The sequence below is a fragment of the Theropithecus gelada genome, chromosome 12 (assembly GCF_003255815.1).
Source record: "Theropithecus gelada isolate Dixy chromosome 12, Tgel_1.0, whole genome shotgun sequence".
Taxonomy (NCBI): Eukaryota; Metazoa; Chordata; class Mammalia; order Primates; family Cercopithecidae; genus Theropithecus; species Theropithecus gelada.
In genome coordinates, this window is record NC_037680.1 from 50,607,039 (window position 1) to 50,893,999 (window position 286,961).

General features: G+C 41.1%; 5 protein-coding genes, 1 long non-coding RNA gene and 4 pseudogenes across 13 annotated transcripts in view; 5 read left to right on the forward strand and 5 right to left on the reverse strand.

The window, feature by feature from the left end:
• Nucleotides 1-13,976, reverse strand: part of OLA1 (Obg like ATPase 1) — a 171,481-nt gene extending 157,505 nt beyond the window's left edge. For 2 of the 3 annotated variants that reach the window (XM_025404193.1, XM_025404192.1), the window contains exons 1-2: nt 13,736-13,976; nt 12,028-12,128 (exon numbers count right to left, since the gene is read on the reverse strand). In XM_025404193.1, coding sequence (XP_025259978.1) covers nt 12,028-12,128 — 101 coding nt within the window. In that variant the 5' untranslated portion in view covers nt 13,736-13,976. The remainder of the gene's footprint in view (nt 1-12,027; nt 12,129-13,735) is intronic. The other variant, XM_025404191.1, reaches the window with a different exon arrangement.
• Nucleotides 13,977-60,354: 46,378 nt separating this feature from the next.
• Nucleotides 60,355-61,999, reverse strand: LOC112635846 (annotated as a pseudogene).
• A 5,994-nt stretch (nt 62,000-67,993) lies between these two features.
• LOC112636278 lies at nt 67,994-69,010 on the forward strand (annotated as a pseudogene). The gene has a single exon (XR_003122158.1). The product of XR_003122158.1 is annotated as a 40S ribosomal protein SA-like (transcript).
• Nucleotides 69,011-72,370: 3,360 nt separating this feature from the next.
• On the reverse strand, nt 72,371-90,197 carry LOC112635847 (annotated as a pseudogene).
• A 1,317-nt stretch (nt 90,198-91,514) lies between these two features.
• Nucleotides 91,515-93,270, forward strand: LOC112636279. The gene is made up of 2 exons (XR_003122159.1): nt 91,515-91,579; nt 91,716-93,270. It is a non-coding gene; the product is annotated as an uncharacterized LOC112636279 (long non-coding RNA).
• Nucleotides 93,271-97,817: 4,547 nt separating this feature from the next.
• Nucleotides 97,818-100,299, forward strand: SP9 (Sp9 transcription factor). The gene is made up of 2 exons (XM_025405425.1): nt 97,818-97,838; nt 98,842-100,299. Exons 1-2 carry the CDS (start codon nt 97,818-97,820, stop codon nt 100,279-100,281), a joined length of 1,461 nt encoding a protein of 486 aa, XP_025261210.1. The 3' UTR covers nt 100,282-100,299.
• Nucleotides 100,300-110,779: 10,480 nt separating this feature from the next.
• On the reverse strand, nt 110,780-159,586 carry CIR1 (corepressor interacting with RBPJ, 1). Its single transcript, XM_025404263.1, has 10 exons — nt 159,430-159,586; nt 151,510-151,604; nt 145,085-145,158; nt 144,185-144,195; nt 144,032-144,096; nt 143,584-143,632; nt 142,305-142,422; nt 114,668-114,774; nt 113,712-113,797; nt 110,780-111,918 (listed from the first exon to the last, which is right to left on the reverse strand). The coding sequence occupies exons 1-10, from the start codon at nt 159,499-159,501 to the stop codon at nt 111,270-111,272; spliced, it is 1,326 nt and encodes a 441-aa protein (XP_025260048.1). The 5' UTR covers nt 159,502-159,586; the 3' UTR covers nt 110,780-111,269.
• Nucleotides 159,587-159,608: 22 nt separating this feature from the next.
• Nucleotides 159,609-186,073, forward strand: SCRN3 (secernin 3). Of its 2 annotated transcripts, none has more exons than XM_025404265.1 (8): nt 159,609-159,695; nt 162,139-162,305; nt 163,809-163,990; nt 164,876-165,075; nt 167,009-167,221; nt 179,271-179,433; nt 181,009-181,183; nt 184,238-186,073. In XM_025404265.1, exons 2-8 carry the CDS (start codon nt 162,147-162,149, stop codon nt 184,406-184,408), a joined length of 1,263 nt encoding a protein of 420 aa, XP_025260050.1. In that variant the 5' UTR covers nt 159,609-159,695; nt 162,139-162,146; the 3' UTR covers nt 184,409-186,073. The 2 variants fall into 2 exon arrangements, with proteins under 2 accessions (XP_025260050.1, XP_025260051.1); XM_025404266.1 differs by having other exon boundaries at nt 159,615-159,695; nt 162,229-162,305.
• Nucleotides 186,074-189,531: 3,458 nt separating this feature from the next.
• On the reverse strand, nt 189,532-240,993 carry GPR155 (G protein-coupled receptor 155). Of its 4 annotated transcripts, none has more exons than XM_025404261.1 (17): nt 240,765-240,993; nt 236,782-236,827; nt 235,431-235,927; nt 227,228-227,627; nt 224,635-224,800; nt 222,866-223,021; nt 220,533-220,616; nt 219,441-219,558; nt 215,229-215,313; nt 215,043-215,133; nt 213,514-213,724; nt 208,845-208,949; nt 202,411-202,547; nt 200,911-201,006; nt 198,655-198,719; nt 196,971-197,108; nt 190,898-193,141 (listed from the first exon to the last, which is right to left on the reverse strand). In XM_025404261.1, exons 3-17 carry the CDS (start codon nt 235,894-235,896, stop codon nt 192,841-192,843), a joined length of 2,619 nt encoding a protein of 872 aa, XP_025260046.1. In that variant the 5' UTR covers nt 235,897-235,927; nt 236,782-236,827; nt 240,765-240,993; the 3' UTR covers nt 190,898-192,840. The 4 variants fall into 4 exon arrangements, with proteins under 4 accessions (XP_025260047.1, XP_025260046.1, XP_025260044.1 ...); XM_025404260.1 differs by lacking the exon at nt 236,782-236,827 and adding an exon at nt 236,934-237,082 and having other exon boundaries at nt 191,882-193,141; nt 240,765-240,972; XM_025404259.1 differs by lacking the exon at nt 236,782-236,827 and having other exon boundaries at nt 191,367-193,141; nt 240,765-240,980.
• A 15,663-nt stretch (nt 240,994-256,656) lies between these two features.
• On the forward strand, nt 256,657-257,023 carry LOC112635796 (annotated as a pseudogene).
• Nucleotides 257,024-286,961: the final 29,938 nt, after the last annotated feature.

The following is a 286,961-nucleotide window of genomic DNA, read 5'->3' on the forward strand; positions in this document are numbered from 1 at the left end:
ATGTGTTCACAGATTATTTTCAATAAAATGTACACTGAGTGTGCCTGCCCCTCCTTCCTCTCCTTCCACTTCCTCTCTATCTTCTGCCTCTGCCACCTGAGACAGAAAGACCAAACCCTCCACCTCCTTCTCCTCCTCAACCCACTCAACATGAAGACAACAAAGACCTTTATGATGATTCACTTCCACTGAGTGAATAGTAGCTACATTTTCTCTTCCTTATGATTTTCTTAATAACATTATTTTCTCTAGCTTAGTTTATTTAAGAATACAGTATAGAATAATATGCAAAATATAGCTTAATCAACTGTTTATGTTATTGGTAAGGCTTCCCAGTCAATAGCAGGTTATTAGTTAAGTTTTGGGGGAATCAAAAATTACACACAAATCTTTGACTGGGCCAGGGGTCAATGCTCCTAATTCAAGGGTCAACTGTAATTTCTTTTTTAACTTTCTTATTTTTTGGAGATAGGGTCTCACTTTATTGCCCAGGCTGGAGTGCAGTGGCATGAATATGGCTCACTGCAGCCTCGACCTCCCAGGATCAAGAGATCCTCCCACTTCAGCCTCTTAAGTAGCTGGGACTACACGTGCGTACCACCACCCCTGGCTAATATCTGTATTTTTTGCAGAGACAGGGTTTCACCCTGTTGCACAGGTTGATCTTGATCTCCTAAACTGAAGCAATCCGCCAACTTCAGCCTCTTAAAGTGCTGGGATTATGGGTGTGAGCCACCATGCCCAGCCCTCAACTGTACCTTAAGGAGCAAAAAAAAAAAAAAAAGTATTTGAAATTATGTGGTGATACAGCAAGACAGACTAGAATTCTGAAAAAGAAACTCATTTAAAATTTTAAAATTAGGCGGGGCGTGGTAGCTCAAGCCTGTAATCCCAGCACTTTGGGAGGCAGAGGTGGGCAGATCACTTGAGGTCAGGAGTTTGAGACCAACCTGGTCAGTATGATGAAAGCCCATCTCTACTAAAAATACAAAAATTAGCCAGGCATGGTGGCGCATACCTGTAATCGCAGCTACCTAGGAGGCTGAGGCAGGAGAATTGCTTGAACCCAGGAGGCGGAGGTTGCAGGGAGTGGAGATTGCACCACTGCACTCCAGCCTGGGCAACAGAGCGAGACTTCGTCTTGGGAAAAAAAAAAATTAAAACTTAAAACCCATTAATCTACGAAGTACCTCTAAGGCACACAATCACTGCTGAATACTAGGAAAGAATGAGTAGAAAAACAGATCTGTTATTCAAAAAGATCATTCAGAACATATTAAAAAGAGAAAGTAAATAATTCCCAAATCATAAATTTCTATGAAAGAACAGGCATTCTGGAATGTTGACAAGTAGACAATAAGATTTAAATTCATTTAAAATGGTATTGGGGAATTTTGCTTCCCCTCTGCTACAAGAACTGCCCTCCTGCTATAAAGAGCTAGAAAACCAGATGAAATCTATGAAATAACAGTTTTCACACAAAGGACAATATGCATCACAGGACTGTGTTCCCTGAGAGAAAAATAACAAATAAACTAAGCTCTGCAACTGGTCCAGCTTACTGCCTACTGATGCTTTCAAAGTCACCATTCCAAGAGGGGAAACCAACAGAACCCAGCAGTCACACCAAGTTGAAGAGACTAAGATGAGAGTTAGGAGGCCAAGGCAGCTAGAATTTGTGGGAGAGTATACTAGAAAGGCGGGAGCTGCACAGAGAAAGCACTCTGAAGAGCTGCAGAGGGTCCCCTCAAGAACACAGCTAAGTAATGATTTGCGCATGAGTAAATTCAATCGCTACAAGTCCAGGGAAAGGATCACCCAAACAGACTAGGATGAACAATTCTCAGGGCTCACACAGAGATTGGAACAGTTCACATTCCTATGAGCCAGACTGGAGAGATCCTGTAATACAAGGGAATTTGGATAGAGTCCTCAAAAGGGTCACGTCTTAGTACTAGGGACTAAGTAGCACCAGAGCACAAAATCGTATTAATCCATCATAAGAAGCCTCAAAACAATTAATCTGATACATAATTAACTAAATGCCATACCGAGGTCCAATACTCTTTAAAGGAAAACAACAATATTTAGCATTTAAAATAAAATCCACACTGTATGGAAACCATTAAAAATTATAAGACATGCAAAAAAGCAGAAAAATATATACCAAAATCAGGATAAAAGTCAGTAAATATAAACACAGTCAGTATTGAGAGATGAAGTAGAATAAAAGGACCTTAAAATAAATGTTACAAATCTTTTAAAATTTTTCTTAAGGAAAAATTTTCCAGATTGGACACTGCAAAGAAAAGACCTTGAAGACAGCAATAAAAGTATCCAAATGAAGCACAAGAGAGAAAAAGACTGGAGAAGGAAATAACCAGAGCTTCTGCAGGATACTATCTAGGGAAGAACATGCATTTACAGTCAGGCATCGCTTAATGGTGGAGATACATTCTGAGAAATGGGTCCTTAGGCAATTTCATCATTGTGTGAACATTATAGAGTATATTTACACAAACCTAGATGGTACAGCCTACTACACACCTGGGCTATATGGTATAGCCTATTGCTTCTAGGCTAAACCTGTACAGCATGTTACTGTACTGAACACTGGAGACAAATGTAACACAATGGCAGGTATTGTATATCTAAACGTAGAAAAGGTACAGTGAAAATACAGTATAAAAGTGATACAGGATGCTTACCGTGAGCGGAGCTTGCAGGCCTGGAAGGTGCTCTGGGTGAGTCAATGAGTGATGGTGAGTGAATGTGAGGGCCTAGAACATTACTGTACACTACTGTAGACTTTATGAACACTGTACATTCAGGATACACTAAAATTATTTTTTGGTATTTTTCTTCAATAACTTAGCCTTAGCTTACCATTACTTTCTACTTTATAAACTTTTATTTTAACTTATTGACTCTTTTGTAATAACAGCTTAAAATACAAATTACTGTATAGCTGTACAAAAATATTTTTCTTTATACGTTATTCCATATGCTTTTTTATATCTTTCAAATGTGTGCTTTTCTTAAACTTTTTTGTTAAAAACCAAGACATAAACATATACATTAACCCAGGCCTACACAGAGTCAGATCATCAATATCGCTGTCTTCCACCTACACATTTTGTCCCACAGGAAGGTTTTTAGGGGCAATAACGCACGTGGAGCTGTCATCTCCTTTGATAATAATGCCTCCTTTTGGAATACCTCCTGAAGGAACGCCTAAGGCTGTTTTACAGTTACTTCGTTTTTTGTAAGTAGAAAGAGTACACTCTAAAGTAACAATAAAAACTACAGTATAGGCTGGGCATGGAGGCTCATGCCTGTAATCCCAGCACAAAGAGGCTGAGGCAAAAAGATCGCTTGAAGCCAGGAGTTCAAGACCAGCCTAGGCAACACAAGAAGTCCCCATTTAACATAAAATCCACAGTGTATGTATTTTTTTAATTACCCAGGTGGGACGGGGTGTGCGTGTAGTCCCAGCTATACTCAGGTGGCTGAGGCAGGAGGATTGCTTGAGCCCAGGAGCTCTAGGCTACAGTAAGCTATGATCAGGCCACTGCACTCCAGCCTGGGCAACAGAGCAAGACTCTGTCTCAAAAAACAGACAAACAAAAATTAACTATAGTAAGTACATAAGCCAGTAACACAGTTGTTTATTATCAAGTATTATACACTGTACATAATTGTATATGCTATACTTTTATATGACTGGCAGCCCAGGCTTGTTTACACTAGCATCACCGCAAATGTGAGTAATGCCTTGCACTACAATATCACCAGGTAGTAGAAAATTTTCACCTCCATTATAATCTTATGGGACCTCCATCATATATGCAGTCAGTCATTGACCAACATCATTATGCAGCACTTGTCTGTAATAGGCATCCCAGAAAGGGAATAAAGCAGAAGATTATCTTCAAAGTGCTAGAAGAATAACTGTTAACCTAGAATTCTACCCAGTGAAAATATCTTTCAAAATGAAGAAGTCATAAGCACATGAAAAGATGTCAATATTCTCAGCCATCAAGAAAACACCAATTAGCCAGGCCCAGTGGCTCATGCCTATAATCCCAGCACTTTGGGAGGCTGAGGCAGGTGGATCACCTGAGGTCAGGAGTTTGAGACCAGTCTGGTCAACATGGTGAAACCCTGGCTCTACTAAAAATACAAAAATTACCCAGTGGTGGTGCACACCTATAATCCCAGTTACTCAGGAGGCTGAGACAGGAGAATCACTTGAACCCGGGAGGTGGAGGCTGCAGTGAGCCAAGACTGTGCCACAGAACTCCAGCCTGGGCAACAGAGTGAGACTCTGTGTCAAAAAAAAAAAAAAAAAAAAAAAAACAGAAAAAACAATCAAAAACTTTACAACCTGGCTATAATAAAAAAGATAACAACAAGTGTTGACAAGGATGTGGAATATTGGAACCCATATACAATGCTTGTGCGCATATAAAATGGTGCAGCCACTTTGGAAAACAGTTTGGCAGTCCTCAATAGTTAAATATACAGTCACATATGACCCAGAAATTCTACTCCTAAATATATACCTAAGAGAAATAAAATCATATGTCTAAATAAAAATTTATGTATCCTAAGGCTGAAGCAGACAGAGTACAAATAACATATTGTACTGAAATATAAAATATGTTGTATATAACTGAAATGTACTGTGGTATCAGAAAGTAGAAAGCACTCAAAAAATAAAGAGGACATGTCAAAAGGAATAGAAGTGAACATAAAGGCTCCTAATCACCAAAATAACAACAGTAATGGATTATAACCCAAAGAATAAGAATCTATACTGATATACATAAATTATAATCAAATACATGAATAAATGGGAAACTCTTTTGTACAATAGGGTTTTACACAATAGAATTTCCATTGTTCCTTCTATAAATTGTTCCTTCTAAATGTAGAAGACATAAGGGATATTTTTTAATCACCATTTGGCAAACACCACCATAATAACTGTTTCAGTAAGAATCAATAATAGATGCCAAAATTAGGGGGCAAAAGCATTAGAAACAATATATGTACATAATTTCAAAGGACCTCCTACAAGATGCTTATTAATTGCAATGGGAAAAATAATAACCCTTTCAGTGAAGAAATCTGTCAGACAGCAACGAGCAATCAAAGTTAACATCACCAAAAATGGATAAATCAACATCATGTGCTTTCTAATACACTGTATTAAAAAGCATATGTCACTCCTATGTTCAAAAGTACATAATTTGAAATTAATCATGAGGAAACATCAGACAAACCCCAAATGAGGGCTCTACACAATAACTGGCCAGTACTCTTCAAAAGTGTCAAGGACATCAAATACAAAAAGAGACTGAGAATGTGTTCCAGGTTAAAGGAAACTAAGGAAACATCGTACTATAGTTATCAAGATTTTAACACTTAGGGGATGCGAGCAGAAGATAAATTGGAATTTTTAAAACTATTTTTGCAACTGTGAGATTTTTTAAGCATGAAATTATTTCAAAAGAAATTTTTTTTCCATATATTGTCCAGGCTAGAGTGTAGTGGCTATTCAGAGATCTCACTACCCATCAGGACAGGAGTTTTCATCTGCTCTGTTTCTGACCTGGACCAGTTCAGGTATATGCAGCCTAGAGAATAATTTTCCTCCTGTGAGTTCCTTTGAGCAATCAAGAATGGAGCTTCTAAAAAACAAGTGAGCTAAGAATCAACTAGGAAGACTTGTAGGAACACATAGGCATCACGTATTTTGTATTAGGAAAAATAGTGGACTGCAGTGGATTGAAGATGGCCACACAGTTTTTGTCACTACTCCCATCAAGAGGTGGAGTCTATTTCCCCTCTCCCCAAGTCTCTGGGCTGGTGTGATGACTTGCCTTGACCAAAAGATTTCTGTGTAAGTGTGCTATGCCACTGCCACACTTCCATTCTCTCAAGAGCCAGACACCAGGATATAAGGAAGCTTGATCTAGAGACCATTTAGAAAGAGAACAAGGCCAAATATAAGAGAAGTGCCCCAGACTTCCAGCCAACCCTGCTAAGGTCCCAGATCTGTTAAAATGGCCATCTTGGATCTTCCAGTCTCAACTAGCCACAGGCTGAATGCAGTCACATGAGGGATCCCAATGAGACTGGCAGAAGACCTATGTAACTCACTACATTCCGGACCAATAAAAATTGTTACTATTTTAAGCCATCAACTTTTGGAATGGTTTGCTACACAATAATAGGTAACTAAACAATGGTGATAATTCTGTTGTGATTTTTTTGCTTTTTTTTTTAGCATTTTCTACAACCTTTTCCTTCAGCAATAGTAAATGGCTTTTACAGATGCTGTGACTGGTTTGTAGAAAAATGGGAGAAGGCAGTTTGCAGGGACACCAAAATGCATTCCCAGAAGATCAGCTAAGCAAGACAGTTACTCTCCTGGGGCAGTTTGTGAGTGTTTGAACAGAGTATACTAGTTGTCCATAATATCCATTTCCCCTTCTTTCAGCATAATCTTTTTTTTTTTTTTTTTTTTTTTTTTAAGACAGAGTCGTGCTCTGTGGCCCAGGTTGGAGTGCAGTGGTGCAATCTTGGCTTACTGCAACCTCTGCCTCCCAGGTTCAAGCCATTCTCCTGCCTCAACCTCCCGAGTAGCTGGGATTACAGGCGTGTGCCACCACACCCAGCTAATGTTTGTATTTTTAGTAGACATGGGGTTTCACCATGTTGGCCAGCCTGGTCTCAAACTCCTGACCTCAAGTGATCTGCTTGCCTCGGCCTCCCAAAGTGCTGGTATTACAGGCGTGAGCCACTGCGCCCAGCCAGGAATAACAGAATTTTTAACTGAACATGTGGCTGTCAAAATAAAGACTACATTTCCTTGCCTTCCTCACAACTAAATTCTTGTGACTAAATTCTGGACAAAGGGATGTTGGCAGAAGTATGGTATGGCAGTTTACAGGAAAAAGGCTGCTAGTCAAGTTTGGCCCCTTGACCCTTCGGATAACCAGCTGCCTGGAATTCACCCCTTAGACCAGCAGCTGCCCACCTTTTTGGCACCAGGGACTGGACCATGAATTGGCTGATGGAAGCCAATTTTTCCATGGACCAAGGGTGTGGGAGATGGTTTCAGGATGAAACTGCCCCATTTCAGATCACCAGGCTTTAGTTTGTTCTCATAAGGAGCGTGCAACCTAGATCCCTTGCATGTGCAGTTCACAACACGGTCCACACTCCTCTGAGAATCTAATGCTGCTGCTGACCTGACCGGAGGTGGAGCTAAGGTGGGAATGCTCACTCACCTGCCGCCCACCTCCTGCCATGCGGCCTGATTCCTCACATGCCACAGATCAGTACCAGTCCCCAGCATGAGGTTCAGGGACCCTAGCCCTAGACCATGAGAATGACACCACACCCTAGGGATTGCCAAGTTGTGAAGTGAAAGGACCATGGGTTGCTGAGGACTTCATAAAGCAGGTCCACTATACCAATCTATGACTGTAAAAGGTACATTTTTTACATGAAAAAAAACCAACTGGTTACCTGGGGTTTTCTGATGCTCTTAATTGAATCTAATCCCATCTGATGCAGTGCATAGCAACAAGAAGAGCTATCCCTCACAGAAATAAAGTAGTTTGGAATACTGTATCAAAATGTACCTTCCCCCCAGTATTCTCTACTCCTCACAACGACAATAATACATTGGTCCAACAGGAGCTCATTTATAAAGGGTCACTCGGGTAAGAAAAAGCAGTACAGAACTACAAACCAAATCTCCACATTCTTTCAACATCATTAAAAGAGGCCATTAAAACATGTCTCCTTGCCGGGCACCGTGGCTCACACCTGTAATTCCAGCAGGCGTGAGCCAACACGCCGGGCAAGGAGACATGTTTTTTTGTTTTCTTTTCAGACCGAGTCTTGCTCTGTTGCCCAGGCTAGAGTGCAGTAGTGCAATCTCAGCTCACTGCAACCTCCGCCTCCCGGGTTCAAGCAATTCTCCTGCCTCAGCCTCCTGAGTAGCTGGGATTACAGGCACTTGCCACCACACCCGGCTAATTTTTGTATTTTTAGTAGAGATGGGGTTTCACCATGTTGGTCAGGCTGGTCTCGAACTCCTGACCTCATGATCCACCTGCCTCAGCCTCCCAAAGTGCTGGAATTACAGGTGTGAGCCACCGCGCCCAGCTGGAGACATGTTTTAATGTGAGACGTGTTTTTGGAGGCTGAGGCGGGCAGATCGCTTGAGCTCAGGAGTTTGAAACCAGCCTGAAGGCAGCATGGTGAAACCCCATCTACAAAAAATACGAAAATTAACCAGGCATGGTGTTTTTTTGTGCCTGCAGTTCCAGCTATTCAGGAGGCTAAGATGAGAGGACTGCTTGAGCCGGGGAGGTTGAGGCTGCAGTGAGCCATGATCATGCCACTGCACTCCAGCCTGGACAAGAGAATGAAATCTTGTTCAAAAAACAAAAACTAAAACATGTCTCTTTATCACTAAATCTACACCCAGCCGTCAAAGAGGAAATATGTATCCCATTAACAAATAATTACTAAATATCTACTACGTTCCTAACACCATGTCCCATTAACAAACAATTACTAAATATCTACTATGTTCCTAATACCAGTCTAGGCACTAGAAATATACCAATAAGCAAGAACAAGACAATCCGTACCTTCACAGAACTTAAATTGTAATGGAGGGGAATGTCAAACCACTTAATTAGATAATATATATAAAGCATTCAGAATAGTGACTGGCATATAGTAAATGTTCAATAAATATCTGATTCGCTATAAATATTACCTCTAAGTTTCTGGGTCATCAGCCTTATGCAGACTAAAAAGTAAGCCTTCCTATTCACCCAGCTAAAAACCAAGAGATTCTCTAGATGGTTTTGTACTGAATGTCCTTACTTTTGATCAGCAGGCCATCCTTTAGAGAACTGTCTCCCTCCCACAATCTTTATCTTGTAGACCTACACAGAAGCACACAGGTCCAGCTGGATTTCCTTACTCAGGAATTGGAATTACAGGAGAGACAGGAAATGAGAAACACCCAGAAGTCCAGGGATTCACATGGCTGAGCTCCACATGGACCCATTTCTGCCAGCACCACTTGGCTCCTATCCCTCTTGAGGCCTGGCTGTTCAGATCCTAATTCACTTATTCCAATAAACCTCTTTCTCTTGCTGAAAATAGCCAGAATTGTGTTGCTTACAAAGAATCCTACCTGATACAGTTGTGTGAAATAAGATCATTCTACAAAAAGTAGTGTTTACAACCAAATACAACTGCCAAAACTCATTAAACTGTACCTTTAAAATGAGTGAATTTTACTATTTGCGAAGTATACCTCAATGACACTGGGTGGGGAAAGCATTTTATTTAAAAGTGTAAACAGCACACTTATTCTGAATAATAAAATATTTTTAGGTTATTTCCACGTACATTAATTTCATTATGCTTTATGACTAAAAAGCTTATATGGTTATCCCTCCATAGCTGCAGGGGATTGGTTCTAAGATTCCAGCAGATCAAGTCCCTTATATACAATGGTGTAGTACAATACCTAATGCAATGTAATTGATAGGTAAATAGTTGTTTACTGTATTTTTTATAGGAGTCTCGCTCCGTTGCCCAGGCTGGAGTGCAGTGGCCGGATCTCAGCTCACCGCAAGCTTCGCCTCCCAGGTTCACACCATTCTCCTGCCTCAGCTTCCCGAGTAGCTGGGACTACAGGCGCCCGCCACCTTGCTAGGCTAGTTTTTTGTATTTTTTAGTAGAGATGGGGTTTCACCGTGTTAGCCAGGATGGTCTCGATCTCCTGACCTTGTGATCCACCGTCTCGGCCTCCCAAAGTGCTGGGATTACAGGCTTGAGCCACCGCGCCCAGCCTGTATTGTCATTTTTTATTTAATTAAAAAAAATTTTTTTTTGGGACAGAGTCTCGCTCTGTTGCCCAGACTGGGGTGCACTGGCAGGATCTTGGCTCACTGCAACCTCTGCCCTGCCGGGCTCAAGCTATTCTCCTGCCCCAGCTTCCCGAGTATCTGGAATTACAGGCTCCTGCCACCATGCCTGGCTAATTTTTTTTTTTTTTTTTTTTTTTAAGTAGAGACGGGGTTTCACCATGTTGGTCAGGCTGGTTTCAAGCTCCTGACTTCAAGTGATCCAGCCACCTCGGCCTCCCAAAGTGCTGAGATTATAGGCGTGAACCACCATGCCCAGCCAATTTTTTAAAAAATATTTTTGATTTGAGATTGGTTGAGTCCAAGGATGTGAAACCACAGATACAGAAGGTTGCCTATATGAAGAGAAAACACTTAATATGGCCCATTTTAATATAGTCCCAGTTAAAATCAAGTTGTAGTAACTGCAACAATTCTAGAATGAGAAGTATGTCAATATCTAAAAACTATATCTTCCTTACTAGTGCAATAAAGCTCACAACATACATAATGATCATACCTTGCTTTCTCGTTTATTGATAGCACCCTACAGTACTTTGATTAATTATTTGTTTTGCTTACATTTCGACTCTCTACTTAGTCTTACTCTGCAAGCAGACTATCTCACAGCAGGAAACCCCTTCAAAATGAAAACCTCTTCAAGCTCCACGAAAGACTGAAATCAGGACAGTCACACTTGCTCATGTTTTACATGACATGAATTTAAGACATGCCTCACTTGGTCACACCATGCTCTATTCATTGAGGAATCCTTATGACAGGGGCTCCTCGGAATACCTAAGAACATGATTGTCCTACTTGCCACGAATCTAAAAGGCCACCCTTGATCTCACAAATCCACACTGAATCTGTTACCTATTAGTACACCCTAATCACTTTTGAGATGTTTTATATTTTAAGGTTAGTGAAAGATTAAATAATGAAAAAGGAAGACTTGGGCCGGGCACGGTGGCTCACGCCTTTAATCCCAGCACTTTGGGAAGCCAACGCAGGCAGATCACTTGAGGCCAGGAGTTCAAGATCAGCCTGGCCAACATGGTGAAACCCCGTCTCTACTAAAATTACAAAAATTAGCCGGGCGTGGTGGCACGTGCCTGTAATCCCAGCTACCCAGGAGGCCGAGGCAGGATAATTGCTGGAACCAGGGAGGCAGAGGCTGCAGTGAGCCAAGACCATGCCACTGCACTCCAGCCTGGGCAACAGAGCAAGACTCCGTCTCAAAAAAAAAAAAAAAAAAAAAGACTTTAAACACTTAAGTTGCATGTGTATAGATTTATGATAAACCCCACATGTATTTACTATCACTTTCTTATTTGCAAATACTCAATTCACTGTAATTTTGAAAACATTACAGCCAGGCTCAGTGGCTCATGCCTGTAATCGCAGCACTCTGGGAGGCTGAGGCAGGCGGATCATCTGAGGTCGGGAGTTCGAGACCAGACTGGCCAACATGATGAAACCCTGTTTCTACTAAAAATTCAAAAATTAGCTGGGCGTGGTGGTGCGTGCCTGTAATCCCAGCTACTCAGGAAACTGAGACAGGAGAATCACTTGAACCCAGGAGGCAGAGGTTGCAGTGAGTCAAGATCATGCCACTGCATTCCAGCCTGGGTGACAGATTGAGACTCTGTCTCAAAAAAAAAAAAAGAAAAAGAAAAGAAAACATTACAAAAACTCAAATTTCTGCTCTCAGAACTTTCAGATTTAGACACTTTATAACAGCAACGCTTTTACCTACCAAGTTCCACTACGAAATCTAAAACTGTCACCCCCTTCTCCATCAAGCTTTTAGTGGAGCTTTCAAATCGATTTCCTAAAGCATCCTACTGCACGGCCTCCGGTAGCCAGCCTAGGTAGGTACCACACATAGCCAACCAGCCCTGAAATCAATAAAATACATCTAAACTAAAGCCTAATTTTGCAACATTAATAGTCCAGCTTCCTGGCCTCTTTTCTTCAACTTAAATTTTAATTACCTCACGGTTCCCATTTCTACAATAGGACCCAAAATATTTACAGAATGAAAATCAGAAAAGCCCCAGCGTTCACCTACCCAACATTTGGCAATCCAACAATACCAATTTTCAGTGAGGTTCCAAATCTTCCAATGATTGGGGGTGGTTTAATTCCGTCACCTCCCTTTTTAGGGGGCATCTGAAATACCAAAGCAAACATATGAACAAAACTTTTTACTATCCACATGGACCCAAAACACATGTCATCATATAAAATACATTATTGAATTAAGATTAAGAACAAAACATACTTTATATAGCGATCCAAAACTAACACAGAGCTAAATCCTTTTTTTAGCAAAAATTTTTTAAAAGTTCTGTAAACCTATCTGTTGTCAAAAAAGTCGCTATTGAGAAGTCCCAGAAAGACTGATCTAAAATCAATATTTGTTGGGCCAGGCACAGTGGCTCAGGCGCTGTAATCCCAGCACTTTGGGAGACCGAGGTGGACAGATTGCTTGAGACTGGGAGTCGAGACCAGCCTGGCCAACAGGGAGAAACCTCGTCTCTACTAAAAAAAAATACAAAAAATTAGCTGGCCGTGGGGGCGCGTGCCTGTAATTCCAGCTACTCGGGAGGCTGAAGCTAGAGAACTGCTTGAACCCGAGAGGCGGAGGTTGCACTGCGCGGAGATCACGCCCCTGGGCTCTGCCTGAGCGACAAAGCGAGGCCCTGTTTCAAATAAATAAATAAAATCTTTGTGGCACCAGGAATCAAAGATAAACTAAGAGTTTAGCTACCAATCTTCCATCCAGACTGCTCACAAAACACTTTATTTCTTAACCTGATACATGGTTATATGAATGAAAGCATTTGGAAGCACGTACATAGATGAGAGTCAAAGAAAATTCCATCTGGAACCACCAGCAACCAAGTCACCCTTCACACAAAACCATTCCTCTATAATCTGGAATCTTATCCTTCCCATTCGCCCACAATCCCCATTTTCACATAGATGAACACCCACCAGATACTGCGGTCCTTCCACCAAGTCCCTGCCACCTTTGGCACTGAAGGTACGGCTCATCAGTCCTCATAAGCAACCTCCATAATCTACACTATGGTTACTATTTCTAATCGTAAATTAATCGATGGAACTTTTTATTTACAAGTAGAAACTTTCTCTGTCCCTTACTAGTTCTGTCTCCAAATCATGCGTGCAGAATTAGTCCCACTCTTGTACTGCAAAGTGAAATCACAAGGACCGCTAAGCTCACGTCTCAGAAGCTGGGAACTAAAACTGTCCCTGTATTCTGGCTGAGAGTTGTATCTCCTAGGACCACGCTGGGGCCAAGCCCTCGTAGTAGTATTCCAGCCTCTGATCCCTGACCCCGAGCGCCAGGAATTTCCCTTCTCAGCGTCCTGACACCTGTTCCTGGCCAACCCCCAGGCCTCCAAAGAACAGACACATGAACAGCGCCTGTCGGGTCCTCTGGCCTACCGAGGGGTGGCCGGCAGCCCACCCAAAGTGGGCCCCACCCCCATCCTCCTCTCCGGACGGGGTCACCGGGCGTCCCGGCCTCGGGAGAAGGCTTTCCCCAGGGTTTTCCCGCGTGAGGTTAGGCCGATCTCCCGACTCGCGGCCTAGTCCGACAGCGCCTCATTCATCCACACACCCCCACGCCACCCGCTGCCCTGGCCCCATCTTGGCCACTGAGCCCGGGCCTCGCGCCAGCCTCAGGGCAATGAGCCCGGGCACCGAAGACCTGGCAGAGATCGCGCCCCCGGGCTCCCTGAGGGCCTCACCGTGCTCGGCCTAGGCGATGACACGGGGTCCCAGCGGCAGCTAGAGAAAGGTCCTGCCGGCAGCCGGAGGCGGGGAGGAAGGAGGAGAGAACGCAGGCCCGGCCCATCCGCCGAGCAGCACGCACGACGGCGGCGGCAGCGGCGGAACGGGCGGGCCGGGCGCCGAGCGGCACCTGCGCGCAGGCCATGGGCCCCGCCCCTCCCCGCTTTGCCCGCGCGCCCCGCCCATTGGCCCGACAGGCCGGGGAGGCGGGAGCAGGGCCGGAGGAGCCCAGGGTGGGAGGAGCCTCGCGACTGACGCGAGGGCTGGAGAGGGGCAAGGTGCTGACGAGGCCATTCCCGGGAGCTCTAGTCTTCTGCTTTAGCGCATGGGCTTCTCGGTTCTAGGTCTCCGCTTCCGCCCGGCTGCGCGGCCTGGGTTACCTGCTCATGTTCACTCGCGGGCCTGCAGCCCCGCGCTTCCCCAGCCGGACTGCGAAGCGCCTTGGGCCCTGACTTCCCTCCGGGAGATCCGGGGCGCCTGAAGTCAGGCAAACAGCCACACCAGCCCCGGGGACCGCGTGGCCGCTAGCCCATCTCCCTTTTCCTATAACTTTATTCGCTCAGTCCGTGCGGAGATAAGCTGTTAACTAAACGTTCTTGAAGGAAAAGGGGCTAAGGGAAACTTTAGTCTAAGGATTTCTTCCTCGCCTTATAGTTAAAGCGTCGCACACAGGTACTGGATCACAGAATGCGTTTAATTGAGCCAATTTCCTCCCTTTTCCTCTTGGTGGTTGAGAGCAGGTGCCTTTGAAATTGGGGGATTTCCAGTCTGGATTCCGCCACTCATTGACTGTGTGACCCTAGACAAATTAACTTCGCTGTACTTCTGTTTCGTTCTGGATAAAATGAGGCTATTGAGACCACCTTATGAGGTTATTCGTGTGAGGATAAAATGAGACAATGCGTGTTGAGCTCGTAACAACAGTACCCAGCACATACAGAAAAGGCTTGTGAATAGTCTCTGTTGTTAATATTAGGATTTCATCCCATCTCACCCACACCATGTCAACACCATGAGAGCCACTGGAGAAGGAATTCTTTCATTTAGGTCATGGCCTTCAGATGCCATTCAGGTATTTGTTGTAATGAATATAATACCTGTCCAAAAATTGTGACACTAGAAGCTCCTTTTAAAGGGATTAGTTGCTATTAATATTAAAGGATATAAACTGGTTGCTATCCTCATGTTACAAGTGAGGGAACAATATCAGAAAGGTTGATTAATATGGATGAAGTCACACAGCTAGCACATGGCAGCAGCATATTTCAAACCCCAATCTAACTGAAAATCTGGCCGTAATCCCAGCACTTTGGGAGGCCAAGATAGGAGGACCAGTTGAGCCTAGGAGTTGGAGAACAACCTGGACAACGTGGTGAGACACCATCTCTACCAATAAAAACAAAAAAAAATTAGCTGGGATTGGTGGCACATACCTGTAGTCCCAGCTTCTCAGGAGGCTGAGGTGAGAGGACGGCTTGAGCCTGAGAGCTCAAGGCTGCAGTGAGCTATGATCACCTGTATCAGATGTTTTTCTCTCTCTACACTAAGGTGAGAGGTGAGAGCATAATGAGCCTGAGAGCTCTCCAGCCTAAGCAACAGAGCAAGACTCCATCTCAAAAAAAAAAAGCTCAAGAATCCCAGAGAGCCGTCTCTGCCCAGCAACCAGCCACTCCAATACTGATTGAAGATGTTCCCCAGTCATGGAGTACTAGAATCATCTTCAACGTATCACTGTCTTTTGGCCAAATCTAGCTACTTCTTCAATATCAGTATCTCTCAGATCTATCCATTTCCTTAAATTTACACTATCAAGTTCTTAATCACTTGTTTCTCTATAACTACATCTTTCTTACCTGCACTTTTAACCACCTTTAAAGTGCCTTGCCAAAACAGGTTACACAAATCTCAGGCAGAATTCAGGAGTGGCCAGCTGCTGCTGCCAACGCTTGCCTGGTAATACAACTCCATTTCCAACTCAGTGTCACTGGGGGTAAATTTGTATTCACGAGAAAGAAGATCTGATTGGCCCAGTTCCCATAAAGTCCCAGGTCCCATCAGCCATGGCTAGGTGGATAAGGGTCACAGAGTCAAAACAGCTGTATGAGTGACCTTGCCCTACCTACCAACGAAACACATAGTTCTCAGAAAAGACCCTAGTGGGTATCTACTATTCTACAATGCTAAAGGAAGACTCAGTGAAACAAACAGGATATTATAGTTAACACTGGCCAGGCACGGTGGCTCCCGCCTGTAATCCCAGCACTTTGAGAGGCTAAGGTGGGCGGATCACCTGAGGTCAGGAGTTCGAGACCAGCCTGACCAACATGGAGAAACCCCGTCTCTACTAAAAATACAAAATTAGCCAGGCGTGGTGGCGTATACCACCTTCCCAGCTACTCAGGAAAGCTGAGACAGGAGAATCGCTTGAACCCAGGAGGCAGACGTTGCGGTGAACTGAGATTGCGCCATTGCACTCCAGCCTGGGCAACAAGAACAAAACTCTGTCTCAAAAAAAACAAAAAACAAACAAACAAAAATAGTTAACACTAATGCCAAGCCTAAAAAAAGGGCCTTTAAACAGAGGAAAGTATGTTTTTGAGCCTTTGCACGAAGGGAAGTCTATTTAGTACCCGTTGGGCTAAATGATTAAGTTAAACCTAGAGGAAAGAATCAGATGTATTCTAGAATGAAAATTGAGCAAAAGATTTCAGTCAGAGGGGAAATGAGAATAGACCATCAGGTCATGTCAATAGAAGGTTGCTACTATGGAAAGATCAATGGAATGAAAAAAAGTAGACAGAGCCCATGTTTTCACTCTTTGCTATCATTAGCCTCTCTGGATTTTTCTTTCCTTCCCAGGCTCAGCCAATGACCAGGGATCAAGTGAGTTGACCTAAGGTCACAAAGGAACTAGAGAATGGTTTGGGGTCAGTAATTTATCCCCAAATACAGAGTAGCTCCGCTGGAAATTCAAAGGTTTATTGATCCTGTACAGAAAGCTAAGCAACAGGAGACAGAAAGAGTACACAAAGAGAGGATGAGAAGGAAAAGAGGAAAATAGCAGCAACATGTTCACCATGTGCTAGCAAGGCCTGACTACACCTGTTGGCCAGCCCTGTCCACATCTGTGAGGGGCATAACAGAAAACAGAATAAGAGTAATAACTACACTAAAAGGGAAGTTGAGTCCTGATAATAACTTTAGGGGGGGAAGGGGACATGTTGCACAAAAATAATTATCCTATATAGGTAGTTAACTTAAATCACATCTTTATCTATTACCTGTATCAGATGTTTTTCTTGGTCTACACTAATCTTACTATCATATCCAGAATTCAGACAAAGGACTGGGATAGTCCCATATGCTTAGAATATCCTATTCTGAACATTTTTGTTATTGTCATTTATATAAAATTATGTTCTTGAACACCTACTCCATCCCAGGCATTGCTGTAGGCCTTAGAGTAGTGAAGAATAAGATAAATACGATCAGCCGGGCGCGGTGGCTCAGGCCTGTAATCCCAGCACTTTGAAAGGCTGAGGTGGGTGGATCACAAGGTCAGGAGATCGAGACCATCCTGGCTAACACGGTGAAACCCCATCTCTACTAAAAATACAAAAAATTAGCTGGGCGTGGTGGCGGGCACCTGTAGTCCCAGCTACCCAGGAGGCTGAGGCAGGAGAATGGCATGAACCAGGGAGGTGGAGCTTGCAGTGAGCCAAGATCTCACCACTGCACTCCAGCCTGGGTGACAGAGTGAGACTCCGTTTCAAAAAAAAAAAAATATATATATATATATATATGTGTGTGTGTGTGTGTGTATATATATACACATATCCTTGCCCTGAAGAAACTAGCAACCTAGTGGAGCAAACAAATAGGTGACTACATAAATAATTATATAACAAGCTGGTAAAATACATAGAAGGATACCTAAATACATTAACTACAGTTTGAAAGTTTAAAATAAACCATCTTGGTTTTCACTTACCTTCACAACTTCTGATATTATGTACAAGGCAGTGCCTAATCATTATCCCTTTCCTTTTCCGTCACCAGCAATAGTCAAACCTTATTAGGCATCAGCAAAGAAACAGATTTTCAGGCCGGGCGTGGTGGCTCAAGCCTGTAATCCCAGCACTTTGGGAGGCCGAGACGGGCGGATCACGAGGTCAGGAGATCGAGACCATCCTGGCAAACACAGTGAAACCCCGTCTCTATTAAATACAAAAAAACTAGCCGGGCGAGGTGGCGGGCACCTGTAGTCCCAGCTACTTGGGAGGCTGAGGCCGGAGAATGGCGTGAACCCAGGAGGCGGAGCTTGCAGTGAGCTGAGATCCGGCCACTGCACTCCAGCCTGGGTGACAGAGCGAGACTCCGTCTCAAAAAAAAAAACAAAAAAAAAGAAACAGATTTTCCATTTTCTTTCTTTCTTTTTTTTCTTTTCTTTTTTCTTTCTTTCTTTTTTTTTTGAGACAGGGTCTTGCTCTGTTGCCCAGGCTGGAGTGCAGTGGCCAGATCACAGCTCACTGCAGTCTCGACCTCCTGGACTCAAGCAATCCTCCTACCTCAGCCTCCCAAGTAGCTGGGACTACAGGTGTGCACCACCATGCCAGGCTACTTTTTTTGTATTTTTTGTAGAGGCAAGGTTTCGCCATGGCGCCCAGGCTAGTCTCGAACTCCTAGAGTCAAACAAGCCACCCTCCTAAGCCTCCCAAAGTGCTGGGATTACAGACATGAGCCACCGTGCCCAGCCCAGATTTTCCATTGTCATTCTTACGCTTGACAGAGTCTATTTTCTGAGTTATTGAACTATAAGTTACCATTGAAGCAAAACACAAGTAATCAATTGCTTCTATTCTAGAATTGCTCATAGTATTTGAAAGAATGCTGATTAAAAGAGTCTTGTATCCTAGAAACTGCTGGAGTTTTGTTTTGTAATATCTATTGTAATTCATGAATAAAAATTTAGGAATTGTTTTGTTCTCGTTGTTAAGATTCAATGTCTCCCTATGTTGCCCAGGCTGGAATGGAGTGGTTGTTCACAGAAGTGCAGTGGCTATTCACCAAGGGCTGTTCATAGCACACTGCAGCCTTGACCTCCTGGGCTTAAGAGACCCTTCCACCTCAGCCTCCCAAGTAGCTGGGACTACAGGTGCATACCACCACACCCAGCTAATTTATTTTTCTTTGGTAGAGACAGGGTCTCAGTATGTTGCTCAGTCTAGATTCGAAGTCCCAGGTTCAAGCAATCCTCCCTCCTCAGCCTCCAGAAGTGCTGGAATTACAGGCATGAGCCACCATGACCAGCCTCAATTTAGGAATTCTTAAAAGAAAACTATACATATTATTTTCTCAGAGGCAACATAAAAAGACATATCCTAATCCAGAAAAGTAAATATCTTATCATTGTAATAGCTAGCTAATACTTTGAGATACAAATAACAGAAGTTTTGATTCAATGAAAATGTATCATATATAACAGAAAGTACAGAGTGGGAGAACAAGGCTCATAGAGTCAACAGCTCAACACTATTTTCAAGGAGACTAATTCTTTCCATGTAATGTCTCTGTCTTCCTTGGGCTTCCCTGGTTTTATTCTTAAGTTAACAGCAAGCTGACTATGATAGCAGTTCTAGGCAACATAACCAGAATGACAATATTGGGGTAGAGTGGGACCATCTCTTTCAGTAGCTCTCTTTCAGTATGGGAAACATGTTTCAGATCTCTCCAGATAATTTCTTCTGTTTCACTGGGCAAAACTGGGTCTCATGCCTGTACCTGAACCAGACACTGGCAGGGAAAATGGACTTACCCTTAGACCATTTAGTCCATCCTTGGGGCTAGAGGAGAAGTCAACTTCCTCTGAGGCACATGACTGTGTGAAGTACGGATAGATATCTGAGCAAAAGCAGGATTTTATAAGAAAAGGACACCAGCAATATTCACTTCCTGAACCATTTTTTTAAGATAACACATTGAGCAGAGTATGGTAATTCTGGAAAATATCAGTGGCATTGGTGGTCATCTGATATGATATGTACAAATTGTAATATAATAAACATTGGCACACCTAGATCACTGAGAAAACACTGAAGAAAACTGATCATCTTCTAACAACACTTAATGGTGTTATAAAATAACAGCATGTGAAAACAATATGTTTACTAACCTTTACAAGATACTAAAAATTCCCATCATAGAAGTGGAAGGTTACTTACCAAAATGTGTCCCAATGGTCACATCAATTGAGCTGGAAATTGAGGAATCTTGTGCATGGGCCTAGGTCACCAAATTCATGGCCTCTCAACATCAGTTCAGCTTAATGTATCATTTTCATTACGGTTTTGAACCTGTGTTGTTCAGTTCAAAGAATATTTGTACTACTCAGAATAGGCTAGATAGTAATATAATAGCAGACAACTCCAGAATTTGAGGGGCTTACCATAATAAAATTATTTTCTTCCATTAAGTCCACTGGAGATCTGCCAGCTGTCCATGAGTTGGCCCAGCACTTTTCAGGATGCTTCCATCTCAAAACCCTTCCATATCGAAGTGCTGTTACCCCAATGTAACATGTCATCGGCCAAGTTAAGTCACATGGCCACATCTAATCTCAAGGGACTGGGAATCCTCCTTGTACCCAGAAGTAGAGGAAAATTAGATATTGATAAATATTAATAATGCCTAACCCAATATTCATTCAGAAATAGATTTGTGAAGGACATTCTTTCTAAATGAATGTGGTATTGTAATGCATATTGGGTATCCCTTATCCAAAATGCTTGGGACCAGAAGTGTTTCAGATTTTAAATGTCTTTAAATTTTGCAATATTTGCATATATGTAATGAGATGTCTTGGGAAGGGAACCCAACTCTAAACACAAAATTTATGTTTCAGGCTGGGGGCGGTGGCTCACACTTGTAATCCCAGCAACTCAGAAGGCTGAGTCAGGAGCATCACATGAGGCCAGGAGTTTGAGATCAGCCTGAGCTACATAGCAAGAACCCATGTCTACAAAAAAAAAAATTTAAAAATTAGCCAGGCATGGTGGTGCATGCCTGTAGTACCAGCTACTCTGGAGGCTAAGGCAGGAGGCTCACTTGAGCCCAGGAGTTCAAGACTGCAGTGAATTGTGATTGTATCACTGCACTCCAGCCTGGGCAACAGAGCGAGATCCTATCTCAAAAAACAAAAAAAAAGTCCACAACACAAAGAAATGATAAATATTTGTGGTAATGGACATCCCAATTACCCTGATTTGATCCTCAGACAATGTATACATGTATCAACATGTGTACCCCATAAATATGCAGAATTATTATTATTATTATTATTTTTTGAGATGGAGTCTCGCTCTGTCACCCAGGCTAGAGCACAATGGTACGATCTTGGCTCACTGCAACCTCCACCTCCGAGGTTCAAGCAATTCTCCTGCCTCAGCCTCCCAAGTAAGCTGGGATCACAGGTACGTGCCACCACGCCCAGCTAATTTTTGCATTTTTAGTAGAAACGGGGTTTCACTAAACCAGGCCAGGTTGGTCTCAAACTCCTGACCTCAGGTGATCCGTCCACCTCAGCCTCCCAAAGTGCTGGGATTACAGGCCTGAGCCGCCGCACCTGGCCAAATACGCAGAATTATTATATGTCAGTTTTTTAAAGTTTCAGATTTGGAAACATTTTAGGTTTTCAGATTAGGATGCTCCACCTATATATGAAATACTATAATCAGGCTGGACTTCTAAGATGATTCTTTTTTTTTTTTTTTTTTGAGACGGAGTTTTGCTCTTGTTGCCCAGGCTGGAGCCAACAGCACAGTCTTGACTCACTGCCACCTTTGCCTCCCAGGTTCAAGCCATTCTCCTGCCTGAACCTCCCAAGTATCTGGGATTACAGGCATGTGCCACCACACCTAGCTAATTTTGTATTTTTAGTAGAGACGGGGTTTCACCATGTTGGCCAGACTAGTCTCAAGCTCTTGACCTCAGGTGATCCACCCATCTCGGCCTCCCAAACTGCTGGGTTTACAGGCGTGAGCCACTGCACCAGGTCCTAAGTTGATTCTTAGAAGTCATGACTTTGGTGGTACCTATCATCCCATAACCCCTTCACTCTAAGAAGCGTTCATTTTCCTCATCAAACTGAGACTAAGCCTTCTTGCTTATAGCACATGAACCCTCCAGTTACAGTAGATTGAACTAGGGATGGATGAAAACCTGACCCAAGCTGTGCAAATTGAGATTCTCTTTCTCTCTAGAAGCTGAACTTGGAACATAGCAACAAATAATATCTGCTGCTTAAAGGGGAACATATAATCAGGTCTATGTCAGACAATTTGTTGACCGGTAGATACACTAAAGAAAGAGAAAACTGGTCGGGCGCTGTGGCTCACGCCTGTAATCCCAGCACTTTGGGATGCCGAGGCAGGCGGATCACGAGGTCAGGAGATCGAGACCATCCTGGCTAACACGGTGAAACCCCATCTCTACTAAAAATACAAAAAATTAGCCAAGTGTGGTGGCGGGCGCCTGTAGTCACAGCTATTTGGGAGGCTGAGGCAGGAGAATGGTGTGAACCTGGGAGGCAGAGTTTGCAGTGAGCCGAGATCATGCCACTGCACTGCAGCCTGGGAGATGGAGCGAGACTCCGTCTCAAAAAAAAAAAAAAAAAAAGAAAGAAAGAGACAACTAAAATATGCAGGGAGGGAGGAAGAAGTGCAGTTAATCAACCATCTGTAGGGTCCTGGGGAAACTGAGAGAGGAGAAAGTCATCACAAGTTCTGAGTTTCCAGTTCCAGAGTCTAGTTCTCCTAAAGCCCTGTGTATTTTCTGACCCTGGACTCTGTGAGATAGCACTGTGTTCTACAAGAACTTCCATTTTCTATTTAAATACATTTGCAGTGGTTTCTGTTTCTTATAGCCAGACAATGGTTGCAATGGCCAAAGCAAACGAAAATGTATACTCTCCTGAAAACTGTTAATATGTTTTGGGGCACATTGGTCCAATGTTCCTCTTAGCTGTAGTTTTTTCTTTTGGTTTGTCTTTTGTAGAAAGAGTCTTGCCATGTTGCCCAGGCTGGATTTGAACTCCTGGCCTCAAGCCTCCCACCTCAAGCCTCCCACATCAGCCTCCCAAAGTATTGGGATTACAGGTGTGAGCCACCACCCCCGGCCCCTCTTATCTGTAGTTTTAAGTTATAAGACATTATTTCCCACAGTGTATTCTGTGGAACAATGACAGTCCATGTTGCTCTGTGAAATAAGAGATCCAGGATCAGATAACTTTAGGAAGTGCTGTAAAACCCCTTTGGGAGACTGATAACATATATTAGTATATTTAAAGTTTTGAGAAGTTCTGCAAGAAAAAAAGATCTGTTAACACCCCTTAACCCAGCATTACCAAATGCGTATAGCCTTCTTGATATAACGAGCACTAAAATCTCTTGGAACACATACTCTGTGTAGAGCAACTCTTTGAAAGTTGCTACTATAGTGATTTAGGATAACTTTTGTTGCAGAAAAAAATATTGAGGAGTACTCTCTTCCCTTGCCTTTTAACAACTAACAAACAAAATGATTACTTAACAAGGAAAAAGAAAAGTGAGTTTCAATCCTAAGGAAAACAGTGCTCCCACAAGATGTCTATCAAGAACAAATTTTAAATTAGAATTAAGAGTCTGGCCGGATGTAGTGGCTCACACCTGTAATCCCAGCACTTTGGGAGGCCGAGGTGGGCGGATCACGAGGTCGAGAGATCGAGACCATCCTGGTCAACATGGCGAAACCACGTCTCTACTAAAAATACAAAAATTAGCCGGGCGTGGTGGCACACACCTGTAGTCCCAGCTACTTGGGAGCCTGAGGCAGGAGAATTGTGTGAATCTGGGAGGCGGAGGTTGCAGTGAGCCGAGATCGCGCCACTGCACTCCAGCCTGCCAATAGAGCGAGACGCCATCTCAAAAAACAAACAAACAAATTAATTAATTAATTAAATTAAGAATCTTGAACTATATTTCATTCTGGATGAGAAAATATGTTTTCAAGTGGAGTAAAAGATCTCCAAACAGTAGGATGAAATTTGTAGCTTTTCTTAAATGACCTTGGCAAATTAGGGATCTCTCTCTAGAAACTATCTTTAGGATGCCCTGTCTGACAGCCAGTACAAGAACCCCTGATTAGAATAGCCACTTTTTAATACTATTTCTGTGCCCTGTATGAATCAGCAAGACTAAAAAGATTGCTTAATACATTGGCTTCCTGCCCAACTGAAGTAATAAATAAGGACTCGGTTTGGTACTTCTTTTAAATTACACCTGGATTACACAAATGACCTAAAAATCAAGAGAGGACGGTACTAACAATCATCCTCAGGATCAATCCATTTTTTCTGTTTATGTTTGTCTTAAGAGGTTTTTAGGTTGAGAGAAAGATAATGGTTAAACCCCTGTTGTATGAAGTACTGTGCTAGCACTTTACATTTGGGACCTAATTTACTGCTCAAGATAACTTTCCATGAGTATGTATTATTACAACACAGCTAAGGATGCCAAGTCTGTAAAAAGGTAGGAAACTGTATTAGTTTTATTTATTTATTTATTTATTGGTCGGAGTCTCGCTCTGTCGCGCCTCTCTCGCCCCGCCCCCGGAGTGTAGTGGCGCAATCTCGGATCACTGCAACCTCCGCCTCCTGGGTTCAAGCACTTCTCCTGCCTCAGCCTCCAGAGTAGCTAGGATTACAGGCATGCCTTGCCACACCCAGCTAATTTTTGTATTTTTTATAGAGACGGGGTTTCGCCTTGTAGGCCAGGCTGGTCTCAAACTTGTGACCTCTGATTATCTGCCTGCCTAGGCCTCCCAAAATGCTGGAATTACAGGCATGAGCCACTGCACCCGGCCACTGTTTTATTAACTTTAAACAACTGTTAGGTTGCATAAAACCAGCTCCACCTGACTTCAGAGTTCTTGTACTTTCTATTTAAACATGTTTTTCCAACAGTAATCAAATGATGTTACATAGTATAGTAAATAATGCAATCTAACAGTATAGATGAAAAAAAAGTGACTACATATCCATTAGAATGGCCAAACTCCAGAACACTGAAAACACCAAATGAAGGAAAGAATATGGAGCAACAGGAACTCTCACTTATTGCTGATGCAAGTGCTAAATGGCGCAGCCACTGTGGAAGACCGTTTGACAGTTTCTTACAAAATTAAACACACTTTTGCCATACAATCTAGCAAACTGCACTTCTTGGTATTTACCCAAAGGAGTTGAAAACTTATATTAACACAAAAACCTGCACGTGGATAGCAGCTTTATTCATAGTTGCCAAAATCTGGAAGCAACCAATATGCCCTTCAGTAAGAATTATGGATAAATAGTGTTACATCTAGACTATGGAATATTATTCAGTGCTGAAAAGAAATGAGCCATCAAGCCATAAAAAGACATGGAGCAAACTTAAAATGCATATTACTAAGTGAAAGAAACAAATCTGAAAAGGCTACATATTGTATGATTCCAACAATATGACATTCTGGAGAAGGCAAAAACAATGGAGTCAGTGAAAGGATCAGTGGTTGCTAGGGTTAGGGGGAAGGGAGGAATGAATAAGCAGAGCACAAAGGATTTTTAGGGCAATGAAATTACTCTATATGATACTATAATGAAATTACTCTATATGATACTATAATGGTGAATATTTGTCATTATGCATCTGTCCCAATCCACAGAATGTACAACACCAAGAGTGAATCCTAATGTAAACTATGGACTTTGGGTGTCAGTGTGTAGGTTCTTCAGTTGTAACAAATGCACCACTCTGGTGAGGATGTTGATAATAGGGAGGTTATGCATGAGTGGGGCAGGAGTATATGGGAAATCTCTATACTTTCCTCTCAATTCTGCTGTGAACCTAAAACCACTATTAAAAAAATAAAGTCTTGTTTTTTGTTTGTTTGTTTGTTTGTTTTTGAGACGCAGTCTTGCTCTGTCACCCAGGCTGGAGTGCAATGGTGTGATCTCAGCTCACTGCAACCTCCGCCTCCCAGGTTCAAGCAATTCTCTGCCTCAGGCTCCTGAGTAGCTGGGATTACAGTTGTCCACCACCACAACCAGCTAATTTTTGTATTTTTAGTAGAGATGAGGTTTCACCATCTTGGCCAGGCTGGTCTTGAGCTGCTGACCTCGTGATCCACCCGCCTTGGCCTCCCAAAGTGCTGGGATTACAGGTGTGAGCCACTGCGCCTGGCCAGTCTGCTTTTTAAAAGAGAAGACAGCTGGGCACGGTGGCTCACACCTGTTATCCCAACACTTTGGGAGGCCAAGGAATGCAGATTGCTTGAACCCAGGAGTTTGAGACCAGCCTGGGCAACATGGTGAAACCCTGTCTCTATAAAAAATACAAAAATTTAGTTGAGCATGGTGATATGTGCCTGTAGTCTCAGCTACCTGAGGGCTGAGGTGGGAGAATCACCTGAGCCCAGGGAGGTCGACACTGCAATGACCTGTGATCGTGCCACTGCATTTTAGCCTAGGTGACCGAGTGAGACCCTGTCTCAAAAAAAAAAAAAGAAGAAGGGACGTGTGTGGGTGTGGGTGTGGGTGTGTGTTCTTTTTACTGAAGCAAAATATGAATTCAAATATTTTATGTAAAAAAAAGAATTGACCTCAAAGGGAATTTCTGGCTAGGATTTCTGTTTTTAATCATGACTATTTCAGTTCTGTAAATATGACTATTAACAGTGTTGGAAGACATATTCAATGTATCAGTAGGCTTCGGTATTCAAAGGGAAACAAGAGCCTGGGAACATTAAGGCTTCAATGTTCCTGATGTGACCAGGATTATCTAAATTGAAGCAATGATTAAAATGTTTTGTCAGGGAGCAGTTTATTCAGGGAATCCTGGATGAATTGCTGTGAAATCAATGGTGAACTATTAAATGATGCATATAAGTAGGAAGATGAGGTCCCAGACAGTCTTGTCCCATTTCTTCTGTCTTTTAACCTCAGTTCTCATTGCAGCTTGAAGACAACTATTTTCTAATGATGCTTATAAAATAAAACAAAAAACATTGTCTGAGAAAGTACCAAAAAAAGTGTTCTAAAATAAATAAACTTAACTGTATATCAAGTTGACATAACCAAAAAAACTGTTCTAAAACAAATGAATTTAACTGTGTATCAAGTTGACATAACCACAAAGGAAAGAACTATTTTCAATTATTTTAGAACATAAGACTTCGACTATGTAGTCTTACAAATATGTATTCTAAGGTCAGAAAGGCAATTTTTTTTTTTTTTTTTTTTTTTTTTTGAGACAAAGTCTCACTCTGTCACCCAGGCTGGAGTGCAGTGGCATGATCTTGGCTCACTGCAACCTCCACCTCCTGAGTTCAAGTGATTCTCCTGCCTCAGCCTCCTGAGTAGCTGGGATTACAGGCGTGCACCACCACACCTGGCTCATTTTTGTATTTTTAGTAGAGATGGGATTTCACCATGTTAGCCAGGCTGGTCTCGAACTCAAAAAGGCGAATTTTAAACTTCATTTAGGCCGGGTGTGGTGGCTTGTGCCTGTAATCCCAGCATTTAGGAAGGCCAAGGTGGGCGGATCACTTGAGGTCGGGAATTCAAGACCAGCCTGGCCAACATGGTGAAACCCTGTTTCTACTAAAAATATAAAAACTACCCGGGCAAGGTGCCATACACCTGTACATCCCAGCTACTTGGAAGGCTCAGGCAGGAGAATGGCTTGAACCCAGGAGATCACACCACTGCACTCCAGCCTGGGTGACAGAGCAAGACTCCATCTTAAATAAATAAATAAAAATTTTAAAACTTCGTTTAATAGTCTAATGGTTGGCAACTATATATGTGTGTATGTATCATTTTGAAACTTTTGTAGATATTATAGTAAAAATGATTATAGTAATGTGTTAGGTCTAAAATTTCCACGAGAGATGAAAGATACAAATAGAAAAACAAAGAAGTGAAAGCCCTATAATCTTTTATTTCCTGAAAAAGCTTAGATGCAGTGGCAACCTAGTAGCAATGAACAATCATACGCCCAGATTTTACAATGATCCCCCTTAACCATGGTTTCAATTTTCAAGGTTTCAGTTACCCACAGTCCAAAAAATATTAAATAGAAATTTCCAGAAATAAACAATTCATAAGCTTTAAATTGTGCAGTGTTCTGAGTAGCATGATGAAATCGTGAGCCATACCTCTCTGTCTTACCCATAATGTCAATCATCCCTTTGTCCAGTGTATCCATGCCCTGTGTGCTACCTGCCCATTAGTCATCAACATCATCTGTTCCTGACAGCCAACCATTGCCATTGTCATGGCTGCATGATCCAGGATCACCCAAAGCAAATCCTCCTCCTTTTGATGTATTGTCAGAAAGTCAATTGTAGTCTAACACTAAGTTACAATGCCTGTCATTCACCTCACTTCATCTAATCACTTAGGGATTTTATCATCTCACATCACCACAAGAAGTATTGTACAGTACAGTAATATTTTGAGAGAGATCATATTCACATAACTGGTTTTTGTTTGTTTGTTTGTTTGTTTGTTTTGAGACGGAGTCTCGCTCTGTCGCCCAGGCTGGAGTGCAGTGGCGTGATCTCAGCTCACTGCAACCTCCGCTTCCCAGGTTCACGCCATTCTCCTGCCTCAGCCTCCCAAGTAGCTGGGACTACAGGCACCTGCCACCACGCCCGGCTAATTTTTTTTTTTTTTTAGTAGAGACGGGGTTCCACCGTGTTGGCCGGGATGGTCTCGATCTCCTGACCTTGTGATTTACCCGCCTCAGCCTCCCAAAGTGCTGGGATTACAGGCGTGAGCCACCACGCCCAGCCTCACGTAACTTTTATTACACTGTATTTTTGTATTTGTTCTATTATTAATTTTGCTAATATTTGCCTGTTTTAATTTATGAATTAATCTTTTTTTTAGGCTAGTCAAGTAAAGAAGTGGGAGTGAAGAAGGAACAAAGGAACATATAACTGGTTGTGATCAAATTAGTTGTAAACACCACTGCACTTGGACAAGCCTATAAATTAAACTTCATCACAGGTACATGTAGGAAAAACTTAGTATACATAGGATTTGGTACTATCTCTGGTTTCCGGCATCCACTGCAAGTCTTGGAATGTATCCCCCATGGATAAGGAGGGACTACTGTACCATTTTTAAGATAGCTGCTTCCAGGTCTAGAACATAAAATGTACCTGAAAGCAACAGAGTTATCAAAGACTGCCGGGGTTATATCAAAATGACCCAAAAGTTAACTTCCTCTGGGGCTTCTTCTGGCCAAATATGGAAATATTTAAACATTCAAAACAAAAATAACTGCAACCGATTGAAACACACTGATTGTATAAAATCCACGAATTCACAGTGATATGAAAAAGAAAAAGAAAGCTAATTAATTAAACAAAAAGTCACTGGTCATCATTAGAAGTAGCTGGCTACTATAACAAAGGGTTACTGACTGGGTGGCTTAAAGCAACAGAAATTAGCCAGGCGAGGTGGTGGGCACCTGTAGTCCCAGCTACTTGGGAGGCTGAGGCAGGAGAATGTCGTCAACCTGGGAGGCGGAGCTTGCAGTGAGCCGAGATGTGCCACTGCATCCAGCCTGGGCGACACAGCGAGACTCCATCTCAAAAAGAAACACAAAAAACAAAAACAAAATAGAAATTTATTTTCTCACAATTCTGGAGGCTAGAAGTTTTAGATCAAGGCATTGACAGGGTTGGTTCTTCTGAGGCCTCTGTCTTTGACTTGTAGATTGCCGTCTTTTCTTGTGTCTTCATATGGTCTTCCCTCTGTACCGTCTGTATCCAAATTTCCTCTTCTTATACGGATAGCATTTATATTGGATTACAGCCCACCCTGATGACATCATTTTAACTTAGTTACCTCTTTAAAGACCTGTCTACAAAAACAGGAATGGAAGATTAGGACTTCGACATATAAATTTTAGGGACACAATGTAGTAAGGACAGGCACCAAGTGTATACTTTGAAAATTTAAAATTAAAGGAGAAGAAGAAAGAATTTATCCTGCCTCTCCTGTAGAAACTGTATTTTAAAATCACTAAATAGCCCTAATTGAAAAGAGAAGGGCCAGGTGTGGTGGCTCATGCCTGTAATCCCAGCACTTTGGCAGGCCAAGGTGGGCAGATCACCTGAGGCACGGAGTTGGAGATCAGCCTGGCCCACATGGTCTCTACTAAAAATAGAAAAATAAGCCGGGCGTGTGGCACGTGCCTGTAATCCCAGCTACTCGGGAGGGTGAGGGGCGAGAATGGCTTGAACCCAGGAGGCGAAGGTTGCAGTGAGCCGAGATTGCGCCATTGTACACCAGCCTGGGTGACAGAGTGAGACTCCATCTCGGAAAGGAAAAAAAAAAAAGAGAAAAGAAAAATGAAAAGAGAAATCCAGTTAATACATGTAAAAGGAATGATAGACTTAGAAAACCACTATTATGTGGGTTAGGCAGTGCTTATCAATGGATGATAAAACTGTTAAGAGAAAGGTTGATAGTTCACTGTTCAATGTAAAAATTAAGCTGTTACCCCTTGAATACACCAATTTTGCAGCACTAAAAGTGGGACAGCCAGACATTATATGCCTCCTGATGTGATGCTGTATGAAGTACATTGCATCGCCAACAAGATATTCCTGCTAAAGAAGTTAAAACAGAATCCGATTGAGCCTTTAGTTCTAATTTTCAGTTTATGGGTGATACAGTGGATAGAAGGACAAGTTTAAATGACACTACACGGAAGCAACTATACAAACTACACGGAAGCAACTATACAACTATACAAAGAGTGTAGGACAGGACTGTATTCTGCATGGTAACTGACCTGATGTTTGTCAACAGGTCAATGGCATGAGAAAATAAAAAAGGAGTCAGGCGTGGTGGCTCACACCTGTAATCCCAGCACTTTGGGAGGCTGAAGTGGGCAGATCGCCTGAGGTCAGGAGTTTGAGACCAGCCTGATCAACATGGAGAAACCCCATCTCTACTAAAAATACAAAATTAGCCAGGAGAGGTGGTGCATGCAAATAATCCCAGCTACTCAGGTGGGCGGGGTGGGGGGGCACGGTGGCTGAGGCAGGAGAATTGCTTGAATCTCAGAGGCGGAGGTTGCAGTGAGCCAAGACTGCACCACTGCACTCCAGCCTCGGCGACAAAGTGAGACTCTGTCTCAAAAAAAAAAAAAAAAAAGAAAAAAAGGGAGGGGCCACTGTTGTTCTAGATTCAAAGAGACTTAAGAATCATGACAACAAAATGGAATGTGTTGGCCTTGTTTGAATTCTGATTTGAACAAAACAACCATAAAAAGCGTTTTTCAGATAATCAGGAAATCATGATGATTATCAGCTAGATGATATAAGGAGGTATTGTTAGCTTTTAGGTGCGAACATATGTAAAAAAGAAAGTCCTTATTTTTTAGACAAATATCAAAGTATTTCAGGGTAAAACGATAGAGAAATGTCAGAAATTTGCTTTTAGAGGCCAGGTGTCGTGGCTGATAGCTGTAATTCCAGCACTTTTGGAGGCCAAGGCAGGGAGATTGCTTGAGCTCAGGAGTTCAAGACCAGCCTGGGCAACATGGTGAAACCTTGTCTCTACAAAAGAAAAAAAAAATTAGCGGGGTGTGGTAGCACACCCCTCTAGTCCCAGCTGCTAGGGAGGCTGAGGTGGAAGGATTGCTTGATCCCAGGAGTTCCAGACCACCTTGGGCAGTATAGTGAGACCCAATCTCAACAAAAAATTAAAAATCAGCCAAACATGGTGGCTCACAACTGTAGTTTCAGCTACCGGGGATACCGAGAAAGGAGGTTCACTTGAGCCTGGCAGCTTGAGGCTGCGGTGAGCTATTATCTGGTCACTATGCTACACTCGAGCCTGAGTGACAGACCAAGACCCTGTCTCAAAAAAGAAAGAAGGAAGGACAGGAAGGAAGAGAAATTTGCTGAAAGCAAATTCAAAAAGAAACTATAGAAGATAAGGAAAGGAAGGAAAGGATAAATGGAAAAAATGTTTTGTTTGTTTGTTTTGAGACGGAGTCTCACTTCATGGCTGTGGCACAGTCTGGCTCACTGCAACCTCTGCCTCCCAGGTTCAAGCGATTTTCCTGCCTCAGCCTCCCGAGTAGCTGTTATTACAGGCGCCCACCATCACGCCCAGCTAATTTTTTCATTTTTAGTAGAAATTGGGTTTCATCATTTTGGCCAGACTGGTCTTGAACTCCTAACCTCAAGTGATCCGCCTGCCTTGGCCTCCCAAAGTTCTGGAATTACAAGTATGAGCCACTGTGCCCCATGATAACTGTTGACACTTCTAGACTAGAAGTTCCCAAATGAGATCTCCTAACCAGCAGCATCGACCTTCTTTGGAAACTTGCTGGAAATGGTAATTTTTGGACCTACCCCAGGACCTACTGGATCAGAAACTCTGAGGGTAGGGCCCAGCAATCTACCTGTTAAACCCTCTAGGTGATTCTGATACACCTAAAATTTGAGAACCCCTGTGTGCTAGACAAAGGGCTTTCAAGTTTTTTAAGGGTGTGGAATATTTTTAGTGTGTTTGAAAACCCAATATTTAAAAAGCTTTTTTGAAAAAACAACTATTCGTGGTACACGTGATGGCTGGAAGGAATATAAATTTTAACTACCTCCGGCAGTTCCTCATAGCAGCATAAAGAACCCTCAGAAGTGAATTATATGTCATGTGAATGATCTCTCAATAAAACTGTCCAAAACAGAATGTAAAATGGTGGGATTTTTTATGGTTCTCCATGAAGATGCCTTTCTAAGGTTTGATTTCTTTTTTTTTTTCCCCTGTAAGACAGAGAGCTTCTCTTTCATTTTCTCCTTTAACAAGCATGTTAGCCAGGCATGGTGGCTCATGCCTGTAATCTCAGCACTTTGGGAGGATCACCTGAGGCAAGGAGTTGAAGACCAGTCGACCAGTCTGAGCAACAGAGCAAGACCCTGTCTCTACAAAAAAAAAATTAAAAATTAGCTGGGCACAGTGGCATATTCCTGTAGTCCTAGCTACTCAGGAAGACTGACACGGGAGGATTGCTTGAGCCCAGGAGTTGGAGGCTGCAGTGAGCTGCACTCCAGCCTGGATGACAGAATGAAACTCTGTCTCAAAACAACAACAACAAAAACAACAACAACAAACAAACATTTGTTGAACCTAATGGCCTGCCAGGTACTCTGCTCAGGGCCAGGTTAAAATGTAATTCCTTCTCTCAATGGTTCCATAGTCTAATGGGGAAAAGAAACGAAGGAATCAATGTAATAAGTCAGGCCCATAGTGGAGGTGAGTAAAATGCAATATGGCACTAAGACTGAAAATAACTGGTAGACATCCTGGAGTGGGAGATGTTTGTGCTGAGTTGTATAGACTGAGTAGAGGTTAAATGAGATGGGAAGCAAGTCTTGGAGTAATGCAAGAACACGACTTATTCACAGAGTCCTCAATAAATAGCTGCATGTGACTAGGGCAGAGCACAGGGTGCATGGTAGCAGTGGACAAAGACAAGATCCTAAATGCACTTACCTGCCAGCCTCTTCTCACCACTGCTGTCTCTACCAATGTTTCTGTTAATGCACACAATTAAAGTGGACTAAAGTTCCTGCCAACTAGTAAAACAGCCCTAAGAAGAGCCAGATTATGAAACTGTGAAAGTCTAGAGCTTCCTTTAGGCCAAAGGAACAAATTTGGCCTAAAACCATTGCTCATGTTTATATGAAAATATCCTGCTAAAGAGAATGCTTAGAGATTCCTTCATATAGAATTGTTAGCTAAATATAACCACTCAATCATTTGTGAATAAGTTGAAATGAGCTATCTTGGGAGAGTATAGAAATATCAGTATTCTTTAGCCACAGATTCCACCTTAGATGTGGGGCTTTGAAGCAGGTGTTTGGTGCTGTTTGAAGATTTTTTTAACGTTAGTCTTCTAATCCACATTATTTTTTCAAAGTCAAAATCTCAGGAATGTTGTGCCTATCAAAAGCACCTGTCTTCTGTTGTATTTTATATCTGTGCCATAAATATTAACTTTAAAGAAAGTATAATGTATTGAACAGGTTTTTGTCACATTGTTTAGCAGCATTAAACCAACCAAAGAATCTCATAAGTAACTAAAACAAAATACTTTTTCATAGAAATGTAATATAAATTTATTATCAAAATGAGCAACAAACATCTTTCTGTTATTTGAATAATACGTGCTAAAAGAAGAAAATAAATTCAATAAAAGTCTATCAAGACTAGGAGAAAGCCAGAATTTGGCTGTATATAGAATTAGCATAGTATATAAAATAAAGATTTGCTTGTACCTAATAATATAAACAAGTTTCTTGATTAGTGCTCTTTAAAAACTGTAAGTCATTTTGAAAAAAGTAAAAGTGCAAGTCATGTTTTTCTCCAGCTAAACTTGAAGTTTTCCTGTTAATTATAAAGTATTGGTGAGTGTCATAGTACACTAGAAAGAATACAGGCATTGGAGTCAATCCAGATTTGAATTCTGGTATTACTGCTGACTAGCTATGTCATTTTGATGAATTTACTTATCTCAGCCTTATTTTCCTGCTTCTACCACCATTTTCTTCACAAAGGCTTTATGAAAGTTAACAAAAGTGGTGTGTACACTGATAAGCAGGCTACCTGACACAGGATGAGAGCACCCTGCAGGTATTACTTTCCTTACCCTGTAGTCTTCTATCATCCAAATCTTAGTAGCGTGACACAATAATTTAGGCTATCTCACATTTCTGTGGGTTGTTTGAGTAGTTCTTCTGTTTCACGTGGTATCAGGTTGGTCTCTGGGATCGCTCAAAGATCCAAAATGGCCTCACTCATTTAGACTGGCATTTCGTGCTGGGCAGCAAGGGTTATTGGTGAGGACGCCTCAGTTCTCTTCTGCGTGTCCTCTTCATGTAGCTCAGTTATCTCACAGCATGCTGGCTGAGTTCAAAGAGCGAGCATTTGAGGAGAAATAGGAAGTAGAAGCTGCCAATTTTCTTGAAGTCTGGGTCCAGGAGACCTAGAACATCACTTTGACTATATTCTTTTGGTCAAAGTCAGCGAGATTTGAGGAAAGAGAAATGAGCACCATCTCTTGATGTGAAGAGTGGGAAATACATACAAGTAGAAGTATTTGTTGGGGGATGAGAGGCAATCTTTGGAGACTAGCTACAGAGCCCACTCCCAAGCCACAACAATTCACATGTGCAAAATACACTCACCTCTCATACCGTGAAGGCATCAGCTCAAAGTCCGGGATCTTGTCATCTAAATAAGGTCCAGGAGCAGATCAGTGTCTTCAGGTATGTTATCTCAGGTGCAGCACCTTGGCTGCAAAGGCCTGTGATTTAAAAAACATTAATACTATCTGCTGCCAGGCACAGTGACTCATGCCTGTAAGACTAGCACTTTGGGAGGCCAAGGCAGGTGGATTGCTTGAACTCAGGAGTTTGAGACCTGCGTGAGCAACATGGCAAAACCCTATCTCTAGCAAAACAAAAATACAAAAATTCGCCAGGCATAGTGGTGTGCACCTGTAGTCCCAGCTACTTAGGGGACTGAGGTGGGAGGATTGCTTGAGCCCGGGAGGTCAAGGCTGTGAGCCATGTTCATGCCACTACACTGCAGCCTGGGTGACAAAGTGAGACCCTATGTTAAAAGGAAAAAATTGAAAAACAAGTCCTTGGATTTGATATTTACTGTTTAATGTATGTAGAAATCTTTTCAAACAAAAATGAAATATGATCAGATTAAAAGATGAGTTTGGCCCCATTTAAAAAACCTCAAGTCAGATAATTTAATAGCTTAGGAGTGATGAATGAGTATAAAAAGGCAAAATAAACTAGACATTTCAGCAAATGCTTTATTTTTAATAGTGAAACCTATGTGTAAAATAGACCTTACTTTAATCTCTAGTAGCTTTATGCACTTTATTTTTGATGAGATATAATTTGCATAACATAAAATTTGCCTTTTAAAGGTGTATGACTCAGCTTTTTTTTAGTATTTTCATAAAGTTGTATAATCATTACCACTATCTAATTCCAGAACATTTTCAACACTCCCTGAAAGAAATCCTGTACCCATTAGCAGTTGTTTCCCATTTCCCTGACCCTTGCCCCTGGAAACTACTCATCTACTTTCTGTCTCTATGGATTTGCCTATACTGAATATTTTAAATAAGTAGAACCATACAGGCCGGGCGCCATGGCTCATACCTGTAATCCCAACACTTTGGGAGGCCAAAGTGGGCGGATCACTTGAGGTCAGGAGTTCAAGACCAGCCTGGACAACATGGTGAAACCCCATCCCTATTAAAAATACAAAAATTAGCTGGTTTAGTGATGCGTGCCTGTAATCCCAGCTACTCTGAAGGCTGAGGCAGGAGAATGGCTTGAACCTGGGAGGCGGAGCTCGCAGTAAGCCGAGATCGCACCACTGCACTCTAGCCTGGGCAACAAAGTGAGACTTTGTCTCAAAACGAAAACAAAAACAAAAAACAAAACCAAAAGAACCCTACACTGTGTGGCTTCTTGTATTTAGTTTCCATCGCCTAGTGTATTAGTCAGGGTTCTTCAGAAAACAGAACCAATAGGATGGATGGATATAGATAAATAGATTTGATGGATGAATACATAGATAGATAATTGATTGATTGATAGGCAGACAATCCATACCATAGGCGTCAAATGAAAAAAAAAAAGATCAATACATGGAAGATATTTATTGTAAGGCATTGGCTTATGCAGTTATGGAGACTGAGACATCCCACGATCTGCCCTCTGCAATCTGGAGCCCCAGAGATGTATCAATCCAGTTGAGGGCAGGAGAAAACATGTCCCAGCTCAAGCATTCAGGCAGCGAGAAGGAATTCCCCCTTCCTCCACCTTTCTATTCTATTTAGGGTCCCACTGGATTGGCTGATGCTCACCCACACTGGGGAGGGCAGTCTTTTTTACTCAGTCTCCCATTTTAAATGCTAATCTCATCCAGCAACAGCTTCACGGACACATACAGAAATAATGCTTAATCTGCATACCCTATGTCCTGGTCAAGTTGACCTATAAAATTAACCATCACACTGAGCATGTTTTCAAGATGCACTCATGTTTTAGCATGTATCGGTACTTTACTTCTTTTTATTGCCAAGTGATTTTCAGTTACATGGATATACCACATTTTGTTCATTCATCCATCAGTTGATAGACAATTGGGTTGTTTTTGCTTTTTGCCTATAAGAATAATGCTATAAACATTAATTTATGGTTTTATTTACTTTAAGGATTCCTACAGAATATTTTAAATAAGATTAATATTTGTTTCTGTTTTTAGTTTAGTTTCTTTTTTCTTTCTTTTTTGGTTTTACTTAAAGATTGTAGACAGTATTTTAGAAAAGGAAGCTGTCTAAAGAAAAACTCATTTCTGGAGGGAGAAATTGGGGCTATAATGAATACTTAGATGAAGTGTAGAGTGTGAAGTTAGAAATTACAGGCCCACTCTACTAATCGAACTCATAACCCCAGGAGGATGACAAGAACATAAAAGAGAATTCAAGCTGTTTTTCAGAGGTGGGGGGCGGGGATTTATATAACAAAACTTAAATAAAAGTTCTCTTGTTTCAAGATTTATGGGAAGTATAAACCAAATAAAATTGCCTTGTTATGAAGATTTGGGCAAAGAATTCTTTTCCAGCTAGTTATTTAACATAGCAACAGGCAGAGTGCTTGCCTCCCCGTCCTGTTTCTTGTTCTGAGAGTGTTTTGTCTTTACATATAATTGACGGTCCCCAGATGTACTTGCTTTTCAGAACTTCATCTTCTCACTTTCATCTTCCTTAGGAAACAGAGGTTTCCAATATTTCCTTAAGCCTAAAGTTAAAAAGGACCAAACAACAGAGCCATGTTGATAGAACTTTTATGAAATGTTTCCTTTAGGTCTAATACAAATTTCTCTTATGTAGTCTCTGCACACAGCTCCTCTCATTTAATACCGACTTTAAGACCTTGTCACTGCCTGAAACTGCTCTTCCTCTGAAATCTTTCAGCAGACACCTCACTTTTTCACCACCACTGCCTAGGCATCTTCATTCCCTGTCTATCCTGTCATGAAACCTGCTCTTCAGCCTCATCTCTACCCCTAGCATCTTAGATGTTCAGACTTCTAGCCCCCTCCTGCTTCCTTTCCTTCCCCTCATGCCTGGATCCCAAATCATCAGCCACCCTCTCCCCAGCCCCCTCAATTCCCTCAGTCCAGGATTTTGGCCCCCTTGATCCTGTCAGCTGTGCAAACAGAAATCAACCCAGTTCAATTTCTTGGGTCTAGGACTGCTGTCCTCTGGCCTCTTCGCACCCTTAAGAGAATCTTACCTCTGCTAGGGTTTCAGTGTGGCTCAGAAACGGTTATTCTCCCTTTCTATTCACAGTGACTACTTCAACATTTGCTATTCTCTTCAATCCCAGATTACTATACTCGCAGTAGAAGAAAAAGCAACAAAATAGAGGCCATCAGCCTGGGATTTTAAGATTCTCAACCATTTACAAACGTATTTGACTCTTTCCTCATCCTCACTTTTTTTTCTCCTTTCTTCATTGTTCTCTTTCTCTGTGCCTTTTGTGCCGCTTTGCTTTCCTTCAGGACGTTATTCTGTCAACTTCCTCATTTATAGTCTCAGGTACTTCCATACCATTTCCTCCCCTACAGTGTCTGCATGGCATCCTAAAAACCCTCTCCTTCTAGCTTACCCTGCCTCTCCAGATTCAGCTTTAACGTCTTAGTTTCTCTGCCTTTAAACACTTTTCCTTTCTACAATCCAGTCCCTACAATGCAGACAGAGCATTCAAAATTTGGTTGCGTTATTTCCATAATTTCAATTTTTCTATGGCTCCTCATAGTCTTCAGGATAAAGTCCAAACTCCTTAGCTTGGCAGGTAAGACCCTTAATCCTATGAGCCCCATCCACCCGTCCAGCCCCATCTCTCTTCCCTCTTCCAGGAGCGCGTTGTGTTTCCACCATAGCAAACACTCAGTCATCATCATGTGCTTTCACGTCTTCATGCCCCTGCCTACAATGCTCTGTTATGGGCTGAATTAGGTTGAATTGTGTTCAAAATTCATATGTTGAAATCCTAGCCTCCCAACCCCCATACCTTGTAATATGGCTGTATTTGGAGACAGGGTAAAGACATAATTAAGGTAAAATGAGGTCATACAGGTTGTTCAAGCCAATATGACTGGCGTCCTTATAAGAAGAGGAGATTAGGACACAGACAAAAAAGGATGACCATGTGAAGACAGAAGGAGAAGCTGGCCATCTACAAGCCAGGACACAGGCCTCAGAAGAAACCAACTCTGCTGTCACCTTGATCTTAGACTCCTAACTTCCAGAACTACAAGGAAATAAATTTCTGCTGTTTAAGCCACCCAGTCTGTGGCACTTTGTTATTGCACCTCTAGCAAACAAATATATTCCCTGTGCACTCCTCCAGAATCTTCTTTTAAATACCTATTATATAGGCCACCTACTCCTTCCTTCAAACGTTGTGAAGGGCCAGCTAACACATGGCCCTCCGATCTGGAGCTGCATTTTTCCGGGGGTCCTGCACGACCAATAGGTACCATTACATTATCACCATCATCTGTCATCAGTGTTCTGTATGCCTCAGTTGCTTTTTAACCCAGAAGCAGTTAAAGGCAGTATGTGTGTTACTGCTATGATCAGACTTTTTCTCTGGACACTGACTATCTAGGAGCATATATTTCTTTTTCTGATAGAGACACCAGTAGCCTTAGAAACTATCAAAATGTCATTCACATCCATATTAAATTTTCTCTGTATCTTTCATTAGACCCACAACTTGATGTGATCTGAAAATACATCATACAAATGCTCATTAAAGAAGTTTCAGTTGACCGTAACTGAAGGTTAAGGTATAATTAATAACATGTATGTTATTTACCATGTATTATTTACCATGTATAATTAATAACATGTTTATAATTCATAAACTGAGCTTTTCAGATCTTACTTGTAGCCTTTACACCTCCTGAGTGCATTGTTGAGCCTAGTGATTAAGGACTTGGGGGGAATTTTACATAAGAAAACAGATAGTTATAGAGTGTTGCTTTTATAAAGACACCCCAAAATAAAGAGTTACAACCTTTGTTGGACCAGCTGGAGTTCTTAAAAGATTGCAAAAGGCATCTTCCTTTAAAGATAGCACTTTCTGCAGTAACGATGGAGACAGAATCTGGCTGCATGCTATCTGAGGTCAGAGGAGTAAAGAGAAAGGAGCGGTGACATGTGTCTGTAGCCTCACTCATTAGAGCCGGAAAGAGCATCCTAGGCAGACATACAACAAAAGAGACTACAGGAAGATCATCTCTATCATGATGAAGGCATTGGGAGAACCGTGTGCTTGCTATACAGTTTGAGGTTGAAATCATCTCACTAAAGCTTTGCTTCAAGCACTTTTCAGGATGATTGTATGGCTATCCAGCTTTCTTGCGACTCGATTCTTACATTTTAAAGGAAATGAAGAATTTGGTACACACTTCAACTGTAGAATTTAAAGGCAGAAATTCCATTTTGCAGATAGAACATAACACCTCCAAAAAATCTAGTCTTTAAAAACAAACAAACAAAAGACAGCTCAGGGAATTATGGAGGAAGAGTTGCCACGGAAAATAATACATGGGAGACTATAGAGCGTCATTTTCATTGCCACAAAATACTCGGGAGCAGTAAAGGAAGACAGTCCCATTTCTTGGCCTGTGCCTTCCTCACTTATTGCTTGAGTCACTGTCCTCTTCAGTGTCCAGCAAAAACTTCCTCACTTATTGCATAAGTCAATGTCCTACTCAGTTTCTAGCAAAAAAATCAGTCTAAATCCAATCTGGATTTTGTACTAACTCTGCTACCTTGTCTGTTTCTGACTTTGCATTATCTATCTTCCATCCTATATAAATTGCAGTGTCTTATTCATGTGGAGGAGGAGAGTGACTTAAGCAATGGGAAAAGTCATGGTCGATGTAATGGGACAGCTGCCCTTTGTTCTCCAGGGCTTTTTTACAGCAGTGGAAATGAGATTAGGGGCCATGCTTCTTCTTCCTTTGTGGTAATCAATGTCAGATTCCTCTCTTTCTTGTCGTCTTTTCCTCTCACTTATGAGCCGAGATCGTGCCACTGCACTCCAGCGTGGGTGGCAGAGTGAAACTCCGTCTCAACAAAATAAATAAATAAAAATCAAGTTTAAATTTTTAGGTGTGAAGAAAGAAGGAGATCTGGGGCAAAGTAACCAAACTGCAGTACTCCCTACCAACCCTTTATGTGATCATATGTTCTGTACATTTTTCCATCCTGTTGGTAACTTTATGTTATATCTGTGGGAAACACTCTGGACTCAGAATCTGGATATAAAGTTTAAATTTAGGCAGGGCGCGGTGGCTCACTCTTGTAATCCCAGCACTTTGGGAAGCGAGGCGGGCAGATCACCTGAGGTCAGGAGTTCGAGACCAGCCTAGCCAATAAGGTGAAACCCCGTTGGTGTGCCAGGTGTGTTGGCACTTGCCTGTAATCCCAGCTACTCGGGAGGCTGAGGCAAGAGAATGGTTTGAACCCGGGAGGCAGAGGTTGCAGTGAGCCAAGATTGCGCCACTGCACTCCTGCCTGGGCGACAGAGTGAGACTCCGTCTCAAAAAAAAAAGTTTAAACGTATTGGCCTCCACTCTTCCATCCTCCTAACTGCCCCAATTGCTGCCCTGCTGTGTGTTGCACGGTCTCATAGGCAATAACTCATTTTGTTATTGTGACCTTCAAACAAAGTGATGTATTGAAAGCGCTCTATAAACTCACTTGTTATACAAATATTAGGCCAGGTGTGGTGGCTCACACCTGTAATCCCAGTGCTTTGGAAGGCAGAGGAGAATAGATCGCTTGAGCCCAGGAGCTTGAGCCCAGCCCTGGTAACATAGTGAGACCTTGTCTCTACAAAAAATACAAGAATTAGCCAGACACCGGAAGCTGAGGCAGGAGTTCAAGGTCACAGTGAGCTGTGATTTCTCCACTGCACTCCAGCCTGGATGACAGAGCAAGACCCTATCTAAAAAAAATCAACATTAGTAGTCATTTTTATTGTTATTGTTCTAACATGTCAGACACACTGGAAACAGTGCCCTATAATTCATTTGTTTCTTCACATATTCATTTATTCATCAACAAATTGTTGACCTTAGAGATACAGAGGTAAATAAATATGTTTTATAATAATAGCTACCATTTCTTCACTTTTACTTTGTGCAAAAAGCAGTATAAATACTTTATGTAATTTATTTTATTTAATTCTCACAAAAACTCCATAGGTAGGTATTATTCCTACTTGCAAATGAGGAACCTGTGGCTCCCATATAACCCAAGATCTCATAACTTGTAAATGGCAGAAATGGTTCTCAACTAGTCCTTTTTCAAAAATTGTGGTAACATATGCATAACATAAAATTTACCATTTTAGCCATTTGTAAGTGTACAAATTAGTGGCATTACACATGTTCATATTGTGCAACCATCACCACTGTCCATCTCCACAACTTTTCCACGATCCCAAATTGAAACTCTATACATATTAAGCAATAACTCCTCATTTTCCCTTTTCCCTACCCCCTGGTAACAACTATCCCGCTTTCTGTCTGCTTTCTGTCTCTGTGAATTTGACTATTCTGTGTATCTCATGTAAGTACAATCACATAATACATGTCCTTTTGTGTCTGGTTTATTTCACTTGGCATAATGTTTTCAAGGTTCATCTGTGTTGTAGCATCAGAATTACATTCTTTTTTAAGGCTGAATAATATGTCATTGAATGTATATGCCATATTTTGTTTATCTATTTATCCCTTGATGGACATTTAACCCAGGTCTTTTGAATGACACACCTCTTAGCCACTAAACCAAGCCTAATTGTTATTCTAATTGCTATTATGCTGATGGATTAAAGCTAAATTGGTGCCCTCAGAATTTTACTCTGGGTGATTCTGGGAATCATTTAATTTCCTTCGCATGGTTGGACATTAAATTTAATAGGGGCCAAGCATGGTGGCGTGCACCCATCCATAGTCCTAGCTACTCAAGAGGCTGAGGCAGGAGGATCACTTCAGCCAGGAGTTTGAGGCTGCAGTGAGCTATGATTGCAACACTCCACTGCAACCTGGGGGACAGAGCAAGACCTTATCTCTAATAAATGAATGAAAGAATAAAATAGGATTTCTAGTCTAATATTATAATGCAAACTCAGATTATCAAGGACAGTAGGAAAAGAATACCTGGCAGAATTGTATCATTCTAAAATCAGAGTTTATTTTGGAGAATTACTTTTCTTATTTCGAAGTTAAAATCTATTAGCATATTGGCAATTGGTTCTGATAACCAATTCTTTTTTTTTTTTTTTTTTTTTGAGACAGAGTCTCACTCTGTCACCCAGGCTGGAGTGCAGTGGTGTGATCTCGGCTCATTGCAAGCTCCGCCTCCTGGGTTCACACCATTCTCCTGCCTCAGCCTCCCAAGTAACTGGGACTACAGGCGCCCGCCACCATGCCTGGCTAATTTTTTGTAGTTTTAGTAGAGACGAGGTTTCACCGTGTTAGCTGGGATGGTCTCGATCTCCTGACCTCCTCAGATCACCAATTCTAATTGTATACAATAAGAAAATGTTTCATGTTCAAAAAAAGATAATCTAATGATAATATCTGAATTTAACCTAATGGGAATTTACCAAGGGGGAGGGTGATCTTGACCAAATTCTCACCTCTCGTGTTTATCCATCCACAGGAAATCCTAACCCTGATGACATTCCAATTATGATTTGAAAGACTTCTGACAATGTCATCTGGCAATTACATGTTCGATCTTCAGAAATTGGATATTTATTTATTTATTTATTTATTTTGAGATCAAGCCTCACTCTGTCACCCTGGCTGGAGTGCAGTGGTGCCATCTTGGCTCACTGTAACCTCCACCTCCCAGGTTCAAGCAATTCTCCTGCTTCATCCTCCAGAGTAGCTGGGACTACAGGCGTGCACAACCACGCCCAGCTAATTTTTTGTAATTTCAGTAGAGACAGGGTTTCGCCATGTTGGCCAGGCTGGTCTCAAACTAATGACTTCAGGTGATCCACCCGCCTTGTCCTCCCAAAGTGCTGGGATTACAGGCATGAGCCACCACACCCAGCAGATCTTTTTGTTGAGGTATAAATGACATACGATGAACTATATTTAAAATGTGCAACTCAATAAGTATACACACATTCATTGTTTTGCATATGGATATATAAGAGTTCCAGCACCACTTGTTGGAAAGATTATCTTGAATTACCTTTATACTTTTGTCAAAAAATCTGTTGTCCATATAGTGTGGGCCTACATATCTTAACTCTTTTCTATTTCATTTGTCTATATTTGTGCCAATATACCTGAACGTATATCTCAAGATACACTCAAATAATTGTCTTGGTTACTGAAGCTTTATAAAGCCTTGAAATCAGATAGCATAAATCTTTCAACTTTGTTGTTTTTTGGTTGTTTTGGCTATTCTAGATCTTTTGCATTTTCATGCAAATTTTAGTATCAGTTTGTCAATTTCTACAAAACAGCCTGCAGAGTTTTTTTTATTGCATTGAATCTATAGATCAATTGGGGAGAACTGACATCTTAGCAATGTTGCATTTCCAACTCCATGAACAAAGTATAACTTTTCTTTATTTAGATCTTCTTTAATTCCTTTCAACAGTGTTATGTCATTTTTAGTGTACTTGTTTTGTGGGTCTTTAGACAAAAACATAGTTTTGATGCTATTATAAATGCTTCTTTTTCTTAAAAAGTCAGATCTTTAAATTGTATTAAGTCATCTTTAACTATAGAATATTTGAGTATATAAGAGTATGGCTGTGGCCGGGCACAGTGGCTCACACCTGTAATCTCGGTACTTTGGGAGGCCAAGGCAGGTGGATCACTTGAGGTTGAGAGTTCGAGACCAGCCTGGCCAACATGGTGAAAACCCATCTCTACTAAAAATACAAAAATTAGCCGGGCATCGTGGTGCGTGCTTGTAATCCCAGCTACTCAGGAGGCTGAGGCGGGAGAATCACTTGAACCTGGGAGGCAGGGGTTGCAATGAGCTGAGATTGTGCCACTGTACTCCAGCCTAGATGACAGAGCAGGACTCCATCACACACACACACACAAGAAAAACAGAAAAAAAAAAAAGAATATGGCTGTATGTTGTGGGTGTGGATGTGTTATGTGTTTTAATGTCAGGAATCTGTAAAAGTTTCCATACTTCTGGTTCTTTTATATATTTTTTTCAAGACGGGGTCTGGCTCTGCCGCCCAGGCTGGAGTGCAGTGGTGCAATCGTGGCTCTCTGCAACCTCTGCCTCCTTCCTTCTGAGCCTTCTGAGTAGCTGGGGCTACAGGCACATACCACCATGCCCGGCTAATTGTTGTGTGTATGTGTGTGTGTGTATTTTGTGTGTGTGTGTGTATGTGAAGATAGGGTTTCATCATGTTGCCCAGACTGGTTTTAAACTCCTGAGCTCAAGTAATCCGCCCGCCTCAGCCTCCCAAAGTGCTGGGATTACAGACGTGAGCCACCATACCCAGCCTGGTTTTGTTTGTTAGGGCTAAGAAGTAGAATAAATAGTTTTGGTGGAATGGCTTCATCCAAATGGCTAAGCATTCAGACCTTATTTATAGTTATATCTTCCCAACTATAAAGAAAACTTAGTTCTCTTTGCTGTCTCTGTCTTTCTCTCTCTTTTTTTTTTTTTTTTTTTTTTTTGAGACAGAGTCTTGCTCTGTCACCCAGGCTGGAGTACAGTGGCATGATCATAGCTCACAGCAGCTGACAACTCGTGCGCTCAAGTTACCCTCTTGACTTATCCTTCCAAGTAGCTGGGACTACAGGCACACCACCATGCCCGTCTAAGAAGAAAAAGGTCTCCTTATGTTGCTTAGGCTGGTCTCGACATCCTGGACTCAAACGATCCTTGCATGTTGGCCTCCCAAAGTACTAGGATTATAGGTGTGTGCCACCGCTGCACCCAGCCTTCTTTCTTTTTCTAACTAAGAAACTCATGAACAATATATGCATATTTCAGTGGGAATTTTGGAGCCAACTTCTATTTTTATTTTTCTGTTGAATAAAAACATTTCCAGCTTTCCATCCCAATCCTGGAAGGTGCTTAACAAATATTTGTTTTGAAGGAATGTATCATTAGCACATGAAGTGCAAAGGCTCTCTGGGAAGATGCTTTCTGCAGTTGGAGGAGTCAAGTTCTTTTATCAAAGCTCTGCCTGGGTTTTATAATTTCACACAGTTTAGTTGTACTCACTACTTGGTATTTCAAAGAACCTTTAAAACGAGAGACACTTGAAGATGCTTAAATTTTGACGGAAAGGAGCCAGTAGAGAGGGATTAAAGTTAAGTAAAGGAAAAAGCAGTAACAGTTCAAGTTCTCTGAGAAAACAGAGGAGAATGGAATCCAGGGTACCGATGGAGGGGTTGGTATTACATGGGAGGGGAATGAAGTTGAAGGAACGTGGGTTATAGATGCAGTGTAAGCTGTAAGTGTGTTGCCAAAACATTGATAGACCCAGACTAATGGCGCCTCCTTTCTCTGAGAATGAGGAATGGGGTGGTAACGCAGGAGAACAGGAAAGTTCTGTAGGGAGAGTCCAGTAGAGAAAAATACCATCATATTCTACACTATTAATGAGAGGTTTATGTTTAGACGACAAAATCATTCTGTTTTCTTCTCCCCACCACTATCCAAAACCTTTGTCAAGATGTTGGCCAGAGCTAAAGTCATCTGAAGCTTGCCTGGAGCTAGAGGATGGCTCATTCATACGGTTCTTGACAGAAGGCCTCACTCACTCCTGTGGGAGGCTTCAGTTCCTCACCCAGGAGGGCCTCTCCAAAGGACTGCTTGAGTGTCCTCATGACATGGCAACTGCTTTCCCCAGAGTCAGTGTTTCAAGGGAGAGCAAGGATGAAGACACAGTGACTTTTATGACCCAGTCTCTAACAGCAGGACCCATCATTTTCATCATATGCTATTTGTCATTAAGTCCAGCAAGCTATCAAGGAGAGGGGAATTAAATGCCACCTCCTAAAGGGAAGAATTCCAAAGAATCTGTGAAAATATTTTAATATCACCACAGAGCTAATATTATTTCCTTATGGTAGCGCAGAGAGCAAAGCTTTGTAAAAGGACTTCTAGTGGCCAGGCGTGGTGGCTCATGCCTGTAATCCCAGCACTTTGGGAGGCCAAGGTGGGCGGATGACCTGAGGTCAGGAGTTCGAGACCAGCCTGGCCAACAAGGTGAAGCCCTGTATCCACTAAAAATACAAAAATTAGCCAGGCGTGGTGGTGGGCACCTGTAATCCCAGCTACTCAGGAGGCTGAGACAGGAGAATCGCTTGAACCCTGGAGGTGAAGGTTGCAGTGAGCTGAGATCTCGCCACTGCACTCCAGCCTGGGCAACAAAGAGCAAAACTGTCTCAAAAAAAAAAAAAAAAAAAAAAAGGACTTCCTCGTTTAAGTTCCTCACAAATGCCCATAACTTCCCACCTATCTTTTCTGGGGAAGATAGTGAAGAAACTGGCCTTACAGGGGCTGTTTTGTGCCAGACATGACTTGCTTTTCTACTTGTGAATGGGGAGTAATCCTCACTATGCTCCTCCTTCCCCTCCAAGCAGGCTGTGGTTCAGCTAGTGGTTAAAATAGCTCAACAACCTGCAATCGTAAATGTTGTAGAGCTATAGGAAGAGAGAAAAAGCTTGAAGTGGGTGTTATTTGCTCCCTCTGTGGTATACATAGCAATGAAAATGCCAAGTGGAATTACCAGAAGACATTGCTGCATGGCTCCAGGACCTGTCCCACCAAAGACCAGCACTCCATAGCCCCACAGCCAATGGGCATATGAGCATTCATGTTTTAATGAAAACACCTTCACTTTATAAAACTTTGGACTGTAGCATCCCTTAAGTAGCCAGAACTATTCGTATACTTAAACTATTTATTTGAAAATTTGACTTATAGGGATACATGAGAGAGATATCGGCAGAACTGTAGGAGCCCATCAAAGTTATACAGCTTCCTAAAGCATCTGGTTTATAAGCAGCAAGTAGTTAAGTAGTGAAAGCGTTGGGCTGATTCCAGGGCTGCCTTAGCTGACAATCTGAAGGGAAATTGAGTGCAGTACAAGATGGAGTCAAATTCTGATCTTTCTTCGAATGCCTATTGTCTGTTTCATCAAAGACATTCGATATTGACAGTGCAGGCTCTTGAGTCTCAATAAAATCTATTATTCACTTTCTTCTACCTCATCTGCAGACTGTTGACATTTTCTTTTATTTCAACACTGATGTTTTTCTTTTACATGGGAGATTTTAGCACTGATGTTATAATTGCTTATCACACAGCTGGCCCCGTTATGATGTTCTCGTGAATGTCCCTTCATTTTCCTGATGGTCCTGTGATCCAATCTACAATCCATTTAAAAACAAAACATTTCATGTGCCATTTTATGCGGTGACTCTTTTGGAGTTCCATTTCAGCTTCATTAATATTGATGCGGTCTGTCTCCTTGCTTATTTCAGAAGATTCTTTTAAATTAATCTTCAGAATTTGCTGTGATTTGTTGCTGTTTTGTGCGTCAGCCCCAGTACAGCTTGTCTCTCGTTAATTTTGTTTTTCTTTATTTTTATGCGTCTGCTATGACTGTTCTCCTACTTGTACTACTGATGTGTGTCAGGTCCTTTATGGAATCCCGGTTTCGTCTCTGCCTTTCACGGTGATTTTCCATCATTAGGGACCTCTTGAATAAAAATGTAGCCCTTGTTTCTGACAGAGTCCATGTTCCTTTTCTTTTCTTTCTGTGTGATTTTCCATCATTATGGTTCTTAAATTTCTTGAATAGTGATATATACATGAACAAATGGACAGAGCAGTAATGGCTTCATCAGTGTTTTCTAAAACGTATCTGCAGCTTTGAGAGCACACAGTGCCACATTAGAATCTACTGTGTATGTAAAAGAATTTTAAAGATAGATTTTGTGGTCTGTTGGTGACAGTGCTATGGTGCATTAATAATTCACATTCTTGCTTACAGCATCTGCTTGTTAGAATGCCAGTTCCATGGCAGCCAGATTGGAGATTAGCCTTAGGTCTGAAAGTCTTTGAGGAAAATAGGTACAACACTATCTCTGCTTTTCTTTCTATAACATTTTCAAAGGTAGCCAATATTTCCTTGACCAAGAGTGCTAAACTGGCAATTGCACTAATTTCAAAAAATGAGGTAGATGAAGTCAGACTTTCCTAATTTGAGATATTTTGTCTGTTGGGTCAATTAATTTCATTGACCACTTCTGAATAAAATAACTTCCTACCTTCAGTTACAAAGAGGCAAGGGAATATTATAAGTGATAGAAGAACAGGATTTAGATCTAACAACTACTATTGACTAAATCCAAGTCAATAAATGCAATGAAATAAGAGGGTAAAGCTCAAGTACTGGCTGTCCAATCATTGCTATAAAAATGAGAAGAGAAAGTAATACTAAAATAAGACATGTAAAATACGCTTTTCACCATTGGTTAAATACGCTTGTTTCATGTTCAGAAAACCAATTACCAAGTGAAGAATTCAGACTCAGCTCAAGCAGTTTGCTCTTTGAAAATGCCCCGTTTAAACTATAAAAACCTATAGCCAGCAGGTCATTCAGAGAGTTATACAAATCTATGATGCTCAAGTGATTACAAATTAAGTGAAAAAGATTTAGTGGTTTCCCTTAGATGAAAACCAGCGTAACTTGGACTTGAACCTAGAAACCAGAAAATTCTGAATCTTCAGTTTTATTGTTAATACTATATTTCATTACAATTATATTAGTTCTTTTATCGATACTTTCCATATTTTAAATAGAAGCAAAAATACAAAAAATTAGCCAGGGGTGGTGGCACACACCTGTAGTCCCAGCCACTCAGGAGGCTAAGGCAGGAGAATCGCGTGAACCCGGGAGGCGGAGCTTGCAGTGAACCGAGATCACACCACTGCACTCCAGCCTCGGTGACAGTGCGAGACTCTGTCTCAAAAAAAAAAAAAAAAAGCAGCAGGAAAAATGCCTAGAAAACAAATAGATGTTCAAATGCAAAATAACAAGTTGGATCCTTGTCTTACAAGACATAAAAAAAATTAATTCAAAATGAATCAAAGACCTAACTGTAAGAGCTGACACGATAAAAGTCTTAGAAGAAAACATAAAGTAAATCTTCATGATCTTGGGTTAGACAATGACTTCTTAGCTATGACACATAAAGTACCAGCAACAAGAAAAAGTAGATAAATTAGACCTCAACAAAATTAAAAACAATTATGTTTCAAAGGACATCATCAAGAAAGTGAAAAGACAAACCAAAAAAATAGAAGAAAGTGTTTACAAACCATATACATGATAAAGGTCTAGTATCTAGAATATATAAAGAACTCTCACAACTCAATAATCAAAAGACAGCCCAATTTTTTTTTCTTTTTTATTTTCTTGAGACGGAATTTCACTCTTAATGCCCAGGCTGGAGTGCAATGGCGTGATCTCGGCTCACTGCAACCTCCGCCTCCCAAGTTCAAGCAATTCTCCTGCCTCAGTGTCCCGAGTAGCTAGAATTACAGGCATGTGCCACCAAGCCCAGCTAATTTTGTATTTTTAGTAGAGACGGGCTATCTCCATGTTGGTCAGGCTGGTCTCGAACTCCCGACCTCAGGTGATCTGCCCACCTTGGCCTCCCAAAGTGCTGGGATTACAGGCGTGAGCCACCACACCCGACTGACAGCCCAATTTTTAAATGGACAGAAGAATCAATAAACTTTTCTCCAAAAAAATATACAAAAGGGCAAAAAGCACATAAATGATGTTTAACTTTAATCGTTAGGGAACTTCAAATCAAAACCACAATTAGACACCACTTCACAACTACAAGGATGGCTATAATAAAAAGGATGGACAATAACAAGTGCTGACAAGGATGTGAAGAAATTGGATCTTTCATACATTGATGGTGGCAATGTAAAATAATACATCTACTTTGAAAAACACTGGCAATTTCAAACAGTTAAACATAGAACTATCATATAAGCCAGCAATTTCACTTTTAGGTAGATACCTAAACTAATTAAAACACATCTTCACATAAAAACTTGTACCTTGAATGCTTGCTTGAAGTAAGCATATTAATAACTTTTTTTGAGAATTCTTAAATTATGTGATAAATCAGACATAAGGAATCAGAAAGTGGTGAATACTCTCAGTTCATAGTCCTCCTTTGAAGTTCCCAGGAATGCTCTCAATTCAGTGCTACAATTCCTTTCTTCCTGCTCCCAACAGACAAGGCCATCAAATTAGCAGAACAATTTCTGGTGAGCAGCTGAATTCTAGGGCTACCATCTGGGCTTCTGGCTCTTGGCACAAGGTGACAGATTCCTGATGGAGATGCCTCCAATGATCCTAACAGCTCCTCATTGTGGTAGCCTCCATTACTGTAGTCCACCTCTAAGTCTAAAGGCCTGAAAATGGGTCTCATACAGCACTCTTCAGGTTACCACCCTTTTTTTCACCATTATGACTTAAGGATCACCTTCCCACTGATGCAGATTTGCTCCTTATATGGGGAGGGTCTGAACAGTAAAGTGATTTACATGATGCTGATCCTTTCATCTTCTACAAAATAGGCTGCAGAAGGCCAGCAGGAGACAAATTGCAGTCCTGTGTGGCACTTCAAAGGAGACAGGATAGTTGGGTGCAACTTCCAGAAATTCATCCAAATTAATTTGTAGTATTCACCAATCTTCAAATGGATCTTCTAGAATCAAATGCCTCCTGGATATTATATTTGTGACAGCAGAAATAGAGAACGTGCAGGGAGCAATATATATTCATTATCCTTTTAAAAGAAAAAGTCTGCTGGGATAGGAAGGACTGTGGAACAGCTGTTTTCTCCCCAGTTTTACACATAAAAGAATTCTATATGTAAAACACCTGTAGAGCATGGATTATCTAATATGTTTATTATAGATCCACTACCCCACTACCCAACGTGTTGTTTATCCTATCATGAGCCTGAGCAAACACTTACAACATATGAAACCTACCATCTGTAGACCTGGAATCTGGCCACCACTGGAAACATTTGGTAGCTCTGAAAATATTGCCTTTTATTCTCTGATGTTGCCTATGCAAGAGTGAATTAATTCTCCCCAACCAATAGAATGAAGTCAGATTAGGAACAGGTTCAGGTTGGTGTATCTAGTTCATTGAAATTTCCAGGCCACAATAATTTATTTTTAATGGGGTCTCATTCTGTCGCCCAGGCTGGAGTGCAGTGACATGATCTCGGCTCACTGCAACCTCCATCTCCCAGACTCAAGCAATCCTCCCACCTCAGCTTCTCGAGTATTTGGGACCACAGGTGCACATCACCACACCTGGCTAATTTTTTGTATTTTTGGTTGAGATGGGGTTTTGCCATGTTTCCCAGGCTGGTCTCGAATTCCTGAGCTCAGGTAGTCCACCTGCTTCGGCTTCCCAAAGTGCTAGGAATACAGGCATGAGCCGCTGCGTCCACCTAAGAAAGACTTTTTAAACTTCTTAAACATGCAAGTAATTTTACCTGGACCAAGCAAGAATACTTAACCCAGAAACTAAAGTATCTAATGAAAAAGGACAGAGAGAAAGATGACCCAGCCTTCCCCAAGGAGGCAGACTTGAGCTCATTTATCCCGAGTGAAGAGAAAGTACCCCAAAAAAGCAAAATGTCTATTTGGAGCAGAAGGTCCTATCATGGTACAAAAGCAAGGAAAATAAAAACTTTCATGTCTTTAATCACAGTGACACCTGCCTACAAAATATTGTGATCTAGTAAGTTTCTCAGAGTCTGGCTAAAGTATCAACTCCTTCTCCCTGGAGAAAGGGGCAGGAGATTTCCCTTGCCTTTTTAAGAGTTTGGAGGCCAGGAACGGTGGCTCATACCTGTAATCCCAGAACTTTGGGAAGCTGAGGTAGCCCGACCACTTGAGGCCAGGAGTTCGAGGCCAGCCTGGCCAACGTGGAGAAACCCCGTCTCTACTAAACACACACACACACACACACACACAAAGCTGGGCGTGGTGGTGCGTGCCTGTAATACCAGCTACTTGGGAGGCTGAGACACAAGAATCATTTGAGCCTAGGAGACGGAGGTTGCAGTGAGCCGAGATCCCACCACTGCACTTCAACCTGGGCCACAAAGTGAGATTCTGTCTCAAAAAAAAAAAAAAAAAAAAGTTTATAAAACACAAATTCCTTATCGAAAAGACTAGCTTTCAACCCAGGTTGGCTTTGACTAACATAGCTCTTCTTCCATGCTTTGCTCCTGCCCAGTCTCAGTTAGATACTTGGTGAAACTGCTCAGACAGCTAGCCAGTGCAAGATCTGGCCAGGTACCAATACGAGAACTGACAGAAATTTCTGTCTCTTCCAGAAATTACCTGCTGGTTCTTATCACAAGGTGTAGGTCCAAGGCCCTAGCCAGTTTCACCAGCCACCTTGTCCCTTGAATGCTGCCTTTTGCCAACCCCTAGAAAAGGAAGGGAGAAAATTCCTTCTCTGGTTTCAAAATTTCTCGTTTGAGTTGATTTTTGCGTATGGCATTTGATAAGGATCCAATTTCATAATTTTGCACATGGACATCCAGTTTTCTCAATACCACGTATTGAAGAGACTATCCTTTCCTCATCATGTATCCTTGGCACTGTTGTCAAAAATTGTACATATAAAGTTGAACAGAAGAAATTTACATGTGTGTAATACATGTAAATTTACAAAGTTTATATGTATGAAATAAGTTCATACATACAAAGTTGATTTTATATGTATGAATTTTATTTCTTGACTTTTTTTGAGATGGAGTCTCTCTTTGTCACCCAGGCTGGAGTGCAGTGGTGTGATCTAGGCTCACTGCAAGCTCTGCCTCCTGGGTTCATGCCATTCTCCTGCTTCAGCCTCCTGAGTAGCTGGGAAAACAAATGCCCACCACCACGTTCAGCTAATTTTTTTGTATTTTTAGTGGAGATGGGGTTTCACTGTGTTAGCCAGGATGGTCTCAATCTCCTAACCTTGTGATCCACCCACCTCAGCCTCCCAAAGTGCTGGGATTACAGGCTTGAGCCACCACGCCCAGCCTCTTGACTCTATTCTTTCCATTAGTCTATGTCTGGCTTTAGGCCAGTACCATACTGTTTTGATTACTGTAGCTTTGTAATATATCTTGAAATCAGAAAATGTGAGGCCTCTGGCTTTGCTTTTCTCACCCAAGATTGCTTGGTTATTCAGAATCTTTTGTGGTTCCATATGAATTTTAGGATTTCTTTTTCCTATTTCTGTAAAAATAAAAGCCACTGGAATTTTTTTTTTCTTCTTCTGAGATGGAGTTTCACTCTGTTGCCCAGTTGGGGTGAAGTGGGATGATCTTGACTCACTGCAACCTTCACCTCCCAGGTTCAAGTGATTCTCATGCCTCAGCCTCCGGAGTAGCTGGGATTACAGGCATGTGCCAGCACGCCTGTCTAATTTTTGTATTTTTAGTAGAGATGGGGTTTCACCCTGTTGGCCAGGCTGGTCTCAAACTCCTGACCTCAGGTGATCCACCTGCCTTGGCCTGCCAAAGTGCTGGAATTACAGTCGTGAGCCACCATGCCTGGCTGCCATTGGGATTTTGACAGGGATTTCAATTAATTTATAGATTGTTTTGACTAGCATTGACATTTTAATAACATTAATTCTTCCAGTCTCTAAACACAAGATATCTTTTCATTTATTTGTGTCTTCTTTAATTTCTTTCATCAATGTTTTATAGTTTTTGGTGTACAAAGTTTTCATCTCCTTAGCTAAGTTTATTTCCAAGTATTTTATTCTTTTGTTGCTATTGTAAATGGAATTGTTCTCTTAATTTCCTTTGTGAATAGTTCATTGTTAGTGTATAGAAATGCAACTGATTTTTGCATGTTGATTTTGTATCTTGTAAATTTCCCAAATTCATTTATTAGTTTTAACAGATTTTTTGTTGTCTTTAGGTCTTTAGTGCCTACTATATATAAGATCATGTCATCTGCAAACAGAAATTGTTTTACTTCTTCATTTCCACTTTGGATGCCTTTTATTTCTTTTTCTTTTTCTTGCATAACTGCTGTGACTAGGACTTCTAGTACTGGTAACCTTAACTGTAACTCTTCTATTAATAGTACTATTCCAGTACTCTCCCACTATGGTGAGAGTGGGCATCTGAAACAATAACACTTCTAGAAGAAAGCATAGGGGAAAAGCTTTTGGACATTGTTCTTGGCAATGTTTTCTTGGATATGACACCGAAAGCACAGGCAATAAAAGCCAAAACATACAAGTGGAATTACATCAAACTAAAAAGCTTTTTCACAACAAAGGAAACAATCAACAAAATGACAAGGCAACCTACAGAAAGAAAAAAAGTGTTTGCAAACCATGTATCTGATAAGGGGTTAATATTTAAAATATATAAGGAACACCTACAACTTAACAGCAAAAACAAAAACTAAAAACAATTCATCTTTAAAATGGGCAAAAGATCTGAATAGGTATTTCTCCAAAGAAGACATACAAATGGCCAACAGGTATATGAAAAGGTGCTTAACTTAACTAACCATCAGGGAAATGCAAATCAAAACCACAATAAGATATTACTCACACACATTAGAATGATCATTATAAAACAAAACAAAACAAAAAAACAAAAGTGTTGGTGAAATAGAAAAGAAGACCCCCATACATTGTTAGTGGGAATGTAAATTGGTATAACCACTATGGAAGACAGTATGGAAATTCCTAAAAAAATTAAAAAGAGAACTACCATATGATCCAACAATCCCACTTCTGAGTATATATTTCTAAAGGAACTGAAATCAGTATGCCAAAAAAGTCTGCAAATATGTATATATTGCCATATATCAAAAAAATATATATGGAAGTAACCTAAATATCCATCAGTGGATAAATGGATAAAGAAAGTATGGTATACGCATAAAATAGGACATTATTCAGCCTTAAAAAATAAAGAAACCCTGCCATTTGCAATAGTATGGATGAACCTGGGGCATATTATGCTAAGTGAAATAAGCCAGACATGGAAAAACAAATAACTGCCTGATCCCACTTACATGAGGAATCTTGGATAGGAACACTCATTGGAGCAGAGAGCAGCATGGTGGTTCACAGAAACTGGTAGAAGGGGAAATGTGAAGTTGTTGGTCAAAGGGTACAAATTTTCAGTTACACAACATGAATAAATTCTGGAGATCTACTATACAGCACAGCGCCTATAGTTAACAGTACTGTAATGTATACTTAGATATTTGCTAGGAGAGTAGGTCTTATGTTAACTGTTCTTAGCACAAAAAATAATAATAAATAAACAAAGGGAGAGGAAGAAAACTTTTGGAGGCGATAGATATGTTTATGGCCTGGATTGTGATGATGGTTTCATGAGCGTATACATATTTCCAAATTAATTATTATATACATTTAGTATGTACAGCTTTTGTGTCTCAATCATACCTCCATAAAGTGATTTTTAAAAATTCCTTAGAGGAATCCTGTATTGACTGGCTAGTCAGTCCTTTCACGCTGATGAAGATGAGCTGTACCTTTGTCATTTGACCCTCTTTCTCCTTCCCTTTTGGGGTTTCTGAAGCCCTTTGCTGGTGTATTGTGAAGTCTTTTAAGGAACATTTGCTTCCTCAGCAATGTCATTCATCCAAGTTTCCATAGTGAGTGTTCCATCTTATGTCAGCATCCCACCAGGGCAAGCAGAAGAATTTATGACCCTTCAAGTTCAAAGTTTATGCCTCTCTGTTGGTTCATCCACTCAGTTCCTCATTTTTATCTCTCGGAAACCTCAAACTCTTCACTCATGTGCCTGGGAGAGATCAGAGGCAAGTTCTTAAGCTCAAAGAACAATATCACTTTTACCTACTGTATCAGGTCTACCTATTACCCAGAATCTCTTTGATGACTCATCTCACCCAATAATAATGACTGACACTTTTCTCTCTAAAGATAACATGAGAGTTTGGGAAGTGATTCTCCCATATGCACTAAAAAACAAAATTAAGCAACAGTATCAAAAAGTTCATCATATCATAATGGAAACTGAAAAACAGGGTGCCATCAAGCAACAGATGAAAATTAAGGTATTTAAAACTATGGTGGAGCTCAATCTCTTTCAAAAACATATAAAATCTGATATCATACCAAAATTCTTGAAGCACAAATGAAAACTTAAACAATCTGTGTGGTGGCCAGGTGCAATGGCTCACGCCTGTAATGCCAGCACTTTGGGAGGCTGAGGTGGGCGGATCACTTGAGGTCAGGAGTTCGAGACCAGCCTGGCTAACATGGTGAAACTCCGTTTCTACTAAAAATACAAAAATTAGCCAGGAGTGGTGGTGGCCGCCTGCAATCCCAGTTACTTGGGAGGCTCAGGCGGGAGAATCGCTTGAACCTGGGAGGCAGAGGATGCAGTGAGCCAAGGTAGTGCCACTGCACACCACGCTGGGCAACAGAGTGAGACTCGGTCTCAAAAAACAAACAAACAAAAAATCTGTGTGGTAGCTGAGCTCATCAAAAACAGTTCCAGCTGGGCACAGTGGCTCATACCTGTAATCTTTGGGAGGCTGTGGTGGGAGGATTGCTTGGGCCTAGGAGTTTGGGAAGAGCCTGGGAAACACAGGAAGACTCCGTCTCTCCAAAAAATTTGAAAATTAGCCAGGTGTGGTGGTGTGCACCTGTAGTCCCAGCCACTCAGAAGATTGAGGTGGGAGGATTGCCTGAGCCTGGGAGGTTGCAGCTGTAGTAAGTCATGATGGCTCCACTGCCCTCCAGCCTGAGCAACAGAGCAAGACCCTGTCTCAAAAGAAAACCAAACAGGCCGAGTGTGGTGGCTCATGCCTGTAATCCCAGCAGTTTGGGAGGCCAAGGCAGGTAGATCACTTGAGGTCAGGAGTTCGAGACCAGCCTGGCCAACATGGTGAAACCCCATCTCTAACTAAAAACACAAAAATTAGCTGGGCGTCATGGTGTGCACCTGTAATCCCAGCTCCTCAGGAGGGTGAGGCAGGAGAATCACTTGAAGATGGGAGGCAGAGGTTGCAGTGAGCTGAGATTGCACCATTGCACTCCAGCCTGGGCAACAGAGCAAGACTCTATCTGAAAAAAAAAAAAGACAACCAAACAGCTAGCCACAGTGGCTCAAGCCTGTAATCCCAGCACTTTGGGAGGCCAAGGTGGGTGGACCACTTGAGGTCAGGAGTTCAAGACCAGCTTGGCCTAACATGGTGAAACCCCGTTTCCACTAAAAATACAAAAAAAAAAATTACCCAGGTGTGAGGGTGCACACCTGTAGTCACAGCTACTGGGGAGGGTGAGGCAAGAGAAGCATTCAAACCTGGGATGCAGAGGCTGCAGTGAGTTGAGAACACACCACAACTCTGCAACGTGGGCAAGAGAGCAAAACTCTGTCTCAAAAAAAAAAAAAAAAGACAACCAACCAAACAAAAAACAGTTCTCTGCCCAAGACATGAGATGTGTGTGGCATCAGGGTAACAGCTAGCTCCTGTCTGATAAGCTAAAGTGGTGGCGCAGGATGATTACACCCAGAAGAATTGCTATAAGGATACACACTGGCATTCTGCTTCAAGGTGGCATCTCAGTAGAACACTGGAAAAACATCAGTGGCAGTGCTTCCTGAGAAAAGATTTTGAGTGGAGGATAAATATTAAGGGACAAAGTTACAAATAGTAACAAGGACTGTGAAGGGTGGTGGCTGCTATACATTTTAAAAAGAACATGTGAGCCATATGTGGGAAGAAATGCTTTGAGCTTTGCTGTTATAGAGAATGGTCATTTCTTTGGCAGAACTAGTGATTGGTCCTGTTAAGGAGGCTTTTCTCCCCTATCTTTCCACCTAAAAAACCTTGAGTAGCAAGGGTTTGTATTTCACTATAAGATGCATGATTCTGAAATTGAAAGCGCGGTGATAAAACCTGAAAGGATATTACATAGACCACCAGGTTGGTCTTATTTGAATGCTGGGATCAGAACAGTCTATTGAATTATTTCTTCATTCAATGTATCTCTTTTAATAACTGTGGAAGATTGCATTTTTGTTCTCGATTATTCCCCACACTTGCCGTAAGAGAATTTTATATCCTACATATTCCCATGTGACTTGCAGTACCTTCCTACAGGTGCAGACTTCCCCACTCTCTTAACGTTAGATTTGCCCATGCGATTTCCTTCAGCCAATGAAATGTGAAGCATAAGCCATGTGTACCATCGAAACAGGAGTTAAAGAGACATTGCGTGGCTTAGCCGTTGTACTCTTTTTCCTCTGTCACGGTAACAAATGTCTTTAATCGGTGTTGCTCTGTCAACCTAGATTCTGAAATGAATACCCATTGAGCCAAGCTGCAGCTGACATGCACCAAGAGGGAGAAATAAACCTTTGTTGTCATAAACCACTGAGATTTGGGGGTGTTTCTTATTGCCACATAAACTAGCAAGAGCTCATTAATACAATAATCTTACAAATTAGCACAGGAGCCATCCACTCACAGTAGTTATCAAGTATACAATATACATATTCCAGATGAAGTGCCAGAGTCCAAATTGCTCAGATAAAAACATGCCTCACAAAGAAATGTAATTGATATTAATCTTAATTTTCCACCTAGGACTTTTTTTCACCTATTTGGTAGGTTGATAACAGGTTGTAGAGTATAATATTTCCAGCTTCTCCATGTTCATTAAAAAAGATCTCCATTGTACTCCACCAAATTAAGACTGTAATTAACCTAACACGTCTCCAAATAAAAACCAACTTTTTCTGCTAACTTTTAAGGAAATTCTCACTTACATTCAAAGATTCCTAATTCCAGAGATGAGAAAACAATTTGCATTTATGACTTTGAATAAACAATTCAGTTGACCTCCAACCTTCCCAACAGTTTCAAAAGCAAAATCATACATTAGAATACCACACAAAAGCACTAGGAGCCAGACAACATTCCATAGGTTTTAACAGCCAATGAAACTCCAGACCATAATTAGTTCCTCTCTCAGTATTTTATCCTAAGAGCCTAAGAAATTTTTACAATTTCTAGGCTTGACATCTTTTAAGGCCAAATAATGTAGCCTCATTTATTTTTACTTTTTTTAAAATTTTTTTTGGAGGGAGGTATTCATATATTTGACATTTGAAAATCACTTGTCTTAACCACTATGATAGTTTCTAGACTTTGTCCTTAAGCACAAGCCATTCTTCCTACATGACATGACCCATAACACAAAAACTGAAAGCTCCACAGAATAGTGAGACTTTGCTGTCTTCTGATGGATAATATCAAAGTTGAAGGCTAAAAGACCCTTTGGTGGTACAGCTTGGGAAGATTCTCTTTCCTTAAGATCTTCAGTATAGGCTTTCATACATTCTTGTTTCTTTTGAGACAGAGCCTCACTCTGTCACCTGGACTGGAGTGTGGAGGCACAATCTCGGCTCCCTACAACCTTTGCCTTCTCGGTTCAAGTGATTGTCCTACCTCAGCCTCCGGAGTAGCTGGGATTACAGGCGCGTGCCATCACGCCCCACTAATTTTTGTATTTTTAGTAGAGACGAGGGTCTCACTATGTTGGCCAAGCTGGTCTCAAACTCCTGACCTCACACGATCCACCCACCTTGGCTTCCCAAAGTACTGGGATTACAGGCATTAACCACCGCACCCAGCCTCATAAATTCTTTATCAAGGCTCACACTTGTATTTCTAACACTTTGAGAGGCCGAGGTGGGCGGATCCCTTGAGCCCAGGAGTTCGAGACTGGCCTGGCCAACATGGCAAAACCCTGTCTCTACTAAAAATACAAAAATTAGCTGGGTGTGGTGGTGCACACCTCTGGTCCCAACTACTCAGGAGGCTGAGGTGGAAGAATCACTGGAACTCAGGAGGTGGAGGTTGCAGTGAGCTGAGATCGTGCCACTGCACTCAAGCCTTGGTGACAGAGAAAGACTCTGTCAAAAAAAAAAAAAAAAAGGTGGAGGGGATTGTTTGTAATGCTCACAAATTTTAAAGGTGTGGAGGAGTCACAAAGGGCAGTTGAAAGCTCCACTAAGTGGTCCCCATTGACGACTAACAAAGTGCACTTCTTCAGGTTAAGCAAGGGGTAAGGAAGGTAGGTCAACTTGCTTTATACAAGAGAAAGCCCTGCAGCTCTCCCAGCCTGTCTCTATCTTGTGGCAGGTCAGTGAGGTTATTGTTGCTGATATCCAACCACTGCAAATAGACATCCTCAGGACACAGATTGGGACACTGGAAAAGTTGTTTGCTGAGATACCTACAAATGCAACTAGCTTCCAATTACTTAATTCAAAAGGCAGCTCTGTGAATTCTAGATTTCCAGAACAATCCAGTCCCTCTGGATTTCAGTCTCCCAGCTCTGGAGAAATGCTCTTCAGATAGTTGAAACTCACATTGAGTTATTTCAAGTTCTTCAAACAACTGATTTTAGCTGGAAAATGTGAGATTTGTTTCTTTGGCAGATCCTGAATTCTCATCATTTGAAACAGCTCGATATATGTAGGAGTGATTTGAATCGGGGTGTCGCATACCTGCCATTCTCTCAGGTGCGTCTGCTCCTTCAACAAATCTGGCAGCTCCATCCAGTGCTCCCCAGAAAGTCCAAACACAAATGCACTGCTCCATTTGCCTCTGTCCTTGGGAAGTGAACTCTGCCTTGTGAGAGCCTTCCTTTCTATCTTTTCCAGAAGCTGCATGCTGTGAATGTCTATGAAGCCATTCTCCCAGCCAGTACTCAGCCTGGGAGATGCCTTTCCTCCTGCACTTGGCCTTGAGGGTTCACCCCTCATTTGTCTTTTCCGATGCATTCTTCTCAAGACTTTCTGCCTCCTTCTTCTGCCAAACTTGTGCTTCTTGACACAATTTTCCCACAAGGCTCTGAAACAGAATGTCAAATATGATCATGTTATGTCCCATTTTGGGAGCATGAAATTACCTGTGGGGAATGCAGATCTTTTCGATGGGTTCTGGTCCTTGGGTGAAATGGAATTTTTTTGTGGCTAAAAGGCTAGCACCCTGGAGTTCTGGGCTGTCCTCAGCCCAGCCAATACCAACACCACCAAACTGAGGGCTCGGTTCCCTTCTGTCTTCTTTCTTTTTTAGAGACACGATCTTGCTCTGTCACCTAGGCTGGAGTACAGTGGTGCGATCATAGCTCACTGTAGTCTCAAACTCCTGGCCTCAAGTGATCCTCCTGCCTTGGCCTCGCAAAACACTGGGATTACGGGTGGGAGCCGCTGCACCTGGCCACTCAATTTTTAAAGAAAGAATTTATTTTAAATCCTGTATCTATGCAATATCCAAACAATTCATCAAATCAATGAAAATGTTAGGCAATTCAGTTGTTCGATGCAACGTTGGCACAAAGTGAGTCTCCAACTCCTGCCTTCAAGCGATCCTCCCACCTTGGCCCCCCAAAGCACTGGGATTATAGGTGTGAACCACTGTTCCTAGCTCTTTTTGTTTTCTTTAGGAAAAAACAAACAAAACAAACAAACAAAAATGGCTTGGTTTTATAACTACCAAATTGGAAAATTGACTTGGCCTCTAGGCCAGACAGGTGTTATAATACTCCTACTGAGTTTAGTGTACTATTCAGTCACAGGTAGAGATCCTGGGGAAGGCCGAACCCCCTTAGCCTCCCCTCCAAACAAACCAATGCTTTGTCCTATTGGTGTCTCACATTTTACTTCCATATATGCTGTAAACCTCATACTCCATTATTACTTTTGTTTAAACAATCATCTTTTTTATTTTGGGTTTTCTTTGCTTTTATTATTATTTTAAATGGACACATAGTAATTGTACATATTTATGAGGTTCAGTGTGATATTTAGATACATGTATACAATGTATAATTACCAGGTAGTTAGCGTATCCATCACTTCAAATATCTATCATTTCTTTGTTTTGGGAACATTCAAAATCTGCTCTTGTAACTATTTGAAAATATACAATAAATCATTGTTAATTACAGTCTCCCTGTAGTGTTACAGAACACCAGGAATTATTCCTCCTACCTAGTTGTAATTTTACTTCTGTTAACCAACTTTTGCTTATCTTCCCCTCCCCACCTACCCATCTCTGCCTCTAGTAACCACTATTCTACTTTCTACCTCTAAGAGATCAACTTTGTAGCTTCCACATATGAGGAAAAACATACAGTATTTATCTTTCTGTGTCTGGATTATTTCACTTAACCTAACGTCCTCCAAGTTCATTCAGGTTGCTGTGAATGACAGAATTCTTTAACTTGTTATGGCAGTATTCCATTGTGCATATATACCATGCTTTCTTTCTTCTTCTTTTTTTTTTTTTTTTTTTTTTTTTGAGACAGAGTTTTGCTGTTGTTGCCCAGGCTGGAGTGCAGTGGTCCGATCTTGGCTCACTGAAGCCTTCGCCTCCCAGATTCAAGTGATTCTCCTGCCTCAGGCTCCGAGCAGCTGGGATTACAGGCATCCACCACCACGCGCGGCTAAGTTTTTGTATTTTTAGTAGAGATGGGGTTTCACCATGTTGGCCAGGCTGCTCTCAAACTGCTGACCTCAGGTGATCCACCTGCCTCAGCCTCCCAAAGTACTAGGATTACAGGCATAAGCCACCGCCCCTGGCCCTATACCATGCTTTATTTATTTTTATTTTTATATGAGACGGAGTCTCACCTTGTCACCAGGCTGGAGTGCCGTGGCCCAATCTCGGCCCACTGCAACCTCCACCTCCCAGGTTCAAGCGATTCTCCTGCTTCAGCCTCCTGAGTAGCTGGGATTACAGGCACCTGCCACCATGGCTGGCTAATTTTGCATTTTTAGTAGAGATGGGGTTTCTCCATGTTGGTCAGGCTGGTCTCGAACTCCTGACCTCAGGTGATCTGCCCGCCTCAGCCTCCCAAAGTGCTGGGATTACAGGCGTGAGCCACTGCGCCCCGCCTGTACCATGCTTTCTTTATCCATTCATCTGTTGATGGGTATCTAGGTGGATTCCATGTCTTAACTATTGTGAATACTGTTGCAGTAAAACATGGGAGTGCAGATATCTCTCTGACATATCAATGTCCTTTCCTTTGGATATATACCTAGATGTGGGATTGCTGGATCATATGGATCATATATGGTAGTTCTATTTTTAGGGGGTTTTGTTTTGTTTTGTTTTTGTTTTTGAGACGGCATCTCGCTCTGTTGCCCAGGCTGGAGTGCAGTGGCGCCATCTTGGCGCACTGCAACCTCTGCCTCCTGGGTTCAAGCGATTCTCCTGCCTCAGCCTCTTGGGTAGCTGGAATCACAGGCATCCGCCACCACGCCTGGCTAATTTTTTGTATTTTTAGTAGAGATGGGGTTTCACCATTTTGACCAGGCTGGTCTTGAACTCCTGACCTCAAGTGATCCACCTGCCTCGGCCTCTCAAACTTCTGGGATTACAGGCATGAACCACTGTGCCTGGCCTATTGTTAGTTTTTTGAGGAACCTCCATAATGTTTTCCATAATGACTGCTAATTTATATGGCTACCAACAGGGCATAAGAGTTCTCCTTTCTCGCCGGGCGTGGTGGCTCACGCCTGTAATCCCAGAACTTTGGGAGGCCAAGGCAGGTGGATCATGAGGTCAGGAGATCGAGATCATCCTGGCTAACACGGTGAAACCCCGTCTCTACTAAAAATACAAAAAAAGTTAGCCGGGCGTTGTGGTGGGCGCCTGTAGTCCCAACTACTTGGGAGGCTGAGGCAGGAGAATGGCGTGAACCCAGGAAGCGGAGCTTGCAGTGAGCTGAGAGCATGCCACTGCACTGCAGCCTGGGCGACAGAGCGAGACTCCATCTCAAAAAAAAAAAAAAAAGGTGAGGTGTCCTTTCTCCACCTCCTTACAAGCATTTGTCGGGTATTTTTTTGTTTTTGTTTTTTTGTTTTTAATAATAGCCTTTCCAACTGGGGTGAGAGAACTTACTTTGGTTTTGATTTGCATTTCTCTGATGATTAGTAATGTTGAACATTTTTTCATATACCTGTGGGCCATTTGTATATCTTCTTGTATGAGATATATCAATTCAGCTCATTTGCCTATTTTTAAATTTTTGTTGTTGTTGTTGTTGTTGTTGCTGTTAAGTTGTTTGAGTTCTTTGTATATTCTGGCTATTAATCCCTGGTTGGATAAATAGCTTGCAAATATTTTCTGCCATTCTGTAAGTTGTCTCTTCACTCTGTTCATTGTTTTCTTTGCTGTGCAGAAGCTTTTTCATTTGACAGAATTCCATTTGTCTGTTTTGGCCTTTATTGCCTATACTTATGAGGATTTTTCCATAAAAATCTTTGAGCAGGCCAATATCCTGAAACATTTCTCCTATCTTTATAGTTTTTGGTCTTACATTTAAATCTTTTTTTTTTTTTTTTTGAAACGGAGTTTCACTCTTGTTGCCCAGGCTGGATTGCAGTTGCAATGGCGTGATCTCGGCTCGCTGCAACCTCTGCCTCCTGAGTTTGAGCAATTCTCCTGACTCAGCCTCCTGAGTAGCTGGCATTACAGGCGCCCACCATCATGCCCGGCTAATTTTTTTTGTATTTTTAGTACAGACAGGGTTTCACCATGTTGATCAGGCTGGTCTTGAACTCCTGTCCTCAAGTGATCCACCTGCCTCGGCCTCCCAAAGTTCTGGGATTACAAGCATAAGCCACTGCACCCAGCCTACATTTAAATCTTTAATCCATTTTGGGGTTTGTTTGTTTGGGTTTTTTTGAGACAGAGTTTCATTATTTTTGCCCAGGCTGGAGTGCAATGGCATGGTCTTGGCTCACTGCAACATCTGCCTCCCGGATTCAAGTGATTCTCCTGCCTCAGCCTCCTGAGTAGCTGGGATTCCAGGCAGGTGCCACATGCCTGGCTGATTTTGTATTTTTAGTAGAGATGGGGTTTCTCCATGTTGGTGAGACTGGTCTTGAACTCCCGATTTCAGGTGATCCACCCACCTCGGCCTCCCAAAGTGCTGGGATTATAGGCGTGAGCCACCGTGCCTGGCATTTTTTTTTTTTAATATGGTGAGAGAGAGGGGTCTAGTTTTATTTTTTCACATACAAATACTCAGTTTTCCAGCACCATTTATTGAAAAGACTGCCCCTTCCCCAATAAATGTTCTTGGCATCTTTGTTGAAACTAAGCTAACTACAAGTATGTGGATTTATTTTTGGGCTCTCTATTCTGTCCCATTCATCTATGTGCCTGTTTTTGTGCCAGTGCCATGCTGTTTTGTTACTATAGCTCTGTAATATAGTTTGAAGTCCAGTAGTGTGATGCCTCCAATTTTGTTCTTTTTGCTCATGATTGCTTTGGCCATTCAGGGCTTTTTGTGGTTCCATAGAAATTTTAAGATTGTTGTTTTTCTATTTCTGTGAATAGTGTCATTAATATTTTGATAGGGATGGTATTAAATCTGTAGATCACTTTTAGTAGTATGGTCATTTTCACAATATTCTTCCAAGAATATTGGAAACATGAATATGGGATATCTTTCCATTTTTGAGTGTGTCCTTTTCAATTTCTTTCATCAGTGTTTTATAGTTTTCCTGTAGTTTATAGAGAAAGGTCTTTAGCTTTCACCTTCTTTGTTAAATTTATTCCTATGAATTTTTTTTGGTAGCTATTATAAGTTAGATTGCTTTCTTGATTCCTTCTTCTGCTTGCTCACTGTTGATGTATAAAAGTGCTACTGATTTTTGTATGTTGATTTTGTATCCTGTAACGTTACTAAATTTTTTTTTATCAATTCTAAGAGTTTTTGGTGGAACTTTTAGGGTTTTCTATATATAAGACCATGTCATTTGCAACAGGGACAATTTGACTTTGACATTCTCCCTCGCAACTTGGATGCCCTTTATTTCTTTCTCTTGCCTGATTTCTCTGGCTAGGCAATTATCTTCTTTTTTTTTTTTTTTTTTTTTTTTTGAGATGGAGTCTCTGTTGCTCAAGCTGGAGTGCAATGGCGCAATCTCGGCTCACTGCAAGCTCCGCCTCCCGGGTTCAAGTGATTCTCCTGCCTCAGCCTCCTGAGTAGCTGGGACTACAGGTGAGTGCCACCAGCCCAGCTAATTTTTTGTATTTTTAGTAGAGACATGGTTTCACCGTGTTAGCCAGGATGGTCTCAAACTCCTGACCTCGTGATCCACCTGCCTCAGCCTCCCAAAGTGCTGGGATTACAGGTCTGAGCCACTGTGCCCAGCTTATCTTTTCAAAATATTGAAATAATAAGATAAAAGTTGTATATATTTACCTACATAGTTACCATTTTCAATGCTCTTTGTTCCTTTAGGAAGATTTATATTTCCAACGTTCTTTCTGCCTAAAAGATTTCCTTTAGTATTTTCTGTAATGTGGATATGCTGGTGAGTCCTTTCAGCTTTTTAATATCTAAAAAGGTCTCTATTTTGTCTTTTTTTTTTTTTTTTTTTTTGACGGAGTCTCACTCTGTCACCCAAGCTGGAGTGCAGTGGCTGGATCTCAGCTCACTGTAAGCTCCGCCTCCCGGGTTTATGCCATTCTCCTACCTCAGCCTCCCGAGTAGCTGGGACTACAGGCACCTGCTCCCTCGCCCGGCTAGTTTTTTGTATATTTTAGTAGAGATGGGGTTTCACCGTGTTAGCCAGGATGGTCTCGATCGCCTGACCTCGTGACCCGCCCGTCTCGGCCTCCCAAAGTGTTGGGATTACAGGCTTGAGCCACCGCACCCGGTCTTTTGGCTTCATTTTTAAGATATATTTATTTATTTAGAGATGGGGTCTAACTATGTTGCCCAGGCTGAACTCAAATTCCTGGGCTCAAGTGATCCTCCTACGTCAGCCTCCTGGATAGCTGGGACTACAGGCATGCACAACCATGCCTGGCTTAAAAGATATCTTAATACACAATTTTAGGCTTTTCTGTGCTACCTACAGAGGGGTCCATACGGCGTTATTGTGGATTCCCGTCGTAACTTAAAGTGAAACTTCCACAATGTCCGGAGCCCTTGATGTCCTGCAAATGAAGGAGGAGGATGTCCTTAAGTTCCTTGCAGCAGGAACCCACTTAGGTGGCACCAATCTTGACTTCCAGATGGAACAATACATCTATAAAATGAAAAGTGATGGCATCTACATCATAAATCTGAAGAGGACCTGGGAGAAGCTTCTGCTGGCAGCTCGTGCCATTGTTGTCATTGAAAACCCTGCTGATGTCAGTGTTATATCTTCCAGGAATACTGGCCAGAGGACCGTGCTGAAGTTTGCTGCCGCCACTGGAGCCACTCCAGTTGCTGGCCGCTTCACTCCTGGAACCTTCACTAACCAGATCCAGGCAGCCTTCCAGGAGCCACGGCTTCTTGTGGTTACTGACCCCAGGGCTGACCACCAGCCTCTCATGGAGGCATCTTATGTTAACCTACCTACCATTGCTCTGTGTAACACAGATTCTCCTCTGCACTATGTGGACATTGCCATTCCACGCAACAACAAGGGAGCTCACTCAGTGGGTTTGATGTGGCAGATGCTGGCTCAGGAAGTTCTGCACATGCATGGCACCATTTCCCGTGAACACCCGTGGGAGGTCATGCCTGAGCTCTACTTCTACAGAGATGCTGAAGAGATTGAAAAAGAAGAGCAGGCTGCTGCTGAAAAGGCAGTGACCAAGGAGGAATTTCAGGGTGAACAGACTGTGCCAGCTCCTGAGTTCTCCGCTACTCAGCCTGAGGGTGCAGACTGGTCTGAGGTGGCAGGTGACCTCTGTGCCTATTCAGCAGCTCCCTACTGAAGACTGGAGTGCTCAGCCTGCCACGGGAGACTGGTGAGCACCTCCCACTGCTCAGGCCACTGAATGGGTAGGAGCAACCACTGAATGGTCTTAAGCTGTTCTTGCATGGGCTCTTAAGTAACATGGAAAAATGGTTGATGGAAAATAAACATCAGTTTCTAAAAAAAAAAAAAAAAAATTTAGGTGGACAGCTTTTTCTCTTTAAGTACTTTAAAGATGTTGTTCCACTATTTTCTTTTGTTTGCCTTGTCTGACAGAAATGTTCTGTCATCATTATCTCCGTTCTTCTGTACACATCATATCTTCTTTCTCCTCTGGCTGCTTTTTCCTTTTTTTTTTTTTTTTTTTTTTTTTTTGAGATGGAGTCTCACTCCCAGGCTGGAGTGCAGTGGTGTGGTCTCGGCTCACTGCAACCTCCGCCTCCCGGGTTCAAGCAATTCTTGTGCCTCAACCTCCCGAGTAACTGGGATTACAGGCGCCCACCATCACACCCAGCTAATTTTTGCATTTTTGGTAAAGACAGCGTTTCACCCTGTTGGTCAGGTTGGTCTTGAACTCCTTACCTCGGGTCATCTGCCCACCTCAGCCTCCCAAAGTGCTGGGATTACAGGTGTGAGCCACCACACCCAGCCCTCTGGCTGCTTTTAATATTTTTTATTTATAATTTATTTTAAGTGACTTGATTATGATTTTGCCTTGGTGTAGTTTTCTTCACATTTCTTGTGCTTGTGGTTTGTTGAGCTTCTTGGATCTGTTGGTTTATAGCTTTTATCAAATTTGTAAATGTCATGGCTTTTATTTCTTTCGAGATTTTTTTTCCGTCACCCCTTTTCTTCAGCACTCCAACAACATATATGTTAGGCCACTTGACGTTGTCCCACAGTTTACTGATGATCTGTTTCTTTTTTCTTATACCCCAGACTTATATTTTGAGTTTCATTTTGCATGGCTTATATTGCATGTTTTAAAGTTCACTCATGTTTTTCTGCAATGTCTAACCTGTTATTGATCCTATCCAGTGTATTTTTAATCTCAGTCATTGTCATTTTTATCTGCAAAAGTTCAATTTGTATCTTTTTCATATTTCCTATGTCTTTACTTAACATATTCAATCATTCCTCTAGATCAGAGTTTCTCAACCTCAGCACTTCTGACAATTTGGGCTAGATAATTTTTTGTCGTGGGGGGCTGTTCCTGTGCATGAAGAATGTTTAGCAACATCCCTGGATTCTACCCACATTATGCCAGTGGCACCTCTACCCCCAAATTGTGACAACCAAACTGTCTCCAGACATTGCCAAATGTCACCAGGGATGGAGAATCACATTTCTACTGAAAACTATTACTCTAGATTTTGAGATATAAGGAATACATTTATAATTGCTGTTTTAATGTCCTTGTCTACTTTTTTTTTTTTGACACAGGGTCTTACCCGTGATAGAGTGTAGTAATGCGATCTTAGCTCACTGCAGCCTCAACCTCCTCAGGCTCAGGTGATTCTCTCACCTCAGGGACTACAGGCATGTGCCATCACACTTGGCTAATTTTTGCATTTTTTTGTAGAGACGGGGTTTCACCGTGTTGCCCAGGCTGGTCTCAAACTCCTGGGCTCAAGGGATCTGCCTGTATTATCCTCCCAAAGTACTAGAGTTACAGGTGTGAGCCACCACGTCCGGCCCTTGTCTACTAATGCTATCATCTATGTCTATTTTATGCAGTTTTGATTGATTGATTTTTTTTCTCCTTACAATTTTCCTGCTTCTTTGCATGCCTTAGAGTTGTCTTTTCTTAAATTAAATGTCACACATTATAAATTTTACTTTGTTGGGTGCTGGATATTTTTATATACCTGTAAACATCCTTGAGCTTTGTTCTGAGATGCAACTAAGTTAACCTGGAAAAAGTTTGATCCTTTCGGTTCTTGCTTTTAAGCCTCATTAGGTGAGATCAGAGTAACATTTAATCTAGGGCTAACTTTCCCCCACTATGGAGGCAAGAGCCTTCTGAGTACTCTACCCTAATACCTCATGAATTACGAGGTTTTCAAGTCTGGTTGGGGGAATTGGCACTATTCCTGGCCCCACACGAGCTTCTTATGAGTAGTTCTTTCCATGTGTCTTTTTCTCCCGTGCATGTGCTTATAAGCAGTCAGCTGAGTACGTGAGGGAGAACCTCTGGACATTTTGGTGATTCTGTCTTTCTCTGAGACCCTTTCTCCTCTCCGGTATTTTATTCTGCAAGCTCCAACAGCTTTGGTCTTTTTGGTCTTCCCCAGCTTCATCTCTTCAACTCTCAGTTCTTCTCCTTAAGTCTGGGAGGTTGCTGCATCTTGCCTGGGTTCCCCTTAACTCCCAGTGCACTGCAGCCTGGAAACTCTCCTCAGGCACTAAACCTGGACCATCACTGGGCTCACTTGACTAGCTGCTCATCTCTCAGGGATCACTCGTCTTCACTGTGTCATGTCCAGTGCCTTAAAAACCATTGTTTCATAGATTTTTGTCTTATTTTTTCAGTGATTTCAGGCAGAAAAGTAAATCTGGTCTCTGTGACTCCATCTGGGCTGGAAACAAATCTGTACCACACTTTAGTTTTTAATTTACCTGGAATTTATGGGTGTTAAATCTTCTGAGTTATTAAATTTCTGAGAATAACTGCTTTACTCTCACTCTGGATTGAAAAGTTTGAACGGAAATAAAATTTTACTCTTAAAATAACTTTCACTCTAAACTTTGAAGGTATATTTTCTGTTTTTGAGCATCCAATGTTGATAGGAAATCTGATGTTTGTTTGATTCTTGCTCCTTTTTTCCAAGAGAATTAAATTGTTTATTGATTACACATGATAATGGATGATACACAAGCTTCATTCCCATCTATAATTTTATCTGGTACCATTAATCAATTTAGATATATTGCATAGGATGTGCCAACAATTATTTTTATGACCAATAATTCCATGATTTTGCTTGGGTAATCTCTTTTAATGGCGAACTTCAGGTGACAACAGTAACTATCAGTTCAACTACACCAAGGTTTCTGAAGACAATGGCTTCTCCACTCAAGCAGGTTGTATATAAATTCCAAATAGAACCTGGCATCACCTTGAAGGAATTCTAACTTCACACTGTTGGGGGAAATTTACCAAGATGGCTTCAGAGTAGACTAACTTTAAACAGCACATTAAAAAAAAAAAAGTCATTTATTCAGCATCATGATCAGACTATTACATTTAACAATCAACAGCATGGGTGCAAAAAATATATATTATATATATCTCAAAGCCCTTTGCTGGAATGGTTTACACTTTCCACAGAACAGAAACTAAAATAAACTGTTATACCATTAATCACAAATACAGTCCTCGAGTTTTTTGCCCATACACATGAGTATTTGTCTAAAACATGTCTTCTTTGTAGCAGCTAGGCCCTTCCACCACTGTGCTTGACTGAGTTCACAAATCTGTTGTAACCTGTGGCTTCCCCGTCACTTCTCTGGCTCTCCTCTCCTGCTAAGCTTTGTGCCCTAATTAAAATATTCTGCCACTGCCATAGTTACTGCTGCTAGTGGAACCGCCATAGCCACCTTGGTTTCGTGGTTTGGCAAAGTATTGGCCTCCACCGCCATAGGGGCCAGAGCTTCTGTCTCCAAAGTTTCCTCCCTTCATGGGACCAAAATTTGAAGACTGATTGTTGTAACTGCCAAAATCACTGTAGCTTCCACCACCTCCAAAATTGCTTCCGTCATCACCAAATGCATTATAGCCATCCCCACTGCCACCATATCCGCCACCACCACGGCTGCCACCAAAGCCAACATGATGACTAAAGTTTCCTCCACGACCGAAGTTATTCCCACCGAAACCACCTCCACGACCACCACCAAAGTTTCCAGAACCACTTCGACCTCTGTGGCTGGATGAAGCACTAGCCATCTCTTGCTTTGATAGGGCTTTCCTAGCTTTGCAGTTGTGGCCATTCACAGGACGGTATTTCTGAATGACAGTCTTATCCACGGAGTCATGGTTGTCAAAGGTTACAAAGGCAAAGCCCCTTTTCTTGCCACTGCCTCAGTCAGTCATGATTTCAGTCACTTCACTTTTTCCGCACTGTTCAGAATAATCTCTTGGGTGATGTTCTTCAGTGTCTTCTTTAACGCCACCAACGAATATCTTCTTCATAGTTAAGTGGGCACCTGGTCTTTGAGAATGTCCTCTTGAGACAGTTCTCTTGGTCTCCACAACTCTTCCATCCACCTTATGTGGTCTTGCATTCGTGGCTGCATCCACCTCCTCCACAGTGGCATATGTGACAAACCCACAGCCCCTGGAGCGCTTGGTGTTTGGATCTCTCGTTACCACACAGTCCATGAGCGGTCCCTGTTGCTCAAAATGGCTCCTCAGGCTCTCATTGGTTGTTTCAAAGCTCAACCCTCCAATGAAGAGCTTCCTTAGGTGTTCGGGCTCTTTAGGAGACTCTGACTTAGACGTGACGCCAGGGAGAAGAGAAACTTTAACGATACTTTCAGAGCTGTCTGTGATTCTTGCTCCTTTGTAAGTAACTTTTTTTCTTTCTACAGGATTTTAGAATCATCTCTTATTTATAATGTTCTGAAATTTCAGTGATCTATCTAGGTAGAGGTTTTTAAAAAATAGCATCTGTGATATTATGAGTTTGACAGTCTAATTTTATAACCTATTATAAAATAAACATGTTTATTAAGATAAAAGTATTTGTCCATGCCACCTAAAATCCAGTATCACCAGTGTTATATTTATCACCTTTTGGGAAACTTTGGATGAAAGAATAGCATTAAGAAAAATTATAATAAATTATCAGGGAAAATTCTGAATGGGTGATGACTGGGTATCATTTCAGCGGGGGTTGTCTAAGAGATCCTTTGGAATTATCTGACTATATGGAGAATTGTAGTTTTCATCACAGACTGATGGTTATATGCAACTCTGTAAGTTGTTGAAAATTTGTAGTAATGCAAGACCAGGGGCAGTGGCTTACATCTGTAATCCCAGCCCTTTGGGAGGCCGAGGCGAGTGGATCACTTGAGGCCAGGAGTTCAAGATCAGCCTGGCTAACATGGTAAAACCCTGTCTCTACTAAAAATACAAAAATTAGCCCGGCATGGTGGTACATGCTTTTAATCCCAGCTACTCAAGAGGCTGAGGCATGAGAATTGCTTGAACCCAGGAGGCGGAGGTCGCAGTGAGCCGATATGGCACCACTGCATTCCTGCCTGGACAACAGAGCAAGACTCTGTCTTTAAAAAAAAAACAAAACCTTATAGTAATGCAAATGAGTCTTGTCCATAGACATGGCAATAAGTTGTGTCCGGTGAAGATGAAAGTGATGACCACTCTGTGGAAAAGATGATTCCAAGCATTATTCTATTTCTTGTAAATATTGATCAGTTTTTTCTATTGACAAATTCATTTCGGCATTCCTGATTGCCTCTATGTGTGTTTGTTCTTTTAATCCCCTTTGAACTGGTTTTAATATATTGGTGTTTTCCTCACTAATTAGTGTGTTAAATAAAATTTTTGACTTTTTAAATTTTATTTTATTTTTGAGACAAAGTCTCACTCTGTCATCCAAGCTGGAGTGCAGTGGCAAGACTTTGGCTCACTGCAACCTCCGTCTCCCAGGTTCAAGTGATTCTCCTGCCTCAGCCTCCCAAGTAGCTGGGACTACAGTTGCAACACCACGCCTGGTTAATTTTTGTATTTTTAGTAGAGACAAGGTTTCACCAGGTTGGCCAGGCTGGTCTCGAACTCCTGACCTTAAGTGATCCACCCCCTCAGCCTCCCAAAGTGTTGGGATTATAGGCGTGAGCCACCGCATCTGGTCAAATCTTTAACTTTTTAAAATATTTGTATGAAAGTCACACTTTTGCCTTATTTTAAAAAAAACATTTTGTTAGTAGCATATATTAATTATAATGTATATCATTATTATAATGTTTGAGAGGAGTTGGAGAACAGACTGGCCTTTGGAACAGAGTACATTTGAGGTAAGTCCTGGCTTCTTATCAAATCCTCTACGACAAATCTAGCTGGTCACCTATTTCTATAACTAAAGTTTTGTCGGCACACAGCCAAACTCATTCATTTACATATTTTCTGTGGCTGCTTTTGTTCTACAAAAACAAGGCTGAGAGTTGCAATAAAGACCATATGACCCACAGGCCAGGGAGCAGAAGCTCCCTCTACCCCTGTAGAACATTGGAACCAAAACGTGACAAAAGGATTTTTGAGTCCCTACTGCCTCCTGTTTGATAACAGTTGTTAATGGAACAAAGTCTGAGTGCTGCTAGAGAACGGACTGTTCCTTGGGACTGCAACAAGCAGTGATGTAATGATATTATGGCATGATTTTCCTGAAGTAGCTAAAAAGGGAGCAACATTCTCCTGGAGTCTCTGGTGTTTCCCTTGTGATTTTGCGGATGACTGTGCCTTTATCTCCTCCACCATACTAAAACTCTGCCACCTGTGTCGTGTTTAAGTGAGTCCTTTAATTGCTCTGGGCTCAGTTTCCTCATACATAACATGAGGTTATTGGATGACTTCCCAGGTCTCTTCTATCCTTACGAGTTCATGTCAGTTTCATATACTTTTTGTTTCTTAATTTTGTTCTCACTTATCAAACATTTATTTTATATCTATTATGTTCCAGGCATTTTACCAGTCACTAGAGATATAGCAGTGAATAATGGGACATGGACTCTGGCCTTACATTAATAAAAATGACAGCAAGCACATTATCAGCAATATCTGATATCACACTATATTATAGGTTCTGAAACACTTTCACAGGCATTTTTATATTTGGCCTTCAGTACAGCACTGTTAGCTGGTTAGACCAGGTATTATTATTTGCATTTTACATATGAAGAAACTCAAACACAGAAACATTAAATTGGCCAAGGTTACATGGTAGTGATATTACCAACTAAGATTTAGAAATTTTGATCCTGATTATTTACAAAAAAGTTTGTTTACTGAAACATTTCAGGCCAGGAGTGGTAGCCCACATCTGTAATCTCAGCACTTTGGGAGGCCGAGGTGGGCGGATCACGAGGTCAGGAGATCGAGACCATCCTGGCTAACATGGTGAAAACCCGTCTCTACTAAAAATACAAAAAATTAGCCGGGCGTAGTGGCAGGTGCCTGTCCTCCCAGCTACTCGGGAGGCTGAGGCAGGAGAATGCTGTGAACCTGGGAGGCAAAGCTTGCAGTGAGCCTAGATCACGCCGCTGCACTCCAGCCTGGGCAACAGAGCGAGACTCCATCTCAAAAAAAAAAAAAACCAAAAAACAAAAAAGAAACATTTCAAACATACTAAAAAATAATAGTACAATCAATCCCATGTACTCATACCCCCAATTTAAAAATATATATATATTTTTGAGACCAGGTCTCATTCTGTCCCCCAGGCTGGGGTACAGTGGAATGATCCCACAGCTCACTGCAGCCTTGACCTCCTGGGCTTAGCTGATCCTCCCACCCCAGCCTCCCAAGTAGCCAGGAACACAGGCATGCACCACCATGCCCAACTAATTTTTGTATTTTTTGTAGAGATGGGATTTTTGCCATTTTGCCCAGGTTGGTCTCAAACTCTTGGACTCAAGGGATCTGCCCATCTCGGCCTCTGAAAGTGATAGGATTACAGGTGTGAGCCTCTGCCCCAATCCCAAATTAGCAATGATCAAGATTTTGACTATATTTTTTTCATCTTCCCCCTTTTTTCTTTGTAGGAGTTTTTTGTTTTTGTTTTGTTTGGGGTTGTTTGTTTGTTTGAGAGAAGGTCTTGCTCTGTCACTCAGGCTGGAATATAGTGGCTTGAGCACAACTCATTGCAGTCTCAACCTCCAGGGCTCAAGCAATCCTCCCACCTCAGCCTCCCCAGTAGCTTGGACTGACTAACGTGTACCACTACGCCTGGTTAATTTTTAAATTTTTTGTGGAGACAGTGTCCCACTATGTTGCTCAGGCTGGTCTTGAACTTTAGGACTCAAGCGATCCTCCTGCCTCAGCCTTCCTAAGTGCTGGGATTACAGGTAAGAGCCATTGCCCGTGGCCTGTAGATGTATTTTAAGTAAATGCCAAAGACCATGTCATTTCACCCCTTTATCCTCAATGTAAATCTTTAAAAAGTAAGGGCATTTTCCTAACACCACCACAATGCCACTTTCACCCTTAATAACATCAAAAATAATTGTTTTGTCTCATTTAAATCTAATTCTTGAATTCTTGATGTTCATTTGGGTAGAATAAAGTTTAAAATCATTTTACTATTTGGTCACACACTGACTAGCCAAGCATCATGTAAATTTGTTTCACAACAGTTTATTGGTTCCTAGATCATCCCTCCTTTCCTAAAAGACTTATTTTGTGTCAGGGAATATTATATGTTACCTCCCCTTTTTCCTTAGTGCCTTAGTCTATTTGTGCTGCTATAACAGAACACCTGAGACTGGGGAACTTATAATAAACAGGTATATATTGTTCACAGTTCTGGAGGCTGAGAAGTCTGAGATCAAGGTGCCAGCAGTTTTGGCATCGGGTTAGGGTCTGGTCTCTGCCTCCATGATGGTGCCTTGAACTCTGCATCCTCCAGAGGAGGGGGAACCCTGTTCCTCATGTAGCAGAAGAGCAGAAGAGAGAGAGCCCACTCCTGCAAGCTCTTTTTTATAGCAGCATTAATCCACACACAAGGGTAGAGCCTTCATGACTGAAATGCCTCCCATTCAGCCCCCACCTCTCAACACTGTTGCAATGAGGATTAAGCTTCCAGCACATAAATTTGAGGGGAACAAAAACATTCAAACTGTAGTATTTGGTTATAGATTTTTTTAGATAGAAACACGGCCACAGGAAATAAAAACTGTAGGTCCCAACCTTCCTTGCAGCTAGATATGGCTTCTGAGTAAATTCTAGTTCATGAGATGTTAACTGAATTGTTGAGTTGAGTTTCTGGGAAGTGTTTGTAAGGGTAGATGGCATATTTTCTTTGCCCTTTCTCCTTCCTGCTCATTAGAATAGAGAAACAGTAGCTGGACCTGAAGCATCTTGACCTATGAGGCTGTGTACTAAAAAAAGAGAGAAGCACTCAGTGAGGATGCTAAGGCATAAAAATAATACAATGCACTTTGGAGACTCGGGAAACGGTGGAAGGGGGGTGAGGAATAAAAGACTACACGTTGGGTACAGTGTACACCGCTTGGGTGACGGGTGCACCAAAATCTCAGAAATCACCACTAAAGAACTTATCTACGTAGCCAAATGCCACCCATTCCCCCAAAACCTACTGAAATAAAAAATAATTTTTAAAAAATCATAGATGACACAAGCAAATGGGGAAAAAAGAGGGAGAGAAAAACACTCAGATCCCTGATGATCCATGGAGTCACTTTATCAGTTTAGAAGTAAACTTTTTTCTGCACTTCAAGCCAATGTTCTCTACTTTGGTTTCTGATTGCTTTCAAACCTGTAGCCAAACAAACCCTAACTTATACACATTGCTGTATACTTCTTTCCCCATCACTCAATTATGGTAGAACTAGACACAGAGAAAGCTGGATTTGCTCTAAGCTTAGGCCTCCTCATCTAACATAACTGTTAACTGAGATGTATTCCATTAAACTTAATTTTTTTGTTTGTTTGTTTCTGGGTTTTGTTTTAGAGACAGGGTCTTGCTCTGTCACTCAGGCTGGAGTGCAGTGGGGCTATCACAGCTCACTGCACTCTGAAACTCCCGGGCTCGAGTGATCCTCCCACCTCAGCTTCCTGAGTAGCTGGGACTACAGGTGCACACCACCATATCACCCTAATTTTAAAAAACTTTTTTTTTTTTGTTGGAGATGGGATCTCACTACATAGCCCAAGCTGGTCGCGAACTCCTGGCCTCAAGTGATTCTCTTGTGATTTGCTGGGATTACAGACATGAGCCACAGCACCAAGCCAAACTTATTGTTTTAAAATGAAAAATGTTCAACTTTCAAAATTCCTTTCCCTTGGGTCTGTCCTTGCTATATAATCGACATCTCTTCCGCCTTCTTAATTGATTGGCTACTCAAATATAGCAGTTTCTTGGTTCTTAAAAGTAGTGTTCTGGCCAGGTGCTGTAGTTCATGCCTGTAATCCTAGCACTTTAGAAGGCTGAGGCTGATCACTTGAGCCCAGGAGTTTGAGACCAGCCTGGGCAACATGGCAAAACCCCGACTCTAAAAAAAAAAAATTACAAAAATTAGCTGGGCATGGTGGTACGTGCCTGTAGTCCCAGCTACTTGGGAGGCTGAGGTGGGATGATCACTTGAGCCTGGGGAGGTTGAGGCTGCAGTGAGCTGTGATCACGCCACTGCACTCCAACCTGAGTGACAGGATAAGAACTTGTGTCAAAAAAAAAAGTAACGTTTATATGGTTTGCAAAATAGGATTTGGAGAAGGCTAGAAAAGACCTGAAATGTTGAATGAGTAACAATCACTGAATACTGGAAAAAGCCCAGCCTTGTTACCTTCTCTGATCTCTGAAAATACATCAGCAATTGCAGAGCTAGTGCTGGTGAGCTACAGTGAGCTGTCACAATTGATGTAGTCATTATTAGAAGATCACAGTATATGCACAGCAGTTCAAATATTGTTAACAGGTCTACATTTAAAAGGTTTCTTATGTAATTTTACAGCTGATAAACCAACCCCTGATGACACAGTGAAACAGGACCAGGATATTAAAGCATTTAAACATAGGTTTTTAATTTATTAACCAAATATCAGGATAATTCCTCAGTCTCTTTTCATATTTAAAAAAAGGAAAAGAAAAAAATACTTGCAGTAACAAAGAAAAGTATTAAGGTTTCTTTCAAAGATGCAGGCTGATTTCCCATATTCCAAACCTTTGAATTACATAATGAAATGGGTGCTAATAAAAAAGAATGTACACCTGACAGATTGAATATTTTTTCTATGATTAATAATTCTCTATTAAAGCAATCTATTAAATTTTATTTTAAAGAGATGTGAGTGATCTAGTTATTAGATCAGCATCCTCAATTTTAGGCCAAATGAGAAACTCCTATAGATTTTGTAATTCTGAACATCTCGTGAGCTGCTGTTCATCTGCTCATGAGATGTTTAAAGAATTGCAATGCACTAAGTTGTACATGTAAAAGCAAGATGTTAATTAAAACACCGGCCAGACATGGTAGCTCATGCCTGTAATCACAGCACTTTGGGAGGCCAAGGCGGGTGGATCACTTGAGGTCAGGAGTTCGAGACCAGCCTGGCCAACATGATGAAACCCCGCCTCTACTAAAAATACAAAAATTAGCCTGATGTGGTGGTGTGCACCTGTAATCCCAGCTACTCAGGAGGCTAAGGCATGAGAACTGCTTGAACCTGGGAGGTGAGGTTGCAGTGAGCCAAGATCAAGCCACTGCACTCCAACCTGGGTGATGGAGTGAGACTCTGTCTCAAAAATAATAATAATAATAAAATAAAAATAATTTAAAAAAATCTGTAAATCTTACACTTTCAGGACATTTATGGAAAATAATTCCTAATAAAGAAACCATAGGGGATATGTAAAATTCTTCTTCTTTTTTTTTTTTTTTTTTTTTTGAGACGGAGTCTCGCTCTGTCGCCCAGGCTGGAGAGCAGTGGCCGGATCTCAGCTCACTGCAAGCTCCACCTCCCGGGTTTACGCCGTTCTCCTGCCTCAGCCTCCCAAGTAGCTGGGACTACAGGCGCCCGCCACCTCGCCCAGCTAGTTTTTTGTATTTTTAGTAGAGACGGGGTTTCACCATGTTAGCCAGGATGGTCTCGATCTCCTGACCTCGTGATCCACCCGTCTCGGCCTCCCAAAGTGCTGGGATTACAGGCTTGAGCCACCACGCCCGGCCAAATTCTTCTTTATATCTCAGTCTTTGAGGAAATACTTTAAATTTCAACCACCATAGAGATGAAAAATAACTCTCAGATGCCTATTCTTTGCACTCTGTTAGATGCTCCCTTTATGTATTCATATATGTTTTATTGCAGATTGTGTTTTCCCAAAGTGGCTGAAATAGTATCTCCTATTCCAAGTGCTCTTTTTATAATGTGACCTTAACATTTGTCTTATGGAGAAGTGGAGTTTATGTCTTTTCCCCTTAAACTTGGGCAAACACTTGCGACTGTCTCAATAAAAGAGTACTGGAGAGTGATGCTATGTAAATTTTGAGGCTAGATCACAAAAATACCATGTTTCATTTTCCTGTCTTGGGACACTCAATACAGGAATTCAACGGTATGCTGTAAGGAAGCCTGCACCCACTCATGCAGAAACCATACGGTAGGTGTCCTGGTTAAAAACCAGCATCCTTCTTGATGTGGTGACTCACACCTGTAATCCCAGCACTTTGGGAGGCCAAGGAGGGCAGATGACCTGAGGGCAGGAGTTTGAGACCAGCCTGGCTAACATGGTGAAATCTCATTTCTACTAAAAATGCAAAATTAGCTGGGCATGGTGACGCATGCCTGTAACCCCAACTATTCAGGAGGCTGAGGCAGGAGAATCGCTTGAACCTGGGAGGCAGAGGTTGCAGTGAGCTGAGATTGTGCCATTGTACTCCAGCTTGGGCAACAAGAGCGAAATTCCACCTAAAAAAAAAAAAAGAAAAGCCGGCATCCTCTGCCAGATAAGTGAGTGAAATCATATCCAGGTGATTCCAGCCCCCAGTCGTTGAGTTAGCCACAGCCTTTGACTCTTCCTGACTAAGGCTTCAGATTATCATCCATACCCACTGTACCCAATCTGAATTCCTGATCCAGAGAATCTGTGAGCATAATAAAGTCGTCATTTTATGCCACTAAGTTTTAGGGTAATTTGTTACAAAACAATGGTAACTGGAACATATATGTTACCTACAAGCCATATTAATGACAATACTTTCAATTTCTTTCTTTTTTTTTCTTTTTTTTTTTTTTTTTTTTTTTGAGACGGAGTCTCGCTCTGTCGCCCAGGCTGGTGTGCAGTGGCGCGATCTCGGCTCACTGCAAGCTCCGCCTCCCGGGTTCACGCCATTCTCCTGCCTCAGCCTCCCGAGTAGCTGGGACTACAGGCGCCCGCCACCTCGCCCGGCTAGTTTTTTGTATTTTTTAGTAGAGACGGGGTTTCACCGTGTTAGCCAGGATGGTCTCGATCTCCTGACCTCGTGATCCACCCGTCTCGGCCTCCCAAAAGTGCTGGGATTACAGGCTTGAGCCACCGCGCCCGGCCTCAATTTCTTATAAATTTCCCCTGGATAAAACCATACAATAAGCCTCATGTATTTTCGAAGTCGTCTCCAAATGTGAAAGAAGAATAATAGCAAATGACCCTAAAGGGAAGTTACAATTCATATATTAATAGAATCACATGCCTTTTCACTGGCTGGAATTAAGACCTTTTGCCTTTCAGAATTAGGCTTTTCCTCAAAATCCATGTCCTCAAACAAATTAGTCCCACTTAATTTTTTCTTCAAATTGTTATCTTTCTGAGTAGTCTATTTCTTGAGTTTTAGATCCTTGACTGTCAGTCTGCTGAGCTCTTTTTTTTGTTTTTGTTTTTGTTTTCGTTTTTGTTTTTGAGATGGAGTGTTGCTCTGTTACCCAGGCTGGAGTGCAGTGGCATGACCTTGGCTCACTGAAGCCTCTGCCTCCCAGGTTCAAGCAATTTTCCCACCTCAGCCTCCTGAGGAGCTGGGATTATAGGGGCGCACCACCACACCCGGCTAATTTTTGTATTTTTAGTAGAGACAGGGTTTCACCATGTTGGCCAGGCTGGTCTTGAACTCCTGACCTCAGGTGATCCGCCCGCCTAGGCCTCCCAAAGTGCTGGGATTACAGGCATGAGCCACCGCACCCGGCCAAGCTTTTCTGCTCAGACATTCCACTTTTCTCTCAAACTTAGCTGATCTAAAACCAAACCCATGTCTTCTTTGAAAATCTGAATCTTCTGAGAGAGTAACAAAGCAAATGATGCAAAATGTTAAAACCTGGCGAATCTGCTAAAAGATAAACAGGAATGTTTCTTTGTAAGATTCTAGCAACTTTTTTGTAAGCTTCTAATTATATTTCAAAATAAGGAGCATGTTAAAATAGAAAAGAAAAGGGATAAGGACTGGAAACAAGAACTGAATTTACTACACAGTTCTCTAATTCTGGTAGCAATGTCTGTTGTTACTGGTGCTTAAATACTTCAGAGTAATCCTTCATTCCAGATTTCCTCAGCTCTTCTAATTAATCAATATTAATTTGTTTTTCTTTTTTGCTATCTGTAGTTAATATTTCTGTTTCTCTCTTCCCAATATCCAGTACCCCTTCTTATGCTAAAAGTGTCAAGATTTTCCTTTGGACAGCCATTCTTCTCCAGTTTTAGATCTTACATAAGGGTGGGATTCAAGACTGAAAATGTAACCCAGGTATAGCATCTTGCAGATGGTCAACAAAGAAGCAGCAAGTTCCTTTAATAAAGTTTAAGTAGTTAAGAAAAAATCCTAACTGATCTTGCTGGTTTTGCTGTCTTTTACATTTTGCTTTAAAAAAAAATGTGCTTATTAGGACTATATATATGTATGTGTGTGTGTATATACACACACACACACACACACACATACACAGAGAGAGACCGGGAGAGGGAGAGAGTTAGTGCAGGGTGAGTTTACTATAGAAAAATTACATTTTCTGCAAAAAGAGTTGATTCTCTTTCTGTTTTTTTAGTTCTCACCTTGGCTCAATATATAATTCCTCAAGTCAAAATATTATACTTAGGTAGGTAGGGCAATCTAAAATAAAATCCCAAGGATGAGAACCTTCATTCTTTCAAACTTTGTTGGACTGTTATATTGCAAAGGATAACCTCCTGTTTTGGATTTTGGCTTATTTTGGTCCTCTACAGAATGACTCCATAAATGAGCCCCAGGAGGCCCATGAAAGGCGGTATCTTACTAACAGGGGCAGAACCACCCGGGACTTCTTTTGCCATCTATTGATTTCCCCACACTATAGCTCCAGGTCTTAAAACCTTCTATTCAAGAGAAAGGATATGGATATTTTTATAAAATCAGTTTGTGTGTGTGTTTTAAGAAAAGAAACCTAGAGCTGTCTGCATTACAAGCATGACTGTGAAAGGGATTTTGTTCAGAGGAAGTGAACATTTTCGCCAACATTCAGAGTCTAGTTGCTCCAAGAAGTCCTAATGTACATCTTTTTTGCCTTGCTGAGTCTTATCTGCTTCACCTCCTTAAAATGCCAACCCATGGGCTGGGTGCGTTGGCTCATGCCTGTAATCCCAGCACTTTGGTAGGCCAAGGCGAGCAGATCACGAGGTCAGAAGTTCGAGACCAGCCTTACCAACATGGTGAAACTCCATCTCTACTAAAAATACAAAAGTTAGCTGGGCGTGGTGGTGCGTGCCTGTAATCCCAGTACTCAGGAGGCTGAGGCAGGAGAATTGTTTGAACCCAGGAGGCAGAGGTTGCAATGAGCCAATGAGCCAAGGTCGCACCATTGCACTCCAGTGCTCCAATCTGGGCAACAGAGGAAGACTTAGTCAAAAAAAAAAAAAAAAAAAAAAAGCCAACCCATGGTTTATCAAATCTACAAAACTCAATGCAATGTGCATCACTCCCTTTCTTCTTCCTTTTTCTCATTAACTAGCATCATTGCCCTCTTTGGCAACTGCATAGTTAGCAGGTATTGCCAGAAAGATTCTATTATAGACTGTTGGCTCTTCTGCTCCCTTTTTCCTCTTGCCAAGTTTTTTTTTTTTTTTTTTTGAGATGGAGTCTCACTCTGTTGCCCAGGCTGCAGTGCAGTGGCATGATCTCAGCTCACTGCAGCCTCCGTCTCCCAGGTTCAAGCAATTCTCCCACCTCAGCCTCCCGAGTAGCTGGAATTACAGGCGTGCACCACCACGCCTGGCTAATTTCTGTATTTTTAGTAGAGATGGGGTTTCACCATGTTGGCCAGGTTGGTCTTTAACTCCTGACCTCAGGTGATCCGCCAACCTTGGCTTCCCAAAGTGCTCGGATTGTAGGCGTGAGCCACTGCACCTGGCCTCTTGCTAAGTTTTTAGGGACTGTTCTAATACCCTTTAACCATCCCTCCTCTTTTTTTTTCTCCCCCCCACCTTTTTTTTTTTTTTTTTTTTTAAATAAATGAAGCCTTTAGATTTGTTTTAGTTTTTCTTCTCACCTACAAGCTCCACTGGCAGGTTGATGCCCTTGTATGGTATCCAGTGATAGACGTTGAATCCATCCTTACTAGTATTTGCTCCTTGGAGGTGAAAAAAATAAATGTTTTATAAAACTCAAATTGGCCTTATCAAACAAAACATCTGCTAGATCAGTGAATGACTGGTGACAGCAGGAGACAGCAGTGCTGGCCTCTCCAATAGAAGTCACTGCAGTTAATGGAAGCTATTATGGGAAAATTCTGGCACGAAGTTTTCTTTTTCTTTCTTTTTTTTTCTCCTTCAGACAGCTAAAATTTTTTTAAAGAAAAAATGTATTCAGTTGCTAGGGTAACTGTGGTTTCAAAACTACCATAACAAAAGCCAGATATCACATATCAGACTACCAAATTGTTAATTTGACTGGTATTTTAAAATAATTGCTTGAAAGAGATGTTTTCGCCTTATCTTAGCTATAGAGAACAGAGAGAAAGGGAGATCAGGAAAAACAGAAGAAAAAAGGAGAAAAAAACCTGATAGATTTAAGAAATGTTTTTGCCTTGCTAAATATTTGTTGGAAGTAAAAATTATTTTACGTTATGGATACATTTGCATGCAGGATTTATTTAGTCAGATTCAAAACATAAGGAGGATACTGGGTTATTCTGTTTTCAATTTCTCTTCCCACATTTCAAGCCTTGCCTGGGTTTTAAGTGAACAGTTTTCCATGGGTACTTGGTAAAGGAACTGGTTGCTTAGGGGAGTCATGCATGTTCTGAAATCTTTTATGAGTGATTATGTTTCTTCTGTGTCATGCTTTTCATCACTTGATTTAAAGTGAATATAATAAAGCCATTAAGTGCTTGGATTCTGGAATTGGTCATATCTTGGACTAAATTCCTTTTCTATCCCTTACTAAATTCCTTCAACCTCTCTGAGTTTCTTCATTTATAAAAAGAATAAGGCCAGGCAAAGTGGCTTACACTCAACACTTTGGGGAGGCCGAGGCGGGTGGATCACTTGAGCCCAGGAGTTTGAGACCAGCCTGAGCAACATGGTGAAACCCTGTCTCTACTAAAAGTAAACAAATAAATAAATTGCTGGGCAAGGTGACATGTTCCTGTAGTACCAGCCACCTGGGAGGCTGAGATGGGAGGAGGATCCATTGAGCCCGGAAGGTCAAGGGTACAGTGAGCTGTGATTGCACCACTGTTCTCCAGCCTGGGCAACAGAGTGAGACTTTGTCTCTAAATTAATTAATTAAACCTTTACATATAAAAGAATATCAGCTGAGGGCTGTGGTGTGCATCTGTAGTTGCAGCTACTGGGGAGGCTGAGGTAGGAGGATCCCTTGGGACCAGGAGTTTGAGCCTGTAGTGCATTATGATCCCACCTGTGAATAGCAACTGGAGTCTGTCCTGGAAAACGCAGTGGGACCCTGTCTCTTAGAAAAACAGGGTGGGGGTGGGGAGGGGGATATCAGAACAAATAATTTGCAAGGAAAGGAAGAGAGAATAACATATAGATTAAAAGACACTTGGGAGGTATATTAACTAAATGCAATGTGTGCATGTTTAGATCTGATTTGAAAAAAAATAACTAAAAAAATCATTTATGACACAACTGGGGAGACTTTAATGTGTTTAGATATAATTATAGAATAACATGGTATTGGAGAATTTTTGGTGTTTTTTCTTTGACATTTGGATGCATACCATAATATTTACAAATAAAATAATATAATATCTGAAATTTGCCTCAAAATAAGGAAGAGGGAAATGGATGGGATACAGATGAAACAAGTTTGGCCATGAGCTGACAACTGTTGATACTGGGTGATGGATATAGAAGGGCTCATTAAAATATTCTATTTCTAAATAAGTATTTGATTTTTTTTTTTTTTTTTTTCCAAATTTCAGACAGGATCCTGCTCTGTCACCCAGTCTGGAGTGCAATCATGGCTCACCTCAGCTTCGACCTCCCAGGCTCAATCTATCCTCGCATGTCAGCCTCCCCAGTAGCTAGGACCACAGGTACACACAACCATGCTCAGCTAATTTTTGTATTTTTTATAGAGACAGGGTTTTACCATGTTGCCTAGGCTGGTCTCAAACTCCTGGGCTCAAGGGATCTGCCCTGCCTTGGCCTCCCAAAGTGCTGGGATTATAGGCTTGAGCCACTGTGCTCAGCAGGTCTTTTCTACAATAAAAGTTTTAAAAAAAGATATCAGTAAGACTCACCTGGTAAGGTTATTGTGGGGATTAAATGAGATGCTGTGTGTAAAGCACTTGGCAGAATGCCTGGTATATAATAATTGCTCAATAAATATTAGCTATTATTTTTAGAGACAAGGCCTCCTCTTCCCCTCCTGCAGAACTATGAAAGCCAGACCATGAAATGTGTGGCTGACTGGAGCAGCTAACCTTACTCCTTCCAAATCAGGCAGCTGCAGGCTGTCATTGCATTCATCCTCATCCAACCTTGCTTCTGTACTAGGCCCTGTGCTTCCCACACACACACTAAAATTCTGTTTTATAGCGGCTGTTGGCTTTGCCTTTAGTTTCACAGTAAGTTTTAGCTGGGAATGCTATTTCAGTGGAAAATGGAAGGCAGGAACTTTTTTAGCTCAACTATTAATAAGTATTGAGCACATTGTTAGGAATTTTCCTATATAGTTTTATTTAACCTTCACAACAATCCTTCAAAGTCGAAATTATTAGCTTCGTTTTAGAGAGGAGGAAAGACAAGTTTCAAGGCCTGCCCAAGGTCACAGGGCCTTAAAGTGGTGGGCCTTAATTCACACCCAGCTCCTGAGACCTCCAAAGGGCTTGTGCTTACCCAGGAGCCCTGGCTATCAGCTCTCTTGCCTTTCTTTTCCTTATCCTGGCTTAAAAACAACAGCCATCCAGAAAAGGTTAAGTTGACATTCCTAATCAAAAGAGTCTGGACCAGGTGCAGTGGCTCATGCCTATAATCCCAGCACTTTGGGAGGCTGAGATGGGTGGATCACGAGGTCAGGAGTTCGAGACCAGTCTGGCCAAGATGGTGAAACCCCGACTCTACTAAAAATACAAAAAATTAGCTGGGCGTGGTGGCGGGCGCCTGTAATCCCAGCTCCTCGGGAGGCTGAGACAGGAGAATCACTTGAACCCGGGAGGTGGAGGTTGCAGTCAGCCGAGATCGCGTGGCTGCACTCCAGCTTGGGCGACAGGGTGAGAGTCTGTCTCAAAAAAAAAAAAAAAAAAAAGTCTGACATCACGTTTATCTGTACTGTAGAGGCAGAGGCAGCACTGGTTTGCAGCCCAGTGGTAAGAGGTCTGCCCAACTGATGGGGAGAGTTACAGGCTTAGGAATAGCTTAGGCCGGTCAGAGGGGAGGCTCTGAATGTAGAAATAGAAAGAAAAAGGTTTTCGGGATTGCACTGACATTTGTGTTTCATTTCCCTCTTGTTCCAAATGCTATTCAACTTAAGGGAAGAAGAAAGCAGGGAGGGATACCTTATACGAAAACTGTTCCATTCCGAAAATTAAAAACAGCCAGCTGCCATCAAATACCATGGGCCCTTATATTCAAACTTCAGCTGTAATTTCGTTGGGAGGTTGCAATGGCACCCTAAACTGTCAAATGATGAGTTGACCTCAGAATCCTGCTTACATAAAGCCGGACAATTCCATGCAAGGCGGGTATCTGGTTACAACTGAAGTTACTGGTTGTTTATGTCCGACTTGTCCGGGAATGGAACAGAGAAAGAGGAACCAGAAGAAAGAGAAACTCGCGACAACAGAGTTGCCGAAAGAGAAGTGTTGGCGCCTCAAACTTGAGGATCAGCTTCTCGGGCCCCACTCCAAGGTGTCGTGGCGGTCGGGTTCTTTCCGCCGCCCCCCGGAAGATTCTCAGCTAACCCTTTCTCCGCCGAGACCCAGAGGCCCTCACTCTGACACCACTCCGGGAGCCAAGCTACTGTAAGGAGCTGATACCACCCCTCGCCGGCGCGAACCGCCCATCTCCCCAGACCCGCCCACCCCCTGCTGCGCATCCCTGACGTTCTAGCCCGGCGAAGGTCCTCTTAAATTAGGAAACAATAGCTATTTAGGAAGAAGGGCAAATAACCCGCGCTCTGCGCGCCCAATCGTGGAATTCTTGGGAGTTCCCCGCGGGCAAGGAACTCTGCTGCTCCCGGCAGCTGCGGAAGAGAAGAGGGAGCCTGCGTGCTGGGGCAGGGGCGTCGCGAACTTGGGGCAACCCACTTCCAGGGCCCCGCCCCCGCTTTCCCGCCTGCCGGGGACCCGCCGAATGGGGAACCACCCTCCTCCCTGAGGCAAATTTGGAAGGGGAGGGGTCCAGGAGCGGTAGAGCCGGGGCGCCAAGCGCCAGATTCTGCCGCTCAGAAGTCGGGGGCAGTCCCCAGTCCCGCCTCAGGCCCCCGCGCTCACAGTGCGCACCGCCGAGGGCGCGGGCCAGGCGCGCGGTGTCACCGCCGCGAAGTCTTTTACTTGCCCTTCAGGAGCCGGCCCTCGACCCCTTGGAGGGTGGAGATTCCTCCCATTCCCTCCTCCCCCTCCCCCGGGTCAGCGAAGAGACGTGGAATTGAGCTGGAGCGATGATTCCGCGAGCACTGTAATTACGCACACACTGAAATCTTCACCGTTGACTTAAGTTACTTGGCGCTGCGAGAGCTGGGGCCCTGCATATTGATTAAATGCAGCCTCTATTTACCTAAACAATAAATGTAGAGATTAGCAACGTTCACTTGATCACAATAATGGGATTGACAATTAAGGGGCAATGCATCCCAGATGTAGCAGAGCCTATGGGCTGCATGCAGCGGGCAGAGGGCTTCTCGGAGAGGGGCGCTCGGGCAGTTGCGGCGGCGGAGGTGGTGCAGAGCAGGAAGCGGCGCGGAAGCACAGCGGGAGCGGAGGGGGACGCCCATACTCGTCAAGGTCGCCCACCCCGCCCTGGAGGCTCGAAACTGGCTTTGGGGTACCTGAATGTCCCGACTCCCAGGGAGACATCTGGAGCTCGGAGCCACCCTCCCTGCGGCGATGGCACCTGCCTCAAGGCGGTCTCGCTTGCTGATGCCTGGCTGGGAAGGAGGATGGACGCCGCTGGCATGTGCCCTGGTAAGTGTGTCTGTTTGTCATCAGTGTACATTCTGCATGTGGCAACGGGGCAAGGGGGAGGAGCACGTGTCTAAAGTGCACGGAGACTTCCTCTACCCCTGTGTATATACCCTTCAGTCAATGTTCCAAAAAGCGGGTCAGGGCGGAGGGTATCCTTCTGGATCTGGAAGGGCGTGGTTTGACATCGGTGGGTGTGACAGGAAAGTCCAGCCTGTCAGGGTTGGGCTCTACAGTGGCCGAAATCAAGAAAGCATGGACGTGTCGGCCAGGGCTGGCCTGTTTCCGGATATGTCACGGGGGTGCTTCGGTCCTCGAGGGGAGTCTTACGATCTATCTTTTTTTCTCACCCTCTCACTGAACGGTAGCGTTCTGAGAAGAGGGTCTAGGAAGGAGAGGGCTGAAAGGAACTAACTTAGAAAAGAACCCAGGAGAGTGGAACATGGGTAATGAAAGACAGATGAGCACAGTTGGGTGTGTGTGCGAAATCATGATCCACCTGGAAGGGGTTCCAAACCCTGGACTGCCATCGCATACTGGCTGCAAAAGACACACGCATGTTGCTTCTCTGATATTTTCCTCTTCTCTCTGAGCCCCATTATCAACCTGGAAGGCTTCTCATTCCATGTTTAGACACAAACAAAAGGATTTGTCCCAGACACTCAAGAACAAGCCAGGACGAAGGCCTTTCCCGCCAAACCACGAAGGCCGGGAAATAAACAGCGCCTGCCCAGGCTCTGGGCGCGCGAGCCCGAGAGAGGACTTGGGTGGGAAGAGGCTCTAGAAGATCGGAAGGAGGGAGAGAGAGGTGGGGGAGAAGCTTGGAAAGAGAAGAGGGAGGAGGAAGAGGAGGGACCAGCAAGGCAGAGTGGGACCTGGGGTTCTGTTATAACCGCCCTTCCCCGCCCACGGTCTTTCCATCCCCTGTTCCCCTCCCCCATTTCAGAGCTGAAGGCCGACTGTGGGAGGAGGAGGTTAAACAAAGGGAATCCTCCTCCTCTGGGACGGGTGAAGTGCGTTTGTCCTCTCCTTGCAGGCTCTGGGAAAACTGGCAGGAATTTCCTTGTCGTGAGAAGATGGACGAGTGTGTCTGCAGTCGAGGAGACAACTACAAACAGACTTTGGGCCGGGAAGGCGGGCGGGCGGGGGTGGGGGTGGGGGCGGGGGCCAGCTTTGATCGCTCCAGCTCTGTTGTAATTTTGTCTTCGCCAGATAGATTAGCTGGAACCGCCAGCCCTAGCTTGGAGTTCCGTTCCACGGAGTACCCTCCCTCCCCACCCCCCGCGTCATCTCGCGCCTGGAGCCGGGTCGCCGCTCCTTCCGAAGTCTCGCTGGAAACTTCAAGGGCTGATGGTTCTGTGTTCCTGACGTAATTAGGAGGCCACGCAGCTCTCCAGCACTCCGTTAAACAAATATGTAAGTCGTCCTCCCTCTCTCTGGGGACAGACTCTAGGGAAGGAGGCAGCTGGGCCCGCTCCGGGTGGTGTCCTTGGCTAGCGGAGTGGCGTCGCTGTGACCTTCCGCCGCCCCTCGGGGCCTTGGTCTTTCTAAGCTCTTCCTTAGGAAGCCGAGAGAGAGGCAGAGAACGTGCACCTCACCACCCACCGGACAAGCTGAGAGGACCTTGTCTTTGCTTGAAAAGTTTTCTAGATAAATCGCTCGGGTGGTTCTAAGCTATGATGAACCAGAGGCTGGGCCCGGTTCTTCTCCAGAACAGCGTGTGGATGTAAAGGAGATGAAATCGTCCTCCCCCACTGCTTTCTTTTTCTTCCCCATATAAATCAGTCATATAATTCATTCGCATTGTTTAAGGTACATTGATCAATCTAATGGCTTGTAATAGGCTCCTAATTGCCACTTGCAGAATCCTGCAGGCTCACATTTGAACAGGGAAGGTTCCAGGCAAGTCCACCTTAAGCTTGAGTTTGGGCGATTACAGAACCCAGGAAGAAAGTCTAGATGGCACAGTCACTCCGGTCTCAGTTCTACAGGGGTACAGGGGAGGGAAGAAAGGGGGTGTTAGTGGGGATATTTGCTGTTCATTTTTCCCCCAATCTCCCTTCCAAATCTGTCACGATTAATGAGCAAAGCCCATGCCACAATTTATAGATTATTGTGGACTGAGGATCATTTTGTTGATATCAGACAAGAAACTTTCCTTACTTGCATCCTTGTGTCTGTATTTACAGTAAAAACTTCCTTAGTCACAAACGGATATGCATTTAGCCATACCTTTTCTTTTTACTTACTTATTTTTAATAAAGCAACATCAGGAGTTGTGATAGGAAATAACATGGGAGGGGGTGTGTTAAAGGGAAGGAAGGAAAAGCCAATCTTTATCCCAGGGTGTCCTGGAGGTATGCCTACACTCCTGTTTAACATCTTGTGGTTGTAGTGCCTTCTCCAAGCCTTGGATAGAGGAGGAAAGAGTTGGAAGCCTCCTCAAATCTGCCTATGAAAGGGTAACACTGAGGAAACTGGTACCCTGGCTAGGAGAAACTGAGTAATGATCAAAATCCTGGCCTCTGGCTTTTCTTGATATTAGTTCAGGTCTATGTGAAAAGATTGCTTTAATGTCTCCAAAGGTGGTTCCATTAGAGTTGGCTGAGACAATACATGTGCATCATTTTGGAAGAGATGCTCTTAAAAAGAAGAAAGTGACTACAGAATGCCACATTTGCTTAGGTCTAAGACCCTTCTTTGGTAGTTGGTGAGGGAGGGAGGAAAGTAAAACCCCAAGCTGAATAGGCCCCCCATAGTTTCTGAGTGATGCAGTAAACAAATCTATGATGCTTGTTGAATAATCTTCCAATAATTGCAGTCATTAAAATCATCACACAGTCTACAGTCACCTTCCTTCCTTTGACACACCAGTCTTTCCCTTAATTGTTCATGCATTTTGGGCTCAGATAAACAGATCGAGGCAAGCTTAAAATATATGGCCCAGATACATCTAACAGCAGAAAATTAGTTGTGTAACAAACGTTTGGACTATACTTAATAGACTAGGGGTTTTCAATTTCTTCAGTAGACCCTACAGAGGCAAGAAAGATTTGCATCTTCTACCACTGCTAAATAGCAGTGACGCCTCTGAGATACAAAAAAAAGAAAAGATGAAAGTCCCATTGGCCTATTGAATCTTCCTTGCTCTTTCATTTGCAAGGGTTGGGCTGGAATTAGGACATTATAGAACAAATATTAAAGGAAAGCTCAACAGAAACTGTGGGAGAGTTCCTCAATTTTTAATTAATTTTCTCCATCCATTTGATCTCAACAACTGGTGCTTTAAAAAATATAAATACGTGTTAACTATAAAAGATTCCCTGCTAATCAAAGGCTGTATTTCATTTTCACCAACCGCTGACAAGACTCCAACTGTGGAAAGGATTCACCCGACTCAACAGGCACTATGGACCTTCCTGGGCTTCCTTCTCCCTTGCTCATGGCAGGCAACATTGGTACACAAGGGCAGCTTTTTCTTTTTTTAACTCAAGTTATTAATGTATCTCTGCAACTCCCACACCGTGCTGACCTGATAATCACTGCTCTAGTGAAGATCATGCAAATGAAAAGCATAATTAATTGCACAAATCATTTAAAAAGGAGCGCTGTGGCTTAGCAAATAAATAAAGGCAGTAGGGAGGACAGGTCAGATAAATGCTTTTTATAGGCTGGGCTCCCTTCACCCCCAACCCCTCCTCCTAGTCCCGGTGGTCCAGACTTTGACTGCAGCCAGCCTGGCCAAGGCCAGCACCTTCCGTTCCTCCTCCCGCAATGCCTCCCCTTCAACCATATTCCGGAGTCCCCCCAACTCCACCTCACCCCACCCCAACTTCACCCCACCCCAGTGGTGTATATCCGCTGCTAAACTCTGTGCTAGGTCAAAGCTCCGGGGAGACTGGGCAGTCACTTAATATTTAACCAGTTACTATATCTAGTTATTCAGAAAATAACTGGTCCTCCCAGTCGCCACTATGTTTTCTGCGCATCAGGGAGAAGCATTTTATCTGTGGCTTAGGAGGTCCAATCCTTCCTATCAGTGCTAATGACCGAATTGTTTCCCTGGCTTTGCCTTCTAAACACAGCAACTTGAGCAGTTGCTCAGATCAAAGCTCCCGGGAGAGCCTAGATGGGAGAAACAATATTTGTTCAAAGGAAGTGAACTCTTCCCTTTAATTACCCTATTCTTCTTTATTAGGATTCGTATTGAATTTTTTTGCAAAAAAATTATGTTGATTTAACCATAGTGTATTTATGATGTAAATATATTCCAAGATGAAAACGTCACGGATCAATTGTAAAGGACCCGGATACATAATTTTAAAAAATCAGTTTCAGTGTATATGAGGTTCTCACCCCACTTTCGCTGCTCAGTCAGATTTGTTTATGCAGAATCGACATTTAATAGTGCTAATTGCACTCCAGTTAAATTGCCCTGATTGCAGAAAGGGAAGCAATTTTCGTGCTCTCTGTCTGGGTTTGGAAGAAATTGTTTTATATTCACCTCTTTATAAAGAAGTGGAGATAAGGCACCGGGGCCTTTGCACAAATTGCACTTAGGGGCTGACTGGCAGCATTCAGGCGCTATAATAGAGCATTATTTGGCCGTTTTGAATAATGTAAAGCGTTTGCTGAAAGCTATTCTCCTGAAAATTGCTTTAACTTTTAAAAGGGTGATGATTCACTCCAAACCAGGCCTTTGTTACATTGTCATTATTTCCCCAAATGTTTTAACAGTCAGCTCAACACTTTAGCATAACACATTGATCTTTGTTTAAAAACTAGATTTTTTTAGAGGATGAAAAAAATCTGTCAGACGAAAAAAATCTGGACTTCCTCCGAAAGATTTCCTTGGGGCCCCACCTTAGAGTTGAAGTGGCCCGGGTGTTTGCCTGCGTTCGTTTGGAAGATTTCCCTAACTTTTATTGTGATGCAGACGCGTGTATCTAAAGGAATATGCGAGTGCCCACGTCTAGAGTCGGACAGCTGGAACTACGGGAAAACGGCGGGAGGGGGAGGGGAGGGGACCCGAGGGGAGGAGGAGAAGAGGAAGGCGAGCAGGGCGCCAGAGCCCGAGGTGTCTGCGAGAACTGTTTTAAATGGTTGGCTTGAAAATGTCACTAGTGCTAAGTGGCTTTTCGGATTGTCTTATTTATTACTTTGTCAGGTTTCCTTAAGGAGAGGGTGTGTTGGGGGTGGGGGAGGAGGTGGACGGGGGAAATCTTGGCGTTTCTCCTCCCCGGGCTGCACAGGGTGAGTCGGAAACGCCTCGCTGCCACTTAACAATCCCTCTATTAGTAAATCCACGCGGAGACTCTATGGGAAGCCGAGAACCACTGTCTTCTTCCAGGGCAGAAGTCACCTGTTGGGAACGGCCCCCGGGTCCCCCTGCTGGGCTTTCCGGCTCGTCTAGGCGGTCTGATTTCTCCTCAACCCTCCACCCCGCGTCCCCCAGGGACTTTTCACACCTCCCCACCCCCATTTCCACTACAGTCTCCCAGGGCACAGCACTTCATTGACAGCCACACGAGCCTTCTCGTTCTCTTCTCCTCTGTCCCTTCTCTTTCTCTGTCATAATTTCCTTGGTGCTTTCGCCACCTTAAACAAAAAAGAGAAAAAAATAAAAGAAGAAGAAAAAAAACCATTCTGAGCCAAAGTATTTTAACAGGAATCCAAGAAAGCGACCCTCATAGCCCTCCCCACCCACGGAGTGCGCCAAGACGCACCCAGGCTCCATCACAGGGCCGAGAGCAGTGCCACTCTGGTCGTACTTTTAGGTCAAGAGATCTTGCAAAAGAGGAGAGAAAACACGGGTGGCACAGTTCCACATCCTTGTCATTTGCACCCGCTCCGCGACAACTCATCGTTTGCACTCGAGGGTTTGGGGTTGGTAGTTTAATTTTTTTTTTCTCCTAAGAAGCAGGGTGTGGGTTTGGTGGGGAGTGTGCTATGTTAAAACCAGCGCCCAGGTCTGCCCGAGGGCGCTGGTATTTCTGATTCAAAAACAGCTTCTGGTTACCCTGGAGAAGAAAGAGAAAGCGGGGCCCAGAAAGAGAAAAACAAGCAGTTCAGCGGTTGCTGGGGGACTCGAAGACGCACCCTGGTCTGTTTGAGGACACCTCTTTTCACACTGACAAGGTCCAGGGAGGACTTCAGGATGCTTCCAGCCTGCAAAATGTGGGGGCGCCCACGTGTGGCCTGGTCCTCCGCCTTCCCGGGTGAAAATCCTGGAGAGATTTCTCGGGCACGTCCGTGAAAGCAGGGCACTAAGGGGGACCCCGCCTCTTAACACGGCGCACTTGCCTTACAGACGAGACTCTAGGCCTTGGCAGTCTGGAGTGGGAGTGGGCTGGAGCTGGGACAAGAAAATTCCACTCCAGGATGAAACGCGACATGCAAATCTTCACCGGGTTAAACAAACAGCCGAGCAAGCTGCAGCTTCAGCGGAGGTGGAGGTGGGGGCGGACGCCGCTCGCGCCGGTCTCTGTTTCCAAAGTTGTTACAATGTGAAAATAAGCGGCTTCGTGCAGCGTGTTGTATGGGCTGATGCCTCCCACCCCCACGCCAGCCCCCAGCAAAACCCGGCAGATAATCAGCACATCCCACTGTTTAGTCATATTTGACAACTGGGTTAACCTGGTATCTTAGCGCTGGCGAAACCGTACAAAGGGTGCCCTCAATTACCACCAGAAGCCTCTAGCGTGAGTGGCACTTGTATTACCCCCCGGGTCAGAGGCCAGAGCGACAATTAGGAAGTCACTTACACCGCTGGGGGGAAATGGCGGGATGCAGCAGGCTCCAGGCCCTCCCAACAAATCTGTGGATGTAGATCTGTACAGAGAGGCCTGTTTCGCTCCTCTCAGAGGAACTGTCCCTTCGTGCCCCCTCCCCAGTATAACTGTGAGAGTAACATTGAATCTAGTGGAATAAGGAATTGGGTAGAAGACACACGAAAATGATTAAAAAAAAAAAATCCCAAGCAAGAATGATAGATATAAGCTGAAGTTGTGTTCTGTAGGCAAGAGCCTGGACACACAAAGTGAGGGCTGACATTTCCGTCTCCACTTGGGCCCTGCTGGTGCGGGCTGTGCCTGGGTGTCTCCTCTCCTGCCTCCTTTCCTACAAGTGGGGAGTCGAGTAGGACTGTCAGCCCTAACTTGCAACATCTCGGGGTGGTTTGTGTGTGTGTGGGGGGGGGGGGGGGTGCATGTGGCCCGGTTTCATTGGTACTTAAACCTGGCTTGGTGCGTGAGTGTGTGCAAATTTTTAATTGCACTGTAATTTCTTCAGTCCCCAGCCCGCCCTCGCCCCCCCCCAAGTATCCCCCCCCCATTCCCCCTCACCCCCGCCGCCCTAGCTAGCCGACTTGACTGGCACGCGCCGGGAGCCCGGGCCCGGGCCCCTCGGCGCGTCTGATTGGCTGCGGGGCAGCTCCCGTCTGCTCTGCCTGCGCCCTCATTGGGTGAGAGGCGCAGCCAGCGGCACTTCAAAGCGGGTGCTCCTCGCACTTAGGCTGAGTTTAGCCGGCGGGAGCCCGGAGTCCGCTCGGCGCGAGCGCGGGGACGCGGGAGCCGCGCGGGACCCAAGCAGTTTTTCCGAGCAGCCGCCAGGCTCAGCCCCGCTCCCAGCCTCGCTGCGCAGCCAGAGACCTGCTATGGCCACGTCTATACTCGGGGTAAGTCGCAAGCGCGGCAATGCATTTGCTTATTTTAACCGGAGTAATTTTTCGTTATGGCTTCTGGGGTCTGCGGCTCCCGAGAAACTGTTGCTGCTGGACTGCAGCTTCAGCTTCTATTAGCACTTGCCACATTTCTGGGACTGATTTTTTCCCGAAGTTTTTGGAACCCAGCAGATGCCTTTGCAAGAAAAGGCCTTCTTAATGAAGTCCTTTTTTACTTGGTTTCAAAGAAAAGCTAGAGGTTTCTTTTCTTCCCCTCGTGATTTATACCCCACCCCCCGCCTTGCTTTGGGGATTTTGTTGCAATTATGCGACAGTGGTGTTTCCAGAAAACAGTCTTAATCGTTTTGCAGTCCATCTAGTCACGCTAATAAATATTTACATTTCCGCGGCTCCCCAGTTCGCCCGTGACTTTGAAAATACGTCTCTGGCCGCTTATCCTCGGATTGTTGTTTTCATAATCGCTGTGTTTGTGTGTGTGTCAACTTTAAAACCAAACGTTTTCTATTAAAAAAGAAAAGTCAAGTCGTAGCCACCCTGGGAGTGCTGCAAGTTTCGCCCGTCCCTGGCTGCTGTTTCGGCCGCCTCCGCCCTCGCCCGGTGTTTGTTGTCTCTGGTCTCTGTGTTTACCTTCGCGCGTCACCCCGAAGGGCGACTTGGGGTCTTCTGGGAGAGGAGCCGGTTTACCGCGACAACCCAAGTCCGGTTGTAGTCAGGGTTGCAGCGACTGAGGCGGGGAACACGGAGGCATCTTTGATTTACAGCCTCAGCGAAGAGCAACTTTCTGGCCCCCGGACCTTCGCCGCGGTGATGGCCACTGTCCCGCGCCCGGTGCGGTGACTCTTCCGCGGGCGCGTGGGGAGGAGGCGCGAGGCGGGGAGCTAGAGCCCCCCCGGGAGCAGCTGCAGGGGACGAGGCTGCTCACGGGTGCACTTTCTTTCTTCCCCACTTCCTCCTGCCCTCCTCCTCCTTGCTCCCTCCCCCATCCTACCCACTTTAGGAAGAGCCGCGCTTCGGAACGACCCCGTTGGCCATGCTAGCGGCGACCTGCAACAAGATCGGCAACACGAGCCCGCTGACGACGCTGCCGGAGTCAAGCGCCTTCGCCAAAGGCGGCTTTCACCCCTGGAAGCGCTCCTCTTCCAGCTGCAACCTCGGCTCCAGCCTCTCGGGCTTCGCGGTGGCCACCGGGGGCCGTGGCTCGGGCGGCCTGGCGGGCGGCTCGGGCGCCGCCAACAGCGCCTTCTGCCTGGCCTCCACGTCGCCCACGTCGTCCGCCTTCAGCAGCGACTACGGCGGCCTCTTCTCCAACTCGGCGGCTGCCGCGGCGGCAGCGGCCGGAGTGTCCCCGCAGGAGGCGGGTGGCCAGTCGGCCTTCATTTCCAAGGTGCACACGACGGCGGCCGACGGCCTGTACCCGCGCGTGGGCATGGCGCACCCGTACGAGTCGTGGTACAAGTCGGGCTTCCATTCGACGCTGGCGGCCGGCGAGGTGACCAACGGCGCGGCGTCGTCGTGGTGGGACGTGCACAGCAGCCCGGGGTCGTGGCTGGAAGTGCAGAACCCCGCTGGGGGGCTCCAGAGCTCGCTGCACTCGGGCGCCCCCCAGGCCTCGCTGCACTCGCAGCTGGGCACCTACAACCCCGACTTCAGTTCCCTCACGCACTCGGCCTTCAGCTCCACGGGTCTCGGCTCCTCCGCCGCCGCCGCCTCGCACCTGCTCTCCACCAGCCAGCACCTGCTGGCCCAGGACGGCTTCAAGCCGGTGTTGCCCTCCTATTCGGACTCCAGCGCCGCCGTGGCAGCCGCCGCCGCCAGCGCCATGATCTCGGGCGCCGCGGCCGCCGCCGCCGGGGGGAGCTCAGCACGCTCTGCCCGCCGCTACTCGGGCCGCGCCACCTGCGACTGCCCCAACTGCCAGGAGGCAGAGCGGCTGGGCCCGGCCGGGGCGAGCCTGCGGCGCAAGGGCCTGCACAGCTGCCACATCCCGGGCTGCGGCAAGGTGTACGGGAAGACGTCGCACCTGAAGGCGCACCTGCGCTGGCACACGGGCGAGCGGCCCTTCGTGTGCAACTGGCTCTTCTGTGGCAAGCGCTTCACGCGCTCGGACGAGCTGCAGCGGCACCTGCGGACTCACACGGGCGAGAAGCGCTTCGCCTGTCCAGTGTGCAACAAGCGCTTCATGCGCAGCGACCACCTGAGCAAACACATTAAGACGCACAACGGGGGCGGCGGGGGCAAAAAGGGCAGCGACAGTGACACGGACGCCAGCAACCTGGAGACGCCCCGTTCCGAATCCCCCGACCTCATCCTGCATGACTCCGGCGTCAGTGCCGCCCGGGCGGCGGCAGCGGCAGCGGCTGCGGCGGCGGCGGCGGCGGCGGCGGCGGCGGCCTCCTCGGGAGGCAAGGAAGCAGCGTCTGGCCCCAACGACTCTTAGAGGCCGGGCGAGAGGCGCGAGCACGCGAGCGAGTAGAGACACCGAGAACGAACGAGAAGTTCGGAGGGCGAGAGAGCGGGGGATGGGAGGGCAGGGGCTTCAGTGACGCCCCCGGGGCCCCGGCTGGGCGCGAGGTGGAGCCGCTCAGGGTTCCCGGGCTGCGGTTCGCCCGCCGTGCGAGGAGCTCCCCTCCGCCTTCCGCGCCCGGATGAGAATCGAATGCGTGGTCCGGAAACAAAAGCGAACCATCCTCTGACACAAACACTTTAAAAACCGTACTCCCAGACGTACACATACACCGGAGACCTGCAACCACAAGCACGCACACTCGCGCGCGCACACACATACCACTCGCCCAAACTTCTCGAGCGAAGAGCAATACATAGAAAGGCTCCCTCTTTGCCCACTATCCACCTCCCTCCAACACCCGTCTCTTTCCTTTTCTCAAAAACAAGCCACCACCCAGCAAAGGACTGTCAGAACATTTGAAAACAAACGGGACCGATAAAAACATCCTTTGTGTGGATTATATTATATATAAAATGCTCCAAGTCCTGCCTGATGTCTACTTACAATGAGACTTTTCCTAAAAAAGGAAGCATCGAAAGGCTTAAGGTGAGAAATTAAACTGGAAGTCTAGCGACAGTTTCTCTGTATTTCATAACATCTGTATAAATAGGGTTCAAAATATTGTGTTCTCTTTTATTTTCTTGTAAATGTTCATTCGAATAGAGTTTTTTTGGGTGAATCCCTGAAATTCAGGGAGTTTTTTTAATTTTCTGATGCACTTTGTGAAAGTCAGTATATATGTAAAAGATATTTAAAATGTTGAGTTATCATTTCACTCACAAACACGTAAGTTAAGGTCATCTAAAGAAATTAAATGCGTTTATCTGTATGAAGAAAATCTTGACATCATATTTTCATTTTGGTATTATTAAAGGACTCTGAACAATACATTTCCTTTTTTAAAAATCCTGTTTCCCCCTCAGTAACCTTTTCGTGGGTCGATATTTTTTTTTTTCGGTTGGGAAAAAATTCCCTTAATGTTAGTTGTAGGTAATGTAAAGTTTATGTGGGTTATAAAAGCCATACTACATATACGTTTTTGAGAAGTCAAAATTATTTATTTGTATATCAACAGCATAAATTAAATTGGGTTATAAGGACGTGTAGTTGCATTGCTTAATGTGAAGGCTCTCAAAAGGTGACATTTTAAAACTCTGGAGCGCCTAAAGAATGCAAAGGTCCTTGGCAGCTTTAACTGAGGAGGTGCCTAAACCTCTGGGAGGCGTCAGAGAAAATTCTGGTGGGTTTGTTTGTTTTTAAAAAGTGATTTAAAAACAATCTGTGAAAGGAAAACCCTTTTAAAAAAGAAGTCTTCAGCTCCCAAGGCCCTGTATGTTGGAAGGCAACTCAAGGGAATAAATCGCTAGAGTCAATACCCCGGAAAAGACATTTCATGCCTAAATGAAAATCTTGTTAAATGTTATTAATTTTGACTTAGAGCACACAGCAGCCCCCTGTGCCTTGTATTCCCTTATTAGGGATTCATGTCTTATCAAATATCTAATTAATCTCCTAGACATCATTTGTTCTGGCCAACTTTATCTCAGCTGGTCCGCGGGGAAAACTCCAAATATTCTCTGTGACAAAGCTCCCTTGAAGATCTTTTTAATTGTCTAAATTAACTGCACCAAATTTGCATGTCAAACGGTAAAGGGCAACCTGAGATAAAATGTAAACGTTTTAAAAGCCCCCAAACTAAGCACTTGATTTGATAACTAGGCTTTTTAATGTTATGGAAGACAACTGCTCCTTTCCTTTTCAAAGACGGCTGATCTATGCAAATAGTGAATTGGAAATGCCTAGGTCCCCGCGCCGTCAAATGGCCCTCGCAGGTTATTTGAATATCAGTGGCGCTGCTTCTGAAAAGGTTCAAGGATGCTCTCTGACTTCTTTGTGATTACTCAGTGCGGCGTCTTATTCTGAAGAAAAAAACTCGGGAATAATTAAAGGCTGGGATCAGGCCTGGGAACACATTTGGGACAGGAATCTCATTTAGACAGTCTCTTTCAAAATAAGGCACAGTTAAATTGACCAGAAGGCAATTATTGAAATGAAAATTATTTTCACTCTCTTTGTCTTCTGACCACCAACTTAACAGCCCCAGTTTAAAAGAGGGAGAAAAGAGGGAGAGACAAAAAGAAAATTGGTAAATGAGATAATTTCGCAATTCGAAAAAATTTTAATTTAGAAAATAAAGTACATATTTACAGAATAAAAACATTTCTAAAAGACTTCCCACACAAGAGGAAATAAAAGCGAAGTGAGCACCAACATAATTTTTTTTCCATTTTTGATTACTGTCCACCTTGGGAATTTGAGCGAAGGTTTTGATTTTTAGGAAAGAAAAAATAAATTCTTGTTATTAACAATCATCAAAATGTTTTCTCGGAAACTGTTCTGAAACACCAAGTCGCAAAGTAGCGATGAAACAGAACGAAGTTCCCCAGCAGGGATTTTGCAGCGTGACATTCAATGGCTTCTTCCTTCTCCTTCTTAAGCTCCCCGCAGCCAGGCTGCCCCGCTCTTCTTCCTGGAGTTTTTCTTCACTTTGGCCTTTTTCTCTCCCCAATCAAGCTGTTCATAACCGGGAGCCCCCCACTCCCTAAGCGCCTCTGGTCCGGGGATGGTCTTCTGGAGAGCCGGCTGGTAGGGGCACGTTTCCTGGAGGGGCTTCGGGCCGCAGCACTGGAGGCCCAGAGTGTGCCTGGCGCGTTTGGGGGCCGCGGGCTGGCGGCGCGGGGTAAAGGGTGTGGTGGGTCTCCCCAGGAACGCGGGCGCCCGGGCGTCGGGCCCAGGCAGCTTTGTTTGTCGTTGATAATAAAGGCAGATCAAAGGGCCCGGCTGTGCAGGTCCCGCTGGCCGCGCGGCTCCCTCCGCAGGCCAGTGATCAAGGCCTGTGAGCGCTGCCTCTGCCCCGCGGGTCAGCGGACGTCCATCACCCAGGCTCCTGGGAGCGGCGGGCGGCTGCCCCGGCCCGAGCGTCCAGCCGGTAGACAGCAGCCCACGGAACCTGAGCCCAGAGGGAGCGGGGCCCCGGCCGAAGCCAACAGGCGAAAAGAGGGCCTAGGCCCCCTTCCTGGCCTCCCCCCAGCCCTAGGCGCCCTTGGGGGCACGGGGAACCTTGACTTGAGCGGGTGGCGACCGGCCGGCCGGGGTTGACCAAACTGGAGACAGCGCGCGTGGGAGGCGAGAGCCCCCCAGTTAGAACACGAGTTCGGTCCCCAATTGCGGTGGGTCCGCGCCTCCCCAGGGCCACCTCGGGGCCCTAGAGGCCTGTGCCTCTCCGGCTCAGGGGCCAGAAGGAGCTGGAGGCGGTGGCCAAGGGCCCAAACTCAGAGGTGGGTAGCGGCCTGGAGGTCCGCGCGGGTGGGGGCCGCGGCCTGGGGGCGCAGAGTCGGGCCCGGGCCCGGGTGAGGGCAGTGCGATTTCGAGTCCCCCAGTTTCCCTGGCGTTTCCTGTCCCATAGCTTCCAGCGCAACAGAGGAACGAAAAGCAAATTTTCCTCCGCCCTGCGCCCACCCAGCCACGATCCGCACCATCCTCCGGCGTTTCCTTTTCTGACACCAGTTTTCTCCCTTTGGAATGAATTGGATTCTACCTGACAAGGAAAAAGAAAAAGAAAAGAAAGAGATTTTCTTTCCTCGAGGAGGGAAACAACATTATTTTGACGAGATTAGATTGTGCACCTGAATGGCGTGTCTGGACCTTCCGTCAAATGGTTACAAGTCGTGTAAAATTGAATTTCTTTTTATTCGGATGGAAACTTTATTTATTTTAACTCTAATCTTATTTGCATCTATTATCTGTATTCACCAAGGCTCTCTTCCACTACAAAAATGCAGATGAAGTAAATCTCACATAAATCCCGCCCATTTGTGTAATTGGTATACTAAGTGTTTATTTTAAGTGAGAATAATTTAGCTACAAATTTTCTTAAGGAATAACATTCTTAACACATTAAAAAAACTGAAAACTCTGATTTGCTTTTATGTTTGACAGTAGCTCTTGATTCCCATAAGAGGAGCTTGGCGAGTGCGGCTCGCTGGCGCCACCTAGAGCTCCGAGGCGGGAAGGCCGCCGCCTGCCTGGCTTGCGGCTGTCAGCGTGTGGAGACCGGCTTTTGCCGCGAGCAGCAGCAACCAAGAGGATCCTGCGAAGAAACGCGAGGGTTTGCGTTCCAGCGGGGAGCGAACCCTGCTATTGCGGGTGGGGAGCACTACTTGGCAGTGGCTTCTGGGCAAAAGGGTCGTTTCTGGAACGTGCTAACTGAAAATCCAAACAAAACAAAGTAAGGACCGGTTGGCCCTGGTCTTAGAATTGTCGCATTTAACATCCTTTTCAAGGCAACTTCAGGGTCTTCCAACTTAAAGTTGAGAGCCCTGAAGCGTTGTCGGCAGCGACGTGGACCCCAGGATGTGGGGATCCAGCTGTGGACGCAGACCCCTACGACTCTGCATCCGCGGCTCCCGGCCCGCAAGGCCCGCGTGGACTATCCGGGGCCGGCTAGAACCAGGCCGATTCAAACAGGTCACCAAACCATCCCACCCTACCACCCTCCCGTGGACAATCAGGGAGGCCAGGGACCCGCTGCTTTCGCAGCCCCAACCCGAAGCGGGCCAGAGCAGCCTTCTGCCTCGCCTTCGTCCTCCGGCGGACACCCCAGCCCGAGGGGGGCACGGGGGGGCGGCTGGGCAGGCAGGAGCCGGGTCGGGCGCGCAGGGCCCCCGAGGCCTGCGAGAAGCCCCCAGATGCCCAGCTCCAGGCCTCCCCGAAGGGTGCGCACATCCTCCCGGAGCTAAACGACCCCTTTTGTCCTCTCCTTTTCCCTTTGAAACCCAAATCTGAAATCGGGTAACAGTTGGGCGCGTTGGCCAATTTTCTCTCCTCTCAGTGCATCGTCCTACCCCCGCCGCCCCTTCCGTCCTCTTCCAGTCCACTGTCTCCCTGACCCCAACCCGTCTTCGGACTAGGTGGAGTGACTTCCTCCTCCTCCATTTTTGTGCCCCCCACCTCCCCAGCGCATATTTATTGTATTTTAATTTAAAAAGCGACACCTTCAAACCCTGCGCCCGAGGCGGCGGAGGCGCCGTCACCCGCAGCCGCGAAAGCCCGGCCAAGGCGCCTGGGTGCCGGGCTCCCTGAACTCGCGCCGGGGAGCAGCAGCGCGTTTCCGGGGACTCGCAGCCACCTTTGCGGCGGGTAACTCGGCTGGGTTTGTATTTGCTGTTTTAATACAAACCCCGCCGCACTGCCTATTTCAAAGATGTGCTAATTACTACTTGGATAGCAGGGCGCAAAGTCCTTGTCCATTTCCCAGTACAAAGTAGGTTGCTAGAAAATTTGAAATTGCCTTTCAGCCTAAAGCTGCCTTACCTGAATGTCATAATTACAGTAATTATGTACATCCAAATTACATGCTAATTAAATTAGAATCAAATCGTTCTAAATCGAAATCAAATGAGGTAGTGAAGAATTAATCAATGACAACATAAATAGAGAGCTTCCTTCAGAGATATTTATTGTAACGATACAAGGAGGAATTTGATCTGAAAAAGTCACCTGTTTGTTTACTTTCAAATTAGTAATCAGTTATTATTCCTTCTCCATAATTTTAACCGTTCAGTGTTATTTACCCCCCATCCTTCCCAGACGCTGGAGTGTATAGAAATATGTATGAGGTAAATATATACAGACATGCCTCCCCCATATATTGTTGACATAAATATAGACTGTGTGTTTGCAACTCCAGTTAAGGAAAGGGTTTCAGAATGTCCGTGGGGACACGTCCCTCCAGGGCCGGCTGTCGAGGACCCGGAAAACCACAGCCCCTAAGAGTTCCAGTTTTTCCAAGACCCTTATACTCTCTTCCTTTAGAATTTCACACTGGGGATTTTGCATTGTTTTGCCTGCGTGTAACGATTTCAGGTTGATTCATTTATTTATAAAGGAAATGCAAAGTGACAGGGTGTCTCCCCCAGTCCACATTCTGCTTGCAGATTGCTGACGAAAGTTGATATCTTCATGTTTGCCCCAAGAGCTTCATAAAGCGCCCTCTTCACCTGTGGAGCGCGAGCGACCAGAACAATTCGCTCGCTTTCCTAACTGCTGAAGGCGAGTCCGACCCGCGCGGGGGACTGCGCCCGAGGCCCGGCAAGCTTCGGTGGGGACTGGCAGGGCCCTTGGCGGGCGGGCCCCCAGCGGAAAGGCCTGAGAATTGCTTCTAGGGGGTGGCTTGGGCCAACGGGGGGCCAGGGAGCCGCGCAGAGGGCCGGCCCCGACCATTCCCCGCCGCACCTTGTGGGTCGGGTGTCGGGCGGCCTCCTGGCGCCGGAGGCGCATTTGCTAGGAAAGGTGTGCGCCCCCTCATTCTCGGCCTCCCCATTTCGGTTTGGGGTGTTTTCGCAAGGTTGCCAGACGCGCATCCAGAGAAGGAAACCACCAGAGCACGCAGAGGGGCGTCGCCTAGAGATGGGAAGGGGCGACCCCAGCCAGGATTCATCCCGTCACCCTACCCCACCCCCCATTCTGACTTCCTTTAGGTTTAGGGCGACGTCCTCCTGGGAAGCCCTGCTCTATCAGTCCAGGAACCCTCGGACCTCCACTTCTGTCCACCCCCTCGCAAAGCCCTTCAAGCCGGAGGGACTGGAGAAAGGCGACTCCGGGGCAGCTTGGGCCGGAGGGTGCGTTTCTTTTCATTCCAGGCAGCTCTCCGCGTTCATCTCGCATATCTTCGTCATTATTGTTACATTCTGGGCATTCTGGGGGTGATGTTAAGTGTGGCGTGAAGGGAGAAGAAAGGGGGAAGGTGCTGTGGAGTTACCTCTTCCTTTCCCGTCATCAGGAACCGGATTTTAGGAGCCTCGATCAGGTAGGAGAGCTCTCAGCAGCCCCCGCTTTCCCAAACCTTAGTTTCCCCCGTCTGACTTGTTCCTCACAACTTTTTAAAGGCCTTTTGCCTTTTTGATCAGAGAATGCTCTCAAGGCCTGCAGGTATTGCATGCTTTTATCTCTTTTCAAGAAATGACAACTATAGTAGAGGTTTTCTTTTTCAGAAAACCTAAATACGATTTTTAAATATCATTCAGCTGCTGAAGCTAAAAGTGCTACTTTCTTCCTGGTCTTAGGACCCGAGTGTGGAGCTGCGGCCCTCCGCAGCCGCCTCCACCAGCGTCTTGGCCCAGTGATCATTAGGTAAGGAGAAGAGTGAAATGGCTCAGGTGGATTTTGAACTGTTTGAGCTTCAATGCCAAAGCATACCAAATGTTCAGTGATTAAAACTGGGAAACGCCTGCTCCCAGCAGTGTGGAATGATTTGATTCACTATGAGCAAGCAGTCTCATGGAAGAACAGCAAGAAAGGTCTCTCCAAGCCTTTCGGATGAAAAGCTTTCTTAAGATTACAGCCCTATGGTTCAAAACAAGATCTCCTCTTCATAATGCAAGGTAAGCAGACCTGCCACTATGCTGCAGAAACCTCTGCCCATTTTGGCCTTTATTAAAATAAATTATGACTAATTTACCACGGAGACGTTCAGATAAACAAGTTCTAACCTAGCAACTTGATATTTCTTGGTTATTTATAAATCGACAGCACCTCCTACAGGAATTAATTTGCTAGTGTTATGTTAAATGTTAGGTTAGGAGAAAAGTCCCTGCGGAGGCAGAGGGAGAAATGCCTCCAAAATGTGTCCTATGCGCGTGCAGTTCCAGGCTCATGGATAAATAAGAAACGTGTAAGTCTGCCAAGATTTCTTTAAGGGAACTTCTCTATTAAGGTAAGAATGACAAATTTCACCAGGCTGGTCTTCTAAAAAATATCCCCGTTGAGGACTTTTGTTTGGGTTCTTAAGTCATAGATTCATTAAACGTGGAGGATTCTTCTTGGGTTTTAGGTACTGAGAGGAATCTCTACACATACTAGACATTCCTTTTATTATGAGGTTTATCTTATGAGGTTCATCTCCTTGGTTTCTACCTTATATTTCAAAAAGCAAAAGTAGAATTACATGTCCAATATTTTTATTTTAAAAGTAACTTCCAATTATTTTCCCCATCATTAGGGTATGTGGAACACATTAGCTAAGCCTCTTGAAAGCTGTTTGTTATCATGGTATGATTTTGTGTGAAAATGCCTCTCTTTCGTTTTTAAGTTTACAAAGTTAGAATGGTAGTTCATTAGGGCTGTGGAGCACCCTTGGGTGACCAAGGCTGAAAGCCAGACAGAAAATCAACATCTTCCATAACTACATGGAAATTTTTTCTCAGAATTAGATGGGTAAAAATATTGGAGCTTTTGGCAGTACTTTCTAGTTTCTCAATCCTAACAATAAGGATAATTAAATCAGAGACTAAAAAAATCTCAGTCACTTTATAAAGTTAAAAGTGGACCACATTGGCCAGGCATGGTGGTTCACGCCTATAATCCCAGCACTTTGGGAGGCTGAGGCAGGCAGATTGCTTGAGCTCTGGAGTTCAAGACCAGCCTGAGCAACCTCATCTGCATTAAAAAAGTGGACCACGGTGTGTGAGTCAAATGAGAAAAGTGTTAAGAAATAACATATTTAATTCATTTTTAATTACAGGAGGCATTTCAGCATTTCTCTTCATGAACACTATATTGCTTCAGAAACCCTTTAAGGTAGTATTGCATAGGTTTTGACATTATAAAAATTATAAAGTCTAAAAAGGCAGAAGATAGAAAATAATCACTGCAACACTGATGAACTCAAGGTGTAAATTAGCAGTCTTTATCAACTTCAAATGCATGGGGTTTTTTTTGTTTTGTTTTTTGTTTTTTTTTTAGTGAAGAAGGGATCTTTGAGGTGCACTATAAGTTATTAAACAATACTGTGGAAGGAATTCAAGTTCCTCCCCCCTTCGTCTTAAAAATCTAAATAATCAAGGGTTGTTTACCTCTTCACTTAGTTTTTCTTAGAGGACATTTGTTTCTGTGTGTGCACAGACAAGGCAAAGACATATATATCAGACGATGTGGTTTTACTTCTTTAAAATGTTACTCTCTTGCAGAATTTATGAAATTGTGACTGCCAACTATCGAAACCATCTAATCAATATTTGTTTTGTATTAATTAGCAGATGGTTAAAAAATATAGAACACTGATAACAAAAAATACTTGTGTCCAAGATGTGAAGTTTTTTGGAACTGTGTTACTTGTGATTTGTACCAGTTCTTTCTATAGTTTTCCCTTACCATATCCTTTGAAACACAAGGGAAAATTTGCAGCTAAATTTAAATATGCCTTATATACCTATACTGGTGAAATATCAAAGTAGTTTGTTTCATTTGAAAATCTACCCCTTGCCCCCCGCCGCCGACCACTGGCAGGATCAACCAGGTATGAAGTAAAATCTTTAATAGTTGTAAGACAGTAATAGAAGGGCCATTTGTGGAAGGCAGAATAATAGTCCCTCATAGATGTACATATCCTAACCCCTGGAACCTGTGAATGTGTTACATTATGAAGAAAAGGGGAATTAAAGTTGCAGATAGAATTAACATCGATCTTACAATTGGGAGATTATTGCATGATTCTTCAGCTGGGCCCGATGTAATCACAAGGTACTTAAAATTGGAAGAGGGATGCAGAATGTCAAAGTGTCAGAATGATTAGATTTGAGAAGGACTTGACTCCTCTTTGTTAGCTTTGAAAATGGAGGAAGGGGGCCAGGAGCCAAGAAATGCAGGCAGCATCTAGAAGCTGGAACAGGCAAGCAAACATATTCTCCCCTTGAGCCTCTAGAAGAAACACAATTCTACTGACACCTTGACTTTAGCCCAGTGAGACCCATGTCAAACTTACGACCTCTAGAACTGTTAAGCTAATACACTTGGATTGTTTTTTGTTTTGTTTTGTTTTGTTTTTGAGATGGGAGTCTTGCTCCATCACCCAGGCTGGAGTGCAGTGACGCGATCTTGGCTCACTGCAACCTCCTCCTCCTGGGTTCAAGCGGTTCTCCCACCTCAGCCTCTTGAGTAGCTGGGATTACAGGTGCATGCCACCATGCCTAATTTTTTTTTTTCTTGAGATGGAGTCTCACTCTGTCGCCCATGCTGGAGTGCAGTGGCATAATCTCGGCTCACTGCAACCTCCACCTCCCGGGTACAAGTGAATATCCTGCCTCAAACTCCCGAATAGCTGGGACTACAGCAAGTGCCACCATGCCCGGCTAATTTTTGGTATTTTTAGTAGACACGCAGTTTCACCATGTTGGCCAGGCTGGTCTCAAACTCCTGACCTCAGGTGATCTGCCCGCCTGGGCCTCCCAAAGTGCTGGGATTACAGGCATGAGCCACCGTGCCTGGCCCAGCTGGACTGTTTTAAGTTTGAGGTAACTTGTATACCTGCACAAAAAACTAATATTATCCAAATATAAACAGCTTATTCTATAGAACAAAATGTTAAGGGGGCTTAAAAGTCTTAAAGATTTATTAATCCATTGTTTAATTTATACTAGTGAATTTGGATAATGATTACAATTCACTTCAAGCAAATTCAAATCCTTGAATAACAAATTTGAATTGAAAAAATTAAATTATACCCATTCAATGTACTGTCATTCTCTTAACAATGTTTCAGAACAAAGAAAATGTCACAGAGTTCTATATATGGTTTTTATCTGGTATGGGGCACAAGAAACAGTTACCAACAGAAAATATTTCTACAGCCCCAAAATAGCTTACAAATATTTGCAAAATTCATTCTTATAGTACTCATGTAGTTTTGTACTTGACAGTTTACAGAGATGAAAAATTAAAATTGAGCTTTTTTATTAGAAAGACAATAGTACATAATTTAGCCCTTGCTATAAGTATTCAATAAAAAAGTGGAGATATTTTTATTCCCAGGTAATTGTCACATACAGTCTTTCTTCTCTACTTCTGCCTCATTCTGTGTCACTTTAGTATGCATATTTCCTGTACATTTTTTCTCCTCTGTACACATCTGTGCCATGGCTTCTGGTGTCATTTCTTCTGCTTTGCTCTGCACTGGGACTTTGCTGTGGCCGTTTTCTTATCTCCCTTTGCTTGTAACTACCAGGACTTCTGCTCCGGCTTCTCCTGCTCCTTTCCTCCCTGCCATGGCTCCTGCTGCTCCCCTCCTTTCTTTCAGAGCCTCTCTTCTCTGGGCTATGATGACGGCTTCTGGACTTTTTGTCAGAATCGGAATGGCTCCATTTGCTGTTCTCCCTAGAACTCTCGCGTTTTAAGAATCTGGGCTTTTCCTTGGCTTTTTCCCGGTTATGGTGACTGCTAGAAAGTTCTTCATGAAGTTTTCTCTTCTTAGACTTGTCCTTCTCTTCAGAATCACTGTTGTTATGCCCTGAACACTTGCTTTTCTTTCTTTTCTTCCTTTCTATTTTTTTTTCTTTATTGTCACTCTCACTCTCTCTACTGCTTTCTGAAGTCTCAGTAGAGGAAGAGGAGGAGGAGGAGGAGGAAGAGGAGGAAGAAGAGGACTTATGTTTTTTGTGCTTACTTCTGCTCTTCTGAAACTTTTTCTTTTTTCTATCTTTTTTCTTTTTTCTCTTCTCCAGTCGATCTAATTTCCTGTAATTGGGAAACAAACAGTAACAGACTGTGTGAAAAATAGCTATTTCATCAACTGCAAGTTACGAACAAACAATATATTTTCTTAGAAGTTATTAAAAATTGTATCCATGGCAGGGTGCAGTGGCTCACGCTTGTAATTCCAGCACTTTGGGGGGCCAAGGCGAGCGGATCACAAGGTCAGGAGTTCGAGACCAGACTAACATGGTGAAACCCCATCTCTAGTAAAAATACAAAAATTATCTGGGCATGGTGGCACATGCCTGTAATCCCAGCTACTCAGGAGGCTGAGGCACGAGAATCGCTTAAACCTGGGAGGCAGAGGTTGCAGTGAGTCAAAATCATGCCACTGCACTCTAGCATGGGCAACAGAGTGAGACTCTGTCTTAAAAACAAAACAAAACAAAAAACTCGTATCCATATATGAATGCATTGTTTACTAAATGACAACTCATTTTCTTCCTTTAAAATTATTCAAAGCATGTATACATTAAAAAAAATGCATCAAGCCAATTTTCTGACTATACTTCAATAGTAATGACTACTTTTGTGTTAAATTCTTAATGATATGAAATTATATAGCACTCTAAATGGTCATCCTAAAGAAAGTCTGTGAAAGGTGTGTAACATCAGTTGGAACTACTATAAAAGCAAATACACAGCTATAATCAGATGAAAAATTAATTTTATGTACTATTTTATAGTATGTAAATATTAATCAACATTACATTATCAAAATTCGAGAATATTCTCCAGAAATTCTAAAAGTACACATTAAACTTCTGAAATATTACTTTTATAAAATAATATAGTTAATACTTGTTTTCAACAATTGTTTATTTTTATTTATTTATTTTTTTGAGACGGAGTCTCGCTCTGTCGCCCAGGCTGGGATGCAGTGGCCGGATCTCAGCTCACTGCAAGCTCCGCCTCTCGGGTTTACGCCATTCTCCTGCCTCAGCCTCCCGAGTAGCTGGGACTACAGGCGCCCACCACCTCGCTCGGCTAGTTTTTTGTATTTTTTAGTAGAGACGGGGTTTCACCGTGTTAGCCAGGATGGTCTCGATCTCCTGACCTCGTGATCTGCTCGTCTCGGCTTCCCAAAGTGCTGGGATTACAGGCTTGAGCCACCGCGCCCGGCAATTGTTTAGTTTTATAAATAATTAGGACAATCCTATTAAAACGCTCTGAATTTCTAAAGAGTACTTCACATTCTCGGAGGCGTAACTTATTTATATGGTATGTTTGAGATACTCTGAAAATAAGTCTCTAGGTTCTGTCTAGCCATTCTCAAAACTCTACATACTGAAAGCATCATGAGCTCCCTCTATTGGACTCAGCAGACATTTCTTGGATTCTTTAATTCGGAGGTAGTCTGTTTAACAAAATTCACGTTTGCCTTAAATTTAAGCATTCTTTCTGCATTCTCATAAGATTTTACAAAACATTAAAAAAAAAAGGCCAAAAATGTTTCCTAAGAACAAATTGCGTGCGAAGATACATACAAATCTATTTTGAAAAGTAAAAGTTATAAATAAGTATAATTCTAAAACGTTCTGAAAAGTGCAATAGTTTTGTGGTATAATCTGAGTATATAATCTTACATCTGAGTATACAATTTCCATGTTACTGAAAAGACAGACAAAATTGTATTAGCTATGGGTGAAGAATAATCAATAAATGTGATACACAGTTTAAGTACCTTCATGAGCTCTTAGGATCAGAGTTGTATACGATACTGAGATGAATACTAAGGAAAAAATAAATATATTAAATATACACTTTTAAATTACCTGAGAAGTTTCTGTTTTTGTTTGGTTGTTAGTGACTTTAAAAATTCAACTTCTGGATCTTCTTCACCCTCACTTGCAACATACTCCTGAGTCAACAAAGACATCATTAAATTGCTAGATTTCAAGACAATTAGTTATAAGATAAAAAAGAAAACATTTATAAATAAGTTTTGTATCAGGGACACACTGTAGATGAGTATGGTATTTTGGATTGGGAAATGGGAGGGAATTAAACATTTTTTTTTGTAGTCTCCCTGCCGAAGTGGATCATACAGCACTAAGAGGTTAACATGACTGCTTTGCCAGCATCAGGAAACTCTTCCAGGAAAAGGATGATAGACACACACAGAGAAAATGTTTAGAGCATGACTTCCATTCTCTATCTCTTGAATGTTAACACTTGCCAGTTTAAATACTTTATTTTTAATTTAATGAAATATAAAAAATAAGATTATGAGTTTTAAAGGCAGGTCAAAATAGCCACAATTTTAGCCTTTATAATTTCAACAGCACATTATCAAATATATAATAATATAGCCCTTCAAACTCAATCATTTTCTGGACCTATGTATAGTTTAATAAAATAAATAAGTTTAAAATATTTTCTAAGATTTTTAGGGGTTTTTACCTACTTCTAACCACTGGTTCTATTTAATGTCATATCAGGGATAATTTAGCAGGAAGGAAAAACCAACAGCCTCATCACCAGTTCAGTTAGATATTTTATCCACATAAACTCAGAGGAGCAGTTTCATTTATTAAAATACAGGTTTGTAAACAATTTCTCATTTAGGTTAAAATAATAAAGCCAAATCAAAATACATTTTGGGTATTTGCTTTGCTCTATCTTACTTTCCTATGGATATATGCATATTGGAAAACATTAAGTAGCAATTCACAAGCAATCACATTTAGATTTATAGACATTTTCAGCTTACTGATAAAAAGATCATTACCTGTGATGGATCATTTGCGGTCAAGTTTCTCCCCAGTACATTTCGTTTCAGTGCAAACCCACTGTTTCTCATCTCCGCTATTAGCTCCGAGGGGTGCATCGATGGCCCTGTTCACAAAAATCACAGTTTGAATGTATCATTTATATCTCTCTACCTTTTTCGGACTCCACAGTAGGAATGCAGTTGAAGCTTTGTTAAGTAAAATCACAGCTAAATCAACTCAATAATCTTCTGCTGAGCAAATAATCAGATATGATTTTCTAAAACAGCAGTCTGGAGATTCAGAATAGAAAATAATTGCATTTTTCTTTACGTGCAAGGGGAGTCTTCTTATGTAACTTTGTCATATTGAAAAAGATACATTTAGATGTTATATGGTTGGCAGTTTTTAATATAAAATCAAAGCAAAATATTATAATAAAAAACTACAATTTAATTTTTAGTAGTTATTCTCTCAGTAAGAGTTCATTTAAAAGATATATTTTTAAAGGTACATGAGAAATTTATTATCCTCATTTCCAAATCAAAATTCCTCATCCTTATTTGTCAAATAACAATACTGAATACATTGCCATGTGGTTGCTAATCACACATGCGCGCGCGCGCACACACACACACACACACACACACACACACACACACACCCCCTATGGGTAACCACCAAGTACTTTAATTAATCTTGCTTTTATTCCCAGATTTTGAGATTTTTAATTACTAGATTAGGCTGGTAACAGGCAGTTTTAGGCTGGCTATTAGTATGTATGTTTTGTATTTTTTTATAAGACACTACACTTCCATTTTTGCAAAATCTCAGACTGAAAAGTGAGATTTTTGGTCCCCAAATATGAACTAACAACAAATTTTAAAAATTTTCAGCTGGGAGTGGTGGCTTATGCATGTTATCCCAGCATTTTGGGAGGCCGAGGTGGAAGGATCACTTGAGCCCGGGAGTTCAAGACCAACTTGGCCAACATGGCAAAACCTTGTCTCTAAATAAATAAATTAATATACTTTTTTAAAGGTTTGCCTCCTACCCTCAAACATAAGGTTTATGTAAGGTAAGAGAGACTCTTTACCTCCTTTTGTATATTCCTGTTTCATTTTGTTTTCCCTGCCGCTAGCAAACTAATGACAACATTTCATGGCAGCTATTTAAAGTTGCCACCCTAAATCACCTACACTGGCTTAAATGAACTACCGCAGCTGATGTGTCTGTCATTTACGGAAGAATAAGACAGTTACTGCCCACAAGGAGTTCATAAGGGAGGGTAGGGGGATAGAAAAATATTCAGAAATGAGTTCTTTAGTTTGTTGGTTACTTTGTCTATTTCTTTGAACTGCTTCATTGGTCTTTTACCACTTATTTGCCCGCTCACCTGCATGTTATCATGGAAAGCAAAAGGCAATCAGTTAAAATTTGTTTACCTGTCAATAGCAGATGTGGTTAAAAATTTGATGAGAAAAACTCAGTTATAATATATTTTACTGGGCTTTCCAGGCTTTACCATTCCACTCATATTGTCAAAAACAACTGAAAGTTTGCTCTAGGTACAAGGGAGATGATGGGAAAAAACTATTATTGGAGTATGGGGGAAGTTATTAATGATGTCATAGTTTTAGGAAAAAAAGGCTTATTTAGTTAAGAACAAACAAAAACGCCTGTCTTACATTAATATTTCATTTCAAACCAAGAGGGTTTTTAATTTAATTTTTCTTCTATACAAAATTTTTAATTCCTATGTATTACTTTAATGGCCCTTTAATTATTCAGTCTGATTGCTAATGTTAAATAAAATTGAATTTTAAATATTAATACTGGTTGCCTCTAAATGGCATAAAAGTGCTCAAACAATTAAGAGGTTTTTTTCTTGAGATGGAGTCTCGCTCTGTCGCCCAGACTGGAGTGCAGTGGTGTGATCTCGGCTCACTGCAACCTCTGCCACCTGGGTTCAAGCAATTCTCCTGCCTCAGCCTCCAGAGTAGCTGGGATTACAGGTGCCTGCCACCACACCCGGCTAAGTTTTGTATTTGTAGTAGAGACGGGGTTTCACCATGTTGGTCAGGTTGGTCTCACACTCCTGACCTCGTGATCTGCCCGCCTCAGCCTCCTAAAGTGCTGGGATTACAGGTGTGAGCCACCGTGCCCAGCTCAATTAAGAGCTTTAAATGAATAACAAAATATTTACTTTGGTGGCTTCTCAAATTTCTCATGTAGGAACTTAATATTATAAAGTAGAAAATGTCTCTTCTGAAGTGTCAAAACTACATTTCCGTGTCAATAATTTTATTAGATATCAAATGAATTCAGACACCAAACTTGTTAAGAATTAGAATAAGAACCACTCCAGTAAAGGGTAACAAAGCTTGGCCATCAGGAGAGGTTATACTAATTTCACCAGTTTTCATCACAAGATGGGTAATTTTAATAAGATGTTATAGAAAGTGTGCCCTCTTTAAAAGTACTTCCAACTACTTCAAGAAAATGATGTATTTCCCCAGTGTTACAGAGATTATACAGATTATTAAACATTACTCTTCTAGCATTTACATTTTTCAAAAACCCCAACTAAAAACTCTGTGTAGTATATAAATTTAGCACACTTTCACAATGTATGACTGCAAATACAGTGCTTAGTAAAGCGCTTGACAAATAGTACTTAATAAAGACTATTATTTTTACCAGTAGCTATTCAACTTTGTTATATAAAGAAATTATGTCTTTTAATATATAACATATATATATATATATATTTTTTTTTTTTTTTGGTAGAGATGGGGTTTTGCCATGTTGCCTAGGCTGGTCTTGAACTCCTCAGCTCAAACAATCCACCTGCCTCGGTCTCCTAAAATGCTGGGTTTACAGGTGTGGGTCACTGTGCCTGGCCACTATGCAACTTCCATGACTATCTCATGGTACTTTTCATAATTCAAAAAAATGCTCTCAGTAGTAATACTTTTCATAATCCAGTCTTATTTACTTTTTTTTGTACTTAAACCTTCTCCTATCAACCAAAGTTCTGGGCTTAAAGTTCTAGGTTTAGGAGATGAAACAAGTCAGGTTTAATTAAGATATATTTAGCAAGTATCTTTACACTTTCAATTATGACAGAGGCTATGTAGAGTTACATTGACAGAAATGACTCCAGATCATTTGAGAACTCAAAATTTAGTTGATACAATAGATTACAGATATGTTGATAAAACAGATTACACAAATATGTTCAAATGCAAAATACTTTTATGTATGGTGCCTTAATAATTTCAATTATAGCTGGAGTTGGATCTTAGAAATTGTTTGGCTTATTCTTAAATTTGCTATGGTAGAATAATACTAGAGAATTCAGAAAGAGGGCATTTGTTCTAAAATGCAGATTTGTGAGGGCCCCTTTCTAGATCATCTCAGCCAAGCCTTTGCAGCATGCAAACCAACGTCCCAACTTAGAAAAGCAGGTCCGCTGAAGAAACTGCTTCCAACATTCATTTATTTTACGAACTTCTCTTTGCTGTGATATGGATAAGTGTCAAAATACCAATTGTGTACAGTTCCATGTTCTGATTAGACCACAGGCTCTACTAGAAAAATACCATGAAATCAGAGACTCAGGAAAGAAAAAATTCCTAGAAAGTAAATTATGCCATACAAAATTATGTGTGTAAAGCGCTTAATCTATTCACTAAGAGTATTCTTTTTTTTTTTTTTTTGAGACAGAGTCTCGCTGTGTCTCCCAGACTGCAGTGCAGTGGCGCGATCTCCAGTGGCGCGATCTCGGCTCACTGCAAGCTCCACCTCCCGGGTTCCCGCCATTCTCCTGCCTCAGCCACCCGAGTAGCTGGGACTACAGGCGCCCGCCACCACGCCCGGCTAATTTTTTGTATTTTTAGTACAGACAGGGTTTCACCGTGTTAGCTAGGATGGTCTCCATCTCCTGACCTCGTGATCCACCCGCCTCGGCCTCCCAAAGTGCTGGGATTACGGGCGTGAGCCAGCATGCCCGGCCAAGAGTATTCATTTTTACAGAACAAAAACAATGAAAGGTAAAAAAAGAATGTCCTGTTGCAAAATAGGTATTTTATCAAAGAATAATATATAAACTCAAAAGTTCTGGCTATGAGGAAATGTCATACAACTGACTCCACAGTTATAGTATGGCAGTCCCAGGGGAACGCCACAAATGGCATACGAGGGAGACTAAAGCTGAAGGCAAAGACACTTGTGTTTCACTGCAAACACTAGGTCCATCTGCTCCATTCGAAGTTCATCATTTTTTTTTTTTGAGACTTTGTCTCTCTCTGTCGCTCAGGCTGGAGCGCAGTGGTATGATCTCAGCTCACTGGCAAGCTCTGCCTCCTGGGTTCAGGCCATTCTCCTACCTCAGCCTCCCGAGTAGCTGGAACTACAGGCGCCCGCACCACGCCTGGCTAATTTTTTGTATTTTTAGTAGAGACGAGGTTTCTGTGTTAGCCAGGATGGTCTCCATCTCCTGACCTCGTGATCTGCCTGCCTCAGCCTCCCAAAGTGCTGGGATTACAGGCGTGAGCCACCTGGCCTGGCCCATCATTCTTTTCAAACAATGCATTATCACCTACAATTAAATAGGAGAAAAGGGGGCAGTGAGTTGTAGGTTAGGGTAAGGCTGATTAGAAATGCCTTTCCTGGCCAGGCGCAGTGGCTCACGCCTGTAGTCCCAGCACTTTTGGAGGCAGAGGCGGGTGGATCGCCTGAGTCCAGGAATTCAAGAGCAGTTTGGGCAACATGGTGAGACTCTGTCTCTACAAAAATTAGCTGGCCGTGGTGGCGCACATGCCTAGACTCCCAGCTACTAGACAAGCTGAGGTAGGAGGATCACTTGAACACAGGAGCTGTGATCTCACCACTGCACTGCAGCCTAAGCAACAGAGTGAGATCCTGTTAAAAGAAAGACAGAAAAAAAGACAGACAGACGGTAAGAAAGAAAGAGAAAGAAAGGGAAGGAAAGGGAAGGCGAAGGAAAGAAAGAAAGGACAGACCAACCGACCAGCCGCTCTCTCCTTCTCCCAAATTTAACACATTATGTACTTAATTTATAGAATGCCACTGTTGGCTGAAACTAAATGGCTACCCTAAAGTCAATATAGTTTTGCTTTCTATTATAGTGATGGTCTATTTTTTTCCCTTCTCATTGTGTGTGTTTCAGCTTTATATTATGGGAAACTGCAAACCTACATCACATAGCTTCAACAATTAACAATATTTTGCCATTCTTGTCTTATCTATTACTTTCAAATTTATTTCTTTTTTCATAGAATATTGTAAATAAAATCTCAACCTCAATACCTTTATTATGCTTCTCAACATTGATAATTTTAAAATGTCATCAAATAGTCAACATTCAGATTTCTCAAACTGTCTCAAAAGTATCGTTTTACAGTTGGTTTGTTCAGATTAGGATACAAACAAGGTCCCCCATATTGCATTTGATTTATAGATCTCTTAATCTAAAACACGTATCTAACTTCCCCTCCCTACTGTTATTCATTTGTTAAAGAAATTGGGTAATCTGTCCTGTAGATTTCCCACATTCTGGACAGTGATGCCATTTAATATGTTTCTCTAGCTCTTATATTTCCTATAAATTGGTAGTTAAGTCTAGAGGCTTACTATTAAATTATTTTGATATTTTATACCACATACTTTGGGGGAGTATATGGCAAGTTTTGTAAAGTTTGGATTTAGGAAAATGATACCTGAAAATACACTTCTGGCTAATGAAAACATGTTTCTGGCTAAAGAAAAAGGAGGCCCAGACTGCTTATATGTTCTTGTAATCACTTTCCCATGTATTTATTGCAGCCAAACTAACAGTAGTATAACTGTAAAAGGTTTTAAAATAAACCTCAAACATTATCACAAATTAAATATGATTATTTCCATGAAAGTACAATCTTCTGTCCCTTTCCTTTCTTAAAATTGGCTATATCTAGTGAATAAGCCAGTCCCTGTCACTAAATGTAAAAAGGACAGTTAGACACTAGAGTATTGATCAACAGGGAGATCTGTGTCTAATAGGACTTATCAAGAATTATCTTACACTTATATTTGATTCCTAATATTACCATAACCTTTCTTTTAAGAAAGCTTAGAGAAAGTTACCTTTTAAAAAGACTAAAAAAAGGGGCTCAGTAGGAACATGCAGCATAACACCCGGGAAAAAGTGAACAAAGCTATTAATAAAGTGTGTGGGTGATTTTTATTTATATAGATGAGAATGTTTTATGTATGATTTTCTAAAGGTTATGCAAGAACCAATTGTACTGAATTGTAATAAAACTGCTCCATACTGGGAATTTTCCTGACACAGTGCCAGTTCATCTTAGTGGAGGGTGGAGACAATAGGGTTTCTTATTGCCCTTATCCCAAGTTCATACTGAAGACAGCTAACTGATGTCTATTGAAACACATAATGTAAAGGAAAAATTAAACATTTCATTTTAGTCTATGTGTCTGCAAAGTACACAAAGGCAAAGAAATATGAAACTGTCTTTATTGTATGCTAGTAAAAAAAATCAGTTTATTAGAAACTTTGCCTTACAGAATGAATATATTTTATTTTTATTTTTATTATTTTTATTTTGAGATGGAGTGTTGCTCTGTCACCCAGGCTGGAGTGTAATGATGCCATCTCAGCTCACTGCAACTTCCACCTCCTGGGTTCAAGCAATTCTCCTGCCTCTGCCTCCTGAGTAGCTGTGATTACAGGTGCCAGCCCCCAAACCCGGCTAAGTTTTGTATTTTAGTAGAGATGGGGGTTTCATCATGTTGGTCAGGCTGGTCTCGAACTCCTGACCTCAAATGATCCACCTGCCTTGGCCTCCCAAAGTGCTAGGATTACAGGCATGAGCCACCGTGCCTGGCCTAGAATGAAAATAAAGATGTATGACTTATACGTAATTACTTATATTTTCTTTTTTTTTTTTTTCCCGAGACGGAGTCTCACTCTGTCGCCCAGGCTGGAGTGCAGTGGCGCAATCTCGGCTCACTGCAAGCTCTGCCTCCCGGGTTCACGCCATTCTCCTGCCTCAGCCTCCTGAGTAGCTGGGACTATAGGCGCCCACCACCACGCCCGGCTAATTTTTTTGTATTTTTAGTAGAGACCGGGTTTCACGGTGTTAGCCAGGATGGTCTCAATCTCCTGACCTCGTGATCCGTCCGCCTCGGCCTCCCAAAGTGCTGGGATTACAGGCGTGAGCCACCGCGCCCGGCCTACTTATATTTTCAACTTAATTTATATGCAAATATTTTAATGATGATACACCTGGCAATAATAGTTAATTCACAGCCCTAGACTACAAAAAATCATTTGTGCTGTGATGAACCTGAAGTATTTAGAAGTCAGCATTATTGTTACTATTATTTTTTGAGACAGAGTCTCCAGTCTCTTCCCTTGGCTGGAGTGCAGCAGCACAATCTCGGCTCACTGCAACCCCTCCCTCTCAGGTTCAAGCGATCCTCTCGCCTCAGTCTCCCAAGGAGCTGGGATAACAGGCACACACCACCATGCCCAGCTAATTTTTGTATTTTTAGTACAGACAAGGTTCACCATATTGGCCAGGCTGGTCTCGAACTCCTGACCTCAGCCTCTCAAAGTGCTGGGATTATAGGCATGGGCCACCGTGCCCAGCCCAGAAGTTAGCATTATGTTTTAAATGAGTTATGGGAATATTAATGCTCTTGAAAAGTTAAGCATCCATGAGCCTCAAAAACTTGTTGAATCAAATAAATGAGATACAAAAGAGTACCTACTGTATGATTTCACTTATATGAAGCTCAAGAACAGATAAAATTAATACACTGGATTAGGAATTTAAAAATTGGTTGTGGGAGGAGAAGGCAGCCTGGAAAAGGACAGAAGGGCATTTTCTAGGGTGATGGCAATGCTCTGTATCTTGTCAGGGATGTTGGTTACCTGAGAGCATACATTTATCAAATTCCAACTCTACATTTAAGACCAGTGCATTTTGCTTAAAAAAAAAAAAGAGATTTTAAATCCATAAACAGTGATTACTGAGTAACTATGGTACTGTATCCACTCATTATATCTATACATTATGAGAAGACCTCTGCAAAGGGAATTCAAACTTACATATCTCAAGTATATAACACAGAAAATGGTTTAAAAAATTAGTGTGTAATACCAGTCAGAATGGCGATGATTAAAAAGTCAGGAAACAACAGGTGCTGGACAGGATGTGGAGAAACAGGAATGCTTTTACATTGTTGGTGAGAGTGTAAGCTAGTTCAACCATTGTGGAAGACAGTGTGGCAATTCCTCAAGGATCCAGAACTAGAAATACCCTTTGACCCAGCAATTCCATTACTGGGTATATACCCAAAGGATTATAAATCATGCTACTATAAAGACACATGCACACATACGTTTATTGCAGCACTGTTCACAATAGCAAAGACTTGGAACCAACCCAAACGTCCATCAATGATAGACTGGATTAAGAAAACATGGCATATCTACACCATGGAATACTATACAGTAATAAAAAAGGATGAGTTCATGTCCTTTGTAGCGACATGGATGAAGCTGGAAACCATCATTCTGAGAAACTATTGCAAGGACAGAAAACCAAACACCGCATGTTCTCAGTCATAGGTGGGAATTGAACAATGAGAACACTTGGACACAGGGTGGGGAACATCACACACTGGGGCCTGTCGTGGGGTGGTAGAATAGGGGAGGGATAGCATTAGGAGAAATACCTAATGTAAATGACGAGTTGATGGGTGCAGCAAAGCAACATGGCACATATATACATATGTAACAAACCTGCATGTTGTGCACATGTACCCTAGAACTTAAATAAAATTAATTAATTAAAAAAATTAGTGTGTAATATTGAGATTTTATTATTTTATCTCCTTAGTGCTTGAGAGAGCTTGTTTTTTGCTTCAAGTTTATAATATTTTGGGGAAAATTTTTCATAGGAAAGAACTTAAATTGCAAATTTTTATTATACATTCAGAAAAGATTATAAATGGTAATGTTTAGAATAGTTAGCAAAGCCTTTCCATTTGCTTACTCACTAAACCAGTTAGTGGAACATGGAGGTTTGTGTTAAATTCATTAAGAATGATTTGGGTAGAAGAATTAATATTTAATATGTGGACTAAATTTCATTCATTCTCCTTTTCTCAGGTAATCACAAACTAATTTCTTTACTTGAAGCTGATAGACCTTGAGTAGATGAAATGATGGTAATAGGAAGAGTCATGTAAAAGAGAGTTATGACTCATTGGAGAATCATAATACCCCTTTGAGATTATGGGAAGTGTAGCCTCCACTAGTACATGCCTTTAACACCAAGCAGGTTCATTTACTGACAGAACAAGATTGTAATTAATTTGTTCAAGTCAACGAAATTTCACGGAACAGCCATTCTAACAACAAATTTAATTACAAAATTATCATAATGTGTATAAATAATTTGAAATGACTTAACCATTGGTAATACCTAAAATAAAATAGCCAAAATGTGAGGTACTAATTAGGAGCATCATTTTGACCTTTGAAGCACTATGACTGGACAAGTTTTACTGAAATACCTTGTTAATAGGCCAGCATTTCTTTTCAACTAACTAGCTTCCTCTCACATAAAAAAATTTTAAACATCAAATCACCTACATATTATAAAGGAGAGACTTATAATCAACTATAATCAAGTACAATCAAGTACGATCAACTGTGTATTATAAAAGAGGGAAATGGTGCCCAACTTCACTTCTTTATTTTGAAGTTGGTTCTTTATTTACTAGTTTCAATATTTGCCTGTTTCAGGAGTTTAGCTTTAATAAAATTCCGGTAACACAAATGTTTTTCTGCAGTAGAATTATGTTGGAGGATTAAAAAGAAGTCTGCCATTAGATGCAGGGCTATGAGTAGCTATCCTGGGACGACTTCACCTCTCCAAGGAGTTGCATAAGGGAACTGCTCCATAACAGATTCAGGTGGCGTTGCCAGAAGGGCCACTGAATTTATCATCTTTCTTTCTATAGGAAGTTCCTCTGGCGTGCTCCTAGCTGTCTTCCTAGCAAAGATTATGATCAGACAATTATTTTGGGAAATTTCTCGAATGTGTTCCCAAGCAACAAAAATGTCTTCAACACGAAAGGCTTATGAAAAGATGGAGGAGGAGCATGTGCAGCACTTGTTGCAGAAAACTTCTATCAGTACCATGGCTTAGTGCAGCATTCTTCAAGAAAAATTAAATCAAGAATTAGGAAAAATTAGGCAAGGAGAAGAACACTTGATACACAAACAAATCTTTGCAGCAAGTGTAAAATAAAACTTCCTTAAACTGTTCATTTTCATATGGTTAGAACACAATAAAAACTACAGTGTAAACAAGATTGGAGAGAAACATTTGGGATATTGAGTCCCTATCATATTTTACCTATTTGTGGTGTGTCTGGAACTCAGATTGAAGCAATTCTTACTTTTTTTTAAAAGCAATTTTGTATATTTATAGTGTATCCAGTGACATTATTTTGAATTTGAAATTTACTTTTATTCAAATCATGAAATTCACCATATTATCCTATCTACTCAGTCCCAAATATGTGAAAAAATTATCTAAATTTAAAAAAATTACGGCAGGGCTGGGCATTGTGGCTTATGCCTCTAACCCCAGCACTTTGGGAGGCCGAGGCCAGAGGAACACTTAAACCTGGGAGTTTGAGACTAGTCTGGGTAACATAGTGAGATCCTGTAAATTTTTTTACAAAAACATTTGGAAATGATCCAGGCATTGTGGTATGTGCCTGTGGTCCCAGCTACACTGAAGGCTGAGGTGGGAGGACTACTTGAGCCCAGGAGGTCAAGGCTGCAGTGAGCTGCGACTGTGCCACTGTACTCTGGCCTGGGGGACAAAGCAAGACCTTTTCTCAAAAAAAAAAAAAAAAAAATTATGGCAAAGTATAGACAGATAATAACTGAAAAATCCAAAACTCAATTAGTGAAATACAAAATAAATGTTAACAAATTTGGAGTCAATGTTTATTCACTTTTTGTTGCTTTTATAACTTCTGGAGTTCAGTCCAATACAGAGAGCTTGAAAGTCCTCTTATTCTTATAACAAGAAAAAAGTTGAAAAACAGAAAATTTAAAAATCTTAAATTTATCAGAGAATTGAGGTCTCAGGGCAAACCGCTGCCCTGAAAACTGGAGAGATAGGTAATACAGACTATTAAAGTTTGCTGGAATCAGAAACTACTGCTGGAGCCAGCCATTGGTAGGAATACTTAGAGTAATTTGACTAATTGTTGGAGACTGAGCTGGACTAGCTTGACAGATAAAATCTCCTAGAGGCCCAAGCACAGTAGAGCCCCCTTTCATGAGTTTTACTTCCAGAGTCTCCAGCAGGTTCTCATTGCAAACACCAAAGCACAATCTCCGTGTGCTTCCCTTTCGCCAGCTCAAAGGGAAAAGTAACCATTTCCAAATATGCCCAGAGCATTTTGTTTTCCTTAACAAATGCTTACTCTCAAGGGAAACTATGTCACCATAGCCGAGCCTACATGGGAAAATAAAGCTGAGAAACACATGTGAAGGTTGCAGCCCACAGGCACAGGCTCACTAAAAGACTAAGACTTAATCATAGAATAAGAGAATGCTTCCTTCTCCCCCACATCTTACTACCACATGAGGAGCATTCCTGTATAATATCAGGGGATTAAAAAGGAAAGAACTGCAAAGCTCAGACTCTTAATACTGAAAGAGGAGTCTTTTGGGAAAGCTAAAGATAAGGGCAGACAAAAACAAGGACACTAGAGGAAATTTTAGTCTCTGACATCTACAGTGACAGCAAACAGTAGATACAGTCTAAGGCCTAGCCAGATAAACATAAAACCTCACCTTACAGGCCTGTTTACCTCAGTTCCTTTTAATGATACACCATGTCCAGCTTTCAACAAAAAATTACAAGGTATGCTGTATTAGTCTGTTTTCATGCTGCTGATAAAGACATACCCTAGACAGGGAAATTTACAAAAGAAAGAGGTTTAATTGGACTTATAGTTCCACGTGTTTGGGGAAGCCTCACAATCACGGCAGAAGGCAAGGAGGAGCAAGTCACATCTTACCTGGATGTCAGCAGGCAAAGAGAGAGAGCCTGTGCAGGGGAATTCCTCTTTTTAACACCATCAGATCTTGTGAGACTTACTCACTATCACAAGAACAGCATGGGAAACACTTGCCCCCATGATTCAATTACCTCCCACCGGGTCCCTCCCACAACACATGGGAATTCAAGATGAGATCTGGGTGGCGACACAGACAAACCATATCATTCCACCCCTGGCCCCTCCCCAATCTCACATCCTCACATTTCAAAACCAATAATGCCTTCCCAACAGTCCCCCAAAGTCCTAACTCATTTCAGCATCAACTCAAAAGTCCACAGTCCAAAGTTTCATCCAAGACAAAGCCAGTCTCTTCTGCCTATGAGCCTCTAAAATCAAAAGCAGATTAGTTACTTCCTAGATTCAGTGGGAGTACAGGTATTGGGTAAATTCAGCCATGCCAAATGAGAGAAATTGCCCCTTTGTTTCCAAAGGGGCTACAGACTCCATGAAAGTCCTAAATCCAGCAGGACAGTCAAATCTTAAAGTTCCAGAGTGATCTCCTTTGACTCCATGTCTCACATCTAGGTCATGCCAATGCAAGAGGTGAGTTCCCATGGCCTTGGGCAGCTCCACCCCTGTGGCTTTGCAGGGTATAGCCTCCCTCCTGGCTGCTTTCATGGGCTGGCATTGAGCATCTGCAGCTTTTCCAGGCACACTGTGCAAGCTGTCAGTGGATCTACCATTCTGGGGTCTGCAGGACAGTGACCCTCTTCTCACAGCTCTACTAAGCAGTGTCCCAGTAGGGACTCTGTGTGGGGGCTCCAACCCCACATTTCCCTTCTGCACTGCCCTAGCAGAGGTTCTCCATGAGGGTCCTGCCCCTGCAGCAAACTTCTGCCTGGACATCTGGGCGTTTCCACACATCTGAAATCTAGGTGGGTTCCAAAATCTCAATTCTTGACTTCTGTGCACTTATAGGCTCAACACCACATGGAAGCTGCCAAGGCTTGGGGCTTCCGCTCTCTGAAGTCATGCCCAAGCTCTACGTTGGCCTCTTTCAGCCACAGCTGGAGCAGCTGGGACACAGGGCACTGAGTCCCTAGGGTGCACATAGCATGGAACCCTGGGCCTGGCACACAAAACCACTTTTTCCTCCTAGGCCTCTGGGCCTGTAATGGGAGGGGCTGCCATGAAGACCTCTGACATGCCCTGTGGAAATTTTCCCCATTGTCTTGGGGATTAACATTTGGTTCCTTATTACTCATGCAAATTTCTGTAGCCGGTTTGAATTTCTCCTCAGAAAATGGGATTTTCTTTTTTATTGTATTGCCAGGCTGCAAATTTTCTGAACTTTTATGCTCTGCTTCCCTTAAAAACCTGAATGCTTTTAATAGCACCCAAGTCACCTCTTGAATGCTTTGCTGCTTAGAAATTTCTTCAGCTAGATACCCTAAATCATCTCTCTCAAGTTCAAACTTCCACAAATCTCTAGGGCCGGAGCAAAATGCTGCCAGTCTCTTTGCTAAAACACAAGAGTCACCTTTGCTCCAGTTCCCAAGTTCCTCATCTCCATCTAAGACCACCTCAGCCTGGACCTTACTGTTCATATCACTATCAGTATTTCTGTCAAAGCTATTCAACAAGTCTCTAGGAAGTTCCAAAGTTTCCCACATTTTCCTGTCTTCTTCTGAGCCCTCCAAACTGTTCCAACCTCTGCTGTTACCCAGTTCCAAAGCTGCTTCCACATTTTCGGGTATCTTTTCAGCAATGCCTCACTCTATTGGTACCAATTTACTGTATTAGTCTGTTTTCACATGCTGATAAAGATATACCCCAAAATTACAATTTACAAAAGAAAGAGATTTAATTGGACTTACAGTTCCATGTGGCTGGGGAAGCCTCACAATCATGGTGGAAGGCAAGGAGGAGCAAGTCATGTCTTACATGGATAGCAGCAGGCAAAGAAAGCAAGCTTGTGAAGGGGAATGCCTCTTTTTTTTTTTTTTTTTTTTTTTTTTTTTGAGACAGAGTCTCGCTCTGTGGCACAGGCTGGAGTGCAGTGGCCAGATCTCAGCTCACTGCAAGCTCCGCCTCCCAGGTTCACGCCATTCTCCTGCCTCAGCCTCCCGAGTAGCTGGGACTACAGGTGCCTGCCACCTCGCCCGGCTAGTTTTTTGTATTTTTTAGTAGAGACGGGGTTTCACCGTGTCAGCCAGGATGGTCTCAATCTCCTGACCTCGTGATCCGCCCGTCTCGGCCTCCCAAAGTGCTGGGATTACAGGCTTGAGCCACCGCGCCTGGCCGGGAATTCCTCTTTTTAAAACCATCAGATCTCATGAGACGTATTCACTGTCACGAGAACAGCATGGGAAAGACTTGCCCTCATGATTCAATTACCTCCCACTGGGTCCTTCCCACAACACGTGGGCATTTAAGATGAGATCTGGGTGGGGACACAGCCAACCCATATCATATGCCAAAAGGCAAAAGCCACAGTCTAAAGAGAAAAGCAAGCATCAAACCAGACTTAGATATGGCAGAGATTCTGGAAGTATCAGACTGGGAATTTAAAATAACTAAGATTAATATGTTAAGGACTCTAATGGAAAAACTGGACAACATGCAAGAACAGATGGATAATGTAAGCAAAGAGATGGAAGCTCTTAGAATCAAAGGAAATGCTAGAAATCAAAAAACACTTATCAGACTTAGATTAGTCGTAAATTCATATTTACAATGTCTTTGATGGGCTCATTAGGAAGAAAGAACCAGTGAGCTTTAAGATATGTCAGTGGAAACTTCCCAAACTGAAAAGAGAGAAAAGAAAAAGAATATTCAAGAACTGTGGGACAATTATGAAAAATGTTACATGTGTATAATGGAAATAATGGAGAATGAAAAGAGAAAGGAACAGAAGAAATATTTGAAATAACAATGGCTGAGGATTTCCCAAAACTAATGATATATGCCAAACCACATATCCATAGCTCAGAAAACACCAAGCAAGATCAATACCAAGAAATCCATACCTAAGCATATCACATTCATACTGTAAAAAAATCAAAGATGAAGAAATTTAGTATCTAGTGCAAGTGTCCTTCAAAAGTGAAGAAGAAATAAAGACCTTTTCAGACAACAAAAATGGAGGAAATTTTGCCAGTAGACTTGTCTTTAAGGAAATATTGAAAGAAGTCACTTAGTGAGAAAGAAAATCATATAGGCCAGAAACTCAGATCTACATAAAGGCAGAATGTTTGAGAAAGAGATGAAGTATGTCAAATACAATCTTTTATTTTTAATATTCTTAACTGATCTAAAAAGACAAGTTTGTTCAAAATAATGAAAACAACAATATACAGGGTATTATAGCTTAGATATGAATGAAATGTGTGGCAGCAATGTTATAAGGGATGCGAGGGAGCTATTCAGTTGTAGAACAGGGACTGGGTTACTCTGTTATGAGTTACCTGTACTAACCATGAAGTTGTATAGTATTATTCAAGAGTGAACTTACATTAGTTGTAAATTTATATTTACAACGGTGGCATACACATACAAAAGTGGTTCTAGGGCAATCACTAAAAAAAGTTTTAGAGTATAATTAATATACTAAAAGAGGAGATAAGATGGATTCCTATAAAATGCTCAATTAAAATCAGAGAAAACAGAAACTAAGAGACAAAAAATGAAACAAAAAATTACAGCAATGAATAGAAAACAATTACAAATATAGTAGATATTAATCCAACTATTTCAATCATTGCTTTTGATAAGAATGGTCTTAACACACCAATTAAAAGACAGAGGCTGGGTGTGGTGGCTCACATCTGTAATCCCAGTACTTTGGGAGGCCAAGACAGGAGGCCAGGAGTTGAAGACCAGCCTGCGCAACATAGTGAGAGTCTGTCTCTACAAAAAATATTTTAAAAAATTAGCTGGGCATTGGGCGCAGTGGCTCATGCCTGTATTCCCAGCACTTTGGGAGGCCAAGGTGGGTGGATCATGAGGTCAAGAGATCGAGACCATCTTGGCCAACATGGTGAAACTCGGTCGCTACTAAAAATACAAAAATTAGCTGGGTATGGTGTTGCACGCCTGTAGTCCCAGCTACTTGGGATGCTGAGGCAGGAGAATCATTTGAACTTTGGAGGTGGAGGTTGCGGTAAGCCGAGATCATGCCACTGCACTCCAGCTGGGCAAGAGAGCAAGATTCTGTCCCCACCCCCCAAAAACAAAAAATTTGGTGGGCATGATTGTGCATGCTTGATATCCTAGTTACTTGGGAGGCTAAGGTGGGAGGATAGCTTAAGCCCAGGAGTTTGAGACCACAGTGGGCTATGACCTTGCCACTACACTCCAGCCTGGGCAAGTGAAAGGGATGCTGTCTCTTAAAAAAAAAAAAAGACTATTTGAGTAGATAAAAAAACAAGACCCAACTATAGGTTATTGTTGTCCACAAGAAACCCACTTTAGAAATAAAGACACAGATAAATTAAAAGGACAGAAAAATATATACCATGCTAACACTAATTGATAAGGCTGGAGTACCTATATTAATGTCAGACAGGTAGATTTCAGAGCAAGGAAAATCATCAAGGATAAAGACAGACATTACATAAATTATAAAGGGGTCAATTATCTAGGAAGATACAACAATCCCATGTGTACATGCCTAACAATGAGCATCAAAATATATGAGGCAAAAACAGATATAAATGTTTTTAGAAACAGACAAATCCGCTGTAATAGTTGGAGATGTCAACACCCCTCTATCAGTAACTGACAGATCCAGCAAGCAGAAAATCAGCAGGATATAGAACTGAATAGTACCATCCATCAACTGGATGTACTAACATTAATAGAATACTTCCTCTAACAACAGCAGAATATACATTCTTCTCCCATTTGTATAGAACATTCACCAAATAGACCACATTCTGGGCCATATGAGACACCTCAACAAAGGTAAAAGAATAGAAATCATACAAAGTATGCTCACAGACCATAATGGAATTCAACCAGAAATCAGTAACAGAAAGATAGCTGGAAAATCCCCAAATACTTAGAGATCTAAAAATACACTTATAAATAAACACAGGAGTCAAAAAGTAGTTAAAAAGAAAGTTAAAAAAAAATTTTTGAACTAAAGAAAATGGCTGGGCGCGGTGGCTCACACCAGTAATCCCAGCACTTTGGGAGGCCAAGGCAGGAGGGCTGCTTGAGCTCAGGAGTTTGAAGCTGCAGTGAGCTATGACTGTGCCATTGCATTTCAGCTTGGGCAACAGAGACCCTGACTCTAAAAAAGAAAATGAAAATACAATTGCTGTGTAATAAGGAATTTGGCTAGCCTTTGTCCCTAGAGTCTTGGGTCACTAGGTACATAGTAAATAAGCAGTAAGATTTTAAAAGGCATCTTTTTTCCTGAGCAGCAATTCTCAACAATGGGCTTAAAATCTTCAGTAAATCATGCTGTAAACAGATGTGCTGTCACCTAGGCTTTGTTCTTCCATTTACAGAGCACATGCAAAGTAGATTTAGCATAATTTTTAAGGGCCCTAGAATTTTCAGAATGATAAATGAACATTGGCTTCATAAATTATCAGCTACATTAGCCTCTAACAAGAGAGTCAGCTTGTCCTTTCAAGCTTTGAAGCCAGGTACTGACTTCTCTTTGCTAGCTATGAAAGTCGTAGATGGCATCTTTTGCCAACAGAAGGCTGTTTTATCTACATTGAAAACCTGTTGTTTAGTGTCACTACCGTCATCAATTATCTTAGCTATATTTTCTGGAGAACCTGCTGCAGCGTCTACATCAGCATTTGCTGCTTCACCTTGCAGTTTTGTTAGGGTTGTGGCTTCTTCCCTTAAACCTTATGAACCAATCTCTGCTAGCTTCCAACTTTTCTTCTGCAGCTTCCTCACCTCTATTAGCCTTCACAGAGTTGAAGAGAGTTTGGGGCCTTGCTTTGGCTTAAGGGAATGTTGTGGATGGTTCGATCTTCTATCCAGATTACTAAACTTTTCTCCGTATCAGCAGTAAGGCTGTTTCACTTTTTTTCTCATTTGTGTGTTCATTGGAGTAGCACTTTTGATTTCCTTCAAGAACTTTCCCTTTGCATTCACAAGTTAGCTAATTGGTGTAGGAGGCTTACCTTTCTACCTATTTCAGCTTTCAACATGCTTTCCTTATTAAGCTTAATCATTTCTAGCTTTTGATTAAAGTGAGAGATGTGTGATTCTTCCTTTCATTTGAACACTTAGAGGCCATTGTAGGGTTAATTGCCTAAATTCAGTATCATTGTGTCTCAGAGAACAGGGAGGCCTGAAGAAAGGGAGAGAGATGAGGGAAGAGGCAGTGGGTGGAGCATTCAGAACACACAAAACGTTTATCCATTAAGTTCGCCATCTTCTATAGGTGCAGTTTGCAGCGTCTCAAAACAATTACAATAGTAATGTCAAAGATCACTGAGCACAGACCACCATAATGATATAAAAATAAAAGTTTAAAATACTGCAATAATTACCAAACATGTGACCCAGAGAGAAAGCAAGCACATACAGTTGGAAAACTGGTGCTGATAGATTTGCTCAGCACAGGCTTACCACAAACCTTCAATTTGTAACACAGCATCTGCAAAGGGCAAGAAAGTGAAGCAGGATCAAACAAGGCAAGCCTGCATTAGAGTTTCAGGGCTGGTTGATCCACTATCACTGCTGGTGTAGAGCTGAGTTCAATGGTGGGCATAATGGGTGGTTGAGAAGCAGGCTAAAGGAGAGCTAGCACTCCCAGCAACCCCAGGTCTAGTTTTCCTACACAGTAACTGTTGATTTATTTATAAAAAGTTTCTGTAGCAATAGGGTCTTGCTGTGTTGCCAAGGTTGGTCTCAAAAAATGTTGGTCTTGAAGTATCCTCCCCTCTCAGCCTCCCAAAGTGAGGCGATTATGGGCATGGGCCATCACACGTGGCCCAGAGTGACTGTTTAGTGTTACCTGTTTGCTTCCTGAAGAAATAAATCTGCAATTCAAACATGGAAAGACGTGCAAAATCTTTGTTTGCTTGGGGAAAAGAATTATTTAATTGATAGAATTTTGCTTTATATTGTGACAATCTTACTAATATTCATTTGCTTTATAGGTACCTATACACAAATTCTTATCCCCTTGTGGGTTAGAAGGTTTAATTATTATAAGACTATGCATTCTTTTGTGTGTATGTTTAAGCATCATAGAAAAATACGTTCCACGGGCTGGGCGCAGTGGCTCAGGCCTGTAATCCCAGCACTTTAGGAGGCCGAGACGGGTGAATTACGAGGTCAGGAGATGGAGACCATCCTGGCTAACACGGTGAAACCCAGTCTCTACTAAAAAAAAAATATTAGCCAGGCGTGGTGGCGGGCGCCTGTATTCCCAGTTACTAAGGAGGCTGAGGCGGGAGAATGGCGTGAACCCAGGAGGTGGAGCTTGCAGTGAGCCGAGATCCCGCCACTGCACTCCAGCCTGGGCGACAGAGCGAGACTCTGTCTCAAAAAAAAGAAGAAAAAAGAAAAATATATTCCATGGACGAACGTGGGGCAGGTATCGGTGGTTTTAGTTGTGTTACATTGTGAAATTCAAAGGCAAAGAAAATGGTATTAAAACCACATTCTTTACCCCATATTATATGATTCTATTTGTATAAAATGTCCAGAGTAGGCAAATCTATAGAGACAGAAAAAAATTAGGTGGTTGCCTGATGCTGGGACCTAGAGGGTGAGGGCTAAGGGATATCTTTCTTGGGTAACAAAAATATTCTAAAATTGACTGTGGTGATGGATGTATAACTCTGTGAATATACTAAAGGCCACTGAATTGTATGCTTCAAATAGGTAAATTGTATGGTATGCAAATTACAGCTCAAAAAAGTTGTTAAAACAAACTTGCTGTTGATATAGCTCACTGTGGATTTAAAAATATTTAATTTAAACATACATTAAAAACACAAGTAGCTGACAGATGTTAAGAGTCAATGATAAGAACAAGGGCTATAGAATATAGATAAAATCCAGGTGGGCTGGCCATTTAATGGTATTCTAGTATAAAAATATTTTACAAAAATTCAGTCAGCACTGAAGCTTACAAGTTTTACATATAATTTTGAGTATCTGGAGTAGATAAAAACTTATAAAGTTAAGATGATCTTATCAGTAGAAAAGATATTCTAAACAATTTTAGCCCAAAGAAGCATTTTGATTGCCTAATTTATCTTTGTAAAGGAGAAGTAAATCTTATAGCTGGTCTCCGTAAACCTCACAGCTGGAACATTCTAACAGCACCTTGCAGTTTCCAGTGATCAAAGTAAGTTACTTTATATACTAAACTAAGAATTTCATAATAGAAATAATGCAACACCAGGAGGTACCGTTATCATGAAATAATTACACTCCTGAGAGATTACAGGCACAAGGCTGTACCCCAGGGGTGTGATTATCCCATGATAACCACATCCACTGAAATTGCCTTATTGCAAAAATAATCTCTATTCACTGGTGAGACATTATTCAATAGGTGATTTTTTTTTTTTTTTTTTAATGAAAAGGCTTTTTTTTTTTTTTAGCTTGAATCAGCAAGTGGATTAGAAAATTGGTCAGTTTATTTTTCATTGCATTCAAATTCAGAACACAACATCATTATTATTTGCTTTCCTATTTGATACAGTAGAATTTTGATTTTGTTTTTGAGAAATCTTTCAGAGTTTCTATTTGCTTTAGCTGACTACTACTGCTAAATTTATGTCAAACTTTAAAGGCATTAATTGAGCAATTCAATTTTAAATAACTTACTTCTATGTACAGTTTTTAATTCTTCTAAAACAATGTTCATTTAAAAAACTTATAAATGCAATGTACCTTCACTATTGGAATTACAGGTAAGCCAAAAAGATGAAACCAAAAATCTCAAGTAATCCTACCACCCAGACACAACCACTGTTAATAATTGTCTATCTCCTTCCAATCCTTTTTCTAAAAGTATCTGTCTACATGTCTACCTAAAGATACAAAGAGAAACACAAATGTAACTACTCTGTTTTACAACCTGCTTTTCTTATTTGACCAAAGATTGTAAACGTTCATATCATTAAGAAATCTTCATATCACTTAAAATAGCTACATGGGATAGTATTCCATTGTAACAATATTCTATAATTACTCACTTAATATCATTTTATTAGACATTTAGGTGTTCTTTATTTTTTTTCTCTGTAGCCCAGGCTGGAGTGCAGTGGCACAACTTCGGCTTACTGCAACCTCTGCCTCCCAGGTTTGAGCGATTCTCGTGCCTCAGCCTCCTGAGTAGCTGGGATTACAGGTGCACACCAGCACGCCCAGCTAACTTTTATATTTTTAGTAGAGACAGGGTTACTCAATGTTGTCCAGGCTGGTCTCAAACTCCTGACCTCAGGTGATTTGGCCTCCTGCCTTGGCCTCCCTCACCTGTTGGGATTACAGGTGTGAGCCACCAAGCCCAGCCTCTCTTTTACTGTATACATAATCCTTTGTGACTAAACGTTTGAACATATCCATGATTATTTCCTTAGGGTAGATTCATGACTTTGTAATAAATAAAACATAATTTAAAGAAACAGAAAAAGGTACTTTGCTCCCAAATCGTCAGTTGTTCTTACATATAGTTTAAGCTGATGGTTCTCAACCTTGATGATGCCTAAGAAATAGATCAGTAATTTTCATCATTTTATGTGGCATCACAGATGGTGAAAGTTACTGATTTTTTAAATCATAATTTTATCATAGAGTTCAGATATTCTAAGACACAAGATTTAAGAAATTAAAATACCCAATGTATTTACAAGTATTTGTTCTCATACCATGTCAGTTTGAATGGAAAAACTGGAAATGGAAATTTCCCTAACATCTTATTCAATAAAGACTGAGGCAAAGAATTAATTCAGTCTGCTAGTTATTTCTCATCATGAACATAGCCTTTACAACACACCAGTAACTCTTTTTTTAGCTGTTCCAATTATTCTGAAAATAAGTTTAATATGGGAGTACAAAGGAAAACATTAGCCTTCTGAAGAAAATCATGTGACATTCAATGTTTGAAAAGCCTAAATTTTAAGTTTCTTTTTAATCACACATTTTAATATAAAAATAAAATTACCTGTAATTTCACCTATTTAACATACTATTTTCATGTTTGTTTCCTTCCAGTCCTAATTTACATGCCCACAGATTTATATTAGAATCATAGCATAGATTCAATTGTATTACTTAGTTTACTTAAGATATCAACAGTTTACTTTGCCATTCCCCCTAGTGCTGGATATTTAGACTGTTTACAATGGTGAAAAATTAGAAATGATGTTGAAAATGTCTTCACTCACCTTAAAAAAAAAAAAACAAAAACCTCTTTCAACGCATTATCATCTTTCCTTTTCCTTAATACTATCCCCCTGTGTGTGTGTGTGTGTGTGTTTCTTCTTACACACACACACACAGTCTTCCATGGCATTAATTTTGCTTACATTGGTTTCACCAAACTTTCAGATCATGAACGCCATCTTGGAGAGTAAGATGCTCAGACTTCTCCCTCCTCTCAGGACTCTTCTTCAACAGCCCTTCTGCAACAGGGGCTTGGGAACCAACATTTACACAAAATACTTAAGTGAACCTTTCCATTATGTAAGTTTGAGTAAACACTGGCTACAGCATCAGTGGCAAAACCCTTTCGGCCAGCTTTTTGAGAGCCATTTAAGTCTGCTGCTATCATTTAAAGTCATCCAAGTTAAAATCTTCTGTGCTTATGTTTTTCTTCTAATCTTTCTTCTTTGGTCAACCTTTCTTTCTACCTAAGTTTTAATTCTTCAAAGCTCATTTTAGTCCCACCTCCTCTATTAGCTACGTAATTTAACATTCAGTTACTCTCTATTAAATAGAGCCTTACATAATACCATACTTTGTTTTCCTGACTAGGTTGTAAACTGGGATTACTCTATGTTAATTTGATGTGTCTGATTAGACTGTAAATCAGGGGTTGAGCCTGTATCTTCTATGAGAGCTTGAGTTCAAAAAATAAAACTTACTGGCTGATGTGTAAGATGTCAAATACAGAGTTGGCAAATATAATTATTTCACAAAGTAAGCAAAAAACTTCAGTTCTAAGAATTAAGCAAATGCAGGCAGAGAGATGTTAAGCAGCTTGCCTAAAGTTACACAGATACTAAGTAGCAAACACTTAGCTATGTACGGAGCTACATAGATGCCTGGCTGTAAACCTGGCTGCAAATGAGGCATCTGTGTAGCTCCACAGCTCCTCAGTCTGTGTGCTTAACCACTAAGTACATGGCTTCTCAGAACTGATGGTTTTCTCTATATGAAAGGTTATTCCTTTTGCCTAAGATACTCAATGCTCTTTTCCCATGTCTTGCATGCCATGCCAGCATCCTTCCTGTCATTTAGGTCTCAGCTTAACGTTGCTTCCTTAGAGGAGCCCTTCCTGACCACTTAATCTAAAGTAATTCCCCATTTAGTTCTTATCACAGTATCCAATTAAACATTCATCACAGAACTTATAAATACCTGATATTTTCTTATTTATTAGTTTACTGTGTGTCATTCCCAATATAATGAAAGGTTTTGGTATTGTGTTCCTAGAGCCTAGAACAAGGTCTGGCACAGAAAAAGTGCTCCATAAATGATGATTGAATAAACATGTTTATTTTACCAACCACTGATGAACATTTAGGGTTGCTGCCAATCTTTCACTACTATAAATCTCTGAAAATCTACCTTATCACATTTTTATTATAAATTACTGGAAAGCAAATTTCTAGGTAAAAAGCTATGCATGTTTTTCAGGCTTTCGATATATATCAGCAAATATATAACCTTTCCAGAAAGGTTGCTCTAATTTATCAAGAGAGGGTTAAAATGTTCATTTTGGTTGGGTGCGATGTCTCACACCTGTAATCCCAGCACTTTGGGAGGCTGAGGTGGGATGATCATTTGAGCTCAGGAGTTCAAGACCAGCCTGGGCAACATGATGAAACCCCATCTCTACAAAAAAAAAACAAAAATTAGCTGGGCATGGTGGCTTACGTCTGTAGTCCCAGCTACTTAGGAGGCTGAGGTGAGGGGATTGTTTGAGCCTGGGAAGCAGAGGTTGCAGTGAGTTGAGACCCGTATCACTGCCCTCCAGTCTGGGCAACAGGATGACACCCTGTCCCAAAGAAAAACAAAACACAAAATAAAATGTTCATTTTACCACACTTGTGAAAATACTGGATGCATACCTTTTAAAATCTTTACCAAGGTTTGACAGGCAAAAAGGTAACAAATTGTTTTTGTTTTCATTTCCTTGGTTATTAATGTTGTTGAAAATATTTTCATATGTTTAATGGTCATCTGAATTCCTCCTTTTGTAAACTATCTTTATGTCCTTTGCTCCTTCATGTTTGTGTGTTCATCTTTTTCATATTGACTTGAAAGAACATTTTTGTTTTTGAGACAGAGTCTTGCTTTGTCACCTGGGCTGGAGCACCGTGGTGCAAACCTGGCTCACTGTAGCCTCAACCTTCTGGGCTCAAATGATCCTCCTGCCTTGGCCTCTCGAGTAGCTGGGACTACAGGTGCAGACCACCAAGCCCAGCTAAATTTTTTTGAATTTTTTGTAGAGATGGGTTTCATCATGTTGCCCAGGCTGGTCTCAAACTCCTGAGCTCAAGCGATCCTCCTGCCTTGGCCTTTCAACATGCTGGGATTACAGGCATGAGCCACCATGCCCAGCCCTGAAAGAACATTTTCTATATTAGGGGTATCAGCTTCATGCAGAGAAACCATACTGTTTCCACAAAGGTAATGCTTCTCATCTTCTCCCACCCAGGTGCTCAATTCATTTAGATAGAGAAAGACTTCTTAAGCCTGGTTACATAAATGTTAAAAACTTGATAGGAACCAAATACTTGAGCACTTTTTCTACTTCATTAATTTGATCCTGAAAAAGTTCATTTTACTAAGGAATAGTACCACAGTAAAACCCCACCATAAGAGGGTTCCAAAAATGTTAATTGTATAGATTGAGTGACTGAGTTATTATAAGGTTAATGAATAGAAATGGAGGGCTGGAGGGCCGGGCGCGGTGACTCGCACCTGTAATCCTAGCACTTTGGGAGGCCGAAGCAGGCAGATCATGAGCAGGAGTTCGAGACCGTCCTGGCTAACACAGTGAAACCCTGTCTCTACTAAAAATACAAAAAATTAGCCAGGCGTGGTGGTGGACACCTGTAGTCCCAGCTACTCGGGAGGCTGAGGCAGGAGAATGGCATGAACCCGGGAGGAGGAGCTTGCAGTGAGCCGAGATCGCACCACTGTACTCCAGCCTGGGTGGCAAAGCAAGACTCTGTCTCAGAAAAAAAAAAAAAAAAGAAAGAAATGGAGGGCTGGAGAAGAGCCAATAACCAGCTTTGTTATATCTGAATTCACATAATTGTGGGCATGTTTTTTTGAGGTTTTCGTGTTTTCAACACTCTTAAAAACAGGTTAACTATTCAGTTAGCACAAGTTCTGATTGTTAGCAGACTTTCTAATATAGACTCAAGAGAAATCAAGTCTATTGATTATTAAAAGAAAGCACTAAGTCTGGAGTCTATGCCACTCAGGATCAGAGTTAGACAAGGCTGAGGCATAAAGACAACTACTACTTCTGCCTGTCTCAAGTCAACCATGAGTCATGCAGTTGCAGGGGCACTATAAGGTTCGAGTGAAAGAAAAGATAAGATGCAACCCCTTCCAGAAAACAGGCTGTACTTCGATGTAACAACAAATCCCTGTGACTAAAAAAGAAGTGGTCAGAAATATTTGAGCCAACGGGTATATAACATACACTTCATTTCCTTTGGGGCTTTATTTCCTTTGAGGCCTTTCTCCCTTCTTCTACTAGTTAGCTGGGGGCAAGGGAGGAGGACGCATTAGGTAGGTAAGTTTTTAAGGGTACCTGTACTGTGGTATCAGTGGGATGTTCTTTTGTCAGAGATTGCCAGACCTAAGTCCCTATCAGTATTGTCTCACCTAATTAATACTGAGTGAATAATTTCCTTTTACTTAAACTGCGCAGTTTCCTTCTACTTAAAAGGTGGTTACTGGCCAGGCATAGTGGCTCATGTCTGTAATCCCAGTACTTTGGGAGGCTGAGGCAGGAGCTGGAGACCAGCGTAGGCAACATGGCAAAACCCTATCTCTATTAAAAAATACAAAAACTAGCCAGGCATGGTGGTGTGTGTTGGCAGTCTCAGCTAGCTACTCGGGGGGCTGAGGTGGGAAGAGAGCTTGAGCCCGGGAGCTGAAGGTTGCAGTGAGCCGAGATTGTGCCACTGCACTCCAGTCTGGGCAACAGAGCCAGACTTGGTCTCAAAAAACAAACAAACAAAAAAACCAAGCTTATCATTCATCAAATTCCTAAACTCCTAATAGGAAAACTGGCACTTTGAATCCTATAGCCTGAATCAGCTTGCTGAAGAATCTCTAGCTATCGAATAGAGGCTGAAGATCGTGTGTTGATTGAGGGTAAACCCTGGGGTCAGACTGAGGCAGCAGTGAAAGCCAAAGGGAGTCTAAGGAGGTGCATCACAGGCCTTGGTGGCCTGAGAGGACAGGGCTTCAGGGCTTCAGGGCTTCATGCCCAGAGCATCTGCTTCAATAGAGCAGCCCCGCTTTTATATGTTCTGTATACTGAGGTCTCATGTCAGATTTCTTAAAAGAAAAAAAAAGAGTTCTCTAGCTGCTTTAAAAATGCAGAAAATCTCCAAGTTATACTATCATCCTTATTTTAAAATAAGGAGCTGAAGTTCATAAAAGTGAAAGGCCTTGCTTAAGGTTACAGGATTAAACAGATTATCTCTATTATGATCTATTACAAGCTGGAGTTGGATTATTGTGCCTGTTTCAGTAATATACTAACAAAGCACTGATAAATTTAAGTTAAAACTTCTCAGTTTAGTATCTCTTTAGAAAAAGAACCAAAATGATCTAAACCAAATTAGACCCATTTTTCTGCAATAGACGGTAATATGCAGGACAGTAAGTAACTTTAAGTAAAAAACAATTTTAACATACTCAGCTTTGTTTTTACCTCTGTACTAAAAAGAGATGGCTTCTGAGGCTTTCAGTACAGTCTATTTTTATAATTCAGGAGAATATGAATATGAGAAATAACCATTTTTTCCTTCCATTTTTAGGCTACTAGTCTGATAAACTATGTTTAATGTATTTTACTTTAAGACTTAGTTCATAGGGCCTTGGGCTGGAAAATTTTAACTTAATCCTATTACACAGCATTTCAATTCAACATATATGATCAGATTTTCCCATTAATCATATTTTGGGAATGGTCTTAGTCAAAAACAAACAAACAAACAAAAATAAAAACCACACACACAAACCCAAATAAAACAATACCCAGAAAGAGCAAAGAAAAATGTTGTTTTATCTTTCCTTGTTTGTCCTCTCCCGAAACAAATCATGTCTAGTGCCTACCTGAGCCATCAGTAGGAACCGAACTTGCATTGATTCCAGAAAGACCAAACAAAGGACATTCTCGATCTGTGTTGACATGACCCCATTTGTGACATTTAATGCACCTCACATTTCGAACCTGAGAAATAATGAACGTGATTTTGGTTACTGAAAAAGTAAGAATCTAACCAATGTTCAAATTCCTATTCCCTGATAGAATTTAAGCTAAATTACATTTTTAAAAGATCTCCAGGGAAAAAGACTCCAAACTATGTTTGGTAATTGAATACAAAGACTAAAATATTTCACTATAAATTTTGCCTAGAAACTAAGCTGAATCTCATTTCTTTTTACCTTTCACTTGGTGGCAATATAATGTCATCCAAAAAGAAATGGTAAAATACCAAAAAGAATTATGTCATTATGTGAAGAAATTAAGCTTAAATTCTCTCATTTTAGTAAGTTAACCTTTAAAGTTTCAAATTTCGAAACCCGGAGCTAGTAAACATTTTCTGTAAAGGTCCAAATGTAGTAAATATTATTATAGGCTTTTTGGGACAGATGTTGTCTATTCTAACTACTCAACTCTGCTTCTGTAGTGGGAAAGCAGCCATAGCCAATAAGTAAATGAATAGGCAAAGCAGTGTTTCAATAAAACTTTCTTTACAACAAGGATTTGCCCTCTGATGATAGTCTGTCCTGATTCTAAACCAATAATAGATTTAAATCTTTTCTTGACATTGAGCTGATTCTCCAAATTTTTTGAAAACTACAGAGACCAATATCATTATAGCTCTCACTATAAAAGTTTGATTCCTGTCTTTTTTTTTTTTTTTTTTTTGAGATGGAGTCTCACTCTATTGCCCAGGCTGGAGTGCAGTGGCGCAGTCACGGCTCACTGCAACCTCCACCTCCCGGGTTCCAGTGATTCTCCTGCCTCAGACTCCCGAGTAGCTGGGATTACAGGCACCCGCCACCACGCCAGGCTAATTTTTTGTACTTTTAGTAGAGACAGGGTTTCACTATGTCAGCCTGGCTGGTCTCGAACTCCTGATCTCATGATCCGCCACCTCGGCCCCCCAAAGCGCTGAAATTACAGGCATAAACCACCGCACCCAGCCTGATTCCTGTCTTTTATCAGCCTATTACATTTTATGTTTTCTCCTCTATTCCTTATATTATCTCATACAAATCAAAACTGTAGTGCCCCTTTTCAGCTTAAACACCTTTCAGACAACAATATAAAAATATATTTATTAAATAAAAATTATTCTTACAGAGTAAAATATGTGTTACTTGCCTGAATACCAAAGGGCTGATCTCTGATGTTCATGTCATCTTTCGCATATCTATTAAATAGAGGAAATGTACAAACACAAAATTAAGAATAATTTAAAAATTAAACAGCAGTTAATCAGAAAAATAGTTTTACACTTCTAAGAACATTATGAAATATATTACTTCAGTAAGAATATAGAACTATAAAATCTATCTAGTATTTCCAAACACCATTTAGTTATTATGTGTCCAGTCTGATAATCTGTGATTTTAAAAAAATGAAAAAGTATACAAAACAAAAGACTATGATCAAGCAGATTAGTTGAATAAGACAGCTAATTAAAATCATTAAAAATAACTTTTCACATCAGTTGCCTCCTCTAATGACTGAAAAAGCAACATAAAATGGGATATCAGTAAATGTAAACTTAATGATACATATCTTGTCTTAAAAGTAAACCAGTCCTTACTTTTCTCGTGGGGCTCCTTTCTGCCATTCAAATTTGTATTCGGTCTCTCCTTCTGTTTCTTCTTTCTAAAAACATTCATCGAAAATTCTTTTAATTTTTCCATATAACACAATCAATTGCAAGTAAATTCAGACACAGAAAATAGTCCTTTACCTCTTTGTTTTCTTGATTGCATATCAAAAATATGGAAGAAAAAAGGTAAGACAAGTTAAAAACATCAATATAAAAATCTACTGTATTCACTATATCATGTTATTTAATTGTCACTTATAAGAATTCATTGGTTTGACTTTTTTTCTTCTTTCACAAGATAAAAATTCAGACCACTGCAGGATAAAATACAAAATTAAAATTAATAAGCATGTTAATTCACAGTTATTAAACTTTTTACTGTTCATTGACAGTGAATATTATGTTTTTTATTTACAAATGCATTAAATATTTAGTAAGAAGGACTAAAGATACATATACAAATTATGAAAGAATAAGTGTACTTTGGACATAAAGGATTTTTTCCTCCTCAAGGGCACATTATGAAATATTACCAGATTAGAAAGATATTTTTTAGTATTTATTCTGTTGTATGATTATAGTTTTTATTATCTTCACAGGATAATAGCAATTTTAAAAGATGGACAGCAACTTTAAAAAAATATCTGTCATAGTACTTTTCAATCTTTAGCTGCAAACACATCCAAGACTTAAAAGAAAAGGAAGGAGGCCAGGTGAGGTGGTTCACACTTATAATCCCAGCACTTTGGGAGGCTGAGGCGGGTGGATCAGGAGGTCAGGAGTTCAACACCAGCCTGGCCAACATGGTGAAACTCTGTCTCCACTAAAGACACAAAAATTAGCTGGGCGTGGTGGCATGCTCTTGTAATCCCAGCTACCCGGGAGACTGAGGCAGGAGAACTGCTTGAACCCAGAAGGTGGAGGTTGTAGTGTGCCGAGATGGCGCCCCTGCACTCCAGCCTAGATGACAGGGCAAGACTCCATCTCAAAAAAAAAAAAAAAAAGAAAGAAAAAGAAAAAGAAAAGGAAGGAGATAAGTACCTTTTTTAGCTCCTGGTGGGGCTTCATACATGAAATTAAGGCCATTCTTTACACGTTCATCTCCCATAAGCAATCTAAGTGAAACAAGACAAAGTTAACGATTTTATGTAGGACAAAAAAAAAAAAAAAAATTATAGAATAATCCACTCCCCACCAAAAAACCTAAGGGAATTAGGATGAAATATTTTTGTTAGAAACAGAATTCAAAAACTTTACTCCACTAACTAGATTACATCCAAATGGAAATTAAACAGTGCTGCCTCTTTAGTAACTGGTTATAAGCTCTGAGACTTTCTTACTACCTGAGAGACCCTAGCCATCTTAACAAAAAAGAGGAAAAATAATATGGTTATTTTGATTACAGGATTTTCTCAAACCCTGAAATGCTGTGGGAATTATGACAACTTTGAAATCCCATATGCCATCACAAATTTACAATTAAGTTAAAGAATGCCAACACCTTTTCTTAATTGTAAGGGATCAAATTGTTTTGTTTTTTCCCAACAAAAAAAGAAAAGGCAAAGGGATCAGTTTTGGAAAAAATGAGTCTCTCAGGGATTTCTTTAGGAAGTCAAATCCAACTAGGGCTTGTAAGAGTCACAGTAAATGAGAAAATAAAATTCTTTCATGAGGCCAGTGAAAAAAGAATAATTTAAAGAAAGTCTATGGCTGGGCACAGTGCTCACACTTGTAATCCCAGCACATTGGGAGGCCGAAGCAAGTGGATCACCTGAGGTCAGGACTTTGAGACCAGCCTGGTCAACATGGAGAAACCCCATCTCTACCAAAAATACAAAAAATAGCCAGGCGTAGTGGTGTGTACCTGTAATCCCAGCTACTCGGGAGGCTGAGGCAGGAGAATCACTTGAACCTGGGAGGCAGAAGTTGCAGTGAGCCGAGATCGTGCCACTGCATTCCAGCCTGGGTGACAGAGCCAGGCTCTGTCTCAAAAACAACAGCAGCAGCAAAAAAGTCTACACATGCCAATTAATATGATGGACTCAGTGTCTGGTGCATGACAAAAATCACATTATTTATAGTTCTGTTTTAACACTGAAAGTTCCCTGTTTGAGCTCTGTTTAAAAAAAGATACGCTAGGTTTTTTAGAACAAAAAGCTCTGTAATGAATGGAATGACTGGTTGAGTCAAAGTTTTAATTCATAAGATCCAAGTAAAAATAATAAAGAAGGAGGCTAAAGAGTGAACATAATTTTTCCTTATATTTGGAAAAGACAATCACAAAGGATATATGACATGATTATAATTCCTCTCCTTATATCCACTGGATTCTATAAAGACCTGTAAAAAAGAAGCAAAAGGCCACAGGGATCTACATCCAATAGATGTAGATACAGACAGAGCGATATTCAGCAATAAAAGGGATTGAAATACTGATATATGCAATACCACGGGTCAACTTCAAAAGCATTACGCTAGGCCGGGCGCGGTGGCTCAAGCCTGTAATCCCAGCACTTTGGGAGGCCGAGACGGGCGGATCACGAGGTCAGGAGATCGAGACCATCCTGGCTAACACAGTGAAACCCCGTCTCTACTAAAAATACAAAAAAAAACTTAGCCGGGCGAGGTGACGGGCGCCTGTAGTCCCAGCTACTCGGGAGGCTGAGGCAGGAGAATGGCGTGAACCCGGGAGGCGGAGCTTGCAGTGAGCTGAGATCTGGCCACTGCACTCCAGCCTGGGTGACAGAGCGAGACTCCGTCTCAAAAAAAAAAAAACCAAAAAAAACCCAAAAAAAAAACCAAAAGCATTACGCTATGTGAAAGAAGCCAGTCACAAAAGACCACATGACATATGATCTAATTTATAGGACATGTCCAGAATAGGCAAATCTATAGAGACAGCAAGGAAATTAGTGGCTGCTCAGCACTGAGAGGTAAAAGGGGGACAAGGCAGGGGAATGAGAAGTGACTGCTAATAGATAGAAGATTTCTTTTTTGGATAATGTAAATGTTCTGAAATTAGATTACAGTGATGGCTCCAAAAGTCTAAATATACTTAAAAACAACAAATACTTTGAACAGGTGTATAAGTTATATCTTAAATTCACATAATTAAAAATATCAAAATTAGCCCGGCGCAGTGGCTCACGTCTGTTATGCCAGCACTTTGGGAGGCTGAGGCAGGTGGATCTTGAGGTCAGGAGTTCGAGACCAGCTTGGCCAACATAGTGAAACTATGTCTCTACTAAAAATACAAAAATTAGCTGGGCGTGGTGGCAGGTGCCTGTAGTCCCAGCTACTCGGGAGGCTGAAGCAGGAGAATCGCTTGAACCTCGGGGGCAGAGGTTGGAGTGAGCCAAGATCACGCCACTGCACTCCAGGCTGGGCGATAGAGTGAGACTCCATCTCAAAATAAATAAATAAATAAATCAATAAAATCAAAATCAAATACACTGAAAGCCAAGCTCAGTATCACTCGTTATTAGGGAAATGCAAATCAAAATCACAATGAGATATCACCTTGCACCTACTGGATGGCTATCTTCTGGAAAAAAAAGGGAAAATAACAAATGCTAGAGAGGATATAGAGAAACTGAAATCCAAGTCCATTACTAATAGGAAATGTAAAATGGTGCAGTCACTGTGACAACCAGTTTCGTGGTTCCTCAAAACGCTAAATATAAACCTACCATGCGATCCAGCAATTACACTCCTAGGTATATATCCAAAGGAACTAAAAACAAGGACTTGACCAGCTATTTCTATGCCAAATTTATAGCAGCATTATTCACAATAGCCAAAAGATGGAAGTAACCCAAGACTCAAACAGATGGATAAACAAAATGTGGTATGTACATACAAAGGAGAATTATTCAGCCATAAAAAGGAATACATTGCTGATACATATTACAATATATATGAACCCTGGACACATTATGCTAAGTGAAACAAGCCAGACACAAAGGAACAAAAATATATGATTCCATTCATATGAGGTATTTAGAATAGGCAAATTCATAGACAAAGAAAGTAGAATGGTGGTTGCCCGGGGCTGTGGGGCCAAGGGGAATAGGGAATTATTCTTTAATGGTTTAATGGTTACAAAGTTTCTGTTGGAGATAGTGAAGAAGTTTTGGAAATGATGATAGTTCACCACACTGAATTTAAGGGTACACTGAATTGCACACTTAAAATGGTAAATTTTATAAAATACGTATTTTACAAAAAAACCCACAGACAAACCATTTCATTTATATGTGTATTTTTAAATTTATTTCTCTCTCTTTCTTTCCTTGTTTCTTTTTGTTTTTTAGAGACAAAGTCTCACTATGTTGCCCAGGCTGGTCTCAAACTCCTGGACTCAAGCAATCCTGCCCCAAAGTGTTGGGATTATAGGCATGAGCCATCGTGCCCAGCCCAATTCATTTATATTGAAACAAAAATAATAATAAAACCCAAACTAAAAGATTGTTTCCCACATTATGCAAAATTCAACAAGTATATAAAGTAAAAGGTATGGGTATAATATTGGTATTTTTGTTTTAACCTCAACTAAAAACTTACATAGTTTTTTGGACATCCCATAAATCTTCGTATTTACCTAGACAGAATAATAAATGTGATTTTCAGCTGGGCGTGGTGGCTCATGCCTGTAATCCCAGCACTTTGGGAGGCCAAGACAGGAGGATTGCTTGAGTACAGAAGTTCAAGATCAGACTGAGTAACACAGTGAGTGAGACCCTGTCTCTACAAAAAATAAAAAATTAGCCAGGTGTGGTGGTGTATGCCTGTAGTTCCAGCTACTCAGGAGGCTGAAGCAAGAGGATCGCTTGAGCCCAGAAGTTTGAGGCTGCAGTGAGATATAATTGCACCACCGCACTCCAGCCTGGGCAACAGAGCGAGACCTTCCTCTCAAAAAAATTTTTTTTCATTTAAGAAAAAAGTATAAAGTGACTAAAGCGATTGATATAATAAACATTAAGAAATCTCTAGGACAGTAAAAACTTAAAAGAGAAACCACAGATTACTGAAGAATGAAATTGGCTATCAAAAACAGCACTTTTGAAAGACGAAGAAATATTGAGTACCTACTCCACGCATGGTAATAAGTGATATTATAGGGACCTACTGGCAAATGACCAATTACTCATACATTTGCACTCAAATGACCAAACCTAGAAGTAATAACATCTTAGTGGCAATGAACACACTTAGTGCTCAGATCCTGGTTTCTAAATATCATTCACCAATGAAAGGAACCTGGGTGCCTTGGAAAACTGGTTGATTCCAGTGTTGCATCAGGGAAAATAAAAGACAAGTCTGACCATCTCATGGGACCAGAAGCAGCATTAAAAAAAAACAAAACAAAACAGGGTTGGTGCATGTTAAATGGATATAAGAGCCAACCTAACGAAGCTCTCAATGGCCCAAACTGAAACAACTGGAGCAAGAAAATAAGTAACAATAGTATTATATTATAATCCAAAGAATTAAATAAACAGCCATGAGTCCATATTGATAGAAAATAAACAACTAGATAAGGGAAATTCTTCCTTACAGAGGAATTCAAATTAATAAATGTAGAAGGAATGACAGAAATAGAAAGTAACCATTAGAACATCACAGAAATAAATAATTGATGCAGGCAAGATCTACTGATGAATACCAAAATTAGGCAAAAGTCCAAGGAGAAACAGGGTATTTGCAGGGCTTCAAATATTAATTAAAAGGGAAAATAGTAACTTTTTTTAAAGATAAAGAATAAACATGAATACTGTGATCTGTTTCAAATCTAGTTTTCTACCTCCAGTCTGTTTTTATCCCTCTAACTCAACAATTGTTTCCTGAACACCCTCTCCATTTTCCAATATGTTTCTACTATTAATAATATAAAAATTAGGTTTTTATATTATTTATTTGTTTGTTATATATTTGTTTATTTATTTGAGACGGAGTTTCGCTCTTGTTGCCCAGGCTGGAGTGCAATGGCGTGATCTTGGCTCACCGCAACTTCTGCCTCCCAGGTTCAAGCGATTCTCCTGCCTCAGCCTCCCGAGTAGCTGGGATTACAGGCATGCGCTACCACGCTTGGCTAATTTTGTATTTCTTAGTAGAAATGGCGTTTCTCCATGTTGGTCAGGTTCGTATCGAACTCCCGAACTCAGGTCATCTGCCCGCCTTGACCTCCCAAAGTGCTGGGATTATAGGCATGAGCCACTGCGCCCAACTAAATTAGGGTTTTTAAACAGTGATGCTATTGACATTTTGGACTAGATAGTTCTTTGTTGTGTGGAGCTGTCCTATGCTTTGTAAGCTGTTTTGCGGCATCCATAGTCTTCACCCACTAGATGTTGATAGCAGCCCAGTCCACAGTTGTGACAATCAAAACATTATCAAAACAATGTCTCCAAACATTGCCACATGTTCCCTGGGCAGGGTTGGGGGGGTGAGGGGTGTGTGCAAAAAATGATGCTCAGTTGAGAACCACCTATCTAAATCCTTATCATTCTTCAGATTTCAGCTTAAATGTCACCTCGTCCATAAAGTCTTCCGTTATCCTAAATGGAATTATTCTTTCCTATACTAACATGCTGTATTTTCAAAAGCAGTGTATGCTTTTAATATATCAGTTATTACATTTGGCCTTGAACTATATGTATGTATCTCTTACTAGGGTTTCTTAAGGGTAGAGAGAAACTACACTTCACACACTTTTATAGGTACCTATAATACCACTTATTGCCATGCATGGAGTAGGTACTCAATAAAAGTTAATAAGATTAAATAAAATTAGCGAGAAAGCTATTTAACTTTTATTTCTTTAACTTTCCTCTCAATATATTATATTTTAAAAAGTATTAATAGTTTAGTATTACTTTGCTAAATTCCATATTTTGATTGAAAACTGAACTTCATGGACAATTTACCAAAACACCACTATTCAGTTGCTTGATTAACCAAGAGAAACCAGTTTCAGTGTTAAATCTGCATATACAACACAATAGCTAAAGGCAGGTATCATGTTGGAAGACACCAATTAAGAACCCTAGCCACGATACAGCTTTTAACAGAACAATGACAGGCATGTCAAATAAAGTCACTTTACTTTTCCTCTTGAAAGTGTCCTGCGTATCTTTTCATTTGAGCGTGTTAAAGAAATAAGTTTGTAAGAGGTCTCAGCAGTTCAAGTGTAGACATGATTGTTCTTCTAAGCTTTGCCTAATTTGAGACTTGCTCAAAGACTGTATATGAGTCACATGAATCTATATTTTACATGAATTATGGGTAAAGCCAGAAAAAGTGGCCATCTACAGGTATGAGAGTAAAAGAGATAGCTCTCAGGGAAAGAAAAGAATCCTATAGTTGGGTATTCGATCCCAAAAAGCTGACTTAATATATCATTCAGTAGGAAATTATTCCCATGAAATTGATAATTCTAGATATATTGGCATAACTGAATTTCTTACCTATTATCATATGATTCTTGTTCTTTAAGATATTGCTGCATCAATTCTTCTTGTTTCTTCTTATCATATGATATTTTCTGTTCTGCCATCCATACCTAGATTAGTGAGGTAAAAATGCAAATTAAATTGTTGGATTTAAATTGTTAAACAAAGTTTGCTTTTCTTGTATAATAAAATATAAAATGCAATTGCTTAAAGCAGGAGTGCCCAATCTTTTGGCTTCCCTGGGCCACAGAAAACACACCAATACACAGTGGAAGAAGAACTGTCTTGGGCCACACAAAATACACTAATGATAGCCAATGAGCTAAAAAAAAAAAAAAAAAAAAAAAAGAGGGCAAAAAAATCTCATAATGTTTTAAGAAAGTTTACAAATTTGTGTTGGGCGGCATTCAAAGCTGTCCTGGGCCACATGCCACCCACAGGCCTAAGAGCTGGATAAGCTTGGCTGAAAGTTTATAACATAATCCAATTGGGCCGTAATCACATCATTACAAATTAACACCTGAAAAACTGGAAGTGCCTTGATACGAGTTCTTTTTATTTTTGAGATGGAGTCTGGCTATCACCCAGGCTGGAGTGCAATGGCACAATCTCGGCTAACTGCAACCTCCGCTTCCCAGGTTCAAGTGATTTTCCTGCCTCAGCCTCAGAGGTAGCTGGGATTACAGGAGCCCACCACCACACAAAACTAATTTTTTTGTATTTTTAATAGAGAAGGGGTTTCGCTATGTTGGCCAGGCTGGTCTTGAACTCCTGACGTCAGGCAATCTGCCTGCCTCAGCCTCCCCAAGTGCTGGAATTACAGGCGAAAGTCACAGTGGACTGGGCAAATTTTGGTTTTTAACAGCTGTATTTATAGTTTAAATTACGTTAACTATATTCATAGGTAGTTAATGTTATACATTTCTTACATATCCTTCCGAGATGTTCTAATATATGTATATGCAAAAGAACATATACAACATTCTTCTTATATAAATGGTAACATACTTTACGCAAACACACACACGCACACAAAATATGTATGAAATAAAATTATATACCATGGAGATCTGATATTGTTTGGCTGTGTCACCACCCAAATCTCATCTTGAATCATAGTTCCCATAATCCCCATGCGTCATGGGAGGGACCCAGTGGGATGTAATTGAATAATGGGGGTGGTTACACTCCATGCTGCTCTCATGATAGTGAGTGAGTTCTCACGAGATCTGATGGTTTTATAAGGGGTTTTTCCTCTTGCTTAGCACTTCTCCTCACTGCTACCATGTGAAGACGGACATGTTTGCTTCCCCTTCTGCCATGAATGTAAGTTTCCTGAGGCCTCCCCAGCCCTGCAGAACCATGAGTCAATTAAACCTCTTTCCTTTATAAATTACTCAGTCTTGGTTATTTCTTCATAGCAGCGGTGAGAATAGACTAATATAGTAAATTGGTATAGTAGAGTGGAGTGCTGCTAAAAGGATACCTGAAAATATGGAAGCGACTTTAGAATTGGGTAACAGGTAGAGGTTGGAACAGGAAAATGTGGGAAACTTTGGAATTTCCTAGAGAATTGGAGGGCTCAGAAAACAGGAAGATGTGGGAAAGTATGGAACTTCCTAGGGACTTGTTGAATGGCTTTAACCAAAATGCTGATAGTGATACAGACAATGAAGTCCAGGATGAGGTGGTCTCAGATGGAGATGGGAAACCTTTACAGAAGTGGAGTAAAAGTCACTCTTGCTATGCAAAGAAACTGGTGGCATTTTGCCCCTGCCCCACAGATCTGTGGAACTTTGAACTTGAGAGAGATGATTTATGGCATCCAGTAGAAGAAACTTCTAAGCAGTAAAACATTCAAGAGAAAGCACAGCATAAAATTCTGGAAATTCTGCAGCCTGACAATGCAACAGAAAAGAAAACCCTATTTTCTGGGGAGAAATTCAAGCCGGCTGCAGAAATTTGCATAAATAATGAGAAGCTGAATGTTAATCACCAAGACAAGGGAAAATGTCTCCAGGGTATGTCAGAGACCTTCACAGCAGCCCCTCCCATCACAGGCCTGGAGGCCTAGGGGAAAGAAAAAAGTGGTTTCCTGGGCCGAGTCCAGCCTCCCACCTGCTGTGTACAGCCTTTGGACTTGTGCCCTGCATTCCAGCCACTCCAGCTATGGCCATTGCTTCAGAGAATGCAAGCCCCAAACCTTGGCAGTTTCCATGTGATGCTGGACCTGCAGGTGCGCAGAAGGCAAGAATTGAGGTTTGGTAACCTCTGCCTAGATTTCAGAAGATGAATGGAAACACCTGGGTGTATAGGCAGATGTCTGCTGCAGGGGTGGAACCCTCATGGAGAACCTCTACTAGGGCAGTGGGGAAGGGAAATGTGGGGTTGAAGCCCTCACACAGAGTCCCTACTGAGGTACTATCTAGTGGAGCTGTGAGAAGAGGGCCACTGTCCTCCAGACCCCAGTATAGTAGATCCACCAACTTGCACCATGTACCTGGAAAAGCCACAGACACTCAACACCAGCCCATGAAAGCATCCAGGAGCGGGGCTATACCCTGCAAAGCCACAGGGGCAGAGCTGCCCAAGGCTGTGGGAGCCTAGCTATTGCATCAGCGCACCCTGGATATGAGACATGAAGTCAAAGGAGATACTTTTGGAACTTTAAGGTTTAATGACTGCCCTATTGGATTTTGGACTGGCATGGGGCCTGTAGCACCTTTGTTTTGTCCAAATTGTCCCATTGGGAATGAGTGTATTTACCCAATGCCTGTATTCCTGTTGTATCCAGGAAGTCACTAACTTGCTTTTGATTTTACAGGCTCATAGGTGGAAGAGACTTGCCTTGTCTTACATGAGACTTTGGACTTAGACTTTTGAGTTAATGCTGGAATGAGTTAAGACTTTGGTGGACTGTTGGAAGGGCATGATTGTGTTTTGAAATGTGAGGATATGAGATCTGGAAGGGGCTGGGGTGGAATGATACGGTTTGGCTGTGTCCCCACCCAAATCTCATCTTGAATTGTAGTTCCCATAATCCCCGCGTATCGTGGCAGGGACCCAATGAGAGGTACCTGAATCATAGGGGCAGTTACCTCCATGGTGTTTTCGTGATAGTGAGTGAGTTCTCACGAAATCTGATGGATAAAACCATCAGAAAAGGAGCTTTTCCTCTTTTGCTCAGCATTTTTCCTTGCTGACACCATGTGAAGAAAGACGTGTTTGCTTCCCCCTTCTGCCATGATTTTAAGTTTCCTGAGGCATCCCCAGCCCTGCAGAACTATGAGTCAATTAAATTTCTTTCCTTATAAATTACCCAGTCTCAGGTATTTCTTTATAGCAGCATGAGAACAGACTAATACTAATACAAGACTAACACAGATCAGTGAACAAATGCTTTCTTCTTTTGGGTGGTAAAGTTGCATATTTTTCCATTGTGGGACTAAACCATAATTTATAATTTATTTAAGTAGCCTCCTACTGTATAAATGGGCACTTAAGAAATTTCCAATATTTTGCTATTAAAACTTTGCCGCAAGAACTCAATACACAGGTAATTTCACACACATTTGGCAGGGTTTTGAAAAGGATCAAGGCATTGCCAAGGAAAAAAACAGGGCAAGATATTACTGGCAGAGGGAACGACTCAGGCAAAGGCCCAAAGATGTAAAATAGAATGTAAGTAGTTCAATATTACTAATGTATAAAATCTGAGGTTGGGCCGAGGTGGGCAGATCACCTTGAGTCAGGAGTTCGAGACCAGCCTGGCCAACATGGTGAAACCCCATCTCTACTAAAAATACAAAAAGTAGCCAGGCATGGTGGTGTGTATTTGCAATCCCAGCTACTTGGGAAGCTGAGGCAGGAGAATCACCTGAGCCCGGGAGGTGGAGGCTTCAGTGAGCTGAGACTGCGTCACTGCACTCCAGCCTGGACAACAGAGTGAGCCTCCATCTCAAAATCAATCAACCAATCAAATAATCAATCAATCTAAAATGGGAGAATAGTAGGGGAGAGAAGGAGAAAAAAATGGAGTGAGATTACTTGGACTCAATCCTGTAACATTTTATTAAGGGGCTGAAAGAGATCAGATTTGTGCTTTAAAAAAAGACAATTCTATCAAAATAACTTACATCCATACAATGGAATATTATTTAGCAATAAAAAGGAATAAAGTGCTGATACATGCCATCCCATGCATAAACTTCAAAAACATTATGGTGAGATTAGCCAGTCACAGAAGACCACAGATTGCATGATTCCATTTAAATGAATTTCCAGAATAGGCAAATCCACTAACAGAAAGTAGATTAGTGCTTGCCTAGGGCTGCAGAGAGGGAGGAGAGTTAAGGAGAAATGGGAGTGACTAACAGGTATGGGGGTTTCTTTATATTTTTTGAGACAGTGTCTCACTCTGTCACCCAGGCTGGAGTATAGTAGCGCAATCTTGGCTCACTGCAACCTCTGTCTCCCGGGTTCATGTGATTCTCCTACCTCAGCCTCCCGAGTAGCTGGGATTACAAGTGCCTGCCACCACGCCCAGCTAATTTTTGTATTTTCAGTAGAGACAGGGTTTCACCATGATGGCCAGGCTGTCTCGAATTCCTGACCTCGGGTGATCCAACCACCTCAGCCACCCAAAGTGCAGAGATTACAGGCATGAGCCACCGTGCCCTGCAGGGGTTTCTTTTTGGGGTGATGACAAAGTTCTAAAATTGTTTGTGGTAATGATTACTTAACTCCATGAATATATTTTAAAAACCACTAAATTGTACATTTTACATGTGTGTTTATATGATATGTAAATTTATCTCAGCAGAGCTGTTAAAATGAAAAATGACTATTCTGATGGCTGTGTAGTGAATGGATTTGAGAGGATTCAAGATTGGAGGCTGTAGAACCACTTAGGAAATGCAACAATATAGGTGAAAGATGATGAAGGTCTAAATTAAGACACAGGCAGTAGTGACAGAAAGACGGATTCAAGAGATATTTGGAAGGTAAGACCAATAGCATTCAGTGATTGACTAGATAAAGGAGTGATGGGAAAAGGGATGAATCCTGAGCTTCTGGTTTGGGTAGTAGGATGAAGGATTGTTTTACTATCTATATTTCTACCCATATGAGATAGCAAGCATAAAAAGGGCAGATTTGGGGTAAAAAAAACTTTTATTTCAGATATGTTGAGCTTGAGGTGCCTATAGGACATCAAGACGCAAATGTCTAGATAGCTGTCTTGAGCCACATCAAAGTTAAGAAGAGAAAACTGGGACTGCAGATTTGAGTCATGAGTAAACAGGCTAGTTAAAACGGGCTAGTTGGATGTGATTGCTTGGGGCAAGCATACTAAGTAAGCAAGAAGTGGGCCAAGGATGAAACTCTGGGGAACACTTATATTTTAGGAGCAGGCTAAAAATAAAGATCCAGTGAAGTTGATGGAAAAAGAAGTCTACTAACAGAGCGGGAAAACTAGAAGAGAGTAGTTATTACAGCTAAGAGAAGAGAGACTTTCACAAAAAAAGGAGTTTACAGTGGTGCTATTGTCAATAGCCAGTTTGTAAAGTGTTTGCCAGTTCACAAGAAGACAAATAAGGAGCTTGGACCACAATGTAAATTAACTGCTTCCTTCATTAACAGTATCAAGAAAAAAAAAGAACAGCTGAACTAAAACAGTGTATCCTGTGACATAAATGACTGAGGCAGCGCATAACAATACATAACAGAGTGACCAGCAGATGTATAGCATTCACTCTTATTTCTGGTGAACAAATGAGACCTTAAAACCTACCAGACTCTTTGTAAGCTTGGGAAACTGAAAACGAACAAGGAAAAAAAGAACCTACTGGACTTTAATAAACTCAACATGCTTAATTTTACAATTAGAATTTTCTTTCTTTCTTTTTAAATATAGATGGGGTCTCACTTTGTTGCCCATGCTGGTCTTGAACTCCTGGCCTCTCAAAGTGTTGGGATTATAGGTATGAGCCACCATACCTGGCCCTTAAAATTTTCATGGTGGAACTCTTTTGCACTCTTTGATCAAACTCCTTTGTTTCTTCCACTTCTATTTCTTAAAAACAAACAAACAAACAAACAAACTTTACTGAAGTATGACATATAAAAAGTTGTACATATTTAATGTATACAACCTGAGTTTGGTGACAAGTATATCCCTGAGAAACCATCACCACAATCCAGACTATAAACATATCCATCATCTCCAAAAGTTTCCTCCTACCCGAATACATTTTTCTATTTATCTTCATTTAATATAGTTCCTCTATCCTTAGTTAATTAAGAATGTTAGAGGTTACCCCCTCTCCCCATAAAGTGTTAACTATCTAGAAAGGTCTGCTAATCAAAAACATTTCATTCTTCTCCTCTATCTTGGGAAAAGTATAAAACAGATCACAAAGGCCAACAGTATTTGGTACATTTTACATAACACTTTACACGGATGAGAAGAATGTAGGTTCTAAGCCTATAACTGCTTTACTGAATTTCTCATAGGGGATTTGCAAAAGTTATTCTCCGTGGATTTCTTTTTTCTTGTAAGAAAGCTGATTCAATGACTTTTATAAAGCTAAATGTCAAAAGTTCCAGTAAAAAATTATGATTTCTCAGGTATATTTGTCTCTAAATATAAACAGCAACTAAGCAAGCAACTGAATTCCATCTAATCTCTTCATTCTTGTAAAACTAGTAATAGCTGACCCCCTGAGTATGCACAGAAAGGAAACGTCTGTGTTTGGTGTCAACAGTTATTGAGCCAACCAAATACAAGAAATCTCTCCCTCCCACAGTTGCAACCACGCAAACACAAACTGGTGCGGTGGAAAAAATCACTAGGTTAATCGGGTGTTCCAGATTCCAGTTCTGGTACAACATTTAACTAGCTGTGTAACTCTTGGCAAATTTGTTTCCTCATTTACAAAATAAGGAGATGGGGCTGGATGATTACCAAAGAGCTTTCAAGGTGTATCTGTGTTATTAAAATTTCATGGGGGAGTTACTAAGAAAAAATGTTTAATAAGGCTCCTTAGGAAGGTAACAGTGAAAAAAAGTTGAGAATCACCGGTCTAGAAGTGAGAGTATATAGCAATATCTCATCACTTCAACTCGTTCTAAAAACAAATAAAAGCTTAGTTATTTTCACAACTTTCTATATAGCGACAATCAACATTTTATTGAGCACCTCCTCTCTGTAGCGAACAGTTATAGATGCCTACGTTGTTTCAAATCCTTTATCTCCACTATTTCACTTAATCCTCACAATTAAGCCAATCACCCTTAATTTACAGATTAGGAGACTGAGGGTCAAATATTACAAATATTTTGTGCAAGGTCTTAAGGCTAAAAGTGACTGCTCGAATAACTAGAATCCAGATTTGACTCCAAAGCCGATTCTTTCTAATTCACTCTTCTGCTTTTCATTACTATGATATTCACCAAGGTATTACACCTGGTAGACCTGTAATTACGTAAAACACTAAACTGCAACGAGGTCATTAAAAAGACACTAGATTATTGGGTAAATTTTTTAAAGATCTATCTTAAATAAACGCGGAGACTTCTTTGTACAGAAAAGCAGAGTTCAGAAGCCGTGATCCCTGGGATCCGAAAAGACAAAAAACCAGAATCAGCTGAGGGAAGTAGTGAGGAATTTTGACATTAGTCTAAACATATTATGGATTTACATTCCGGCCGACAAAGATTCTCTAGGCCGCCGGTTTCCTCGCTGTTGCAGAATAAACGCTGAGGATCCCCTGCGTCAGCGAGCTGCTCAGCAGAGAAAGGCGAGACTACGGGGCTTTAGGCCTAGAGAAGCGGGGGCTGTCCTACGGACCTCAGAGACATCACCACTTTCACTTCCAGCACCTCAGGGAAGGCAGTCTCCGTGGGCCTGATCCCTCCCCAGGTCTCTTTACTCACTTTTTTGATGTTGGATTTGGAGGCAGGATGAAAGTCTTTCTTACACATGAAGTTGGCGAAGGATTTCCCCATCTTGGAACTGGAGCTAGGGAAAGCAGCACCTAGATCTGTAAGTAACGTAAACAAACTCAGTCTCCTAACCGGAACTGCTTTTCCAGCGGCAGGGGGAACTTCCGAGGTCAAAGGTAACAGCTTCCGGCAACTGATGCCTACACTGGCCAATCCTCCCTCCGTCCACCTGTCACTTCGGGTAGTTTGGAGGCCAGGTGAGGGGCGTGCACGGGGGAGGGGCGTGCGTAGTTGAGACAGAAACCGGGAAGACCCAACTGTGGGGCGGTACTGCTTGACCGAGGGGCTCCAGAGCCCAGCTGCGCTGGCTGCGATTTGAGTGCCCAGGGCCAGGGTGCGGGGTGGACCGCGGCGGCCCTTCGACCAAAGGTGCTTGAAGCTCGAGCCCATTACTTTCTGTGAACTCTGACTCGAGTTGCAAAAACTTTTCTGCACTGTTTTTCTCATCTCTGTTATGGAGATAATAATTCCTGCCCTAACTGTAGTATGTTTGCGAGAATCCAACGATATGTTTCTGAAAGCGCCCGCTGAACTAAGAGCGCGTGAAATAGAATGAGACAGCTTTGCAAGAACGGAGGCCCTTGCCCCAGCTGTACGGTGCTGGCGCCGAAAGACGTTCAATAAAGACTTACTGAATGACGAATACACGTTAGGAGTTAGTAAAATCTCTCAAGGCTTCACCTCCTCAGTGGGCTAGGTGCCATTCTAACCAGGCGGCAAGTTTCCTTAGCTTTCCCTACCACCCCAGTTAGGCAGCTCAGATTACCTATTGCAGCTTGATGGACCTTGGGACTCCAGGTTTTTGAGTGGACGTGGCTGCTACTGCAGCAGGTGACCCACCAACCAAGCTCTCTATCAGGGTAATGTTAAGAATAAACTTATACCGGGCGCGGTAGCTCACGCCTGTAATCCCAGCACTTTGGGAGGCCGAGGTGGGTGGATCACCTGACGCCAGGAGTTCGAGACCAGCCTGGCCAACGTGGTGAAAACCCGTCTCTACTTAAAATAAAAAAATTAGCCGGGTGTGGTGGCACGCGCCTGTAATCTGAGCTACTCGGGAGGCTGAAGCAGGAGAATCACTTGAACCCGGGAGGCGGAGGTTGCAGTGAGCCGAGATTGCACCATTGCACTCAGCCTGGGCAACAAGAGTTAAACTGTCAGGAAAAAAAAAAAAAAAGAATAAGACTTTATGAGAAATTTTCTCTCTTACCAAATAACAACAATAACAGCTTTCACGTGAATATCTAGTATGTTCTATGCACTGTGCAAAACACTTTACATGTTGCCTTATTAAGTTCTAACAGCCCATCAAACAGTGTCTTTTTTATTTTACTGGTGAGGCAGAAGGCATAGGGAAGAGAGAGATTAAATAGTCTGCCAAAATTATATAGTGATGGAACTAACTATAAAACACAAATAGAAGGAGATCCAGGACATAAGGATTGAAACACAGAAAGAAAATAACAGAAGCCGTCAAGACATCAGACTTCTCACTAGGAGAACAGGAAAACCCTTAGGAGTTTCAGGCTGAAGTTTTTCTTTACTCATTTTGTTTTCTTTTTAAGGAAACATTTATTATATTTAAATTTTGTTTTTAAATTGCTAGCATCTGCCTGTGTAAAGCCATTCTAAGGTTTTGTCATTATTAAAGGAAAGAAGGAAACTCTGTAAAACAATGTGTCCATTCTGGCAGCGAAATAAGGATCTTTAGGTGTTCTATTATAAGTGAAGATCTAAGATTTTCCAAATTACAACTGAAGAGGTAACCTAGATATTAAAGTATATAATTGCGATTTATAAATTAAATACGTGAACTTTCTTCTAGAAATGCCAACAATTTGAAATTATATTGACATATTTTTGTCTGAATCAATGAGTCTGTTTCAAAATTTCAGTCTCATCAGAATTATAATCTGTGTGTATTATTTCCCAGCTCAAATAAGACCCCTTCTTCCTTCCCTTGAGGAAGCATGGGCACATAAGATTTTTTTCCATAAGACAAGTTCCAGCAATGAGAATACAAAGATTAGTAAGACATACTCCCAGCCCTCAAGGATCTCATTGTCCAGTAAAGGGACTTACATATACACAAATGTAGTAGAATCTAGCCTTTACAACAGTAGAGCTAGGTACAGGGATTTCCAAATGTGGAAATGGTGAAAGGAAATTCAGGGAAGACTTTAGGAGAGAAAGATCTTAGAGAATAAATGTGAACTATAAACTATAAGAAGGTAGTTTTCATTGCCATTTTCTTATTGAGTTGTAGTACAAGATTGAGTCCCAAGTCATAGTCTTATTGATTTTTAGGCTATAGTATACAAAATGTAAAACTTTAATGAACAACCAAGAATGGTCACTCATGCCTGTAATCCCAGGGCTTTGGGAGGCAGAAGAGGGAGGATCTCCTGAGCCCAGGAGTTTCAGGCTGCAGTGAGCCCTGATTGTATAACTGCACTCCAGCCTGGGTGAAAAAGCTAGACCCTGTCTCCAAAAAATAAAAATAAAAAAATCAAAGCTTTAATGAACATCCTTAATTAAATATGGCAATAATATCCTTTGGTCATTGAGTAAAACTGTTTGTTTTTATATACTTAAAGGTGTTTTTTTTTTTTAATTTTAAAACATCTGTATAATTTTTAGTTTAAAAAATGGAACCTTTTTCCTGTGACACGTTCGTGGCATTACCTCCAGCAACAGTCGATAACAGGATTATTTTTGGAAAAAATTCAGATAGACTCTGTGATGAAGTACAAGAGGTAGTTTATTTTCCTGCTGCAGTTCATAATAACCTGGGAGAACATCTTAAGGTAGGTGAAATAAATGTTTTGTTAGCAATATCATAAAGTTATTTTTAAAATATCATAAAGTTATTTCTATAAATAGGAACTTGGAAGAAACTATAAAAGTTAAAATTGAGGAATTTACATTTGAAAAATAAATGAGTCAGAAATAAACCATAATCTTTTATTTCAGTGATTTGGAGGAAGTTGAAATAATAATAAAATTATCCATTCTTTGAATAAATATTTGAATGCTCTCCATATGCAAGCATGTTAGATAGGGCAAGAGATTTAAAGTCAGCTGTCAAGACTCTGACTATTCCAGGAGCTTAGAGTCTAGTATAGGAATAAGATGTGTATGCATTATACCCCATTATAAAACTGGGTGGTTTAAGTGCTAAATTTAAGTAAGAGTAACATGCTGTGGCAGCAGAAGAGAAGGAACATTTAATGCGGCTTGGAGTTAGCTGGAAAGGATTATGGGATTCTGGAAAGAAAGGATTCTGATTCTGAATTGGTATAGGTTCTTCTTGATGTAGAATAGGAAAGTCATCCCAGACTCTGGAAATGACAGTTTTATGACACATCAAAAAAGGTTTTTTTAGGCCCTATGTTAACACTATCAATATACATCTTATGCAGTCACTTGGTAGTATACACATTAATTAAAGGATCCTTTAAAAACTTATTTTAAAAACCCATTTAATGTGGAACTTAAAATGAGAGCTTCAAATTATGCTATTGTTGCTAATTCATACTTTTTAGATTTTATTTTATTGATATTCTAATATTAAAACATATTAAATATTAGACTGTTTTCTGTATCCTATGTCATATTTTTTTCTTTTGCTAAGACCACTTATTCATCTGTGATACCATTTCCACTTTATTTCTTCAGATATAAATCTAGCCTGTCCTGTAAACCAGTGGTTCTCATTCTTTTCATTGCTGTGGACATACCTAATAGATGACTTCAAAATGTGATGTGAGATTCCTATGACAAAACTCTTGTATTTGAAGGCTACCAGATGGGTACTTATATCACTAATTAAGAAACACTGGATATTGAGGTTGAGAACTACTTCCTTAAGCTTCAACTCACACATCTACAAAAATGTTTCAAGATATTACGGCTAGAGACCATCTTTCTCCTGAGCTTCAGTAGCACCTTGTCTTCACTTCATGACCCTAATACTTTATACTTTATTTTATCTTAATTAATGTACCAGTTTTAGTTTCTCAAAAGTGAGATCTTTATCTGATTCATCTTTGTAACTACCATATCTCTTGGCAGAATGTTTTATAATAGGAAATGCTCAGCAAATATTTGAATGAATAAATACTTTAGGGTTATTCTGGATATGTTTTAAGGGTAATGCTTTTATTATTGAAAATTTCAATTTACTTATATTTCCTTTACCTCTTTCATAACAGTCTTGTCTTCTGACTGATTTTTTTAAATTCTGGATTTTGATAACTTTTCTGGTTTTGTGGTTCTTGCTATGACTTTTTTTTTTTTTTTTTTTACAGTGTACGTATATAGAAATTGATCAAGTTCCTGAAACGTATGCTGTTGTCCTGAGTCGCCCAGCATGGTTGTGGGGGGCAGAAATGGGAGCCAATGAGCATGGAGTTTGCATTGGGAATGAAGCTGTATGGGGAAGAGAAGAAGTTTGTGATGAAGAAGCACTATTAGGAATGGATCTTGTCAGGTTATTTTTTGTTACGTTTCATGCTATAGACCTTTTCTAATTCGTAATTTTTGTGCAACTCTTACTTGTTTTCTTTTCCTATTTTTGAGGGGGCTTTGATACTTTGCAGTTTGTGTCAAAATGTTTTAAAGTACCGGCATGCAATTTCATGACTCTCAGTTTTGTTTGGTTTTTTAAATTAATTAATTTTTGGTTTTTTGAGATGAGATCTCACTGTGTCATGCAGGCTGGAGTATAATGGTGTGATCATGGCTCACTATGGCCTTGAATTCCTGAGCTCAAGCAATCATCCCACCTGAGTCACCCAAGTAGCTTGGATCAAAGGCACGTGCCACCACACCTGGCTAATTTTTAATTAAAAAAAATTTTTTTTCAGAGACTAGGGTCTTGCTATGTTGCTTACACTTGTCTTGAATTCCTGGCCTCTAGTCATTCTCCTGCCTCAGCTCCTGAGTAGCTGGGATTACAGGCACAGGCACCATGCCCAGCTTTCAGATATTATTATTTGGGAGAAGGGAAGAAGTAGGAAATTATGATTCATTGGAAGTGCCTAACATATTTTAATCACACCTTAACTAATTCTCACAATAACCTCATGGGCTATCGTGCTCATTTTACAAATGAGATATCTGAGGTTCAGAGATAAAGTAACTTGACAGTGAATTACCAACTTCAAATTTGATAGGTTTGTTTGACTCTAGAAACTTTGTTTCCATGATTCCAAACTGACTTCAGAAGGAAAAATTTTAAAGTTAGATGTCATTTCATCTGTTAACTTGGAAGAAATTTTACTTGAGGAAATCTAAAAATCTCATGAGCATGAAATTATTTAAGAAAAATAATGGAAATTTATTTTAATCTGAGAACTTTATATTTTTGTTTTAGACTTGGCCTTGAAAGAGCTGATACAGCTGAAAAAGCCCTCAATGTCATTGTTGACTTATTAGAAAAATATGGCCAGGGTGGAAATTGCACAGAGGGTAGGATGGTATTTAGCTATCACAACAGTTTCCTAATAGCTGATAGGAATGAAGCCTGGATTCTGGAGACTGCAGGGAAGTACTGGGCAGCAGAAAAAGTACAAGGTATGGACAACTTTTTGTGATTTAACTTGTTTTTGCAATTAATAAAATATACCCTTACCTGTAGATACTGCATTTAAATGCTTCCAAGATTAATAATCTAGTATAATGAAGGGTTGAACTATAAGGGAAATTTAAAAATTTGAAAGAACAATGGAAAAAGTGCCATAAAGAGCTTTCTTGAAAAATATAAAAAGGTAGCATTACCTCTGGGAATATGAATTTCATATAACCTGTATATACTTTCTTTGCTGCAGCTCTTGGCCGTTTCATCGTACTTTTTCACTTTAATAATCCCGTACAATTTCTTCCTCATTAAACTTTGGGCTGCATTCCAAAATCTTATTTTAGTGTGGAGGTGAGGAAATGAGAGTGGGGTTAAAGACAGGTGTTTGTGAGTTGGTGGTTGGAAAAGCTATGTTGATACAATAGTAAAACACAGAAGTTTGATATCTTTGAATAAAACATTATTTAATTGTTTTAGAATGCTTTGATTTTTCATTCTCATTTCCTTTGTGATCATATATTCCTCTAATTTTTCAAGTGAGGAAAGCCAGAGATGGAAAGTGATTTAAGGTGGTAAATGAAAGACCTAGAATTTAAATCTTTTCATCTTGAATCTCGTCACTAGAACATAGCCTTATGTTTAAGCATAATCATGTCCATCTTGGGTATTTAACTCCTGGACTCCTAGTTTACTAGAGAGATAAGATACACGTGTGAAAATGTTAAATGGTGCATGAATGATACAGACACATAGATGCTCTGAACATTTAGAGAACAGAAAGGTTATTATTGTGAGCTAGAGGAGTTCAGAAAGGCTTCATGAAGGTAGCCTTGAACTTTGGAGGATTTGGGTGTTATTTTTCAAAACAGATCATTACCAGTTGTTTTGATGGACATTTTGTCTTATGTTTTGCATATATGTTTATTAATATATAACATTGTAGTTAGAAGTTTTCTTTTTGTGATAATTGGCTTGATAATACCATTGAGCACTTTTATTTTATTAAATGTACTACATGCAAGAGAGAAATTAATAAATACATTTTGTTGAAAAAGCCCCACCTGGCCACCTAAAATGAACACCTTCATTGGGTCTCATTGTCTAGCTGTAGATTAACTTAGCCAACTGGTTTCTCTTTCTATTACTAACTAAGCCCAATAACTAAATTGTTAAATGATAGGGAATTATTTATTAGATGGAAAATTATTGGCTGGGCATGGTGGCTCATGCCTATAATCCCAGCACTTTGGGCGGCTGAGGCAGGAGGATCACTTCAGCCCAGGAGTGTGAGACCAGCTTGGGCAACATAGTGAGACCTCAATTCCACAAAAAATACAAAAATTAACTGAGTGTGGTGACGTGTACCTGTAGTTCCAGCTACTCAAGAGGCTGAGGTGGGGAGGATAGCTTGAACCCAGGAGGTCGAGGCTGCAGTAAGTAGTGGCACAATGTAGACATTATGGACATGTCACAGTGCTGCAGAGATTTTGTTTATGGCCAGTTTTGGAGCCTGTTTATGGCCAGATTTTGGGGGGCTTGCTCCCAACAGGTGTGGCTATAAAAGGGCAACATGAGGGATCCTTGTGGTGATGGAAGTATTCTTGATCTTGACTATAGCAATACCAATATTCTGGTTGTGATATTATACTACAGTTTGGCAAGATGTTACCATTGGGGGAAACTGGGTGAAGGGTACACAGTATCTCTCAGTATTATTTTTTTATAACTGCATGTGAATCTATAATTATCTCAAAATAAGTTTAATTTTAAAAATAATTCATTTATCTTTTTAAATATGTAATAGATGCCCATGGCACAAAATTTAGAAGTCTATATTTACGTTTACATAGTGAGTAGGCATCATAATGTACAGATACGTACTTTATGTTAAATATGACTTTTCTTCTTTCTCCTCTTCTTTGAAAATAGAGGGAGTTCGTAATATTTCTAATCAGCTTTCCATAACAACCAAGATTGACCGGGAACACCCAGACATGAGAAACTATGCTAAGCGGAAAGGTTGGTGGGATGGTAAAAAGGAGTTTGATTTTGCTGCAGCATATTCCTATCTTGACACAGCCAAGATGATGACTTCATCAGGCAGATACTGTGAAGGCTACAAGCTTCTAAAGAAGCACAAAGGTAATTTTATCATATAAATAATATTAGGATGACAAACTATATTTTGTGTAGATGTAATATGGGAATGACAAAATCTATTTTGGAGAATTATAATTAGTAAAAAGATTGTTCTATTAAAATGAAAACTATTTATCATAAAGCTATTTTTTGAGATAAGTATTATACGATTGTGAAAGGGTCATGATTCTTTTGAAGGTAAAGTTCAGATTTTCCATGCTCAGATGCATTTTTTCAGTTCTTATTAATATTCTTAAAACAAAATTGAGATTACTTTTCTTCTGAGAATTCACTGCAACGTGGAGACAGGCTTCTTTGACTATTGCTGCTGCTGCTGTTATTTATTTTTGGGTAGTACTCTTATCGATTATTTTCTTACATATAGAATTTCTGGCCAGAAGACAAACTGAGCAGATATACAAATTCCCTCTTTCCACTCTAAAACTTGAGAAATGTTGGATAAAACATTTAAACATTAAAGACATATATAGCTAAGTTCAAATACAAGAAGAGAAAATCACCAGGTACCAAAAATGAAGAGAGGGCCCACACAATCCTCCTCATCTCCGTGTCAGTTGGGGGATTCTGGACCAGATATACACCTTAGACGCTAGAGTGTTAACATCCATGAGAATGTATGTGTATAATTGAAAAAGATCAACATTTGGGGAACAGGAACTGGACTCCTTATTAAGGCTACGAGTCTGAAAAATGCTAGTCCACTCCCTACCCAGAGTTTAGGATGGAATTGAGCTGCCTGCTGCTCCAGGATGTGGATCAATACAGTTTCTTGTAAGAGATTGAACTCTGAGCCATATTTATTTTGGGAGCTCACCTGGAGCTAGCTGGTGAGAAACAAACACTGGTTTATAACCAGTAAACCAGACAAGATCCCAGCATACCTGTATTTCTATACCCATTATATGAATATTTGATATGACAAATATTTATATTTTACTCAAATTTCCTATCCAAATGGGAAATCTGCTATAATGAATCTACATGTATTTGCCATTGAAAATATTTGTTACGTGGGGGTTCAGGTGAAGATGTAACTTCTACGACTATTAGGATAGTTTCTACTGTTATGTCCTCAAGTTCACTCATCTTTTCTTCTGCATTTAATCTGCTATTAATCTCATCTAGTAATATTTTAATTTGTTATTATAATTTTAATCTCTACAAGTTCCATTGGTTCTTTCTGTAGAACTCCCATTTCTCTATTCTTTACTTTCAAGTTTTAAAAAAATCCTTAAGCATGTTTAGCATCTTTATAATAATAATTATAAAGAGTGGCTGGACGCCGTGGCTCATGCATGTAATCCCAGCACTTTGGAAGGCCGAGGAGGGCAGTTGATTTGAGGTCAGGAGTTCGGGACCAGCCTGGCCAATATGGTGAAACCCCGTCTCTACTAAAAATACAAAAATTAGCCAGGTGTGGTGCAGGCATCTGTAATCCCAGCTACTTGGGAGGTGGAGCAGGAGAATCGCTTGAACCCAGGAGGTGGAGGTTGCAGTGAGCCGAGATTGCACCACTGCACTCCAGCCTGGGCAGCAGAGCCAGACTCTGTCTCAAAAAATTTTTAAAAATTAAAAATTAAATAATTAGAGTATAGTTCATTAACATTTAATGGAGGCTGGTTCTGGTTGCAGGTAAGATGGAATAAGTAAACTCTACTCTGTCTCTCTCTCTCTGAATATAACTGAAAATCTGGAAAGAATGTATGGAGCAGCTTTCTGAGGAGTCTTAAAAGTAAAAAGGAGCAGTCAGCAGGGCAAAAAAAGCAGAGTCAAAGCAGGAATTATCCAGGAGTGAGTTTCATGGTTGTGGTGGTGGTTGTTGTTTTTCTCATTTCATCCAGCCTAGTGTTAAACGCATGAATCCTAGAACTATGTACTGGGTGTCAACAGAAAGAGCTCCAAGAGATACCTTCTTTTTCTTGTCTGAGGAGAGGGAAGGTGGACACCAACAAGACACAGCATGGGAGAAATCTCCTGGGAATTTTTATTTAATTAAATTAATTAATTAATTTTTTTGCTACTTTCTTTCTGTCTTATCCCAGCTCCCAGGCAAACTCCAGTTCTGAATCTGCAATCTTGTGATGGTTATGTGATGATGGTAGCAGCTGCTGGGAGGCATCTAAACTCTAAGGGAAGGGAATTCTCTCCCACTAGAGGAATTGTGGTCCAAAGACCATAGGAGAAATTCTGTTGCTTTTTGCCCTCTCTCTGTTTTCCTGCCTCTTGGTCTCAGAGGCAGACCCAGATGTGCGATGCAGTTGGGCAAAGAAGGGAGACCACCAAGGCTCTGTTCTAGCTAGAGGACCTGGAAGGAGGATCCCTGGAAGCCAGAATGTCAGGGAGAATTGAGAAGCAGAGGTAGCTCAAGAAAGAAATCCCATGAAGTTGTATAAGAATACCTGGGCCTGCCCTAAGCTGTACATAGGTATATCTGACCCTAAATAGCACACCAAAGCCTTTGAGAGCTAACCTGTAGACAACTGCTCAGTTTCCATACTGGCCACTGGATAGTGCTCTTTTAGGACAGTAAAAGAGCACTGCAGAAAGGTTTTGTAAACAACTGACATGGGAATCTAGCCCACAGAAGATGGCTCAAAACTATGATTAGACATACAGTAACATGGAGGAAATGAACCAGTTCCTTGAAAGCTACAAACCACCAAAACTCACCTAAGAACAAATAGATAATTCTTGTTTTAGCAGATACTTTAGTTGGTTGTACTCAGCCTGCAAATTCTGTCTCCTGGTTGGCAACTCAAATTTCAGTTTAGCTCTTTTATCCTTAGCTGAGCTGTTTGCCGTCTGCCCCACACATGCTTAATCAGCAACCAGATGGAGATTTGGGCAGTTCTTTTACACAGAATTTGGGGGTTCTCTCTCTCTGACTCTCTTTTATGGGATTGCCCCCTCACTTTCTTTTCTTTTCTTTTCTTTTTATTTTTTTGAGACCGAGTTTTGCTCTGTCACCCAGGCTGGAGTGCAGTGGTACCATCTCAGCTCACTCTGGGACTACAGGCGCAGGCCACCATGCCCGGCTAATATTTGTATTTTTAGTAGGGACGGGGTTTCACAATATTGGTCAGGCTGGTTTCGAACTCCTGACCTCAGGTGATCCATCCTCCTAGGCCTCCCAAAGTGCTGGGATTACAGGCGTGAGTCACCGCACCTAGCCTGCCCCCTCACTTTCTACTGCTTGTGGTTGAGGTCTGGTTCTTCAGGCCAGAAACACCAAGGTTTTCTATTGCAGCCTGCATAGAATGACACAGCATTGACAATGGGCTTCCCTCAAGCTAAAGCCATAACAAAAATAAACTTACCCTATGCTTCATTCTGTCTCCCAACTTTCACCTTTCCTCCAGAATGTTACTTCGGTTGTTAATTGTAAAGAGCCTTCAGGTAGTTGTTTTTCTGTATTTTGTCCCAAGTTGATAGTTATCTGCAGGACGGTCGACCTGATAGGAGCTCACTTAGCCACACTGAAAGTAGAACTCCTTCCCATGTCATTTAATATTCTATGATATTATTTTACTTATAAAAATTAATATATTCATATGATTCAAAATTCAAAAGTACACAAGATTATACAATGAAGTCTCTCTTTCCTACCCTGTCCTGATATATTCAGGTTTTTTTTCCATATGTAGTTCCTTATGTGTTCTTCCAGATATGATATATGCTTAATGAAACAAATATGTAATTTTTCTTTTTTTACAGAAATGATAGTATGCTATTCATGCTATTTACACTTTTCTCCACATAACTTTAGTTAGCAATATACAGTGTAGACGGGTTAGCAATATATAATGTAGATCATTCTGTTTCAATATATACAGAACAGAAAAATCTCTTTTTTTTTTTTTTTTTTGAGATGGAGTCTCACACTATTGCCCAGGCTGGAGTGCCCTGGTGCAATCTCAACTCACTGCAAGCTCTGCCTCCTGGGTTCACGCCACTCTCCTGCCTCAGCCTCCCGAGTAGTTGGGACTACAGGCGCCCGCCACTGCGCCCAGCTAATTTTTTGTATTTTTAGTAGAGATGGGGTTTCACCGTGGTCTCAATCTCCTGACCTCATGATCCGCCCGCCTCGGCCTCCCAAAGTGTTGGGATTACAGGCGTGAGCCACTGCACCGGGCCAAGCCACCATGCCCAGCCCCATGACTATTTTCTAAAAATGAGTTTGTAGAAGTAGAATGTCAAGTCAAAGCTTATGCACATTTGAAGGTTTTTGAAACACATTGTTAAATGACCACCAGAAAAGTTACATAAATTTAAATTACTGCCAACAATATTTGAGTACCCATTTTCTAACATGCTTATCAATAGAGGGGTTTTTCAACCTTTATAAATTTTGTAGGCAAAATGGCATGTAAATATATACACCTACTATGTACCCACAAAGAGAAAAAAGAAAAAAATGGCATGTTATAATTTTAATTTTTTTTTAGTGAAATTAGATATATTCTTACATTTACTGAAAATTTGTAATTACTTTGTAAGTTGTTTATTAATGTATCCTTTTCCCATTTTCATATTGGGTTATTATTAACTCTTAAAAAATAACTTCCAATGTATTTTTTTCCTTTGCTTCTGAATAATTCTAGCAAAGTAAGTTTTATTTAGATTACTGAGTGGCAGATAGTTGCTAAAAGGGTCATGCTACTAATAAAAAATGTGACGAATATACCCTCCTTCACTTGAAGGATAAAATGTTTCTGTTAAAAAAAAAAAAGTGTTTTGAGACAGTGTCTCGATCTGATACTCAGGTTGGAGTGCAGTGGCCTGATCTCAGATCACTGCAACCTCTGCCTCCTGGGTTCAAGCGATTCTCGTGCCTCAACCTCCCGAGTTGCTGGGATTCCAGGTGTGCACCACCATGCTAGGCTAATTTTTGTATTTTTTTGTAGAGCTAGGATTTTGCCATGTTGCTCAGGGTGGTGTCGAATTCCTGGGCTCAAACCATCTGCCCACCTTGACCTATCAAAGTGCTGGGATTACAGGTGCGAGTCCTTGTGCCTGGCTGGTAAATGGTTCTATAAAGCAGTCAGAAAGCAACTACTCTGAGATGGATCAGTCAGTGATTGATATTTGCTTCTCATGTATTCATTAAACAAATTATATGCTAATTATTATGAGGGTGTGGCCAAAACATTAAGGAATTGATTACAACAGTACAGGATGGCTTGGTCTGGGGTCCAGGGCCACCAAGCAAGGTTGTGGAGAATCATGCCCTGCACAAGGGGGCAAGTGGGGCTGAAATCCAGCCCCACTGTCTGCCCCAAAGAAGAGGCTCCTTTCTCTAATTTTCATAAAGGTTAGCCAGCCCAGAAATGGCAGTGGTGGCATGGAGATGGAGCAAAGTGGACAGATTTGGCATATACTTTGGTGGCAGAATGGACAGGACTTAATTAATTGGAGTGAAGGTTAGAGAGAGAGAGATGTCACAAATGCATACCAGGTTTCTGCTGGGAACAGGTGAACAGTTGGAAATGCCATTTGTAGAGATAGGCTAGATGGAAGATTTGAGGGTAGAGAGTGTAGTTTTCCATTTTAGAAGAATCAACTCCTCTGAGATAATAACCTAACCATCCCAGAGGGATGATTTGCATCTCCCTTTGTCTGAGAGGACAACTCATCCTCTTCCCTTCCTGGGTTTAGAACTTTACCCAAAAGGTGGTGGTGATTGAGGGTGCAGCGTGGGGTAGGAGTAGTCTCAGGAGGTAGGCACTCCTATCCACTTGAAATTCAAGATATTAACTCAAACCTGTAGCAAAAATAGAGTATGATTGCAGTGAGCCGAGATCGCGCCACTGCACTGCAGCCAGGGGGACAGAGCAAGACTCCGTCTCAAAAAAAAAAATGATTCTAGAATAAAGCTGATGCTGTTGGATATTTTCAGTCTTTAATTGATAGGTACACAGGAAGTGGCGAAGGATTTTTTTACATGATGTTATAAGTACATTCCCCTGTATATATGTTTCTTTTACTTTTTATTATTAATGTTGTTTGGTGCTAATACAGCTATTTAAATAAATCCAATCTCAGTATAAGAAAAGGAAAAAGTTTGACAGAATATTTGTAGAATGCCTTTACATTATTGTTTTCAAAGTAGTTAATATCTTATTTATATTTTAATTTCCAAAAGAACATGTTATAATATGAAAAGTTTTCTGCAAAGTTTCTTAATGTTAGTTTATAGTTTTACAAATAGGTTATCTAAACTGTCTTTTTCCCCCATGTAGATAGATAAGTATGTAGAAAATGCTAAAGCATGTTATACTAAGGATTTTAATTTTTGACTTATTGTAAAAGGAGAGCATCAGGAAAAATAGCTAAAGCATGCGAGGCTTAATACCTAGGTGATGGATTGATAGGTGCAGCAAACCACCATGGCACACGTTTACCTATATAACAAACCTGCACGTCCTGCACACATATCCCAGAACTCAAAATTTAAAAAAGAAAAAAAAAAAAAGTAGATCAGGAGTGGCTGTTGCAGCAACACCTACTCCCATTTATTAACTGCTTTTATCAAGGGCCAGATACTGTACTAAATGATTTAATTATATTATTCTTTTTTTTGAGGTGGAGTCTCGCGCTGTCCCCCAGGCTGGAGTGCAGTAGCAAGATCTCAGCTCACTGCAACCTCCACCTCCCGGGTTTAAGCGATTCTCCTGCCTCAGCCTCCCAAGCAGCTGGGATTACAGGTACCCGCCACCACGCCCAGCTAATTTTTTGTATTTTCAGTAGGGAGAGGGTTTCATTTTGTTGGCCAGGCTGGTCTCAAACTTCTGACCTCATGATCCGCCCACCTTGGCCTCCCAAAGTGCTGAAATTATAGGCATCAGCCACCACGCCTGGCCTAATTATATTATTCTTTAAGCAACCATGTGAAATAGATATCTTCATTTTACAAATGAAGAAACCACCAGTGTTTGTGCTCTTCTCTATGAAATTGAAAAAAATGGACTTTCTTATTTGTCATATTTTTCTCTCAGCACCTAATTCACTATGTTGTGTGTGCTTAGTAAGTATTGAATAAATTATTGTTAGTTGATTTGAATTAAATTGTAATTTGCAGATAGTTTAACAAAGATCACTGTTGTGTACTTTTTGCTAGTAATAAATTTAAAGGCTCAGAAAATACATTTAGCAGATATTCTTTAAAAACGAAGAACAACAATGCATAATTAAGATGGAGAGGAAAATGCCAAGAATTCTAAGGTTTAGGGTAATTGGACAAAAGGAAGAAAAAAGATAGAAATAATTATAACCAATTAGCTACTGCATCATAATTATAATTCAGTTATATTTAAGAATAACTGAATCATAGATTTTAATTGCATACATGATTATAGGAATAGATGCATCTGACATGAAACTTACTTTTTCTCAAGTGTGAAGTATAGTTCATCTAGCTTTCTGTGCTTTGACAAAAGAATATCTTTCTAATACTTTCACAGAAAATTGTCTACCAGTACATTATAGTTAATTTTTCCTATGATTTTTCTAGATAGAACAGCCTGCCTCTCTTCTTTCCAACTATCCCTACCTGATAGCTATTAACTGTGCTGCATGTATAACCAAATTGAATCTATATTCACTCATGTATTTTAAATAACTAGCTTAAATTGCAATGAAATTACACCCTGTGTTTTGCATTTATTTTACTGAACCCTGCCACTGCAGTTTCAGTACTTATTCAATGCTTGCTAGTGGATTACTTATAGCTATCCTACTCAAGTGATCATGTAAATCCTCCTTTCATTTTGAGAATTGTAGGTTTTGAATACAGAAAATATTTTCATAATACCTGTATTATCACAGTATTATGGTTCTGACACTGTTTTTATTAAAATTTGCCATTTATAGGAGTTTGGATTTGAATCATTTTAAAGGCTTACTAGGTGTTGAAACTGTGTGCCTGATATATAGGTGTGGATGGCAGGTTTTTGCTTTATTGTTTAGTTTTAATATTAAGGGCTGCTTTTAGGCACACCTTCTTTACTGTGTTTTTCAAAACTAACAGAAATATATTGCTTCTGTAACAAGTTATCTATAAATTCAATAAGTTATTTTTCTTGATTTTGAAGTAATGGCTATATTGTGGAGAAACTGGATAAGACAATGTAGACTTGTATAAATCTGTTGTCATTAACATAAAATAGTTGGTAACCTGCATAATTAACTGAGGGCAGAACATTATATTATTTTATATGGAAGTCAGTTTTAATTTGAAATATTATGAGTTACAATTTGGATACAGGCTTGCCGTGAGCTTTTTCTTTTGATTCCCAATTATGGGAATAGTGGGGCAGGGAGTGGAGATTCTTGCTTTTCATGCGCTCTTTTTTTTTTTTAACAGTTACTTCATTTTTTATTCTTTTACTGTCATTTTAGGGTTTTGAGAGAGAGGAAGGAGATATCTGTGGTTAATCAACCATGATAAGTGAAGGTTTTTTGTTTTTTTAGAACTAATTGAAATATAATAATTAAACATTTCCATATAAAGTATCTAAAAATATCTGTTGGCAGAAACTATGTTTTGTGATCGATCGACTGATTGATTGACAGGGTCTTGCACTGTCGCCCAGGCTAGAGGGTGGTGGCACGATCATAGTTCACTGTAACCTCAATCTCCTGGGCTTCAGCAGTCCTCCTGCCCCAGCCTCCTGAGAAGCTGGAACTACAGGCATGCATTACCACATGTGGCTAAATTTTTTTTTTTTTGTAATAGATGGCAGACTTGCCATGTTGCCCAGGCTGGTCTCAAACTCCTGGGCTCAAGTGATAATCCTGCCTCAGGCTCCCAAACTGGTGGGATTACAGGCATAAGCCACCATGCCTGGCCTGTTTTTTTTTTTTTTTTTTTAACTGTACTTGTTACCTGGATTCACCACATTCATTACTGTTATTAAGAAATTGGTGCTACTTCAGGGTAAAAAGAGACTGATGTATTTAATAAATGGGAGGCATAATAGTGCAGTGGAGTGTTAAAAAGCACAGGGCTGGTTATGAAGGAGTAGCTGGTGTTAGACCAACTTCCTTCCAAGAATAACTATGAGATCTGGAGGGAGAAAACCCCTGTTGTTGGAAGACATGGATGAATACCCAAAAGAGTACACAAAAGAGTAGAGATGAGGAGCCTAGATCCTGAAGACTGAGAGAAGACTCTACACATTGAGAAGACCTTGACTTTCTAAATATCACAGTTTCTTAATGCAATTGCCAACTTCTAAGCAGCACGTAGGTAGGATGAGACATGACACTGTGAAATCAAGCAGAAAGTAGCTTCTAGGCGCCCTAAAAGCTAAGCAGAGATTTTTTGCAGTCTCACAAGGCCTTAGGGACAAAAATTTGATTGGAGGGCCAACCAAGAAGGTACCTGGGAAATACCCCTAAGCTTTCAATTGAGATCCCAGAAATGCTACTCCTTAGGAAGAGTAAGAACAAACAAGGGATAGACTAGTCTCAACACTGGATCAAGGTAATCTACGTATATTCTATCTGGTTGCCAGAAGAATATTAAATGCTCTGTGAAAGAAAGTATCACGCAGAGCCTCTATAACATTTCCTTCAGTTGGAAAGTATCAGGCATGCTAAGAAATAAGACCAAATGACTGAAAACCAAGAGAAAAAGTAGATGGTAGAATCTGACATGTAGGCTGTCTACACATTAGCTTTATTGGAAAGAGACTTTAAAATTACTATTATGTATTCAAAAGAATTAGATGAAAAGATGGAGAATTTCATCAGGGAACTGGAGTCTGTAAAAGAACCAAATGGAAATAATACAACTGAAAAATTATAACTGAAATTAAGAATTCAATAGATTGATTTAACAACAGATTAGGTATAACAGAAGAAAAACATTAGTGAACTGGAAGATCAGTAGAAAAGATTCCAATTCAAACAGAGATAAAAGTTTAGAAAATATAGGCAAGGATCTGAGAGGCATATATAGGACTCAGTGAAAAGGTCTCATATACATAAGATTGGAGACTCAACAGGAAGGAGAGAGAAAACAGGGAAGGGCAAAAGCAATAGTTGAAGGATATTGGCCAAGAATTTCCCCAAACTAATAAAAGTCATCAAGCAACAGCCTCAAGAAGCTCTACAAATCCCAAGAAGGACAAACAAGAGGAACCCACACCTAGGCCCATCATAGTGAGATTTCTGAGCGGGAAAAAAGACAGAGAAAAATCTGAAACACATCCAGGGGAAAAAAAGTATCTTCAAGAAACAAATATAAAGCTGACAGCTAACTTTTCAACAGAAGGGAGGGAATTCTAAAGACTATAAAATGACAACTTTAAGGTTATGGAGAAAGATAATAACTACTAATTTAGAATTGTATAGCTAGTGAAAATATCCTCTAAAAATAAAGGTGAAATAAAACAGAATTACTAGACAATTGGCACTAAAAGAAATGCTAATGGGCATTCTTCAGGCAGATAGAAGCAAGGTACGCAGTAGTAGATGAAGAGCAGCAGAAACAGTAAATACATAGGTAAAACTAAACAAACATTGTTGAAAATAATAACTTCTTAACCAACGGCCATAGCTGCAGTGCTTAAAGTCTATTGTGCATGGATTTCATGGAGCACTATATTTTCCACAGGATGCTTTTGGCCAGTGACTGAGAGTGGCAGGGAGATAAAGGCAGGCCCATTCTAGGAATACACAGGACTCCTCTAATGGCTAACGTGGATCAAGGACTCCTTGACAGCCTGGCCAGGCTTTCCTTAGATGGCATGGCAGCCTGGGATACTTCTCCAACTTCTCTTCCTTCTCTACTAAACTCAGACTTCAGATTGTATCATAGTCTGATGATTCTCTGAGGCTTTCCAGGTTCCCTCCCCATTTTCTGTCACAGGCATTTCCCCTAAAATATTTGATCCCATGTTGTGGCATCTGCTTCTCAGAAGACCCAGATGAACACAGTAGAAATTAAAATGCATTAGAATAGCACAAAAGATAGGTAGTAATTGGAGCTAAGTTCTGTATGGGTCCTTCTTACATTAATTGGTAAGTGGTAAAGAACTAATTTAAGGCCAACTATAGTCAATCAAGAGAAAGTAATAAGATTTTTTAAAGTGTATAAATAATAAGCTGATGGGAGAACTGTAGTAATAAATACTTGATAAGTTAAAAAGAAGACAAGAATGGAGAAAAAGAGACAAAGAATAGATGGAATACATAGAAAACTAATAATAAAATGGTCTACTTAAATCCAAATCATCAGTAACTATGTTATATTTACTGAATTTTTTCAATTAAAGACAAAAGACTAGGCACAGTGGCTCATTCCTGTAATCCTGGCACTTTGGGAAGCTGATGGGGGAGGATTGCTTAAGGCCAGGAGTTCGAGACCAGCCTGGGCAACGTAGCAAGACCCCCATCTCTGCAGAAAAATTTAAAAATTAGCCAGGCATAGGCTGGGTGCAGTGGCTCACACCTGTAATTCCAGCACTTTGGGAGGCCAAGCTGGGGAGGATCACCTGAGGTCAGGAGTTCAAGACCAGCCTGGCCAACATGATGAAACCCTGTCTCTACCAAAAATACAAAAATTAGTTGGGCATGGTGGCACATGACTGTAGTCCCAGCTACTTGGGAGGCTGAGGCACGAGAATCACTTGAACCCAGGAGACAGAGATTGCAGTGAGCCAAGATCGCACCACTGCACTCTAGCCTCACAGAGCAAGACTCTGTCTCCAAAAAAAAAAAAAAAAAAAAAAATTCTGTAAGGGCAATGGGATTGAATATATTTTTGCATTATTAATTCCTTTTTCTAGGAATTTTTTACCTGTTACAATGGCTTTGAGACTTTGCATATTTATATTAAAAATAAAATACCTTTCTTGTGATAGTGGAATGAATCTAATTGTAGTTGATACAAAGTTTGTTTATAGTCAGTCTCTTAATTTATGTCAAGACTAATAACTCATATATTATCAGTAGAGAAAGCAGTTCATATTTGCAAGGCATCTGTATATGCATATGTATTTGATGATTTTAAAAATTATTTCCCTAGGAAATATAACTTTTGAAACAATGATGGAAATTCTTCGAGATAAACCAAGTGGCATTAATATGGAGGGAGAATTCCTGACCACTGCAAGCATGGTTTCTATTTTACCTCAAGACTCCAGCCTTCCTTGCATTCACTTCTTTACAGGGACTCCTGATCCTGAGAGGTGAACCACAAAATACTATAAACCAGCAAGGGGTCAGGGGATGGAGTAAAGTCATTAGTATGTTAGTAATTTTGTCAGGATAAATTTTTGTTGTACAACTAGGATGATAATTTTTAATATATTTTCTGTTCAGGCTTTAATCTGCAACATCCACATATGCGTAACTGTTCTGTTTTTATGGGGAGGAAATGTGAATAGTTTCTTGTATGCGTTATCCCTACTCCTTCTTCCTACAAATAGATTTAACATTGTCAAGAAAAGAAAGTAGATTTTCTTACTCAGATTTCAGATATGATATTAGATAATTCATAACAGTACAAAGGTTAAATGATGTAGTTGTGCAAGATTTACTTATGCACTCATATCTAGAAAATACATATGAAACTTAAAATATCAATAGTTTCAGTTTAATTATTATTATTATTATTTTGAGACAGAGTCTCACTCTGTCACCCAGATTGGAGTGCAATGGCGTGATCTCAGCTCACTGCAACCTCTGCCTCCCAGGTTCAAGAGATTCTCATGCCTCAGACTCCCTAGTAGCTGGGATTACAGGCGTACGCCACCATGCCTGGCTAATTTTTGTGTTTTTCGTAGAGTAGAGACAAGATTTCACCTTGTTGCCCAGGCTGGTCTCCAACTCCTGGCCTCAAGTGATCCACCTGCCTTAGTCTCCCAAAGTGTTGGGATTACAGGCATGAGCCACTGCATCCAGTCCAGTTATATTTTAGGTACTACTTTTGTTGACTATCTTGATTTAAGTCACTAGTATCTCACGAAATGCACATTACATTTAGAAATGATTTTATATTCACTATCTCTTAGTGTAGCAGCCTTTCATATTATTAAAAATATCTTCAAGAAAATGGAATAAAACATTTGAGTCATTTTTTTTTTTTTTTTTTTTTTACATGGGGCCTTGCTCTGTCGCCCGGGCTAGAATGGAGTGCAGTGGCACAGTCAGCACACTGTAGCCTTGAACTCGTGGGCTCAAGTGATCCTCCCACCTTAGCTTCCCTAGTAGCTGGTACTGCAGGTGCATGCCACCATGCCTGGCTAATTTTTAATTTTTTTGTAGAGATGGGGTCTGGCTATGTTGCCCAAGGCTGTTCTTGAACTCCTGGTCTCAAGAGATTCTCCCACCTTGACCTCTTAAAGTGCTGGGATTACAGGCATGAGCCACTGTGCCCAGCATGTGTCCTCCTTACTGACACTGGCGCTGATGTTCACCCCGAGTCCTAATCCTCAGTCTATAACATTAATGGTTGTTCTTATCCTCCACCTGTGGAATGTGAAGTAGGAAAGACAAACTATTACTTTGCTGACTCTGTTTATGTGCCAGGTCCTCTGTTAGGTTCATGGGAACACAAGACTAAAAAAAGTATGGTTCCCTGCCCCCAAGGAGATCCCGGTGTATCAGAGAAGACAGGCATGGGTATAACTAATGTGACAGGAACAAGTTAGTATGTAACATTAACAGAAACTTCTAATTAGAGAGAATCTTGGAAGACTTAGAATAACACTGAATATTTTTATATATTGACATGATAATTTAATAAAGACTCTTTCTTCTAGATCTGTTTTTAAGCCTTTCATATTTGTGCCACATATTTCACAATTATTGGATACCAGTTCACCAACATTTGAACTTGAAGATCTAGTTAAAAAGAAGTCACATGTTAAGCCTGACAGAAGACACCCACTCTACCAAAAACATCAACTGGCATTGGAAGTGGTACATAATAACGAGGTAAGATAGTTTATATTCTTTGTTATATCGTTAAGTATAAAGTTTGATTCAATCCGTATTTTGAACTTTGGAGTATCAGCTTTCCTACCTTCTTATAAAAAATAGGTTTAGGATTAGTTTAGATGCTCAGACTATAGTAGAGCTGTATTATTTTTATCTTTGATTATGAATACATGTATTGTGAATCTTATAGACAAATTTAGTACATTAAACATAATAACAATAGCTAACATTTGTTGAGCACTTACATAGTACTTTTACAGGGTTTACTCTATCTAATCTTCACAACCACTTTATGAAATGGGTACTATTTTGATTCCCACTTTGCTGATAAAGTGTCTGAGTCTAGGAGAGTTTAAGTAACTTGCTTAGTATATATCCTATACCAAAAGTTACAAAGCCTCCGGATAGCGGTTGACCTGGTTTCTTAATGTAATGTTCTTAATCATACAGGCCTAGATTAAAATTAATTGAAAGTGACTTAAAACCTCAGAGAATTAAAATAATAATTAGTTTCAGTTTTTAAAAAGTGATACATCCTCATTATTTTAAAATGTAAGCATTATAGAAGAGCAATATATCTATCACTCAAACTCTCTTCTCTAGAAATAAGGATTTATTTTTTTCTGGTATAGATAGATAGGTCATTTTATAATGTCTATACCTATTCAGCTTGCTAAAGAAAAATAAGAGGTAAGAAGGGAATAGAAAGGCTGCCTAAAGCCATCCATCCGTTGACCCCCTGCAATGAAATAAAACATTAACCATCTTAAATCTTTTCTCGTCTGTTTCTACCTCCTGGTTTTTCTTGCCTATAATTTCTTTTACTTTGTCAAGGCATATACATTTACATTCTATTCACACTGAAACGGATTAAATGAATTTTCCTCCAGGTAATAATTTATTTTTGTCTGCAGTGTTGGCATTGTTGCTATGTGGGTTTTTTTCCCTCACCTATTTCACTTAGGCTCAAAGCAACAAGCTCTGCCAGACTTCCTATTTTTACTTGAAAATTTTTATTTACATTTTTATTTTTAAATAAAAATTCTAAAGCTGTAACTATTTTAGACTTTACTTAAAAATCATAAAATATTGATTGACAACATAGAGTAGTGGAAAGATAATGGAATTTGAGGGAAGAAGAGTGAAAGAGCTGGGTTCTGGTCCTGGCTCTGTAAATAACTTCTTTTGTATCTTAGGGAGAGTCAATCCTACTGGTAGTTTTAATTTACATGTCTTGATTACTAGTAAGATTGAAAACCTTCTCCTATGTCTATTGGTCATGAGTATTTTATTTTAAATTTCTTGTCTATTTTTTCCCTTAGGCTGTTTTTCCATTGATTTTGGGTTATTTTTGTTTTTTTTTTTTGCTTTAAATAAGCAAAAATATGTGAATATTAACTGTTTGTAATAAGGCAGAATTTTATTCCAGTTTATTGTTTGACATTTAACTTTTTTGTCAGACAAAAATTTTAAACTTAGTCAATTATATTTATTAGTCTTTTGCTGTAAGGCACCTTGATTTCATGTTTCAAAAGGCCTGCCTCACCTCAGTATAAATATAACTTCTAGCATATATGTGTTTTTAAAAAATTTAGTTCTTTAGTCCATCTGGAATTTACTTTTGTATCTTTCATGAAGTAGGGATTCTAACTCTGTTTTCCAAAAAGGTGACTAATTATTCCAATACCATTTATAGACAAAACCCATTTTTTTCTCACTAATATGAAATGTAGTGTTTCCTCAGATGAAAACTGCATACAATTTCATATTGAAGTCCATGTTAAGGTTATTTGTTTTGTAGAGTTCTGCCCCATAATGGTTCAAATTTTAAAAATTATGCTCACAGGCCAGGTGCAGTGGCTTACGCCTGTAATCCCAGCACTTTGGGAGGCCAGGGCGGGTAGATCAGCTTAGGTCAGAAGTTTGATACCAGCCTAACCAACATGACGAAACCCCCTTTCTACTAAAAATACAAAAATTAGTCGGTCATGGTGGCGGGCGCCTGTAATCCCAACTACTCAGGAGGCTGAGGCAGGAGAATCGCTTGGACCTGGGAGGTGGAGGTTGCAGTGAGCTGAGAGTGTGACATTGCACGTTAGCCTGGGCAACAGAGTGAGAGTCCATCTCAAAAAAAAAAAAAAAAAAAAAAAAGTATGCTCACTTTCTAGTGACTTTATTTATTTATTTATTTATTTTGAGACGGAGTCTCAGTCTGTCGTCCAGGCTGGAGTGCAGTGGTGTGATCTCAGCTCGCTGCAACCTCTGCCTCCCAGGTTCAAGCGATTCTCCTGCCTCAGCTTTCCGAGTAGCTGGGACTACAGGCATGCGCCACCACGCCCAGCCAATTTTTGTATTTTTAATAGAGACGGGGTTTTACCATATTGGCAGGCTGGTCTCGAACTCCTGACCTCATGATCCACCCACCTTGGCCTCCCAAAGTGCTGGGATTACAGGCTTGAGCCACGGTGCCTGGCCAAGTTTTTTCTTACATACTTTTTCTCTAAATAAGTACCTTATAACTGATAATGGTGATTCATCAACAATTTAGAAATTACTTTCTGTAAGAATCATGGACCTTTTTTCTCCCTTTATTGAAATAAAGATGAAGTAATAGAGGAAATGTCTTCTTTTAGTTGATTTTTTCCTGAACATTACTGTTCTGTTTTATTAATCTGATAATACTGGTTTTAAACGTAAAAGATCTAAATTGATAAAAATATTTCAGCCTCAGTTTTCAGCAGCCTTCCACATAGACAGTTCATATGAGATTTTCTGTAGTCTTGTTGTCTTTTACGTTTTTTACTTATAAACTACTCTCATAATTGTTTTTGTCTTTTCTACTAAAAATAACTTGGTATTCATGCATTAACTCAATCTAGAGCAATGATTTTCCCAAAGAATTTCATTCTTTCTGTCTCCAAAGAACAAAAAGGGAACCAAACCACAATTAGATGCCAGAATGAACAATCCTTATCTGTAGAGGTGGGTTGAATTTGGTTAGATTTATGTGTATGTGTATATGTATTTATCTTTATATTTTTAATTGTTTAGGAAAAAGCCAAAATAATGTTGGACAACATGAGGAAACTGGAGGAAGAACTATTCAGAGAGATGGAATCAATCCTTCAAAACAAGCATCTTGATGTGGAGAAAATTGTTAATCTCTTTCCTCAGTGTACAAAAGATGAAATTCAAATTTATCAGTCAAATGTTAGTTCTTAGTGATCATATGGTCAGCTAATATTAGTTCTTAGTGATCAGTGGTCAGCAATCTTCAAAGTCAGAATCCATCACCTTGGTAAATTATATAAACCTAATTTGAGCAGATCTGATTATTCTTGGATAGTATTCAAGTGATATCTTGACTATTAAACTACATACAGTGTTGCTGAAATACTCAGAGAGAAAACAGCATTGGAATTGGATTCGTGTATCGTGGGATACAGGTGTTATTTCAGGTGATGTACTTGCATATTTTCTTTAGCCATAGTAACTTTTTGTCACAATAACTAAGTATTCAATTATATATAAAGAATGAAACATTAGAATGATACATGGATTTATATTTATTATAATTATGTAGTACCCTCAAATCATTTTGTCTGTTACATCAAGAAAGTAGATTTTTCTTTAGTCATGAAAAATATCTCAAGTGGTAAGTTGTTTGTGCTTAAGGCAAATATTAACCAGCTCTAACAAGAAAAATGTCTAGATTTACACATTGTCAATACAGTATATTAGTTCTGCAAATGTACTTTTGGTAAACTCAAACATGCTCTTTGTCAAGACTTGACTAACCAGTGAGCTTGTAGCTCTGATTGTCTAGCATTTTTAGGGTCATTCTCCTTAATAGGCTTTTACGTTAATAAGATATATTTTTAGAAGAGCTTCTTTGGGAGATTAGAGAATAAGATAAAAGAACTAAAACCTTAGGATATACTGTTTCTGGGTCTGAAATCTCTCTCATTGTTTACTTCTGTTTACTCAGTGAAAACAGAAACAATGAGGTAGTGGCAATGAAATAGAATTATTAGTATATTATGAACATTATAACATTTTGAACACTATATTGCATTATATATTATGAACTTTATACATGAGTAATATCTTCCTAAAGTTTATAAAACTTTATGTTTAGGTTACATAAAGATTACCAAGACTCAAAATTGCAAATATAAACAAAAGAAAAATCCAACTGAAAATAACACGAAGTATTTTTGAGTTTCTAGAATGTCCATTTTGGTATTTGGTTACATTATCATATTTACTAGTCACTATCAGCACAATTAGGTTAATAAAGAAGTGGGTCATTATATTTTAAGTGTTCAGGAAGTTATGTGTTCAAAGTTCTCTCATAAATACCATCATCTGCCTGATACTGCTCTTGTCTAATATAGGGTTGACATTACAAAAGAAAAGATGTCTGACTCAAGTACTCAGTTGATTCTGTTTGCTTTAAGTTTGGTTCAGTGATAGGCTGTCTTCTAACCCCTATACTCCTCTTCTCTCCTTTAATAGATGAGGAAACTAAGGGCAAACAGTTCATTACACTTACGGGAATCTTATTTCCTTCTCTAGGGGCAGCATGTTTTCACCTTCTGCTTTGCTGCCACCTTAGACTAAACTAGCACCATCTTTAGCTAGACCATTGCATTAACTGTTCTCCTACACCCATTTTTATTCTTTATTTCTACCCACATGAGTCACTACGGCCAATCTATTACAAATTTAAATCTGATTATGAATTCCCCTCCTAAAACTCTTTTTTAAAAGAGACTTTATTTTTTGGAGCAGTTTTAGGTTCACAGCAAAATTGAACAGAAAGTACAGAGTTCCAATATAGCCCCTATCAGCACACATGCATAGCCTCCCCCACTATCAACATCCCAGCCCCAGAATGGTACATTTGTTACAATCGATGGCCCTACACTGAAACATTATCACCCAAAGTCCATAGTTCAAGTTAGAGATCACTCTTGATGTAGTACATCCTATGGCCCTTGATAATTATAAAATGACATGTATCCACCATCATAGTATTATACAAAATAGTTTCACTGCCCTAAAAATTTTCTGTGTTCTGCCTACTTATCCCACCATCCCTCCAACTCCTGACAACCACTGATCTTTTTACTATTTCCATAGTTTTGCCTTTTCTGTATGTCGTATCATTGGAATCATATAGTATGTGACCTCGTAAGATCGTCTTCTTGAACTTACTTAGTAATATCCATTTAAGGTTCCTCTATGTCTTTTCATGACTTGATAGCTCATTTCTTTTAGTGCTAAATAATATTCCATTGTCTGAATATACTACTACTGAAGGCCATCTTGATTGCTTCCAAGTTTTGAAAATTGTGAATAAACCTACTGTAGACATCCATGTGAAGATTTCTGTGTGGACATGTTTTCAACTAATTTTATGTAAATACTAAGGAGCACAATTGCTGGATCATGTGGTAAGAGTATGTTTAGTTTTCTAAGAAACTGCCAAACTGTCTTCCAGTGGCTATCATTTTGCATCCCTATCAGCAATGAATAAGAGCTTCTGTTGCCCTGTATTCTTGTCAGCATTTATTGTTGTCAGCATTTTGGATTTTGGCCATTCTAATAGAGTGTAATGGTATCTTGTTTTAATTTACAATTCCCTGATGATATATGGTGTTGGACATCTTTTCACATGCTTTTATCTGTTTATTTTCCTTGGTGAGTTGTCTGTTCAGATCTTTTGCCCATTGTTTACTTAGGTTGTTTCTTTTATTTTTGAGTCTAAAACTTTTTTTTTTTTTTTGAGACAAAGTCTCCCTCTTGTCCCCCAGGCTGGAGTGCGATGTCCGGATCTCAGCTCACTGCAACTTCCGCCTCCTGGGTTCAAGTGATTCTCCTGCCTCAGCCCCCTGAGTAGCTGGGATTAGAGGCACCTGTCACCACACCCAGCTAATTTTTGTGTTTTTTAGTAGAGATGAGGTTTCACCAGGTTGGCCAGGCTGGTCTAGAACTCCTGACCTCAGGTGATCCACGTGCCTCAGCCTTCCAAAGTGCTGGGATTATAGGCCTGAGCCACTGTGCCTGGCCTAAACCTCTTTAAATACCAAAAAGATCCCACTGATCTGCCTCATCTGTGTCTTATTACACCTTCGACCATTGCTTTTTAGGTTTCTACTGTGCTACTCTTTCATGTCCTTGAATGTGCCTTCCTCATGGCCATATTGTCTGCTTGCACTATTCATTCCATGTGCTCCCTTTTATATAAGTAATACTTGACATCCTTTAGAGTTTTGCTAAAACATGACTTCCTCAGGGGAGTTTTCTTCACACCAGAATCTCTCTCTTACATACTCTTGGAGGCACACGTGATCCTGGTCACAGGTCAATCATGTTTAACATCTGTTTTTCACAGTATAGAAGCTCCATGAGGATAGGAATCATATTTGCTCCCACTGTTGTGTGCTCAGTGTTCAGACTGTGTCTGGCACATGCTAAATGTTCGATACATATTTGTTAAATGAACATTCAAGTACTGATGGGAAGAATTTACACAGCCCTCTTCTCTGCCTATAGAAAATGTAAAGTTGAAGAAACTAGCTAGACAATCTATCTGCACAACTTGACATCCTTTGGTAAGTTTCAGGTCAACCTGTCACCTTTTAGATACTGTGTATTATTTACCATTACTTAATAAGCCAGGGGAATAATATGAGTATTCTAGAGAAGACTATTTTGTTTGATCTTTGATGAAAACACCAGTTTATATATGTTAATCATGAACCAAAAGTTTTGCTTTAGAAATAACTAGTAGCCTAGTTAGTTAATTCAACCTCATTAGTTAATTCAACCTTTTGTCATACCAGTTGCAGAAATTTATAATCTCAACTTTTCTTAAAGAATGGTGATAACATTTATGATCCTGAACTTTTTTCCAGCCATCATTCATGACAGGACTACCTATGTCCGGTGGCCTAAAACAATTTAATATTTTACATGATGAGATATGAAGGGGCAAACACTAAGAGCTGTATTCTGCTGCATAACAAACATATAAAACACTAGTTTCACATTTTTCTTGCTTTAGAAATGTACTGACCATTAATCGTTGTTCTCAAAATGCCAAATACACTTTGTCTTAGTCTAAAAATATTGAAAGCTAAATACAAGCTAGCCATGGAGTTACTCATTGAGAGTTAAGAAAACAACTATGCTGAAGAAAAAGAGATAGGTTTTGAGCAAAATTGTATCATCTTTTTTCTAGCTGTCACTCTACATATTGGAAATGATGAAATATATGAAAAGGACTCTAATGTTATATTGACTCATTCATAAAAGTGTGTATAGAATGCGCAATTGGGAAACCCTGTTTGCAGAGCCCAGGGTCATGAAGAATAGAACTCAGGAAACCCATTTAAGAAAACAATGAGAACGTATAAAAGACTTCTATGATGGCTTCTGCATTATTCAGATTACTCAAAGAAAAGATGTCAGCAATGCAAGTTAAAATAGGTATTTTATTGAGAAATTTGCTTTGTCAGTGAGAAAGTAACAAATATTTTCATTTAATAAAATTAGCATATTTTTAATTCTCTAAAAATGTCTCTTAAAAGCCTGTATTATCTGAAACTGCAGATCATTCTGATCCAGGGTTTTCTTTTAGTGTCTCCCATGGAAAAAGAAGTAGCAGATTCCATTCGTGCAAATAACAGAAGATAAGTAGTATGACTTGTTCACAAACAAATTTTCCACTCGAGTTTCAGTTGTCTGCATGCATGTGAATTAACATCTTTATTTCTGTAACTAGAAAAATCTCCTGGTAACAGCAGTGGGGCCTTAGGCTTACCCCTGAGCATTCAGAGTCATAATATGGTCATATTAAAAAAGGGAAGTTCTGCAGCAAGACAGTTCAGCTTAAAAACATCCCCATTCTCTGATCACAACTTAAAATTGGTACAGGTTAATAGTACACTAAAGTATAATTTATTTGTTATTAATAAATATACTAGGCTTCCATGCAGGTTTTTGTTTTTTGTTTTTTGTTCTTTTTTTCTTTGAGACGGAGTCTCACTCTGTCGCCCAGGCTGGAGTCAGCTCACTGCAAGCTCCGCCTCCCGGATTCATGCCATTCTCCTGCCTCAGCCTCCCAAGTAGCTGGGACTATAGGCACCCGCCACGATGCCTGGCTAATTTTTTGTATTTTTAGTAGAGACGGGATTTCACCATGTTAACCCTGATGGGCTCGATCTCCTGACTTCGTGATCCGCCAGCCTCGACCTCCCAAAGTGCTGGGATTACAGGCATGAGCCACCGCGCCTGGCCCCCATGCAGGTTTTTTTTTTTTTTTTTTTTTTTGAGGGGGAGTCTGGCTCTGTTGCCCAGGCTGGAGTGCAGTGGCCGGATCTCAGCTCACTGCAAGCCCCGCCTCCCGGGTTCACGCCATTCTCCTGCCTCAGCCTCCCGAGTAGCTGGGACTACAGGCGCCCGCCACCTCGCCCGGCTAATTTTTTTTGTATTTTAGTAGAGACGGGTTTCACCGTGTTAGCCAGGATGGTCTCGATCTCCTGAACTCGTGATCCGCCCGTCTCGGCCTCCCAAAGTGCTGGGACTACAGGCTTGAGCCACCGCGCCCGGCCCATGCAGGTTTTTAAAAAAATTGTTTATTTGTTTCATTAAAAGGACAATGACTCTAACCCTATAAATTATTTTATAAATAACTTTTACATATGAGACACTACAAGTATAATTAAATATCTGAAACATGTTTAAAATAAGTTAAACCAGTACTGAAACTGACACCTAATAATTAAGATGCTCAACGGTCATCTAAATAGATCTCTTTAATTTACTGAAGATAAAGCTTATCTGAAGATGCTATGGTCTAAATGTCTGTGTCCTCCCAGAATTCATACGTTGAAACCTAATCCTCAATCATGTTTAATATCTGTTTTTCACAGAAGAATAGAAGCTCCATGAGGATAGGAATCATATTTGTTCCCACTGTTGTATGCTCAGTGTTCAGATTGTGTCTGGAACATGCTAGATGTTCAATAAATATTTGTTAAATGAACATTCAAGTACTAATGGGGAGAATTTACACAGCCCCCCTTCTCTGCCTGTAGAAATGTAAAGTTGAAGACACATCGTCAATGTGTTAGTATTAGGGGGTAGGGCCTTTGAGAGGTTATTAGGTCATGAGGGTGGAGCCCTATTGAGTGGAATTAATGCCCTTATAAGGGGCCGATGAGACCAGTTCTTCCCATCTACTATGTGGGGACACAGCAAGAAGGTACCATCTTTGAGCCAGAAATTTGGCCCTTACCAGACACCAGATATGTTGGTGCCTTAATCTTGGACTTCACAACCTCCAAAACTGTGAGAAATAAGTTTCTGTTGTTTATAAGCTATCCAGTTTATGATATTTTGTTATAGTAGCTGAAATAATAGACTGAGAAGGCAACATTTAGTGATTTTAAAAATTATATATTTTTATACATGGACACTTTAAAAAGACTAAATTCTAAATGTAATCTTTAGAATTTTTTTTTTTTTTTTTTGGAGACAGAGTCTTACTCTGTCACCCAGGCTAGAGTGCAGTGGCACAATCTCAGCTCCCTGCAACCCCTACCTCCTGGTTTCAAGCAATTCTCCTGCCTCAGCCTCCCAAGTAGCTGGGATTACAGGTGCACGCCACCACACCTGGCTAATTTTGTTTGTTTGTTTTTAGTAGAGATGGGATTTTACCAGGTTGGCCAGGCTGGTCTCAAACTCCTGGGCTTAGCAATTCACCTGCCTCGGCCTCCCAAAGTGATGGGATTACAGGTGTGAGCCACCACCATGCCTAGCCTATGTTTAGAATTTTTAAATATTGGCTTGAACTATATAGTTTTTATTTTTTTTAACTGCAGGGAATAAATTAAAAGGGTTATCCTGCATTATGATGCTTTGTTCAAATACAGAAATGATACATTATATGGCAATAATTTTTTTCAAGTTCAAATTAATCTGCTCAAATTAGTATTTATAGCATAAAAGTTAAAGATCAGATTGTAATTCTACAGAAGGACTGTGGAGATAATAATACATATGGAGGTTTTTATTCCTTAATGGCATAGATTAGTAATTTGGGTAGAAAAGAAAAGACAGACTTAAAAAAAATAGTGCCTCTAGGTTTTTTTGCTTGTTTTTTTGTTTTTTTTTGAGACTGAGTCTCGCTCTGTCACCCAGGCTGAAGTGCAGTGATGTAATCTTGGCTTACTGCAACCTCCGCCTACCAGGCTCCAGGGGTACTCCCACCTCAGTCTCTGAAGTAGCTGGGACTACAGGCATGCGCTACCACACCCTGCTATTCTTTTTTTTTTCTTCCCTTTTTTTTAGTAGAAACCGGGTTTCACCGTGTTACTCAGGCTGGTCTTAAACTCCTGACCTCAAGCTATCTGCCCGCCTCAGCCTCCCAAAGTGCTGAGATTACAGGCGTGAGCCACTACGCCTGGACCTCTAGTTTTTAAATGAGTACTATTTGTCAAGGAAATGGAAAAAAGAAAAATAACCTCTTGTTAGAATCATTAAAATTCTTTTACAAGAGGCGCTATCAAAAATTGTAAAGTTGTCATAATTTAAGGTGTATTTCCTGCCAGCAATATACTTGCCAAATTTGATAATTTAAAGGAACAGTTAATAGGATGTTAATTTTGAAATTATAGTAAACAGTTGCAGAAAGCAATGATTATATAATGTTGGCATATTCATATTTTTTATAGTACGGCTGACCCTCCATATGCACAGGTTCCACATCCACAGATTCAGTCAACTGCAGATAAAAAATGTAATTAGGCTTACAATGGTTGCATCTGTAGTAAACATGTACAGACTGTTTTTCTTCTTATTTTTCCCTAAACAATACAGTATAACAACTATTTACATAGCATTTACATTGTATTAGGCATTATAAGTATCTAAAGATGATTAAAGTATATGGGAGAATGTGCATAGGTTATATGCAAATACTACACCATTTTATTTATTTATTATTTATTTATTTATTTTGAGACAGAGTCTCGCTCTGTTGCTCAGGCTGGAGTGCAGTGGCACGATCTTGGCTCACAGCAACCTCTGCCTCCCAGATTCAAGCGATTCTCCTGCCTCAGCCTCCTAAGTAGCTGATTACAGGCACCTGCCACCACGCCCAACTAATTTTTTGTATTTTTCAGGAGAGAGGCGTTTCGCCATGTTGGCCTGGCTGGTCTTGAACTACTGACCTCCAGTGATCCACCTGCCTTGGCCTCCCAAAGTACTGGGATTACAGGCATGAGCCACCACGCCCGGCCTACACCATTTTATATAGGGGACTTGAGTATCCTCAGATTTTGGGATCTTCAGGAGTCCTGGAACCACTCCCCTTAGATACCGAAGGATGACTATATTATATTCATTATCAGAACTTTAATTTGGTTTTCTTTTTTTCCTAAGTCAGCTTCCTATGTGTTTTACATACATGTAAAATCACAGACCCTGAGCATGTAGTGGGAACACATCTTGTCACATTTTACAGAAGAGACAACTGAGGCTCACAGAGGTTGCCTCTGTTAACTTGCCCAAGGTCACCCAGCTAAAAACTAATGAATATGGGGCTAGAATATGATTCCATGTAGGGTTCTCCCCTTCATAATTTAGGTCTTAGGGGAATGTGAGGGTGAGGACAAATGCTCAATTTCTTTATATCTTTCCTGTTGGAGAGTGTTTGCATTAATAGCAGGAGGACTCTGTTCAGGACTCCTTTGAAGAAATCTGTAAAACAAGTACTCATCCCGGAATTCATACTCGTTGGTAATATGTTGGATGACTCCCCCTTGTACCAGCCTGTCTCCGTATATCACAGCTTCACCACGGTCGGAGGCAAGGCCGACTTCAATTAGCCAGTTCACCAGGTCACAGCCGCAGAAAGTTCCAGCAGAAGTTGTTGCACCACACCTGTGTCAAAGGAATGATTCACCCATATGTTCTGTAAATCTGGTATCAGCACTGCATGATAGAGGACAAGCAAGAAAAAAATAGAAGGAAACAAGGAAAGACAGCGTGATAGTTAAAAGCATGGCAGGAAGGAAACTGTTCTGAATAGAAAGGGTTTGTTAACTCTCCTGAACCTAGAAAGACCCACTGGAGAAAAAGAAAATATGCCAGTAATGCTTGTGAAAACAGAAATGCTTAAACAATACCAAAAGAAGTCATGGATAATATAAATGCACTTACAAAGAAATACTCTTTTTATAGTAGCCTGTTATCAGATCTGTCCTGTAATAGCTGAATATGATATATTTTATAATTTATACTTTTAGTTATACTAAGTAATTTGTTTCAGGAACACTACATATTTTTCACAAGCTCTTAAGAAGTGATTATTTTCACTAAACTATTCAAATCAAACTTTATTTTTAGCTCCATATACATCATGTATACATATGCACTCCATACATCATAGTGCCCCACAAGTAGCCTTTCTTCTTGCCCTCAGCAGGCAAGACAATCCTACTGATATGTTTGTCAGAAATTTGCTTCAATAGGAAGCAACGAAAGAGTAAGTGAGATCTAACTGGCTACAAATCTAAGATTTTAAAAATGTGCTTTGTGAATCTACTTCTTGAGTATTTAAAAATCTGTCTTCCTGATGCAAATATGGGATGTCTTAAGTAGGTACAAATAAACAAAGGATAGAGAGATACAGGGAAAAAAATCCAATTACACGAGAGCTGTACATTTCACACAAATGCACCATAGTTAGACAACATGAATCTGTCCACAAGCATCATTCAGGCTACAAAACCTAAAGTGCTTGACATGGGAAATGGTAGATGAAGATCAATGTAAAAGGAGAAATAGGTGACAAAACAAATTTAAAAACATTTCACCATAAATGAATATTCATTAGAGTTTATATAAGAATTAGAAAAAAAGGTTAATACTCATGAAAAGTTTTCTCAAATACATAAAATTACATTATTTTAACATCAGTATTTCATTTAGAGATAAGTTATCTTAATTTAGGCCTTGCAACTAGAAACACCACATAAACAAAAACCTGGATATTATACTCTGTTAGCCTTCTTTTTGCTTGTAGATTTTTTATGTATCGCCTAACATCTTTTTTCTTTTCTTTTTTTCTTTTTTTTTTTGAGACCAAGTTTCACTCTTGTTGCCCAGGCTGGAGTGCAATGGCACGATGTCAGCTCACTGCAACCTCCGTCTCCCGGGTTCAAGTGATTCTCTTGCCTCAGCCTCCCGAGTAGATGGGCTTACAGGCATGTGCCACCACGCCTGGCTAATTTTGTCTTTTTAGTAGAGACAGCGTTTCTCCATGTTGGTCAGGCTGGTCTTGAACTCCTGACCTCAGGTGATCTGCCCGCCTCAGCCTCCCAAAGTGCTGGGATTACAGGCGTGAGCCACCGTGCCCGGCCTATAGTCTAACACCTTCTATTCCAGACACCAACAGAATATTTATTTCCTGATGACTGTGATGAGGCAGCTATAATAACAGCCCATGGCTGGGTGTGGTGGCTCACGCCTGTAATCCCAGCACTTTTTTTGGGAGGCCGAGGTGGGCAGATCACTTGAGCTCAGGAGTTTGAGACCAGCCTGGCCAACATGGCAAAACTCCATCTCCACTAAAAATACAGAAAAAATTAGCTGGGTATGGTGGCGCACACCTGTAGTTCCAGCTTCTCAGAAGGCTGAGGTATGAGAATCACCTGAGCCCAGGAGACTGGGGCTGCAGTGAACTGAGATTGCGCCAGTGCACTCCAGCCTAGGCAACAAGAGTGAACCTTCACCTCAAAAAAACAAAAAACCAGCCCATGGAGCTGTGCAAAGTCGCAGAGAATATGACACTGTAGAACCTGGAAAGGGGCAGGGAACAGGCCGGCACGTTCCCAGCTGGTGTCCATCCAGCCAAATGGGACTGAGGCAGACTGGAAGCCCTGCAAATTGCAAAAGCTATGCTTCCTTCCCAAGAGTTGGCAATCACACTGGGCCTCAAAGAGCTAACATGGAGTTCTCTTTTTTAATTTTAAAAAAGCAGGGTTTTTTTAAATGTTTTTTTTTTGTTTGTTTGTTTGTTTTGTGGGTTTTTGTTTGTTTTTGAGACAGTCTTGCTCTGTTGCCCAGACCGGAGTACAGTGGTGTGATCTCGGTTCACTGCAACCTCCACCTCCCAGATTCAAGCGATTCTTGTGCTGCAGCCTCCTGAGTAGCTGGGATTACAGGTGCATGCCACCACGCCCAGCTAGTTTCTGTATTTTTAGTAGAGACAGGGTTTCACCATGTTGGCCAGGCTGGTCTTGAACTCCTGACCTCAGGTGATCCTCCCACCTTGGCCTCCCAAAGTGCTGGGATTACAGGCATAAGCCAGCACCCTGGCCCTAAAAAGCAGTTTTAAATTGTTGAAACTATTCATAGATGGCACTTTGAAATAATTGTGCTCAGAAGGGTGAAAAACTAACTTTTCTTCATAGTTTACCATTGCCAGAAAGTGGGCTATGCCCATCACAGACATTCTGTCATCTAACTCAACAATCTCAAGAATTAGGTGTTTTAAAGAAGAGGAAAACTAAAATTTAGAGAATTGAACTTGCCCAATGTCACACAGCCAACAAGCAGCAGTTCAGGAGCTGAGTTCTAGTATTAGTCCACATCCACTGCGGCCCCTTTTCCATTCTCTGTACCAGGCTACCTTCTGATTATAATTATATATATGTTAAATTGGCATAATAAATGTAAATAAATTATCCTCCATACAAATTTTCATACATTTCATATTCAGTTATAGACATAAAAGTATTTGGTTCTTTATATTTTGTTTTGTTTTCCCTTTTATGACAACCAGAAATACTGTATAGTATTTATTCAAAGTTCATAATTTCCTGCTATATACTTCATTTATAAAAAAAATTTTTTTCCTCATCCAAAATTAAAAGAGAATCTGTTATATACTTCATACCTTAAGGATTCGAATAATAAATATTATGTCACAGACTAAAGGTTAGAACTTGAAGCGAAACATAAGCAACAAAATTAAGAGGCAGAAATTTCATTTTCATTTTCTTGACAAATGTGTTTGTCAAGAAATGCTGAGGTGGGAATATAATATCACTTCTAAATCCAATGTATCTCAAAGTTTTGTGAGAGACACTATTGGCCAACTTGAAATGAGGGTTAATATTCTATGACATTTTGGTTCATTCTAAACTAAAGTGTTCACATTTTATATGGCAATCAGAAGTTATATGACATTTTAAAAATATTAAAATCAACATAGGCCAGGCACAGTGGCTCACGCCTGTAATCCCAGCACTTTGGGAGGCCGAGGCAGGTTGATCACGAGGTCAGGAGATCGAGACGATCCTGGCTAACATGGTGAAACCCCATCTCTGCTAAAAATACAAAAAAATTAGCCAGGTGTGGTGGTGGGTGCTTGTAGTCCCAGCTACTCAAGAGGCTGAGGCAGGAGAATGGCGTGAACCTGGGAGGCAGAGTTTGCAGTGAGCAGAGATCGCGCCACTGCACTTCAGCCTGGGCGATAGAGCGAGACTCCGTCTCAAAAAAAAAAAAAAAAAAAGAAATCAACGTAATACGACTCTTTTATATGCCATTTCTGAAACTATAAAGTGACCCATAATTCCTTTAACTTTTACATGCATATGTAAAAATAATCATGTAATCAGTCACGACCACCTCATTTAGCCCGTTACAATCCAAAATTAATCATTTAAAATATAATTGTCTAGAACTGTACTGGCAGTTTGCTTACCTTCTTTCTTTGACAATGTTTCGGATACAGAGGTCACGGTGATAATGGATAAATTGTTGACAGGTCATTTTTATTTCCTCTGAAACAGGAGAATCCCTGTTTTCTGCTGTTTCTTTATTGTTCCATAGGAATTCAAGTCTGAAAATCAAATTTAAGGCCATTTTTAAGTGAAGAAAAGCACTGAGAGAGAACTCTTCCTGCTTTATCACCCCATCAAAATGGCTGTTCCAAAGCTGTCGATCACCAAAGCTGTCATCTACAACACCCAGACATCTTTAGTCTCAGAAGCAAAAACATTCTACATTCCAGACATCCTTAGTCTCAGAAGCAAAAATTCTACATTCAGTTTCCTATTCAAAGCATACTGGGGTGGAAGACTTAATCATTTTATAAACCCTCCAGACATGTTTGACCCATTTCAGGTTCTACTAATAAATGTTCCTTACTCTACATTCTACTGTTTTGAAATGCAAAGATAAATTAGAGATCAAATATTTTGTTTAATCGCTTTTCTATTTTAGTACCACAGAGACAAATACCAGAGTACTCCAAAAACAGTTTTGTTTCAGCCAGTCTAGACAATAGAATTGTTGATTGTTTTACCCAGTCAGCATTATGAAGCTGATAACTAAGTTCAATGACTTTCCAATTATGCTTTTCTTCTTTCATGAAATGATTATGAACCTAGCAACTACATCTTGATGATAATGATAAAGATGAAGAAGAAAGAACCATTACAATTTACTGGGCACTTTTCATAGATCTGGTAGGATACTTTTCTTTAGCACTCCCAGTTTCCATAAATTTCAACTTTGAAAACACAAGAAGTACAAAGATTTGCCCCCACCTCTTCCTCCTACCCCCACATTGGAGTATTACTACTTGTTATTTCTCATAAAGAAATCCCTGATCTTAATTCAAAGAAACCCTTCAATAAGCTGATAAAAACCCAACAATTTAGAAAGAAAACTTGAGTTTTCTGTAAGCTGTCAGTTTGATAAAAAGAGAAATTGTGTTGTCAAAGGAGACAGACAATCAAATATAGACCATGGGGGTACACCACCTACTACTTCCATTTCCAAAGACATTTTCAAGTTTCGTTTAACTTTATGTAGTTAATAGCATAGACAGAAATCAATGTCCATCAATTCTTGTTAAAGTGCAAATGCATGCCGGATTTATAATAGTTCCTCCAAATTTTTTTTGCAATTGTTTATAACCTTTGTGTGGCATTTAGTGGTGTCCTAGCAGTTACTAAAAGTTTAAAAACATCAGTATCTTAATGTATGTGTGTATGTGTGTGTGTGTGTGTGTGAGAGAGTGAGACAGGGTCTTGCTCTGTCACCCAGTCTGGAGTGCAGTGGCACAATCTTGGCTCACTGCAACCTCTGCCTCCCAGGTTCAAGCCATCCTCCTGCCTCAACCTCCTGAGCAGCTGGGACTACAGAAGCATGCCACCACACCTGGCTAATTTTTTTTTTTTTTTTTTTTTTTGTAGAGACTAGGTTTCACCATGTTGCCCAGGCTGGTCTCAAACTCCTGAGTTCAAGCAATCTGCCCACCCCAACCTCCCAAAGCACTGTGATTACAGGCAGCCACCATGCATGGCCCCACATCAGTATCTTAATATAATGGCTTTGTCATCACATTTACAGATACAGATTTATTTCAAAACTTAATTTACCTTCTTTTGAAAGGGAGGATGATTAAATGTTTATCTAATCCAAAGATTCCAAAGGAAATAAATCCCTAGGGAAGAAAACAAAGTTATTTTTTTCAGAATTCAACAATAACATTTTAAAACAGAGAAGTTAAGGGAGTCAACACATTTAGTGTTTGAGGAGGCAAACTTATAGTGAGGAGAGCAACATTTTAAGTGAAACACACAAAGCAGGCCCTTCAAAGGCAGGTGTGATACTTTGCTGCCTTTTCCCAATCATTCTATCCTACTCATTATGAGGGGTGATACAAACCAGGGCTGAGCAGCCGCATTTACATGATAGTAAAATGAAAACATTTAAGGGCATATATGTCTTTGTTTCCCCTTTATAAAAAGAAAATATTTCCCACTGTGCATAAGTAGTTATTATTTTTCCATGACCTCACAAATTATATAATTAACAAGTGTTGCAGTATCTAATAATAACGTAATAATTGAACAGAATTTATGTAAAGTGAAACTGGCTAGTGGTTAGGGGAAGAGTTTGAAGAATTTGTGAGTGACAAGGCAAACGCCTAGCACCAGGTATCAGCCACAGGTTAGGACAAGTTAAGACTCTTTTTGAGAGGCAGGGAGTTGGGAGCTGCCACTTGTGGCACACTGGGATAAGGATCTGAGTGCAAGTTGGTGGAAGTAGAATGGAGAATGCAGAAGGACCCAAATTTCTTCATCCCCCATACTATAAACAGCCAGAAGGGAATGATCTTACCACACCACCTCCCCAAGAGGAAAATGGGATGGGAATGGGGTTTGTGTCTGTCTTGCTCCATTCAACCACTTCAGCCTTAAGCTGTGGGGCAGCATTTTAAATGCAACATTCCTGGCATTAGCTGCTGTTGATGACACAGCCTCATGGGATGAAGCTCATCCCAGTCCCAGTTCTGGATAGCTCAGCTTAGAATGGGCTTCCTAAATGCAAAATGCTAAGTCAGAACATGATTTTTCAACTCAGTATTTTATAGATCTTAGACAGAAAATCAGATCTTAAACAGTATCACAAAGTGAGATATCAAGTAGGATGCTCATGTCTGTCTGTAATAAACGGATAAAGGTCATTTGTCTCTGTGGGCATAGCCATTTTTGCTCCCATCACAATGGCCAAACTGTAAATATTGTAAGAAATTAGGAAAAACTTACAGCGGCATCTATTGACAAATGTTAACTAATTCATATGGCAAATTATTTTCGATTTAATAGGCAAACTCAGTGATTTCAAATGAGTGTGTTTTTTTGTTTTTTGACCTGATACTCAATCTGTGGACTAATATTCTCTAATGAAAAAGTTAAGGGCTGGGCGCAGTGGCTCATGCCTGTAATCCCAGCACTTCGGGAGGCCAAGGCAGGTGGATCACTTGAGGTCGGGAGTTCAAGACTAGCCTGACCAACTGGAGAAACCCCGTCTCTACTAAAAATACAAAATTAGCCGGGTGTGGTAGTGCTTGCCTGTAATCCCAGCTACTTGGGAGGCTGAGGCAGGTGAATCACTTGAACCGGGGAGGCAGAGGTTTTGGTGAGCTGAGATTGCACCATTGCAACAAGAGCAAAGCTCCATCTCAAAAAAAAAAAAAAAAATTTAAGGCGCTAAATTAAAGGTTCAGGGAAAGTAAGTTATTTTCCCAAAGTGACTTTTTTTTTTTTTTTTTTTTTTGAGACAGTCTCATCTCTCTCTGTCACCCAGGCTGGAGTGCAGTGGCACAATCTCAGCTCACTGCAACCTCTACCTCCTGGGTTCAAGTGATTCTTGTGCCTCAGTCTCTGCAGTAGCTTGGATTACAGGCATGGACTACCAGGTCTGGCTAATTATTTTGTATTTTTTGTAGAGACGGGCTTTCACCATGTTGGCTAGGCTGATTTTGAACTCCTGGCCTCAAGTGACCCACCCACATTGCCCTCCCAAAGTGCTGGTATTACAGGTGTGAGCCAATGAGCCCGGTCCCATGGTGACTTATTAAGATCACACCAAAGTTACTACCTGGTATTTTTCTGGTAAAAGCACTCAGTGTACCTTCTGATGACTTGAACCAGTACAATAATTCATCTCTACTAGAAGACAAGCAGCAGCTGTCAGCTGCCATGCATACCAGCAGCTGGCAAACAAACTAAATACTTTTTATGTGAAAGAAAACAACATCCTAATCCACTCCCCACTTCCCCCTGCCCCCTACCAATCAACCTATCTAGGAAAACAAAAACCCCTCAAAGTTTTCCATAAATAAATACCTGGCCAAAGTTAAACACGGCACAGAAAAACTGTAACTCAACATAAAGTCTTCCAGGCTCTTGGTTGAATAACCACCATAAACAACTGGAAAGATTCTGTAAAGGAAGGAGGAAAGAGTATTTCAAAATCAAGCAAGCTAATAATTCCTCTCTATCCATAGCATAGTACAATAACTTACCTACTGAATAATTACAGGGAAAAAGACTAGAGGGAAAAACACTGAGAGGCTTTATCTTTTCAACAAGAAAGTTTCAACCTCTCCTCTTGACAGATGTCATTCAAACAGTTATCTATTCTGATCAGATTTGAAGACGACAAGAGCCATAATACAGAAGCTTACATAATGTATCAAGATTGCCAACTAGCCTAAGACAGGCCTGATTTTAAATTTAGTTCTACACAATGAAAACAATTACATCACTAAGCAATTCTTGGCAGCATTTCTTATTTTTTTATTTTTGTTCTTAAACAGCACTTAACGTGGTACTGGCTGATATCAAACTATCTCACAAGCATCCCAGCATGCAAAGGGTTCCTTCATAGGTTATCTGGTCCATCTCCTACCTCTAGACGAGTTACACTTGAACCATCTCAAAGAATTATATAATAAGAACTGATAATTCACAGATAGGACATTTAGTAATCAAAGAAATGCATGTAGTCTAAAAATAAAATACTGTATTTTACTTTTCTCAATTTTGTAAGCATCTATTATATGAAGTGGTTATGTTATTTTGATAATTGAAAATTATTTTTAAAAGTTTATCTGAGGAATATGTTCTAAGAGGTTTTTCAGTTTTCTTTTTTTTCCGGCGGACACTGAGGTTTCATGTTCTGAGAGATTAATGTAGGCATTTATCCACTTTGGTCAGTCAGGTATGTTAGGAATAAGTGGCCCTGTGTACATTATTGAAATAGCTGCTTTTGGGCTGGGCGTGGTGGTTCACGCCTGTAATCCCAGTACTTTGGGAGGCCAAGGACGGTGGATCACCTGAAGTAAGGAGTTCAAGACCAGCCTGACCACTAATATGATGAAACCCCCTTCCCTACTACAAATACAAAAATTAGCCAGGCATGGTGGCATGCGCCTGTAATCCCAGCTACTCAGGAGGCTGAGGCAGGAGAATCACATGAATCCAGGAGGCGGAGGTTGCAGTGAGCCGAGATCGTGCCACTATACTCCAGCCTGGGCGACAGAGCGAGACTCCGTCTCAAAAAAAAAAAAAAAGCTGCTTTTACCAAATTCTAGGTTCAGAGCATAGAATGAATAAATTATTCTAAGCAGAATAAGCTATTGGAGCACTTAGGCCTCGGAGTAATGTGAATGATTCATCTCTTCCCCTCACACCCCCAAATATTTAGTTCAAGATTCAAATTCAGGTGACCTAGCTACCACACTTCTGGAAAGCAGCAACTAAGTTTTCCCCAGATGCCTGAATAAAACCTTTGCCAAAAATTTAAAGAAATGGGCCCAAAACAAAACCAGAAAAAATAATTACAGCAAACAGGCCAATGATGAGAAGTAAACACAGCAACACATGTCGGGTCAGCTGCTGGTCTCCACTCTGTAGATACTGCTCTTCTTCCTGGGCTAATATGCAGCTCTGGGAGTTACAGCGACTCACACAATGATCGTCTATAAAATAGTAAGCACAACAATTTGTAATCAGAGCTTTTTATCTAAATGCATTTTAAATTTGTAATGACTTCCTAAGAGAAACAACAGAAAAGCACATTCAGCTAAGAATCAGTATATTATTTTAGATGAAATTGGAAGAAAGCTCCTTCATGTTGTTTTAGAAGAATTCTAGCTGAAATGTTTTTATCTCAAAAAAACATAAGTAGAATACAATAGTTCCCTTTTACACTATTCAACAATGTTATATATATAATTATCTAACATCAGTGATATAATTTGACCTTTAAAAATTATACATAATTTGGCCGGGTATGGTGGCTCATGCCTATAATCCCAGCACTTTGGGAGGCCAAGGCAGGTGGATTACAGGAGTTCAAGACCAGCCTGGCCAACACGGTGAAACCTCGTCTCTACTAAAAATACAAAAATTAAACTGGTGTGGTGGCGTGCACCTGTAGTCCCAGCTACTTGGAAGGCTGAGGCAGGAGAATCGCTTGAACCTGGGAGGCAGAGGTTGTGGTGAGCCAAGACTGTGCCACAGAGTAAGACACTGTCTCAAAAAAAGAAATAATAATAAAACAAAATAAAAATTATATATAATTTTTATATAATTAATATAATTAAGTATAAATTATATAATTTTATTTTATATATTAGTTGCATAAATAACATATAAAAATTATATATACTTATATAAAATATATTTATATATTACATGTTATAAATGTATATTATATATAATTGTATATTATAATCATAAATTTATAATTACATATGTAATTTGTATATATTATTTATATAAATTACAAATTAATATATAAGCATATGTAAATAAAAATTATATAATTATATTTATAATTTACACATATAAGTTATATATTAAATATCTAATATATATTACATATTATATATATACTAAGTGAATTAACACAGGAACAGAAAACCAAGTACTGCATGTGCTCACTTATAAGTGGGAACTAAACTTCAGATACTCATGGACATAAAGATGGCAACAATAGAAACTGGGGACTACTAGAGGTGAGGAGGAAGGGAGGGGACAAGGGTTGAAAAAGTATATAATATATATTATATTTTTATTTTTATATTGTATATATTGAAATTATACACATATGATTTTAAAGGCCAAATAAATAACTGAAGTTTTATCACTGATAAATCTATATGTTAGTCACGAATACCCTATTTTGGCTAACTGTAAAACAAATTACTATTATCTCTTACCTCTCGTTAAAGAGTTTACAATTAGCCTTAACCCCTGCCTTTCACCATATACAAAAATTAACTCAAGATGGACTAAAGATTTAAATGTAATGTCTCGGCCGGGCATGGTGGCGCATGCCTATAATTGCAGCAATTTGGGAGGCTGAGGTGGGCAGATCATTTGAAGTCAGGAGTTCAAGACCAGCCTGACCAACATAGTGAAACCCTGTCTCTACTAAAAATATAAAAATTAGCCAGGCGTGGTGGCAGGCGCCTGTAATCCCAGCTACTTGGGAGGCTGAAGCAAGGGAATCACTTGAACCTGGGAGGCAGAGGTTACAGTGAGCCAACATCGTGCCACGACACTCCAGCCTGGGCAACAAAGTAAGACTGTGTCTTAAAAAAAAGAGAGAGAGAAAAAAGTAATGCCTCAAACTGTAAGAATCCTAGAAGAAAACCTAGGAAACACCATTCTGGACATTGGCCTTCAGGAAGAATTTATGACTCAGTCCTCAAAAGCAATTGTAACAAAAACACTACACTGGGAAGTTTTAAGGTAAAAACAAAAACAAAACCAAAAATTGGCAAGTGGGACCTAATTAAACTAAAGCGCTTCTGCACAGCAGAGGAAACTATGAACAGAGTAAACAGACGACCTACAGAATGAGAGAAAATATTCGCACACTATGCATCTAAAAAGGCCTAGTATCCAGAATCTATAAGGAACTTAAACAATCAAACAAACTAAATACAAATAACTCCATTAAAAAATGGGCAAAAGACATGAACAGACACTTCTCGAAGACATAAAAGCAGCCAACAAACATGAAAGAATGCTCCACATCAATAATCATCAGAGAAATCAAAACCACAATGAGACACTATCTGACACCAGTCAGAAGGGCTATTATTAAAAAATCAATAAACAACAGATGCTGGTGAGGCTGCAGAGAAAAGGGAATGCTTATATACCATTGGTGGGAACGTAAATTAGTTCAGTCACTGTGGAAAGCAGTCTGGAGATTTCTCAAAGAACTTAGAATAGGACTACCATGTGACCCAGCAATCCCATTACACTTGCATGTTCATCACAGCACTACTCACAATAGCAAAGACATGAAATCAAACTAGGTGCCCATCAATGGTGGACTGGATAAAGAAAATGTGCTACATATATACCATGGAATACTATGCAGCCATAAAAGGAATGAAATAGGCCAGGCACAGTGGCTCATGCCTGTAGTCTCAGCACTTTGAGAGGACAAGGTGGGCAGATCGCTTGAGCTCAGGAGTTCAAGACCAGCCTGGGCAACATGGCAAAACCCTGTCTCTAAAAAACCAAACAAGTCTAGATGCGGTGGCTCATGCCTGTAATCCCAGCACTTTGGGAGGCCGAGGTGGGCAGATCACCTGAGGTCAGGAGTTTGACATCAGCCTGACCAATATGGTGAAATCCCATCTCTTCTAAAAATATAAAAATTAGCTGGGCATGGTGGCAGCTGCCTGTAGTTCCAGCTATTCGGGAGTCTGAGACAGGAGAATTGCTTGAACCTGGGAGGCGGAGGTTGCAGTGAGCCGAGATCGTGCCACTGCACTCCAGCCTGGGTCACAGAGCCAGACTCTGTTTCAAAAACAAAACAAAACAAAAATTAGCCATGCATGGTTGCACATGCCCGCAGTCCTGGCTACTTGGTAGGCTGAGGTGGGATGATGGCTTGAGCCTAGAAGGCAATGGTTGCAGTGAGCTGCTCACTCCAGCCTGGGTGGCAGAGCCAGACTGTCTCAGAAAAAGAAAAAAAAAGAATGAAATTTTGCAGCAACATGAATGCATCTAGAGGCCATAATCCTGAGTGAATTACCACAGAAACAGAAAACCAAGTACTGCATGTGCTCACTTATAAGTGGGAACTAAACTTCAGATACTCATGGACATAAAGATGGTAATGATGGAAACTGGGGACTACAAGAGGTGGAAGGGAGAGAGGGGGCAAGGGCTGAAAAACCACTGGGTACTATGCTTAGTATCTGGGTGATGGGATCATTTGTTTGTACCCCAAACCTCAGCATCATACAATATACCCAGGTAGCAAAACTGCACATGTACCCACTGAATCTAAAATAAAAGTTGAAAAAAACTTTGACTTAGGAAACACCTTTGAGGAACCATAAAATACGCCATGTTTTGTTCACATATGGAACCAAACACAAGTCACAGGCATGACTGTTTTCTGGCCAAAAATAGAGGTGAGGGACTTTTCACAGGAAGCCTTTGTTTTTCTCTTAGTTCTGCTTTATATATGGGAGCAAAAACAAAGAAAAACATTTTTTACAAAATAGACGTCTAGTCCAACATACAGTCTTATACAAGTCAGTGATTAAAGACCACAATTCTATAGCTCTTGCCCTCAAGCTAAAAGAAAAAATTTGTATTTCCTAAAACCACATTTTAGAAAAGGCCACGTATACACGTTAAACATGGTCTAGCACAATTGCTGATGGCATGGGGGAAGGTTCATAATGTTGCTAAGTAAAAAGAAAGTAGGTTGCCAAACTGTCTCTGTAGTATGATCCTATTTGAATAAAAATTATTTGTATATATGTGTGGAAAAATCCTGGAAGTATACCTATATATAATAAATCTGGTTTTAAAATATTGTGTACAAGCCGGGCGTGGTAGCTGACACCTGTAATCCCAGCACTTTGGGAGGCTGAGGTGGGCAGATCACTTGAGGTCAGGAATTTGAGACCAGCCTGGCCAACATGGTGAAACCCTGTCTCTACTAAAAACACACACACACACACACAAATTAGGCGGGCGTGGTGGCAGGAGCCTGTAAACCCAGCTACTTGGGAGGCTGAGACAGGAGAATTGCTTGAACCCTGGAGGCAGAGGTTGCAGTGAGCCAAGATGGCGCCACTGCACTCCAGCCTGGGCGACAGAGCAACACTCCATCAAAAAAAAAAAAAAAAAAAAAAAAAAATTGTGTACAGATATTACAAAAATATATAAAAATAAATCTTGCTATCTTTCATTTGCTTTTTCATACATTGTTGCCATTCAACAATCTAAATGTGATACTTATTTTTGCCTTTGTACTATGCCAAGGGGTAGAGAATAAATTATATTGTCAACTCTAAAAATTCTAATTTGCCCATGGTTTAATTTCCTTCAGGCTTTATTTTAGGCTCAGGGATGATACTAAGTTGTATGATTAGATGAAGTCCCTATACAACGGCTCTCATTCTATATGATTTTTATAAAATATGATCAGAAAATCCAAGCCCCTATAATTTAAGAGAATTTTGAAGAATCAACTTTTTGTTTGTTGGTTTCTGAGACAGGGTCTTGCTCTTGCTCAGACATGATCATGGCCTATTACAGCCTCAACCTCCTGGGTTCAAGTGATCCTCCCACCTCAGCCTCCTGGGTAGCTGGGATTACAGGCATGAGCCACTGCATTCAGCTAAGTTTTTTGATTCTTTGTAGAGACAGGCTTTGGCTATGTTGCCCAGGCTTGTCTTGAACTCCTGGGCTCAAGCACGATCCTCCTGCCTTGGCCTCCCAAAGTGCTGGGATTACAGGAGTGAGCTACCAATGCTCAGCCAAGAATCAACATTATTAATGAAGAAAATGACAGATAAGCAAAGCCTAAGGAGATTTGGGGAGGGAAAATGAAATTTGCCAAATCAGATTACATGTTGAATTTGTTAATGGATTTTACTATTAGGTATATTGTGTAGGGTGCAAACAATAAGGAGGACAACCTTGGGTTTTCTGATGTAAAGAAACAATTTTAGAAAAAAGGCAGACAGATAAAATAAAGATGGTTTAACTGCCAGAAAGGGATTCTTGTAAAAGAAAAAAAAAAGTCAGTGAATGCTTGATATCTGATATGTTTTCACTACTTTTTATGGAAACGTGAATTCTATTATTATTTAAGATTCATTCCTTGCCAGCAGATAGCAGCCAAATATAAATCCCATCTGAATAACAATAATTACTACTGCTACTACATATTTTAATGAGCATTTACTATGTATACCACATACTGTGATAAGTGATTTGCATACATTGTTTTCTATAATCCTTACATTTCTTATATAAAAACATAATGCCTTTAGCAATAATATAGTTGACATATGCTTTATCAAAAAGAGCATTTTGGGGGGTTTCCCTTTTTAGTTTGATTATAAATAAGAATAATCAATGAAAAATGCATTGCAATTCCACGCAAGTATGAAGTATGTTTGGTTGTTTTGAATAATTTGAAATTTAGGCCACAAATGTAATTCAATCTCTTAGTCAAAAGGTTATTACTTTTTTTTTCCGAGACAGTCTTGCTCTGTCACCCAGACTAGAGTGCAGTGGCATGATCTTGGCTCACTGCAACCTCTGCCTCCTGGGGTCAAGCAATTCTTCTGCCTCAGCCTCCCAAGTAGCTGGGATTACAGGTGCCCAGCACTCTACCCAACTAATTTTTGTATTTTTAGTAGAGACGGGGGTTTCACCATGTTGGCCAGGCTAGTCTCGAACTCCTGACCTTGTGATCCACCCACCTCGGCCTCCCAAAGTGCTGAGATTACAGGCGTGAGCCACTGTGCCTGGCCAAGAGGTTATTACTTTTAAAGGCGTTTGTTTCTTATTTTATAAGAATGGCCATATTTAAAGCATACAGATTCAAAACATAATTAAGAACAAATTAATTAGTCCTGGTCCTGGGGGATGAGAATGGGGGAAAAGTCTCAGTTTCTAAAACAAGAAAAAAGCTTCCCTCTCCCCACCTCCCACCAAAATGCCCTTTAGGGCAAACTTCCTGGATTTGTCACTTGGGTTAAATTTATTGGGGAATGTGTATGATACTACCTATTATTACTTTGTGAGAACTTTATTTTTTAAAGTGAATATTCTGTCTATGCACAATTATTCCCTATTAGCACTTCTTTGCTCTTAATTGAGAATCTATATTCTTGATGTTTGTAGCTTCTGTAGATATCCTATGTAGAGTTCTTTTGGGGGATAAGAATAAGGAATCTTCTGTCCCTTAATCCCATCCTCAGTCCAGAGGCACTTACTTTTCTCAAACGAAGGAATCACAGGTTCACTGGTGCTTGTGTTTGCTATTGGCTCTATTGATGGGCAGTGTAATTCACCATTTCCCATGGAGCAGGAGCAGCAACCTGTATCAATCAAATAGTCCGTGAGAGTAGAGCCCAGCCACAACAGAAATGGACAATTTCAAGAGATGCCAAAGAAAACAAAACAAAATCCACTCTCACACACTTCCCATGTAGCCTCAATAGTTTTCACATGGTATCTATCCAAAAGTATTCAAATGTTCTCAGTCATATACAAAACATAAAAAACTTAATATCATCGAAGTATTGAATGTGGCCAGGCATGACAGCTTACACCTGGTGCTTCAGGAGGCTGAGGTGGGAGGATCACTTGAGGCTAGGAATCTTTTTTTTTTTTTTGAGGTGGAGTCTCGCTCTGTTGCCCAGGCTGGAGTGCCGTGGCGCAATCTCAGCTCACTGCAACCTCCGTCTCCCGGGTTCAAGTGATTCTCTCGCCCCAGCCTCCGGAGTAGCTGGGATTACAGGCACCTGCCACCACACCCAGCTAAGTTTTAAATTTTTAGTAAAGATGGGGTTTTACCATGCTGGCCAGGTTGGTCTAGAACTCTCGACCTCAAGAGATCTGCCCACCTCGGCCTCCCAAAGTGCTGGGATTACAGGCGTGAGCTGCCATGTCCAGCTGAGGCTAGAAATCTAAGACCAGCCTGGGTAATAGAGCAAGACTCTGTCTTTACAAAAAACTTTTTAAAAAATAGCTGGGCATGCTGGCATATGCCTATAGTTCAGCTTCTTGGGAGGATGAAGTGGGAGGATTGCTTGAGTCCAGAAGTTCAAGGTTACAGGGAGCAATGACTGCACCAGTGCTCTCCAGCCTGGGGAAGGAAGGAGGCTGGAAGGAAGGAAGGAAGGAAGGAAGGAAGGGAGGGAGGGAGGGAGGGAGGGGAGGAAGGGGAAGGAAGGAATGAAGGGAGGTAGGAGAAGGAAGGAAAGGAAGGGAAGGAAGGGAAGGAACTACAGAAATCTGGGATTGGATCTATATAAAGGGGTCAGGTTAGAGATGTAACATTAGGAACACAGTACAAAGGGTTCACATTAAAGCCATGGGAACTTACCTATTTCCTGACTCAGAAATTACCATTCTAGGCATATTTTTTTTATTTTTTTATTTTTGAGACAGTGTCTTTCCCTGTTTCCCAGCCTGGAGTACAGTGGTGCGCTCTTGGCTTACTGCAATCTCTGCTTTCCAGGCTCAGGTGGTCCTCCCGCCTCAGCCTCCTGAGTAGCTGGGACTACAGGCATGTGCTACCATGCCTAGCTAATTTTTGTATTTTTTGGTAGCGATGGGTTTTGCCATGTTGCCCAGGCTGGTCTCCAACTCCTGAGCTTAGGCAATTCACCTGCCTTGGCCTTCCAAAGTGCTAGAATTACAGGCATGAACCACTGCGCTCAGCAACATCCTAGGTATAATCTTGATGTATCTTGATGTATACTCAAGGAGATGTGAATAAAGCTGTTCATTACAGTATTGTTTCTAATAGCAAAATATTTTAAAGCAACGTAATCCATTAGTAAGGAAATTAATAAATAAAATTTGGTATATGCATACAATTGATTACATCTACAAAATGAATTCAAAAATATTGAGTGCAATAAGACATCTACAGTATAAGATTTATATAAAAATGTAAAAGCATATAAAAATACTATATATTGTTGACAGAAAACTACACATATTATAAAAGTATAGTAAAATTCTGCTCTGGAAGGATACAATCCAAATTCATAATAGTGGCTGCTTCTGGAGTTAACAGGAATGAAAGATTCTAACAAACATTCTGACTTTATTGGTAAGTTTTATTTCTTTTAAAAAAGAAAACTGGGCCAGGCGTGGTGGCTCATGCTTGTATTCCCAGCACTTTGAGAGGCTGAGGCGGGCAGATCACTTGAGGTCAGAAGTTCAAAACCAGCCTGGCCAACATGGTGAAAACCCACCTCTACTAAAAATACAAAAATTAGCCAGGCGTGGTGGCACACACCTGTAGTCCCGGCTACTTGGGAAGCTGAAAAGGAAGGATTACTTGAACTCAGGAGGTGGCGGTTGCAGTGTGCCAAGACTGCGCCACTGCGCTCCAGCCTGGGAGACAGAGAAAGACTTTGTTTCAAGAGAAGAGAAGAGAAGCAAAGCAACATATAATAAATAAGTTAACATATGTGATTACAAATCAAGGCACAAAGAAATCTCAGTCCTGACAGGCTTAGGCAAATACTGAAGTCCTGTCTTAGACTTTTTTTGAGACGGAGTCTTGCTCTGTCACCTGGGGTTGGAGCGCAGTGGCACGATCTCGGCTCACTACAACCTCCGCCTCCCTGGTTCAAGCGATTCTTCTGCCTCAGCCTCCAGAGTAGCTGGGATTACAGGCACCCACCACCACACCCGGCTAATTTTTGTATTTTTACTAGAGATGGTGTTTCACCATGTTAGCCAGGCTGGTCTCGAACTCCTGGCCTCGTGATCCACCCGCTTTGGCCTCCCAAAGTGCTGGGATTACAGGTGTGGGCCACTGCGCCCAGCCTAGACCTTTTTTTTTAAAGACAGGATCATATCTGTTGCCCAGGCTGGATTGCTGCAGTGTGACCATGGCTCACTGCAGCTTCAACTGCCTGGGCTCAAAAAATCCTCCTGCCTCAGCCTCCTGAGTAGCTAGGACTACAGGTGTGCACTACCACGTCCAGCTAATTTTTTTTTTTTTTTTTTTTTTTTTGTAGAGTCAGGGTCTCACTATGTTGCCAGGCTGGTCTTGAACTCCTGGGCTCAAGCAATCCTTCCAAAGTGCTGGGGTTACAGGTGTGAGCAACCATACCCAGCCTTGCCCTAGACTTTTAAAAGCCAGATGCAAAAATTCAGGATTGGAGAGAAACTGTTCAGTAATGTACTGGGGTGGGAGGCAGGTTTTTAGTTGCTCATAAATTCAAGATGAAATCATCAGAGTAAGCTAATGTAATGTTAGGCAGAATTAAATGTTTCTTTTCTCTTTATTCTTCACTCAGTCAACAAGCATTCATCAAATATTGAATGCTTACTGTGTCCTAGGACCATGGTAACTGGAATGCTATATTCAGATGTAAGCATCCCATTTTAAGAAGTACACTGAGAAACTAGAATGAATCCTTGGTGTCTCATGCATCTCAAACTTAGAAGGGTCAAATTGAACTCATTATCTTCCCCTACAAATTCTGTTCTCTCTGAATTCTCCTTCTTAGGTAATACCCACAATTACACATTCACTTAAACCAGATTTCTGGAAGTTATTCTGTTTCTCTCTTAGCCCTCACTCAGCTTCTAATCAGTTACCAAACCCTGTCAATACAACTTTGCCTGAGTTTGGCCTCACCTGTTTATCTAATACCTACTGCCCTAGTATAGGCCCCAAAGACTCAACTCTGCCATTATAGCATGAAAGTAGCCATAGATGACATATAAATGAATGAGCATGGCTATGTTTCAATAAAATTATGGACATGAAATTTAAATTTCATGTAGTTTTTAAGAGTCACAAAATATTTAATTTTTCTTCAACCCTTTAAAAATGTAAAAAACATTTTAGGCTGGGTGCAGTGGGTCACACCTATAATCCCAGCACACCGGGAGGCCGAGGCGGGTGGATCACCTGAGGTCAGGAGTTTGAGACCAGCCTGACCAATATGGTGAAACCCCGTCTCTACTAAAAATACAAAAATTAGCCAGGCGTGGTGGTGTGCGACTGTAGTCCCAGCTACTGGGGAGGCTGAGACATGCGAATTGCTTGAACCCGGGAGGTAGAGGTTACAGTGCGCCAAGATTGCACCACTGCACTCCACCCCGGGTAACAGAGCGAGACTCTGTGGCAATAAATAAACAAACAAACAAAACATTTTTAGCTGGTGGACCATACAAAAACAGGTGGTGGGCCAGATTTGGCCTATGGACTATAGTTTGTCCAAACCTGACTTACATCATTAATCTGGATTCAAACAGGCCTCCTTTAGTTCATTTTATTGATGGTGCTTGCCTGATACAATATTGTTAAATTAACTTATGTATGTGCTTAGTTTCCTAGTTAGGGCTTTCCTTCAGTTGTTACTTTTTTCTATATTCTCAGGTCCAAGGAAGTTTTAGAATTTAACAAAAGTGTATACTCACAATAGGACTTATAAACAAAAATCTAATGAATAATTTTACAAGTGAGTTTGCTGTGATTCAAATTCTTCATTTGACAAGTACTCATGATATTCAAAATAGTTCAAGGAAGTTTCCCTAAAACAAAACATTCAGGATACATGCTACAAAGGCATGTAGCAGTTTCTTTATGTTTAAAGATCAGGCTGGCTCACGCCTGTAATCCCAGCACTGTGGGAGGCAGAGGCAGGTGAATCACCTGAGCTCAGGAGTTCAAGACCAGCCTGGGCCACATGGCAAAACCCCATTTCTACTAAAAATACAAAAATTAGCCAGGCATGGTGGCAGGCACCTATAGTCCTAGCTACTCTGGAGGCTCAAGTGGCAGAATGGCTTAAACATAGGAGGCAGTGGTTGCAGTGAGCTGAGATCATGCTGCTGCACTCCAGCCTGGATGATAGAGCAAGACTCTGTCTCAAATAAATAAAAATAAAATTAAAAAGATCATACTTGTTTCTGGAATAGAGCTTGTAAAAAGTTCTGGTTCATTTATTCGTGCTGGACTCTCCTCGAAAGCAGTATTTCCAGGCTCCACCGCTTTGTGGCTCTGAGACTGATCAAAACCTTCATAGCTTCCTGCTTGGGTAGTCCGGTTCATGCACATGAGTGATATGCCAGCTATCAGGATGCTGCAGAACAGGGTGACCGCTGTGGTGATCATCTGCCGACATGAAAAAAAGGTACCAGGCCTTCACAACTTCATCTTGATAATCTTAGGGCACATGTTTTTGTTTTGTTTTGTTTTGTTTTTTTGAGATGGAGTCTTGCTCCGTTGCCCAGGCTAGAGTGCAGTGGCATGATCTCAGCTCACTGCAACCTCTTCCTCCCAGGTTCAGGCCATTCTCCTGCCTCAGCCTCCCGAGTAGCTGGACTACAGGCACCCGCCACCACGCCAGGCTAATTTTTTGTATTTTTAGTAGAGATGGGGTCTCACCATGTTAGCCAGGATGGTCTCAATCTCCTGACCTCATGATCCACCCGCCTCGGCCTCCCAAAGTGCTGGGATTACAGGCATGAGCCACCGCGCCCAGCCATCTTAGGGCACATTTTTGATGGACAATGTATCGCCACAGTTTTAAATACTCTAGAACAGTGGCTCTTTTAAAAAGGTAAGTATATGTAAGGAATATAAGTTAGTTGGAGAGAAATTAGGGTTTGCTTGTAATCACACAAGGTTTTTAGATGCTTCTTTCATTATATAGCAATTGGTTACCAACACAGCCACTGGTTTCCTTTACAAGGTATCTAAATGATTTCTCTCAGATGTTTTCTTTACTTCTAAGTTTCTGCTCACTTTCACGTATAGTTCATGCATACTTCAGTCACTATGATATTTTTATGGTAATTATATTAAAAAGAATTATAGCTAATATTTATTGAGCACTAATCAGATGCCAAGACTAGTCTAAATCTTTTATATGCATAATCTTGTTTATTCTCACAAAAATGCAATAAAATCCAAAATTGCAAAACAGAAAAAAAGAGTAAGAAATCAAAATTATGTGGAGAGGTTTTTTAAAAACACACACCTTTGGACTCTACCCCTAAAGAATTCTGCAGGTCCCACAAGCCACCTACTCTATGGCTTTTCAAGCATACTTTTCCTAGATACGTTTTGTCCTGAAATTTATATTTATATAGGATTAAGAGTCAAGAATTTGACCTTTATTATTGCTGCTAACTTATTAAATGGTTTTAAATTAATCACTCTTTTCTCCAGCAGAGGAAACACAATTCCTAAGTATGATTGAGAACATTCAATGAGTTTTAAGCAGTTAGAAATCTTCAGCTAAAAATGGACTTAGACATGTAAAATGGTAATGTTCTAGGTGAGACAAAGTGATATAGAATCACCAATCTGATATGCAATAAATTGAAATAGATTTTCAAAGTTAATTTTAATGTAAGTCTAGCAAGGCACATTAACAAGCTAAAAGGAGACATTCACAAGAACAGAACTGCCAATAAACTCTTCCCACCTGTTCTTTTCCATAAAAGAAGGCTGAGTCAATGCTTTCTCCATTGTGTTTTCCAGTTATCAAAAGAACACCAACAAGGAGAGCAGGAATTCTGCAATCACAAGGGTTATTGGGAGAGAAAAAGAAAGGATGAATAGTAACTGTGTATATGGAAATGTGTAAGCAAACAGAGAACTACCAACTTACCCCCAGCCAGATATTATGATGATTCCAACAGGAATTTGTACCCTCTCTCGCTTTTTCAAAAGAAATAAAGAAATTGCTAGAAGGCCTAAGAATAAGAAGATTGAAAGAGAGACAGTTACTCAACATTGATCAGACTGCATGAAACTTTATTTCCTTTTTACTTTTTTAAACCAAGCTTATTTCATAGTAGTCTGTGATTTTTGCTTTAGAATTTATTCCTTCTAAATAAATGCTATTCTCAATATTTTGAAGCAAGTTTTAAATCAAAATCATTCATTATTTCCCTCATATATTGTTTCTTTACTCAATTCTTTTCATCTGTGAGGATTTGTTTTATTTTCTCTCTGGTTTTGTTTATTTGTTTGTTTGTTCTTTTGGATAGGGTCTCACTCTGTTGCCCAGGCTGGAGTGCAGAGGTGTGATCACAACTCCCTGCAGCCTTGACCTCCAGGGTTCAAGTGATCCTTCCACCTGAGCCTCCTGAGTAGCTGGGACCACAGCCACATGCCACTATGCCTGGCTAAATATTTTTTTTTTTTGTAGAGACAGAGTCACAGTATGTTGCCCTAGCTGGTCTTGAACTCCTGAGCTCAGTGGATCCTCCCACCTCTGCCTCCCAAAGTATTATGGGATACTCATGGGATTACAGGCATGAGTCATTGTGTGTGGAGAAGTATTTCTTTCCAAAACCCCTAATCATTTTATTGTTTTGACTCATGTGTTTGGAATTTAAGTATAATTGAAAAACATTTTTTTTTCTTTAGACAGAGTCTTACTCTGTTGCCCAGGCTGGAGTTCAGTGGCATGATCTTGGTTCACAGCAACCTCTGCCTCCTGGGTTCAAGCAATTTTCATGCCTTAGCCAAACGAGTAGTTAGGATTACAGATGTGCACCACCACGTCAGGCTAATTTTGTATTTTTAGTAGAGATGGGCTTCACCATATTGCCCATGCTGGTGTTGAACTCCTGGCCTCAAGTGAACCACCTGCCTTGGCCTCCCAAAGTTCTGGAATTATAGGTATGAGCCACTGGGTCCAGCTGGAAAACATTTTCTAACTGAATACAGAACAGTTCTAAAAATAAAAACACCCCCCTCTTCTGGTGCTAAGAAGTATGGGCAACTCTTACCCAGGTTATGTTTTTAGAAAACGTCCTAAGTGTAATGATAGGGCTTAACACTAACACACTCTGAATTTAATACAAACACAAATATTTTGAAGTTCTTGAACTTTCCTTACAACTTATATGTAATTATGTATACAAGTAACATTTTATCTAATAAATTCTACATAGTTATAGGATCTTAGAACTTTAAAGTTGAAAGGGACCTCTATTTTAAATTAGCACCTTCATTTTATAGATGTGGAAATGAGGGTTTGCCCAAGTCATACAGCCAGCAGAGGGCAGAGTGGGACTAGAAACCTAGCCTTTTGACACAAGCTAAATTATTTGTTTCTTGAATCAGTTACTCAAATTCAGATTTGTGGACCCCTAGGGTGCCTAAGACATATTATTCAGGATCTGGGAATTTCTATGAGAAATTTTAAGTCTTTTTTTTTTTTTTCAATGGTAGTCAGCTGTGTATCCACCTTGTAACCAACACGTAGTCTCATGATTTCAGAATTTACATTGGGTTTATTTTTATTTTATTTTAGAGATGGGGGTCTCACTCTGTTGCCCAGGTTGGGATGCAGTGGCACAATCACAGCTCAAAATTCTGGGCTCAAGGGATCCTCCTGCCTCAGCCTCCTGAGTAGCTGGGACTACAGGCATGTACCAGCATGCCCAGCTAATTTTCACATTTTTTATAGAGAGAGAGTCTTACTATGTTGCCCAGGCTAGTCTCGAACTCCTGACCTCAAGCAATCCTCCTGCCTGGATCTCCCAAAGTGTTTGGATTACAGGCATGAGCCACTGTGCCTGGCCAGAGCTTACAATGGATTTTATATTAAGTTTGAGTCAAGTGAAGTCCAAATGATATTACAACACACAGTCCAAATGAAGTGGTAGTTTGAAGAAAGAATATCGGTGAGATAACAAGGTCAAAACCCCACATATGGAAGTAAAAGCAAGGCAAAAAAGCTACAGCAGTGAGTTCCATTTTATGTTTCAAGCTATGATTTACATTAGCAAAACAAGACCCTTTGTCGTGTTAATTAATGTTGCTAATTAGAATTACTGGGTTTGTAGTTTTGCTTGAATAGAATCTGTGAATTTGCTTTGGTTTTAGAATTGCATATGAGCTGTATATAAAGAATACATACCTAGATTTAAGATTGTACAGATAAAATAACACAGTGCTAGATTTAATATAATTTGACATTGAGGTCCTTGAGAATTGGTTTTCTTTACCACTGTTCCTCCCTCAGTCCATTTGTACACTGTATAGTTGCAGTACCAGGGAAACAAGTAACCAATCACAAAAGGGTACCATCTGTGTTACAGTAGCAAAAGCAGTCTTTAAAATTCTAATGTGCATCACTCCTGCCTTGTGAAAAGAACTATATACAAACAGGCAGAATCCAGCTAGCCCTGGATCTCTCACTGAAGAAGCTGTGACAGCTCCTGCCTAAATCAGTCTAATTTTTTGGGCCTATTTCTCAGTTTGCAAAATGAAGGATTTAAATTAGGCCAGTGTTTCCTAAGGTGTAGAGATTATAGGTGTCACAAAGGTGAAAATGTTTTGACTGGGTAAGCATTTATTTTAAAGTGTATTTGAAAAAAATAATTAACAAATGAAACCTGGGATTTTATTGATATAAGGCTCAACTGATTAAAGTTTTTTTAAAAAGTTAATCAATTTTAAGGAAAAAAGAACAAGTAGTATGCAGATATGGCAAAAATTGTGAGGATGGTATGAAAAAGAGTAAAACTAAAAATGATCGAATGGGATGACTTAAAATGACATTTTCAGGTCTAAAATTCTGTCATAGCATAATAATCTGATGGTTAAAGGGCACCTTTATTGGGTTTTGGGAATTTAGAACAACTTCTTTGAATAGACTTTGGCATGCATGCTTGAAGAGGGTTTCAGAGATACTTAGGACATTTTAATTGATTGATCTAGTTGCTGCTCTCTTATTCTGATTATAAAGTTAACCTGAATAAGCCTAGTTATTAGAGATCAAGTTGGTCCATGGATATTTTGAAATATAAAGTCTTTAGGCTCTTTTAATTTGACATTGCATAAAAACCCATGCTATGCAAGATGTGCTTGCCTTTAAGAAGCACAAACCATCTTCTGTTTGTGCTGAATTTTTCATTCCGTGATTCCTCACCACGTTGTTGCTTCACTTCAAAAGGCTGTTGACTGAGATGGTACCTGCTTTTGATCCTGAAGGCATGAAATCAAAGGTCCATCCTTTGTAGTCACTTCCTGACACCTGCCTCCTACCATTCTACTATTTCCTTTTATGTGTCATTTTACAGGTTCAAATTTGTAGAATGAAAACAAAAGAGCCACACAGAATTTTTCACAAGCATATCAGAATGTATGCATCCATATAAATATTATACTTCAAAATAGCAATGTGCTACAACATTTTGAATATCCTTTTTGGAGCCAGTTGAAATGAGAAACAGTCTTTCTCACTGGGTCCTTTTCTATTTCCATGCCCTTTTATTCCCCTAGTTTTCTTGTTCTTTTATTACCTCTAATCCTTCTATTTAATAACTACCATAGTTCCATTTGTTTAGTGCCTACCATGTACCAGACATAAATACTCACATCTCATTTTGTCCTCAAAATAACTCTGTAAGGTGCTGTAACCTAGTTTTACAGATGAGGAAACTGAGGCTTCAAAAGTTAAGTAATTTGCCTGAGGCAGAGCCAGAATTTCCCTGTTCAGCAGGACTCTGAGTGAGCTCTGGAACACACCTCATGCATCTTGCCCATTCCCTCCTTTCTGCATCTGCCGTCAGTATCTTCCCTCTTGTCTCCAAAAGGGAGCAGCACTGACAGCAGCCTAGAGCCACAGGCCCTGGGGAAAAGGACCATGTGACTGCACAAGGCCCTAAGCCCAGGCAGGTCTAGACTACATTAGGAAACAGAACTCAGTTTTGCCGATGGCCTCTGTGGGTGGGCTGATCTGCCTCAGGGCATGCCTTGATCCTGTACAACCAGACTTCAAATAGATCACTAGAAGCTCAGGTTATTAGGAATGGGGTGGGGTGGGGAACAGACCTCAATTTTCATTCATAATCCAACTCACCTGTCCACAGGTAGGTGCTATAGAGGGAGCTGTACAATAGAACAAACACCAAAATTTGTCCAACAAAATTTTTTTCTTTAACAAAATTCCATATCATCATTCCAGCACAGACAATAGACTAAGGAAAAAATTATTAAAAGACTTTGTAAATAGCTAAGAAAACCATATAATTCAATACTGCAACAGAAAATTCCAATTAGGTCAGCCATATTCATCTTTCATTCACAGCAAATATAATTATTCATTTAAAAGTTTCTGTGAATAATTTTCAACTATTACACACGACTTATACTAAAACTTCAAACTTTATGTTAAAAATCCAGTTTATACCAGAGCCTTTGACAATATACATATTCAATTGAAACAGATGACTACATTCTAAATGTTAATCTTATACCTGTATTTAGTAATGGCTTATATTAAAATTGCTAAAGTTCTTTCTATTACAATTTGAGACATGCAAAGATTAATTAGAAAAATAAGATTGTGAAATTTCAATTATTAATGATTAAATTGTTTCTATTAAAAAATGCAGTTATCGGCCGGGCGCGGTGGCTCAAGCCTGTAATCCCAGCACTTTGGGAGGCCGAGACGGGCGGATCACGAGGTCAGGAGATCGAGACCATCCTGGCGAACACGGTGAAACCCCGTCTCTACTAAAAAATACAAAAAACTAGCCGGGCGAGGCGGCGGGCGCCTGTAGTCCCAGCTACTCGGGAGGCTGAGGCAGGAGAATGGCGTAAACCCGGGAGGCGGAGCTTGCAGTGAGCTGAGATCCGGCCACTGCACTCCAGCCTGGGCGACAGAGCCAGACTCCGTCTCAAAAAAAAAAATAAAAATAAAAATAAAAATAAAAAATAAAAAATGCAGTTATCATCAAATGCCATTATTAGCCTCAACTTTAGATAGTTTAAGACATTTTGCAATATTAAATATGTTAGGCATCTACTAATTGTAATCAAACTGTAATTGACTGCATTTGGTAATACTTCTGACTTCATAACCAGAAAAACCTAGCAAAGTTATTTTCTCTTCTACAGTAGAATAATCCATTAGAAAAGCATAGTTCTAAATACCAGTAGTTTTACTAACCTGAGCAATGAGTAAATTAGTTGTAAGCATATGAGGAAGCTGTTTATACTTCTTACTCAAAAGAAGAATAGCCAGAGACCAGACCTTGAAGACAAAAGGTTCAAAAGTTGTTCATGTTTCTTAATCTTTACAATTACTTATTAAATAACACAATGATTAGCCTCTTTAAATAACCTTCTTTGTCCTGGTTCAGAAAGAATTTCCAATATTTTATTTAATATGTCTAGTTCCAAAAAGGTAAATTATTATAACCAATGTAAAACAACAAGCGTGGAGAGATCCCATAATAAATTAACTCTCCAAAAATTACAGGGTCTTTAAGAACTAATGCGGCCAGGCATTGTGGCTCATGCCTGTAATCTCAGAATTTTGGGAGGCCAAGGCGGGTGGATCACCTGAGATCAGGCGTTTGAGACCAGCCTGGCCAACATGGTGAAACCCCATCTCTACTAAAAATACAAAAATTAACCGGGTGTGGTGGTGGGTGCCTGTAATCCCAGCTATTCGGGAGGCTAAGGCAGAAGAATTGCTTGAACCTGGGAGGCGGAGGTTGCAGTGAGCCAAGATCGTGGTGTAGCCTGGGTGACAGAGCAAGACTCCATCTCAAAAAACAAAACAAAACAAAAAACTAATGCCTTGGCCAGGTGCAGTGGTTCACACCTGTAATCCCAGCACTTTGGGAGGCTCAGACAGGGAGATCACTTGAGGTCAGGAGTTCGAGACCAGCCTGACCAACATGGCGAAACCCCACCTCTACTGGGTATGGTAGTGCATGCCTGTAATCCCAGCTGCTTGGGAGACTAAGGGAGGAGAACTGCTTGGACCCAGGAGGCAGAAGTTGCAGTGAGCCAAGCCGAGATCATGTCACTGCATTCCAGCCTGGGCAACAGAGGGAGACTCTGTCTCAACAAGAAAGAACTAATCCCTTGACCAGGGCCATGTTCTAACTATGCCTACCTTTCGTGTCTGGGGTGGGACACAGGGTCACAGACAACTATTCAAGCTTTAGTGGGAGATAGTTATAATAATGCACTATTCTAAGTTTTCTTCCTTTCTCATCTCCACCATATTGTCTCACGGGATATCTCAATGGCAGGCTGTTTTACTTCAAACAACACATACCACCCACCTTTAAGATTAATCATCTTACATTCCTCATTTTTTATTCTTTTTGTGTGTGTGAGACAGAGTCTCACTGAAGTGCAGTGGTGCGATCTTGGCTCACTAAAACTTCTGCCTCCCAGACTCAAGTGACTCTTGTGCCTCAGCCACCCAGGTAGCTGGGATTACAGATGCACACCAACACGCCTAACTAATTTTATATTTTTAGTAGAGATGGGGATTCTCCATGTTGGCCAGGCTGGTCTTGAACTCCTGGCCTCAAGTGATCTGCCTGCCTCTGCCTCCCACAGTGCTGGGATTACAGGCATGAGCCACGGTGCCAGATCATATTCCTTATATTTTAAAGGATTGGGCTTCCATTCTACCTACATAGTGGTCAGGTAAGTATCCTGACTGATTTCCTTCTTTCCTTATTGCCAACTGAAATGTATATGGTCTCTTTCCCCAAACTGCCCTGTTATGAATGGGTGTAGCAGATTTTAAGAATATGTGACAGAGGTGGAATTTCTTTAAAATTAATCACACATTTATTTGCTACCAATATACATATTCATCCCCCACCTCCTTTCCTTTAACTGTATACATTGTCTTTTTTTTTCAGCCAGAATATCTGTAGTTTTACTAACATGAATTCAATAGGCCATTTGATCTGTAAGATACTCTAGCTGTTATATACTTAATTATTTAATTTTAGTTAGACATATTCAGTTTGAGAAGTAACCAAAAGTTTCATTAACATTAAATAGGCGGTTGGACTTGAACTCAAAGATACCTTCTGACCCCATGATTCCAGAACAGCTAGGAATTCTATAGTGATTCATCATTTGCAGAATGCTTTTTACATATATTATTTCATTTAGTCCCTTAAAAATCCCGTGGAAATATGTGAAATTATTGTCATTATTTTATGCTGGAAAACAGAAGTTTAGAGACGGTAAGGTAACTCCACAGGGACATACAGCTAGTTTGTGAGAGGGCCAGGAATAAAATCCAGGTCTGACTAAATCTCATGTTTTGTCTGCTGTAGAACTCTAACTCCCAAAAGGAAAGACAAAATTCAGTTAATCAGAAAGATGATACTACATTTTATGGGCAGGCTTTAGCTTTCTTTATTTCATAAGAAACTAGATTTTTAAATCCCTTTCTATCAACAATCTATTCTCAAAACTCACTCTGTGGTTTCCATTCATTTTGGCATGCAAGGTGCTTACCAAGGAGATCAGGCTGACAATACTTATATCAAAACTAACATTCTGGATGGCATATGCCAACGGCTTAGGGTCCATAGTGGGAAAGGTCAGTAACCAGGCAGAAACGTACATGATGGGAGCAGACACAAACGTGCTTATCACCATCCCTGAGGTTATCTGCAAAAATGAAATTAAATGGAGGAGTTACAATCTCAATTAAACAATATTTTAAACTTCAAATAACCACGGCACACTAAAACATTCTACAATAAAAATGAGACACAGTAAAGACATTATAAAATCCAGCATGTGGCCGGGCGCGGTGGCTCAGGCCTGTAATCCCAGCACTTTGGGAGGCCGAGACGGGCGGATCACGAGGTCAGGAGATCGAGACCATCCTGGCTAACACGGTGAAACCCCGTCTCTACTAAAAAATACAAAAACTAGCCGGGCGAGGTGGCGGGCGCCTGTAGTCCCAGCTACTCGGGAGGCTGAGGCAGGAGAATGGCGTGAACCCGGGAGGCGGAGCTTGCAGTGAGCTGAGATCTGGCCACTGCACTCCAGCCCGGGCGACAGAGCGAGACTCCGTCTCAAAAAAAAAAAAAAAAAAAAAAATTCCAGCATGTTATCCAACACCATACTTCCCCTTTCTGAGAATCCTTAATAGAAAATACAATTAAGTTACCTTGGTTCCTCTTCTAATCTATGCTTAATTTATATTCATGCATAATAAATACTAGAAATTCCACTGTTGATGGTTAGTTATCCTCTAGGTTCTAGGAAGTAAAACATAGCAATGATATAAATAAACCTATTTCACAAACTATACAGCAAAAAAAAGGAATTCAGAAAAAGAAAATTACCATGCAAATATGTATTTTACAGATTAAATAACAGAATTGACCTCCATTAAACAACTTAGTTCCTTCGTATTATATTTAAAAATCATTTACTCTGATGCTGTAGATACCAGGTACAATACATTTAGACACTGTTAATAATTTGGTGTCGATTTTATCTATCTGCTGCAGTTGATTATGTGGTATTTTGCATCTGGTGCTTGAAATTATCAATGAATAAAATAGGCATTTTTTTCTTCAAAATGTCAAAGTTACCCTTCTGTAAATAATTTTTAGGTTTCTGTATAAGTACAGAAATAAAATAGTTAAAACTAACTTCAGCCGACTAAAGACCCCAGATTAAATGACTATTGTTACATTATGTTACATGATGCCTATTTCCTTATAATGAGATAGCTTATGGACACCAAATTCTCATAAAAAATAGTGCTGCTTGCTCTATCACCCAGGCTGGAGTGCAGTACAATCTTAGCTCACTGCAACCTCTGCCTCCTAGGTTCAAACAAATCTTGTGCCTCAGCCACCCGAGTAGCTGGGATTACAGGCCTCTACCACCACACCCAGCTAATTTTTGTATTTTTAGTAGAGACAGGGTTTCACCGTGTTGGCCAGGCTGGTCTCGAACTCCTGGCCTCAAGTGATTTGCCCACCTCAGCCTCCCAAAGTGCGGGGCCTCATAAAAAACGACATTGCTTTCTATGTTTAGAAATTAAAAATGGGCTGGGCATGGTGGCTCATGCCTGTAATCCTAGCACTTTGGGAGGCCGAGGCAGAAGGCAGGAGTTTGAAATCAGCCTGGGGCAACATAGTGAGACTCCCGTCGTCTCTATTTTTTCTTTTTTAAAAAAGAATTTTAAAAAATTAAAAATGAATTTAAAAATTTGTTTCTACTAAACACACAATCAAACTTAGAAAGTACTACAAACATACAATTTCTACTTCCATGTTGAACTGTGTTGCAAAGATAGCCACTCCTGGTGCTACAGGAAAGACGCCATACAGAAATGCATAATTTGATAAACTTGTATGGTTCACCACATTGTCGCCTTTGTCCAAGAGTTCCACCATTTCTCTGCACAGAAGTGGCAGCACCAGACTGAAGAAAAAAGAAAAACATCATTTACTTGATATGAAAGCATGGTGGTCCCCAGTAGCAGGCTGCTCTGGTGAATTTGGCATCAGGTTCTCCTGCCCAGAAGGTATGTCTATTTGCATGCACACATTCTGTGCATGTCTACCTGGGCACATTTTGTTGAAAGAATCAAGAATTCAACTTGAAGTCATTTAAAGTGTAACAATATTCTGGAAATACCTCACACATCAGGGATTAGGAGGGAAAAAAAGATTTTTTTGATTCTACAAATAATTTTTTTTTTTTGCCAAAAGATCATAAAAGTTGCAATTCTAGCTACTTTCTTGCTTCCTCTATCGGTTTACTGAAATGTTCAAAGAAAGAAAGAAGGTTGACAATCTGCATAAAAACTTCTTTCAAGAGAATTACTAAACTCCTTTTCTTTCTTTCAAAGTATTCTAGAGAGAGAGAAACTCCTTTTTTGAAAAAAAAAAAAGCTGAACTTTATCATGATTAGGGGTTGAAATGGTTCAGTTAATAATAACATTGCTTAATAAGATTCTAAAATACTGCCGGGCGTGGTGGCTCAAGCCTGTATTCCCAGCACTTTGGGAGGCCAAGGCAGGTGGATCACGAGGTCAGGAGTTCAAGACCAGCCTGGCCAGTATGGTGAAACCCCGTCTCTACTAAAGATACAAAAAATTAGCTGGGCATGGTGGTACGTGCCTGTAATCCCAGCTACTCGGGAAGCTGAGGCTGGAGAATCACTTGAACCCGGGAGGTGGAGGTTGCAGTGAGCTGAGATCACGCCATTGTACTCCAGCCTGGGTGGCAGAGCAAGACTCCAGCTCAAAAAAAAAAAAAAAAAGATTCTAAAATCCTGTAGAAAAATAGGTATCTTCAAGTAGCTCTTCATCTTTGTAAATACAAAAAAAAAAAAAAAAAAAAAAATTAGCAAAGGAACTAAAACAACTGAGATGGAGCAGAAAACTAGTGAAATGCAGACCTGTTGAAGAGCCAATTATTAAACAAATCCTTCAGGATTCCATAGAAACTGCAAATCCACAATAGCTGAGCAAATGGGGCTCTCCTTTAAAATCAGCAAGACCAAGATTGGTAACATTTTCACGGCAGCACCTAGCAAGGCACTCTGGGATGGAGTAAAGAACTACTTTTATCTGTATTTTCTTAATTAAAAAACTTAAATATCTAATAAGTATCAAAGACCCCCCGAAAATCTTTAAAATTAGAATATTTAAATTTTACTGATAAGCAAAAGTTGATAATACCATTATTGTTAAAACTATACTTATTACTTTGGCAATACTAATACTTTCTTTCTGAAGAGCATAACATCGCCATAAATAATTTTCAGTACTTATATTCATTATTATTATGAAAATAAAAATATTAGGTTATGTTGCACTGGTCTCATGAATATAACTGTCTATACATGAGGGGAATGCCATAGTTAAGTATACCTCAAGTACTTTGGGATAATCTTGCAGTAAAATTATGTCACCTGCACCATCAAGTACAACTCCATGGCTAATGGACCAAGTAAGGTGAAGAACTATTAACTAAGAAGTTGAGGCTGGGCACAGTGGCTCATGCCTGTAATCCCAGCACTTTGGGAGGCCGAGGTGGACAGATCACCTGAGGTCAGCAGTTTGAGACCAGCCTGGCCAACACGGTGAAATCCCATCTCTACTAAAAATACAAAAATCAGCCAGTTGTGGTGGCAGGCACCTGTAATCCCAGCTACTTGGGAGGCTGAGGGAAGAGAACTGCTTGAACCTGGGAGGCGGAGATTGCAGTGAGCCAAGATCACGCCACTGCACTCCAGCCTGGGTGACAGAGTGAGACTCTGTTTCAAACAAAAACAACAAGAACAACAACAACAACAACAACAACAACAAAGAAGTTGGTGAGCACTTTTCATTTGGCAAGCCAGGATCATATCGCTGATAATAATCATTCATATTGACTTAGCTATATTTAGAAAGTTTGGCCAACCTCAGAACTACAAAATGCTTTTCCCAAATTCATGAAAAAAAGTTTGTATTAGAAATTATTGTTCTGGTTATTACTAAGATGCTTTTGTCTTTAGGATCTTTATGGATTGGGAAAAGTCAGAAATGCTGCAAAATTTATTTCAAAATACTGTCAAACTGGGACATGAGGAGATACTGAGTAAACTTTACATAAAAGCTGAAGGGAAGCCCATCATCTTTACCCTCTGACAGTAAAATGGAAAGAATAAGCTATAAGGAATAAGGAAATGACTTTCCTGAATACACCAACATCACATTTTCCTTTATCTCACAACTATTCTACAGGGAGGGGTTATTAATGGTCAAAGGGGAAAATGGTTGCAGACATACTGCTGACGAATTGGCTAAATACGGCTTTCAAAAAGTACAATTCTAAAGTTAAATAAGTGATACTTACAGTTTAGCTGTGATGAGAAGAATTAGTACAACAAATGCTGACTTCTTCAGTCTCTTTATTTTTCCCACCATCGTGAGACCAAGGTAAAATAGGGCTGATCCAGAAAAAGAATTTCCAAGTCCATCAAGAAAATTTTCGACATATACAGGTACCTTTCGATCAAGAATAAAATTGAAGGCGATGCCAATGAAGACCATAAATACTATTGGGTTCTGTAATACACGCAGGAGTCCAAGTCCCACAATTTTTACTTTATTTTGAGAAGCATTTTGAGTGTCTTTCCACTTTTGGATTTCACAGAAGATAAACCCTATAGGGTTTAACATCATAAGAGATATTGGTGCCACCAAATAAATGTACTGGAGATATTCTGGGTATGTAATTTGATATAAAGCTTCAACTGCAAAACAAGAATATTGATTTCTAAATGATGACCACAGAAATACAGATGTGTTATGTATATAACATTTTCTCTACTTTATAGCAATGATAAATCTGAAATTTTCAAAATGACCCAAATAGCCTATTTTGGAAAAGTACATTTTAGTAATAAATCTGAAAAAAGAAAAATGTAATAAATATCATATAGCTTATAAAATGATAACCAAGTTTACACATTATTTTTAAACCTAATTTTTAACCATCTAAGGGTTAAAACAAGTCTCCAAAAATGGGCAGAACTGTAGAATTTTTAGAAGAAACAATTCAAAGTAAAAATCTAGGGACAAACTAAACATTTAAGTAGTAATAGCAAAAATGCGTTTATTGGTATCCATGGAGAGAGCAGTTTTACTGGAGTGGTAAGAGACAGAAGTCAGATCACAGAGGGTTGAGGAGAGAGTAGGAGTTATTTAAGGAACTAAAAAGGAGCACGGATGTGACGGAGGCCACGCTGTGTAAGAGAAGAAATGAAGACGGGAGATGTTTGGAGGCCTCTAGGAATTAGGGGCAGTTGGAAGTGCAGGAGTTCAGAGTAAAACAGGTAATGAGCTACTCAGTTAAATACTTTCCAGATGACAAGGTCCAGGATGTGGCTATGGGACTTAGTGGCTGAAATGGACTAAAGGAAAACATCACTGGAGATGAGGAGGTCAAGGAAATGACGGGGCAGAGAATTTCATGGTAGTTCACAAGATAATGACAAAACTTGGGATAAAGGTGAATGAGGGGGAATGCCCAGAATGAGGTCAGCAGGTTAACAGCAGACAGGATGAGTGGTCTAGCCAGAAAGCATGAACCTCAAAGTAGTTTTTAACAACAGAGCAAAGGGATAGTCCAGCAATGGTCCACAGTAGCTGTGAGGATGCCAGTCCTACCTTCCATTGCTTATGTGGCAATGGGAAAATAAACAATCTCCATTTGAGAGGAATGAAAAGGAAAGAATACCTTCAAAGAAGACCAGTGGAGATACTTAAGGAGTAGAGATAGAAAGGTGGATCTTACAATGTTTGGGAGGGAAATACAGTAGAGTCACATCAATGCACATTTAATTAACACAAATTCAACCATACTCTCTTGGGAAAACAAAAGCTTCATTCCCCCCCCACCCCGCCCCCCGCATAGCATGTTTCCAAGTGCAAACAAATTATTTCAACTGCTGTTCATTGAAAAACAATGCTGGCTAAAAAAATCTGGCTGTGTTACACTTATGAAAAATGATACAATATAGACGAAGTATGTGTGCTGTATTTGGTGAGCATTTTCAACAGTTTGAGTATACAAGATGACTTTAGGACCTAACCACTGCATAAGATGCGTTTTTTAATCTCATGAGGGAGGTGAGTGAGTGGGATCAGACTTCTAGCAGTTTCTTGGTAGACGTGAGAGTTGGTGACCTAATCTTGAGTTCATTAGAGCAACTTAGGGCCTTTTAGTAAACAAACTGGTCTCCAGCCATTTTTGGCAATGGGTCCTGAAATTATACAATCTAATGCAAACAAAGGCTGATTTATAATTGATTTGAAGTTGAGAAAGATAAAAAAGAACAGCCACAATCGCTCACAAGGAAAGAAGCAACCATGTGAAAACATGTAAAAGATTAGGTTTCTCAATTTACACTAAGATCAAGTGACATAGGCAGGAAAATACACTTGTTTACTTACTCAGGATATGTAAGTTCAGTTAATGTCATGCACATGTCCCATTAAAGTTATATAACTAGATTATATAACCTTTAGAAGGTCACGTTTTTCTTAAAAGCTAAAACTTATTTTTTAACAGATTCAATCCCGATTTTCTCAGCTAAGTAAATTCAAGATCTGTAATATCTCCAAAATGAAGCAGTGGCTAAAAAATATTTGATTACATAAAATTTTATAAGTTCTTTCCACTGATTTCCAAATTAGATATGCTGGTTATATAAGTTAGTGGTTTTCTTTCAGGTTTCATAGACTTCATCTTTTAAACAAAAAGCAGCACTTTTGATAACTATTTTTAGATAACTATATTTCTGATTCTCTTGAGATATTTTATCTCAAGAGAAAGATGTTCAGACCTGTCTACCACTCAGTTTTTATAATAGAGCATATATTTTGGAAAAGTCTTATGTTTTCATCTGAGTATCAGAATTTTTCCTAACCAGCCACAATAAGATGCATAACATGTTTTCGTTTGACAACACAGCTATACAGTTCTATGATCTACTCAAAGCCCCTTATATTAATGCCTTTTTCCAGAAATTTACTTTCCTGGCACACTAGCATTTAATCACCACCACATAATGAACTTTACATTGTTTTAAGAACTCAGTGCAAATTTAAGCAACAGTTTTTATATTTGGCCATTCACCACATACTTTCCTTCTTCTTTGGAAGGATTTTCTCCTCTTGATTGCTACTACAATCATTAGTTAAAAATCTCAAAATTAGATTACTTCATGTGTTTACCAGCCAACATTCTCTTGGATTTTCTCAACCACCTTCTTCAACCATTTTATTCACTGCTAATAGTACCATCTAAATCTAAACTTTCAAAAGGTAAGATTTTCTCACGGTTCTCACTGCCCACAGGAACAGCTACAAAACCTTTCTTTTGCCTGGTGTGGTGGTTCATGCCTGTAATCCCAGCACTTTGGGAGGCCGAGGCAGGTGGATCACGAGGTCAGGAGTTCAAGATGAGCCTGGCCAACATGGTGAAACCCCGACTCTACTAAAAATACAAAAATCAGCTGGGTGTGGTGGCACATGCCCATTGTCCCAGCTACTTGGGAGGCCGGGGCAGGATAATTGCTTGAACCTGGGAGGCAGAGGTTGCAGTGAGCCAAGACTGCACCATGGCACTACAACCTGGGCAACAGAGTGAGACTCCATCTCAAAAAAAACCCAAAAAACAAAAAAACCTTTCTTTTAACATTCACAGTCCAGTCTCCACAACTGGCCCCTTACTTATCCATCCCATCCTTAACGCAAAGACTCCATCAGCCAGTTTAATAACAGTTATACCAGACAACCACCACATTCATAATTACTAGTTCTTTATGCTGTTCATACCATCACCCCCTAACTTCTCACTATCTCCTTTTTTAACCTAAATCTCACCTACTACTTAAGGCCTGTCTCTGGCACTACACTTTCCATCAAGTCTTCAACCTATGTCATTAATCTCCCCTTCTCTGATATTCTGTAGTACTTTGTTTCATAGTAGTGCCACCTCAATAAATTCTAAGTTCCCTGAAAGCATCATTTTAATAGCCTACAGTCCCTGGAATAATGCTTGAGAAAATCTGAAAATACTTGCTGAATTGTATGAACACATCAATGAATGCCAAAAGTTTCAGATGTAGTAAACATGTATTTTCTAATACACAGCTCTTTACATCGAATTGTTGTCAATGAATCCATTTTTAAACTTTATTTTTACTTTTAAAAACATTTGTTTTTAACTGACAAATATAAATTATATATATTTATAATGTACATAATGTTTTAAAATATGTATACGTTATAGAATGGCTAAATCAAGCTAATTAAAAATATGCATAATCTCATATTTATCATTTTTTTCTGATGAGAACACAAAATCTACTCTCAGCGATTTTCAAGAATCCGTTGTTATTAACCATCTTCACCATGTTGTACAATAAATCTAACTGAAATTTTGTATCTTTTTTTACATTTTACACGTTATGAATATTTATAAAGCAGGTTACTATTCAGGTATTTTAAGTCAGCTGAACAAGCATATAAAGGCAGAAGTGTAGTCTAGAGGGAACACACAAAAAAATTGTGATTAAATAAATACAGGTTAAATTACTAGAATAGGGTTCAACATGGGAATTTCAGTCTACTTCTGCCATTCATTTGCATAATTAACATCACATCTTTATCTATAAATTAGCAGTGCTTTTTTTTTTTGCTATCAATCTGAAGATGGTTTTTCAAACCAGAAAAAATATACACGAAAGCAGTACGGTATAGCATAGTAACTAAAATTAGGTTTACAATCATTATATCAACTTTTAAGTTCTAATTAATTAATGCTTATAAATAAGGCTCTTGGAGGGCGGGGAGAATCCCATTATGAGGAGTTATTATACAGCTTTGAAGAACTAAGAGACAAAATTAGCCACCCACTGTGCTTCCTATTTTGATTCCTGCAGGGTTTCAATCCTTAGCATATAACACAAAGACCCAGACAAGATCATTCTATTATGTAATGGCATATAGTTAAATGCTTCATTTCCTTTCTGTTTACAGCTCAAACACTAGACCATAATTATGATTAGTCAGGGCACTTATGCTATCAGCATTGTTTGAAGAATAAATTATAGGACTTAACTATGCCCTATTAGTATCTTTTAATGACAGAGGCAGGGTACCATTCTGATATGCTGAAATCAACATTTTGCCACGGGAGATTCTTAGTTTCTTCTCATACTTGGATTTTTAAAAGTACTTTAGAAAAGAATTGCTTTAAAACACAGTGAGCTTCTTTTGTTTTTATTTTTTTAGAGACAGGGTCTCACTGTCACCCAGGCTAGAGTATAGTAGCAATCATAGCTCACTGCAGCCTTGAACTCCTAAGCTCAACAGATCCTCCTCCCTCAGCCTCCCAAGTAGCTAGAACTACAGGCTTGTGCCACCACACCTGGCTAATTTTGCTGTTGTTGTTGTAGAGACAGGGTTTTCACTATGTTGTCCAGGATGGTCTCAAACTCCTGGACTTAAGGAATCCCTCCGTCTCAGCCTTCCAAAATGTTGGGATTACAGGGATGAGCCACCATGTCCAGCCTTCTTTTTTAGTTGCAATGTGCACTATTCTGTTACTGGAGTAAAAATACATCATTTTAATGTAATGTCATAGAGTGTTATAGTTGTCATAGTATGTAGCGAAAGAAAACGTGACTATCCTTTTTCTTTATTCATTAACTTATATGTCTTCTCCTTGCCAGCATTTCTTGTGTTACCTGTAAATTGGACAGATGTCGAACAAATGCAGTCTTAAAAAGGACATTTCTTATAACCCATGATCGATGCTTATCTGTGAGCAAGAGAGTGGGAATACTTTGGAGAGGCCAGGAAACAAAAGAAAGAAAGGTCTTCTCTTTGGACACAGTATTCTTTCTGTGTTCACCAAGAACAAGGCCAGAAGGCAGACGGGCACAGCAGCAGTAATAAGTTACCTTATCAGGCAGCAGATACTCACCCCTAATAGTTCTATACCACACCTTCCAATGTCTAGATATGTGGAAAAGCACTTCTCTAGTATATTGGTTTTTAGCAAAGTTATCTTCTACAACTTAATGTTACAAGAGCTTTCATTATTGTGATTAAAAAAACAAAAACATAACAAAAATTATACCTCGAAATCAACAAACAACCATCAGGGAAATTTGGGCTGGCACATGGCTAGAAACATGATTATTACCAGATTCACTGATTTAATGTGGGACATAAGAAAAGCAGTGATAAAATGGCTGATTACATTTTTTATTTGGAAAATCTGCCTCAATATGACAATAGATTAACTATTCCAATAGGTCTTTTTCCACTGCTACTCATTTTACAGAATATTTTAGAGGAAAAAACTCTTTGATTTTTTTCTGAAACTAGTATATTACAAGGCTGGTTGGGTCTTCTGAAAATTGAACTGGCACATTATGTAACTGCATGGCATAAGAGAATGCCCAGGATTTGCAACCGGAAGACCTAGGTTTGGGTGTCAGTCACCTGCTAGTCGTATGACCTGGGATAAAATAATTACATCTCTGTAAGCCTGTTTCCTTATTTGAAAATGAGGATAATAATGTCTGCCTTACTCAAATGAGATAAGTATATAAGAAAGTATTCTGTAAACTATATAGTTACAAATGTTAGTTCTGTTTCATTATCGGCTTACTAATCTATGGGAGTATGAAACTACATACTTCTAGTTTATGTCTAAAGTAAGATATAGCAATATTTATCAGATATTTAACACCATGGTACTGAGTCAGTTCTAAGGTCCTTATACCACAAATACCTTGACAAGTGTACCTTATTAATTCTCCTGAGGAAATGGACAAACATGTTAACTCCTTGCTGTTTTCTTTCCAAAAGTCTTTATTTCCTTTTAAAATTCAATAACCTTAAAGGAACACCTATCTAGTTTCTGACTATTTGTAGCTCAATTATCTATGAGCCCAGTTTTTCCTCTCTTAAACCTCCAGCTTTACTCACAGTTATTTAACTTCTTAGGTGTTTCTCTCTTTCTGGTAACAAGATAGAGGAAAGTCAAAAGTAGAGACAGAGGTGAAAAGTATAGTTAAATAGAATCTTTTTGGCACCAGTAGTGAAATAAGTTGGGGTTTGAGGGGAGAGGATAAAACTGCTAGATAAGAAACTTGAAAGTTAATTGTAGATTTCAATTGTATCCCTCAATAGGCTCAAGTCTCTGCTCAGAAGACATATCATCAGAGAGGCCTTCATCGACCACCCTACCTCAAATAGCACCTCCACATTCCTATCCCTCTACATGACTTGATTTTTATGGCCCTTGTCACCACCTGACATGATTTTAATTTTATTATTCTCCCATTACAATGTAAATTTAATATGTGCAATAACTTTGTTCACAGCTATAATCCCAATGGTTAGCACAGCCACTGGTACGAAACAGGTCCTTATTCGTGAATGAATGAATGAATAAATGAATGAATATATCAATAATATTCAGGTCCTCATACTTGACAGATGATCAAAGTATATATAACTTTAATTTAAAATATAAAAAAGTAGCTACTAGGTATACATTTTCTTGGTGACAGAGTGTTCTGAAATATAGAACGTTTCCTTTCAAGATACGCCAATATCCCAAACTGGTACATTTACTGTTTCATTGAAAACATATATGCATAGAAACATAAAATTAGGCTGCTGAAAGAGTTAGAAATATAAAAAACGAAAAGTTAGAAAGGTAAAAAAGCTCTCACCATTTTTGTTCTTAAATAAGAAATTAACTGCAACTAAAATACATTAAAATTTTGAATAACAAGCTCAAAAACAATTTTTTTAAAAATTTGAGACAGGGTCTCACTCTGTTGCCCAGGCTGGAGTGCAGTGGTATAATACTGACTCACTGCAACCTCTGCCTCCTGGGCTCAAGCAATCCTCCTGCCTCAGCCTCTTGGGTAGCTGGGACTACAGCCCTGTGCCACCGCAGCTGACTAATTTTTTGTTGTTGTTGTTATTTTTTATAGAGATGAGGTTTCGCCCTGTTGCCCAGGCTGCTCTCGAACTCCTAGGCTCAAGTGATCTGCCTGCCTCGGCCTCCCAAAGTGCTGGGATTATAGGTGTGAGCCACCGCATCTGGCCCCAGAACAATTTCTGATATTAAATAATACGTATTCTAGACGGTAAGAAAAATAAATTCCTTTCACAAACAATAATAACTATTTTTATACAGACATAAATCTACTTTTTAAACATAATTTAAATCAGAAGCGAATCCTTTCTAAAAATTAAGCTTCTTTCATATGTGCTTACTGGGAAGAAAAAAATACAATTAGGTCTGTTCACAAAGGTTATTAGAATATGACCATTTATTTTAGGTAGATGTTTAAAGGATCCTCAAACTCTGAAGTTTAGGAAAATCTATGATTCATTCTAAGACATATTTGAGAAAAAAATGAAAAACTTCTTAGATATAAGAGTAAGAATCTGTCACTAACAAATGCCTAAATTAAAACTGAATTTTTTAAACACATGAAAAATAAAAAATAACTTACCTATAGGGTATCCCAATGCAAAGTCATTACTTTGTGTAGCAAAAATAGGGAATAGTCCAGCTTTGCTAAATCGACTATCAGGACTGGCAACCAATAAGGTTAATACACATACAATGAAAAATACAGAAGCTTTGGCAATTAAGATACTATATAGAAAGGACCAATCCACATTGGAAAAATTAAGTACAACCATGTTTTTGAATAATAAAGCTGGAAGTGCAAATCTGGAGACAAAATTTCCCAGGCCTTTGGCCTGTGTTGATGTTATGACATTGGCCCTTCCTGCTATGTAGCCACAAAGGACAATGCCAAAGCATTCCAGTAAGGCTGGAAAAAGCCTTGTAATTGACATCGAAGGTGGGTCATTAGTGGAATTAAATCCATGTGTTAAAGCTGTAGGCAAAGTCTTGGTCATATTGACTGCAATGGTTAAGTTCTCTGCAGGTAAATTAGAAAAAGAATTCATTTTCTTTCACCCTCCAACTCCAAACAGCTCTCTGGAAAGAAAGGAAGAAAGATTCAGTATGGCCATCAACAAGAATTCTAGTTGAAATAATACACTGGCAAACCTAGATTTATTTACTTATTAAATGGCCAAATAAATATACATACTTTCTTCAACTACCATCAGGGAAAATACAATGGAAAAAAAGTGGTGGGTTGCTAACAATAATCGCTTCACTCTCAAAGGCAGGTCAGCTCAAAATATTTATGTTGCTGTTCTATATTCAGTATTAGACATAAGTAAAGTAAGATCTGCAAATATTAGAGCCGTAGTGATGCCCTGTGCTTCTCTCCAGTGATTCTCTCCATCAGTTGAGCTCTGCCTGGTGGATAAGGGCCTCGGGACCACAGAGTCTCCACTGGATGTTCCCATGCATCCAAATTCTCTGGAAATTTCAGAAGTTCTTAAGGCTGCATTGAGGAGTCACCCAGGGACCAGAGTCCTTTCCGGCCCATGGTCATACTTGAGTATAGGATGGGAAGAGGAGTATAGTAGAGCACCACTAATCAACTTTAAACCAATAACTTTTTTTTTAAAGATAGGGTCTTGCTCTGTCTCCCAGGCTGGAGTGCAGTGGTGCAATCTCAGTTCAGTGCAACCTCTGTCTCCTGGGTTCAAGTGATTCGTGTGCCACCATGCCCAGCTAATTTTTGTATTTTTGTAGAGACAGGGTTTCACCATGTTGCCTAGGCTGGTTTTGAACTCCTGACCTCAGATGATCTGCCTGCCTTGGCCTCCCACAGTGCTGGGATTACAAGCATGAGCCACTGCACCCAACCTGAACGAATTAACTTTTCTGTGTCTCACCTTCTTCACCTGTAAAATGGCAATAACAGTAATACCTACCACATGGAAACTTGAGATTATACAACTGAAGTCTTTAAAATCACATCTAAATCACATCTGGAACAGAGTAATTACTTAATGAAAGTTAAATATAACTTTTGGTAGAATATGACAGAGAGAAAAAAAAAAATGATGACATCCCACCAATATACCTTTAGTTCCTTCTATACCAGCCACACACACTGGCCCCAGGGACTTTGTGCCACAGGGACTTTGCACATTCAGTTCACTCAAGTGTCATGGAAGTAGGGACTATGCATGTTTTTCCCCACTGTTGTGTCTTTAACATCTAGGACAGTACCTGGCACACGAGACAGAAAAAAAATATTTTTTTAATGAATAACTATAATAACTTACACTTAAATAAACCTTTTACCCTTTCATGGATCAATGTTCTCTTTCAGGCACTATTTATGGACAGAATTTTTTTGTTTTCTGAATGATAAAGTATTATAAGTTTTTCACTACAGCAACAGAACCAAGAACACAAAATGTGTCTAAAGGCGTTCATGAAACGTTGAAAAATACAAAATGTTTTGTAAAATGTTCTAAAGAGGTTTTCAGAAAATGCTAAAGCATGGAACAGATTCAAAAAACGAATAGTACAATAATTATCAGACTCCCTCTTGCTGCCAGGAACACAATGAACATGAGGTCTGGATAACTCTAAAGCTAATCGGCTTTTATTAGTATCTTGAAATTAAAATGATGACAATTGCCAATTTCTTTTTCTTTTTTTTTAGATGGAGTTTTGCTCTTATTGCCCAGGCTGGAGTGCAGTGGCGTGATCGTGGCTCACCTCCACCTCCGCCTCCCGGGTTCAAGCGATTCTCCTGCCTTAACCTTCCCGAGTAGCTGGGATTATAGGCATGCACCACCACGCACAGCTAATTTTGAATTTTTAGTAGAGACGGGGTTTCTCCATGTTGGTCAGGTTGGTCTCAAACTCCCAACCTCAGGTGATCCACCCACCTCAGCCTCCCAAAGTGCTGGGATGACAGGTGTGAGCCACCACACCCAGCCAACAATAGCCAATTTCTAAGTGATTACTCTGGGTTTACCATCTAAAGTAGACTTATATAAGGTAAAAAGTAAAAAGTTCATGCTTCTGGAAATTTACAATGCTCAGGTTAAGTCCTCAAACATCAACATCATGTTAAAAAGACTTAGATGACAGCCCAGAGATCACCAACAACTGACACCAGGCAGGGGTATAAGGGAATTTTCTCTGTGCTACCCTTGTATAAACCGAACCATTTAAAAACCTTATATTTAATCTGGATTAGGACAAGTATTTTTCTACTAGAATTAGATAGGAGTGGTCAATATAGTATGTGAAACCTACAATACTCACATACTTGAAGTTTACCAAATAAGCATCAAATTATATCTTGGGAAAGCTACCGGTTGGTACAAATACCCATACTTGAAGTAAGGAGCTGGTAAACAATTAAACGCAGGTGTTAAACATTTGGAGCCCTTAAGAAAGTGTGTACTTGGAAAGGCAGTGCTAAAGAAGAAATTGATAAATTAGTCCAGTTTTCTATTCACTTTCAAAAGTGCCTAGAGTATTAACAACTCATTCTGCTTACAATCCCTTACTTGTACCACACGAGCATGTCAAGGCATTCCAGTAATTTCTTTAACCAACAGTTTTAACTAAACTAGTTGAAGTTCAGTGGAGAGTCAAACAGATTCTGGGCTTTACAGCTTATTAACTCATAAGTTACTTAGCCTTTCCGAACTTTTGTTTCCTCAACTGTAAAATGAGAGTAAAAACCCCCCTATAGGGACCAGGCATAGCAGCTCACACCTGTAATCCCAGCATTTTGGGAGGCCCAGGCAGGTGGATTATGTGAGCCCAGGAGTTTGAGACCAGCCTGGCCAACATGGTGAAACCTTAGTCTCTACAAAAAATGAGCTGAGCATAGTCATGCATGCCTGTTGTCCCAGCTACCTGGGAGGCTGAGGTGGGAGGATCACCTGAGCCTAGGAGGTCTCTGCAGTGAGCCATGATCACACCACTGCACTCCAGCCTGAGTAAGACCCTGTCTCAAACAAAGATCTCCTTAGAGAGATATTGTGTGGATAGAATATTTTATATACAGCTTATCACAGAATAGGCCTTCAAGAAATGGCAGCAATTGCTATTAGGAACTGTTGTCTTACTACTAACAATGATAAAAAAGTAAACATGTTAGTTCTTCAAACATACCTGGTAAAATATCCACCAACTAAAAAAAGAGGGATGGGATTTATCAGTTTTTGTTTTATACCAAACAATTAAGACAAGTTGAATTTAATTTGGTTTGATCGTAAGTGGTTAACAGTGAAGGCAGAGCTCTTCATTTTTCTCAGGGTGATGGTCAAATAGTTGTAGCAATGTCCAGGATTAACTTTCAATTCGTTGAAAAATTAAAAAAAAAAAAAAAGTTGGGGGGGTCGGGCGTGGAGACTCACGCCTGTAATCCCAGCACTTTGGGAGGCCGAGGCAGGCATATCACCTGAGGTCAGGAGTTGGAGACCAGCCTGGCCAGCATAGTGAAACCCTGTCTCTACTAAAAAGACAAAAATTAGCCGGGCTTGGTGGCAGGTGCCTGTAATCCCAGTTACTCAGGAAGCTGAGGCAGGAGAATCGCTCAAAGCCGGGAGGCAGAGATTGCAGTGAGCCAAGATCCTGCCATTGCCTTCCAGCCTGGGCAACAGAGCAAAACTCCATCTCAAGAAAAAAAAAAGTAATCTGCCCTCCCCATGAGGTTTATTTTAGTGTTTTTCAGTATTGTAAAAGAAATACCTGCTAAGGTAAAGTCAAAATTATCAAAATGACTTAAAAAGTTTTACTTCATCCTAATCTTTTTTAAACGGGAAGATAATATGCTTTCTAAAGCATATTTTAAAATGAACAGGAACCACAGCAAGGGAAGTTTAAAAAAAATTACATCCAGCCTTTTCATCTATAAAAACAAAAGCTTGTTACAGAACAAACACGTTCACAGTAAAAAAAACCACTCGCTGAGGCACGAACTGGAGAAATGCTACTGTACTTACAAACCGCTTCTAGCCACATCATACTTGGCTTAGATCACATAAACGAACCACTGATATTATAAATAACTGCTATTAAGTGAAAATGGGAGGGTGGGGGAAAGGAGAGGGTTGACTAACTTCACAGAGAAAGCTTTAAACTCTCAGGCTATTTCTCAAACAGCCAACATCCTTTATCCTGTGGGATAAGTGTAATACAGTGTGGTACTATTAAAGCACTCTTCAACATCAACAGTCGCACCATTCACCCACTCCCACCCACTTGCTGGGCACCAAATGTCCTCCCCAGAGACCCGGGTAGGGAGCGCTGAGCACTGCCTCCTTGCCTCATCTGCAGGGACAGACTGTGGCCCTCCAAGATAAGGGGCGCAGAGAGTTCCTAACCGAATAGGCTGCTCGGAGAGCAGGTGCCAACCAACGCCTGGAAAGGCAGCAGTGGAAGTGGAAAGGCAGCCAGAGGTCTGTGCCTGGCGTAAGAAAAAGGTGGTCGCTCGTCTTCCCAGGACACGGGAGTCACAACGTCATGGTAACTAACATACCCCAAAAATGGGTAACGGAGAAAATTTGGCGCAGTGCTCCAGGTGCCTGGGCAGAAGCCAGATACTGAGGGTACCCTCGGGATAAAGGGAAGAGTCTAAGAATGACAGGGTGGACGCCCGTGCAGTGAGGAGCTTCCCAAACTAGGGATGGCAGTTCTGTCTCCGGAGGGTAAGAGACACCCCTTCCCCCGCGCGAGCCTTCCCGGGTGATCTCACACATTCCAAAGGCAGGCGCTGCGGGGCAGAGACAGCGGGTTCAGACAACGGGCCGCGGGGCCAGGGCGCAGAGGGTCGGCGGCTGCCCACGTGCCCAGGCCCGAGGGGTAGGGGTGGGGGTACCCCGTGTCCGCAAGGGAGAGCCAGGACCGGGCAGGTCTGCGCTCCAGGGGCCCATCTCACCTGCTTCGTCTGCAACCTTGGGGTGGCGAGGAGAAGGGAGCTGGCGCTCGCAGGGGGTCAAGCAGGGAGAAGACCACCGTCATCTCCCGCCCCCACCCCTCTTCGCTGAGCGCAGCCGAGTGCCAGCTGCAGCAGCTTAGGCACGTTCCGATAAAGTGAGGTGGGGTAAGCCGCCGCGGCCCTGTCAGCTCAGCCCCGCGCCGGCCGCGAGGCCCCGCCCCCACCCCGCCTTCGGTGCCCACCCCCTCCCAGCCCCGCCTTCAGGCCCCGCCCCCAGCTCCGAACTTCCAGCCAGACGGGCCCCTCCCCGCCCTCAAGCCCCGCCCACTTCCACGAGCCTCGAGCCCAGAGTCCTGGTCCCACCCTCAGGCCCCACCCACAGCCTCGGGCCTCCGAGCCACACGTTCCCCAACCCCGCCTTCAGTCCCTGCCCCCTCCTCCAGCCTCTGAGCCCCACGGTACCCGGCCCCGCCCTGCCGGCTGGGAACCACCCAGCCGCGATCCTCTGGGGCGGGACTTCCGGCCTCCCACCTCCCACAAAATGGTAGCCGTGTTGGGGGATGTTCAGTTTATTTTTCGTCTCCTTAAGCACAGACGCAGAGCGGGGTTGGCTTTCCGCTTAACCCCAACCTCGTATGATCTGCCAGTTTCGCTCCTGATTAGCCTAGGACTTTTTATAGCATAGAGTTTTAAAGCAAGGGCTTAGAATCAGACCTGGGTCAAAATCCTGCCTTCAACCTTCACCAAGGCAGTGTGACCTTGACGTTCCTACATAAGAGATTAAAATGTAAACGCTTAGCCCTGGGCTTGCTTTAGAATCTGGGCCCTGTCCATAACTGCTTCTATTGCGGGGCAGGGGTAGGGGTGGGGGTGGGGGTGGGGAACTACATACATATCCTCTCAGTATACTGATAGGAAACTGGTGACGTTGATGGAAAACTTACGAAGCTTCTTGAAATAAAGGTATTGAAACCATCCTCAGGGTTTATAAGAATTCTGGACAAAAATATAATTAAGCATTAATCAGGCTACACGTTGGCCCACTTCCTTGTAACCGAAAGTCAGGTAAAGCTAGATAGTACATTTGCATCCCCGTTGTTCCTGTAGATAGGTTTTCTGATGTTAGAGTCATAAGGCTTTTAAGAATTGCTCAAGATATTTTTCAGACCCTAAATTCCAGCGAAACAACTAATGCCAGCTAGCTGGAAGACCCCTGCCACAGAAGAAGGGAATCAGTATGAGAATACAGCTTCTTCATCTCCCTGTCCCATGACTTTGCCCTGCAGTCTTCAACCAATTAATGATCTCCACACTTCAGACCACTCCAAAACCCTTAAGAACCTGAGCCTCAAAGTTCTCCTGGAGACGAATTTGAGGTTTCCTCCTATCTGTGTTTGGTGGCTCTATGATTAAACCTCTTTCTCTTCTGCAACCTGGTGTCCCAGTGTATTAACTTGCCATGGGCCTCAGACAACAAACCTATATACAGTATCCCAAATACAGTGCTCCACTTTGAAATCTGAAGAAATCCTGCATGAGTTAGTCTTTTGAAATAAAAATTATTTCAAATTTTAAAATATTTATATATGTTCCCACTTAAGATATCCACAAGCGTTTGTTTACAACCTTTTACCTTGCTTTGCATCTTAAACATTTTTGTATGGCAATTTCCATGTCTTCCTATCATCTCGGCCATCTTAGTGCAAAGATACAAAATTGTGTGGCTTACTAAGAAAAATTACGGTAAGCTAAGGGTAGGTTAAAGGATCTGAAACTTAGCAGCAAAAAAATGAGCAGAAATTAAAGCTATAAAAAGGCATGGATCCTGCTCCAGTTTTCTTTGCTTCTCCTTTGTTCTCTGTCTTTCTCACTTTTAACTGCCTTCTTTGTTTCCCTTGAACCTGACTGCTTAAAAAAAAAAAAAAAAAAGAACATCTGAATATCTCAATTATCTCGAGGCTAAAAGGATTTTTGTTTAGGAAGTATGAAGATTAATTCAATTAAATAAATACTTCTTGAGCATTGACTACTAGGGGAATACTGGAAGATAGGCCTGGAAAGGTAAGTTATGGTCAACCTGTAGGAGGTTCCTTGGGTTAGTCTCAGAGTTTGAACCTTATCCTTTGGCCACAGTAAAACATTTAACTTTTCTTTTCCCACAGGAACATGTCAGAATGATTACACTATTTGTGGGTGTGTAATCTGGAAGCTGTACCACGATTAGTTGAAAGAGAGACTGAAGGCAAGAAAAACAGTGTGGTGACTTGGGGAAGAACCAAGACATAAGGAAATGAAGACTTACTCTTGGGTGATGACAGTAAAAAGAATGGAATAGGTCTGAGAGACAGGAAAAGGGAGAACTGATGGGACTCAATTACTGATAGGGCTAAAGAGGAGGAAGGACAGGGCGAGGAGGAAGGACAGGGTGAGGCGGCTCACGCCTGTAATCCCAGCACTTTGGGAGGTGAGGCAGGAAGATCACTTAAGCCCAGGAGTTCACCAGCCTGAACAACATGACAAAACCCCATCTCTGCAAAAAATACAAAAATTAGGCCGGGTGCAGTGGCTCACGCCTGTAATCTCAGCACTTTGGGAGGCCGAGCCGGGTGGATCACCTGAGGTCAGGAGTTCGAGACCAGCCTGGCCAACATGGGGAAACCCCATCTCTACTAAAAATACAAAAATTAGCTGGGCATGGTGGTGTGCACCTGTAATCCCAGCTACTTGGGAAGCTGAGACAGGAGAATTGCTTGAACCCAGGAGGCAGAGGTTGCAGTAAACTGAGATCACGCCATTGCGCTCCAGCCTGGGTGACAGAGCAAAACTTGGTCTTAAAAAAAAAAAAAAAAAAATTAGCCAGGTGTGGTGGCACACACCTGTGGTTCCAGCAACCCAGAAGGCTGAGATGAGAAGATTGCTTGAGCCCAGGAGGCGAAGGCTGCAATGAACTGAGATCGCACCACTGCACTCCACCCAGAGCAACAGAGTGAGACCCTGTCTGAAAAAGACAAAAAATACAAATAAAAGAGAGAGAAGGAAGGATTTAACAAGCTTATATATTTCCTCATCCGTTAAAATAAAGAAAAGAAATTGAACTAGAGAGCTTCTGGTATCCTGTCCAGCCATAAAATGTTGTTGTTTTCTATTATTCTGTTATCTGAAAATGAAAGGAAGAACTATTTCAGTGGGAGAAGCAGTTTCAAGGAGAAAATAACAAATTTGATTTTAGACCTCAAATCTAAAACCTTGAGAAATTTTCTAGTTCAGTTTTCTTTCTTGAAGTTATCGTCCTCTCCATCTGAGATTCTAGGAAGATTAAGCAGTTGGTCTAAGAACACCCAACTAGTCTATGACAGAGAATGAGAATAAAAGCCCTCCCTGTCCTGTAAACGAACTGCTTATAAAGGCATCAGCACAAGTATGTAGAGATTTCCGGTAGACCCCTAGGGAGAAAACAGAAAAGAGAGAGAAAGAGCAGAAATAAAGACATGGTTTGAGAAGACATCCGTACAGAATTTACGAAATTTCTTGTGGGAACCTCACTGATGAGGTTTCCTTCCACAGAGCAGCTTGTGGAAGGAAACTCTAAGAACAAAATGTATACAAAGATGAAAGACTTCATTAAAAAGTCACCCTTAGAGAAGTAATTACCAATGAATGCCACGAGAAGCTAATTTAATTCCACTGCCATATCTGCTAATCATTCTGTGAGATGCTGACTTATTCTATACTATTAACTGGAAAAAAATGAAGAAAAGCTAAAAGTAATGCAGAATAATGGAGGGAAAACTGCAAATTAATCATAACTTTCATTTACATGTAAGAGGGACCTATAAACTTCAAGCACACTGATATCCCCCTTTCCCTCAAGTCCCGCTGATCAAAATTGACAGGAGAAACAAACCAAATGGTTTGATACAATGACAAAGGTCATGTAGGATATATGTTGAGGCAATATGATGTACATGTGGATTCCTGGTGATTTTTATTTTTCCCAAAATGAAGTACTTCTAATGTTTCTTTCTATTAAAGTAATAAATAACAATGATAACATATTCAGATAATAACAGAAAAGAATGAAGAAACTGAAAATCATACCTGTGGATAATTTCTTTAGTATTATACCATATATGTATCATTTTATGCAAATATAGATTTAAGAAAAATAGGATTATACATGTGATTTTCATACACATGATTTTTAGTAACTGTTTAATAATACTGTTATAATCCATAAACAATTTATTCATATAGATAGATTTATATAATTTTTAATGCCTACTAAATATTCCCTAGCGAAATTTTGAGGATGATCTTCCTTGAAAAAGGGGAAACTGGGCCATCTATAAAGTCTAACCAAAGTTGAGTAAAGAATAGACAAATAAAAGAGAGTGACTTAAAATGTGCTGTTTGAACATGTCTAATATGATGCCAAATTTTGTTTAAAAACTTTTAGTTTCTTTAAAACTCCCCTTCCCCTTCCCAATAGCATCATTTTCTCTTTAGGGATTCATGTTTCCAGAGAAGTTGACTTCACTCTCCCTTCAGAGGTGATGTAACTAATGCAGGCTGTCCAATCAGTATATTTCATCCCTTTGCACTTAATGATTAGTCAGGGTGGGCACTGATCCTAAAGTAGCTCAGTTGAATAATTCTCAGGATTTTTGCAGAGAATGCTGATATTCTCTTTCTTGCTAGACAAGAGGAAGATGCTGACAGCCATTTTAGAACCGTAAGAGAAGCCGGTCTTAGAATGGTGCAGAAACCAAGGTAGGCACAGCAGAGAGAAGGAAATTAACAGGGACCTTGATGACATGTTGAGTTGTGGGATCAAGCCCCACCCGAAGCAGCCTCACTGGTTGGCCTGTGGACTCTTCATTCATGTGTACCAATCAGTTTTCTTCATTGTTTAAACAAGTTTGAGTTGGGTTTTCTATTACTTAAAATCAAATGCACAGGAAAAAATGCTAAAGGAAAATGCAACAGTAATTCTCTCTGAGTGGTAAGAATACACATGATTTAATTTTTTTTTTTCTGTGCAGAAAAGTTTCCCTTTTTCTTGATAAAATTAATATACAAGTATGTATTTTGGCTATATGGAAATCTTCTAAAACAAATTTTAAAACCATGATTGTGTATTAAACCAGGAAGATACATGAAATCCACCCATAAAATAGAATGATTTAAGAGCACAGATATGATGACCTTAGAGAAGACAAATGACCTATGACCTTAGAGAAGACAAAGACCTTGCTTTTGTTGATCTTTGTATTCTCAGCATTTAGAATAGTGCTTTCCCTGACATATGGTAGGCATTCTGTAAATGGTTTTTGAATGATTGAATAAAACATAATTGCCTATCAGCTATCTAGGAAGTTGGATTGTAACTATAGGAAGTATTTGATACAAGCAACTGTGACATAGCTCTTTTACAGTAACTGGATTTCTTATTTCCAGCTTTTCACTTGGCCTAGTTTTATAGCTTTATTTACATATTCCCCCAGGCCAGACATGGTGCCTCACGCCTATAATCCCAGAATTTTGGAAGGCTGAGGTGGACAGATCATGTGAGGCCAGCCTGGCCAACAAGGTGGAACCCTGTCTCTACTAAAAATGCAAAAATTATCTAGGTGTGATGGCGCGTGCCTGTAATCCCAGCTACTTGAGAGGCTGAGGCAGACGAATTGCTTGAACCGGGGAGGCGAAGGTTGCAATGAGCCGAGATCGCGCCACTGCACTCCAGTCTGGGCAAAAGAGCAAGACTTCATCTCAAATAAATAAATAAATAAGTATTCCGCCAAATTGTTGACTTCGTTTTGTGATTGTAAATGCTAGAATTAAATAATTATTTCTGATCTGTCAAGTTAAAGCCCTATTATCTTTTAACATACATATATATGTTTATGTGTGCATAAATATACAATAACTTTTTTCTCTTTCAATTTACTACTGAAATATTCTCACAAAAGCAATAAAGTGGAACCTAAACATCTCATGTGGCTATTGATCTTGTTATTGACCCCAAGAAAGGCTCAAATGTGATTAAATGGGCAGAGGCTTTTGTCCAGGCCAGCACTTAAGAAGTTAAGCAGAGGCCAGGTGTGGTGGCTCACACCTATAATCCCAGCACTTTGGGAGGCCAAGGCAGGTGGATCACTGAGGTCAGGAGTTCAAGACCAGCCTGGCCAACATGGTAAAACCTTGTCTTTACTAAAAATATAAAAATTAGCCGGGTGCAGTGGAGTGCGCCTATAATCCCAGTTACTGGGGAGTCTGAGGCAGGAGAACTGCTTCAACTTGGGAGGCGGAGGTTGTGGTGAGCCCAGATCATGCCATTGCACTCCAGCTCCGGGCCCACGGAGCAAGACTGTTTAAAAGAAAAAAAAAAAAAAGTTAAGCAGAAAAACAATGAAACCAGAATTAGGTTATGAAACTGAAAGTTAAATCGGTGACTTACATAAGATAGGCTGCAGAAATCACAATAGAAGCATGGTAACTTTGGGGGCCCCACCAGTCTGTTTCAGGACTTAGCTTCTTGATATTTGTGGTTTTGTTTTGACCACTTTTTTTATTTTTTGAAAGGAGTGAGAGAACAGGAACATGAAAATGAAAAACAAAAAAAATACACTTGTTCCTACTTTTTTTTTTTTTTTTTTTTTTTAGACAGAGTCTCGCTCTGTCGCCCAGGCTGGAGTGCAGTGGCGCGATCTCGGTTCACTGCAAGCTCCGCCTCCCGGGTTTACGCCATTCTCCTGCCTCAGCCTCCCGAGTACAGGCGCCCGCCACCTCGCCCAGTTAATTTTTTGTATTTTTAATAGAGACGGGGTTTCAACCGTGTTAGCCAGGATGGTCTTGATCTCCTGAACTCGTGATCCGCCCGTCTCGGCCTCCCAAAGTCCTGGGATTACAGGCTTGAGACACCGCGCCCAGCACTTGTTCCTACTTCTAGATTGTTCATTTGAAAGTGGGCTCACTAGCAAATTTATTTAATAGGCAGCCTTTAAAGAAATAATCTTTTAACTGTGCAGAGCATTTTCTAATTTGAATAATGCCTAAGGTGAAAAACTAAAACTAACCAACATTGTAAAATACAAACAGGAAGTGGAGAAATCTCATCTTTTTTTTTTTTTTTTTTTTTTTTGAGACGGAGTCTCGCTCTGTCGCCTGGGCTGGAGTGCAGTGGCCGGATCTCAGCTCACTGCAAGCTCCGCCTCCTGGGTTCACGCCATTCTCCTGCCTCAGCCTCCCGAGTAGCTGGGACTACAGGCGCTCGCCACCTCGCCCGGCTAGTTTTTTGTATTTTTAGTAGAGACGGGGTTTCACCATGTTAGCCAGGATGGTCTCGATCTCCTGACCTCGTGATCCGCCCGTCTCGGCCTCCCAAAGTGCTGGGATTACAGGCTTGAGCCACCGCGCCCGGCCGAAATCTCAGATTTTAACCTTGACTTTAGGTTAAGAATGTTTTTAGCTGATTCTAGTTAAAACATTTTTGAGTAAATAGCTAGCTCAAAAAAAGGCTATCACATCCTCAGCACAACAGTGAAGCACATACCTCAGATGCATTCTTCTAGTAGAGGAAATGTTTTAGGGGTTCCAGCCTCTTTCCCTCCTTGAAGGGGCAGGTCCTCTATCTGTGTTGATTTCTATAGTCTCCTCAGTGTCAGAACAGTATTTGGTAGATTAGAAAGTAGAAACTTGATCAACTTTTGTTGCCCTACTAACTCTTACAATAGAGCTAAATAAGTTGGTGACATTTTTGTATTTAGAGAATCACTCAAAACAGAAACACCTGTTCTTTTTTTTTTCCTCGAGACAGGGTCTTGCTCTGTCGCTCAGGCTGGAGTGCAGTGGCACGATCATAGCTCACTGCAGCCTCAGCCTCCCAGGCTCAAGCGATCCTCCCACCTCAGCCTCCTGAGTAGCTGGGACCACAGGATGCGCCACCACACCTGGCTACTTTTCGTATTTGTTTTTGTAGAGATGGGGTTTCGTCATGTTGGCCAGGCTGGTATGAAACTCTTGCGCTCAAGTGATTCTCCCACTTCAGTCACCCAAAGTGCTGGGATTATAGGCGGGAGCCACCACGCCGGGTCCCTGCTCTTTCTTAGACTGCTTCTTTCTGATATTAACAAAAGTAACTGATAGAGAAGAAGTATCAACACTCAAGTGTCTACATGGCAGCAGAGAAACTAGACAATTTTTATAAATGACAGTGGCTGAAACAGAATAAATCATGGGGAATCATCATTGGTATTACATAGACTAAATATGATAGTGTTCCATTAATTAATTCTACAAATATTTAAATGGTCTCAGAACTCCAAACATTATTTAGACTTTTCTTTACCTTAACTCTTATGCAAGCTTTCCCTAGACCTTCCCAAAAAGTTGAGACAGGAAAGGAAACTTAAGACTTCTGAACCATAATAACATTCACCAGGCCTACTCACAAAGAGGTCTGGACACTAGATTGGAGATTGTTACTCTTGGAGAATAACATTGATGAAACTATGCTTCTCAGTGCAGTGTGAATTGGGGTCTCAGTCTCTATAGTCTATAGCTAATAGCATAATTAACTATATCAAGACTGACCTATTATTAGTCCAAATGGCCTAAACCAAACACTGTCCCATAGGTTTATTGTACTCATATATTTTGGAGACAAGATGTTTATAGTAATGTTAAAACTTGAGGCCAGGCACAGTAGCTGACACCTGTAATGCCAGCACTTTGGGAGGCCAAGGCAGGAGGATTGCTTGAGCCTGGGAATTCAAGACCAGCCTGGGCAACAAAGTGAGCCCCCGACTCCACAAAAAATAAAATAATTAGGCAGATGTGGGAGTGCATGCCTATGTAGTCCCAGCTACTCGAGAGGCTGAGGCAGGAGGATTGCTTGAGCCCAGGAGTTTGAGTTGCAGTGAGCTCTAATCACATCACTGCACTCCAGCCTGAGTGACAGAGTGCAGAGTGCGACCTTGTCTCTTAAAAAAAAAAAAAAAAAAAAAGACAAAATTCCTAGAAGATTCTTAAAAATTTCATTTCATATATTGTCTCAGTGACTGGTCAAGGATTTTTCTTGTGTTGTTGTTTTAACCCAATAGTCTTTGTCAAACCAAGAACTGGTGTTGAAAATTTTAGCCCAACGTTTGCCATAGTGAATAAATCATTTATCTTACAGGCAAAAGAAGATCAAATCTGAGGGCACTTGAAGCAGTTTTTAGAAATCTTCAAACCACAAGCAGACATCGCAGTGAGATTCAGAAGTCCCTGTCTGAATCTGTCCTCACAACCACTTTAATCTCACCCATCCAGCCATGAGTGTCAAAAATTAGAGTCTGTAGGTAATGTTTGTCCAAAACAAATTTGTCCAGATTCCCTCTGTTAACTTCTGAAGGTGGTAAACAGGGAAGGAGCATGAGCTCCGTAACAGAGAACTTAGCCTGTGTGAAGGTTAGAAAGGAAAAAGCCCTCGTGGGAATAGCTAGACATTCCAAACAGCGTAGAACATCAGCAAGAGTAATAGCAAATGAACTGAAGAAGAGGCAGTTGTCTCCTCAGCTCTCGGAAAGGGAAATAACAGAAGGTTTTATCAGTCCCGTTGAGGCTGGTGACCAATGGGAAGCGGTTGCTAAGGAGACAGCTGGTGCAGGGATTTCTACAGGCAGGATGAGGGGAGGAGGGTATAGGTTTATGCATTTGCTCCCATTCCTTTTTTCCTCTTTTAGGCTTGATATGCTTCCAGGTTCTCCATCATTTTTTCTCTTTCTCAGCGTTTTCTCACCTTCTCAGTCTTCTCATTTCATTGTTACTACATGCTAGTGACTTGGTGCTACCAGGCTACCTGCTTGCCCCACACATTATTTGTTCAACATGATTTGCATGTATGGGTTACTCGTCAAGAACCTAGGAAGGTCAAGTGAGCAAACAGATGGAAGAACAAGGGGGTGGGGACAGTCATAAGGATTGAGGGCTATTACAGAGCATTCTGCAGAAAGCTTAATCACAGTGAAGAATCCAAAAGTTCTGTCACAGTAGTTCTCAACTGGAGCTTCATACCAGAATCACCGGGGGAATATAATTTTTAAAACATGGATGCCAGGGCCCAGCCAGACTTTACTCAATCAGTGTCACAGGAATCAGGTCCAAGGCCTGTATTTTTTTCCACCAGATTCTGCAGACTATTCTATTGCAAATTCCTAGTTAAGAAATTCTCATTTAGGGACTAAACTAGAAATTATGTCTTTTTTTTCTTCTTTTAAGAGACGAGGGCTTGCTCTGTCACCCAGGCTGGAGTGCAGTAGTGTGATCACAGCTCACGGCAGCTCCGAATTCCTGGGCTCAAGTAATCCTCTTGCCTCAGCCTCGGAGTAGCTAGGTGTGCACCACCACACGCAGCTAATTTTTTTTTGTAGAGACAGTGTCTGGCTATGTTGACCAGACTGGTCTTAAACTCTTGGCTGCAAGGAGTCCTCTTGCCTTGGACTCCCAAAGTGTTGCGATTATAGGTGTAACCCACCATGGCCAGCCTGTTAGTCTGTTTTAAGAGTAAGCAGGAATATTTATCTTAGAGGAGGGCAAAAAAATTTTTCTACTGGCTCAGTGCTCACTGGGAGAGATACGTTTTCATTATTTAAAAAGGGCACATTGGGTCTGGCATTTTCCATTAGAAATCCATTTCAGTAACTATTTTCCTATGACATCGTTCCTCAGGTGAAACCCATTTCTTTTGATTTGCTCTTTGTGGAGAAAAACAAAACAAAACAGTTGGCTGTCTTTGTTCCTTGTACATATACACCGTGTCTTCCCTATGATGTCATTTCCAAATCTCAGTCAGAAAGTTCGTATTATAGGTAAAACTGGGTAAGGTAATTTTCTGACACATTCAATAACTAAGCCAATACACTGAATGTGTTGTCGATTATGTAGTAAAACCCCAGTGCAGTCTTTTCACAATCTCTTAAAGCTTTGGTTTTTGAGAAACAATTATAATTCCTCTTATCTTTCTTCAGATATGTTATTTTCTAAAATTTGACTTTTTAATAATCTTTTCCTTTATAGTTTGTGCATTTGGTATCTTTTTAAAGAAATTCTTCCTTGCATCAAGGTCGTAATTATATTTACCTATGTTTTCTTCTGAAAGCTAAATGTTTTGTAAAATTGTTTTTCTTTGTACCAGTTTTCAATTCTCATCCGTTATTAGAGCCCCACTCTAGATCCAGAATGTAGAAAGTTTCTGTCCCACACAGAGAATAATACTTCTACAGCTCCTGCTAGAGTCTGGATCAAAAAACTCTCAATGTAGAATAAAGTAAAATAGGAGTATTCAAAGAGACTTTAAAATTTATAAAATGTAGTAAAAGAAGATAGCAGATGGCTGGGCGTGGTGGCTTACACCTGCAATCCCAGCACTTTGGAGGCCAAGGTGGGAGGATTGCTTGAGCCCAGGAGTTTGAGACCAGCCTTGGCAACACACTGAGACCCTGTCTCTATTTATTTAAGGAAAAAAGTGTGGGGGCGTACCAGGTGCGGTGGCTCACACCTGTAACTCAGTTTGGAAGGCCAAAGCAAGTGGATTACTTGAGGTCAGGAGTTCAAGACCAGCCTGGCCAACATGGTGAAACCCTGTCTCTACTAAAAATACAAAAATTAGCTGCGCATGGTAGCACATGCCTATGATCCCAGCTACTCGGGAGGCTGAAACAGAAGAATCACTTGAACCCAGGAGGTGGAGGTTGCAGTGAGCCAAGACCACACCACTGTGCTCCAGCCTGGATGACAGAGCGAGACTCTGTCTCAAAAAAAGAAAAGATAGCAAAGCAGTAAGGGCAGTATCAGCTAATGGAAATATAGATTATCTTAAAGCCAATCCTCCAGAGATACTGAAAGATGAGGCATTACGCCTTGAGAAGAGTGAACAAATGCAGTATATGTGGTCTAATGGCCACTAGCCAAGTTGTGGATAAAGTTGTGGATAAACTTATTGCATGTTTGTCAAATGTCTAGCAGAGATATGCTTATCATATATTTGTCAAATGTCTAGCAGGGCCTTGAAGATACCCTTGAAGAAAAGTCACTTCACAGTCTCATGTCATGGCTAATAAGTAACCAGCCACTCAGAGTCAGGTGTCAGGTGAGGTGCTTCATGCCTGTAATCCCAGTAACTCAAGAGGCTGAGGCAGGAGGATCATTTGAGGCCAGGCATTCAAGATCAGCATGGGTGACAGAGTGAAGCCCTGTCTCTAAAAAAACAAAAATCAAAAAACAAAGTCATCTCAAGGACAGAACTCTTTGGTGGCACACTCCTGTAGTGCTAGCTACTCAGGAGGCTGAGGTGGGAGGATCACTTGAGCCCAGCAGTTCGAGGTTGCAGTGAGCTATGATTGCACCACTGCACTCCAGCCTGGGTGACAGAGTGACGGTCTGTCTCCAAAAAAATTAAATTAAAAATAATTTAAAATAATATAAGAAAGAAATCCTTGGATACAGTTCCTAGAAAGTGTCCCACACAGCTAAACCCTGCTATGGCTCTGGCCTCCCATGTCCACCTGCTCCCTCAGGTCCTTGGCTCAACTTTGGAACTGGTTGTTGTACTTTGGGCTCCAACCCTTGTGCCGCTCTGTGAACATCTATCAGCTCCTGTCTTCTACCTGCCCCAGTGGTGCTGCTCTATTACTGACTTGGCTCGCTTGTACACTCAGAATCAGAGGGCCTTCATGATCCCTAATATCACCTCAAGCTGATACGAGTAAGCTTCTAGCCTTACCTGACCTGCTGTTACCTGATGAAGACTATTGCTTGTACTGGTAAAGCCAAACTGTTAGAGGGCTCCACATACTCAAATGTATCTTAAGGTCCATTTGACAGTCCTCTAGCAAAGGAGGCATTTCCATAGATATGAAATCATCTGTTTTCAAAGGCGTGACCTGTGTTAGGCTACCCTGGGCTGAGCAGGCCCATCCTTTGTGGGAAGACCTATTTTCCTCCCACCAAGTGACTCTGATAGTTTGGTGGGTTCAAGGGATGATTCCCCTCCTCACCAGCAGCCGACTTCCCTGCTGTCCACTATAAGAAGTGTTACTTCTGGCTGGGTGCAGTGGCTCACGCCTGTAATCCTAGCACTTTGGGAGGCCGAGGCGGGTGGATCATCTGAGGTCAAGAGTTTGGGAGTAGTCTGGCCAATGTGATGAAACCCGGTCTCCACTAAAAATAAAAAAATTAACCGGGCTAGGTGGTGGGCGCCTGTAATCCCAGCTACTGGGGAGGCTGAGGCAGGAGAATCGCCTGAACCCGGTGGGTGGAAGTTGCAGTGAGCCGAGATCATGCCACTGTACTACAGCCTGAGTGACAGAGCAAGACCCCCCTCTCAAAAAAAAAAAAAAAAAAAAAAAAAAAAGAAGTGTTGCTTCTGTCACTGCAACCCTGCCCAGGACTGCCTGGGCTTCTGGACGTGGGAGTGAACTGACAGCGTTGGCTCAGCTGCCTCTGCTGGCAGGGCAGATGGCCCTTCCCTCCCTCACTATTTTGTATACTTTTCCCCAAAGTTTACCTCCTCAATAAAAAGGCACTGCCTAACATGCTTTCCTTTCTGCCACTTCCAAATTCTCTCTGCCCTGGAATAGCCCAGGAATCTCAAATAGTCAGGCTCTGACATCTTGGATCCCCTAAAATCATTGCCTGTGGGCTCTCCTTTGCACGATGCTGCGAACTCCCCAGTGGTTTGCATTCTACATGGAAGCAAAGTTTGTGCCTGGGGAAATCTCAGGCCATAGATCTGACCTGTCACCAGAGTCCCTAGAGCAGCCTAGGGCCCTGGCCACCGTAAAAGCCATTGAAGCTTCACTTCAAGAATTATAGGTCTAGAGGACTCTCCTCCTGCTTCCTCAAGTCCCAGTAGACTACTAACACTCCTGGTATTTCTTCTCTGAAGATAAACCTTGTAAACCAACAAGTATCTCAGAGAAGTCTCAATCAGTTTAGAGGCTTGTTTTGCAAATGTTAAGGGCCATGGTCTGTGACACAGCCTCAGGAGGTCCTGAGAACATGTGCCCAAGGTGGTTTGGTTACCGCTCAGTTTTATGCATTTTAGGGAGACAGAAGTTACAAGTTAAAAACATAAATCAATACATGGAAGGTATATACTTGTTTGGCCTGGAAAGGCAGAGCATCTTGAATGAGGTGGCTTCCAGGTTATAGGTGGAGTCCAAGATTTCCTGATTGGCAACTGGTTGAAAAGTTAAGCTTTGCCCCTTAAGAGTTTGAAGTCAGCATAAAGAAATTATCGCGTTAAGACAAGGGGAGTTGTGGAAGCCAAGGTTCTGATCATGTAGATGAAGCCTCCAGGTAGCAGGCTTCAGAGAGAATAGATGGTAAATGTCTCTTATGGGACCTTAAAGGCATCAATCTCTGGAAAAGATCTAGTTATGGAAGGGGATTCTCTACAGAGGACACATTTCCCACAAGAGACAGCTTTGCAGGGCCATTACGAAATATGTCAAAGAAATATATTTTGGGGTGAATTACTTTGATTTCCTTCAGGGCCTGCGATCTGCCATGGGATGCTATACCACAGTCAAGTTGGAATTTGGTATCTTACTGCTACAGAGTCTGTTGTCAGTCTTTTGAGTTAGTGCTGGTCAGTTGTGCCTAAACTCAAAAGGCAGGAGGGTAAAAGGAGGTGTATTCAACTTTGCCTTTCTCATCATGGCATGAAGTAGTTTTTCAGGTTTCTCTGGGATCCTGTTGGCCAAGAGAAGGGTCTATTTAGCCAACTGGGATGCTTAGAATTTTATTTTTGGTTTCCATTCTCCCCTTTCTGGCCAAGATTTGCCAGAAGCAACATCAATGGCCAAACTTTTATTTTGTTGTGTATTGTTGCCGCAGTGGTGTAGCTACCTGGCCTGCATCCATCCTGTCCCTTGCTGGGACCCCCATAGCCAAGACACTTAGATCCAAAAGACTCATAGTCAATTTAAGCATTCTAGGCCAGGCAGGAGTGGAAGTGTGCAGGCATTCATCAAACCTTTAAAATCTTCTAAGTAGTATAAGAGCCAAAAAGTCAAAAGGCAAGTTTACAGAACTGATTTATCTATAAATTTTATGCATTGAGCGACTGCAGTCTTGGTTTTAGTTACAGACTTGTAGCAATTAGCTGTGCAGAACATAAGCATTTTGTGAAAACCATTTAAACTAGGGAGTTTAGAGACTTTTGTTGTATTGCAATGCTTTTTGCAGTCTTTTTAGTAATTTGTTCTAAGATGACTAATAAAAAATAATAAGATCTCCCCAGGCATAAAAACTATGCATCATTGTATCTATCTATCTTCATAAATCTCATAACTGGGAGTACTATACTCAGGAAGCTTTGTCACTTGATATCCTCTGGGCAATTTTCTTTTAACTCTATAGGAAGCAGGAAATTCTTTATAGTTGGGGTAGATGGAAAGGGGCCACATAATGACCCAGGAGGAAAAGTCTCTCATTTTGTAAGCTGTTTAGGCATCTGAATACCTGCCCTTGATGTGGAGGGTCTGCACTAATTCTATCCCTCAGAATCCATACTTACAATCCCACATGTCCGCTGCTTCCGCAGTAATCCCTGAGCCCTCAGAATCCATACTTACAATCCCACATGTCCACTGCTTCCGCAGTAATCCCTGGGCCTAGAGGAAAGGTGCTTATATTTCCCCTAGAGGTAAGTTTTAGCAGTGGGACATTAGCAATGAAAGTAGATTCAGCCCGGTGGGATTCTAAATAAGTTTTAAATTTTGGAGCTTTCAGGTACAGAGAAAGGGAGTATTTGTTGCTTTACCCAATTTTGTATGCTATAAATAGCTCAAAAAGAAAAAGGGGTTTTTCGTGGGTTTCCCGCCTGCTGCAGCGTTGAACCATAATCATGGTGAACACGATGGAGTTGCCCAGGTTGCGTATCAACGCCGGAATGCTAGCTCAGTTCATCGACAAACCTGTCTGCTTCATAGGGAGGCTAGAAAAGATTCATCCCACTGGAAAAATTTTTATTCTTTCAGATGGAGAAGGAAAAAAATGGAACCATCGAATTGATGGAACCCTTTGATGAAGAAATCTCCGGAATTATGGAAGTGGTTGGAAGAGTAACTGCCAAGGCCACCATCACATGTACATCTTATGTCCAGTTTAAAGAAGATAACCATCCTTTTGATCTTGGACTTTACAATGAAGCTGTGAAAATTATTCATGAGTTTCCTCAGTTTTATCCTTTAGGGATTGTGCAACATGATTGATCTTGATGGAGTTTCATGTGATTGCAAATGAGCTATATTAAAGACTATTAAACGAAGCCCCTCTTGTTTGAGGGAGAGATTTCTGTGCTTTCTGATATTTAATTTGCTCTTTTTAAGGTATTCCAACCTAGAGTTTTTGATGAAACTGATATATTGACAGTTCTCACCTAAGCTCTTTTATAAAGAATTGCTACTCCAATATATGGTCAGATTAGATGCAAGAATAAAGCAGTTGTCTGAGTTTAGGTTTCTATTTTATTAATAAAAACCGAAATGGTAAAAAAAAAAAAAAAAAGAAAGAAAAGAAAAGAAAAAGGGGTTTTTGTTTGTCTGTTTTTTCAACTGTGGAAAACAAAACAAAAGGACATAAACCCTGCCTGGCTCTGACAATGACAGGAAAGGGAAACTGACAAATAAGAAGTAAACATTTAAATTGTGTAGTATTAAGGCACAGAACAATGATTTTAATTTGGATAGAGGACTGTTGCCAGGCTGGAGTGCAGTGGCGCAATCTCGGCTCACTGCAATCTCTGCCTCCCAGGTTCAAGTGATCGTCCTGCCTCAGCCACCCGAGTAGATAGGATTACAGGCACGTGCCACCACACCTGGTTAATTTTTGTATTTTTAGTAGAGACGGCATTTCACATGTTGGCCAGGATGGTCTTGATCTCCTGACCTCATGATCCGCCTGCCTTGGCCTCCCAAAGTGTTGGGATTACAGGCGTGAGCCACTGCACCTGGCTGAGGAAAAATTATTAAATTAGTATTTATGCTTTTGAATATAGGTCTTGTCCAGTGTGATTTAAAAAAATTTTTAGCCAAATTAAATTTAAAAGTTTAATTGAGCAATGAATGATTCACGAATCAGGCAACCTCATGAGCCAGGATAGGCTCTGAGACTCCAGCACAGTCACGTGGTGGAAGATTTGTGGACAGAAAAAGGAAGGTGTTGCACAGAAAATACAAGTGAGGTAGAGAAAAATCTGGGTTGGTTACAGGTTGGCATTTGCCTTATTTGAACAGTTGAACAGTTGGTTACATCTGATTGGCCAAAGCTCGGTGACTGGCACAAGTGTAGGCTACAGTCTATACCTCCATTTGTTCACAATATACGGAGAAACCTTTAGGCCAAACTTAAAATATGTAAGGAGGCAGCTTTAGGCTAAACTTGATTTAACAAGTGTAGCATGAAAGCAGTGTATTTTGGCTGTTATCATCTCTCAGTTCTGAGGATGAGGTTCTGGTTAACTTAAGTTTGCTGCCAGATAACAGTATTGACATTTAAGATTTACTAGGAGTCAGTGCTCCTTTGAGATGAGATAGGAGTACCCAGGAGTCAAATCCCTTCAACTTAACAGAACAAGAGCTAGTTAACATATTTGATAAAAACCCTATTTAATGGGAATGGAGGGAGTCTCTCAACTGATGTCTAACCATCAGGCTGGAGGTGATGATACTAAAGTTTATCTTAATTGGAAGCTATAGAAAGATTCTATAACCTTGGGGTGATTAATTTTTATAGTTCTGATAAGCCTCCAGCAATAAATCTAAGTCAGAGGCTTAAGTTAGGATTTGACTTTTGAGACTGTTTGTCAAAAAATGTTAAAAGACTCAAAACATTTTATTGAAACAGAACCACGGGTCATTATAAAATAATATTCACTTAACCAGAGTGATAATAAAAAGACTTGATTTTTATTGTTATTATTTTTGAGACAGTCTTACTCTGTTGCCCAGGCTGGAGTGCAGTGGCCTGATATTGGCTCACTGCAACATCTGTCTCCTTGGTTCAAGGGATCCTCCTGCCTCAACCTCCTGAGTAGGTGGGTTTACAGGTGCAAGCCACCATGCCCGGCTTATTTTTGTATTTTTAGTAGAGATAGGATTTCACTATGTTCCCCAGGCTGGTCTCAAACTCCTGGCCCCAAGTGATCCACACATCTTGACCTCCCAAAGTGCTGGGATTACAGGTGTGAGCCACCATTCTGGCCAAAAGACTTTAAAAGCTGTATAGAAAGTTATATGGATGTAAAAACCTTAACTCTTTTAATGTTTGGTTTTTAAAGGTAATTTTTTAAAAACCTAATAAAAACAACATAGGAATTGTCTTAAAATTTTTGTTTCTTAGGCTAGTTGCCAAAAAGGAGGAAAAAAACTCTTCTACAGTGATTGTTTTGAGAGAAGAGAGACAGACCCTCTCATATTGTTTTATATTGTTTTATACTCCGAAAAAGAAAGAGAAGCAAAATTAAAGGCAGGTAGCCCGATGCCTGGGAACCAGACCTGAAACCAAGGAACCAGACCCAAAACCAGGCCTGGGGCTGCCTGACCTAAGCCTGGTAGTTGAAGATGGACCACTGACCTAACCGGTTATGTTATCTATAGATTCCAGGCATTGTATGGAAAGGCATTGTAAAAATCCCTGTCCTATTCTGTTTCGTTCTGATTACCAGTGCCTGCAGCACCCCCAGACACGTACCCTCTGCTTGCTCAAATCAATTACGACCCTCTCACACAGACTCCCTTAGAGTTGTGAGCCCTTAAAAGGGACAGGAATTGCTCACTCGGGGAGCTCGGCTCTTGAGACAGGAGTCTTGCCGATCCTCCCGGCCGAATAAACCACTTCCTTCTTTAACTTGGTGTCTGAGGAGGTTTGTCTGCAGCTCGTCCTGCTACAGTTTTTCCTTATGGGAAGCCCATTTGGATAACCTGAATGTCAGACTTGCTAAAAAGATAAATTAATCAGACACACAGAAAGAGTGTGTCCTGGATTGAGTGACCACCATATTATAGAGGCCTTGAGGAGGGACATATGTGACTCTTAGCTACAGCATGGGAAGTTGTCTGGTTATGTTGACCACTTTAGACATACCTTGGGGTTCAGAAAACAATACCCCAGAGTGATAACTATGAACCCAGAAAATCTGAGACAGGTCTCAGTTAATTTAGAAAGTTTATTTTGCCAAGGTTGAGGACCTGCCCATGACGTAGCCTCAGGAAGTCCTGACATGTGCCCAAGGTGGTCAGGGCACAGTTTGGTTTCATACATTTTAGGGAGACATGAGACATCAATCAACGTAAGTAAGAAGTAAGAAGTTGCCTGGAAAGGCAACTTGAAGCAAAGGCAGGAAGACTGGAAGTTGGGGGGGGAGCTTCCAGGTCACAGACTGGTGAGACAAAAATGGTTGCATTCTTTTGAGTTTCTGATTAGCCTTTCCAAAAGAGGTAGTCAGATACGCATCTATGTCAGTGAGCAGAGGGATGACTTTGAATAGAATGGGAGGCAGGTTTGCCCTAAGCAGTTTCCAACTTGAGTTTGCCTTAATGATTGTGTGGGGCCATGGTATCTTCCTTTCACATAACAAAGGAGCAGCCTCAGAAGTAAAAGTTTCTGTTTGGCCTTCTCCTGCCCTCCTGTTTCTCAGTGCCATTTTCCCTTTAGGCTGGCTATAAAAACTAGAATCTCTCCTCCCCAAGGTGAGTCCTAGAAACCAGAGCCCCTTTTTCTCAAATCCAGCCATAAAACTTAAAAATATTCCTCTAATTTTTCTCCACTTTTCTCTGGCCATGAAGAAATTCTCTGAACTTCCTTGCTGGACTATAGGTTATAAGACCCCTATACCCAGAAGGAAGGAGATGCATACTCAGGGAGGTGAAGAAGAATCTAGACAGACAGGCCTTACTCCTTTCCCCACACTGTCTACTAGCATTCAATTACATCTTTAGTTTTTTACGTGGCTGTTCATACTTTGTTGAACCTAAGCATAAAAATGAACAATTTTCCCTGTATCTTGGGTCTTTACTCTGAAAATTCTCACATATATATACCAAACAAATCTATATGCTTTCTTTTCAACCAATCTGTCTTTTGTGAGTTGATTTTTTTCAGCAAACCTTTGGAGGGCTCCTGGCCCCTAAATATGTTAGAAAAAGCCAAGAGTACAGAATTAAGTTATACTGGAGGAAAATATGGCCTTCTTTTTTTAATTATTAATTTTTAATTTTTAATTTTTTTGAGACAGGATCTTGCTCCATCACCTAGGCTGGAGTGCAGTGGTGTGATCTTGGCTCACTGCATTCTTGACTTCACGGGCTCAAGCAATCCTCCCACCTCAGCCTCTTGAGTAGCTGGGACTATAGGCATATGTCACCAGGCCTGGCTAATTTTTAAAAAAAATTTCTGTAGAGATACAGTGTCACTATATTGCCTTTGCTGGCCTTGAACTCCTGGGCTAAAGCATTCCTCCTGCCTCGGCCTCCCAGAGTGGCTGGGTTTACAGATGTGAACCACTATGCCCAAAATATTGCCTTCTTTAAAAACTTTCAGGATAAAACATTTTATATCAGGCCATAAAAACAGATTTAGAACTGGAGGAAAAAGAAAAAAAAGTCACAGAAGCCAACAAAATTTGAAGGAGAGCATCCCAGGCCTTTCCAAAGGGATAAAAAGCTGAAAGCAGCAGAGTATGGCAGAAGTTGAGCTTCTGAGATATCAATCTGAGAAATTTTTAAAAAGAAACAGATTAGGGAAGTGGAGCAAGATGGCCAAATAGAAGCATCCAACGATTGTCTCTCTCACAATCCCCTCAGGAATAACAAATTGAACAACTATCCACACAAGAACACCTTTATAAGAACCAAAAATCAGGTGAGTAATTACAGTACCTTGTTTTAACACCATATTAAAGAAAGAAGCACTGAAGAGGGTAGGAAAAACAGCCTTGAATCACCTACATCACCCTTACTTCATCCCCTGGCAGTGCATAGAGAGACTCTGTGCACTTGGAAGACAGAGAGCACAGTGAGTGTCGGGGGCTTTGCATTGGAACTCAGTGCTGCCCTGTCATAGTGGAAAGCAACATGGGGCAGAACTCAGCTGGCACCCACAAACGGAGCATTTAGACTAGCCCTAGCCACAGGCAAATCATCCCAACTAGTGTTGGGAACCTGAGTTCTGGCAAGCCCTGCCATTATGAGCTAAAATGCGCTGGGGTCCTAAATAAATATGAAAGGCAGTTTAGGTCACAGGACCTAAATTTCCAGGCAAGGCTTGGGCTATGCTGGCTTCAGGTCTGACCCAGCATTGTCCCAGTGGTGGTGACCACAGGGGTGCTTGTGTCAACCCTCCCCCAGCTCTAAGCAGTCAGCTGAGAGAGACTTCATTTGTTTGGGGGAAAGTAAGGCAAGAGAGGAAAATCTCTGCCTACTAATCCAGGGAACTCTCCTGGATCTTACCCAGGTGTTGTGCTGGGCTCAGAGCCAATGGACTTAGGAGACACACAACCCAGTTAGATACCAGTTGGGGCAGCCAATGGAGTGTTTGCATCACCACTCCCCCAACCCCAGGCAGCGCAGCTCGCAGCTCCAACAGAGACTCCTCCCATTGCTTGAGGAGAGAAGAAGGGAGAGTATAGAGGACTTTGTCTTGTAACTTGGATACCAGCTCAGCCACAGTAGGGCAACAGGCAGAGTCCTGAAGCCTGCATTCCAGTCCCTAGCTCCCAGACAACATTTCTAAACACACCCTGGGCCAGAAGGAAACTACTGCCTAGAAAGGAAGGACCCAGTCCTGGCAGGATTCATCACCTGCTGACTAAAGAGTCCCTGGACCCTGAAAAAGCAGCAGCAGTAACCAGGTAGTACTCTCTGCAGGCCTTGGGTGAGACTCAGAGCTGTGCTGGCTTCAGGTGTGACCCAGCACATTCCCAGCTATGGTGGTTATGCAGAGAGATCCCTTCTGCTTGAGGAAAGGAGAGGGAAGAGTAAAGAGGATTTTGTCTTACAGCATAAGTACCAGCTCAGCTACAGTTGGGTAGAGCACCAAGTGGACTCCTAGGGTCCCTGATTCTAGGCCTTGGCTCTTGGACAGCATTTCTGGACCTGCCCTAGGCCAGAAGGGAGCACACTGTCCTGAAGGCAGAGACTAAGGACTGGCAGAATTCACCACAAGCTGACTAAAGAGCCCTTGGGCCTTGAGTGAACATGGTGATAGCCTGGCAGTGCTTACCATGGGCCTGGGAGTGAGTGGGCCATGGTGGCCATGGCAAGAGGCTCCTCTTCTTGAAGTAAGGGGAGAGAGATGTGGAAAGGACTTTGTCCTGTGGCTTGGGTGCCAGCTCAGCCACAGTAGAGCAGAGCACAAGGTAGATTTCTAAGGTTCCCAACTCAAAACCCTGGCTCCCAGACAGCATCTCTGGACCCACTGGGACCAAGGGAAACTCACTGCCCTTTAGGGAAGAACACAAGCCTAGTTGGCTTTGCCACCCGATGATTGTACGGCCCTTGGTGCTTGAGTAAACACAGGCAGTAGCCAGGCAGTGGTCACTACAGGCCTTGGGTGAGAGTAGGGCTGTGCTGGCTTCAGGTCTGACCCAGCACTGTCCTAGTGGTGGTGACCACAGGGGTGCTTGTGTCAATCCTCCCCCAGTTCTAAGCAGTCGGCTGAGAGAGAGACTTCATTTGTTTGGGGGAAAGCAAGGGAAGAGAGGAAGAGTCTCTGCCTACTAATCCAGGGAACTCTCCTGGATCTTACCCAAGACTACCAAGGTGGTACCTCTATGAGTTTGCAAGAGCCACAACATTACTAGGCTTTAAGTGCCTCCTAAAGCAGATGTGGCTGCAGTGACCAAAGACTTAGATCACAACTTTCAAGTCCCTTTGAAAACCTGGAAACCCCTCCTGAGAAGGATGAGTACACACAAGCCCAGACTGCAAAGGCTATAATAAATACCTCACTCTTCAATGCCCAGACACTGACAAACATCTACAAGCGTCAAGACCATACAACAAAACATGACCTCACCAAACGAAGTAAATAAGTCACCAGAGACCAATCCCAGAGAGACAGAGATATGTGACCTTTCAGAGAAATAATTCAAAATAGCTGTTTTGGTAACATTTAACAAAATTCAAGATAACACAGAGAAGGAATTTAGAATCCTATCAGATAAACTTAACAGAGATTGAAATAATTAAAAAAGAGTCAGACTGGATGCAGTGACTCATGTCTGTAATCTCAGAATTTTGGGAGGCCGAGGTGTGTAGATCACATGAGCCCAAGAGTTCAAGACCAGCCTGGGCAACATGGCAAAACCCTGCCTCTACAAAAAATACAAAAATTAGCAGGATGCGGTGGTGCGCACCTGTAGTCCTAGTTACTTGGGAGGCTGAGGCAGGAGGATCTATTGAGCCTAGGAGGTCAAGGCTGCAGTGAGCTGTGATCATGCCACTGCATTCTAGTCTGGGCAACAGAATGAGACCCTATCTTAAAAAAAAAAAAATCAAGCAGAAATCCTGGAGCTGAAAAATGCAATTGACATACTGAAGAATTCATCACAATCTCTGTTTTTTTTTTAGTGGTGTGGCATGATCTCAGCTCACTGCAACCTCTGCCTCCCAGGTTCAAGTGATTCTCCTGCCTCAGCCTCCTGAGTAGCTGGGATTACAGGCAAGCACCGCCACACCCAGCTAATTTTGTATTTTTAGTAGAGACAGGATTTCACCACGTTGACCAGGCTGGTCTCGAACTCCTGACCTGAGGTGATCTGTCCACCTTGGCCTCCCAAAGTGCTGGGATCACAGGTGTGAGCCACCATGCCCGGCCAACATCACAATCTCTTGACAGCAGAATTGATCAAGAGAAGAAAGAATTAGTGAGCTCGAAGATAGGCTGTTTGAAAATACACAGTTTGAGGAGACAAAAGAAAAATGAATAAAGTAGAATGAAGCATACCTACGAGATTCAGAAAATAGCCTCAAAAGGGCAAATCTAAGCTATTGGCCTTAAAGAGAAGGTAAAAAGAGAGATTGGGGTAGAAAGTTTATTCAAAGGGATAATAAGAGAGCTTCCCAAACGTAGAGAAAGATATCAATATTCAAATACAAGAAGGTTATAGAGCACCAAGCAGATTTAATCCAAACAAGATTGCCTCAAGGCAATTAATAATCAAACTCCCAAAGGTCAAGGATAAAGAGAGGATCCAAAAAGCAGCAAAAGAAAAGAAACATACAAAGGAGCTCCAGTATCTTTGCAGCAGACTTCTCAGTGGAAACCTCACAGGGCAGGAGAGAGTGGCATGACATAGTTAGACGGTGCTGAAGGAGAATGCAACATTTAAGACTTCTTATAATTCAATTTTATTAAGAGTAAATCAACACTTTAAAAAAATCTTGGGCTGGGCACAGTGGCTCACGCCTGTAATCCCAGCATTTTGGGAGGCCCAGGCAGGTGGATCACTTGAGGTCAGGAGTTTGAGACCAGCCTGGCCAACACGGTGAAACCCCATCTCTAATTAGCCAGGCATGGTGGTGCATGCCTGTAGTCCCAGCTACTCAGGAGGCCAAGGCAGGGGAATTGCTTGAACCAGGAGGCAGAGATTGCAGTGAGCTGAGATCACACCACTACACTCCAGCCTGGGTGACAGAGCGTGACTCCATCTCAGGAAAAAAAAAAAAAAAGAAAGAAAATCTGTTGTTCTAATCAATTATTTAGTGCCTTAATGTGTTTTTAACATCAAAGCCCAATCTCTAGAAAGATGATTACAATTTCCTTTTAATTATAGACACCTTAATCACATACAAAATTTCTCTCATAAGTTCTTTTAGGAACCTGAACGTGATTTACACAGACCATTTATGACATGCTTGGACTTTGTTTTGTCCTAAGCATCCCTCTTTTTAAAATAACCAGTCATTTTACCATTTACCAGGGTAAAAGGAGGCATGTCCAACCTTGCCTTTTCCATCATGGCATGAAGTAGTTTCTCAGGTTTCTTTGGGATCCTGTTGGCCAAGACAGAGGCCTGTTTAGCCAACTGGGGGGCTTACAATTTTATTTTGGTTTATGACCTCCACTCAACTAACCGCTGAGTTAGAGTTGCTCTGTAAGGGCCACGTGACATTCTACTTACAGTTCACAGCTCTGTCCTGGGCTTACAGGTGAGGCTTAGGTCACAGGCACATGCTAACTTCTGGCAAAAAATGCAGAAGGCCACTGAGGGTGCCCCATGGTGTGATGGCCACTCCTGACTGATCTGGTCTGTGTGCTGTAAACTCCTAAGGTTTATCTGCAGAGAAGGAACACTGGCCACTGGCCATTGGCCACGGTTCATTTAATTCATTCTTTTTTTGTTTGTTTGTTAGTTTTCAGATGAAGTTTTACTCTTGTTGCCCAGACTGGAGTGCAGTGACGTGATCTTGGCTCACTGCAACCTCCGCCTCCTGAGTTCAAGTGATTCTCCTGCCTCAGCCTCTCATGTAATTGAAATTATAGGTGCCCACCACCACGCTCAGCTAATTTTTTTTTTTTTTTTGTAGTAGAGATGGGGTTTCACCATGTTGGCCAGGCTGGTCTCAAACTCCTGACCTCAGGTGATCTGCCCACCTCAGCCTCCCAAAGTGCTGGGATTATAGGCGTAAGCCACTGCACCTGGCCCATTTAATTAATTCTATCAGTGGGAATAAAGGTAAATTCCATGTTCTTCCTCATAATAAGGTCTCGTATTGTCTTTACATATGTTTTTAGTGTTTATACCCTTTAACTGTTAACTTCTGCATTTAACTAAACCTACAAAGCAACCCAAAAAGTCCAAAGTCCAATATTTATCTCTGATCACTTCCTGGACTTTCCACACTTACTAGAGAACAAAGTTCACTCCCACTTTTCTTCCATCTGCCTTGTCAGTATTGCCAAGAATTTTAATTTTGTTTCTTAAAAGAACACATAAGAATTCAATTCTCTCAAGTTCTAAAAACATAGTATCCTCATAGTATTACTCATTTCTGTGCCTGCTGCTCTTTGCCTGAGTCTGACTCCTTCCCCCAGTCTCTGGGAGTGGTGAGAACATACACAGGCTTCAAAACCAGGCTGCCTGGTGTAGAGCCTTGGCTCTGCCACTTTACGGCTGTGTGATCTTGGATAAGTAACTCAACCTTTCTGTGCTTCTCTGTGCTTCAGTTTTCTTTTGTGTAAAATCAGGGTAATTATACTAGCTCCCTCAAGATTGATGTGAGAATTAAATAACTTTTGGGCTTTGAACACTATCTTTGCACATAGTAAGTATTCAATAAATGTTTGCTGTTATTATTCTTCTATACTATGTCCTTTTCATCAATGATCGTGCAGTTATATTTCTCAGGTGCTTTTAAATGATAGTTTATGTGAGTATAGATTTTTATGTTGATGGTTATTTATCATCAGCACTAACTTCCCTTATTACCTGTTGTCCTCTGGCACTTGTTTTTGCTGATGAAAAGTCTGCTGTCCATCTAATCGTCATTCCTTTTAAGAAATCTGTACTTTCTCTCTGGGAGCTTTAAGAGTTTTCCTCTTCAGCTTTGGTTTTCTACTGTTCCATCATAATGTGTAGGTGTAAGTTTACTTTCACTTTTCCTGCTCTGTACTTCCTGTTACTTTTAATCTGAGGGATTCTGACTTTCTCAAAGTCTATCAGTGTATTAGCTATTATCTCTTCAAATAGCACTTCTCTTCCATTTCCTTTGTTTACTTCTGGGACTCCTGTTTGAAGTAGTTTGGAACCTCTCCACGTATTGTCTTTGTCTCTTAATGGCTCTTTTCATATTTGATTACATTATCATGTTTAATAGCCACTATTAGCACAGTTAGGATAACAAAGAAATGGGTTGTTTTATTTAAAGAGTGTTCAGGAAGTTATGTTTTCAAAATTCTCTCATAAAAACCTTCATCTGCCTCATATTGCTCTTGTTTAATATAGAGCTGCCATTACAAAGGAAAACATGTCTGACTCAAGCATTCAGTTGATTCTGTTTGCCTTACGTTTGGTTCAGTGATAGGTTATCCCTAAATCATGAAGACCTCTGGTCAACCCCCATACTCCTCTCTCTCTTTTAGCAGATAAGGAAACTAAGGGCAAATAGTTCATTGATTTCCAGAGAGACACGTCTGTGAATCTCATTTCCCCTCTAGGGCTATCATCTTTTCATTTTCTCCTTTGCTGCCACCTGAGACCAAACTAGCACCATCTCTCACCTGTACCATTGCAGTTAACTGTTCTTCTACACCCATTTTTGTTCTTTATTTCCACCCATGTGGGTCACTGAAGCCAGAGTGACCTCTTAAAAATAAAAATCTGATGATGATTTCCCCTCCTAAAACTCTTTTTAAAAAAATAGACTACTTTTTAGAGCCAGTTTTAGGTTCACAGCAAAATTGTCTAGATGTTCCACACTTTACTTACTCAATCACTTACTGAAGGACGTCACGGTTGCTTCCAAGATTTAGCAACTATAAATAAACCTGCTGTAAACATCAATGTGCAGATTTCTGTAAGGACAAAAGTTTTCATCTCCTTTAGGTGAATACCAAGGAGCACAACTGCTGGATTGTTTGGTAATAGGATGCTTAGCTTTGTAGAAAATGACTAAAACTTCCTCCAAAGTAGCTGTAGCAATGAATGGATAGATCCTGTTGCTGAACATCCTCACCAGCATTTGGTGCTGTCAGTGTTCCAAATTTTTTTATTAGTATTAACATGGTATGTCTTTCTCCATCTGTTACTTTTAATATGTATGTGTCTTTATATTCAAAGTGAGTTTCTTGTAGACATGTTGATAAGTCTTTTTTGATCCACTTTGACAATCACTGTCTTTTGATTGGTACATTTCAGCTATTGATGTTAAAGTGATCATTGATATAGTTTGATTGACATCTATCATATTTGTTACTGTTTTCTATTTGTTAAGCTTATTCCTTTTCTTCTCTCTTTTCCATGCCCCTTGCCAGCGGGGATCTATTTTTTGTCTTTCATTCTTTTTCTGCCTTTTACTGTTTTAAATAAACCTTTTATGTTATTCCATTTTCTCTTAGTTTTTGGCTATACTTCTTGTCACTTCTTTATAGTGATTGCTCTAGAGTTTACAGTATACTTTTACAACTAATCCAAGTCAACTTCCAAATAACACTATACCATTTCACAGGTAAAGTGAGTATCATATAAGAGCAAAATAATCCTAATTCCTTCCTCCTGATCTTTATATCATTACTGTCATTTATTTCACATATATAAGCATATATAGACTATGATATATATGTAATACATAACGTGCATATATGTCTAATATATAAAACATATATATAAGCATACACAATTGAATGCATCATTTCTGTTATTATTTTGAACCAACTGTTACTGTTAGTTCAATTAAGAACAAGAAAAATATAAGTTGTCCAGGTGTGGTGGCTCATGCCTGTAATCCCAGCACTTTGGGAGGCCAAGGCAGGCAGATGACCTGAGGTTGGGAGTTTGAGACCAGCCCGACCAACATGGAGAAACCCCGTCTCTACTAAAAATACAAAATTAGCTGGGCATGGTGGCGGGTGCCTGTAATCCCAGCTACTTGGGAGACTGAGGCAATTCTCCTGGGAATCGGAGAGGCAGGGATTGTGGTGAGCTGAGATTGCACCATTGCACTCCAGCCTGGGCAACAAGAGCAAAACTCCATCCAAAAAAAAAAAGAAAGAAGTAAAGAAAGAAAAGAAAGAAAGAAAGGAAAGGAAGGAAGGAAGGAAGGAAGGAAGGAAGGAAGGAAGGAAGGAAGGAAGGAAGGAAGGAAGGAAGGAAGGAAGGAAGGAAAGAAAAAAGTTTTGTTTTTTTTTTTGAGATGGAGTCTTGCTCTGTCATCCAGGCTGGAGGGCAGTGGTGCAATCCCTGCTCACTAGTGTCTCCACCTCCCAGGTTCAAGTGATTCTATGCCTCAGCCTCCCGAGTAGCTGGGATTATAGGCATGTGTCACCATACCTGGCTGGTCTTGAACTCCTGACCTCAAGTGATCTGCCCGCCTTGGCCTCCCAAAGAGCTGGGATTACAGGTATGAACCACTGCGCCTGGCCTGTTTTTGTTTATTTTAGGATTTCTGTCTTGCTTACATTGTCCATCTGTTCTTGCACACTGCCTGCTTTATTCAGTGTAGCCCTTAGCATATGAATTATTGTTATTCGAAATTCCTGCTCTGGTAACTTCAACATTCCTGCAGCGCCTGTTTCTTCAAACTGTGTTTTTTGCCTTTTATTATGCCTTGTAATTTTTTCATGATAGCCAAACATGGTGTATTGGGTATAAGGAAGTGCTATAAACAGGCTTTTAGTGTTGAGGTGGTGAGGTGTGGTGGGCAAAGGAAGCTATATTTCTTAAATTTTTCTCTTTGTCTCTTATTTAACAAGGACATTCTGGTCACATTGATATAGATTAGACTTCCAAATGAATTCTCCCCTTGCAGTGACTCAGACTGTCCCTCTTCTTCTCACTGCCATCTCATGTCTTATTACTTTGTGCCTAGTCTCCTGTCTGCTCCAGTTCCCTTCAGCATTTCCCCATTTCATGTGATTTTGCTGTGACAATGAAATACTTTCAATTTCAAGGGATAGATAACTCAGACAAATGGAAGCAATGGAAGTGATTTATAAAAAGTCCAAGGTAGGATAGGCTTCAGGGTAGGTTTAATTTAGTTGTTCAGCCATGTTAATGACCTCTTTCTTTACCTTTCTCTTCTCTGTCTTCAGTCTTGTCAACTTCATTCTAGATCTTGCTTCTCTCAGGACGGCAAAATGAATCTAGAGATTCAGGTTTCATATCCCTATACCATCCTGCCCAGAAAGGGAGAGAGTGTCCTCTGTGGTGGCTCTCAGAGAAGTAAGAAAGTGTCTTTCTAGAAGCCCCAGTGAACATCCTTTGCATGTTACTGGACAACATTTGCCAGATGCCCTTCCTGAACCACCATCTATGCCTGAGAAAGAGCATGCACTAGTTGGCTTAGGTCTGGGTTGTATGAACCAATACTGTGGAAAGAAATAGGATAACCTGATGGACTTCAACTCACACAGCTGAGAGTGCAATCACATTCTCCTTAAACATGTGAGAGAAGTAGGCATCTGATGGAAAACCTGGACAGGGTGCGGACCAAGGACAGGGAAAATGGATGCTAAGTAGCTAAAAATGCCCACTACATTTGTACGTGGTTATTTCAAAAATCCTAATAAAACACCATTTTTATTTTATTGCTCTACTGCTCTAGCCCAAAGACCAAGTCCAATCTGCCACTGTTTGTTGTTGTTGTTGTTGTTGTTTAATTTTTTTATTTTTCGAGATGGGTTCTCCTTCTGCCACCCAGGCTGGAGTGCAGTTGTGTGATCGTAGCTCACCACAATCTCAAACTCCTGGCCACAAGGGATCCTCCCACCTCAGCCTCCTGAGTCATTGGGACTACAGGCACGAGCTACCATGCCCCACGGCCACCTGTTTTCTTTCCTTTCCTTTTTTTTTTTTTTTTTTTTCCTTGAGATGGAGTCTCACTCTGTTGCCCAGGCTGGAGTGCAGTGTCACGATCTCGGCTCACTGCAAGCGCCGCCTCCCGGGTTCAAGCAATTCTCCTGCCTCAGCCTCCCGAGTAGCTGGGACTACAGGGGCGTGCCACTGCACCTGGCTAATTTTTTGTGTTTTTACTAGAGATGGGGTTTTACCAGGTTAGCCAGGCTGGTCTCGATCTCCTGACCTCGTGATCTGCCTGCCTCAGCCTCCCAAAGTGCTGGAATTACAGGTGTGAGCCACCATGCCCAGCCCACTTGTTTTCATTAGCAGCTTTATTGAAACAGCCATGCTCATTTTCAAAGTTTTGTGTATGGCTGCCTTCACACTACAATTAAAAATTTGAGAGTTGAGATGAAGATAGCATGGTCTGCCAAATGAAAAATATTTACCACCTGGCCCTTTTCAGAAAAAGCTTACAGATCCCTGGTCTAAAAGAGTAAATTTATTTTGTTTTATTTATGTATTTATTTTTGAGACAGCATGTTGCTCTGTTGCCCAGGCTGGAATGCAGTGGTGCGATCTTGGCTCACTGAAACCTCTGCCTCCTAGGTTCAAGCGATTCTCGTGCCTCACCCTCCCGAGCAGCTGGGATTATAGGCACCTGCCACCACGCCCAGCTAATTTTTGTATTTTTAGTAGAGTTGAGGTTTCACCATGTTGGCCAGGCTGGTCTTGAATTCCTGACATCAAGTGATCCCCCTGCCTCAGCCTCCCAAAGTGCTGGGATTACAGGCGTGAGCTTGCCCCCAGCTTAAAAGATTAAATCTAAACTCCTCCTGGATATCAGTCCTCTATCATCTACCCTCACTTTACTGACCTAATTTTATTGGCATTATTTACTGTATTTAAGCTCTCTAATCCAATCAAATCAGTTTATTCATCCACCCTAAATATTGTACAATCATTGTTCACTTTTCTCTTTTCTTTCGTTCATGCCTAATCCACCCTGGAATGCTCTCCTTCCGTCTCATGTATCTTCAAAGGCCCATCTCGAGTCTGTGGAACCTTCCCTGTTACCTTTGTTGGCACAGAGGCCTTCTTTCTACCTTTATTGCCTCTATCAATCACACACTGAGGCAGTCTGAGTCTGTATACATTTTATAAATATGTCATATGTATACCATCTTTTTTGTTCAATTTAATGTAAGCCTCCTGAATATTAGTCTTGGTGATATAATAGTTTCTATAAGGTATCCCTTATAGAATTTCAAGTAACGGTGGGCCAAGAGAAGGCACTTAACTAATAATTACTAGTCCTGTCAAACTCTACCTCACACATATCCACAATTAGCCCACTTCTCTCCGGCTCACTACTTGATTCTGAGCCCCATGTACTCTCATCTGGCCTGTGCTAGCTTCCCACGTGCCCCCTGCACCCTTTGCCCCACTGCAGTTTTTTCCCCAAACAGCAGGTGGACCGACTAAATGTTTAAATCATTAGGTGTTACTTTCCTACTTAAGATTCTCTGCTGGGTGCAGTGGCTCACGCCTGTAATCCCAGCACTTTGGGACACTGAGGCGGGCGGATCATCTGAGGTCAGGAGTTTGAGACCAGCCTGGCCAACATGGCGAAACTCCGTCTCTACTAAAAATACAAAAATTAGCCAGGTGTGGTGGCACACGCCTGTAGTCTCAGCTACTTGGGAGGCCGAGGTAGGAGACTCACTTGAACCCAGGAGGCGGAGGTTGCAGTGAGCCAAGATGGCGCCATTGCACTCCAGCCTGGGGGACAAGAGCAAGACTTTGTTTCAAAAAAGGAAAAATAAGATTCTCCACTTCTATGATGTATCTTAGAAAATAAGTCATGAACTGTCTCTGCCTACATTGTCTAGTTCATCTCCTTCCGCTTGTCAGTGGTCCCTCTGCTCCAGTGTCTCTCTGCTCCCTCTGTGTGGAATGCCCTTCCCTTAGCTCAAGAATGTCTGACTCCTCGTGATTGGGTCTTGGCTCTCTTCTTGCCTGACCACCAATCTGAATGGGCTCCCCACTTCCTGCCCATCCCATTAGATCACATCATCCAGCTTTGCTCTCCTCCTGGCCCTGATCTCAACCCCAGTTTGTCTTGTTTACTGTTAACCCTCTGAGTACAAGCCCCCTGAGATTAGTGATTCTGTCCCATTGGTTCACACCTGTATTTCCAGGTCCTAGAATGTCCCAGCACATAAGAGGGACTCAACAGCTCTTTGTGGCATAAATGAACTAAACCATTCACAGATTTATTCTCTTTTGAAATAAAAAGGAATACACTGTCACAAAATGCATTTACCATGTGCCTATTCTCATGGTTTTACTTCTTAGGGTTTTGCCAAAGAATCTGCTCTTAGGGGTTGCATTACGTTCACTGTCACAAAAATGCATTTGTATTCACTATCACAAAAATGCATTTACCATGTGCCTATTCTCATGGTTTTACTTCTTAGGGTTTTGCCAAAAAATCTGCTCTTATGGGTTGCATTAGGTTCCAATGGCTGCCATAGCCAAGTGGCACAAAATGAGTAGCTTAAAACAACAGAAATGTATTCTGTCACCATTCAGGAGGCCAGAAGTCCCAAATCAAAGTGTGGGTAAGCTTAGTGGCTCCTGGAGGCTCTGAGGGAGAAACCTCCCCATGCCTCTTTCTTAGCTTCTGGCGATCCTGGCAATCCTTGGTGTTCCTTGCCTGGTGGGTGCATGGCTCCAATCTCTGCCTCCATCTTCACATCACTTTCTTCTCCGTGTGTCTCTGTGTGTGCTGTTTTGACTCTTATAAAGACAATCATTAGATTTAGGGTCCACTCTAATCCAGTGAGGTCTCGTCTTGATCCTTAACTAATAACATCAGCAGTAACTCTATTTCTATACAAAGTCGCATTCTGAGGTTCTGCATGGATACGCACTTTTCAGAGACACTATTTGCCCCACGCTAGAGCTTTAGAATACAACACTGAAACTTACAATCTACTCTTGCTGTAATGTAATGCACATACGTTGTTTTTTGGATGGCCAGTGACCAGGATCACCCTTCCTAGGAGCACCCCAATTTCCTATTGCATCTTCCAGTTGGAGGACAGTCTTGATTGGAATGCAACTCAGTATTTCTCATCCCCTCTCTGCAACCAAGGAGCTACATGTGACCCAAAGTAAGACAGGTGGACTCCTGGGATGACTTCTTCTTCCAAATTTATGCTATTTTATGTTTTGGCAACCTTTCAAGAGAGCTTTCATTCTATACTAAATTTCCTTTTTTTTTAGAGAGAGAGGCTCTCTATCAATCACCCAGGCTGGAGTACAGTGGTGTGATCACCACTCATCGTATGCAGCTTTGAACTCCCGGGCTCAAGCAATCCTCCCACCTCAGCCTCCCAAGTAGCTGGTACTACAGATGTGCACCACCATGCCTGGCTAAGTTATTTATTTATTTATCTGTAGAGACACTGTCTCACTATGTTGCCCAGGCTGGTCTCAAATTCCTTGGCTCAAGTGATTCTCTTGCCTTGGCCTCCCAAATTGCTGGGATTACAGGCGTGAGCCACTGTACCTGGTCTCACATATTTTTAGTACTATAAATCTGTGAATGCCCAAAAAACATCAAGCAGTCTGGACTCTTGGAACTTTTCATCTTGAGTGGAGGCACATAAGGAATGGGAAAATATTGGAACACATACACTGGAGGAGCAGCACCCAGACAAGATCCTTCAGTTGTTCATGCTGCCTGGACTCCAGGAATTGCCTTCATTCCTGGCTTGTGTCCTGATTTGGCTCTCCAGCCTCCCACCTATCCTCTGAGTTCCTAGCTAGCACCCTGTTAAAGGCTCTTTTTGCTTCAATTAATCAGAATCCATTTCTATCATTTGCATCCAAAGACATTCAACTATTACACCGAGATCCAACATTTTTTTCAGCACTGTCGCTGTTTTGCATATTTAGCTCTGAGTTCTGACATGCTGAGTTTACTACTATATGAGATACTACCTTCAAAATGTCAATTTCATCCAAACCCACACATTAGTGCAATTACAAGACGGTATATTAGCATTATTGTTAATTTATTTATAACCCAGCTTGTTCCAAAAGGATTTCATTGTGTTAAATTATCCTACAGAGGTATGACAAGAAAAAATACATTTAAAATAAGGAAGAAAAATGAGACAAAGGAAGAATAAGAGGTAGAAAAGTGAGACGAAGCCACAAGAGAACCTAATCCATAAAATGGTTACTGCCAAGGCTAGACAACAGGTAGGGGAAAGATGCAGTATCGTGAAAAGGTCTGCAGGCTACAGTTGTTGCCATGGTATTTGGCAACAATATTTTCTATTTTTCATAGTTCCTTCTCAACCCAAATTTCTGTTAAAAGCTTGCAATCTCTCAACATTAAAATGGGACCATGAGAGAATTAAGCAGTTGCCAAATGGGAACTAACTGAATCACAGAAAAGAATACATTTGCTTAGAGTCTTTATGTTATTACTTTTAAAAAGGTAAAAACCCTGAGACATCTGCTTTAATCTTCCTCTCTCTTTCTTTCTCTTTCTTTTGTTCTTTTTTGGTTAATATTAGTCAAAACCTTGAAGCTGTAGTGCCTTATATCAAGTTACGATTTTTAAAATTTTGCTTTACACAATAGATGGACCTTGAAAAATTTATTCCGTTATCTGTTTTTACAAATTCAAACACTCTAAATGGAAGACAGAAACTATTTAAAAGAAGATTTACAGTCAATCTTTTTGCAAAGCAGGCATTACATTTTTATTTATTATTTTAGTCATACGGGGTTTCATATATTACAGAAATGTCAGTTCCCTTCTTGCAGTTTTTATCAAGAAAGCGAAGCCCAGATTTTAAATGCAAATACTGCATAAAGATATTGCTCATACATAGTAACATAGTAAACACAATCATACTGATCTTCATTATTGTAATGACGATTTTCCCATTTTAATATTTATTGCATTTTTTTCTCTCAAACCTTTTCCAAAAAGATCTGAGGCAACTATCGAATACATCACAAGTGCCACCTAGTGCTTCCTTTGGAAATAACGCCTTTTTTTTTTTTTTTTTTTTTTTTTTTTTTTTTGGTCTTCAGAAATCAGAACAAAACAAGATGTAGAACACCTATGCTCGTAGGCTGGCTTAAGTAGTTCTGCTTCCTAAAAATGAGTGCATTTGTTTTCAGCCAAAACATATTTTGAAAGAAGAATTTCGAAGTGAATTTCCTTGACTGCGCTCAGACCTCCCAATAATGCTTGGTTTTAATTCTACATAGGTAGACAAGGCATTAAGTAAAGGATGCTAAAGAAAGGAAACATAAAATAAGGAATTTCAGTAAACAAGAAGTAGCAGTAATTATTTCAAAAAGTATTTTCTTCCCTCTCCCAGTAGGAGCTGGCATCTCACTAAGTTTAATTTCCATCATCATCATTATTATTATTTTTTGAGACTGAGTCTTGCTCTGTCACCCAGGCTGGAGTGCAATGGCACAATCTCAGCTCACTGCAACCTCCACCTCCCGGGTTCAAGCAATTCTCCCGCCTCAGCCTCCTGAGTAGCTGGGATTACAGGCGCCTGCCACCATGCCCGGCTAATTTTTGTATTTTTATAGGGACAGGGTTTCACCATGTTAGCCAGGCTGGTCTTGATCTCAGGTGATCCACCTGCCTCAGCCTCCCAAAGTGCTGGGATTACAGGCATGAGCCACAGCGCACAGCCCCATCATCATTATTTTATGCCCCAAATCACTCCTCTTCCCCCTTTTCCCCATCTATAAAGCACTGCAACATTATCATCACCACCACCACCATCAACCACACACATCAGCTCAGTGCCTATGGTGGTAGGCCTCAGAGCTGGTTGTCAACAAAACACACTCAAGCTTTAGACTCTGCCCTCAAGGAGCTTAAAATTAACCTGGGAGGGCTGGGCGCGGTGGCTCAGGCCTGTAATCCCAGCACTTTGGGAGGCCGAGACGGGTGGATCACGAGGTCAGGAGATCGAGACCATCCTGGCTAATACGGTGAAACCCCGTCTCTACTAAAAAATACAAAAAACTAGCCGGGCGAGGTGGCGGGCGCCTGTAGTCCCAGCTACTCGGGAGGCTGAGGCAGGAGAATGGCGTAAACCCGGGAGGCGGAGCTTGCAGTGAGCTGAGATCCGGCCACTGCACTCCAGCCTGGGCGACAGAGCGAGACTCCGTCTCAAAAAAAAAAAAAAAAAATTAACCTGGGAGGAGGAAGAGGAAAGGAAGAAGGAGGAGGACAACGAGGTTGAGAAGTATGTGTGCAATGATCAAACAGCAACACTAGATAAAAGCTTTCACCATTTTCCCAGTTCACAGACCAGAAAACTTTGGAACCATCCCCTCTCCTCCACCCAGTCCTGGTACTTGGATCCTATAGTGTCCTCCTTTGGAATGCCTTCCTGATTTGTTTTTTCCTTCCCTATTGTGGGTTTACTCCTCTACCTCATGCCTGGAAAATGGCAACAGACGTACTACTTGGCCTCCTTCCTCTCCTACTGCCAGGCTACCTTGCCTAAAATGCTGCCTTTAACTTTTCATTCTCTTCCTTAAGAACAAGTTGTGGTTCTCTGGTGCTTCTCAGACCATGGGTACGCATCTCAGAGCCTAGTTTTGAAGACCTTTACTAATCTACACCGACTATTCAATTCGATGAGCCATTACACTACAACACTAAATTTTCACTCCTAGAGTGCAGGTCTCTCTTTACATTGGAAGCAAGGGGGCACATTATGCTTTCATTTCCTTTAAAAAAATTACATTTGTTTTTATTTTTGGTGTGTTTTTTCTTTTCTCTTGAGATGGAGTCTCCCTCTGTTGCCCAGGCTGCAGTGCAGTGGCACAATCTCAGCTCTCTACAACCTCCACCTCATGGGTTGAAGCAATTCCCTCACCTCAGGCTCCCAAGTAGCTGGGACCACAGGTGCCCACCGTCACGCCCAGCTAATTTTTGTATTTTTTTAGTAGAGATGGGGGTTTCGCCATGTTGGCCAGGCTGGTTTCAAACTCCTGACCTCAAGTGATCTGCCCACCTTGGCCTCCCAAAGTGCTGGGATTACAGATGGAAGCCACCACGTCTGGCCGATGGTTTTTTGTTTGTTTGTTTGTTTTTTGTTTTGTGGTATTTCTAGTTGCCTTTTTTTTTTTTTTTTTTTTTTGGTCTCTTGTGTCATTTGCCTTTATATTATTTTCAACCTTTTTTCAGTTACTTCATTTTATTACTTACAACCATTCTCTCCATCCATGTACACTTTTTTTCCACTGGTGACTTTCCTCCTGGGGCATCACCTTCTCCTCCAATCTCTACTGGTTACTCTTTCATCTTGCCTCATAGCAAGTGACATTGCAACTTCTCTTTCCTGCTTTTTGGGTTTGTTTCACTGTTTCTTAAATCACTGGTCTTCCCCTTTCTTCATTTTCTCCTTATTTTGCCGCAGAATATTTTTAAGCAACTTCCCAAAAATGGGCAAATGGGAGGTAATTGGAGGAATAAAGACGTGTGAAAAATGTCTTTATTCCACCTTCACACTTAATTGTGCTTGCCTGGCCACACTATTCCAGTTTATAATCATGTTACCAATAACAGTAGCTATTTCCTTATTGTGTTTTAGTACCTTTGTGTTTTAGTTCAATTGTGCTGCTATAACAAAATATCATAAACTGGGTAATTTATAAAGAACAGAAATGTACTTTCTTACAGTTCTGAAGACTGGAAGTCCACAGCACGGCAGGTTCAGTTGTCTGGTGAGGGCTGTCCTCTGCTTCCAAGATGACCCTTATTGCTGCATCCTCCAGAGGGAAGGAACGCTGTGTCCTCTTATGGCAGAAGGCAGAAGGGCAAGAGAACTGAAAGCTGCCTGAAGCCTCTTTTATAAGGGCCTTCATCCCATTTGTGAGGGAGGAGCCCTCATGGCCTAACCACCTCTTAAAAGCCCCACCTCTTAATAGTATCACATTGACCAACAAGGTTTAATCTAACATCTGAATTTTGGAGGGGACACATTCAAACCATGGCATAGCGTTGCTGATGAGAAGTCCAGCGTCAGTCTGACTCTTGTTCTTTGTAACATGGAAGATAAATTGTTCCTATTGCAGTACTGTCAAGTCAAATCCTAACAACCCATTTCCCATTTCTAAAATTGAGACTCACAGGTCGCACTCTGCTTTTAGTGTTAACTAATGACATATCAGAGTCTGGCTCTGAAAATACAGAACTTCATAATTTTAAAAAAATGTCTAATAAAAAGGTGAAAAAGATGTTTCTTCTCCATAGCAACGAGAGAGAGGGAGAGAAAGAGATTGTTTCATAGCTTAAAACTTTGTAAAAGACTCTGATGAGGTAAGATGTTAAATGTGAACTCTCACATCAGTCTTATTTCCAGGGTGATATAAAGTCTTGCACAAATATTCCCAACTTCTACTAGCTTTTTCTGTTTTAAGTAAATTTATCATTGAAATTATTGTTTGAACAAAGAAGTCTTGTAGGTGCTAGAAATTTTAGAAATTGTTGCCATATAGCGTAAGCATGACCTTCAACAACATTAGTAATTCTGGCTCATAGTCTTACTTGTTGGTTTGTTGCCCTGGTGCTAATGTAGTTGACACCTACGTCCCCAGTTATATAAACATTAACAGGGTTTCTCAGTCAAATCAAAAAGAGGATTGGTTTTCTCTCCTTTTCCTATTTGCATAATGGACAAATAAACTAGAGTCTTCAACATAAAAAAAAGTTTAAAGTCTTGTCCTCGTTACATCTCCACAGAGATACCAGTTGCTTCAGCACTGTGACTTCTCAAACTAAGTGTTGGTTTTACAAGGTGTTTTATTTAGGATACCTGAGCACTATTCACAAAATGGTACCTTTTCAGTATTATTTGCAAGATGTATCGTTTAGATGTCCTTAGGAAACTTTGGAAGGGGGAAGGAATATTTGATATCAATGTAAAAAGACGAAATGGGGCCGGGCATGGTGGCTCACACCTGTAATCCCAGCACTTTGGGAGGCTGGAGGCAGGTGGGTCATGAGATCAGGAGTTCGAGATCGGCCTTACCAACATGGTGAAATGCCATCTCTACTAAAAATACAAAAATTAGCAGGGTGTGGTGGTGGGCACCTGTAATCCCAGCTACTCAGGAGGCTGAGGCAGGAGAATCGCTTGAACCCAGGAGGCAGAAGTTATAGTGAGCCGAGATCATGCCACTGCACTCCAGCCCGGGTGACAGAGCAAGACTCCGTTTCCAAAAAAAAAAGGCAAAGTGGAAGTTCCTTCAATTTAAAAAAATTTACCCCCCTCTTCCTCATCCACACACATACACCAAGGTCCAAGAGGATGATGTCCCAGAAAATGCTTCGAAATATGGTAAAAAATCTTCTTAGCAAAACCAAAACCATTTTCTATATTACTGTGGTATTAAATCTTTACTAAATGTATTGTTGTATAGAGTAACTAGCTCCACAACATAGACTAGCAGAAAAAAATAATGCTGTGGAAAGAAACTTTTTTCAGGTCTATATGAACCATATATCATCATTGAAAGTGATCTAATAGACATTAGATAGACAGAATGGAATAGAGTCCAGGCATAGAGCCGCACACAGAGGATCACTTAATTTATCACAAAGGTGTCAATGAAATTCGATGTGGAAAGGAAGGGCTTTTCAATAAGTGGTGTTGGTTCAAAGGATATTTGCATTTGAAAATTGGATAAATCTTATCAAATTATTCATTAGAAAGCTTATACTAATTTATAGTCTCACCAACTTGATTGAAAAGTGCTCTGTGGTCTATTCATGTAAATGTTCAAAGATGTTTGCAAAGAATGGATATTTTGTTTATTAAGCACAAAGTCCTCTTTCTATGTGTGTGTATAATGCATTGTATTCATTATTCAAGCAACAAAGGTTTATTGAATGCCTTGTACATGCTAGGTACTGTTCTAGGCCCCAGGGATTTGGCCGAAGGCAAAGTAACCTACTTTCTTGGAGCTTACATTCTTGTAGGGGAAGACAGATAATAAGAGACAAAAATAATATAGTTTCAGATGGTTGTGTAAGTTGTGCGAGGGAAAAACCCATCAGTTTAAGAGGATAAAGGGAGTCTGGGGTGAGGGCTCTATTTCAGATCAGGGAAGGCTTCTCTGCATGTTGAGGAGGAGGGAGCCATGTGGTCTGAGGGGAAGGCATGTGTCCCAGGCAGAAGCTCAAGGAGTATGTGGGAAAGGGTCAGAGGGAAGCCAGTGTGGCTGGAGAGTGTAGGGGATGCTCAGAGAGGTAGGTAGGCAGGGGCCATATCACACTGGACTTACTGACCACAGCCTGGTGTTTAGGCTTTATTTCAGTGTAATGGGAAGGCATCTGAGGCTCCTCAGTCCTGGTGTGGCATGATCTGGATTTATGCTTTTAAGAGATAATTTTGTGCTGTGGGGAAATGAATTGGAAGGGGAAAAAAGAAGCAGAAAGACTGAGTTGTGGCCAGAGTGACAGTAGCATGGACTAGGTGGTAGCTGGGGAAGTGGTAAAATGTGACCAAACTTAGGATGTATCTGGGTGATACAACAAGACGTGCTGATTGGATGTCAGAAGTGGGGTGGGGCCAAGGGAAAGAGAGGAATCAAAGGTGACTCCTAGGTTTTGAGCCTAGTACCTGGGTCAGTGGTAGTGCCACCAGCTGAGATAGAGATAACTGGGGAGGAGGAGAGTTGGGGCTGGGGTGCAATGGGAAGAAAAACTTTGGTATGTTTTGACGGAAACAACCCAGTGTGTCCATCAATAGATGAATGGATAAACAAAATGTGGTATATCCATACAGTGGAATATTATTCATCAATGAAAAGGAATGACATACTGATACATGCTACCACATGAATGAACCTTGAAAGCACCATGCTAAGTGAGAAAAACCACACACAAAACACCCCATGTTGTATGATTCCATTTATATGAAATATCCAAAATAGGCAAATCTGTAGAGATTAAAAAAAGCCAGGGGTTCAGGTCAGTGAAAGAGTAACTGGGAATGACTGATTAATAAATACAGAGTTTCCATTTGGGGTGATGAAAAAGTCCTGGAGCTAGACAGTGGAGCTGGCTGAACAGCCCTGTGAATGTACAAACGCCATGGAATTGTACACTTTAAAATGGTTACAATGGTCAATGTTCTGTTCCATGTATTTTACCATAATAAAAAAGAATCTGAGACAACCAAAAACTTTAGGATGTATGTAGTGAAGCTGAGAGTTTAGTTTAAGATACATTAAATTTGAGAGGCTTATCAGATATTCATGTGGATTTGGATAAAGGAATCTGAAGCTTGGGTGAGTTCAAGACTGGAGAAATAAATCTGGGAGTCATCAACATGGGGATGGCACTTAAAGACTGAGGACTGGCTGGGCACGGTGGCTCACAACTGTAATCCCAGCACTTTGGGAGGCCGAGGAAGGCAGGCAGATCACGAGGTCAGGAGTTCAAGACCAGCCTGCCCAATATGGTGAAACCCTGTCTCTAATAAAAATACAAAAATTAGATGGGCATAGTGGTGCGTGCCTACAGCCCCAGCTACTCAGGAGGCTGAGACAAGAGAATAACTTGAACTCGGGAGGCAGAGGTTGCAGTGAGCCAAGATTGTGCCACTGCACTCCAGCCTGGGTGACAGAGTGAGACTCCGTATCAAAAAAAAAAAAAAAGACTCAGGAATAGTGAGATCCCCTAGGAAGGCAGTGTAGTGAGAGGAGAAGAGAAAGGGAAGACTGCGTCTTGGGCTATCTCAACACTAGGAGGTCACAAACAGGAGGAGGCATCAGCAAAGCAGACTGGCCACGCTGGACCCATAAAGTAGCATAAAAGTTAGGAGAGCATGGAATCTCCAGAGCGCAGTGCCAAATGTGTCCACTGCTTCCTGGAGGTGGAGTAAGGTGAACATAGTTGGATTTTGTGTGATTAAGGTTCCTGCCGTCTTTACAAAGTTGTTCAAGGTGGTTAAATGTACTGCTCAAATATGCTTGATGACTTTGTCTATCAATTTCTCAAACAGATGTATCACAGTTTTCCCCCATCATTACAGATTGATTTTAATTTCTTCTTGTATTTTTAACATCTTTGTTTTCTGAATTTTGAAGTTCTATATTGAGTGAATAAAGTTCTTGACTCTCATGTCTTCTTAGTGAATTGTGACTTTTATCATTTGGAAATAGTCTTCCTTTTTGTTAATATTTTAGGTATCTGTTTTGTAAACAGCATACACAGTAGTCCCCACTTAGCAGAGGTGAATAGTTTCAAGGTCCCCCAGTAGATGCTGAATCCTCGGGTAGTATCAAACCCGATTGCCACCAATCAGAACACATTTATTGCCTTGTCTTCCACCCATAAACTTAATGCCATTTCACTTAACGGAGGGGAATAGTTCCAAGCCCTCCAGTGGATGCTGAAGACTTGGGTAGCACCAAACCCAGTTGCCACTGATCAGAACACATTTCTCTCCTTGTCTTCCACCCACAAACTTAATGCCATTTCCATCTTAACTAAACACTTAGCATACACTGTGGCTGAGACTTTTGCAGTTTGAGGTGCGCCAGCAAAATTAGCATGAATTTCTTTTTCTTTCTTAATTTCAGGAATAGAAAATTCATTCTTAACGCAGATCTTAACACCTCAGCATACGATTTTTTTTCTTTCCTTAAGTCGAGAACTTTCACCTTTTCACTTAAAGGAAGCACTTTACAGCTTCTCTTTGGCATATCCAAATTACCGGCATGACTAGTCTTTTAAAGTAAGGGTTACTTGGACACAAGCCTTGTGATACCATGACAGTCAACCCGATAACTGAGAAGGTCAAGTGACTAAAGGACGGCCAGTGTCTCCAGCATGGATATGCTGGGACAGAAAGGAGGTTCATGCCCCAGGCAGGGCTGAGCAGGGCACTGTCGGATTTCATCATGCTACTCAGAACAGCTCACAACTGAAAACTTAAGACTTGTTTATCTCCAAATTTTCCATTTAATATTTTTGGACCACGGTTGACTATGGGTAACTGAAAATGCAGAACTGCTGCAGATAAAAGGGCCTACTGTAAATGCAGTCTTTGTAACCCAAATCAGGACTAAATTTTTATATAAAGGAGCACAGAACATGCAGCCAATTTTCAGTTGGGCCTGAAAATTAAATTGACATAGAATAGATTAACAAGGAAAAAGTATACAAATTTATATGAATTTTACATGACATGAGGACCTTCATGGAAACAAAGGACCAAAGAAGTGCTACACTTACATACTACAAAAGCAATTGTAAAAAAGTAACCAAGTTGGCCGGCATGGAGGCTCATGGCCTGTAATCCCAGTGAGTCCACAATTCGTGGGTTCTTGGTCTTGCTGACTTCAAGAATGCAGCCGTGAACCCTCCCAGTGAGTGTTAGAGCTCATAAACGCAGCGTGGACCCAAAAACCTCAGCAGCACCAAGATTTAGTTGCAAACGAACACTTCCACCAGCGGACCCAAGTGGGTTGCCACCGCTTCCTCGGGCAGCCTGCTTTTATTCCCTTATCTGACCCCACCCACATCCTGCTGATTGGTCCATTTTACAGAGGGCTGATTGGTCTATTTTACAGAGAGCTAACTGGTCCGTTTTGACAGAGTGCTGATTGGTCCATTTACAATCCTTGAGCTAGACACAGAGTGCTAGAGGGAAAAGTTCTCCAAGTCCCCACTAGGTTAGCTAGATACAGAGTACCAATTGGTGTATTTACAAACCTTGAGCTAGACCCAGAGTACTGATTGGTGTATTTACAAACCCTGGACTAGACACAGAGTGCTGATTTGTGTATCTACAATCCCTCAGCCAGACATAAAAGCTTTCCAAGTCCCCACCAGACTCAGGAGCCCAGCCGGCTTCACCCAGTGGATCCCTCACTGGGCTGCAGGCGGAGCTGCCTGCCAGTCCAGCGCTGTGCACCCGCACTCCTCAGCCCCTGGGCGGTGGATGGGACCGAGCGTCACCGAGCAGGGGGCGGCGCCCGTCGGGGAGGTTTGGGCCGCGCAGGAGCCCCCAGCAAAGGCGGGACTTGGGCATGGCGGGCTGCAGGTCCTCAGCCCTGCCCCTCGAGGAGGCAACTGAGGCCCGGCGAGAACTCGAGCGTAGTGCCGGCCCTTGGCACTGCTTGGGGGACCCGATGCACACACCACAACTGCTGGCGCGGGTGCTAAGCTCCTCACTGCCCTGGGCCAGCGGCGCCGGCCGGCCGCTCCGAGTGCGGGGCCCACTGAGCCCGTGCCAGCGCCCGCCGGAACTCGGGCTGGCCTGGACGCGCACGGCCGGGGTGCCTGGACGCGCACGGCCCGGGTGCCTGCCCGCGCCTCTCCCTCCACACCTCCCCGCAAGCGGAGGGAGCCGGCTCCCGCCTCGGCCAGTCCAGAGAGGGGCTCCCACAGTGCAGTGGCGGGCTGAAGGGCTCCTCAAGTGCCGCCAGAGTGGATGCCGAGGCCGAGGAGGTGCGGAGAGTGAGGGCTGCTAGCACATTGTCACCTCTCACTAGCACTTTGGGAGGCCCAGGCGGGCGGATCACCTGAGGTCAGGAGTTTGACACCAGCCTGCCTAACATGGTGAAACCCTGCCTCTACTAAAAATACAAAAAATTAGCTGGGCGTCATGGCACACACCTGTAATCCCAGCTAGGCAGGAGAATGGCGTGAACCCGGGAGGTGGAGCTTGCAGTGAGCCGAGATGCACCGTTGCACTCCAGCCTGGGCGACAGTGCGAGACTCCATCTCAAAAAAAAAAAAAAAAAAAAAAGAGTAACCAAGTTATGTGGGGAGGCTACAAGAAGATAAAAACTATTTTGACAAAGCCTGTTTGTACAGGATTCTCTTGGCTATGACTTCCTGTTGAAGAATGTTTTTCTCCTGGTACAAGGAGGACATCTTTCATATGGGAGTTTTTACCTCCTGTTTCCAGGAAGAAAAAGGGAAGATGAGAATGTGCATTTTTCATCTGCTATTTTTCAAGTGCCTTTAACTTAAAAATAATCCTTAGGCCAAAGTGGCATTTTCTTTCTGCATGGCGTATTCTGCCACACTTCAATATTTTCCTATTAAACAAGAAATTTACACTCTCTGATTTCCTCCTTCCTCCACTGCTGTCTCTACAGGGTAAGCACTTTTACCAGATTAGTTTTATTCTTAGTTCAGTATAAGTTTTACAGTTTGTTTTTATTTGGGGGGGCAGGGTGGGGCAGGGGGCGCTTACCCTTTTACTTATATCCCACACTATATTTTTCTTTGGAGTACTTTTTGTCATTATTGTTTTGTTATAGCACATTTTGTAATTATTTTGGAGACAGTGTGTTTGTGGCAAAACTTCTGAGTCCCTGTATGTTCAAACATGTTTTCACATTTGATTGTTAAGTTTACCTCCGTATAGGGTGACTTCCAAGTCAAAAACTGTTTTCCTCTCAGAATTGTGAAGATAATGTTCTGGTGTCTTCAGCAGCCAGGATTGTTGGTGAGAAAGTCTGATGCCAATCTGCTCGTTGTTTATTTATGTGGAATTTTTCAGAAGGATTTTCTTTATCTGTGGATTTCTTTTTTTTTTTTTTTTTTTTTTTTTTTTTTTTTT

What these genes read in the sequence shown, in the direction of transcription:
- SP9 (XM_025405425.1), top strand. Translation starts at nt 97,818, where the DNA reads ATGGCCACGTCTATACTCGGG. An exon ending in TGGCCACGTCTATACTCGGG is followed by an intron (nt 97,839 to 98,841) that starts GTAAGTCGCAAG and finishes TACCCACTTTAG; the next exon opens with GAAGAGCCGCGCTTCGGAAC.
- CIR1 (XM_025404263.1), bottom strand. Translation starts at nt 159,501, where the DNA reads ATGGGGAAATCCTTCGCCAACTTCATGTGTAAGAAAGACTTTCATCCT. An exon ending in AAAGGAGCCCCACGAGAAAA is followed by an intron (nt 143,633 to 144,031) that starts GTAAGGACTGGT and finishes TCTATTTAATAG; the next exon opens with ATATGCGAAAGATGACATGA. An exon ending in ATCAGCCCTTTGGTATTCAG is followed by an intron (nt 142,423 to 143,583) that starts GCAAGTAACACA and finishes ATTATTTCTCAG; the next exon opens with GTTCGAAATGTGAGGTGCAT.
- SCRN3 (XM_025404265.1), top strand. Translation starts at nt 162,147, where the DNA reads ATGGAACCTTTTTCCTGTGACACGTTCGTGGCATTACCTCCAGCAACA. An exon ending in ACCTGGGAGAACATCTTAAG is followed by an intron (nt 162,306 to 163,808) that starts GTAGGTGAAATA and finishes TTTTTTTTACAG; the next exon opens with TGTACGTATATAGAAATTGA. An exon ending in AAGTGGTACATAATAACGAG is followed by an intron (nt 181,184 to 184,237) that starts GTAAGATAGTTT and finishes TTAATTGTTTAG; the next exon opens with GAAAAAGCCAAAATAATGTT.
- GPR155 (XM_025404261.1), bottom strand. Translation starts at nt 235,896, where the DNA reads ATGAATTCTTTTTCTAATTTACCTGCAGAGAACTTAACCATTGCAGTC. An exon ending in TCTTTTATGGAAAAGAACAG is followed by an intron (nt 213,725 to 215,042) that starts GTGGGAAGAGTT and finishes TCATGTCGGCAG; the next exon opens with ATGATCACCACAGCGGTCAC. An exon ending in CCGTGTTTAACTTTGGCCAG is followed by an intron (nt 198,720 to 200,910) that starts GTATTTATTTAT and finishes TTTCTTCCCTAG; the next exon opens with GGATTTATTTCCTTTGGAAT.